Source organism: Neolamprologus multifasciatus, chromosome 1, assembly GCF_963576455.1.
Source record: "Neolamprologus multifasciatus chromosome 1, fNeoMul1.2, whole genome shotgun sequence".
NCBI classification, from domain to species: domain Eukaryota; kingdom Metazoa; phylum Chordata; class Actinopteri; order Cichliformes; family Cichlidae; genus Neolamprologus; species Neolamprologus multifasciatus.
The window spans coordinates 11,020,518-11,308,875 of NC_140439.1; the positions used below are offsets into that span (position 1 = coordinate 11,020,518).

Genomic DNA, 288,358 nt, shown 5'->3' on the forward strand with positions numbered 1-288,358 from the left:
ATATATATATATTTTTTAAACCAAGGAATTCCAACTTAAGAAATTTTCCAGGACAATATGACTGAGCAGCATCCTGGAGCAACACCTGAATCAACCACATTATTAATTATCCAGAACATGTGGCATTTCTATCCTGGTGAAGAGAGACTTTTTTAACATGTGATTTCTGTTTGTTTGGTTTTTAAGCTGCCACCTGTGATGTGGTTTAGGGGTACACTGGATATTTAAATACCCCTTCTATGCCTGTTCAATGGATTTGAGACAGCTGAAGACATTCATTATTCCAATGAGCATGACAGACCTGGAACACCGGGAAATTTCCTTCTATTAAAGAAAAGTTCTCGCCTCCAAATGGTTTGCTGGAAATGGGTTCAGAGGAGAGAGAATACTTTCCTCCTGAGTTCATGCTGCACATCAAATAAAGTCGGCACACTGGCATGGCAGGCTGTCATTTGATCTGCGTATTTAATCTGGACAAGATCATGTGTCAAATGTTGACAGTGGTGCTGGAAACCAGCAGAGTGTAACTGGGAAATCTGGGGATTGAACATGTGTCGACCCAGTTCTGTGCAGTCGTTGGTTAACGCTCGCGTGCATTTATATACTTACCAGCTCTGTGACTCTGTAGATGTAGACCTTTCCTTTCTCCAAGCCTGCGCTGAAGAACATCGGTGCTGACACCAGAAGGTTATCAGTTATGCCGTCTCCGTCGATATCCACAGGTGCAATCTCACTGCCATAATAGGAGCCAATCTGAAAGAAACATTAGTGTGTGCAGTGTGAAGATCTGTATGATTTATCAGTTTAAAAGCATTCAACCAGATGATGACATTGCCTGCATTTAGTTTGTTAATTAAATCCAATCACAAACGACACACTATACAAAATAAAACTCTTAAGTTCCCTCTTGTGGTTTTTGCACCACATGATGTTTGGGTTTGAAGAGTTGCTCATGAGCTCGAGTGGCTTTTGAACTTCAACATTGTCAGCAAATGGCAGGTTGCTAGTGGTCAAAAGTCCTGACACTTTTGTAGAAGCTCAGACTGTGGGAGCTTTCCAGAGGGAGCGTAGATCAGTCACCGAAGTGGATGAAACATCTGCCTCTTAAATTTTTATTTTTTGCTCAAGACTTCTCAGCTCAAGAACATTTTCTAAAAAGAAACATCTGCTATTTTGGATGAGCTGCTGCTGACAGGGTACAATGTAAGCTGCTGCAAGATCACTTCAGGCTTGCAGCCTGTGAACCGCTGCCAGTTCTGAGTGTAGTGGTCATTAACACACGGAGCCACATCCCCTTGAAATGATGACCGTCTTAAAACGTACTGTGACTCAGACGGATTAAATTCATAACACATGATCTGTAATCCAGTCGAAGTCGTAAAGTTAAAAATGATATAACAACAATGACACCAAGTGAAGCACAAAATCGTAAAAAGCAATGCAAACAGTAATGGAGATTATATACAGCCTTTTCTGAAAGGGTACTGCATGTCATGATCATTTTCCCATTCATTTGATCAGATTTTATAGATTATTGATTTGGAGTTATTCCAATGGTTTTGAAAGCTAAATTTACAGGATATGCTGGGTACTGAAATGTCTTTAACAGAGACAAAAAGCAGTCCATCCCTTTGATCTAACTGAGATAGAGTCCTGCACTGCCAGATGTGATCCTGATTTTTATACAGTGCTATACACATACACCACCGCTAGAGTTTATTAATATACACCCACTTTTGTGTTTTATCTATGAGTTTGATGTTTGAGTGGGTATCATTTAGGAATGGACGTCCTGTTCTAAAACCTTAACCAGTTAGTCTGCATATGTAAGGCAAACCGTGGTTGCTATAGCCTCAGTAACTGTTATACTTCCAAGACCAATATTAGGATTGCATCAACTGGCATACAGCTGCTTAAGTATGAATCAGTCGGTTTTTGGCTGTGGATGCTTCTGTACCTGCTGGCCTTTGAGGGAGTGGAGGATGGTGAGGTTGCCTGAGTTCTTGAGTGTGAAAATTATCACTTTGCCGGTGTGGTTAAATCGCGGAGCACCCGCTACGAGCAGACGACCATTTCTGGCTGACACCACAGACGTCACAGTGTAGCCTGTTTATGTAAAAGAAAAAAACATGATGTATAAAAATGCAAACACCACTCACAGACTAAAAGCTAGCAGAGTATGCAGCTTATACTTATCTTTTTATAACTATCTGTTCTGTATGGCTCTTTAAAAGTCTTTTTTTAAGTGATCTTTATGTAAATTAAAAGTATAAGGAACAGTGGAAAACTTTATGTTAAATCTTACAGCAGTGATTTGCATGAGTCAGGGAAAATGACGATAGTGATGCAATTTGAGGACTTAAATCTCAGTAAGCTGGATTCAGTAAAAGCTGGTGTTCTGGTTTCTCAGGTTTCTCCGATTTCATCTTCTATTTCATTTTGTCTTTCCCCACTAAAAATTCCAATTGCTCGCTGTGTACTTTTCCACCTTCATCTCCCATCTTCATACCTCTCTTTCCCCCAGCTTTAACTTTCTCCCTGTCTGTCCAGAATTCTCCTTCCACCTCATATTACGATTCAGACTAGAATGCTTTCTATTGGCGGCCTGCTGGATAAGCTCAGAGACAAAACCACTGATGGCAAAAGCAGAGGCCTGTGGTCATGGAGTGGAGATGGAGCTGCATATGGTGGAAAGCACTGGAGAAATGGGTACACTTTATAGAGATGGTTTGCAGCTAAAACAACTGGTACTATTCCACAGCAGTCATACATCTCAGCACCAGCAAAAAGAAAAAAAGGTTGGAGCAGAAACTAAACACCGATAAGAGAAAATTGCTCAAAGGTTCTTTGATCTAAAAATAACATTTTTCTTTCCTGGATTTCTTTTATCTTTTCAATCATTTCCGTAAAACGTGTCCAGATTTTTCCACTTTTTAAAACTCCCTTAGGCTGTTGCAGTACTTACCCAAGTAAGCACCGTGGTTTTTGAGCTCTTCGGGAAACTCCTGAGCGTAGGACAACTTAGGAGGGACCACCTTCCCCTGTCGTGTTTCCTTCAATACAGCTCCGTTCCAATCATAAGCCCCAACAGCACCCACCAGAGTCCCATCCTGTATGTGACGTTAAGTAGTTAATAAATGGATGTGCATGCATGTACTTCATTCACACAGCAGAGCAACAGAGAAAATCCTTCTTGTGCTGCACATGTTGCATATGGATGCAGCACAGTAATTTCTGTGTGACGATGATTGTGAGGACACAGTCATGGAAAATAAAGGTTTCCAAACAGCATTATGTGGCAGAGTCTGAGTGTTTGGCTCACCTTAGCTAGATTAATGACCGTTCGACTCACTTATGGTGAAATTTAATCTGGTGATAACTCTGAGGGGAGTTCTGAACTGTTTGTACTACTTCAAACAATACCAGGAAACTCTAATTAGGATATACAGTACCTCTGGCTCCCTCCAGCAGGTCATGGGATAACATTCACGCAGATATCAGGATAACAGTGGAAAACTTTCAACCTCACAAGCTCTTGCACATTTACCAAATGAGTTACCATACTGAAGGTATTATGGTCAGTGGGATTTGTGGTGTTTGTTTTTGGACTTTACTGCTATTAAGCGGTTTCACTTTTTCATGGTTATTCTTACGCTCTTAGGTTTGTTTCATTGTTTCCGAGTCGAGTTTGTGATTCTTGTTTTTATTCCTGGTGCGCTTTCAGACACAGTTCTTGTAACACTGAACTTTTGGTTCCCATATTTTCTGTCTTCTAGTAATGATTCTTGGTTTTGGCTTGTGTAAATTATTAAAATCATTAAGCAGTAGTTCCTCTAGTGTTTCTGTTTGTGTCTTGCTCTGTGTGTCTTTTTTCTCTGACTTATTGTTAAGGTCTGTGTCTGTCCCATGGATAATTTTTTATCCTTTTACTTTGAAGGTCAGGTTTCTGTTGTTGTTCCTGTCTGTCCTCCCCCGACTTCACTGAATGGTTTTACTTGTGTCTCATTCCTCACCTGTTTGCCATACCCGGTCAATTTTCAGTGTATTTGATGTCCTGTCCTCCCTTTATTCTTTATCATATCACCTGCATGTCAACAGTCAGGTACTCCTCATTTAGCCTGCTTCATTTTTGATTGCCTGCTGTGAGTCTGCATTTTTCTCCCCTTGTGATGTGAAACCTAACAGAAGGTCTCTATTTAAGCAACAGCTTCAGACAATTTGGACACTAATCTTTATCAGCTCGACCCTCTTTGTCGGTAAACATTTTTATTAAACGTTCAAAATAAAAATGGATTTTCTTTCTTATATTAAATGTACACAAGTTTTTCCAGAGCCCTTGTTAATATTTTTTTCATTTTTTGGGCTCTCTGGTATTGCCCCTGTGGATTATTTTGCCTGCTGAGCAACTATAACAAGCCTTTCAGGGAAACATAAGTTTATCCTAACCTCATATTTCCTGTTATCCCTGAACTTCAGAGCTAATATAAAATAAATGAAAGCACGCAAAGAAATCAATCAGATCTCTGCTAAATATAGTATTTGTAAGTTAACATTCAATGAAGGAAACAAAGCTGTAAGTAGAAATCAGCTGTAGCCATGAGGAGGGACTGAGGGGCGATTTTCTGTATTCCGTAGTTCACCATACTTTGTATCAGCGACACTGAAATTATAGGGTTCCTCGGTTCAGTGGGCCCTTTTTTTTTCTCGCTGTACAGAATATGCCGACAGCACACTTTCCAGTATTTGAGCATGAGTTGGAAGGTTTTCTATTCCTTCCTAAAAAACGGAATTGTGTGCTTACCGCGCTTGCACTACGTCACTCTGTAACAGCAACGTTATGCCAGTGTGGTTATGTGTTTTGGTCAAAACGGTCTCCATGGCATATAAATGAAAGTCCAAAACAATTCAACCTCATAATCCAGTGACCTATTTCTACTGCAGATTCATTTTTGGACATAAAGTATGCCTTGCTTTTATTTTGAGATTGCAACCCTGTACTCTTCTACTCAAGATAGTCAGAGCTGCACAAACACACAGCTTTGTACTGGGGATGTACATTTTATCCCAGCTAAAAAACAAGTAACGGATATTCTGAAAAGTATTAAACACCGGAAACAGTTTTTGTGCAGATATGATTTTTTCTGTTTTAATATTAACTTTTATTTAACCAGCAAGTAAAACTCATCAGTTTAAGTATCCGTCAGCACAAACCTAGACCCGTCCTTTTTAGAGGGGCGAAACCGGAGCTCCTTTAGAAATCCTTTGCTAGCATAGGGAGAGTATTCAAACCACACAGAAGCACCCTGTGTGGGTTTGAACTCAGGAGCCTCTTGCTGTTAGGCAACAGTGCTAACCACTGAGCTCGAGCGCTGCTCAGAAAAGAAAAAAAAAAAGCACACTGAGAAACTGCTTTATAAGAAGTTGCATGGGACGGCTAAAAAATATGTGACATAAGAACCCTTCCTAGCTGGCACTAGTTCAGCAAAACCATCGGGGACCTTAAAGCAGTTTTTCTCCTTTAAAGCACGGACATTCTTTCCGATGTTATCCTGCTCTCAGCACTCTGAATGGCGATGTCAGGCATCTTTGGAATCCAGCCTTGTGGACGAAATTTCCAGCTACCGCTGCCACCCAGCTGCAAAGGCTGCATATATTTATTTTTCAACATATATGTGTGTGTGACATATTTATTTCTCCCTTGATAATCCTGCTGTTAAGGTGAACTGGAAAAAAAAATCAAAGCAGTTGCATCAGCCAATGTCTCTAATGAGCCAGAAAGCAAGGAATGAAAATCGATGAATTGGTACTGTATGAACAGCAGCTGGAGGAGACTGACTTATCGTCCTCCTCCAGCTGTGTGTAAATCCAGCACACCTGCGTCTATCTGCTCTAAGATACAATCAATGTCTATAGTGAGTAAAAGCGAAAAAACCTGAGCCAGTCTACACCACAACTGTCTCACTTTTGTCTCAGCGTTTCAATAATATGCTTCCTTAGGGAGCGAGGGCTGTCTTCACTGCATAGCTGAAGTGGAAAAAGGGCCTGTTTCTCTTGTCAGTGGCTTTTAAATCAGGGTGACCTAAACCTCCAGGGCCACACATCACCTCAGCACCTCAGGAGGGACTGGAAAGTAATAAATGACAGGTTTTGGGAAGGAGTTATGATGGACCTGAATTTGAGACAATGTGTGTTGTCCTACGCAGTGACAGATGATGTGAGACTAGGAGGTAGCAGAAGTTAGACTTACCTCAAGGCTGTGAGCGGAAAATCCAGCCTGAGACATCTGGAGGCCAAACGCTGTCCCATTCTTACTGGTTCCTGTGTAAACAAGTCAGTTTTTAGAGTTTTGAACCACTGCAGCGGCACAGACGTTTTCTGAAAGGTGAAGGAACTGGATACTTTTGTAGCATGACCACTAGGAGTGTAACAAATTATTACTTTCACTTTAATTTAAGACTTTAATATGAGATGTTTACAAGATGATGCCCGTTAAAAGGGGAAAGATGATGTTATCAAAAAGCACTTTTTAACAATATGTATTTAATTTAAAGTTACACAACAGAGGAACAACGTTTTTGTGCACATTGCTATTTGTTTAGTTTCTTTTTAACAAAAGGACAGAGACCAATACATTTATTAAACTCTCTCTTTGTATTTGCTAAAGACAAGATTATTGTTTGTTATTTATTAGTGTATATTAATCATTTATTGTTTATTATTATTGTTCTTTCATTATTATTTCTGAATTTTGCCACATAGACTTAATCGTACCCACAGTGTTGTGAGTTCATCCCTAAAAGCCTCACTTTAACCATGAAATTTTGGTAAACTACAAGTCGTGTAAAACCTTCCAAACTGAAGATTCGCTCTCCGAGTGCGTCCACAATATCCTTCAGCGCTGACTCGTCTGTCACATTAAAGAAGTGTTTGTCATCTGGATCGCTGGCAATGTACTTGATTTCATTAAGGAAGGCCTCGGGGTTGATTCCTCTGCGGTTGTAGTAGCCAAGAACCTAAAAAGATCAGATTAAACAGTCTGTCACTAAATGCATGAAGCCAGGACCAGCATAACAAATCTCCCATCCTTTAATAGCCCTGAACCGAGCTGATATTCGCACTCATTGAGCAGGTTTCTGATAACCAACTCCAGTTGACTTTCAGCCAAATGACTCAAAGGGCTTAGCGACTGAATGGAAATAAGTGTGCCCTATCTCCACAGGAGTAATGGCAAAAACTAAAAACCACTGCGGCTTTGAAGAGATCATTCACGCCGTCGACTGCTCTTACACCGAGTGTGTGTTTGGAGCTCTTGGAGGACTCTGAGTGTTTTGGCTCCATTTGTAACTTTTGAGAGAGCTGCTATAATTGAACCCCATGAAGTCACCTCATTAATGTTTATGGTGTTTCATTGCTCCACAGGGAATTTACTGCCCTTTAGAAAACCAAGTTCAACCTCAACTGTAAGCCATGTAATCCAGTTCAATAACTGATCTAGCAGACTCACAGCAATGGCATAACGGGTGATCCCGTCCTTCTCACTGTCCTCAATGGCTTGCTGGAGATCAGCACTGTCATGTGACTCTCCGTCAGTTATCACAATCATCACCTTCTTGGCTCCACGTCGTCCTCCGTGTTTGAAAGCTTGGGAGCTGTAAACATGTTTACTATGTTTAGTAAAATGCAGTACAGAACGGAGGATTACTGAAGTGTTCGTTTGGACTAACGGAGTTACTGTACCGTGCTGTGTTGATGCCAAGAGCTGTGTTGGTCTCCTCACCACCCCGCTGGTCGATACTGCGTGCCCTTTTCACTACTTCCTCTACTGATTTGTAGTCACTGAGTTTGAATTCATGGACAACCTTCTCACCATACTGCACAACTCCAACCTACACAAAGAAATGCAGTGACAGTGATCTATAGCAACAAAAACATCGTCTTCATATTAATGAAACATAATTCTGAGGACACAAAAAACACGGAACAACATAAAATACATTGAAGACTATGAACGAAGAGCAAGATCTAGATCTGTTTATGTCATGGTCCCCGTGTCTGCCCGGCTGGCCCTGTGTGGCTACATGTGTGTTGCTTTTGTCTCTCTCCTCTCTCTCTCCTCTCTCTCTCTACTTGCTGCCTGGGCGGAGCTCATTGTGGGCTCCCACCCCTGGCCTTCACCACCTGCAAGCAATCACCTGTGGCTCCTCACCTTGTTTGCTCTCGCTACTTAAGGCAGTGACTGAGAGCACCTCGCCGCTGGACTATTGAGTAACGCTCGTCAGTGCTACTTTAGCCTAAGCCTTGAGCTCTCTTCGTGAAAGTTTTCCGTGTTAATTCCTGATCTCTGTATACAGATTCTTCGTGCTCGGTTTGGAAGTTTGGACACCGAAGCCTGTTTGTGAGTGCCGCAGTGAGAGTGGCGTGTGTGAGGAAAGGACCTTTCCAAGTGCATTGTTCTGTTCATGTGGAGCGGAGCAAGAGAGGACACTTTTCCCGATTCTTCCCTGTACCCCTGGGAACCTTGGCCCCCTTCTCCTTCACCTGTATATAGTGCACCGGGAGTGTGTAAATAAAATTCAGTTTTCTGTGATTTCAGTCTGCGCCGAGTCCTCCCTGTTCCCTCGTGACAGTTTAACATACCTTCTCTTTGTATTTTTTTTTTTTTGTTTGTTTTTGTACAAACCTGTATTTGACCGGGCCCAATGTAGAACTTCTGAAGAATGTTGATGAGAAAAGCCTGCACTTCATACCAGGGATAGATGGAGTTTGAGCCATCGAGAACGATCACTATGTCCATGTAGGTTTCGCACCCTGGAAGGATAAGGCACAAGCTCCCAGATAAGGATCTAATCCTTTGCAGAGACTTAAAACCATCAATGAATCTCATCATTTAAAAACGTACTCTGAAAGGCAGGGGCGATTGTTCTGGAGAACTTGAAGCTTGCATTGACTCTGGAGCATATGCCGGTGCTGTAGTACGAGCTTCCACACTCATACGACCATAATGGTCCACAGGCCTGAAAGAAAGCATTGATACAAGCAAGATTATTGACCTCAGCATAATACAAAAAGCAAGGTTCATGCCAAGAACAGCAGCATTAAAACCATGTAATCAAAAGACAATCTTGCGGGAAGTTTTTCTTTTCCCCCTTATTTGGACAACTGCAATCTTATGTGTTCTTACACGCTCAAAAAGTTCTGCAGCAGCAGGCCATTACTGTATGTTATATTTCATAAAACATAACTAATTTTTAAAAGGGGCTCTCACCACAAAGCTGTTGTCTTTAGGGTTAGATGTAAGCGTCATTCCCAGTCTCATCTTGTCCTTTCGCTCTGATACGTTTGTCAGAGATATCCTTCCTTGAGGGAAAATAAATTTCACTGAGATCTATGATGGACTGTTTCAAACACACATAAAGAAATACGCTATCCACAATCTGGAACTTTGGTTTGTGCCAGCAACATCTACATCCTCAGATCTAAATGTTTACTTCATGAAACTTCTCGCGAGTACCTAACAAGCACAACATGTGCAACCCGTATGAAGAGGCATGTGGTAACATTTGCGGCAAATCACACAAGTGGAAATGCACATAAACTGTTTAAAAAAATAATAAAATGCGGAATGCATGGTATGGTACCCACATTTCTGTCTGACACATGTCATCATGATGTTTACTGACACATGACGTGAAAAGCAAGCAGGAACCGTGGTAAACAACTTTACAAAGCATGCATTCATTTTGCGTTTATGATGGTCTCTGTCAATGTTTGGACTCTTTTCGTGATGCTCTTGTAAAAATTGAGAGGTGTTTTTAATACTGCACCTAAATTGAGCTTGGCGCAACCGTTGCCGTTGGTTCGTTTGCTCAGTGAGCATTTATAAACATCCCCCGTCTGGTAAGCACCGTTCATTTCATACGGGGCACCCACTAATAACCTGAAAAACAAAAAACAGAATCCAAAAGTTAGTCACTTAAATGTTTAACAGCAACAGCATCAAACTTTCTTATTTTTGCCCAGTAAGCAACTTTCTGAGGGAATATGATGGTGACTGTTAACATCAAAGAGGAACAAAAAAACACATGGGCTGACCTAAAATACTTAATCATTCTTTTTTCCATGGAAGTCACTACGTGTAATCTAATCCAGCACTGCCCCGTCTCATAATCATTAACAGTTCCACGCAGTCACACCTAGAAGCTGGCGAGTACAACCAGTCACTGCTTATAAGCAATATCTTTACAACAGAGACATCAGAGGTGCAGGTTCAGTAACGATAGGAGGAAATGATCTTATTTGCATTAAAGAATCTGATCAAAACACTCAAGATGCTGCAGGACTTTTCCGCCACTCATGTCAACATTTTGGAACATAGCATCAAATTCAACAGCAAGGCTAGAAGCCATTCACATTCAGACGTTATCGTAGTTTTTAGCATCGCTTTTTCTACGTGCTGCAGCGGCTCACTGTGTGACAATCAAAACTACTGATGCAACAGCAAAGGAAACAAAAACCATTGCTTATGCTTTATAACATGTAAGACAACATTTGAAGAGTGGAGACGTAAACATTATTTTTATTGCAGGACAAGACCATGGTGGTAAAGTGCAAACTGCAGCCAGGGCAGAAACAACTGCATTGCACTCAGTGACGTTAATTTAGTTTGTTGGGGCACTAGGGGACCCCTCCAATTCATCACCACTACAGTATGATATAAACAACTGACAAAAATTGTAAAAAATGTGCACTTTACTTAAAAGTTAGATTATTCAAGACTCTCTCTCACATAGTGAAGGCTAGAGTAGCAGCAGCAGAGAGTGGACTAAGGTTAGACCCTTGGGCGGGCTAGTTTCTCTTATTGTGACTGAAAGTTGCTGGAGTCTAGAGTTTGTCACTTCTCGGGGAACCCTTGCTGAGCAAATGCTCCAAGGAGTAATCTGCCTTGCAAGCTATGCCTCTGATTATGCAGCTAGCACAATATCAGCTACTTGGGCGGTCGTGGCTCAAAGAGTTGGCAGTTCGTCTTGTAACCGGAAGGTTGCCAGTTCGAGCCCCGGCTTGGACAGTCTCAGTCGTTGTGTCCCTGGGCAAAACACTTCACCTACTGACCTACTGGTGATGGCCAGAGGGGCCGATGGCGTGATATGGCAGCCTCGCTTCTGTCAGTCTGCCCCAGGGCAGCTGTGGCTACAACTGTAGCTTGCCTCCAGTGGAATTGTTAAATGCATACAAATGCAATCCATTATTATTATTATAATTACTTTGCAAGTACCTACACAGACAAAATCAGCAAAGAAGCCAGAGTGATCTTAAAGGTACGTGTATGGCGAGCCCAGCCCAGCAGCCAGAGCAACAGGTAATAAAGGCAGTAAAGATGTTTCCGTTTGTAGCTTCCATGTCTACAGGTACATGTGTCTATAGTAGAATCATTGTGGCAACCACTTTAAAGTCTCTTTGGGCTGGTTTTTAACTTTGCTTCGGTAACTTGTTCGGTAAAGTGGACAGTGTGGTGAAAATGTTGAGAACAGATTGCACCGCCAAGGTAACAAAACGAGAAAATTAGGCTAAAGAAACTTAAATAATGTTTTCCAAGAAGGAAGCCAGAAAAGGCTGTATCCACAGAGCTGAATACATTTTTTTAAAGTGAACCTTAGGCTGAAATAACAGGGCTGCTTGTTTCTCCGGAGAAACTCATGACAGCTTGGGTAAAACAAAAAAGACAGAAGCTTGGACAATAAAGGTGACCGCGCAAATATTTAATACTCCTGCTAAGTGTCTTTGGATTTGGAGACTTGCTGAAGTCTGAACGTCTTAATGTGTTAACGCTAAGGTCTAATCACTGCTACAGTAATGGTTTCACTGGGACATCTGAGAGGAATAACTGACTTATTTGAGAGCTGTCCCATTACTAAACAGAATTTAGATGTCCTCAAAGAACAGTGCTGAGTGCCAAAGATTCTTTTCACATGACGAATGTTTGTGAGGAGTCACTCCTGTACTTGACTTCACAGTAGGTTTCCTGTGTGGGGTCAGTGAGGTCTAATAAAAGTCACTAAAAAGTTTTAGACGACTTCATTTGATGGAGAATATAAGTCATCTGGCGAGTTTTCTTCAGGGCTGATGGAGGGCGTAAAGATCTCAAGGAGGACTATAAATCAAAGGAGTTTCCAACAAGTCCTCCAAGGTAAACAACAATATCAGTTTCTTGTTCCTACCTTTATATTTGACCCATTTGCTGAAAAAAAAAACAACCCTCATATAGCAGAGCTATAAGAAAGAGCAACACAATCCAGAAACGGAGGGTGGAGGTGTCGTGGAGGCATATTCCCGCTGATTTCCAGCCAGGAAACTGGCACGAGATTTCCATTTTGGACCATTTCTTTTTCATTGTTAGTTTTTACATTATTTCTGAACCAAAGTTTGTTTGACTGGCTTTGTTTTCAATTTAACTTAACATTTGCTAAGTTTAACATTTTTTATTAATGATCTCTTAGAGTCAAGCATTGGGGTGTTTTAGGTTTTCAGTATCTTTAACTGTAATGATTGTGTTAGATTTAATGGCACATCATTTCTACATAATTTAACCTCAGACTGCCATTAGCTCAATCTTTAATTTTCACATGCAGAGCAGAGTTACTATGTACAGCATTAAACCTGCAATAAACCTGAACAGCACCAGTCAGAAGCAAAATTTCACAACACATACACTGCCATAATAACACTGGAGTTTACACGAGACAGTTTTATTTAAACTCCACAAATAAATCAAACCTAAAAAAAATTCAGGTTTTTGCCAGCATTAGTGGCAAAAACCTACAGTTTTAGTTTTTTTTAGTTTTAATGTCCGTGTAACGCTGGAATAATGTTGTAATAACAGAAAATATCAAAGTAATTAACCTTTGTCAAATATGGTTGTGACAGAAGTTAAAAACCTTTGATGGATTAGCAGTAGCTGGTATTAGGTTACTGAAAAAAATACACAAAGATCACAGTGATGAGGGAGTGTGACATACAGTATTAAATGGTAAAGGGTAAATGGCCTGTATAGCGCTTTACTAGTCCCTAAGGACCCCAAAGTGCTTTACACATCCAGTCATCCACACACACATAATGGTAAGCTACATTGTAGCCACAGCCACCCTGGGGCGCACTGACAGAGGCGAGGCTGCCGAACACTGGCGCCACCAGGCCCTCTGACCACCACTAGTAGGCAACGGGTGAAGTGTCTTGCCCAAGGACACAACGACCAAGCCGGGGCTCGAACCGGCAACCTTCCGATTACAAGGCGAACTCCAAACTCTTGAGCCACGGGGCAAATGACACGAGTTGAATGGGGAAAGTTGGGTTGGTTTTAGATTATTGTCTATTTTGTGATTTAACAACTTTTCATTATTTTTGTCTTTGACACAATCTGCATTAGTACCATTAATTAAAAAGGAGCAGATCTGGCAGCCAATATCACATTCTTACTTAAACTATGTAAAATAGTGTTACTTTTTCAGATTTCCTGAGCTCAACTAATTCGGGCATTAAAAGGCAGGTTGTATCCTAAAATACTCACATTCTTGGAAAGGCTTCGGAAAATTCCCTAAGTCTGCGACAAAATTAAACAACATTGCAGTCCAAGTGAAAATAACAGGGAAAGCAGCTGGCAAAAAACAGCTTTGGTGTCCCAAAGGAAAGATACTGTACACCACTTTATAGCAAAAACAGAGCAGGATCAACCTCCTGCATGGACCTTTAGGCCAAAATCTCACAATTAAACGAGGACGGATCTTTAGCTTAAGTACTTTGAGGTTAGGCTCATGATTGTCAGACTTTCTACCTTGTTCCAGTACTTGACATTACATGATGTCCATGATTTCAGTGGGAATCAAAGGCTTGCACTACTAGGCACTTCATTAATAACAACATTGTAACACCATGTAAATATCAATCAGCAATCACAGCAAGAAGGTCCTGGGTTTGAATCTACTGCCTGGCTCGTCTCTGTGGAGTTTGTTTTATACTTCCTGTGTCTGCGAGGTTTCTTTCCAGCTTCCTCCCACAGTCCATACAAATGCATGGGTTATATTAATAAGTGATTTTAAAATAGCCATAGCCTTTTATCCCATAGCAGCTAGGTTAGGCTCCAGCAACACCTGCGATCCTGAACTGGATAAAAGGAAGGAAATGGATGGATGGGTGGCATGTGTCTGATATGTTGGTGTTGTTCCTACATCAGCATAGTAAAGTTGATCTAAGATCAACATTGCAACTGAACAATCACATTGTCATGATGTTATAGCGTTGCAATGTGGAGGAAAAAGAAAAAAAAAGGTGAAATCCTGCAATTATTCCTACATAATCTGTTATAAAATATATAAAAAGTACCCAATGTTTGTCCTTTGGAGAAATGAAAAGTAATGGTTACATTTTTTGTGTTTTTCCTTTTTATTCGTATTTGTTCACCTGGGAAGCTAGCTCCCGATTAACACAATTCTTCTGTATTAACTTAATGGACTGTATTGACAGCAAAGTTCCCAAGCTGAACCGGACTTTGTGGTGGGAATGTTTGATTTTGAGCTTTAGTTGGGAAAGTTCTTCTTGGGCAGCTGTAGATTCACTGTAGCCACATTGTACAATCAGGGCACAATCACTAAAAACTTAGCACCAGCTGTGATTTGACATTTTACAGCAGCAACTGCAGACAAGGGGAAATGTTGTTGTAACAGTCCATCACTGCACATCAAAGAGGACATCATATGGGATCAAGCTTCAGTGTTATTGCTCCTGAAGCCAACTTTAAAAGTCTCACAGACTCTGGAAGTCATTTTACCACAGAGGCTCCAGCAGTGCTCATATTTTCATAGCTATTAATATCACGATTATTACTTTGGATATTGCTATCCCTTGGCCAGTGGAGACACAGCAGTTTAAGTTCAGGTCAGGATACATCTACCTTGATGAAAAGGGACCATTGTTGCCTTTGACTTGGATGCCTGCCTTAGGACCTCCTGAATTTTACCAGAAGCTGTTCAAATAATCATGTTTAGAAGCTCATTATGGTCAAACGCTAGCTTTGGTTCATCATCACAGCAAGAATGCTAATGACAATGAAAGAAACTATTTAACCCAAAATGAACACATGGAGCTTTTCTACCATGGTTACCAATGAATACAGGATTTGGGGGTTTGAGGAAGTGCCATCCCCAAGCCCAGCCTGTCATTAATGTGGTCATTTTTTTCATATTTGGAAGGCGGAGATGTATTTGCTGTGAAACCACATCCATGCCCCAAACATGAGTGTGCTACTCCAGTGTCACGCTTGCTCATCGCATTCTGTCCATTGGTATTAACAGGATATGTTTCCTTTTGTTAGTGCTGCCTCATTAATTGAGGGGATTGTTATGGTCACATAATTATTTTTCCAAGACATTTATTTCCCATGTCTGCTCTGCCTGGGAGCATTGAGTTGATGTTAGCAGTAATCAGAGGATTATGAGACATTAACAAGCTCTTAATAGTTTTTCTTTACTTACTGTCCTCAAGTACGGAGAGGGAGTGAACATCCACATCCACCTTTTTCCACCAGAATGGATTAGACTGGATGACATTTGGCTTAGACATTTATGGTCTCCACCAAACTTTGCTGACTTTTGTGAGGACTTGTCTTAGCTTAACCAGCAGGTCCAAATTTTCAGTTGTTCAATAAGCTATTGTTATATTTACTTGGCACTATTGTGGTTTGGGGATTCAGATGATCAAATGGTGACCACAGTTATACATGTTTGTTTTACAGGCATTTATCATTCCCTGACAATGTAAAGGCAAAAAAACTCAAAACATATAACTGAATCTAAATATCTGAAAACTGCTAAAAATTTGTCTGCAGACACTATGGTTCCCAGATGATGAATCGTAATGGATTTGGTGGTAACTTTTCCTCTGGAAACATGTGGTTGACATTTGTGAAAACTGAACATTTAAATTTTGCCCTCACAAATGCAATTTTTTTTTCTGAGCCTTTCACTCTGTAGCGCCATGATAAAAATATCCAACTTCTCCAATAGCTTAATTTTCAGCTAAACACCTTGGTGTTAATGGACTATAAATAGGGAGTAATACGCTATTTCTGTTCTTTATTTTGGGTGTTTTTGTTCCTAGTCACATAACAGATACATTCTGCAATATTATATACAGAAATTAAGTTTGATAACACATATATAAAAACTATAGACAGTAAAAAATATCTGTGTTTCTTCTGGTTCAGAAAAATTAAGCTAATGTGGAAGTGCTTTAAACCTGGATTCAATCTGAAGGCCACCAGATTGCAAAAGTTGTGACTTCAAAAAGACTTCCAGTTCTACAGATGTCTACAGGAAAACAGCTTTAGGACTTGACCTTTTATAAACACTTTCCTGCTGAGTCTATAGGCTCAGTCACTCATTCTGGGTCATGCTGAAGTTTAATTCTACTTAAACTATAAGAAACCGAGCAACCAAATTTGGCACATAGCTTCATCTTCATCTTCACCCTGAAGGTCTTTATCTATCGCATATCATGACATCATCATGCAGCCTAGCAACAAAATATCATGTTAAAATGACCTCTTATTAACATTTTTGAATCTACGACACCTTATGAAAGCATCACAACAACAACATCTAATCGATTTTTATTATTATTATATATATAATTATTATTGCTGCATTATGCGTTGCATATTATGACCCAATAAGATTGCCTGGCAACTACGTACTAATTGGCTAAAATCACCTGTTTTTAACCTTTATGCACCTGAAATATTTTTTCGACTTCCTGACAATACCATCTCGTTTAGGATTACATGCCTAGCAATCACCTAGCAACAGCTAAAATGACCCATCTACTGCCACTATTTTTTATTTTCTTTACTTGTACTTTTCATGTGGCTAAATCCATCAGTTGCCAACAGGTAAAAAGCCAAAGAATATCATAGCATGGACCTTTAACAGTTGTAATAACATAGTGTTCTTTTAGTGCCTGAATCAAAAGTAGGTACACTGAATTCTCTTTTATGACCTTTTTTTGGTGCAGTTCTGCACAACAAGTGAAATAAAAGAAGCACTCCTTAAAGCAGAGGTGAAAGCCCTCACAGACACTCTGTAGTTATGTTTGGTGTGCAACTTCTAACTGAGCTGAGGAGTAGATCAGGTCTCAAAAGAGCAGACCTGATATAACTACAGTAAAATAAACAGCAGAACAGACAGAGGGGGGCCTCTGCAGTGTATGGCACAAGTATGCAGGTCAGTGCATCCCATCAGATTCAAAGATTTAAGCTCTTTGCCAATTGGAGGTAATGTGGCCTCATTTCAGTAACCCAATGTGTGCCTGCTGTGGCAGGGTGTTTAAATCACCCTGTTGAGCAGACATGTGGAGAAATGGTGCATGCCCTTTCCTCTGTAGCTCCATCAGCAGTAATGCACAGACCTCAATAAATGTCGTTGGGCAAAATAATGTCCTTTACAGTAGACACTTGGCAAATAAAACAACCTTAAAACTCAAAAGGACTTTTTGCAACTCCAATGGTTAAAGCCTCTTAAATACTGGAGATTATTTTTGAAACCAGCCTCCATTTTGATCTCGACTATAGACGACAAGTTTCGTGGCTTTATTTTCTATGATTATGACAAAATCTGTTGGCAAAATCTGTCTACAGACAGACAGAGAGGCCTGCCAAAGTTCTTAAAAGTGCCTTTGTAACAGTTCCCAACTAGCTGTCATTCCAACTGCAGTTTTGCCAAAGCCATTTGGGAACAAGGTAATATTAGTGGACACTAAGGGCAAACACTCATGTCTGGAAGAATAACACATAGGATGTGGTTAAAGCAACATAATTCACAAGACTGTTGACCAGGAGAGTGCTGTTCGAATCCTGTGTCACTTCTGAACTTTTTTTCATTGTTTTTTTGTTGTTTGCTGTTTCACTTCTTTATCCTTTTCAACTTTCTTTGGTTTTCCTTTTTACTCACTGCTTAGTTGAGTCATTGGATCCAAAGGATTTAGAAAAGACAGTACAAATTTACCCTTTCACAACATTAAATGACACTGAATTGTACCTACCAAATTAAGATTTTGCTAACAAAGCCTTGACCAAAGCTCTGTAAGCAATGCATGTCTTTTGGCCTGTCTCCCTCACCCCTAATCAGTCACGCCAGATGGCCACCCCGCTGTGAGCCTGGTTCTGCTGGAGGTTTGTTCCTGTTAAACGGGAGTTTTTCATTCCCACTGTCACCAGCTGCCTGCCTGTTTTCAGTGATTTGTGATTGTTGAGCTTTTCTCCGTATTATTGTTGGGTCATTACCTTACAATATAAAGCACCCTGAGATGAGGGTTGTTGTGATTTTGCACAAACAGAATGGAACTGAATGACATGTACACAAAGACTCACAAGCTGTGCTATCAGCTGTGATAATAACCTACCTAAATGCAAAGAAACAGCAGATATCTTTGTCTACTGTTCTGTTTTGGTTCTCAAATACAGCCTTTTAAATACAGCTGCATTCTTGCCTAACTTCAGGTTTTGGTCATAAAAGGCTTTTTTTTTTTTTTTTTTTCACAGAGTCACTTTCCAGCTGTGATCCTGTTCCTATCCAAACATTCACAGCTGAGGGAATGAGAATTCAGACAAGTCTGGAAAAGTTAACTGTGCTATAGATTGGCGCAGAAGCCCACGGGCCCTGTCAGTAAGTGTAAAAAGTCTAGTTCTCCTGGAAGCCTAGTTGACATGAAATCAGTTGAAGGGAAACTGGAAGCCTAAAAAGCATAAATGATCTGGAACAATCCATTGCAATTTACAGAACATGTGTAGTTTATTTAATTGACTTATTTAAATGTTAAATGTTAAACCACATGTGTAAATATACTAAATAAAAGCAGTTTCACATGATTTCAGGTTCATGCAATCAGCAGTTCATTCTGAACACTATACATACATGGAACCCAGAGATAGGGAAAACGGCATCAGTGACATTATACTGTAGTAGATATGACAAGGATTTAGTCAAATTTATTCAGTGGAGGTAAACTCCAGAAATCACCCTACAGATGTGTAGCAACTGCATAGAGGAACTAGGAACTCATATATGCAAGTCAGTGTGGATAAAATGATAACGTAATCTAAACTTGTTTTAATGATCTGTAGCTCTCATTAAAGTGGTATTTTTACATTGGCCACAGCTCATGCGACATTCCTGCATCCAGCTGAGAGCTGTCAGACTATGTACTGTGCACACACTCCCACATACACATACAAATATACACAGACAGTCTTGCATAAGTGCACAGCTGTTTGATCAGTCACCAACTCTTGCTGCTCTGACTAAACAGTCTTTTAAAACCGAAATTCAACAGGATGCGTAAGATGTCTGGTGAACAGACAGACGAGTCATAACTGAGTAAAACACTGGAACACTTACTGCTGCAGGCCACAGCATTTTCAGCCAGACAGTAGACTGAGTAGCCAATACACAGAAACAGTATTGTTACAGTAACCAAATCACTGAAAAGACATCTACTGAAATCTGCACACTTTTTACCAATTTCTATTTATCATATGCGTTATATTAGATGCACAAACACCTAACAGTGACAAAATACCAATCCCCTCAACTCTATTTTGCTGTATGTGGTTTACACACTGTTTGCACCTCATTCTCAGACATTTACAGACAGATCTGTTGACCTTTATTCCACATGTGTCAGTCTCATCGGATCTTTTCATTTCTGGTAGACGTAATCGACTGGCATGGTTGCTAAACAAGTTGGCTTTTCAGCGTAATATCTTTAGTAAGTTGCAGGTCACAGCGTTTTTTAGACAGACAGTAGCCAATACACAGACACAGTATTGTTACAGTAACTTCACTAAATCACTGAGAAGGCATCTATAGAAATCTGCACACTTCACCAAATTAGGAGTGGTATTTAGTTTCTACTACTACTACTGCGACTACTGCTAATAATAATAATAAGGATGAGCAGATCCATTGATTGGACACATACAGTCCAATGCTCTCTGTTAGCTTCTAGCTTTGCTGAGTTGCTGAGTCGTGATTTTACCAGGAAGCAGAAGATGGTAGTTTTGTTTCCACCTGGAATATTGTAAAACTGCTTTATATGAACCATGCATGTACAACACTAAAGACTTCACATGCCGGACTGCCATAGAAGACGTGCAGTAGAGGATGAATAACTTTGCCAAGGGGAACACTAAAAACGACACTAAAAAGTACACCATTGTATCACCATTAAGTAAAAACACAGGTATTTAAATTCAATTCTGCTCTTTGATTGAGCTAACTGGAAACAATTTCCTAATGCGTTGTACTGCAACAGTAGTGAGATTAGGTTCTGATTAATCCAGTAAATGTCTCTGAAGTGCAGTGCTTCGGAAGAGCAGGACATGACCTACTAGTAGGGATGTTTAGGTTTTATCGTGCCAAACCGGTACTTTTGAAATGGTGCCGGTGCTTAAACGGTACTCAAACCGGTGCTTAAAGAATGGAGAACACAAAATTGGTCCAAAAACCTCTCATGTTCAGCTGTTTTTTTGTAAAAAGATAACAATGTTAGCCTTTTCTGCAGATATGGGGCATATATGGTATCACTCTTGGCTGGAAGCAGTGCTTATGGAAAAAACACAAACTTTGTCCAAAAACCTCTCATGTTTAACTGTTTTCCACTTTTTCTTTGGTCATTTTAGCCTTTTTGGCCAGGGTGAAGGGAGCATCTGCCATCAAACAAGAAGACAGCCGCATGTAACTACGACGGTGTTTGCTAGTTCACCTTACATGCATTAATTTAATAATGTGGTTAGCGTACTCAAGGTAAATTACACACAAACAACATTAAGCCACTCACGCAGAGAAGAACGGCTGCTGCTGCCATCATCATCCGTCATCATTTCTGCTACACTAGCAGGGCTCCGGGTCCGATAACAGGAACCACACCCGCAGTAGATGTGCACGCTGTGAGGTCTCGCAGCAAGCTATCAAATACGGAGCATTTCTCGGCTTAAAAAAAAAAAACCGCTATGCGTCGCCAGGTGTTTCATCGGATTTGAGGTGTTACCTCCTTTGACAGTGTCACAGTATCAGCTTAAAGCACTTGTTGCAGGCTGCTGAGTTTGCATATTTTGCTGTGAAGTACAGCCAGGCTTTTGACCGCTTCGCCTTGGGCATTTTTAACCCTTTAAGACCTACCATAGAACCAAGTCCGCCAGAGCTTATATTATAGTTTTACATGCTGTGGAGCCATTTTTGGGAGCATTTCAAGTTGCTATACATCAATACAACCATTACAGCCTAGATTTTAATAATATGTATGAATTAAGTGTATAGTCATTACATAAATTGCAAAAAAGTGCAATAAACTACAAAAAAATTGAAAATCGTTTTTGTTTTTTTAACATATATTTCTAGTTAGAGAAATTTAAGAGGCTTATCCCTCAAAACTGTAAATACAAAAAAGTTGCACAAAATAGTTTCCCACCACAGGAAATTTATTTTGAGTGCCTTCATAGTTTTATTTTTGAAATACACCAATTTTTATACACTGCAGGAAAAACGAAAATAAATATTATAATGCAAATTTGCAAAAAAGCAGCATATGCATCAAAATAAACTATTTCCAGCAGTGCAATATGAGTCCTAAGCATCCCAGAAACGACACAGAAAGTCATAAAGTCAAAGATAACTTTTAAAAACACCAGTATAGGCTCATTGAGGCCCGGACGGTAAAAAACTACATTTCCGCGAAAATGACGTCACTTCCGGTTTCGGGCAGGTCATGGCGGACATGCGATAGCATCTAATCCAATGTAGGAAGTGTTACAAACAGCTGATCGGATCAGCAAAGCGTGTTTCTGGAATATTATGTTTTTGTTGCTGCAAGTGCTTTTTATGCAGTTTTTGCAAAGCTTTATGTGGAAGGAAACCGTGACCGAGGACAAGCTGATGGCATAAGATGTAAGTACAACTCCTCCGGTTTCATATGCAAAAAAAATTATTGCGCTAGCTCACGTGGTTGCAGAGCTACCGGGATTTAAAAATAGTTACGCAAAACAGAGCGTTCCCGCTCCGACCGGTTTTAAAGGGTTAATCTGTAGCTCTGCTCTAAAAGAAGGTACGTACCTGGACCCGCCTACTATCCTCGGAAACGTAAAATGATTGGCTAGAATCTAAAGTGTATCACAGCTCAGGAAAAAAAAAAAGCACCGAAATAAAGCACCGAAATGTGCGCTGCTTTTCGGTCTGGTTACTACCGTTTATGTCAGAACCGGTGCCATCATGGCAGCGGACACCGGTATCCAGCCCTACCTACTAGTCAGCTGTTTTGCCATTTAAGCCTTGTGGCCGACTGCTGTACTACAACAAGGCGAAATGAATGAATGACTGAAGAGTAGGTGAATGCTGAGCATCCCACACACACACACACACACACACACAGAAAAAAGGAAAAACAGCTTCAAGAGCGCAAAGCAGTCATTTTATGTGTGTGATGCTGCTCCAATGTAAAGTATATGTAAAGGCAAAGATTTTTTGACTAGACAGAACCAGCAGGAGGGAAAAGAGACCATGACACTATATATAATCATCTTTCAAATAAATAACAGGATTTGAAAGTCTAAACACGAACCTCAAAACCTCAAAATGAACTAAATCCCTGCACTTAGAATAGGTTTATATGCTTTAATAATTGGGGTATATTTAATAATTTAATAAATATATTTAGAGAGCACATTTTCAGAAACACTTTAGAGAAAGGCTGCAGTGAAGATACGTCATGTAAGAAAAGCATGAACTCCAAAACATCAATGTATTCTGTGGGAGAGAATACGTCCATTTGGTGTGGACACAAAAGCATAATATGGGAGTTAATTATAAGAATTAATAAGAATTATAACGTATAATGTTAAACATGTAAAGCTCTATAGGTCAACATAAAAAATGTGGTCTCACTATTACAATGTTGCAGTTTCTGCTGTCATCGTTTAAACAACTGCAGGAGGTTACGGTCAGAAAACTGAAAGGGAGGTCATGGAAAGCATTTCATGAAATTCGTCACACTCGTTATTTTCTGGTGAAGGACTCTGGAAGCAACTGAAGTCAAGTTTTTTTTTTTAAAGGACATATAATTATATATCTACATAAACAGAACTAATGGTTTTTGCACACACACATACACAGAAGCAAAACCTGAACATGGCACGGTGTCAGCACAATGGTGGCTAAAAGATATTTTGGAAATGCCAGAAACTAATTCTGGCCACCACGTGGTGCCAGTTGGCCTAGTGCGCATCAGGAGTTTGTGCTATGAGGTAATATGATGAATGTGAGGTATTCGGTTCAGAGCTACAGCTTGATTTGCAAGCACAAATTACTGGGAGGAAACCACCACAAGAGAGGTGCAGTAGATCACTAGCTTACACAGGGAAAAAATAGAGACATCCCAACATCTTTGCCAAGTCAGCTGTCTCTCAGCTCCACATCTTGTCAGCAAGTGTTTTACAGTCATTATTTCCTTGACCTCTTAATCTTAGCACCTGATCACTAAGGTGAAGTTTGACAGTTTTATACCAGGCTACAAATATGCATTACAGTAGGAGATACTGATATTTTAAATAAAATAAAGACAGTAAAAATTCCGCAATGCAATAAAAGTAGCCATTGCACCAGCAGAAACCATCATAATGTCAATATATGAGATTTCCACTGGATGAAGATGTATATCACACACAAAGAAAGCCAGGCCTCCTGTCACATGGACTAAACTTGACTCACCATCACTCAGCAACAGCTTGATTTGAAAGATATAATATTTGCCAAGCTACAAAACATCAGTAAAGAGAATTTAACATGAAAAAGCTGTAATATTTTGCAAAGACGGCGTGCGTAAATAACATGAGTCCTTACCATTTTTCTCCTCCAGCAGCCACATGTTGCTGAACAGTGTATCCAAACTGTGCTTGTTTAGGGCCTTTAATGATCCTGTATTTCTTTGTGTCGATGTTAAAGCAGTCGTGGAACCCTTTGGAAAAGAAAATACAAGTCTTGTCAGCAGCGATATAAGCAGGACTTTAAATACCATCTCCAATGGCATTAGTTTAATCCAAATAGAACATCTAGATTGTGTGGTATATGTTTGTGCTGAACCTCAGCATCTGGCCTGAATACAACAAAGTGCAGCAAAGTCCTCCTTACTCATCCTCAAAATAATCCCAAGTCTCCTGCTCCAGCCTAAACACAGACTTCCCTCCTAACGAAACAAATATTATTCAGATAAACTGAGCTGTCTCTCATGTTTGACTGACACTTTTCCATTAGACATCTGCAGACCCGGAGGAGTTTTGGTTAAACGTGTGTCAACATGGCCACCAACATAGCACATTTTTTTACTTCCATAGGGCATACTTGACAGACATCAGGGTTGTTTACTTCATCCCAGTATGTCAGTCTAAGGTGAAGTAGAAGAAGACAAAAAGAAGAGAAGCAATTGAAATTGATATAATAATTAATAGCCGGTGAAATATACTCGGATGCAATCAGAGGGCAGGAGGAATACATGTGCACTTAAGTTTTTCTCACATTTTAGGCATCTTATAAAAATGTCTTCTGCAAAAGCACAAACCACTAATGGCATTTTTTGAGATTTTGCATGTCACTAACTTAACTCATTATATTTTATTAATGCTGACAGTAAGATTTGGCCTTCAAATTTCCATGAAAGAGGAGGATCTTTGTGGAGGTGACGAAACGTTACTTTTGGCAACAAAGAAGGGAAAAAACGTAACTGTAATGCAGCTCTGCTTTCCTCTCAATTCATCTCCCTCGCTTCATCCGTCTTCTGCACAATTTGCTGCCGAGCTCTTTTCCGCTAACTGCTATACTTTATACTGAAGAGACCCTGCTCAGTTTTTTTTTTTTTTGCTCTATTAATATTTCAGCTACTGTAAGTTCAGGACTCACATTTACCTTTGCACTACATGTTACTGATATCCTCAATCCAAAACTACACCGAGTCACGTTTCAGGGAAAAACCATCGCCTAAAGAGACGGACATAGGAGGGAAATTGAATCACGCTTGGTGCTTAATGAGACACAGAGGTTTCCTTAAAATTAAAGTGTTTTCTCACAGCTGGAGCTGCAACGCTGAGCTGAGAGCTCAGAAGTCTCATCTTTTAACCACCGCAGACCTCTGTACTTCTTACTTTGTGGCTCTTGTCCTCACACTGTAGGGTTTATTAAGTCTCTCACACTCGAGCAAAAAACCACCACACACAGTTCATTCCCCATGAATGAGACTCTGGGGTCACATTGAGTCAAGTGAGACGTTTTTGTCTTTGTCTGGAAATCTTTGATCAATTCAAGTGAAGGAATGTGCAACAAAGCTGGACACATGTTCAATTAAAGTTACTCAATAAGAAACTACAGTTCAAAAATCAAGACAGCTGACTCACAGAGAAAGAGAGGGAGAGAAAACTTGCTGCTGCTGTAACTTAACACACATAGTTTTATTCACTATTTTTAATCTGATGTTGCCATAATGAAAACCTGTCAAACATTTGACTGTCAAATGTTTGCACTCTAATTACATTAACTGGTGATTCTAAATTGCCCAAAGGTGTAAATGTGAGCTTGAATGGTTGCCTGCCTTGTTTGTGTTAGCCCTGGAGTGATCTGGTGACCTGTCCTGGGTGTACTTTCACCCTTTGCCGGCTGGGATAGGCTCCAGCACCCCAGCCAATCCTGAAGTGGATAAATGGTTGAGAAAATAGGTCCATGGAATCTTTTCTCTTCACTTGCATCAATGTATCTGTTTATGTGGATGTCCAGCAGCTGATCACATGGTATATGTACCGGTCTAACATCGTGTATGTTTCTTTGATACACCTCTCAACAAGTGTTTTCTGTTCATCACCTTTAACAAAAACTCTGAGATCTTCTTGGGATGTTAGATGGATCTGTTGGGTATTCAGGTGTTCAAATTACTTTTTTAAAGTACCAAGGTGTTGATTTGGAAGCAAAATACGAAAATGAGTGGTCACCCAGAGCCTCAGCGCAGCTGTGGCAAGTGTGGCAGGAGTCTGTTTGCTGATTCATTATTGAAGCAAATTAGGGAAGACATCATTTTAAGTGGTCATCTTACAATATTCTGCCACTGCTCCAAATTTAAAAGGATGTAGAATAGCATCACAAGTATTGTCAGAATGGTTAAATAACAACTGAATTGCTTGTAATTTATAAAGATGTTCTATATTATAAAAAATATTGCATTGTTCTTAAATCATAAATACTGCAGAATTACCACTTTAACATTGCTTAACACAGCAGAGCAGATTTTAGTTCTGCTGGTGCTTTGACATGTAGAGGAGAGGCTGGATGTTGAGTCCGAAGACAAATGGCCCCTCTACAGAAATGTGAATTTGTCTGCATTCCTTAGATAGTGAATATTTAGGCATGTTAATAGGCTGTCTAAACACACATGAAACTAAATATTTGCTTTCCCGGTTCCCTAGCAAGCATCTGTAAACTGTGGCCAAAACTGACAGTTTGGGGACTGCAGGCAGTTTTAAAAAAATAAACATAAAAAAATAAATAAACTGAGACCACACTTCTACCACAGCTACGCTTGGATTCCCAGCTACACAATGAATAAGTCATTCATATTTTTTTTTTCAGTCAAGTGACCTCAAGTATCTCATAATGTGATCGGCATCACCGTAGACTGTTTGTTCTGCTTCATGAAAAGTTCTCTTAAAGTGAAAGGCCGTCTCTGCCACGCAAACTCTTCAAGTAAATATTGACACATGTGCCACATTGCTCATTTCTTGTGGTACGAATGGTGCACATGGCCAGCTCTTCTTTCATCCTATCCCATAATGTCCCTTTAAAGTTTCTATATAGCTACAAACATATTCAGCAAACAAGGTTGAAAATAAGTCACTGGGATGGAGCCGTGTGAGAATAAATCAGAAGGTGCTGCATCATTTTATAGTTTTTTTGTTTTCTGTTTGTTTGGGGTGTTTTTTTTGGGGGGGGGGGGGTAATTATAAAATACAACAGAATAGTTTCTGTTCTGATATCTGATATCTGGCGAATAAGCAATGCAAGCAATTATCCTCCTTATCTCGGCTGAAGATGAAGCAAAGAATGTTACAGCTAATAATCTCACAGTGCTTGTAACAGAGAGAGAAGTGTCAGGGTAAGAAGCATGAGAACTGAGATCATCCAGTTTCCATTTAAAGACACTAAAGTGGCAAAGCAATTTAATATTCTCAGTAATATTAGCAGCTTTTAACGTAAGGTCAGAGTCTTGCTGGGTTTCCTGTGTACCGGTTTCTTTGCCCAGATAAATAAACCTCAGGCCGGTGGCTGCCGGTGTGACTCACATTAGTCTGCTGCTGCTTTTGGCCCAACACCAAGCCGCTGGAGCTCCACCGCAGACCCGCTGATATAGAGCAGCAGTTTGGATGAACTGTGCAAACTGCTGGCTTGGACACATCCTCATATCACACACACACGCATGATACAGCATGATACGTCTCTTCTTCTTCACTGATTTTTAAAAAAATCTATCCTGACAATCACTTCTGATATGTGTGTGTGTGTGTGTGTGGAAACAGCATCCAACTGGTGTTACATGACCAGGAGCGATATCTTTGGCATATATGGGTCTTTGCATAAAAGTAAATATCAGAAGAAACAGGATGCAATGATTTCCCATTGATGCATTCTGGATTTCCAGTGATCCAATGGTTTTCTCTGGAAAGATACACTTCATGGTACTTCACAGTTGACAATGTACTTTCAAAGATTTTGGCGCCTTATTTCACTGTTATCTATGCCAAAGCAAATACTGTGGGAGGCATGGGGTGTGTAAAACCAGATGCTCCAAGCACACAGGAGCCAACTGGGCACTGCTAGGCTGTTAACCTTCTGAGTTGATAAAAGGCTCAACAGGGATTCAGACTAAATCTCTGTAGCTGAAGGTGGAGCATAAATTGCTATGGGTCAGTATGGCATTAACTAACTGTAACTAAAACATGGGCAGCTTTTAAATACAGATATAATGGATTGAAATGGCTTTTCATTGATAAGTAGTTATCAGCCTGCAGGAATTATAGATCTTGTCCACTGATAACAAAGGAGGAACTTAAGTAAAATGAAAATCTGTGGAGGGCAATTGAAACTAATTATTTAGCTGTTAATTATAGGTAACATGTGTCTTCAAACCATTAAACCCTGTTACAGTTTCTTGGATGTGGACGCACTTCACACAAATACACGGAAAGAAAAATAAACAGTTCATACTGTATATTCTGCTGGCAGAGTGAAACTAAGGGACATGTTTACACCCTTTATACATATATAGAAGTTTCATATTCATCAAATCCAAACCAAATAGACGTATTTAAAGTTATCTTCTTTCAAAAGTCATGTCAGGCCACACACAGTAATCCACAGCCTCTTGCTTGCTTTCCAAAACATCTCCCGCTACATCGCATCTTCTGCCGCAGACTCCAGCTACAAGGTCAGTGTCTGTATTACTGTGGCATCAATCCAGAGGTTTGCTCCAGTGAATTCCAAAACTGATACAAATATTTACAATATTCATTTCCTTTTCTCCAATCTTCAGTTTCACATTATTTACCAAACTTGTAAATTAAAGACCAGTATGTTTCCTCTTCCAAATAGTTTGAAAAGAAGTGAATACTGCCTTTCTGTTGAGGAAAAAACAGGCAAAACATAATGTACAGCCAAAGTGACAAGTTGCCCGGAATTTTATGGAAATGTGTCCTCACACAATTTTAGGAAATGCGGCTGCATTGTGACTATACTGAGCTCAAAACGTAACCATACAGAAATCTCCAGCCCTGCATCGGTTACTGAAGCTTCTACAGGCCATTTAAAGGATGCGGTTGATTTAATTAGCTTTACTAAACACTGGAACTGTATATTACTTTAGACGATAATCATAATAAAGGTCTGGCTTTGAAAAGTACATGCATTTGATGCATTTGACTCCGTCTCTGTCATCCTGTTTCTTTCACCCTGTCTGGATGTGGTGCTGTTAAAGTGATTACACTGGTAATTGACCACATTTCTGGCTGAGCACCACCAGTTCTCCAGTCTCTGTAAAGTTGACACTGAAAAGATGGCATGAGTTTTAAGAACATGCCTGCTTCCAGTGTGACACAGAGCTTCTTTGTGGACCTTTAACAGACAGCGTATCTTTCAGTAAAGCAAATGACCTTTGCCTTGCTGTTTCTTGATACTCATGTGCACAAATAGCCTTTCATCCACTGAAGATACTCAAATCTTGCTGCTTTAGTACAAAGCACACAGATTTGCAAATAAAATATCATAATACTAACAAAATAAGTCATCTAATGTAGTAAAAAAAGAGAAAACCTCGTTATTTTAGAAATGTTTCCTGCTGCTCAAATGAGACACAGTACGATTAAATAAACGTTGTATTTCTATTATTTTAAAGCTACATGAGGAAAAGCGGTTAGATCCACATATTAGTCTGATACAAGCACACATATATTGTTACAACAATAAACACCTTTCACTCACCCAGCTGCTGGCTGTAGATCCAAAGCAGGAGAAAGCTGTAGTACTCCATATGGTCTGCGGTGCAAGCGTGCCTCAATGTGATGGTGTACGAGTGATGACTGCTGTGAGGGTGTAAGTGGTGGGCTGAGGCACGCACGGTTAAAGATCCCACTCTGATTGACTCGGAGTTAAAGTGCTGCCTATATCTCGGGGAAATAGGAGGGGACTGTCGAAGAAGAAGGAGGTACACAAACAGCAGGGCAGGGATTCTCCGTCTCTCACAAACTCATTCAGCTCAGTTTGGCCTGACAAACGCTTTTGAAATGATTTAACTTGAGTTTTCAGTAGAGGACTTTTGAATGTGGGTTTTTATCATAGCATACATTTGGAGATTTGAGGTGTTAAGGTGAAAAGGAGATACACACATCTTGTTTCCGAACATATAAAAAAAAACAATAACCGGTCATATTTTTAGAGTTAACTTGATTTCCAAAAGATTCTTTGGAAATAGCGTAAATCAGCAGCACCACCACCTATCTTTTTCTCAATACAAGACTAAATGCGCTTCTTTCAGACTCGACACCACAAATGCTACCATCATGGCACAACCACAAACTGACAGGTATATTAACAGTGGCAAGAAATTGCGGGGTTGGTATGTTACCTCATGTGCTCTCACTTGAACCATGTTCAAATGCAGAATGTAGACTGATCTAATTTATGCAGTAAGGCAGATTTTGTGTACATTAGCTTTCCTGAAATCACTCTGTGGTCACCTGGTAGATTTCCATGTCGAGCCCCGAAGAGTTTATGTTTCCACACAGCTAAACTGTATTCTAAATAAAGGGGACATAGTTTCTGCCAGGTCCAAACTGTTTTTATTTACAAATGTAAGCTCATCAATATGCGGTAAATTTGTTATATATATTCTTCATTTCCTTCTGGTGTTTTCTGGCAACCCATCCTAAATAAAGTGGAACAGTGCACATGACCCTGGTGACCCAGAAAATAGAGGAGAGATTTTATTATAACCCAAACCCAAAGATTTTATTTTCTTAAACATATCTAAGTAGTGTTGCTAGCAAACTTTCCCAAGTGTTACCTTTTGAGGCTTCTGGATTGACAAGGTGTATGCTTTCCAACTCCTAGCCATGAGCTTGTAGTCAAAGCACAGTCAGTTCAGATTGCGAGCAATTAGGCAATAAATTTGCTGCTACAGACACATTTTACTTGTTAAAATAAATCTGATCCAGCAAGAGGTTTCTTCAGTGCTCAAAACACCTCATTTAGCGGGTGTCCAGGAGGCTTTCTAGACAGGTGCCCAGAAGCCCAAAATGAGCCAGCTCTACTCTGAGCTGTTTGTGAGACCAGATGGCCTTTGGAGGAAGCTCATATTTGCTCCTTACATCCACAGTGTAATTTTTCCTCTCACTAAATGCAGCTTGCAAGTTGCAATTTGTTCAGAACGCCACTGCAAAGCTTCTGACCAAGTCCTCCAAGTCCTCCCATGTCACACCCCTGCTGATTCAGCTGCACTGGCTCCCTGTGAAATTGACTTTCAGAGCTCTGCATGGACAAGCACCAACATATATCAGTGAACTTTTACATCCATACATTCCCAGCAGGTCCCTGAGGTCATGTGATCAGGGCTTGCTGGTTGTCTAACGCACGAGGCTGAAAACAAAAGGCGACAGAGCTTTTGTAGCTGTGGCCCCCAGACAGTGGAACTCTCTCCCTTTGAGATCTGTGGACTCAGTGGTCGCTTTTAAAAAACAGCTAAAAACTCATCTTTTGCTTTTGGTTGATTTCTATTTTATGTTTTAGCTTCTGTGAAGCACTTTGTGATTTTTATCCTGAAAGGTGCTATATAAGTAAAATGTTACTTTTACCTTTTTTTAAATAGCAGCTATAGATCAGGTTAGAAACTTGGATCAACAACTAATTCAATAGCTTCACCTTTGGGCTAGGCTCTCTTTTACTACCATTAACAAGCTGATTGTCTCCCGCTTCAGTTTTTGCCCTACTAGTGAACAATATCCTGTGGTGCATTAGATAAAAGGTTAGCAATCTGGTCTTAATGCTGTTGGAGCTGTGGTCCATGGTTACTGCTTTTGGCCTCACCACCAACAACTTGAAGGCGACCAAGTTGGCCACTGTGTGTGGGTACAAAGAAAAAAAATGTTTCACTTCATTGCATAAAGTTAACTAACACGTGTTAGAATTTACACTTACAGAATAACAGTTTTACCGAGAGTAACATATAAATAAAAAAGTAAAATAAAACTCTTAGCAAAGGCAACAGCTGTTCTGTATATCTTTCCAGCACAACGCATGCACTATCTTCAAAAGTCAAATGGTCCATGTGAGACTGTGAAATCCTGGACAAACTCACCATGGGATTAATCCAAGCTGACTTGTTTATATTTCTAGATTCGACACGTATCCTGCGAGCTGCTGTCTATTTAAAAATCTGGGAAACGCACATCTATGATTCTAACAGACACCTCCTCTTAGTTTGCAATCACAGTCCCCTTCATTTTCAACACAGAGCAGCCACAGTTCACACAAATCAAGCCAGCGAGTGCGCTCAAAACTGCTTTAACCAAAGCTTTAAAAAATAAAAAAGAATCAAGACTTGCTTTCATTAAGGGTGCTTAAAAGCTCATTGGACTTATTCCTCCTTCATCACTTCTTTTCAGTAGGCTGCTGGCTTCCTTGCTTCTTTGAAGTCAGGAAATTAAGCCCTTGCCTACTGTGGCACTGCCTGTGTGGATGTGCGTCCGCATAGCATTGCTGATATACATCTTAAAATTACACCAAGACTAGGTGAGTGAAGGTAAGTGATATTCCATGGTCCACATAGTCCACATGTCTGGATTTGATAGTGTGGACTTTTACTCAAACCTACACTGACATGCGATTGTGCTTCCTGCTGGGATTGTACTGTTTTAAAGGACAAATGGGTTACAGCAGCTTACGTTGTGAGCATGCAGTAAATTCCTCATGCAGACTACCAAAATAAAAGTACAAATTCCTCCTCCATCATAGAAATGAAACACTTTCCATATTGGTGGTAAAATTAAAATTGTACAGAGGTTTGGCAGTCAATGTAACATTTAAAAAAAAGCTAAACATAAAAAGTTTCATAACATGAATTGTTTTATTCAGTATTGTGGGTAAAACTCATAGCTCAAGAATCTCCCACTGTCAGCTTGTAAGACAAATGTTAGAGAGAGGAACCTGCAATTATTGGTGCTCTGAATGGAGGCTGTGTGCCAGTGGCGTTTAAGGACTTGGACTTATTTTGTCAGTGTTTCAACTCCAGGGGGTTGCGAGCATGTTTTACTGCTTACCAAAGCTGCCATGAGGATATTTAACTCCCTGTCTGTAGGGGAGTGTTAGGGTTAGGAGGAGTAGACGTGAACTTAACAGAGTGTGAAAAATTAGGTTTGAAAACCCTATTCTTTTTACCATATATGCCACACAGAGTCCTGCTGTGAAGTGCAGCCTGAAATCAATATTGAACAGAAGCTGCACTTACCTCACCTTTTCAGGGCACCCTACCACAACTGCAAGCAATTATCTCAGTCACCCCTGGATTATCTGCTTGTGTGTGATATATGGCTGGCTCCTCAGGCTATAATGGAACAAGTCCTATGGGATCAGACTTAAAGAGCCAACCATTCTCAAGGTTCAGGTTGGGTGCGTGCCTCATGCGGATACCCAGCATGTATCACCTATCATAATGTTGTCAAATTCAAGACCTCCAAGGTTGGCTTCTGGGGCCTTCTTTCAACTGATTCTGTCTGTGACATCAGCGGTTCAGTTAAGTATTAGTTCAGCGGCCAAGGTCAGAGATGATTGAGAGAGATTTTTCTAGGTTAGCCTAATTCAAATATGACTGTTCCCACAAACATCTTCAAATATGATTTCTGGATTTTATTTTCATTACTGACCAGAAAAACGCCGGAGAGGGATTTTTGACAGATTTGGACATTATAGTTTTCACTGGCAGCACTTTAAAGCCGCATTAACAGATGTTTGACCACAGGGTGGCAGAAAAAACACCCAATCAAGTCAGTTAAAGTCAACAGAATCTTCCCAGCATCTGAACTTACTATAGGTGTCATCACCCATAGTAGGTTCAACAACCCAACAACTTAAAGACCCAGTGAGTCTTATTGTGAAATAAAAAAAACCAAACTAGTGCTGTCAGCGTTAATCTGGTTAAAATGACGGTAACGCCATAACCGCATTAACGCGGCAAATCTCCCTTAGTGAGTTAGCGCGGAGTGGGGCTGGATGGCGCTAACGCATTACCGAGCTAACCACGCTGACGCCGTACAGTTCCACGCACAGGGCGATCCGTGCTAACTCGCTAAGGGATATTTGCCGCGTTAATGCGGTTATGGCGTTAACGTCATTTTAACCAGATTAACGCTGACAGCACTAAAAAAAGAAACCATATCTAACTCCTTGGCTTCTTTTTTTTTTTATTTCTGTCTCTCTGTCTCTGCGGATGGATTTTCCAAAGTACATGACGGAAGAAGACAATGCAAGTGAGTGTTTAAGTGAATCAAAAAGATGAAACATGTCCAGATTCTCAGATTTGGGCGTGAACTTCAGCCCACTAACGACAGCGGAAGTTCTTTATGCAGTCACTGTTCTCAGAAGTCTGTTGAGGCCTGAGGCATTTCTTGGAAATCACTCTTGAAACAATCACCTGTATGTACTGAGAGTTACTGTCCACAGGGATGTTACTTTCCATAAATCATGGCCAAGTAAGTCAGGAGCAAGATAAAACAATGAATGCAATACAGCCCACACTCAAACTCCTCTAAGGACCTTTTTTAAACATGTTGCTGCTCCAGCAGCTGGTTTTCGGGCCAGATCATCGGCTACAGGGACAGCAGGGAGAGATCACTGCACAGATCCAGCGAGTAGCCCTGGATAAACCATTAACCTGGAAAAATGTTTCGGAAGAGCCACTCTGCCAAATAATATGTGGTGTAGCATACAGGAACCAAACAAGACTCAACACTTTTCACACTTAATTATTTACTTTTAATTAAATGAAGAATAGATTCAACATGTGTACATGAAAGGCAATTTGAAGGTATTTACACTTGTTTATTTTTCACCCTGAATAAATGGCAGTAAAACGTTATATTGAAACATTTTTTAACAAATGCGTCCTATTTTCATTCAAATAAATTATTAATCATTAAATGTTTAATATTCATTTTCTATTGAAGGCATTAAATGTGGATCTGTAGCTTTTTTGTATTGATCTGTTAAACATTAAATGATGTTGTAGAGTCAAAGGGAAAAGCTGCTATAGAAACAAGACATTGAATTTAAGAAATTCAGTTTCTGGATATCCAATCTAGTAATGACTGAATAAAGGAGGTCTCTGTTTCAACAGACCCCATAAAAAACACAAATCTGTGCGTCCTGTTGAGCTTAAATATTTTCAGCACTAACGCTGAGGCTCAATATAAGATTGCTCTACTGCAAACTATTGGTAATTTAAGTCACTTGATACTTTTCACAACGTTAAAATGGAGATGTTAATTAAAATAACCTAAAGTCTGTATCTTTACATTTTTAAATGCTGTCATATTGACACAGACACTTTTCAGACAAAAGACAACATCTTATTGTCATTTTCTTATTTGCCAAATTTTGATAAACCTTCATCAAAATGTTTGATAATGGATGTGAAATTCTAAATTTTATTACCAACAATAAAGCATTGTATAAAGCATTCAACTCAATGCATGACGTATGTGTTCGATTTCTTGTTATGCTCAGGAAGTGTAATCAGTTCAAATGTTAGCAACCTGCTTCAAAACAGATCTTTGAGGCTATATTGTCCAAAGTGTCTTGAAACCTGTGACTTAAGATGATTTGTAGGAAAATGATGTGTGTACTTCACATTTAACCAAGGCCATACTGAGGTGTGAGTAAATATACATTGCAAGGATCTATCTTATGCACATGCATGCTGTGTGTGTGTGTGTGTGTGTGTGTGTGTGTGTGTGTGTGTGTGTGTGTGTGTGCATGTGTGTGTGTGCATGTATGTGTTAAAATGTAAAAATATTTACTTTTTTTTGCTCCATATATGTGCTGTGGATGTTTTCTAGAGATGACATTTAGAATAAACAGTTTATCCTGGATATAAACTGGTTTAAAATGTAGGGTTTCAAAAACCATCTTCCCAAAGCTCAGTACTGGAAAAGATATAATGAATCCCACATATCATTATGTGCACTGTGGCATCTTTGAGAACGGCAACTCAGAAACACAGATTCGCATGCTGAGTTTCTGTCAATTTGGGGGTAGCTTAACTGGGCTCGCACCTGACTAAATGTTTTGTACTGGCATTGTTCATTTTTGTTGCCTAATCGTCTCCCAAGATGTGTTACACTGAACAAAAGCTGTTATCAGGTGCAAGAGTCTTGCACAAACAGACAGGCACAATTCCTTTTGTCAATGTCTCCAATCAGACCCAAGTCTTGATGAACGTCCTATCTCAAAAAGTTAATAACTATGCGCTAACCGTGTACTTCACGGAGCATTTGTTTCCTCACTCACTGCTATTCAATTGGAGAATTTTTCAAGCTTGAATTCACTAGACCTAGATAGGCTGTTTTTATATAAACTTACCAGATACTTTGTTAGGTACATGTGGTCCATGGAAATATTTAATCAGTCAATCACATATCAGAAATTCACAACCTACTGAAGATTAAACTGAGTTAAACTTTGAGTTAATAGGGAGGCAACAGTGACTCAAATAACAAATTAATAATAGCCAAGGTATGCAGATGAGCTTCTCTGAACGCACAACACATTCATAGTTCATATTGGCTTATCAGTGACAATGACAGCGAGTTCACGGCAGTCACATGGCCTCCACAGCCACCAGATCGCAATCCAGTAGAGCACCTTTGGGATGAAGCGGAACAGGTGATTTACATCTGGACTGGCAGCCAACGATTATGCAGCTGTGTGATGTTATCATGTCAGTAAGAACCAAAATCCCTGAGGAATAATTTAAGCACCTTGTTGGATCCAAGCGATGAAGGATTAAAGCAGCTCTGAAGGTAAAAGAGGTCACTAATTCAAACAACATGAATATTTTCATAGAGAGAAGTGAACTTCTAGGATCGGTTCAAAAAGCATAAAAACCGAATTAAGAATCTGCTGTTTAGTTTTGATCACTGTTTCACATTAAAAGCTTGTGGCTGCCAAAACCAAAATGGCAGCATTGTGCTCATGACACAACACAATAAATAAAACTAAGAAAAACATTTATGAATCTACAACACTGTGTTTTTAGACACTTAATATTGTGTTTTGGGATGCAAATACATCAGTTTCCATCTCATGACCTTGCTCAGCATTTCTGTGATTTGGCCACCAACGAGGTCCAAATCAAAATTTGATTAGTGTATCACAGGAATAAAAGAAATGCTTTTTCGTCCATATCAAGTTCTCTCCTGACCCTCGTAAGACGCTTGACAGCGTACTCCCATTATTAGGTAACTGATACAATCTCATTAGTACTCGAATACCAATGGAAAACCCCTTTATAGATGAACGTATTAAAGAGCTACATCCAACGAATGAGAGAAGTAAATGTTACTGTCTGAGCTTGAGTGAGTCATGCTAACTTTTCCAGATCTCTGGCGGGGCTTTGTGCAGGTTGAGTTGTGCCAGTAGCAATAGTGGGAAATAGACTAATGTGGAAACTAAAGCCACACGCCACAAGATGGATGACAATGGAACACTGCAAAGCTCACACGTCCAGATTGAGGGCAAAGCCATGTCTCTCAACACCCAGCTTAAACACAAAGCCCATATGAAAATACTTGCACGGACGCGTGTGTTGTAGTGTACGTAAGTGAGAACTTTTTTCCCCATCTTGAGTCCTAATATGGATACAATACAGTAGTCGGAGGCATATAATTTTCACTCTCTCTCATGCAATTCACATTCTGGTAGTATTACTTCCCAGGACAGACATATTAGGGGATATATTAGGGTCACCGCATTCCTATACCCAATCAAGCAACTCAAAACTGAGGTCATTCTGTCTCGTGGCTCAACATAAGTTTCTGCCTTCGTCATGTCTTCTTCATGAGAGAACACACGCTCCTGTTTCATTGTGTTAGGATTTACGTTCATTGTGAGACAGATGGAAAAATCGAACCAGGCTTTTTTTTTCTCCTCTTGGATCTTGATGGAAAACCAGACTGTCTACAATTTTCTGCTTGTAATTATTAGGTTTCACGAAGCTTATGTGCAATTATCTGTTGCAGGTCTACCACTCAAACACCAAGTTAAGCCCTTCTCACAGAAATTTTCAATGCAATCCTTATGACAACACATTAACGGTTAATGCAACACATCTTGTGGCATAGCGTTTCCAAAGGGGAAAGTCTATGTGTGATGTTATTTTCTGTTGTTTTACACCCTGGCAGCTACTGTTCCAATGAGAGACTGAACCTTCTGTTTATTATTTGACCACACTTGGCAGTTTCTTTGCTCATGAGAAGACAGATTCTGTTTCCCAAACTATGTTTGTATTTTTTAAAGAAGAGTTTAATTTGATATTGCTCAAGGTGTCTGCCATAAAAAGGCTATAATTCAGTTAAACGTTGTGCTATACATTGCGTTTATAAAAAATCTGCAGACATTTTTGACATGCAATTTTATTGCTTACCCAGAGATTTTTTTTTAAAAGAAAGAAAATATTATCTTATATTAAATTGTGCCTGACTCAGGTAGAAACATAAACTAAAGTCTCTGAGATACAAGAATCTAAATGGCTCAAACCGTATCCACATCATATATTCATGAGTAGTTAGTTTTAGTTTAGTGGCTTAAACATCTCATATATGTTCATGTTTTGCAGTTCTCTATATACAGACTCAGTGGGCAGTTAATTAGGTACACCTTATAAGTACCAGGTTGGGCCACCTTTTGCCTTTAGAATGCCTTAATTGTTGATGAGTGACTGAGACTGATGTATTTACATCCTGAAATGCAATACTAAGTGGCTAAATACACAGTGTTGTAGATTCATGTTTTTCTTAGTTTTGTTTTGTGTATTGTGTCAACAGTATGAGCACAATGCTGCCATTTTGGTTTGGCAGCTATAAGCATTTAATTTGAAACAGAGATCAAAACTAAACGGTGGGTTCTTAATCTGGTTTTCATGCTTCTTGAACCGATCCCAGGGGTTCTCTCCACTCTATGAAAATATTCCTAATGTTTGAATAAGTGGGATACTGATATATAAAACTATAACTCGCTACAATCTACTAGTATTGTATTGGGCACACTTCTTGGCACGAATCTGAAAACACTGGTCAGAGATTCTGGTGCATGTTGACATGATAGCATCACACAGTTGCGGCAGGTCTGGTTTGAGCTCTGGTGGAGGCCATTTGAGTACAGTCAAGTCATTATCACAAGCAGCAAAGCAGTTTGGGATGATTTGAGCTTTGTGACACTGGAAGCAGCCATCAGAAGGTGCGTACACTCTCATATTGTTTACACCAAATCTTGACCCTACAGTCAACATGTCAAAGCAGAAACAGGCAACGTTTTTTCAATCATCTACTGTCTGATTTCGGTGTGCCCATGCAAATTCTAGCCTTTTCTTAGCTGACGAGGGTGGTTTTCTGCTGATATAAGCCAACTGCTTAAAGGTTTGACAAATTGTGTGTTCACAGATGCTCTTCTGCATACTTTGCTTGTAACCACTGGTTATTTAAGTTAGTTTTGCCTTCCTGTCAGCCCAAAGGATTCTGCCTATACTGAAATATAAAGGTAAAATCAAAAGTGGTAATCAACTGCCAATTGTATCCTGGACCCAAAAGGATTAAGGTAATTTAAAAAGATTTTAGTTTTAGTTATAATGCTAGTTAGTATCTGGACTACTGTATATCAAATGTATTATGCTCAGTACACACAAATACATCCCAGCCTTGCCTATTATAACAGACATGTTACATTAAATATAGAGTATCCCGAGACGGAAGCTCTGGAACATCAACCTAGAAGAGCTAAGTACAAAAATACAATCTAAGCGCAGATATTCTAACTGCAAATGAGATGTTTACCTGGAAATACCAACTCAGACTTTTACATTTTTTGAACAAACCCTGATTTACTGCAAAGGGACAACATGATTCCTGGAGCAGGGTCCAGAGCCGCACAGGGTTCATGCGTGCTGAGTGTTGTTCCTCTGCCAGGCGCAGGTAATTATGCCCCCCGTGGATGTTTGAACTCCCTGTACACCCATGCATTTTATGAGCATTCTGTACCTCAAGACTTCAGGTTACAAACATGTCTGCAGTTTTATAAACTGTTCCTGCTGCTTTTGTATTGACGGCCACATGCCTTTGGATGTCTCTAGAACAATGCTTTGATCAGCCTCTCTGCCCGTCTGATCAGAGAAATCCAACCAGAAACACATATTTAGAAAATTAGTTTGTTTCTGGTATTCAACACAGAAAAATATGGAGGCCTTTCATTTAATTAGTGTGGTTATATTATTTCTCACAGCTTCAAACATTTGATCCTAACACCAGCTGTTAATACACAGATGTGACTATGTACATGCGCTATTAGAAGCCACATGATGAAACAGAATGTCATGATCTCATGCTTTGGTCCGAAGGCTTTTATTTATTTATTTTTTCTAGCAATGATTAGTTCCACAGCTCTTCATAACTGTTCCCATTGTGTCAGGCGTTGTGTGGTGGAGGCAAGGAAGAAGGAACCCAAACGCAGGACTCACAGGTAGGTGAAGACTGGTGGAGGTTTATTATAAGGAGTGGAGGAACAGAGGGTGAACGGACACTGACTGGCTGGAACACTGAATGGCTGACTGAACTGAGAGAACACGGAGAGGACAACATCACACGAACATCAATGACACGACAAAGAACTGGTGAAACCGAGGAACTTAAATACACAGGTTGAATGATGACAATGATTGGAAACAGGTGAGTACAGGGCTGAACATAATCTGACTAATGACACGAGAGACAAGCTGACATGGGGAAAAAACAGGAAGTGAAAACATTGATGTGGGAAAACCGAAAACACTGGGTCACCGACCCAGGAACCCTGACACATTGTTTTTCTACTATGATGAGGTTCAGCTTAATATCTGACTTCTGTTTCTTGTGCTTCTCAAGTGTTTATGGAGTTTAAGTATTTGATCCCCAAGGAAAACACGACTTAGTACTTGGTGGAAAAACCCTTTCACAATGATAGATGTTTCTTGTAATTAGTCACCAGGTTTGCTCACATCTCAGGAGGGATTTTGGCCCACCGGTCTTTACAGGACAGGGGTCAGGAGAGCTTTGGTTTCATCTGACCACAGCACATTCTCCCAAGTCTTCCCTGAATCATTTAAATGTTAAGTGGAAACTTAGAACAGGCCTGTACACGTGCCTTCTTGAGCAGGGGGACCTTGTGGGTGGTGCAAGATTTCAATTCATTAAAGCATACGGGTGTTCTTGGTGACTGTGGTCCCAACTGTCTTCAGATAATTAACAAGCTCCTCCCATGTAGCTTTGGACTGACCCACCACCTTTCTTATGATGATGAGCTCATTTAATATTTCATCCACTTCTGAACAATCGCACCAACAGTTGCCACGTCCTCACCAAGTTTCTTGCTTCTTCTCTTTCATCTTGCCATGAAGGTGGAAATGTTGGAGTGGAAGAAATTCTGTGGACAGCTGTGTTTTATCCACATAATGAGTTGAGATCATGGCATCTATAACTGACTGTTTGCCACATGGGTTCACAGCCAGTCTGTGGAAGCCAGAATACTGGCTGGTTTGTAGGCGATCAAATACTTATTTTATTCATCCATCCATTCGCTTCCGCTTATCCTTTTCAGGGTCGCGGGGGGCGAGAGGCGGGGTACACCCTGGACAGGTCGCCAGTCTGTCGCAGGGCCAACACACAGGGACAGACAATCATTCGCACTCACATTCATTCGCACATTCACACCTAGTGACAATTTGGATTATCCAATTAACCTATCCCCACAAGCTGCATGTCTTTGGACGGTGGGAGGAAGCCGGAGTACCCGGAGGGAACCCACGCAAACACGGGGAGAACATGCAAACTCCACACAGAAAGACCCCAGCCTGATGTTGGAATTGAACTCAGGACCTTCTTGCTGTGCGGCAACAGTGCTAACCACTGTTAGCACTGTTGCTAACAGTAACCAATTTATAACTTTTATGAAATGTGTTTTTCTAGATGTTCTGTCTCGCTCCATTAAAGTGAAACTACCAGTTTGCTGGTACCAGTAGTATCACTAGTCTTTTGGATATTTCATGTTTTGCTACCTTATGATCTTCAGCCCTCTATCCTTTGTGATTTTTGGACTTTGGGTTTTCTTCGGATTTGGAATTCACCTTTAAAGCTCGTCTTTTGCTTCATAATTTGTATCTCTTGCATGCTGTGTTGTCCTCTACAACAGCGGTCCCCAACCTTTTTTGCTCCACGGACTGGTTTATGTCCAACAATATTTTCAGGGACCGGCCTTTAAGGTGTTGCAGATAAATACAGCAAAATAAAACCAGTATCGGTACCAAGAAAAAGAAGATTTATTCATAACACACAGGAAAAGACCCAGGGAAACCAAGTTAACGATAAAAACGAAAAAAAAAAAACGCTAAAAAACGCTAAAAACCCTGAAAACCATGAATTTCACACCGAAGCCTCAACTCTTGCGGCCCAGTACCAAACGACTCACGGACCGGTACCAGTCCGTGGCCCGGGGGTTGGGGACCGCTGCTCTACAGCAGTCTTCACGGCCACCACACTGTGACATAGAGATCCCAGGATTCTTTCCCAGCCTAACTGCTATAGAATATTTTGCTTTTATGTTTCAAAGAATAGATGTGTGTCAGCAAAGTTATTAAAGTAATTAAATGATTTTGGTGACACTACACTGCCTAAATTATATCAAGTTTTTCATCTTTTTCCAAATTTTGATGAACATGTTTGTAACTCACTATGATCTAAAACATTGATTTGTCAGTCATTGTCTTCTTTGCTTTTAGAGAGGTCTACATTTCCTCTAAAGACAAAGCAGTTTGGAGGTAGGCTGTCCAACATACTCTACAAATCATTTACACCAACTTCCCATTTGTCATTTCAGAGCAAGCAAAGAATATTTCAGGTATCTGAATGGTTCAAATTTGAAATGACCTGAAAAAACAAAACTGCACATAAAAATGCATTCAACTTGCACACTGCCTAGACTAAGGTTTTGATATGTTTCTAATATGATCCAATACCTCACTTGTATGTAAATTGCATCTAATTTGCTTTTTGTCATATTGAATCAAGGCAAATGCCCACACTGAACAGCACTGTCATTTGTTCCATGCGGTTGAAATATGCCAGCAGTTTCAGGCAGCTGGCACTAATCAGACTTTGCATGCGTTCCAACTTTGATTACCAGCTCAATCAAACACAATCAAGAGGAGGGTTGGGATGTAATTTATGACTTGCAGTTAGGTTTCAACTCTGCAAGAAATAAACAATGCAACAGCAGACAAGAAAAAAAGAGTCAAAGGCCTGACACAAATTTACAAAACAGTAGTAAATGCCCAAGTTTTAGAGATCACGAAAAGATCCATCCCCTGGTGCTTCAAGAACCACCCAGTAGGGTTGAGTCTGGCAGATTTTTGAGATTTTTGTAAGTGACCCCTGTTTTTGACCTTCACGCATGAGTCAATATTCAGTTTTCACTTTTGGCAACACACCAGATGAAATACAGGCTTCTATAGAAGGTTCAATAGCATTCCAGTGCTTTTATAATAAGCTGTAGTGCTAAGACTGAAATCTTTAGGCTGGCCAACAAGCTGTGTAAGCAATGGCGAGAGCTGCGCTAATTGAAGAAAGAGCACCAGACTTAGTACTGGACTGTCTTTGCTGCTGCTTCGTCTGCGACATGAAGGCCACACAAGGCCATATCTACACACTATAACCATTATTTTGTATCCTTACACTGATGGAGCACAGAAAAAAAGGCAGATTTAAATGGGAATGTGGTCATTTTTGATAGATGTTTTCTCTCATAAACGATGGTAATATGTTTTTTCCGCCACAGAAAAGGCTAATTTATACCACTGCTGACTTATTGATGTGTGGTTATTATTAAAAATACGTTTTTGTCTAAAAATACATTTTTTTATTATTGTTTTTACAAGATGTGTCCAATACTGTAACTGAAAAGCAACTTTATGGCACTGCAAAGATACAAAGAAACAGCTCAGAAAAAGTGTGAGTGTGGTTCCTCCATTGTAGACCCAAATGGAAACCAAATGAGCATAAAGCACATTTCAAATTCATTGGCGGGGCCGGAGCAGACCAGAGGAATATTTAAACATATGATGTCTGCCAAACTGACTCACTTCACTCAGTTCATTGAGTGATCTGTGGGGACTTGTAAATTTTGAAAGTGTTTATCCCTACTTATTGAATTTTATGAGAACAAAATAGCCTTTGTCCATTGTAAGAATAAAATTAGTGAACTAGAGTAACAATTCCTACTTTTTTTTGCCTTATTAATGTCAATTAGTGAAAGGAAATTTATATCAGAACCAGATAAAGTGGGGGAAAGGTATTTCTTCTGCCTGCTGTATTTGTATTTGATAATATGCTGTGTGGTGTTTCCAGTCTTTTTCTCTGTATTTTATGTCTACTGGATTTGAAAGGTCTGCTTAAGTGCTACCACATGTTAAGCCTTTATACTGCTGTCACTAACTTAATGTGAGCGTGTTGTTTTCCAGACTCTGTGTGTGGTGAATGTGTATGTGAGAGGAGACAGATGCAAAATGACACAGACAGAAAAATAGAGGCTAGATGTATACAGTATATGCATTTGGTTACTCGGATCGGGTCTTTTTCCATGTGGGAACAATCTAAACTGTAGATCACAACTATATCACACTTGAAAACATCCCAATTGAGTCATCTTTTACCTTCACAGACCTATCTCTAAATCAGCAATGGGGTTAACTTATTTAGGAAGGTTAGGCATTTTTTTTCAATGTAATATTATAGTTCAGAAGCATCTTTTTTTTGACAGTGGAATTAATCAGGATCTGGGAAGGACTAGGTGAATAGGGGCTTTTTTTCCCACCAGACGACTCTGTAAATCTGCCCCAATGACCGGCAGGTGAAAAAATAGAGCAAATGAGAGGCTCAGCGGAGTGAAATGTAGCAGGAGAGGAGACCTGGATGAATTAAAAACTGGTGGAAAGTAATTTCAAGAGTAGGAGAGAATGGAGTGATTCATGTGTTGAGTGAATAAACTGTGGAAATGTCTAATCATGGCTGAGTTATGCATCAGCTGCTCATATCGGCACACGGTGGTGAGAAAACTGGACTGTGTGCGTGTATCATATTTCTCTCTAATATTGTCGGGTCTTTACCTTACACTAGAAAGTGTTTTAAAGCAGCTGCTGTTAATTGGCGCTACATAAAATGAGATGAAATGAACTGAATCTAACTCATGCTTGCTTCAGTCTTCACAGGTTTTATTTTCATACCTGCTTCTTATCCCTATTTTCCACTTTATCCTCACACAGACCCCTACAGTAATCATTATGCTAACTAAAGCTTAGTTTTGTCCTCATTCCTCCCATGACGTGGAACTATTTCGGCTATCATGAGGGGCCTTCAGTTTCTTAATTGCAACTAGAGGAGACAAGGAGTAAGGTCAGAAGAGGCTTTTGGAGAAGCTAGGAAATAAAGGCTTCTTTAAGATTTCCTACACCGAAATCTAGAGCTGCAGCACGTCTGTCAGGTATGCTTAGCTTGTCACATTTACAGTTGTGGTCAGAGGTTTACATGCACTCATCATGGGAATGGATGCCATAGTAATTTGGGGCTTTTAATGATTTCTTTGAACTTTTCTTTTTCCAGAGTGGAATGATTGTTCAGCATAGACCTTTAATGACTTTAAAAAAGCAATAATTAAATCAAATCAAGTTTGAATTTATTTTGCATTTTTTTTCTAATTCACACATAGTCAGAAGTATACATACACTCCACTAATATTTGTCGCTTAGCAGACTGCACCTTGACCAGACACTTACAGTAGCCATCAGCAAGCTTCGGGCATAATTCTAGCTGAATATTTGACCGCTGTTCTTGGCAGAGTTGGCATTTTAAGTTCATTTCAATTGGTTGGTTTCCTGCAAAGGACCTGACTTTCAAACATAACCCACAAATTTTCACTAGGGTTGAAGTCAAAGTTTTGGGAACACCATTCCAGAAGGTTAATGTTTTGATGCGTCTCTGGATCATTGTACTATTTGAACGCCCAAGTTATCAAGCTGTTGATTAGAGGTGAAGTTGAAGAATTTGGAGCTATTTCCTCTTCTTTACTACATCTAGTTTGTGCAGTGCACATGGCGCTAGCACCACTATGCTTGACAGCTGGTTTAGTGTTCTTAGGTTTGAAAGCCTTACCTTTACTCTGCCAAACATATCTCTTGTCATTATAGCCACAAAGTTCAATAATTCTCTTGTCTTATCATAAAACTTGGCATTTGCCGCAGGTGGCTGTAAATTTCAATTGAGCTCCGAGGTGTTGGTTTTGGAGCTCAAGAGCTTTGTTCTTGGTCGGCAACCTTTCAGGCCAAGGCGATGTAAGACTTGCTTCACTGTGGACAGCGACCCTGGGGTTCCAGGAGTTCCCTTGTTGGTTACAGTGGTTGTTCCTGAACATCCTAACCAATTTCCTTTCATCTGAGGGTGACAGTTTGGATCTTCTACAACAGTACATCCCCAGCAGGTGCCTGAAGTCTGAAGTCATGTGATCAGGGCTTGCTGGTCGTCCAACATACGAGGCTGAAAACAAAAGGCGATAGAGCGTTTTTAACTGTGGCCCCCAGACTCTGGAACTCCCTTCCTTTTAGCCGGAGATCTGTGGACTCAGTAGTTTCATTTAAAAAACAGCTAAAAACTCATCTCTTTAAACTTGCTTTTGGTTGATTTCTGTTTTTATGTTTCAGCTTTTCTGTGAAGCACTTTGTGATTTTTATCTTGAAAGGTGCTATACAAATAAAATTTTACTTACTTACTTACTTCTTCTAGATCTTGGTGAAGTGGTGGCACATTTGAATAACTTGTACTTACATACAGTTTTTTGAACTGATGATCTTGGAATCTTGAGTTGTTTAGAAATGGCTCCAAAGACTTTCACAGTTTGTGTAAATCTACAATTTTCCTTCTTAGATCTTCCTGAGTTCCTTGGACTTCTGATTATCAATCAGTCCAATGTCAAAGAAATCCTTTGTATGTTTGTAAAGACAAATAGATGTAATAAACCATTTTCACTAACATGAAGTTAATAGACCAAAGTCTATTAAGCATATGTATTTTGACCCTGTGTGGATTAGAGAAAAACAAGAGGAATAGTTCAAACACATTTGATCATATTGTGCCTTTTTTTTGGTTTTGTTTTTTTAATTTTACAATTGGCATGCACATATTCTTTGACAGCTGTATAAAGTCTTGTTGTTAGTTTAATGTAAGTAACAAAATGTACTAATCTTTACATGAATTAGAAGTTTTTAAAGTAATATAAAGAGATGATTTTAAGTATTACTTCTCTATAAGAGTCTTTAAGACAGCAGAATGGTGCAATATATAACTTCTGATGAAATTAGTTACCAACACGCAACAGTCTGAGAGTTGAAACAGCTGTGTATCTATCATACACTAGCTGATGTTGCTTACAACTGAAATTACGGAAACAAGGATTTCTCATCTTGCAGCATCAGCTCTCTCTCTCTTTCTTTCTCCCTTTCTGTCTTTCTAGCATCTCAAGGAAGCAAAGTAAAGATGCAAGTGGCAGAAACAGGGAAACACTTCTTTTCCAGATCCTCACAATCCTACTCGCCTTCTCGCTTCTTCTGCACTTTCCTCAGATGGAGGAAGTGGTGTGTGAGCAGACTGTGGCTGACTGGAACACTGTGCTGTGCACTGGGGAAGCCGAAATCTGAGCTTCTGTGGATTAAATGTTCCACTAGAGCAACAATTTCTGTGAGGGGGGAATCATGGAGTGGGCAAGGAACCGAAGAGGGGGCTCACTCATGGTACAAACGAAGACAGAAAAAGTTGCAATGAAGAGAATTTCTCACAATTTTAAATTAAAAGTTGGCCACATTGGCAGTTCATTCATTTTTGGTGCTAGCCATATTATCTCCGCTTGGGTAAAAACCTAGCCACTTAACTTTTTTGTATATCACTCCCTTTCTCTGCATCATTCTTATCTCTCTCTCACCCTCTGCTGTCAGCTGGCCAGCAAAGCATCTACGACAGATAAAGTGCAAGAGAAATCAGGTGACAGTAAATTAATTACGTTCCATCTCAGATAAACTGTGACAGTGAAGGTGATTTAGTAGGTGCAGGTAAAACGTTGCTGTTCTTTACACACATTATAGCAATTATGATATATCTCCCTTTCAGTGTGACCTGCGTTACCATAGGGATGAGGAAACTTTGCTATAAGTGTGCGAATGTGGAGTGTATTTGTTTCATTTTTGTGATGGTTGAGGCTAGTGTCAGTCTGGCCATGATAGGAGAGAGCAGAAAATTCATACCACAAGCCACTGAAGATGTTCCAAACCAGCATTGTGTGAATATAATACATGTCAGCTCCCATAATAGCAATGTTATCAGTGAACGGTCTGGGGTTCATCTGAGTTTCTTCCATCATAATTCTAAAACTCCATAACACTATAACTCTCTATTATTGAATCCTGTTCAGGGGTTATTTTCTGAATGGAGCTAGAAAGCATATGATTGTCAGTTACAAAATATGATATCTCTGTTTGCTGCAATAAATGTAATGGCATGACAGCAGAAGGGAACAGAAGAAGACTGCAGATTGCAAGCCTTTCTTTTGTTACTAAAGCGGGCTATTGCACACAGTAGGACAATGTTTCTGGTTTTTACAGGCTACGTGTTTGTTTGTGCAGTTTTGTGTAAATTTTGTGTTTTGTGACCCTGTCATCACACGTAAATCTAAGTTGTGTAAAATGTTTTGCTCTTGTAATCAGCTTCTGAACAGTCTTCAGTAAGACAGTTATTTTTTTCAGAAAAATAGTTTTCTGGTATAATACAGCAGGAATTTATTCGTCAATGAGAAACATTTGAAGACAACACTTCTCACATGAACTGTCATTCTGATGGCATATTAATAAAACGCTTGATTTTACATCATGTCGGAGGCACAGTTTACCTGTTTACCTGCTTCTTCAGTGCTTCCCAAATACTTTGAGAAATATACCAGAACAAGAGAAACTATTGGCTGCTAATGGTACAAGTTAGTTTCTGAGATGGGAGAAACTGTATCAGCTGCACATCAAGCATGAAATAGTTTTTCACTGCAATTTTAGTCTGCTTGCATTGGCAAGATTAGTCATCTCATTAACTGTTAATACAGCGTGGTTTCTGAACAGTGAGTCAGCTGAGACTTTAAGAACAGTGGTCCTTTCTTGTGGTTTACACACTCCTTAATATTTTCTGTGATGGATGAGTCTATTATTACTTGAACCAGCTGCACAGAAGTTGGTTACATCATATTATTGTGTTTTGTAACAATAATCTGCTGAGTAGATTAAATAATGGCTACCAAATAATCCTGCTATACGCTTCAATTACAGTGAAGGTCAGTCATGTTTTACTCTGAGCACAGATGTGCGTCAACAGCAAATGACGATCGCGTACCAACACAGTCTGAGGTCTGCACGCAGAGGTTTAGGCTTCAATTAATCTAACAAGAGAGCTAATTGCTGCCAAATACTGTCAAAAATGCAGAATTTGTGAGGTTCATCCTCCTTGGAAAGCTCAAAAGCTTTTACCAACTCAAAAGCAGAATGATAGAAAATAGATAGATAGTTTAAAAAGTCTTTAAAATGCTTTTTTCAAGTCCACAGTGTTTTGATATGCAATTTCAAATACCTTTTGGTCATTTAACTTAAAAATGTGCAGAAATAATTTATTAGGAAACCAGTTTATTTAATCAATTAAAAAAGAGAAACAACCCTATTAGCAAAATCCTGTTTTATTATATTTCAGTATCTTAATACTTTGGTTTTTGATCCTTCCTGCTAATAGATGCAATTTGAGGCAAACCTATGGGTAATGTTTTAGCTAACATTGAAGTATTAGCTTCTGCACGTTACATGTAAAAGGCCTACTACTGATAGAAGAAAACATTACTCAACATTAGCTTGTGCTTCTTTTTTATTTATTTTTTGACACATTATTTATTATCCTTTTTGAGGTTTGAAACTAGATGATGCTCAGCTAAAGAGAGAAAGAGAAAGCCACATACATATTTAACTCAGTTAACCAGTTATCACTTCCTTAAACAAACCAAAAACATCACCGTATAACCTCCATAACTACTTACACTTCTACACTTTTTGTCCTCACCACCAGTAAATCATGTATACCCTCTATGAGTTATGAAGCTTCAAGGTTTAAGCTAAGCTAACATTAACTGTTAGCTTAGAAACGTGGTGTTAAACTTGTAGGCCTAAATGCACCACTTCTGTTAATATGATTAAATTTGAATAGTTTCCATGGCACAAGTAAAAGGTATTTTTGCTGGAGAAGCTTCTGCATATGTAAGCAAGGCTTTCCCAGTTTCCTATTAAAAACAGAAGGAATGATAACATAGCAATGCTTACATCCAGTACACTTCCACTGCTTATAAAGCGAGAAATTTATTTGAAAATCATCCACTGATAAAGATCCTTAAAGCCTCTGTGTAAAGTTGATGAAAACTTAAAACAAATGCCATGTTTAGTAGGACCACGACTATTACCTGGAGGTAATGATATTGTTTCACCACAAGGTGGAAGCAAAACATCAAATATGGGATTCCTCGAAAAAGCCTTCAGAGGGTTAGACAATAAGGAAATGAAGCTCCTAATGCATAACAGACCTGGTAAAATACATCCTCTTCCTCTTTGGAGAGCATAGCTAGGCCAGATCAACTGACTGCTGTTGTTTATTATTGCATTTTTCAAACCTAATGTTGTTCACATCCGTGCATGTTAGCTGTCACCGTTAATGAAGTTCTTTCCACTTCTGTTTCTTTGAGTAGAAGCATGTAGACATATGGTGGAACATATGAGCCACGGTGGCACCTTCAGGTTTAATGGTCACAGGATTTGCCACCTCCACCCTGTGGATGATGTCTTTTCCTCCCACACATTTTATATGTTGTAAAGTGGAAAATTTACTTACCTCCAAAAGCCTGAATTAAGAAGTGGCAAGAGATGCAAGTTTCGCACTATGTTACAGAAATGACCATGGGCTAAAATCCCAAATTTTCTCAAATTTCATAATTTATCTCAGAAATGCTAATTAGTTATGATGTGCGATCATAAACTGAGTAAATCCTGATATAAATAAAATCATCATGTTTAAAATCATGCTGATTTCAACTCCCATCCCCCAGATATTTTCTTCTATATTTGAAAGACCCTCTCCTCCACCCACAGTATGCAAACAGACACAGGAAATACTATTGTTCCAGACAGGAAATGCTGAGAGTGGGGCCATAGATGACACTCCTAAAACTCTGAGAATTAGGAGCAAAGTGATGCAGATATATGAGTGACATAAAAAACAGACTGAGAAAGAAAACTGCGTTCACTCGGGACTCTCTTTGTCTCAGTAACCTTAACTCCAGCATGTACAAACACTTACAGTACACACACGCACGCACATAAACGCAAGTAGTTACACATAAATGGGCAAAACAAAGACTGCGTTGTGGCTCGCAGCCACTAGAGAAGAGTCTCACTCAGCTATTCGGGAATCTAAGCCATGGTAACTGAGCTGGAATCTTGGCCTGTCTCTAGCATCCCTCTATTCAGCCAGTTAGTATGACAAAGATCTGTTATTCTGTGAGTGTGGGTGGATGCCTTTGTGCTACTACACTGAGACACTCAGGGTGAGAAATGCTAAGAAACGTACTCCAAAGTGAAGACGTCATAGAGTCTCAAATTTCTTTGAGAAAATAAATCAAAGTTAAAGTAATTGGAGTAATAAGGCAGTGAGATGTTGTTAGCATTAGGGTCAAATCTGACTGATGATCACTTATGTTCAAATGTTTTTCTTGGTTTGTAACGCTTTCATTTACAACAACATAATTTGGCAAAATCAGATGACGATATCCACTGAAAGCTAAGTTGTTCTGCCATGCTTCACCATTAGGTTATAGCATGCATGAATATTAGATTAGTTGGTGTCCTCCAAGGTGCAGCTTCTACAACTTTTACCTGTGTGTCCATTTGTATCTGCCAAGGACTCCTTTCTGGTTTTATATGTAGAATTAACACCCCTTCAGTGTAGTCTGAACTTGGTGCAAACATCTAACAGACTCTTGTCTCCCCTCATTATTTCCTGTGTCGTTCACACACTTAGGCACACACACGCACACGGCAGATGACGTGCAGCCGGCTCCATGCCTGAGTAGCAGACTGCGACACAGCATCTGACTCCCCTCCCTCCCTCCGTCTCTATTTCTGCAGTCCTCTCCTATCCCAGGCTCTCTGCTTCCGCCTCCTCCCGCAGCCTTGCCTCACTGCTAATAATCAATAATCTGTATTAGCCCATCACTAATCATATTGTGATAGACAGTGAGAGAGAGTAGTGCAGTGAGGCTTTGAGCACATCCGTCCGCATGTGTGTGTGTTTGTGTGTGCGTGCGGGCAGCTGGGGAGGGAGGAGGGAGGGGTGTATCTTAGCAGGGAGCTTTTCCCTGTTGTAGTAACCAACCACACGTCGACTGCCAGCCATTACTTCACTGCAGCAGCAATCAGCCCTTCCGTACTTAGTGAGCCAGACACACTAACCTGTCTGTCCCCTCCTCTTTCCTCTCTCTCTCTCTGTCTCTCTCCCTCCCTCTCCTTGTGTGCATATTCAGCAGAGCTGCCCTCCTCTCCTCCTCATCACTTTGCCACTCCTGCGGCATTGCTCTTTGCTTGAAGGGGACACCGGCCTGCTCCTCACCCACTGATTCTGCATGACTGTCACAAAGGTAAGACCGCTTCGGATCTGGAACAACTTTTAGGATCTCCACACAACGGTTTGGCTCAGGGATGCACTGAGGAGACCGAAAGCATTATTTTTTCTCATGCATGTGTGTTTTTGAGTAGTGTTGGAGTTCCTGTATAGAAGCTGGTTGTCAGGATGTTGCTGCCTGAGGATGTGTGTCATGTATGGTTTTAATAAGACTACAATAATTGACATTCTCTTACCCTAACTGCATTACATTACGGGGCAACAGTTCATTCTGGGATGAGAAGTCATTCTTTTTACCCGCATAGAAACTATTTAAAGTTCATTCAAAAAGTCCAAGATGCAATCCAGTAGGAGGCCTGGCGTCTAGTAACAAAGCGGATGCTTTGCAAGCTGTTATCATGCATGTTGGACTGATGTGGTGCTAATAATGGGCTGTTAACATGTTTGGCATGTTTCTTTCATTATAAAACATGAGAATCAAATCATGAGGTTGAAAGCAATTTGTGTTGTTTGCTAGCAACTGTGGGAATAAAGCATGTTTGAAAGCTCTGTGGTTGCTTTAGCGAATAATCACATGTAACGCTAATATGCAGAAAGATTACTTTTAGCAAATTATACCTTACATGGATGCTTAGTCCAAGTCCTTCACATGTAAACACATCTCAACTGTTAGTGGCGTCAGTGTGACTTCACCCTGATCTGATGTGCTTTGGATTATATTTACGTTTGTCCAGTGATTGGAGTGAAATAACCTGCCTAATGAACAAGTGTAAAAGTAAAATGCAAAAAATATTGTTCAGACATCAGGGGAACTCTAGCCTTATTAAGGATTAGACAAATCTGAAAATAAAGACTTGTGGTTTTTGGTTAAAGTTGGGTGAAGGGGTGGGGTTAGGCAAACAGCAATATGGTGGGAATAATGGTGCATCCTCTGGGGATATACTTTGGGGCATTATGCTGTTCTCTCAACTGACAACAAATGTGTTTGTGTGTATTAGCAGCCTAAAGCTAATCTTAAAATAGGGTAAGAGGTCATGTGCACCTAAGTGTGTGCTGGTGGTCGTAGTTTGTGTTGACGTTCATCGGCGACTCGAATCCTCTTAATCAATTTAGCACACACACATGCAGAGAGAGACAGACAGACAGAGAGAGGAAATTAGCACACCTTCTCCCATGTAGAGAATTAACCTGGACTGAAATAGATGACCTACTGTAGACATGGGATAATGGCCTATTTACACACACTCGTGGTCACACACCTCCATGTTCCACCAAAAAGTGTTGGCAATAGAAAATGAAGAGGTCTGCATTTCCAGGATGCAATCTCCAACACAAAGCTGCACAGATTCACAGACAGTTGCTCTCAAAGCACAATTTTGCTGCCAGTGTGTGTGTGTATGTGTGTGAGTGTTTGTGTGTGAGAGAGAGTTTGTGTGGGAGGTGTGTGTGTGTGTGTGTGCTGCTGCGTAGGTGGACGTTCTCCACTATGAGAACTGAAAGAGGAAAAGGTCAGGTGCTCATGTGTTGGCACTTAGCCATAACCAAAATGTGACTGTAGACAAGACCCAAAGCACTGAAAAGAAATGTAATGAATATGACGCTTTTTTTCCTACCTGTAATTATGGAAATGATGTGAGGAGGAGGAAGTGAGAGAAAAAAACATGCTTTGAGATCTTTGTTAAAAAAAAAAGGTATGAAAGCGTTTTACCCGGTGGTATCTAAACGCTGATGGGTGTGTGGGAGAAGAAGGGAGAGAAAGAGAAGAGAGAGGGAGAGTCTTGGGAGCTGTGTTCATGGCTCTGCCTGCCAACAGCAGAGAAGTCACCTTGGGAAGGATACAGGACAAGGGCCTCTATGCTGACGGGGCTAAACACCCTTCTTCCCCTCAGCGCATAGATGCAGACTGACAATATTGTGGAGAGGAAAGCCTTGAGATTCCTCTTTAGTATCAGACTAAGATCTGCATTGCCTTTCCTCGCTGTTTATTTAAAAAGTGTGGAGCTGAAATAAGAGTGTAGATATTTACACAGTTGCAGTAATGCTCTCTCTTTAAACAGCAGTGAAGCACAGCTCACTTATGCTGCCTCCTGAGCACCAGCATGTCAAAAACACAACAGAATGTGGATCATTTCTAAACATCAAAGAGCACATCTTTAAAAGCTTATCATTTAAAAATATTAACCAACACCGCAAGGGCTGTTAAAATGTATTTTCTATATTTTAGTACATTATAAACATTTTAATCCTTATCCTATTAAATAGGACAAAAGAAGAAATGCAGTGGTTATATATGACTTTAGATTTCTCTAACAATCATCAAACCAAAAACAGCTATACTTGTTATTGTTCATTCCATAAAAAGTATGTATTTGATTTGAGGGTAATGAAAGTTTCCGGAACTACAGGAACTCCTGGATGTAATTGAGAAACAGCGGTTGTTATGAAGAAGGTCCACCAACCAGAAAATGATCATTGTAAAGGTCAAAGAAGTGCGTTGCTTTCACATTGAGCTGACAGAGTGAGAAGCTACTGTTCAGTCTTTTAAAATGCTGACAGAGAAAATAGGTCATTGCACGTTTAAATCCACAGCCTTTGCTTTCAAACATGGCCTCACTGGACTGAGTTCTCTGTGAGACCGAGCCATAAGCTCTTTAGCTTTCAAAGACTGACACTTTGGAATAATTTCTTTGGGCCAAATGCTACCAGCTATTATGCTACCAAATAGCATAATACCTCAGATTGATATGATTTGTAAATACCTGAGGGCATCCCTAAACTGTATGACTTTATTATGCTGTTGGTTTACGAGCAGAATTAATGCCCCGTGTGCAACTATTTTACAGCAATATTTTTACAGATTTTATTATTTTTATTTTAATACAGAGTTGCTAAGGAGCAAGTGATCTACAACTTAGTAGAGTTATTTCTCAAAATGCAAAATAATTATTTTAGAAATATCTACTCGTCTCCCCTTCATGTTTGTTTTCATTTGAAATCGATCCATCCATGAGTTTTTAAGAGGTATGTACACACTGGAAGCAACTTGCAGCAATGTGGAGACTAAAGACCATAGATAGAGAAGATTTTCAGAAACTTCAAGCAAATAAAGGCGACACAACGCTGACAAAATTAAGTGGGTGGGACCCAACATAAACTTTTCTAATCAATTAAATTTTATTTATATAGCTTCAAATCACAGCAACTGTCACTCAAGGTGCTTTATATTTTGAGGTAAAGCTCCTACGGTAATGCAGAGAAAACACTCAGATGATCTTCTATGAGCAAGCACTTGGAGACAGTAGGAAGGAAAAACTCCCTTTTAACAGGAAGAACTCTCCAGCAGATTCAGGCTCCGGAAGAGGAAACCATCTGTTAAGTCTGCTTAACGTGTTTTTTCTGTGGAGAGGTGAATTGAATTGCTAAAGGGGTGAATCAGAATTAAATAAGAACATTTTAGTTTGCGAGCACACAAAATGTGTAGAGAAATGTTGAGTTTGTCAAAATCGCCAAATGTAGGTTTCACTCACTCCATTTGGAAAGCTCTGTTGAAACCACCAGTTAAAATCGATCTTTGACTCGGTGTCCCATTAAATCAATCTCAACCTGTACTCTATTGTAACAGACACAAAATTTATTTTTCCTGCCTCAATGCTTTACTTTTATGAATGTTATAAAAATCCTAAGTGTAGCAGCTGTTATACAGACATACCATGCAGCACTGCGAAATTAATTATATTCATTTTTTGACAGTCAATATTAAAACATACCGTTTAAAAATAACAGATATTTTTAACATATTTAAAATGAATTAAACAGTAAAAGGCAAACATTAGGTTTGTGAAGTCCCATTTTGAAAACTCGATTTTTATGGGTGTTGCTATTTTGTTGTTCTGGCTGCAAAACTGTATGGTCAACTTGTTAATCATCAGTCATTAGAGCCAATAATATGCCAGATAATCTTCCTTTCTGAAACATATGTACAACGTTTGCAAAATGGACTCAAATGTTTATTCAATATAACCTAAAATAAGTGACTGAGGCCATGCCGTCAATAATAGTGTTTACAGAGGTCCAATAGACTTTTATAGGACCGGAAGTACTTTTGCAACCACATGTAAGTGAGTCAGAAGACTCAGAAGCTGAGTCTAAAAATTAGTGCTGTGAAAATAAACACATACAACAAGTAAGTATGTACAGTACTGTGCAAAAATCTTGAGCCAAACTTCATTTCTTTATGTTTTGCATCCAAGGATCAAGACTTTCTTTTAATTTTTTTGATATTTTTTTTTTTATCTTGAACTCAGCAATAGTTTTCCAGACTTTTGGAAAACTTGCTTGGAGTTTTTTAATATAACTATCTCTAATCTAATACTAAAGGGTGCTGGCTCCCATTAGTCTTGTTCAACTAGTTTTTGAGAGTTGCCTTGATATCAGTTTGTGTCCACTGAGATTCCAAAATATCTTCAAAAATGTATTTGAGCTCTGGTGGATACTTACTGTAAGTCCAAACAGCAGACCACCAGTGTTGGGTAAGTTACTTAGTAACTTAGTTACATTACTAGTTCCTTCTATCAAAAGTAACTCAGTTACTTCAAGTTACTCGTTACTTTCAGAGTAACTAATTACTAGGGAAAGTAACTTTGGCTTTACTCAGAATTCTCTTGTTAATGTGTTGCTTCCGTAACTGGATACCCAGCAAGATTGCTAGTCTTCTAGCTTGCTTACTTGCCACAAGTGCACTATGCCACCTACCAATAGAAAGGAAAAGATAATGTGCATATTTCCACGAGAGAAATCCCACGCCTGGACCATCGTTGACTGCCGCCATGATTCTAGCCTACGTCACAGCGTCATGTGCGCTTTTTACATCTAACACGAAAACTGCAGTCGTGGTGCTTTTGATTGTACTCAGAATTCTGCCTTCCGAATAGGAAGATGTAGGTAACACCAGACTGTAGATGAGCTGCATACAGGGCTGGACTGGGACAAAAAAATCGGCCCTGGCGTTTTGACTAAAGACCGGCCAACCATTATAGGAAAAATCATAAAGCCTTTGAATGAAAACAAACGCTGTTGTGACGGTGATGTACACAGTTTTGATGGTATATATGTATCAATCTATCAATCGTTTGTTGTAAGATTCAGATGATAATTTTTTAAAAGCTAGACATTTTAAATGAGAATAAGAAAGAAAAGTATTTCTTTGTGCCCCCTCTCCCTGTTAATGCCCTACCTGCCCCCCTGGCAACACTTTGCTAGACCCGCCCCTGCACAGTTACCAGCTGTCAGCTACTTAGAAAAGGATCCTGGTGTTATTTGTCTCTCAGGAACAGTTCATAACTTCCCTTCAACTCATTCATGTCACCTAAAAGGTAAACCTGTTTCTCCATCACCTGCTCAGCTCTGATGATTCAGTAAGGACATCTCCTGGTTTCATCTTCATGTTTCCCTCTCACCAGATAACCAAACCGATATCATGACCAGCAGCTTTACAGCTGTGGCTCCAGCAAACATCAGCTGATACTAGAAATTAATATTAAATAAATTCTAACAACAGCTGATCAAGCTTAAACGTGCTGCTGTTGTTTAACGCGACTTCCGCTGATTTCTTCTTTCAAAGTGGGCGATAAACAAACAAGAGAGAAAAGCCGATCAGCTGATTATTGATCAGTTTCATGATTGAAGTAGAAACAGGAGAGGGAGGGGGGAGAATGAGAGAAGAAGAGGCAGCTGACAGCATAAAGATGCAGAATAACTCCAGCTTTGTGTCTTTTTCATTGTAGCTTAAGTCCGGGACAAACTGTGTTCCTTTTCACCTCAACACAAAACGCGTAATATTTTCTTTGAATACGAGACGATTCAGTTTTTTAGGGGACGGTTGGAAACTCTAATAATTAACCTTATGAACAAAATAAAGTTCAACATCAGTAACATAGCACCCACCCAGCTGTATAGAAACCCCGTCATGCTAGCTAGTACGCAGTACGAAAAAGTCAGCATAACAAAAATAAACTCCACCTAAACTTGGTTTATATCTGACCCACATAGACTGCAGGTCATAACTTCTTACCTAAAGTTCAGTTCACCTGACACTCGGACCGGCGGCCGCCTCGGGCCTCTGCTCCTCCTGCCTCTCCTTTTCCTCATCTACCCGCTGGCCTCCACCACTTGCTAATGTTACTGAATCTGTGGAAGCTCCGCGATAGCCACCACACGAAGTAACGAATAACGAGCCTATCTAAATCCCAGTAACGATTAACGCGTTCCTGATTTTGGCATAATAACTAGTTACCGTGCTCGTTACTACAATAATAACGTAGTTACTGTAACACGTTACATTAATAACGCGTTAGTCCCTACACTGCAGACCACACGCCTACGCAGTGCCAGTCGAACCAGTGAAGACCACCACAGCTTGAATGGAGACATTTGTATCCAACTGGGCATCTTCTATAAAATTTAAAAAACGTAATAACTAGTTTTACTCATCACTCCTACAGAAATAAATACAGTCAGGTCTATATTTATGTACACGCATTACTTACTCTTTGATATTACGGATGCAAAAAAGTAGTTCTGCAACTGGTAGCTCTGAAGATGTGTTAGCTCAACAACCCTCCAACGTTTGTTCCCACCTGCTATGATTTGAGCTTTTTCTGAGATTAGCATGCACAATAATTTGCAATGAAAGAGTCACTGTTTTGAAGTACTTACTTCTCATTGGGTGAACACATACAGATCTACATGTAGATGATCTGAATTTTCTTTGACTTTGTCAAGTGCAGCTGGGGGTTAGCGGAGGGGACAGAACAGAAAGTCAGAAGAGAGCCAGACTTTTCCTAACTTTCAGGTTAGTGACTGAAGTGACTACCAGTGAGAGCATAGAGTACCGTTGACTGACATGTGAAAAATACCCACAAGTGACCAGCTGTCATCTTCAAAGCAATACAACGAGCAAATTGCTTCCAGTGTGAAGCAGTTTTAGTCATCCTTGCAACTTTGGTTGTATTCAGACCACATTGCATGAGTTGCAGTGCACACTGTGGACATGTGACCACTCTGTTGCAGGTCAAGCACACAGAGACTGACCATTCACTATTGACCTGGCTAATTTAGAATCACAGATTAATCTATCACGTTTGCATCTATGGGCTTTTGGAGTAAAAACCCAAACAAGTACAGGGAAAACATGCAAAATCCACACAGAAAAGCCTCATTGTTATCAAACACTTTCTGATGGATCCCTAAACAGGAAACTAGTGTTTTAGTGTGTTTTACCCGAAAAAAGAGAAAAAGAAAGAATAAGTAAAGCAAAACATGTGCTTCTCACAGAGTAATTAATACACTTACAATTATACAGCATACAATTATAGAAGTTTATTCAGTTTAGGAGTTGTATATTTTATCTTCCACCAGAAATCACCTTGAAGATATTTTTTGGGTGATCCATTAGAGGTCAGCATACCAAATCATAAATGCTGTGATGAGTTATTTCACAGTTTATCCACAGATTAGAACAACCTTAAATAAAATATTAAAACAATGCTTTTCTTGAGCGAGCTGCTTCGTTCTGCACACAGCATGCTGCTCTCAGCAGTCACAGCAGAAAGCATACTTGCGCTTGCTACCACATCAGGGAACAGCTTGAAATTATCATTACTATATCTGGACACTATGTTCTCATTTGCTGTGTGATTACGTGTCCGTCTGTGTGAGCGATGAGCCCGTGGGCATAGATGGGATGGCACAAATGTGAACTGGCAGACGTGTTATGCGTAGGCTGATGGGAAACACAAATTACTATCTGATGAGCATAGAATATTAGAGATCTGGTAATACCAGCAAATGAAAAAAAACCAAACTAAACAGTTTACCTGCTGTGTTTTTACCTCAAAATTTAGGCTTTAGTCAAAAAAAACAACAACCCTGTGGCTCACAGCTACTCCGTGCTCAGACAGTGAAACCACTCGGCCTTTGGTTTGCTTCATAAAAGACCTCTTCAGAGTCCTCCAGCAATGCAGGGGGCAACAGACGCTCGCTTCAGCATTGATCATTGCCCAGAGTTACCTTCCTGTCAGTTTTAGTTTTACTCTCTGTCCATAAGACACATGGGAGAGTCATATTAGCCACAACGGGAATTCTCTGTGAAAGAAACAAACCTCTTCAGAAGACTGAGGTCACCCAGCCCTTGATCTGCCAAATGACCTCCAGCCAGAGACGCTGGGCAGTAAAAGCACAGATGGAAAGAATTCTGTTTTTAAGCAATTTCTGAGCATTTATCAGACTATCCAAATGTGCCACAGCGCATTAAAGAAAGGTGCCACTTTAGAATTTTTTTCCACAGACCATTAGCACTGTTTTCTTGAATACCCGCTTGATTAAAAAGCTGCAATCCCTTAAATGGTCCACTTGTTTTTGGTAAGTTACCACAGAAAGGGCAGTCTGCCAGGACTGGTGAGGGGGCGGGAAGAAGGACAGAGCTGAGGGAAGAGACGAGTGACCAAGATAGGGAGGGGCAAGAGCGGCCCCTGGTGTACCCCCTGTTTTCTTTTTTCGTTCCTTTACAGACCAGTAAAAATGATCCTCAGCTAACACCATGTGGTGATAAATGATGTCTGGCCCAACAGGGCACACAAATACGCTTACATCTAAATCTCAGTCCTCATAAAGAAGGAGAGCGCACGCATTTAAATGCACGTTAGTCTCAAGCGAAGGCTTTACATCTAACTTCCTGACACGAATCGAATATAATTCAAAGCAGCATTCCAGCTGTGTTGAGTGTGTTTGCAATTACATATCTGCAAACACCCCAATTATGAAGGAGGCCCACGCTGCTCTAATGTCAAGCACACATGTGGTGGGAAAGACGTCTGAAAGCCATTTTCAAAGTGTTTATGGTACAGCTTCTGCTGTTAACTGAACGGCAGTTAAGTCTCTTATAGCAGAAAGCAATTCCAGATCTATTTCAAGGTATGGAAGCTAGATATTTTTTTTCTCAGTAGACATGCTGATAACAGGGACTTAACATGTCCAAGTGAAACAGAAAATAAACACTTGCTGCAGAGAAGGCTGACACACGCACACACAGAAATCCACTCTCAAACTGCCTAAATTCTTACGTCGCGGCACCTCGCCCACCATAAATCTTAATTGAGTCTGATTTAGACCACTGGCCATTTGTCAGGGGTAATGTTTACCCTGCACGCTCACTAACACACACATTGACACCCAGACTGGATCATTAAACTAAATGCTAAATCACTAACCTAGCAACACCAAAACCTGCTTTTCTTGAAGCAGGAAAAATACACAACAGCTTAGTGGATTAAGAATGCTAAATCCAGAATTAGGCTTTTTTATTTTTTAAATATTCACTCTAAATGGAGCAGATAAAAGAATTAACATAGGGGAGCAAGTTGCATGAGGAGCAGGAGCTGACAAAAAAAGTGTGAGAAAATAGAGGAAAATAGGGGAATAGTTGTGAGAAAGCCACAGAAAAGCATTCACCACAGGAAGACATTCAGATCTCATGAGCTCATTGCCTGTCAGAAAGCTTCCTTACGCTGCTCTGTGTGTACGTGTCGGTACGTGCAAGTGTCTGTGAAATCTGTGCTTTTCAATTCTGTGTGAAAAACCTGAAGTAGATTTCCAACAGTTGGGAAACTCTTCTTTCCTTGTGTCACTGCATAAATCATTCCTCAACTGCAAACGCTTTCACACAGCGCAGGCTCCTTTATAGCAGATGACCTTCTTCTCAAAATATGACTTGAATACATTGGGCAAAGTGTGCAGGAGAAAGCTTTGGTGTGGCTACGTTGGATATGAGTGTTCATTTTTAGATTCCCCTTTGGGAAGCTGCTGAAATGAAAAAAGCCAAAATCATGTGAAATTATTTGTGAACATCCTCCAGAGGGAGATAAAAGCAGAGTAGAGGCTGACCATTATGAGCATTCCTATTCCACAGCAGCTGAGATTGAACGTACATCCCGTGTGTGTTTGTGTAGTCTGTAGAATCAACACATAGGACATGCTTCCTGTTTGTAGGCCTGCGGACAAAGAAATAAGTAACTCCAGAGAGAAGGGGGCTTTATTTTGTAAGTGCAAGTGTGTATTATCGAGTGTAAGTGGGAGATTGGTAGCAAAAACTATTCTGAACAGTGTCCAGTGTGTGCAGCCTTTTTGTCAGATGTAAGATGAAATATTTACACAACAATTTCAAAGTAAAATATTTTGCATTGAAGGTATTTTATTTATTTTTTGCATGCATGGAGAAACTGATAGTGTTTTGAGCCAAGTATAAACATGGCCACATTATGGGCAGCTTTATTGGGCCAACTGCTCATTAACGCATATATACAATCATCCAATTACATAGCTGCAACCCAGTGCATTTAGGCGTGTCAGTATGATCATGTTAAGGTTCTTAGCAGAAAGGGGATTTAAGTGACTGAAGGTGGCATGGTTCCTGGTCTCAGATTGGCTCGTCTGATTATTTCAGAAACTGCTGATCTACTGGAATTTTCCCACCCAGCCATTTCTAGGGTTTACACATGATTTGGGCTTGTCTTTCACCCTGCAATACTGGATTCTGACTTGATGATTTAGGAGATACTGTCAGGCATTCACATGAAGATAGATGTTGGCTTTATAAAGGCTCAAGAGTTGGGAGTTTGCCTTGTAATTGGAAGGTTGCCGGTTCGAGCCCTGGCTTGGACAGTCTCGGTCGTTGTGTCCTTGGGCAAGACACTTCACCTGTTGCCTTCTGGTGGTGGTCAGAGGGCCCGGTGGCGCCAGTGTCCGGCAAACTGGTTTGTGGACTAATGTTTGAAGGCTTGACTTTGGCATTTTGACCATTGGTGGCTTTGTGCTTTGAAGAATAACTCACTTTTCTCTGATGCATCACTGTGATTGCACCTGTGAAGCTGCAGCAGTCCATGCATGCCCATGCAGGGCTTTGCAGTGGCACTGCAGAATCAGGGTGGTCCATTTTCTCGCTGAAACAGTAGCTGCCTGTGAGACCAGGCTGTCATGGAAGTATCATGGAAACATTTTGCACAATGCTATCACGTTCTCAGGTGTGAGGCTGACAATGGCTGTGCTGTGTTATACGTTCTAGCAGGCTTGTGCAGGGACAACACAGAGTGCAGACGCATAATGTTTTGTGATTCAGGTATGATGCACTGGGACTGTCTTGTGTATGTTACATTTAAACATGCACATTATGAATTCCTGCAAACGTGCTTCATACTTCAGGTATTCTACACTGAATATGGCGGCGCTAAAAAGCTGAGTGAACATAAGAGAGCAGTGAGTGAGGAGTAGGGCAGCTAGGGAGAGCACATCCATGGAGGATGATACTTCCACCCACACTCGCGCTCACACACACACAAACACTCAGACGTTCCGCATTAGAGTTCATCGGGGTCAAATTCAGCTCTGTATTTTGCCCATGGGCACTAATCACAGTGTAAATATAGAGATTAGTTTCTGAAACAAAGAAAACGTCAGTTCTTTTTTTTTTGTGCCAGTTTCTTACCACATGTTTCTACTATTCCCACTCATTTTCCTCTCATAACAATCTGTGTCACAGTCTGCTCAGTGCTGTTGCAAATAAGACACATCGAAAGTATTCAAATGGATTTTAGTTAGGTCTGTACAAACTGATGAGCGAGCGCATCGATCTCAGGGTGTCAAATACTGCTGTCACATACTTGCGTCCCTGCCTGATGTGCTGGGTTTAGAGAGTACTGAGATAGATCTGTGCCTTCCAGCTCATCTCACATGGACTCTTTTAGTATCCAGCATATTTTGACCCAAACTACTACCTTCTTCTAAAAGTAACACGGTAGTTTTTAACCGCTCAACCCTGAAGAGTGACTCAAAACGTAACAAATCAAAGCCCAAAATATCCTACTGCTGACTTTTTGATCCTTGAATGAAAACCATTAAGACACAAAATCCAATATTGCTAGAGCCTCAGCCAACCGGTGCCAAAAGGAACCATTATTGAATGGCAGTCTTTCACCCCCTGGGTTAAGAATGTGGTACAGCCTGCTCTTGTGAAAATGGGATGAGAGGGATGAGGGATGAGAATAGTTGCAGCTTCCTATAAGCTCCTTATAAAGGCTGCAATTTATGATGAAAGCGTCAACTTTAAGGCACACGTAAAGCCTTGTGTGTCAGCAGTTTGTTACATGAGTTTAGCCAAAGCAACACATTTTAATAGTAGGGCTTGTTAGAGGTCAGTTGTAATTTGGAAAGATCAGGAATCAGGAGGTGGAGGAGAAAGAAAACAGCGTAGCAGATTTCAGCAGTCTCTCTGACTATGGAGTGGTAGTGTTGCTTTTTTGGCCACATTTGTGTCATTTGAAACATGAAGTAAAAGTTGTTGGGTTTTTTATGCTATACAAGTGACTTTTTGTGGTTGGTGTTGTATTTAGACAAATACAACCCCCGTTCAAAGTAAAAATCTACAATGAGGCAGGTAAACTCAGTGCCTAGATTCTTCTCCTACAAAGCCATGTTATTGTAATAGATGCAGTATGTCTAAACAGTGTCTTGCTGAAATACGGAAGACCGTCCCTGAAAAAGTTGTTGCCTGGATGGGAGGGTGTGTTTATCTAAGACTTCTATATATCGTTCAGCATAGATGGTCCCTTTCCAGATGTTCAAACTGCCCATTTCATAGGCAAAGTTCATTCATTTTTAATTAGCTTTAGGCCAGAGAAGAACGTGCCATTTTTATACCACGTTCACATACAGCTTCTTTCGGTGACAGAACTTTAACCTGCATTTGTGGATGGCAAACTGTGTTCACAGACAGTGATTGCACACCTTGTCCTGTGCACATAGAGATTTCTTCAGATTCCTGGACTCTTGCATGATTTTGTGTACTGCAGATGATGACATAATGAGATGAAGTCTTCATAGATTTACTTTGAAGAACGTTGTTATGAAGTTGTTCCACAGTTCCACGTTTTCTGTTTATGAAAATCAGCTGTGTTTGTACTTAAATTTGGTGTCCCTTTTTGGAATTGGTGTTTTAGGATTACAGACAGGTGGTTTAAACAGAGTATTATCTTCTGAAATGTTGGCAGGTATAAAAATATGAAAATGAGAATCATATGGATGATTACACCCTGCAACAGGCGACCAGAGAAGCTAGTAGCTCCTCCGTATAAAAATCAAGGAAATACATTTATAAAAAATCATTAATTTTACGTTTTAATGGTCTCAAAAAACCACTAGTTGGTGCACTAGGTTAAGTTTTTTTCTTCTTCTGAGTAATATATTTGTGGTCCACAACATGACACTGTATCACTGGTTTGATTTATAGCCTACTGGGATTTGTTTCACAGAAGATCATCCTAGATTTTTTTTTTTTTTTTGCCAGATATTTTTGGTCACAGCTGAGAAACATTGGTATTAATGTCAATTGGCTCTTATGTTTGGAAAAATGGTTATTAACTCCAAGTGTCTGGGTTTCACTTGCTGTCACTATAGCAACTCAGTGGGCATGCCAGTCTAAAAAGGAACAGTACAACAATTGAGGCGGGAAACAAAGAGCTTTTGGAAACGATTGGGCTTTAGAATTCATACGTCAAATATGAACTGCTGCAATCGTTGATAGCTCTGGAATCATTATCATTTATGATTACTGTAACACGTTAGACACATTTTTCTGGCAATCAACATATTTTTAAGAAGTTATTATCTTTATGCAGTTTCTACAGAAAGCCCAACATTGATCTTAATTTAAAGTTTTAAGGAACAAAAAAAAATTTTTTGCTAGACACATTTATAATGTTGTGCTCACTTTTTAATAATGAGATCTATATACTTTGCACTAGACGACACATAGACTGTAGCTAACAGAATTCCTATGGGCACCATATGTTGACTTACTGTATGAATTTTCCTTGTCTCTTATTGTTTATCAGATGGACTCGCCAGCTGAGAGCCAGCTGTGTCTGCATTTCAGCTGCTAGTTTTTTCTCCATGGGTGGTGACTGCAGCTGGGAGAATTCGCTGGGTCTGTGCTGATGCCATTTATTTATGTAGTTGGTTTGTGGAGAGAGATCAAGTAGAGCGTAGGAGAGACACAAAAGAAAAAAAAAAATGGCTACTTAAAGTTTCACTTGCTGGGCCCACGTCCTCATTTGAGGCTTGAATTGAGCTGCAGTTTTGGGAAGGCCGGAAGACCTGGCAGATCCCCATGTACTAAATAGAAGTGAAGAGGTTAAAGAATGAAAAAGAGGAGGGAGCACGGTGGGGCACGAAAACGAGAATGAACAGCTTGTAGAACTGGGGGAACATATATAGATGAGAACCGGAAGGAGCGTGTTTGGAGGTGTGGTCCCACTCCTGAAATTCAGATACTTCAGATAGTTTATCTCCAATTATGTTTGTAGTTTCTTTATTTTGATACATGGTTCATACATTGATGCATCATTACCTTTGAGTCTGGGAACCTATTAAACAGAAATCTGTGGATTTTTGTGGTTATTTTGCATTTTTTTTGAAAAAGAAACATAAATTATTCTTTAGTGAATTAAACCTAAAATAATAAAAGAACCAGTTTTATTGTTTTAGGTTTATTATTGATTATTTTTCCTTTAACTCAGGATTAAACCTCTTCTGGGACACCAGAAATCCCCACTGATAGCCATGGTTAACATAGATCATAATCCCCGAGTTAAAAGAATGACGCATGATTAACATACTGTCTCGTTACATTTGAATTAAACCTGCAATTGTAATTCTATTAAGCCATTAAGAGCACCACCACACCTATGTTTTTGGCTGTAAAAATTAATATTTTACAATATAACAACCTTTCCAATGCCCCTGACAATGAAAAGTGGGATTAATAAATAGCAATGAAGCAATGATTCCACAGCCTTCACAGCATATAGGAAACAGAACATAATAGAATTATAATTTAAGCGTTGAAGTTTATCTTAATTTAGGATATCACATATAGCTCAATTAACCCTCATCCCTACAGCCTTATTTCTCTGCTACCTCAGGAAAATGTAAGGTATTTGCTGGTTGAAGTTCCCATCTATCAATCAATAAAATCACATCACTGCAAAACTCTTAATGGTTTGGCAATAGAAGCTACTGTGCCCTTACACAATGGAAACCATAGCAGATAACATCAACATTTAAATGACACAACTTGGAGGGACAGAGAGCTTACCAGGACTGCTGCTGATATCAGCTGCCTTGCTCTTGTGCTGACAAATTAGGTGCAGTATTTTGGCTTCGGTTATTTTGGTGCAAAACAGGTGCACAAAATGACAAAGAAAAATAAAGCCTAACTACTACAGGCAATGCCTGGCAATGATTTTTGACCTAAATGTACTTTCTATCTACTGCAGAAGTTTTTCAGGCACATTTCTTTAGTCTAATTTTAGTATTACAAGCATAAACTAATGTGCATTTGTATGCAAGAACACTGAAGTTTATTATTTTGAACTTCCGTGGAAGATGGACTCACTTTCTAATTCATGGTAAGTTCTTGAATGAGGTTGGTGTCAGACATATACAACCTCATCATTGTGTAAATAGATTAAGATATGTGGAAATTAAAGGGGGATAAACTTGGCTAAAGTATGACTTGGGAAGCAACCAAATTTAGCATGTTGCTAATAGAGACTTCCTTATGGAATAACATCCAAAATTAAATATTATTCTCCATAGAGCATGGTGAAATTAGGTCTGTGCTTTACATATGGCCTTTAAACTGGGACACATACTGTAGCGTAGAAACCCAATTAACAGACTGACAATAGAAGGATCAATGAAACAGACTGGAAATATGTGCATGAGTGACTGAGCTTTTAATGGATAGCTAACACAGTCCGTGGTCTTACATAAACCTCATAATAAAATTCGTCAGCACGGGAAAACATGTATTGGACATATGGAGGTTTGCTGATGCAGAATGACAGCAGCATGAGTGCTATAACCCTGTGGTTGGTTTTCTGTTGGTGATCTCTTCAGCACAGTGGAGGCTCAGAATTAGGTCAAATTCACAACACATTAACCTTCACCCTCATATGGGGATACTGTCATTTCAGTGTAGCTTATCAAGCTCACACATAGATCCAAAGGCGATTACTGATGGCTGTTTCTGCATGAGCGTGCTCTTTTTTTTTTGTAAGAAACGGTCACTTGGCTCATTTTCCTTTATTTCTGTCTTTCTTTCTTCTTTTTCTCCTTTTGTTAAAACCCCAAACTGAAGAAGACATTATTTTGGAGGCAATGGAGAAATGATCCCGGATATGCAGAAGTACATACAGGTTGAGATTCTGTATGTGAGAGTCAGAAAACTGAGGAGATGGAGCAGTACGCAATAATCTACGTTGGCTTGATTTGTATCCTTGTCTATTTGGACTGGGGATATGACTTTGAGTCAGCTATATTTCAACATGCTCACTTTAGTAGAAAAACTCATTAGACGTCCTTCCTCATGACTGCTGCCCTGGATAAGTCGTAACATCTGGAACTTCCCTTCCCCCACATTGGTGCCAGAATTGTTGAAAACTGTCTGTCTCTTTGCAGCTTTGAACTTCTTTGTATGCTGCTTAACAGACTGTTGAATGCCTAATTTGAATTTATTTTAAAGTCACATAAAAGAAAATCCTCTATATTGATATGCTCTCGTTTATTACTGTTCTCTTCTGAAGTTACTCGGTTCAATTTCTCCAGCACTGGCAAACCACAGCTCACCTTTTCCTGGCGATAGTTTAAAAGGAAAGTGCAAAGACAATTTTTTTGGGTCCTGAACTAAATTTCTTTTTATATTTATATCCTTTCCTAGTTTCCTAGTAGTTGTCATTAATTTGTGGATCTGCCCTCCCTGTATATTAACTATTTTATTCAATTTGATGTAACCAGTGCTTAATATACAAATTTAGCCCTCCACTGAAGGTGCTATTCAAGCACAGCCAGAAACAGAGGAAGTCATGAAACACATCAAAAGGTGACTGAAACACATTACACAGCATCCCTGTAAACAAAAACAAAAACAAAACAAACAGTTATTCAAATTTAATGATCACTGAATTCTGATATGAACTTAAGATCAGCAGGTGGAGAAAAAAACACAATGTCTTGCATGAACTGCTTCATTAGAGGTAAATGGAATTGGGGCCAAAAGTTGACTTTGCATTCATATAGGAAAAGAAACCAAACTACACCAATCAGACATGAAGACCACCTGCCTTAACTGTTGACCTGCTGGTCCCCCCTTTTGCTGCAAAAACAGCCCTGACCTGCTGAGGTATGGACTGCACTAGACCCCTGAAGGTGTGCTATGGTATCTAGTCCCAAGATATTATCAACTGATCCTTTAATTCCTATAAACTGCATGGCACCCATGGACTGGAGTTTTTTTTTCAGCAGATCCCACAGATGCTTGATTGGATTGAGATCTGGGGAGGACAGGTTAACACCTCTAACTCATTGCTGTCCTCCTCAAACCATCCTGAACTATTTTTGCTTTGTGGCAGGTAGCATTGTCTGGCTGAAAAAGGCACAGTCTTTTCCTAGGGAATACCATTTCTATGAAAGGTTGTACACAGTCTACAGCAATGCTTAGGTAGGTGGTAGGTGTCAAAGTAACATCAGGCAGGACCCAAGCTTTCCTACCAGAACTTTGCCCTTAGCAGAACATCACGCATTTGAGCCAGCATTGTGTGATCTGAATAACTGACGTCTATCTTTGTCAACATCAGGCTTCTAATGACAGGATGCAGAACAAATTAAACCCTGGAAGTAGCCATAAACTGATTAAGGAGAATCAACATGATGAACTACTATGCGAGAGGCTCCTGTACAAGGACAATGTTATCTCATTGCTCTGGATAACTATATCACACAAATAGCAGCATTAGCTTCTGGTATCTGTACTGTCACTAATACAGAGTTAGTCTCGCCATCACTCTGATCTAAAGCAAGATATCTCAACAACTGCCATACAGAGTGGAAAGGAAATGTTGAGGCAATTCAAGGTGACCTCATAATTCCTCAGATATTTAGCAATTACCTGTCTTGTTGTGTAGCCATCATTAGATGGGAATATTCACTTTTACAGAAGATAAACAAATCAAAAGCAATTATCATCTTTTATGAATTATGATTCAATGTAGGACATAACTGCACATGTCAACACAGGAAGACAAACAAATTTTTTGCCTAAAGGCCGACCATGTAATTAACATGTGATTGTCTAAGTGTTAAATATACATTGCAGCTTTGTGGGTGCTCCTTTATTTAATAATCTAAATATGACCTTTCAATTTGCAGTGTGATTGGCTTATCTGTTAATGGACAAAGTACTGACTGACATTGAAACATCAAGATGACTTATTTGTTATTGGGTCTGATGGATATTAGAGCTTTCTCACTCTCTCCCTTCTTGGATTCATTATCTTTAGCATTATCTTCAGTATTCCTACAGCGTGAACTAGTCTCGCCAAGGTTCAGACAGTCACTGTCTGCAATGGAGAAGTCCTTGGCTCGGCAGATGGTCGGGGACTTTTCTGTCTAGGTTTGCTTTTTCACGCTGTCCATCTCTCCAATCCTGTGAAGACAGACGGAGTGAGAGAACGAGCTAGTGAAAGGACATAGGAGAGAAAAGAGAGAGCAAGAAAGACAGGGAAAGATCGAGGAGACAGTAATACCAAAAGGGTGTTGAGTCCGTCTGGTGCTGACACAGTCGGGCAGGAGTGCCGAGCATACTAAAGCTCTGCACTTCTGAACCTCAAAGCTGCGCGCTTCATCCAATTTGGAGTGAGTAGCTTTTCTCAGACATGTGAAAAAAATAATAAATACACTGTAGGCCTTGTGTGAAAAAGAAAAATCAGATGAAGCAGTTGATGGATTGATGTTTTTATGGAAACTGGTGGCTGGCCATCTGTTTCAGTCTGCCCATGTTGTAGCATCTGGTTATTTTTGCCTTCTGTTTTTTATATTTGCTTAAGAAATGTTGCAATGCACAATAATAGGCCAGGTTAGGCCTTTCTTCACAGGAGACTTTTTGGCTTGACATTCTAATAAAGCACATGTTTTACTCATAATATTCACACCCTTTTTTGGCTCTGTAATTTGTCATTCTAAAACTGAAGCAGCTTCTATTAATTCACATCATTAACGCTGGTTTCTCATGCCAACATGTCGAAATGTCTCCTATGGCAAATCCTGGTTCTAGAGTTGTTTTCTGCCAAGTTTTGACTACGACTTATTTAAACTGATAGGAAACCAGACAAGCTCTTCTTTGTGTTTCTTCAGTGGGTAATCCAGAAATGTGTATGGGTGGTGTGCAACTAATTTTCTTCAATCCCCCAGTGTGAAAATGCTTTGTTTTGCACTCCACAACTAGCAAAGAAACAAAACACCAACAAAACAGCTCATCCACCTACAGTCTCTTAACTCTTTAGCATCAGACAGAACTGCTGTTTGTATCTGACTCAGAGGAGGGTGGCTCCGTGATTAGCACCGCTGCCTCACAGCGAGGGGTTCACTGTGGAATTTAAATGCTCTCCACTAAACACAACTTTTCTGCAGGAGCTCCAGCTTCTCCCACCACCCCAAAAAACCTAGGTTACATCTCCAAAAGACCTAGGTGGCTGCCTGCACAGTGGCTGCCCACTGCTCCTAATGAATATGATGGATTTAACGCAGAGAAAAACATTTCACTGTAGCAAATCTAGGCATGAATAACAACTTTCATCTTCCTTTGATTGTGGTGTCAGGTTCTTGGCACACTCCAAGCGCTGGCATAAATGCCTGGTGATCCAAACCTTCTGCAAGTCAATATTCCCCATCAGCATTCACCAAAAGCAATACCTTAACAGATTTGAAATCATAACTCACTCACTGATTAATCACTCCACAGAGCTGTTCCTGTGCTCTTGCTTCAGCGATGGATTTCAATAATCTGATGAAAGTGCTCCTTCATCTTCTGTCTCAGACTCTGTGCCATTTTTATTTTTTCCTCCCCGTTTTGTATCGCTGCCAGACGGCTTTCATTTCAGAGCTGATGCGATTCGTGCAGCGTGACATAAAATAACTTTTGCCCATACTGCTTCTGTCAAAGTTCTTTAAACACACAGGATGAATTGATTTATCTGTTAGCTTTACACAAACAGATGTTCACCATGTAAGATGAGATAACTCTTTATTGTCATTGCACAGTCATACATAATACAATATTACAATGAAATTGGAAAACTGTCCCACGTCAGCACTACGTACAACAACACGACACGACACAATAACTTAACTTATTAATAAAATGAAGAATAAGTGTACGTGTATTGCACACTGTTATTATTGCACATTCATTATTATTGCACCTTCTTATAAATATAAATATTCAGGAGGTAGCCAATCAGGTCAGCTGTTTGCATTGATTGGGGCTATTGCCCTGTTGTAAAAGCTGTCCTTGAGTCTATTTGTCCGGGACATCAGCAGCCTGAACCTCCTGCTAGATGGCAGCAGCTTAAACACCCGGTGTCCTGGGTGTGTACAGTCCCGTAGGATGTTGCATGCCCTCTTGAGGCAGCGCGTGCTGTACAGGTTCTTCTGGGAGAGAAGAGGATGTCCAATGATTTTTTTGGACCATATTAATGATAAAGGATGGAAACTGTGTACATATTCAAACAGACTGTATATAGGCTGTGAGTAGTCGCTGTAATGTCAGCCATTGGTTTGTTAAGTCCTATTATGAAGCATTGACCTGAGACTTTTTCCACCCATCCATCAATGTTCTTTATATACGTTTTCTTTTAAAAAATCAGCAACCAAAGGAGTCGCCCCCTGCTGGCCATTAGAAAGAATATAGGATTAAAGCACTTTTGCACTGGCTTAAAATGTTTTATGGATTTATTAGGTTAGTATTACTAGACATTTGTCCTTTTGTGGGATTGCTGTCAGGATGTTGTTCATTAAATAATGAAGCTTAAGTGCTTTTTAGGTGATAATATTTTAATCATTTGATGGTACAATAGAGAGGTTTGAATACAGAAAAATCACGCTCGCTGTGTATGCACGTGTGCTGCAGAGCAGGCAGGTGGTCTGACAGAGGGGAGTTAATCTCTGTCTGGTAAGAGCCTCCTCTGCTCCTCCTCTCTGTCTGCTTTTTCTTTGTTTCTTTAAATATTTCATCAGTCTCTGTTGCCCAGCCTGCCCTTTTCTTTCTCTTTATTCTCTCCTTTTCTGGTCTTCCCTTTCACCTCAAATACCTTATTCTCTCTCTTTGAGTTAGCTTTTATCTCTATTTGCCTTTTCCCTCTGGACCTCCAGTGTCATCTTCTGCTTCTCTCTCTAGACTTTTCCTTCACCTTAAATCTGCAGCCCCCTTCTGTTATTCAGGGTGTGAGGCCCAGATCGCATCATTATGCTCCAAAAAGCATGTGGCAGAAACTCCTGGGGGAAAAAGAAAGGCAAGCACAGAGGGAGATTATTAATTTAGACCTTTCTTCTTGGTTTTGGATGACTGACCTTATAAGTGGTGCAGGGTAAAATGTGTCTCTGGTTTGTGTTTGTATGGAAAATATGGCATGCGTTAGTAAGAAGGATAAGCAAAAAGGCTCAGAACTTGTATCTGAAACTATATCAGAATATCTAGGAAATAATATAGAGTGTATCCATAGTAATTACATTACCTGGATGATAGCGCTGCTGCTGATAACAACCTCCTTTTACCCTCCGGAGGGATAGATGGATTCCGGGACACCCACTTCTCCGTGTACTTGTGCTCTGATAAGTGCCCTTGAGCTGTGTTTCAGTGTTTCCTGTCCATGGGCAGCGTGCTCTTTGCATTACAGCTGCTTAATGGGCCTGGCTTCCAGCCCAAGAGCAACCATTATCTGGGCTTCTGCATCTCCTGTCATTATTCTGAGTGATCCCCTATCATCAAGAAAGCACACTCCAAGAGTCACACAGCACTTGTTGTTACTGAGGCATTGAGAGAGATGGATTCAGTGAGTTTAATGATCTGGTTACTATATGCCAAGACTAAAGAAACTGCGAGGTGTTCATCCCTGGGTATTGGCCGAACTTTTAAACAAATGTGCCTGATTTATTTGGTCCTGTCTGATTAGTTACAACAAATATTTCCACAGATATGTTTATCTCTCCTCCACTGTGGCTTTTTAAGATGCCGTATGTCCACTTTAAAGACTTTTGAAAGCTGGAGTCTACTGTAGTTTTATATAGTACACATGTGGAGTTTATGTAACAACACCCCACCTCGTGGATACACCAGCTGCTATTGGCTGAAATGCTGACATGAAAAATGGGAATATTTTGCCCCTTTGCCCAAACCTCGAGTCTTGCTGATGCTTTAATCTGTATTCTTCACTTTCTGAGAAGCTCCAGAAATGATATAATAGAAATTAATGAGCAAGATAAATGGGAGCCAGTGAGTTCCAACAGCTCCTGTGACCCTTCTTTTAAACTGATTGAAATTAATGCAGGCTCAAATAAAAGATTAGCTTTCCAACATTCCTGAACAGGCCATCTGGAAAATCTGACAAAAACTCCAGATGGGCTGATTCACTTTAGGCTGCTGGAGCAGGTGTGTTAAATCTATTCTGTTCTCTTTTATTTTATTCCATTTGCCACTCGCTCACAGCTGCTGCCTCTGCCCTTTCTTTGCTTCTGTAGGTGGGATGCTTCAAATTAACTTTGCATTCATGACTTCTGTGAAAACAATCAGAGTGCTTGCAGTGCTTTTCTGGCTGCATCATATATTATAATTCCGTTTTGAGGTCATTTGGCACGTCAGTGTGCTTATAGTATCTTGCAAGTCCATAAAGGAATGAGGGGCTAACCTCTCATTTCTTGACAGCACATATTTTCATTTGGGATGTATATATAATAAAGTTAGGTATTTACATGCATGTAAAAGTGATGAAGAAATCCTGCACTCATCTTCGGTGACTGTCTTATCGTAGCTCTTGTTGCCATCTGCTCAACAGCAATGCTTGCTACCAGGCAAGACAGGCAACTGCTTGTGTGGGGCCCCGAGGGCTGTCAAACCTTAAAGTACAGCACTGGAAATGTGCGAAATTTGAAGTGATGTTAGACAAGAGTTGACTTCCCTAAGGGGGACCCACTATTCATTGTAAGTGGCGCGCATGATTTTATTTAAACAAACCCAATAACAACAATGAAGAGGCGTTATCCTTATGGGAGGGGAAAAAGAAAGAAAAGACACGAAAAGGAAAAAAAGCAAGGCAGTGGCAAATAGAGCAGATAATAAGGGTTAAATATGATGCTAACTAAGTGCTGCTAGTCTAGCCTTAAATGTGGAGGAGAGACACTTGAATAACATAAAAATACACTAGCATCACATTATTTCATTTATTTACTTTGATGTTTAACATTAGTTAACTTAGCAGAGCAGTCTAGTGTGTCTCAGCTCTGCTGGCTGATGTGACAGATCCGTGAATCTAGAAGCGAGTAGTTGCAATATTAACGCTTCGTAACCACTCAGCTCACCCTGGGGCATTGTTACTAAAATACCTGTCATCTCTGCCATTTCTAGTTTTACCTGTCATTTTATAGGACTGTGTTTGACCTCGTTGCTGTCAGATTATTCATCAAATATTTTTGATGAAAGCTGGTTAGAGGGTTGCTTGTGAATTTTTGCATAGGCCTCCAACAGACACCAGAATTCCCGCTGCATTGTGTTTGATCAGATCTCTGAAGATGGCTGTTTGGCACTAGCTGCTGTTCTAAGCTGCTGTTTGTGGGAAAAGGGAAAAAATGATGTTCTTTTGCATTTAGGTCATTAGGTTTACATGGTACTATATTTATTCTTTATTCTTCAGTTAGTAAAAAGATGTACTCCACCCATCTGAACTGGACTAAATCAATTTGGGACAGTTTATTGTGATTCAGGTGTTTATATGGAGGATTTTTATCCAGTTTTGGCTTTTAAAACGGCGATAATTAGTATTATTATTGCAATGCTAAGCTTTAAGTAAATGTAGCCGTTGTTTTCAGCTTGATTTACTTGATGCCCTTCCTTATATAGAGCCTCTGCAACCAGGCTAATCCCACTTCCTTTGACTCAATGCAATGCAAGTCCAGCAAAATAATCAGAATTAACTCTATGCTGGAAGAAGTATTCATAAAAACTGTTTACTGATCCCAAAATATCTCTGTTAGATCAGAATGTGGGAGAGGATGTGCGTTTGTACTCAAACGTATTATTTTACTTACGCAACTAGCTTAGCTTCAGTCGTAAACATGTAAGAAAATCTGCATGAGGCAATGTTAGGATCAGCACTGCTGCTGTAAAGAAGATTAACATCAACCAATGATGCGGACTTTCAGCTGATAGCGTGTAAAATGGAAATACTTTGCTTCAATAATCTGCAGCTTCACAGCACACAAAGGCCTTTTTATAACCTCAACTGTCCCATCAGGCATCGCCATAGCACTGTAGAAAATATTTTAGCACTTTCAGCCAAGCTGTGATACTTCCTGTGTGACTCAGAAATAGAGAGCCCACTTCACGCTGAGACACATTTTGGCTGAAATAACCAATAGTAAAGCTCTCTTTTTGTGGAGTTTGCTCCTCGCAGAGATGGGAAATCATCATAAATGACTGTACAGTGTCAGTGCCAAGGGAAAGGAAGAAAAGACCAAACATGACACGGTGGCTTGACAGGGCTTCAGTGCGTCTGAGTGACAGGACATGCAATCTCCCCGTGGATTTCCCTTTTGTGTCTCCTGAATGGGAACGCAGATGGTTCTACTTCCTTATTTGGCACCAACGCTGATAAAATCCTGATTGGAATATTTGAACCCTGTCATTTGATTTAGTGTTGCATGAATTCCTTTTTAGGGTTTATTAGGAGTCAAAGAGCTGCTCGTTTCACTACTGCTGAGGCCAAAATGAATATTCAAAAGAGTTTTTATGTAGCAGTTAGACAAGTAGTTTCAGATTTTGGCAGCTATTTAACTGAGAAACAAAAATCTGCTACTGCATTTGAGGAAAAAAACCCTCAGAAAGACAAGAGGGGTCTGGTGCGCACAGAGAGCAGCAGCATTGTCTTGAGGCAACATGTAAAAAGCTCAATAAACACACTCTTCTCTCTGGAGTGCTCTGCCTTGCAGCTATGAACACCATACTGAGTGTATACTGGTACAAATAGACAACAAATGGTCAGGCATGGATGCAGGTGCAGAAACCAGCACAACATGCTCACATGAACACACACCAAACTAAGAAGCCTCTGGATGTCTCTTTCACACTGAGCCCGAAGGGGCCCGTCCACACTTCAAATACACAGACAATCATCGAGGGAGGCAATTTTCACTACAACACCTGCTTCAGTATCAAACTGACCTTTTAGAGGGTGTATGTAGTGAAAGAGTGGAAGTTTGCACAGTTATCTCTATTTCCATTAAATCCTTAAATATTCTGTAGGTTGCAGACATTTTTTAAGTCTATCAGTGTTGTTAAAACAAAACCCTTGAAGAAAAGACTTTTTAAATGTAATCATCTCTCCTGCTAGAGTCAACTTAAATGGGCCATAATCTTTCTACTTTCTACTTTCTTCTTCTTCTTCTTCTTCTTCTTTAATCTTTGTCCAACAACATTTTATCCATACTTTATCTAACTCTACCACCCAGTAATCCATACGTTACGTTTTTTTTTAAAAATTTGTTACAAGAAATTTAAAAAATAATTATAATATAAGTACATTAAGTAACCTAGCAGAAAAACATAGTATGTAAAAAAGATTAAGATGAATTCACGCCATAATACAGCCCGCACCCCAAAAAGTACAGCTGCTTGTGATGTAAGGTGGGAAAGTGCTGTTTGTTTTTCTGCAAAGTTACCAGTCATATGCTGACATGGCATATTTAGAAAGTAAAACTGGTTTGTTGCAGCCAAAAACAAAACAATATTAAATTAATTCACAATCAGGTTTTTGTAGTCAGATGTCCACTAACCATGTGACATTAACGTGTTGGCCATTTTGGACATGTGACACGGTAGGTTCAAGGAAATAAGGCAGCAGTCACACAGACCAAGATATTGGATTTGGGAAAAATAAGTATTCCGTGACTGGATGTTGATTGGCTGCCAGAAGCTGATGAGCAAGCACTTGGTGACAGTGGGAAGGAAAAACTCCCTCCTGCACAAACAGGCTCAGGGAGGGGCGGCGATCTGCTGTGACAGAAAAAAGACATGCTGTGGAAGAGAGCTAGAGCTTAAATATCTAGATAAGCTGGATGTAACTGTTTCATTGAAGACTTGTTTAATTGTGGTGTCTTCTACATTTCTTGTCTGTGAATATTTCAAGTTTTACGCAAAATTCCTGATTGAATTTTACTGTTTCTGTTAGCTACAAAGTCCACAGTTGGAAGAATCGAGATTAAAAGGAAAAAGATATTAGGGCTGAAAAACTGTAAGCATTGCTGGGAATCAGCCAGAAAGGCCTTGTGATTCCAAACAAGCAGTGGGTGGGAAAGGAAAGAGGATGAATGGGTACTTCTCTGCTAGTCTGCCTGAGCTGGAGTTTCAACTGTAGTGGACACAGAAAGAGATGCAGAGGGCTGACTGAGTGGCAGGATGGAAGAGAAGGGTAAGAGGAAGGGGGGGGGGGGTGCTGGCCCTGCAGCTATCAGTGCTAGTAGGAGGAGAAGAGGGTGGGAAGAGTGAATTTTAAAGGGGAGGGCTGAGAAAAACATGAGAGAAGGAGGTAGAGTAGACACAGGCCGCCAGCTTACATTCGAAAGGGAAGGAAGGAAGAGAGAAGGTCCTGCGGCTTGTGTGGATAGGAGGGTGGATGTTTGCAATCTCAGAAAGCAGCAGGAACACTGTGACTGGAGTGTCATTATAAGGACACTTGTAAGGTAAGGCGACATTTTCAGGTGTGGAATTAAAATATGTGATGTTGATGAAATATGAAAGTGGTGAAAGTGAAGTTTATATGATTCAAACGTGGCACAAAAACATTCATATTGTGAAAATCTGCAAGTCTGCAAAGTCCTGAAGGATTCACAGTGCGTACCACGAGAAGAACTCATGCTCATAACCCACAAGTCTTGTGATATGATGGATACCAAATCATTTCTTGACTTGCTGTCTTTCTGTGTATGTGCATGCTCATGATCTGCGTGTGAGCTGGTGTGCCGCAAACCCTCGTGAGATAAGAAAGACACAAACACGCTCAGACAGACATCCTCTCTGTGCCATACGCCGTGGACCGATGAATGAGCATCCTTGTAAAGAGAGCTCAAAGCGGACGACTCTCCTCTAACTGTCCCTTAGGCCAGTTTCTGCTGCTCTTCTGTTCCACATTAATTCTTTAACAAGCAGCTACTATTGAGCTTACACAGACCTAATATTGTCAGATCTTTACTTAACAATGTAAAGTTCTTGGAGACAACTGCTTTTTTGAGGTGGAATTAAAGGGATTTGAATGTTCTTGTGCAACAAACAAGTCTTCAAGTCTTCAAAATGTTAAATAAAGAATAAATGTTTTACTTTTCATACTCCTGAATATGATAGGAGCAAAATTCATGCCTGCACTTTAGAGTTTTCTTTATATTCTGTTTCTTTAGACAGTACATGTGGTTTAAGTGGTAGAGCAGTTTATTCAGCTTGCTCTGTGATAAAGGTATTGTTTTAAACCTGTGGCTCGTTCCCCACGACAGCCACAGTCCTGGCACAAGACGCTGTACCTGCAGTGGCTGCCAATGACAAGCCAGCACTTTGCATGGCAGCACAGCCTCCACTGGTGTGTGAGTGTGAGAATGAAGAGTGAGAAACATTTCACCTGCTTTACATTTACCATTACCATTTGGGTTTTTGGGTCTGTTTGTATTGCTGGTACAGATTCACATAGCTAATCTAGCCCCAATAAACACCCCGGACGGTTTATGGTTTTAGAGAAGATTAAGCATGTTTTCTTTGTCTTATATTTGCTTGCCTCGGACAGCTAAACCACAGTAACCCACAGAAAAACTAGTAATATAAAATAAACGTCTTTTTCCTGCATGCGTTTGATTTATACGGGGTATAATTCATGCACTATCTTGAGTGTTGAAGTGAGAAGATGGAGGTCAGCCACACTGTAGCCTCCTGGATGCTACTTCTGCTGTCCAGTGAGAAACAGGAAAAGACAGCGGTAGCGGCATGGCCAGGGCATGTTTCTATTTGCATGCATACACCCCTCCCACCAGTTCCCCTCCTTATCCGCAGAACAATGCTGAATAGAGGATTGCCTGATGTCACCCAGAATTGCAGCCACTGATCTGACAGCGGTCATAAATTCTCTTCCTCCAGTCCCCATCACAAACTGATATAGTCTCAATTAAGTGTCACTAAAAATATGTCTTTGAACAGATCTCCCTTCAGAGAATTTTTTAAAAGAAATTCTATAGCCACATTCATTCACCACAACTTCTGTCCCGTTGGGTCAAAGGTCATTTAACATCCTTGTCCTGTGGCTGAGTCAACTGTTAAATCCCTATGCAGAGCCAGACCATACCAAAAATCAAGCACTCCACCAGTGCATTCTTGTGGTGAAGTGGCAAACAAAAGAAGCATCTTGAGTCAAGCCCAACCACTTCTCTTTTGTTGTAAGCAGCAGCTGCAAACAATGGTTGCTATTCTGTTGTACAAGATATATCTGAACCAAAAATAGAGCGACAAACAATAGAATATGGTGTGTTTGTCACAAATGAATGATTTTTGTTCTTGATTGAGATTCAGTTTGGTTTGGTTTTGTTGCACGCATTAATCACTGACTCTGTGGCAGCGTGGGGTAGCATGAAAACATTTTCACCCAGTTTTCACCCTTCAAAAGTCTCACAACCATGACCAGTTTGGATGATTTCCCACAACTGTATGTGTGACTCTTATCATGTGTGCACAGATGGGACAGCCCACCCTGCAACTGTGCTTGGAAGATGGGAATTTTGACACAATCACAATCATAATTATGCGTGCATGTTTTCTAGCTTCTAATCACCAAAATAAGACATTTTTTCCATTTTCTATTTACATTTGTCTTCTTCTCTTTTTATATAGATTGTATATAAACAATGGCATCATCATGATTAACTAGCTTTTAAGCTGTCCTTTTTGAAGCCTCTCCATCTATCATTATGGTCAATACCATCTTTTTTTTTTTTTAGCTAGAAGTGATCATATTCTACAACAAGGGTAAATGCTAGGTGTTCAGCTAATGCTAGCCAGCTTTGTCAGAGAACTGCATCCATAAACAAACACAGATGCATCCCAATTATTAATTTACAAACCAGTACGCAACAAAACTTCAGTGTAGACATCAAACAATCGTTTAGTATAATTAGTCGCAAAACATATGTTATTTATCAGATTACTGCCTTCACTGGAACTAGTTTCCTGAAATGTGAGGCTTCCCCCCCTGTTTTATATCATTGCGTTTTATAACATCTTTGATTTTTCAGATTGTTTATCTGTGACACATCTCTCTTTTTCAGATGTCATGGCGTCCGACGTACCGAAGCTCCAAGTTTCGAAATGTCTATGGAAAAGTAGCCAACCGGGAGCACTGCTTCGACGGTATCCCCATCACCAAGAATGTCCATGACAACCACTTCTGTGCCGTCAACTCCAAGTTCCTGGCAGTCGTCACAGAGAGTGCCGGCGGAGGCTCTTTCATTGTTATACCTGTATCCCAGGTAACACTGAATTAGCTCTTTGCTCCTATATCCTTCAGAATAAGAAAAATGAGTAAAGTTTACCGAATAAAACACAAATAATAGCGTGAGTAACTCATAATTAAAGAAAAATTCTTGCAGGATAAATCTGCATTCGTATGCATTTTTTTTCTCTTGCTCTATAAAATTTCTGTTACTTTAATCTTCTTTGACTGCACAGTGAAATCGGCAAGTTGCAGAGCTCTTTCCACACAAATGAAGCACAGAGTTTAACTGCCACTGCAAAGCACGCCAGCCTTAAATATTCAAGCCAGAATCTAAGGCCAGCATTGTAACTGTGTTGTGCTGCCAGTAGCACAATATAAAGGCATAGTGATATTGCCTATAAACACTACAAAAGGTTTCTGTTGTGCTGGAAAGTTCAAAATTCCTTTTCTTATTATGGGAAAGGGGATTGTGCCTGTTCTCAATGATATTTCATTTCACACAGACCGTGCATCACAGCTTTTTGTAGGATATACAGGATACTAACTAAACTAACTAAACTAAAAAAAGTTAGTTAAGAACATGTTTTCATGTAAATTTGACTGAAAGTTGTTCCCACATATTAGGTGTGTTGGTTATTTTGGGTTTGATAAAAAGTTTCTGATGATCATTTTGGGGTCTTCAGTCGCATCCCAATTGTTTCCAGCTTTATATCAATTGATAGTGTATTTGTGTGTTTGTGTGAGTTCAGTGTAACTTTTCAATAAGGAGATGTTTTAGTTTGAATGTCATTCACATTTTTAGATGGCTTTGTGGGCCTTACAGAGTGCTTTGCCTCTTTAAGAGAGACCATGCCAAGGTGCTTGCAAAGCTCTTAGCTGCCAAGCATGGTCAAGTCTGGTTGTTATCAGGCAGTAGAAGCATTCAGTAAGCTGAACAGTTTTGCTGTCCGAAGCAGAGAGACTTCAGCTAGCTTTTACGTCACATCATCATGAGCTAACGTGTTCAGTCATGGAAAAAGACTGTCTGTGTGTGCATGTGGGCGTTTTCTGTTTAGGTGATTAGATACTTGGTGTGAATCTCTCAGATGATGTCATGCTTTTTATCCATACTCACCCGTCACAGCACTGGCCAGAGGTAATTATGCTTTCTGAGCTGCCGGTTTTGTGAAGGTCACATCTCAGGGGCAACTCGGTTTAATAATGCACTGATAATGTTTTATACAAAATAGGTCAAAGGTTGATTTTTCTGGTGATTATTCAGTGCCTTAACACAGGAAGAGAAGGGGAGATTGTGATCAGGTTTCGCACAAATCTTGGGTGTCCACCTTGAAAATTAAAGAAGTCAGTGGTGTAGTTTATTTATTTGAAACATTGTTTCGATGACTGTCAAGGCTCCAACTTTGTTTCCTATTAGAATCTTCTGTTCTGGTCATAAATAAAGCAAAAATGAACGTAACACCTGTCATTAAATGTATTTAAGTAGATCTATTATATGAGCCTGGATATGTGTGAATGTAAAGTGCAGCTGAACTGGTAGACAGAGCCACAGAGTGGTTTCTAAATAAATCAAGTCCATTGATCGTCAGGTTTGGAAAGTCCAAAGCTGATGAAAACTGAAGCAATCCACTGTTGCCAGGATGCATAACTTTATATACAGATGTATCGAGTACATAATGTGCACATACACTTAACAAGGCGTTTCATGACTTTTGTCCAGTAAAGTTCTGCAGATCTGCTGTTATATAAATAGATAAACTCAAAAATATGGGTTATATACACCATATATATACATAATATGTTTATATACACTGTTTGTTTTAGGTACACTGTGAAATGTTACATTTAATGGAATCTTTGGCAATCAGCTTACACCAAGCACATTTTCCATAATATGTAATTATTAGAACAAATAAACCATAATTCAGCTGCTTTTTACTCCAAATAATTGCTTCATTTTTATGAGTGCACAGAATCATTTTTCAAGTGATTGGTTTTGTCTGTTAATAGAAGTATTTTATTTCCAATAAATTTAATTAGGACAATTTGTTATCATTTTGTTTATCCATGCTGCTTCAGGTAGATTCATCAGAGTCTTTAAAACTGGTGAAGCTGTAGATAACAGTCAGGGGTGTCTTAGAAGTCTGTGCAGCACTGTTTATTTAGGCTTTTCAAGGAAGCAAAGTGATTCAGTGAAACAGTAACACAAAAATAAAATGAAAAGAAAGAAAGAAAGAAAGAAAGAAAGAAAGAAAGAAAGTTGCTTCCACACATGGAAAGAGAAAGTCTGACAGATTTCAGTGACTAAAAGAAAGAGCTAAATGTTTTTCAGTCCAGTCAGTCAGTCCAAGAGGAAGTCTCGTGAGTCAGAAAATTCACACACAGTGAACGTCAAAATGAAATGATTATGGCAGCAGTTTTATATAAACTGTATTTTGTGACAGGAAAGAAATGTTTTTAATTATTAATCTGGGGGAAAATTGCAATAATCTAAATCTTTTGAATCTGAATCTCCAGTAACGAATAAAACCAAACAACCCAAAACTTGTATTTCCCCACTGTACTTTTGCTGCTGTGTGTAAAAACCCAGCCAACAGCTAGAACTTAATAGATTTCTTCCTACAATGAAAGTACTGGACTTAAGCGTTTGCTCAGGTTTCCGCTGACTGGATAAATTCACAAGTGGCATTTATCATATTCAGCAACAGCACAGCTTCTGTGTGATGGAGGCTGCTGTTTAATGCTGTATCTTCCACTTAATACAGCAAGTCAGCAAACTGTGTGAATGCTTGCATAAGACAGGAAGACAGACATGAAGTTTATTTTGTGTTTTCAATCTTATTTTATAGGCTTCACCTAAAATGAAGCAGCATACAGTATATAAGATGGCACGTGCTGCTGTTTGTATGAAAGGGGCCATTACATGGTTACCACAGGAAAAATAAACTTTTTATTTATTTATTTTTTACGTCTTCACAAAAGGCACCCACACTATTTCAAAATGAAGCTCTGGCTCCTCTGTTAGATAAACAGACCAATCTGTAGGGGTTTGGCTAATGGTGAGGTATGAGCATGGCAGACATATTATGATGACAGCTGGCGAGACAGCCTTATGTTTGCCCCTCAGACAGCGTCGTTAGAAAGTGGACGGACTACTGCTGGCACCACCTGGCACACAGCCTGGCTCTGAAAATGACACACAAGGTCACAAACACCTCTTCATCACCTCAGACAAAGAGGAAATTGCAGTGGGTGTGGTGCGTTGTGAATCACCATATTATCATTCCTCTTACTACTGCTTTACTGTGTATGATGCAGCGTGTGGAGGATTTTTATTGGTTGGAATTTCTCTGATAAAGTCATTGAGCTAATATTTTACCAGCACATATATGCGTAATAGTGATGCATTGATAGATAGATAGATAGATAGATAGATAGATAGATAGATAGATAGATAGATAGATAGATAGATAGATAGATAGATAGATAGATAGATAGATAGATAGATAGATAGATAGATACCACACCTAAGTTAAGCGTGACTCAGCGGGTTCACTTCAGCTGGCTGAGGTGTCATAAGGCACATGGGAGATGCGCCACAGAGTATATATAAAAATATCAGGTTTATAGAACAGTGTCACCATAGCTGAGTTCGTCCTGTTCTGTTACTGAAACATAATTCCTCGTTCTCATCGGGGGAACCATATTACATTTTGGAAACATGACTCTGTTCGAGGTCAGCTGTTAGTATTGCTGCAGTGACAGAGCAGCAGTGGTAAGTCGCATTAGTAAAGATTTATTGGGAATAACAGTTCGATAAATGTCTGCAGCAACCGCAGCGTGGTGCCGCTGGCGTATTGGAGATGCTGGTACCTGGCCAGCACATCTGCTCTTCTCAGAAAGTGCTCGTATGTGCCACAGCCTCGGGAAATGACTAAAGACCATCAGGCCTAACGCAGGCCGAGCCGCTTTCCTGTCCGATAAAGTCTAGCGGGTGGTTTGCAGCTAACGAGGCCTATTTTATAATGTTATATTAAATTTCATGCGTGGTAGAAAGATAAAAACTGAGGGTGAAATCCAAGCTGTGAAAAGTCTGTTTTATTCATTTTATGTCCCATTATAAATGTAATTCCTTATAATACCCCTTAGAGCCTCTGAACCCTCTCGTTCCCAACGGACGTTATGTTCTGTGCAGGTAATTAGTTCCACCCAAATAAGGAGTCCCTCAGATCCTGTTTCATTAATGATGAAAGTTCCCTAATAATAATGTGTCATCAGAACTTATATTGGCACAGCTTGTCATTGTTCTTTGGGGGTTTTTTTCAAGGGGAGATTTTATTACCCCAGTGCTCTACATTAATTAGAAACTCCTGATGTGCCTGAGTTAGCTGTGTTTATTAAATCAAGTTGCCTTGCTTAGTCATTTCTTCTCTTATGCTAACTGATTGGATGTTCAGCTTCACGGTGGCTATGTTCTGCCAGAGACTGATTTTGGCTCTTGTTCTTTGATTTGTTTGCAAAGCCCTCACTGTATTGGCAGTGTGTTACCTTGAAACTTACCTTTATTTCCCAGGTTGACTTCCTGCTTTGCTCTTTTTGAGCTGGTTGACTACAGCTAACCAAATTTGGCATTCACACAGACAAAGAATTCTTTAAATCTAAGCTTCACCGTAAATCTTAAATTTTTTTTCAATATTTTATCTCCTGTTGTAACAAAATTACATTTATTGTTTTCATTTTGGTGGGAAAGGTTTGCAAGGAAATAGCTTGAAATTTCCATTTAATGCATTCTCAAAGATATTTATTATGAAAATTTTGCTAAAGCTTGGCAATGCCTCCAAAATAAGTCTTAAGGGTTCAGTAAGGACCGTGCATGCAGACACACATGGGATTTCACAGGTGCATGACCCAGTGCTCTTAAGCAAATCTCTAAGGAAATCAAGAAAGAGGTCAGTGGATTGAGTGGACATCAAACATTCATGACATCATGACCGATATGAAGAGCTTCCTGTCATCTGCTGTTATGAGCCAGTGCCCCTCTGTGGACTCTGTAGGTTATTGCAATAATAATAATAATGTGCCTCGGTTGTCCCTGTACAATAACCGGGTTTGGTTTGCTTTGTTCAGAAGTGATAGAGACATCTCACTAATGTGAGTCTTTCATGTTCACATCAAAAGGAGCAAAGAGGAGTTCTGCTTAGTAACGTTGTCTAAAAATTAATGCTATTCTTTAATATTGTCTTTAAAATGTCTTTTGTTTCGACTAAAGTTTTGTGCATTTGTGATGATTTTGATTCTGATTCTTTCCAGTAATATTCCTTTATAGTGATGTGATTGCAAACAATACCTCTTAATTTATGCAGTGATGTACTGTATGCATTTCATCTGCATGTTGTACGTGCTTTCAGTCTGGCCGCCTGGACTCTCATCACCCGAAAGTGTGCGGCCACAATGGCAACGTGCTGGATATCAAGTGGAACCCTTTCTGTGAAAACATCATTGCCTCCTGCTCCGAGGACACTTCAGTAAGTGATCCACTTTATTCTTTTTAACTCCCATTTTTATGAGCTGATGACTTTTAAGATTCTAAAAAAATTCTCTTGTATGTGCTTAAATGCTGAGGTTGACAGCCACTAGTCCAGAAGGTGAATGGGTCATCAGTTTAATATGGTCAGAGGTTACTGATTCATACGGTTTGTACTGGACACGAGCTTGTGATCCGATCCTACGGTGTGTGCTGTTGTTGCTGCTGTGAGGTTCGAAAACGACAAATAAATAGGCAAACATCAGTTAGCTTTTCAGTAGCTTGCTATATTAATGACATTAGGCACAATATAAAATAGCAATCACTGTTACCCTACAGGCTGTTTTTTTTGTGATACATGTACCTGTTACATTACTCTAGTGAATACTGCACAGCATTGGTAGCACTGTGCTCTGTGTAGTACTTTCACATGTTCAAAGATAATCTGATCTGGTCTGACACAGAGCCTCTATCCATAGCAGTAATCCGGTCTAATCCTAATGCAATTGGCTACATTGATAGCTTGTGCTATTTCTGATCAGATGATTTCTAGCTGTGTCCTCCTGATTGTGGTTTAGAGTTCATGTGTTGTGAAAGCACGCAGTAGTCCTGATAAATTGCTAACAAAAGCAGAATAATAAAAAATGTCCCTTGTTATCATGTTTTGTGAGAATGAGCAAACCTGTAGGTATATTTGTGTATCCAGTAACAACCTCGGTGTGCGTTGGTAAATGTTGCAGGTGCGAGTATGGGAGATCCCAGAGGGCGGCCTGAGGCGCAACATGATGGAAGCAGTGCTGGAGTTGTACGGTCACAGCAGACGGGTGGGTCTGATCGAGTGGCACCCCACCAGCAGCGGCATCCTCTTCAGTGCAGGCTACGACTACAAGGTACAAAAACAACACGGCAACGCCCCCAACAAACACAGTTATATCTGTATTTATGATCACTTTAATTGAAGAACAGCAGCCCTCTAACAGCTCCACCAAAACAATTTTTCCCGACTGAGTTAGATCCTCATCTGGAACCTGGAGATAGGCGAGCCGGTGAAAATGATCGACTGCCACACTGACGTCATCCTCAGCATGTCTTTCAATACAGACGGCAGTCTGCTGGCCACCAGCTGCAAAGACAAGAAGCTGCGTGTCATTGAGCCACGCTCCGGGAGAGTCCTTCAGGTGAGGCGGACCTGGCTGATGTTTTTATGCAACGATAAACTGACATGTTTTAGTGGTTTCTCAAAAACGCTCTGCTTTCTACTGTCACAAGAATATTCTGTTAACATATTAGAGTGTTAACTTCCTTGCAAGTGTATGTTGCCTCACTCTCTCTATGTGTGCTGCTCCATCAGCAAGCCAGCTGCAAGAACCACCGCGTAAACCGAGTTGTGTTCTTGGGCAATATGAAGCGGCTGCTCACCACAGGGGTTTCTCGCTGGAACACTCGGCAGATCGCTCTCTGGGATCAGGTCAGACAACACTTCTCCATACATGCATACAGTGCCACAGCAGGTAGATCAAGTGTGTGTGTGTGTTAAAAACAATGTTTGTATACGTTGTTATTCCTAGGAGGATTTGTCCATGCCAATAGTGGAGGAGGACATAGACGGGCTCTCAGGACTGTTGTTTCCCTTCTATGATGCTGACACACACATGTTGTATCTGGCAGGCAAGGTCAGCCCCGATGTCCCTACAGTTGTGCAAAAGAAGTCTAAAAACTATGTTTACCATTCATTTATTGCATATCTAATACATTTTGGATGACTGTGATTGGAATTGATGATTTATTTTTAAGGGTAGTTTATATATATATGTATATTCAATTTAACTTGAGTAATAATGGGAAGTAAAAGTCTGAGAAGCATTGCTTGTTCTGGGAATCAGAGCACAGCAGCAAAAAAGATGTAGCTTCAATTGCTCAGAGGTAATGACCATGTTCTGTTGCTCTGGCAGGGGGACGGCAACATCCGTTACTTTGAAATCACCACAGAGAAGCCGTACATCCAGTACCTAATGGAGTTCCGATCCCCTGCCCCACAGAAAGGACTAGGTAAGCCAGTTGCTGAACAGCAGTATCTGATCTGTCCTGCCAGAGGAGAAAGAGAAATGCTAACCCAGTCATTAACTGTCTTTAGAAACGGAGAGGTAGAATGAATCGCTGTGAAAATGAGCTCAGCCCTCAACACTCCTCTAAAAACGGTGTTGTGTAGCTGAAAGGATCGTATTTACTGAAGAAAATAAAAATGAGGTGTCCGAATTGGAAATTCGCTCAAAAAAGCTTAAAGAGCTTCACTAACTTGTCCATCAATGTCACGCTGCAGCAGGTTGTTTTTGTATCTTGTTGATGAGACAAACCATGAATTCTAGGAAAGGGATGTTGGCAAAACAGCCGTCACCACATGCCTCTTTTCCTGTCTGCAGGTGTGATGCCAAAGCACGGGATGGATGTGGCAGCTTGCGAGGTGTACCGCTTCTACAAACTGGTCACCCTCAAGGGTTTGATTGAGCCCATTTCCATGATTGTGCCAAGAAGGGTGAGTGGGAATGAAATTAGACTCCATTCTGTTATTATCTGTCTCATCTTCAGCAGATGATAACCAGCATTTATTAAGTCAAAAAAGCTGTTAAATTTTAGCCAACACCTCTTGGGAACACTGGACTTATAATACCTTGGTTTGTGATGAATACAAATACAAAATCAGAGCAAGAAGAAACAAGAACAGGAATAATTCATCTAATACCATTTATTTGACCTAAGACGTGTGTTTAAAAGCAGACTGGTGAATGAGCATCTCAAAGTCAAAAGCTGGAAAATTATCGAAACCGTATGTAATTTTTTGAGATAAAAACTCTTTACCAAAGACATCCGAACGTTGAGATAATCAGCAGTGCTGAGCAAATGGTTGCTGAGACATCTGAAAATGTTTGTTTACAGTCAGACACGTACCAGGAGGACATCTACCCCATGACGGCAGGAACAGAACCAGCCCTGTCGGCCAGCGAGTGGCTGAGCGGAATTGATAGAGGTAAGCAACCCGTCAGAGATGCACTTGTCTGGCTTGTTAAGCAGCATTTTAATAGGGGAGCGGCATCTTATTCATTTGCTGCAACTGATTTCCATGATGACTTGCATGCAAGGTTGCCTCTAACAAGTAAACAAAGCTAATGTAGATTAATTTACAGCAAGCTTCAGTCACTGAGTGTTTTTGTTTTGCTGAATCATGCACTGACAACATTGTGTTATCACCAGCATGGTAAAAAAAAATAAATCCCCACAGTTGATTTATTTTAATTGATGCAATCCAGTCCAGTTCATTAACATTCAACTTTACTATATTGTGAGCACTAGTTCGCAGCAATAGTCATCTCAAGCTTCTTCAGTAAGAGTATTATGGAGAAAATCCTCAATAACCCTCTAACTGACAACAGCAGGGAGGTAGAACGCGATTTTAGCAGGAAGAAACTTTAGCTGGTCTCAGCTATCAGCTGATGTGGGGGAAATGTGAAGAGAGAAATGTGGAAACAAAAACAAGATAAAGCACAAACTACCGGACAGAGATGACAAAGTAAATGTTGTGCTTAATAGTGACATAAAAATGCATGGGGAGTAAGAGAGAAGGGAGTGATGGAGAAGAGATCAGTCCTTCATGGGCAGTCCCCAAAGAACTGTGCCTATAGCAGCATGGCTAATGGACTGGGTCACCTGATCTGATAACAGTAAAGAGAGTGTCTGCCCTGAACCCAAGCTGGCTCGACAGGAGAGTAGTCAGATAGATGAAGGTGCTACCCCCCATTTTAACTGTTACAACATCTAAGCTCTTCATGTTCATGTTTCGTGGAGCTTTAAAATAAGAACTCAAACCAAGTGAACAATAATGCAGTTCAATCTACGTTTTTTTCATATACTGCCAAATCACCTCAAGGTGCTTTATACTCTAAAGCAGCAATAACACAGAGGAAACCCCAATTAAGCATGAGCAAGTACTTGGCGACAGTGGGAAGGAAAAACTCCCTTTTAACAGGAAGAAGCCTCCGGCAGAACCAGGCTCAGGGAGGGGCGGGGCCATCTGCCGCAACCAGTTAGAGGTGAGAGGAGGAATACAGGACAAAAGACAAAAGTGAAGGCTCTGCTTCTCATTTTACTTTTAAATATCCTTGGAAGCACAAGCAAGCCGGCAGTCTGGGGGTAAAGTGCACTATTGGGGTGGTGTGCTACTGAGAGGCATTAAAGATAAGATGCGGTCTGATTATTCAAGCGAAGAGAAATGAAATTCAGGATGTTAAAAGTATGTTTTGAAAGTCTCGTTCTTTCCTTCTCACATTGTGTTTGCTCTCTGTGGGCCTTGTTCACTGTGCAGAAATATTCTTACCATGCACAAAAAATATGTGCATTTGCAAAAATTACCATCCAGTTCACAAAACCCACACACCTGCCAATTTTGTTCTTACAACCACGCGTGTTTCACTGAATCAGAATCAATCTAAATCGACAGGGTTTTTTTTCACAAGTGTGATTTTGATATGCTCGGCATTTAAAACTATAGTATGGTCACTATTTTGTAAAGGAAATTTTTAAAATAAGAGATGCTTTCCAGTCAGTATTTTGTATTATTTACATTTAGTTTTTTAGTTTTGTGAAGATTTTTTGGTTCATGGGCTTTTTGGAAGATTAAATAATGACCTACAGGAGTTTTTATTATAACTAATATTGTTTAGTTTATATTATTTAAATTGTATTTGAAGAAAGTTGTGTCTTCATTATTTGTGTGTAGACGTGGGCTGAGGTAGTACTTTTTTTTTTTTAGAGAACAAATGAACCCAATGCTGATACTGAAATACTGATGAAGTCTGGATAACAAAAGCTTAGTAACTTTAGAAATTGCTTTAGGCACTGAATCCATATCCTAATCATGTTGTAGAATAACTAAAGACTTGAATATGTGGATGTCCTGAAGCGCTGAAGACGTGCATGGATAAACGGTAGATTCCCTGGTGTTGATCTGTGGACGGCCGAAGCCTCTTGCTGCTTTGTGTTGGTTTTCACAGGGAAAAGTTCATTTTCTCCCTGCTTTTCAAACAGACCCAGTGTTGATGTCCCTGAAGGATGGTTACCACCGGCCAAACCAGGTGGTGTTCAAGGTCCCGGTGAAGGAAAAGAAGAGTGTGGTAGTGAATGGGATCGACCTGCTGGAGAACGTACCACCCAGGACAGAGAACGAGGTGTGTGAAGGATGACAAGTATCTAATATAAACCAGTGTAAAAGATAATTGCAGCCTCTAATGGAGTGTAATAACGCTGTAACTGAACCGCAACTTGTTTTTGTTGTACAACTGATTCACTTAAAGTGGATCTGTATGCATTTCTTTCCTTTTCTTCTGTATAATACTAAGTTCAAAGTCATCTTTATTTCATTATGCATGCATTAACCGAAAAAATGTGACACGTGCTATTTTAGCGCTCGCCCTTTGAGTCAGCTTTCTTCTCATTGGCTGCCCTTTGTAAGACTGAAAAGCCTTTGGTGACCATTTTTTGGATATCCACTGTCATACAGTTTGAATAGTAAAAAATAAAAATCAGAAACTAAGCTTTTAGAGCAGTCTGACCTTTTGGCTCATGGGGTCCCTGTAGTAGCTGTTCCACAGCTTTCGATCATAAGAGTAGAGCATAATGTACTGGTAAAATTGATTTCAGAAAAAAGCTGAGAATGAACCCAGCCTTACACAACTTGCCATTAAAACCAAATGTTCCGTCCTTCATCCTGCCAATGTCCTCTTTCCTTGTTTTGAGAGCTGCCGTTGCGCTCATGTTCTTCCACGCGTTTCCCACCTTTTCCACACAGCTCCTGCGGATGTTCTTCCGGCAGCAGGATGAGTTGCGGCGGCTGAAGGAGGAACTGACCACCAAGGACGTCCGAATACGCCAGCTGGAACTCGAGCTCAACAACCTGAAGAACGTTAGCCCCAACAACGCCTGACCTCTTAGACTCCTGGACTGGCAAAGCCTCGCTTCCTTTGCCCCCCACTTCTGACCTCCAACAACCTTCTGAGCCCTTCGCCCTGCTTTTTTGATATATTTCATTATATCATAACTTCATTCTTCCTGCTGTTTCACGTAGTGCACACAATGACATGGTAACCGTTGGATAATGTTAACTGATCCAAATACTGCAATATTGTAGTAGTGACAAATACAAGTAATGAGGCATGACAGATCAGGGATTGCTACTTAAGCATTAAATCGCTGATATAGAATGCAGAGAATTTTGGTATTTTCTGTTTTTATAAATGTAAATGATTAGCAAACTGTTAAGTGTTATTCCACGCCGCCTAGGTATTCGTCTCACTTTGCCTATCCTCTTGTCCATGTGGCAATGCCTTGATCACCATGCAAAAAAAGAAAGAAAAAAGTCCTGTACTGACCAAACCACCTCCGAATTGTAATTTTTATGTTGAGGTTAAAACTGGAGAAGACTATTACTGCTCCTATTTTTCTTCCCCAAGGCCTTAGACCCTGCTGCGGACCCAGTTTGCAGCGAGCTGCAACATTATCTCAAAATGGCAGACGAGGAGAGCTTTGCAGACATGGACCATGTTTTTCCCACCGGGCTGCTCATCCCATTACCTACAAACAGTGGCTAGAGATTTACTTTGTCACACTGACACTTAGCTACTCCAGTTTTTTCCCAAGGACAGCACATAGCTCACTTTGTTCAGGTATCTCTTTATTTAAACAATGGGGACGCAGCGGAGGAGACATGGATCCGAGGGAAGCTTTGCTGGCTGTTACTGGTTTTTAGGGCTAATTTTGATGATGGGGTAATGTATATTTGCTTTTATTTATTATTTGTCACATCTTACCTTTTTAGCTAATAACATGTATATTTCTTAATCCCTTTGTTTTTGTATGACACACTGCGCAAGTAATGATTGTGATAGATTTTGCTGAATGTTTCCGGTGGAAATGGTGCAAGACTTGTGTGAAACGGCACCTTAAAAAGATATTATTTCTTCTTAGCTCTTTGTCTCCAACATAAGTTATGAAGCTATATAATTTCCTACTTTTAAAAGTGCAAACTGGAATAATAACCAACCATTTGACATTTAAACTAAGTATATTACTATTACTGAGAAATGTTTGTCTGTAGCCGTGTAATTTTGCTTTCAAGACGTCAGGTGACGTGCCTCTCCTCCACCCGTACCGACAACACATACAGGAGAAATTTGCACTCGGTTTTACCCTCAGACCTGGTTTTCGTTCAGCTTTACATTTGAGAGTATTCGAATTTAATTGGCACTATTTTAAGAGCCGAGCTCGAGAAATTCCACTGAATGCATGACAAGGATGGAAATAGTAAGTTAACAGCAAGTTACGGACTAAAGGTCACAAGTCTTTCCTCATAACATCATCGCAGGCACATAAAGGGCCAAAGCTTCATAGCTTTAGCTAGAGAAGATGAGCCCTTACAATGAAGACTTGAACAATGGTAAATATCTGTGTTAAATAAAAGGCTACAGTGAAAGTAGACAGGTCGATGAGCTGCAGTGACAGACAGGAGACAGGTCAAGTAACTGTTTGGTCACGACATTTTTGACCAAACAGTTACTGCTGCACACTCAAAGTAAACCCCAACTTAGATTTGCTTAGATGGTAGCAGTGTACTGTAGGCGCATACATACTACGAGTTTAGTATTGTGGAAAAAAAAAAAAAAAAGCATTCTGTAAATTTTTTTCTTGATTTTCCATGTAGACGATCAAAAATGACAACTGTCATCACTCCCTGGACTTCTGTATACACTTTTTCTTTTAAACTGTGTTGTACAAGGACCACAAACTTCAAACACATATATAAAAGGGATTTATTGAAGTGAATGGAAGGGGAAAAGAAAGAAATCAGCTGATGACAGTGGATTTAACATGTAGTGAAAAATCACTGAGGTAGGCCAATTTGACCATTGCGTATACTGGAGGAAAACAAAGTCCAAACAGCTGACTGTTTTCCAGAGTTTACATTTTGCAACAATAAATTTTCGATGCACATACGTTGTGGCTGTAACCTCCATTTAAATCAAGCACTCCTCTACACCACCAGCACAAAATTCAAACATTGCCATCTGTGTGTGTCACAGAAAAGAACATGGGGGGGGGGGGGGGGGGGGGGGCAAAGAAAGCAACAATGAGCTCTGATGTTTTGTCCTTATGGAAAGATGATGCATACAAAGTTATGTTCAAATTCAAGAAATTTCACACTGCGTATTCTTAGATAAAGCAGCATACATATTTAATATCTTATTACAATTCATAGTTTCACCTCAGTTGTCTGTTCAATGTCTGCCGTCATCAAAGAGAATACAAAAAAATAGATTTGGTCATTATTTACAAGAACACGTAATTTCCGAACTATCAAAGCTGAGGGTTTAAGAGGAGGAGGAGCAGCTTTGACAAGGGCAGACATTTTTTTGCTAGGATTTAAAAATATGTCCCGTGAGGGTCACACTGTGCATGTTCAGACAGAAGTTTCACACCAGGACAGCAGAGAGTATTGGCATACTGGTGACACTACAAACACATAACTTACATTAAAAAGAAAAAAAAGAAGAAAAGAAATACAATTTAAAAATAATAACAATAAGTTTAAGACGAGGAGAGGACAGCCATACATGAATCCAGTAGTTGACTTTAAAATGTATTAGACATGCACTCTTTTTTTTTGATTTTATCTTTTTTTCCCCCTCTTTTTGGGGCGGTCTTAAAATACATCAGAAATTGGTCTTACACAAACAGTGAGGAAACAAAAACATCTCTCAAAAAGGTTTATATTTGCTATTATTTGATATTACAAAACTGGTGTCCACGAAGCAGTTAAAAGTGGACAGTAAAGACTGGAACACGGGGGCGTCAAAGGTACACAAATGTAACCTTTTCTTTCCCTTCAGGAAAACCCGTCTACCTAACTGGCCAATAACAAAAAAAACCACTCCTACTGCAATATGAAACTGAGGGGAAAAAAATACATGGGGGCTGTTGGGAAGTGACTGGGAGATACAAGTTAAAAACAGTTCACAACTTAGCTTAAAGAAGACTCAATCGTCATCATCTTCCTCCCCTTCTTCATCCAGGTCCCTTTTTCTCTTCTGACCTCGCTCTTCTTCTGAGAAAAAAAGAAATAAAAGTCACATTTATAAGACAAATACAGCATTACAGATGAAGAAAGCTCCACATGACCAAAACATATTATCCTTGTCCTCATTTCACACTTGTCTCCCTGTTTTGTTTGTATCATGCACACATAAGCTCCCTCTGAGGCTCAATATGAAGCCAGCACACAGGGGTGAAAACTGCAAATCATTTGAATGGCCACTAGAGGCTAACTCCCAAAGGATTCAGTCCTTATATTTATTTTATTTAACCTTTATTTCTACATTTACAAGAGAGACCTGTTTCCGACAGTATAATGAAATTACAATTAAAGAAAGTAATAATAAAACAGCTTTGGGGGGGACAGCTCCATATTTATTTGTACATTACTTTCCATTAACTATAAAATACCTCTGTTTGTGCACAGATACAAATACACTCTGAAATGCACCTTGCTAACAAAGCGTGCTAGCCATAGTGGCTAAGTTTAAGCATTTTTAGCATTAACTTAACAGTCCCAAGCACAGTCATTTCTGGCTCTCCAAAAGACAAGCTTGCAAAAACCATAATACTGAAGATCAAGGCTTCAAAACATGAGTTTACGACCTACAAGGTGCTGTCACTGTGCCTACCACCATCCTTTATATACCGTCTATGATTTATACATGGTGTATATATAGTGGACACAGAAACTGTAGCATCTCTCCATGTTAACACCATGTGTAAAATATCCAAAGGGCATATTTAAATTTGCTAATTCATAAAGGTTAAGAAAAACAAAAGCAGTGCACCATAAAGAATAGCATCAAGCGTGTGCACTTATTATGTATTTGGAGAAGTTGCTCACCTTCGTCATCTTCATCGTCAACCTCTCTGTCATTCAAATCATCCTCCTCTTCCTCCTTTGTTAAAAGACAAGGCAAAGTTAGTGAGATGATTCACTTCTGGGTTACGTGGAGTTGAAGCCAGAGGACGAGAGGTGGGATTCACCATGCTGTGTATTAACAACAGCATTTTTATATAACTATTAGAAAAAGCATATCTCATTTATTCTCATCTCACCTCTCCACTGAGGTCTTCCTCTTCTTCTTCTTCATTCTCCTCTTCTTCATCCTCTCCTTCCTCCTCCTCCTCATCTCCCGGTGCTGCATCTTCATCATACTCCTCATCATCTACATCTGGGTGAAAGTGGTCAGTTAATATAAACGCCAGCATTAGCGGCGCAAAGACATACATGAGACCCGACATAGTCTTGGACATACCATCTTCATCTTCCTCATCATCGTCCAAGCCCTCTGCATAGACCTCAGCATCAGAATCGGGTGCTTCTTTGTCATCTTTGTCGTACCCATCCAGGTACGTGAGCTGGGGTAATAGCTTGAACACGTTGTCTCTGTATTCGTTCAGGTTTGTCACTTCACAGTTAAACAGATCTAGGCTTTTCAGGGTCCCCAGTTCTTTCTATCAGAACAAAAAACAAACAAAAACAATCCAGTTTGATAAACAACAACGAGCTGTTTTGCATGTTGTGCTTTTTCCCCCCTCAAATATTTCTGGGACTCACCAGTGGTTCTATTGTGCTGAGGTCTTTAATCTTGTTGCCACTGAGGTTTAGATGTGTGAGATTGGGGCACTTCTCCGCCAGAACTTCCAACCCTCCTGAGATCCTGTTATCGCTGAGTTCAAGCTGTTGGTCAATTAAATAATCAAAACCTTGCAAAAGTTTACAGTCTGAAGCTACAGAGATTTGTCACGTGATGAAAAGCACCCACCTTTTTGAGTTTATTTAGCTTCGGCAAGTGGGCAACTGTCGTCAGACCAACATTGATTGTGCTTAGAAACTCCAGCTCCTCAAACTCGTCTGTTAGACCCTCGATCTTGCCTTCATTTGAACGACAGTTGTCTAGCACTAGTTCTTTGACCTGAAGCGTAATCAAAAAATTAAAATGATTAGAATTTGTCAAACTGCAAACATCATATTCATTGATCCCAATCAACGCATTACATTGTTGCTTTGTTACAGCAGTCAGCAATGACAGGAAAAAATGCTAACGAAAAGCAAGCACATACCAAACAACAATCCATACATTTTTGTAAATTCAAGACATTTTATTTTCATTACTACATTCGTCTTTGACACTTTAGTTAAATTGTATCAACAATATTTGGAAGCAGTTCTTAATTGTAAAAATATATATACACATATAAACATTTAAATTGATTTCATTTTACCATTTAAAAAAAAAAAAAAAAAAAAAATAAATCTGAAGAAAATAAACAAACGTCCTCCTACAGATAAACCAGCTCAACACTGGGCGGATGCCACACTTCAGTGTAGCAACAGCAACAGCGTTAATTTTGGCCCTGCGCACTGATATTTAAATAGTGTGATATGCGGTCACAGGTGGGCTGTTATCGGATATTTCACCTCGGCCTTGAACGTGACTCAGCCAATCAGCAGTGAGGACCGGAACTATAAAAAAACCCACTGTCCATCAACGGTCAGCGCGCATTGTACCGCTGTAAATATCGCGATGCGTTGACTCTCTTTCTATTACGTACATATGACATTTATCTCGCTTTTTTGACACATTAGTAAAAAAGCGATAAAGTACGGCTGCCGTGTTTAAAGCGCAATAAGAGACGTGAGCGTGAGCTATGAGCGACGCAGATGCACATTAGTCAAAACAAGCCGGAGCCAAACAGACCTACGAGTCGTGAACAGGGTCATTTGTGAGTAGGAGGGGCCGCTAAAGCCGATTAGATAGCTGCCAGGCAAACGTTTTCATTGTTGCTCGCGCTAAACACTTCCCGATTGGACTGATGGTGTGTATAGACCTCTATTAACACGAAGGTATGATGACTGGTTCGTCGTTTGTGTCGAATGAACGGGATTTCGGTGTATTTCGAATAGCCTTTGTTTCTCGGTAAAATGGCGGCTTGTCCTAGTTCTGGAAAACTAGAGCAACAGCGCGGCTCGACGATTTCCCCCCCTGTTTTCACCGGGGGAGCTGGGACGCCTAAGCTTCGAGAAATCACGATGAAAACGAGTGAATAGCCACACGACAGTTGATAATGAGTCGGGCGTAGCTCGTTTTTTTTTTTATCTCTGCGTGGGGTTTTTTCGCGCAGCTTGGTGGCCGCTAACGGTCCACAGTAACGGCGCTTTTATTTCGGCCATCTGTGCGCACAGTGACTCCGGATGGAGGTTTGCAGGCTCCCCCAGCGTAAAAAGCTGCTCCCTGCAGACATAAACGACTTGAACCGGACGGTTTGTGCAACTATAGCAGCGGTCTGCAGTTGTAAGGCGATAATTCGAAGCTGTGATCTTTATGCATCACTGATAATGTTCACGACTTTGAGTGCTCGCATCCTCAACGCGCCAAGTGCACGGCTTAAACTGTTTTTTTTTTATGTGAACGTATTTCCCAGTCCAAGCATGCACACTGAGCCTCAGACAACGACTAAAAACAAGAATCCCGACAACGCGGGGTTCGTGGATCAAAAGTTACAAATATGGCTTCTCACACTGCTTGCCTTGTTTATACCGCTGGCATTAAAAAAAGAAGCTGTGGTGCATTCTCAAACTGCACATTAAAACGTGAAGCTGGAGCCGCACTAAAAAGTTAAAGCAGCGGACCCGCGGAGCACCTGCCCGCTGTAAACACGACGGCAAAAGCAACAATGTGACCCGACGTCCCCCATCATCTTTTTAACTTGGAAGAAACTTTGTATCCCCACGCCAAGGCATCACGCGAAATATTCTCCATTAGCCGAGAGTGAAGCGTTATTACAGCGAGCCGCGAGGCCAACTTACGTCTGACGGAGTGCGGTTCCGCAACTCTAGGTGAATTCTTTTCTTCATGTCCATCCTCGAAAGGCTCACCCCGTGATACGATACACACTTTTAATAATTACTGCAAATGCAACTACCACCTCCAGAGCAGGCTGCTGCTGTTCATTCAAACTTGATCCGCTCGGTGGGCGGGAGCACGTTTCAGGATTGTCGTCACCGCCGACCAATGGCACGCGCCAAATAAAGAGGGAACGGATTTACAGACGCGCGGGCCAATGAAGGCGCCCTTATCAAACTGGGTGGGGTTTTGTTGTCTAAGTTTGGTTGTTTGTTAACTTAAGTTTACATGGAAATAGTAATACTGTAATGTTTTTCACTGAATACATGCAGTCGATGCACAACCACCACCCTTAAACCTCCACCTACATCGAAGCCCAGTCTCACATGTTTTGGGTTTTTTTGAAGCTTAATTAATTTTACATTTAATTTATTGTTAAATTTAACTGATATATTCACTGTACAACTTTTTAATTTTTATCATTTAAAAATGCACACTATTCCATCCTACCGCTACCCAAAACAAAAAAATATAAATTATTTTAAAAAGCATAGAATAATGACACACTAAAAAAAAATTTTTTTTTTCTCCCATAAAATGTCTAACAGCTATAAAACAGCAACAGCTATTGCATGTAATGTTAAAAAATTTGCCAAAAAAAGTTGACATTGTTATCATATGCTATGCAAAAACAACTTTAATGACCCATAATATATAGAGAATAACATTTTGATATTAGAACTTACCATTTTTCAAATATTAGTGATCCAGAGTCGGATCTCCACTTACACTACAAACTTTTACGAGTGGAGAAGCAAGAATAGATAACCTAATAGTAAAATAACACCAACCGGGTTGAAAGGCCTGATTTTTCTTAGTCGCATGTGATAACTGGCATTACTCATGTCTTTTAATAATGCTAAGAGCTCCTTGTGTGGCTTTGAGGTACAGTGGGTCATCCACTAATAACAGGTTGGCCAGCACGTAGACTGATGCCATGAATGCTTTGGAATAAAGGGCTAGATTAATTTAACTATTCTTCAAACAAATAAAATAGCACAGTGCTGAGTTTTTTGGGCAGTCTGAGATCCACTAGGGGTCTTCTTCACAGTTTCACTCAAGTGCTGGCAGGTCATGAGTGCTCTGCGTGTTGCTGTGCACACCTTTTCCACAAGGGGGAAGCAAAGCCTCAACTGTATATCCAGTGACCACCAGGAGGGTGTTTAAAAAATTTCAGTTAAACTCAATTCAAATTTTTTCTTTGTGTTTTTTTTAGCAGAAGTAAAGGGTAGAACGGATCCTAGCACAATGTGATGAAAAGTAATGGCTATTAATATACCACAAACTTCCTGTTTGTTAATTTAACCATATTTTGAACAGAAAATGATGAAATATATCAGCACAAGGAATGCATTGTTTCTGCCAAATAAATACATGTCACTGGTTATCAATAAGGAGGAGTGTCCGTCTCTCTTTGCGCCACTGTCTCACTCCATATCCATGAAACTTGTCTGTGATAAATAACCTGCATGCTCATGATAAGGGCAAATGAGAGTAACCGCCAATAACGGAACTGCTGCCTTTTCATTGCCCACGGCACTCTCAGCAGCCCCTAAAACCATCGTCTGTCTCTTCTCTGTTTCGCTCCATTAATGGTGAACAAGTTGCTGTCTAACAGGAATGCTCATACATCCTGGTTGACGGAGCTAACCTTAACTACAGGGGACACCAGCCCGCTTTCTATTATAAAGTTGTGAAATTTTGTGACTCACATGTACCCTACAGTTTAATAACTAGATACAGGATGAGGTAGTCAATTAAAGCCATTACCAAGTAAAATCATATAGTACGGCTACCTTCTTATATTTGCTCAGTGTTGGGGGGGCTAGCATACAACCACAAAGAGGCACAAAATAACAAACTATTATGCAGCATTAACCCAAAGAGACAGGAAAACACAAGTTTTGTGATGCAAGTAAACACAAAAGAGATTAAAATGCTGCAACAACTGAAACTGTCACAAACAGAGCTGCATTTTTGTGTGTTTTGGGTGTACTCTGGGTAGGTGTTGGCCTTTGATTTTTGAATTGTGCATCAGTTTTTTCCAGATGAAATATAATTCATTATTCCCTCATCAAAATGTTTTTGATTAGCCTCTTTGGAAAAGTTGGAACCTTTACAAAGGTTTATAATGGTTCTGTGTGACAGTGAGCCCAGGTCTAAGAGCTCATCCAGTGTAAACACAGTATGTACTAGTGAATCCTCTGTGCACATCATATAAACAATCTGTTTACCACCTTTAGGTGTCACATGAAGTCAAACAGGTGAAAATGGTTTATAAATGAAACAAAAACCATAAAAAGGATGTATTTACAAAAGTATATAAGAGCTTAACAACAACAGATCCTGTTACATACTGCAGAATATTCAGATGAATTTATTAGGCAAATCTGTTCAACTAGTTTTTTTGCATTTGGCCTGGTTTTCCATGCCAGACAAGTTTTTTTCAAAAACTGCTGAGATTTTCACACAACTCTCTGTAGGGTTTACAAAAAATAGAAAAAGAGAAAAAGTTCAATGTCCACCTTTCATAGTTGTTTGCCTATCCAGCTCAATGGTTTACTGCTAACCCTGGATGGTAGGGTCAGTATGGGTCTGTCCTTCCTTGTATCAATGTTTCAGGATAGTGATAGTGATGAAACGGTGTGGAGAATCTTGGCACACTTTTGGCCCCTTTAGTCTCAATTGAGCAACATTTAAACCACACAGCCTATTTGAGTATTGTTTCTGAGCATGTCAATCGCACTGATGGCTACTTTCAGAGGAAAATGCACCACATCACAAATGTCATATATTCCCAAACTGGTTTCTTGAGCATGACAGTGAGTTGTGGCCATCACAGTAATCAGATCGCAATCTAAAAGAGCATGCAGGGGAACGGGAGATTCACATCATGAATGCACAGCTGAAAAATCTGTAGAAACTGTGTGACGCCGTCATATAAATATGGAGCAAAATCTCGTTGAATCAATGCCACAACTAATTAACACAATTCTGCAGGCAAAAGAGGGTCCCAGAGTCACTACTAGCAAGGTGTTCCCAATGAAGTGTCTGGTGAGTGTGTGTTATTAATGCATAGCGAAATCAACTAAATTAAGACACAAAGGCAGAAATAATTCTCAAAAATGATCTTGAATAACACTTACAACTAATGAACATTAAATGCTAAGTATTCCCTATGAATGACATTTTCAAAATCTGGTCAAAATTCACCAATGGTCATATGGTGCTGCAGTAGTGTGGAACAACGCAGCTGGTAAACAAACAAACAAGCAAAAGTAATGGTATCTTGTGCTGAAAATAGTTGTGACTAAAAGTCTTGATCGATTTTGAATGACTGATTATTCATGATGATGTGAAAGGAGCATTTTAGTACTGTTTTACCCAAAATAAAAATGGTTTAAGAGTTTTTAATGGTGGTTTCCAGAATGTACAACAACAGACAAGGCCAGTTTTCCAGAGATCAGGTCAGCATTCGGGTGAGTATTTCCATTTATCCAACACAGGGTTAATGCATCTAGTTTTTCAAAAAGCGGTAAATCTCTGAAAGAGACAGAATACGGCTGGCTCAGGCAGGCACATCAACAGGTTTTCTGCAAGGAGGAAAAAGACACATAAGTATAAAGCACGTGGACATCAGGATAATGGGTGAATTTAAGCAGAGTAGAACCTAATACTGTTTATCTCTGTATGCTTGTTCCAGCAGAGATATCCTGCTGGAGTTTCTCCATTCCCCTGGCTGATAGACACAAGATGTTTTACATCTTGGTCAACTTACCAGAAAAATCACAACATGATATCAATGACAGCTCTCTTCATCAAGTTATCATAAGGACATATTAAAGTACCCTGGCTTCAACTAAATGCTGTAATAATTGCAGAAACATTAGAAATACTCTTTGCTTTCACTTTATTACTCCTGAGTATCTGATATTGGTTTATTTTATCAGCTTGCTCACCAGCATCAGTGGTATTTCAGAAATTGCATTTGTGAAATCATTTCTAAAATGTTTTTTCTAAGGCTGAGGCTTTTCAGTTCTTTTTAGATTGTTAATAAAAATGTATGGCTCATCCAAGTAATACCAAATGTAGTTAAATCTATAATTTTCTGTCTATAATCAAATTTTAGTGCTTGAACAATCTAACAGCTTCAACTGCACTAAAGAGTAAAACAGTAACATGTGGATTATTAAACATTTGTCTCTCTCTTCTAACTCTCTGTTAGTAAACAATTTAATTCAACAAATTAATTTACTCTGCCTAACAGCAAAATGGTTACAGCGGGATAATTATATTAATTTAAATTAATTAACACCCTCGAGTTGTACTAGGCGTCAGAATCCTTGAAGCACAGGTCAAGGAGGAGGAGAAGCAGCAATCTTCTCCTCCACCTTATTAATCAACCATAGATCCAGACAGAGGTTTAACTAATTTGAAGGCCTGACTCTTAGCCTTTTCCACCCTATTTGGAAAACTCAAAAACCTGTTTAATTTGTTGATATCTATTGTCCACCTGGCCCTTACTAAAAGTTTCTATTTGGTTTCTCAGGCTTTTTATCTGATTTAGTGCTCAGTTCAGATAAAATAATTATAGGGGGAGATTTTAACAGCCATGTAGATGCTGAAAATGACAGCCTCAACACAGCATTTAATCTATTATTCGATTCAATTTTCTTCTCTTAAAATGTAAAAGAGCCCACCCACCTCTTGAATCACACTCTGAATCTTGTTCTGACATATGGGATAGAAAGTGAACAGCATTCTCTGAATGTTGCTTTTGTCTGATCGTTTCTTAATAAGATGTATATTTACAATAATGGATTACACATTAGTGAGGAACACATTTCACTACAGTAAATATCTTTTTGAAAGTGCTGTAACAAATTTTTAGGATATAATTCATTCACTGTTATCGTCAATGCCATGTGCCAACACGGTGCAGAGCAGCTGCTTGAACTTTACTCCCACAGAGGTCGATTATCTTGTTAATAGTTTTACATCTTCACTCTGTACGACTCTGGATACTGTAGCTCTTCTGGAATAGAAAACCTCAAATCAGAAGTACTTGACTCAAGTCTCAAATGTGCACCTTAAAGTAGATCATTCGTAAGCTGGAGAGAAAAATGTCATATCACTGATTTACAAAATGATCATTTAACCTGGAAAAAAAGTTTGTTGCTCTATAAAAAAAAAAAAGCCCTCCATAATTAATCACTGATTGAAGAAAACTGTAGCCAGGCTGACAAAGAGTCAATGTTCTGTAGAGCCAAGCATGTCTTTAACCTTAACTAGTAATGGCTTCAGCAGTTTCTTCACAAATAAAAATTTAACCTCTACAGAGAAAAATACTCAAAACCACCTCAGAGACATAACATTACGCACAGCTACTTTCAATAACATTGATATTTATTTACAGTTTCTCGCTGATTCATTTTTTGGAGTTAACTTCAATAGTTACTTCTGCCAAACCATCAACATGTCTTTTAGATAATAATAATAATACATTAGATTTCTATAGCACCTTTCAAGAAACCCGACATCCCATTCCTACAAGATTGCTCCACAAAGTCCTACCATCAACTAACATTTTCAACCTGAAATATGATCAATCTATTAATAGGGTACCACCCGCCTTTAAGGTTGCAGTAATTAAGACATTACTTAAAATGCCATCATTTTACACTTATAACTAGCTAGCATTTAGCTAATTGAAGTAATTTTTACCCGGGATATGTCCTTCAATGTGCAAATAAACAAATACAGGACTGTTCTTGCATATACACAATATCTGTGATGGTCCTGGGTCGGTGACCCAGCGCTTTTAGTTTATTATCATTTTCTAGTTTATTATGATGATGATTATTATTGTTTGAGTTCTATGTGTTATATTCGGTCTGCCTCTGAGTCTGCGTCTGTGTCTCTGTCTGTCTATGGTGTCACCCCGTCTGTTTGTGAATCTGTCTGTTTAGTTCTGTGTCTGGTTTGGTTCCCCGTGTCTGAGTTTCCTGTTTTATTGTGAAGGTCTCTGTCTGATGTGAGTGTGTTCAGTTTACGTTTCCCCTGTCCCGTCAGCTCTGATTCCTCCCAGCTGTGTTGCCCTCCTGTCTCTCATCCCCTGATTACTGGTGTGTGTATTTAAGCCCTGTGTGTTCTCCTGCCTGTTGCTGGTTTGTCTGTGTCCCTCAGTGTCCTGCTCTCCCGCGCATCCCTTTTTCGTATGCTCCCAGGTCTGTTATTTTAGTTCTCCCAGTTTAAGTGTCTTCAGTTATTTTGTCATGCCCCACTGCTCGTTTGTTGCTACACCACCTTGTAAATAAACTTCACTAGCATTTTCATCCACTGCTTGCATCTTGGGTCCTCCTTCCTCCACACCACACGGCTTGCCTCCTCAGCCGTGACAATATCACTAAAGTTACAAAGATCCTGTCTCAGAGTGATACTAAAAACTAGTTTAAGCATTTATTATCTGTTGGACTATTGTAATTCATTATTATGAGATTGTCCTAAAAGCTCCCTGAAAAGTTTTCAGTTGATCCAGTGCTGACAGGGACTAGAAAGACAGAATATATTTCTCTTGGCTTGGCTTCTCTTCATTGGCTCCCTCTTAAATCCAGAATCAGTGGAACCAGCTCCCAAATTAGATTTGGGAGACAGACATCCTTTCTCACCTCTTTTCACTCGCCATGCATTTATACACCACTCTGCATTTAATCATATTATTATTATTATGCCCTGTCTAAATATATTATTAATCTCCGGCTCTCTTCCACACTGTGTCTTTTGTCCTGTCATCCTCCCCTTACTGTGAAGATGGCTGCCCCTCTCTGAACCTGGTTTTGCCAGAGATTTCTTTCTGTTAAAGGGGAGATTTTCCTTCCCACTGTCGCCAAATGCTTCCTAATAGGGAGTTGTCTGATTGTTGGGTTCTTTTCTATATTATCGTAGGGTCTTACCATAAAGTATAAAACACCTCGAGGAACCTGTTGGATTTAGTCTTTAGTGCACAAAACTGATCCATCACAGAAACAAGAGAAAAAAAGACAGTATGTGACTGTTTGTATGTGAATAACTTTATGTATTAGCATGTAGGTTTTTTAAGTATGTATTTGTAAGTTTATATAAACATATAGAGTATGTGGACAGTAAATGCATGTTTGCATATCTTTTGTCATTTAGCAGTCCATTTCACTTTTACATTAATGCCTTTAGTTTCTCGTTGTTTCCAGTTCAGATGGCAAAAACAATGCATACTCATAGCGAGAATGAAGCCATGCGATTGATAAGTGTGAATTTGATAATTCATGAAAATAATATGCATGCGTGGACTGTATCTTTACAAAAACTGCGACTTTGCATGTCTTTCATACACTCCACAGTCATGACACACTCCCAGCAGATGTTTCTAACTTTATTTTCAGAATGAGACCTTGTTACAGGCCTGTGTGGGTCTACACAGATTGGGACCTAAACAAAATTTCGACGGAGCCAGAAAATCAAAGGTGTTAAAAAGCAACGAATTGTTTCAGGGTCCTGTTGTTGCCCACACTCCATCAAGCCATCAGGACTTCAGAATGATGCCTTGTTGTCTTTAAACTGTATGTACTTATCTTTGTATGCGCAAGCGCCTTTATTTGGTTTTGTTTCATGTTTTAGCTTTTTCATTCATTCTCAGATTCCCTTTACAAAAGACGTCAATTCAGTGAGGCTAATTGATTAAATAGAGATCATATGGCATACTGGCAGGATCATTATAACTAAAACACAGTCTGAGAAAATGTTTTTAATATATTGAAATGAAGATAAAAAAAATTATATTAGCAAAACTGATATGGAATAATCTTGAAATAGAAAAATCTTTATTGTGGTCAATACAAGTACAATAAAATTTAGACTGTTTTTGCAGGATTGTGTTAGTCTGCCTGATGACAAAAGGTCAAATAGAGGGTGTCCTGGGTGTGAAGTGTCTGAAATAATGCTGCTGACCTTCTTACTCAGACATCCTTTAAGTGTGGGAGTTCCAAGGCCACCACACATTGTACAGTCTTGTTGTTCCTTCAGCTGAGCAGCTGTGCAGTGTCTGCACCCCATCATGATGCTGTTTGTGCAGATGCACAAAGTTTCTGGGAGAGCTGCACTTACTTCAGCTTCAGCAACTTAGGAGGAACTGTCTTTGTCGGGCTTTTTTGACCAGGTTTAAGATTTGGAGGTCCATATAAATGGAAAAGTTGAGTCCAAGGAACATTCGTTTCTTCACACTATCTACTACTTCTTTGTGTATAGAAAGGAGGAGGTGGGCTGTGCTTCCTGTTCTTCTGAAGTCTATGATTAACACTTTGGTCTTGTTGGTGTTAAGCACCAGGCTGCTCTTCCCAATCAGCCAAGTGCGTCTGCAAGCAGTTTGTCATTGCCAGTCACCAGGGCCCTATTCCAGAGGGCAGGTTTAGCTAACAGCTCTGTTTCAGAAAGAGAGTTAACTTGGACTCTGAGCTCGTTACTGAGGTAGCGAACTCTGTGAACCTTAGGTTGCTATCAAAGTGCACAGACGAGTGAATTAAAGTTGCAGAAGTTTACATTTTTAGAAAAACTGAAATCCCAAATTTATGCTATTTTGCTACTTTGAACAGTTTTGCAGTCATTCAGTTGAATTTCATGTTGAAATGTACTCAGCCGTATAAAATCAGTCAACATTTTGAAATTTACGGTGCCTAAATTCAGGGTCTGAGGCTCCACATATTTTCTACTGAAAATCACCAAAATTGGTCTCAGTGGCTCAACCAGAAAATATCATAACCTCTGTAATGGGTCAGCAAACTGTGTCCAGTTGCACGGCAGGATGGATCCAAAAGGGACAAGGATCACAGATTCAGGTTTTCTGTATTTAAGCATTTTATTCTCACCCACAAATTTTATTATAGTCTTGAACAGATGGGAGAAGATGGTGAACAGTAATGGGCAAAGAGGTGCACGTCCTCAGCTGACTTGCTGGTGGAAGTTTAAAACCTGTGACCATAATGAGGAAACCTCAGGCTTTGTAGTTTTGCAGAAAGGGCGCGCTGCCCAGGAATCGAACCCGGGTCGCAAGAATAGGAATCTTGCATGATGCCACTACACTAGCAGTGCCTGTACTAGTGGGCCAAAGCTATATAAAATAGCATGCATGAGGTACACCTGGAAGTTAGTGTTTGTCAGTTTGGTCAAATATATGACCACGGAATAAACTTAAGGTAGACAAGTGAAAATACATTTACATTTATGAAGAATGTCTTGTCTACATGAGTCTAAAACATGTAGGTAACATGTGCTTGAACACCTGCTCTGACATTCTCAAACATTTCTCCTCTTGAATACCTCGACATTTTAATAAAATCACTTTAAAACAAAAACTACCTCTGAATTTTTACAACACAATAACAATGGATAATTAAAAATACAAAAGGATCCTGATAATAATGATAATAATAACTGCCTATAGTCACTATTTGGGCCTCTGTAGAATTGAAAGCACCCCTCTTTCTATATTACACTAATTCAGACTCCATAGGCTACACCTCAGGCTTTGACCCTTGCTCTGGTTTCTGGTTTGCATTCCTGTATTTTTGCATTTAGCCATGTTATTTGTGGCTCATTAAATTATGATTTACAGTCAAATGTGACAAATAATGTTTTATATTCTGTTGTCCTACATACTGGTACGCCTTGTCAAATTTAAATAAATAAGAAATCCTGTTGGTGTTTTAGTGTTTTAGATGTGAGAGTGCATGATGAACTGAATTTTAATAACAGCTCAGTGGAAAATGTGATTGGTGAATGTTAGTGTTTTTCTTCATCTGTCATCATTATTCGGGTCTGTTCGACTAGAATAATGAAAACAAATGTGCGAACTGTACAGGGCCTTTAGTTATCTTACCAGATGGGCATAACTTTTCCAACTTCAGTTACTTGGTCATAATAATGCATGCATGTGAATTAAATGTAAATAATTTCCCCAACCAGGATAAACTTTTATAGATTATTTTTAAAACCAGAAAATTTAATTCAATTTTATTTATGCAGCGCCAAATCACAACAACAGTCACCTCAAGGCACTTTATACGGTAAGGTAGACCCAACAATAAATAAATAAATAATATTTGAACAAATATAAATGTAATGGTGCACATAGTATGGGATTGGGATGCAACGTACAAAATAAAACTGAACAGAAGGAAATATGTGTTGTGTAGGTCTACCACAAGAGGGAGGCATTTGTTAAGGTAGCGAGCATCAGTAGTCAGTAAAGGGAATTGGCTCATAGGCATTAACTTTCAAGATTGACAGGATTAAAGAGCAAAAACAGAATTAAAACCTCACAAACAGGCTCATGTCTAAAAATAAAGCATCAATCATCCGTTTGAATTAGTCTGACTACAAGGAGCAACTTGCATCTTCTTCATCTGTCTTTAATTAATCACAAAACTCTTCTTGTTTAATGACTTGTGGTTTAAAGAGGTGGGGCTAATAGTATGTTGCTGTATTTATGGCAAACTGACGGCAGAGAGGAACAGCTGCTAAAGGAGCAATCCTGCTCTTCCACTTTTCTCCACATGGAAGCACTTTATGCCCGCAGTAACCCCTAACTCGAAAGCTGGCTCATGGTAGCTGCTGCATGAAGTCTTCTCCATGATGTTTCTTCTCTGTCACTTTTAATTACCTCCTCTCCCACCAGCAGCTGCCTGCAAATCCAACAGAATAAAACTGAACAGACCCGATTAGACTAAAAGTTTTCCTCTGTTGGAGTTTGGCAGCTTTCCTGTGCAGCAACCTGATGTTCAGATGTGGAACTCAGGCAGATGTGCTCAGATGGGTGAAGCCAGAACAGCTGCTGCCCTGTCTAAATATCACTTACAGTCTTTCTGCTGGTAAAATGACACTGAAGAAACTGGGAAAAATACATGAATCTTGAGAATAGTGCACTTCACAAACAGCAATATGCAGTATTGGTCATGTGATAACACTGCTCTTTCACACAATCGGTGTTGCTGTAGGTTTAGGTTAGCCCTGTCCATGGACACGTCCTTTAAAACCGTCCACTTTGGCATGTTGACCGTCACTTCCTGCTTTTTTCCTTTCTCCCAAAAGGATTACATCTTTATGGTTACTGTGAGTCATGCAGTTGTAATTTTCACTTCAATATTTAAATAATTTTTGGTTAAACTGGTGAGAAACTCAGCGCACACTGATCATACACCCAGCCTGAGTTTACACAGTAAACACAGCACAGATATTTAATTTGCTATGCAAAGCTAACAGAGCTTCAATAAAAGGGATTAATTTTGAAATGCTAATCTCTGGACTATTTCCAATTTGAAGTAAAAAACTAATTTTTTGTTTAATCACTTACTAAAGCTTTGTCAGTAATGGATTATATAAACATTTTCTCTGCTACTGGTCTCACTGCGCAGGATCATTTTGAAGCACGCTATAAAGAGCAAAGTGTCTTCTGGAGCTTGGTGGCCACTGCTCAGTGCCTGCTGACTGGGTAATATGTGTAAGCCCTACAGCTAAGGGTGATGCAGTGGATAAAGTGATATTAGTGGGGCAACTAATGCCATCAGTGTTTCTTGATGTAGTGGATTACATTCCTTCTCCGTGTGAATTAGATCCCTTTTAAGAGCCACATTTAGCTGTTGTGGTGAAGGAGAGTGCAGAGGGTTTTGTTTTTTTTTTGTGGTTTGAAGCTTTTTAGGAGCATGTGGTGCCTTTAAAAAAATCGTAGGACCTACTTCATATCTATAAAAAATTTTGCTTCTTGTACCTGCTGCAAAATTAAACTGTTCTCCTGCACGTGCGGGAACAATGGGAGCTGGAACAAAATGAACACTCAAGACCAACCGCGTCAGAAGACATTCATTATTCATGTTAATTGATTCTGGCAGTTTGGAGACAGTACCTTGTAATGCAACACCCATCCAGGACAGGAAGACGATAAACACACGCAAATCTCATCTAGCATGAATACAGAGTAGCCTGCTTCCTTCTCATGTGACTCGTTCTTCTCACATCAACCCGGAACTGCGAGGCACCGTGTGAGCCGGAGTATATTGTTAACATTGGAGTGTGATTTGCATCGTCACTGTGCGTATGCATTAATGTTTATCAGCGAATTGGAAGGCAATCCTTATTTTCTGAGAAACTGAACAGAGTTTTTTCTTTTGATTTGAATTTGGAAAAAAAAAAAGGACTAAACTATTAAAATGAACGAGAACGTTTTTCATGTGAGATCGTTTCAAATAATCAGACCCTGCTAAATTGACAGGAGTACAGATGAGATGCATGCACTCATTTGCTGGAAATGGGAAATGTGAAAAAAGAAGGTCACATGCATCTTGATGTAGATGGCAATGCACTCAACATCGTGCCGCAATTAAATTTTAATGAGGCCTCTCCATTCTACTCAACTGGAGATGCTACTGTGCAGACTCTCTCCTCTTCAGCCTCTCCCTCCTTCCATGACTTCGCAGCACCCAGTAGCTTATTTCCACTGGTGTGCAGTGTCAAAACAGACCATATGTAAGGCCCATTGAAGAAGAATTCATCCATGATAGATCAGACTAATGTAGGATGAGATTTGTCTTTCATTCATTTGAATGAAGGCAAAAAATATTCACATTCACCTGCGTCATGATTTTCAAATCCACTCCTGCTATCTTCTGTTTCCTGTAGCTCGCTTTCATGACATTGTTTCAGTCTACAGTTTTTCGCCTTACACTAATACATAGGAATACATTAAATCTCTGCCTCGCATATAGATCATCAAACATCTCCGCCTGTGGCCAATTGTATTTAAACATGGTGAGTGATGCATAATTACATATTTGCCTTGTGCTAATGTGCAGCAGTGTCCTCGTGCTAATTATGTGTCAGAGGTGCATTTGACACAGATCTTATCATCTGTGCAGGTTGTGGGAATGACTCTCAGAGGCTCACAATGTGGGTCAGTGGATGACAGTTTCTACTGCAGATGAATTAAACTCACCTTAAGACAGATAAAACCTTTTGTAGCGCTTGCGCAGATTACAGATGTCCTCTTTTCTCTCTCGTTTCTTCTTTTCATCCATTGTCCTTTCGCTGTTTTCAGTCTTAGACTGTGAAGCAGTTTGTGATGGAAGTTTTATGAGACCGGGTTTCTCTCCGAAGTTTATAATTCAACAGTTTTATTTATCCCCTTCCTGTGCCTGCTCTCATCTCCTGATAAGAAACACAGTGAGGTTGTGCACTATAAATCCCAGCACAGACAGCAAGTAACCAGGCTGTCCTTGAGACCTTGATGGAGGCAAAAATGAAGGTTTCGACGAGCCTGACCCTTTGAGGCACAAATTGTGAGGCTTCACTACACAGAGGGGTCAGTACCAACACACACACACAAACTCCACTGCACTCTGAACATACATTCAAGTCTCTGTTTGGTGACTTTGGCGGTCACCCCTCTAGCTTTACTATCACCGATAATACAACACACTGCTTTTCATTCATGAATAAGCAACAGAAAATAGGATAGCAGTCCTATTAGCCTCAGCTTTACTTTGTATTTTAAACTAATTAGCAACTGCTGCCATGCTGCCAAGTAATAATTTTTTGGTTTTTATCTGTATGCAAGCAGTAACAGCACAGGCATTTAGTCTTCTCATCCCTGAAACAAATCAACACTTGTAGTTGCAAGTCTCCCAGTGCTCTAACTGTTGGGGTTTTCTATATAATGTTGTGGTTTGAGGGGTGATGTTAAACATTTGCACGCCCCAAAAGTTGGATGTCAAGTACAAGAGAAAAAGGAATTCTGGAGTAAGCTGGATGAAGTGGCAGAGAGTCCTCCCAGGAGGAAAGAGTGATGATTGGAATAAGGGTGATTAGGAGGTGTTGGGTGGGTGTGGTGTTAAGGAGAGAAATGCAGAGGTTCTTTGCGATCTGAAAGAGATACAAGACTGAAAGGTGGTGTCAGGAAAGAAGGTGGAAAGGTGGCATTGGATGGTTGGCTGTAGGATTGTTTTGGAAATTACGAAGAGGAAGCAAGTTAAGGTGGAGGTAAGGACCAAATGCTGGAAGTTTGTTGTGTGGATTTCTGGTTCTTGGTGGTGTTGAAGAGTAGCCTGATGACTGGGAAACTGCCAAGAATGTGATTGGTATATCCTCTGGACACTTGGAGAATTGGTGGTGGAAGGAGGAAGTACAGGTAAGTATTAAAAGGAAGTGATTAGCAAAGAAAAAGTGGGATAGTCTGGAGATGAAGAAAGTAGACATGAGGAGGCTAGGCATATGGCAAAAAGAGATGTGGCAAAGGCGCGCCAAAAGGTTTATAGTGAATTGCTTCAGAGGGTGAACACTAAAGAAGGAGAAAAGGGGCGTGTATCGGCCAGGTGAGCAAAGAAATGGAGCTGGAGAGAAGAGGAATAAAAGTTGGTGGGAAGCAAGACAGAGTACATAATGTGTGAATGAGAGACAGGTGCAAGGACAGGATGAGCTGCAAGGAGCAGAGATAGTGAACGTAGGCGAGTTTAAATACCAGGGGTCAGCCATCAAAAGTAACGGACGGTGCAGAAGGGTAGTGAAGAGGAGAGTGCAGGGAGGGTTGAGCGGGTGGAAACGAGTGTCTGGGGGTAATCTGTGACAGAAGCATAGCAGCGAGAGTGAAAAGGAACATTTGCAACATGGTAGTGAGACCTGCTAGGATGTAGCAGATGTGGACAGGAGATGGTGGCACTGACAAAAAGACAGGAGGCCGATACTGGAGGTGGCAGAGCTGGAGATGTTATGATTTTCACCGGGAGTGACCAGGATGGATGAAATTAGAAATGAATATATCAGAGGGACAGCTCAGGTGGAGTGGTTTGGGAAGAAAGTTAGAGAGGCAAGGCTGAGATGGTTTGGACATGTGCAGAGGAGGAATAGTGGATAACGAAGGGTGTTGAAGATGGAGCTGCCAGGCAGGAAGAAAAGAAGATTCATGGATGCAGAGAAGGAGGACATGCAGAGGGTTGTAGTGACAGAAGAGGAAGCCAGAGATAGGGTGATGATCTGCTGTGGTGACACCTGAAGGGACCAGCTGAAATAAAAAAGAAGAAAAGCAAGAAGAAGAAGCACATTTGCACTAATTAGATATATAACTGAACTAAAGTAAAAAAAAAAAAAGCTACGCTGGACTCGTGTCAGCGGCGATTGACAGTTTGTTGCTTCCTAATTAAAGTACATTTTGTAATACGACAAAAGCACAATCACAACCATATAACTCATAGATAACAAGCTCCTGCCCTGGTGTACCGTGCTTTGACAATCTAGCTTTGCTACTTTCAGTGTACTGCAGCTAGTAATGTCAAAATGATTTCCATCTCTGACAGCAGCGTCTGTGTTTTGGTCCAATTTAATGTCCGTGTATGAAAACGGCACTCTGTCAACCACAGCTGCGAAGCAAAGCATCTTAAAGCAACATAATAAATCATTACGTATCTTGCACACAGATGTTTCACCAGTTTGTCTCACAGACGCTCTTTACTTTTACTTTTTTGCAGAGATGTGATAATCTTGCACTGAAGCACCCTTTGACATTTAAACACAGCCACTTGTTCCTGTCATACAGCCTGTATGACAGGAACAGGAAGGCATCATGCACAATTTCTTTAGTGTGCCAAGAAAGAAAAAAAATAAAACAGTTTCAGCTAAACTACTCCTTAAAAATCACTGCAGTGCAAAGCGATTAGTCAGTTATAATTTTTCCGGTATCAAGAACTTTTGTAATTTGAATGACTTCTTAATGTTTTTTCAAAGTTTAGTCCTCATTTGCATAATTTTCATTATCCCATAAGAAGCAGCCCCAGCTTCATAAAGCTGCTCTCCATCCCTGCTTGTAGCAGTTAGTTCTAGCTGTGTTGTAGAAAATTTGTCAGCTCGGCTAATTTTACAAGAAAAATCAGCATTGTAGTTTTTATGAGGGAAAAATTCCATATCAAGAAAGTCTTACCAATGCATCTGTAGTTATTTGTGCAGTATGTTTTTATCTTTTATACCCCTCACTTGTGGATATCCCTCATCTTTCTTCAGTGAACGTGACACGAACATGAATTTTACTTTAAAAACTGCAGTGGATTTTCTCTGAATCATGACCAGCTGCCAATGAAAACACTACACAGCAACAGCCAGTTTTATTGTTATATGTCTGAAAAGCGTTATCTGTCCTAAAGCATTGCCATTTTAATTTTCCAGTACTTATTCCAGAGTGTTTGCATAGCTGTAACAATGGCAGCGCTGATCTGATGACACAGCTGTAGCCTCCTATCTACTTTATGCTGTCTCTTCTCGCCTGTAGGAGGTAAAGAAACAGGCAGCCGTTGGTAGATAAACATGCGAGCATGACTGTTTTCTCACCGGTGGAAAACTGGACTGAAAAATGGAAATTATTATCACAGTAACAGAACAAAGAGTCACCAACCGCCTGTTCAGCCATATAAGAATAACAACCAATGGACACCTTTCATTAACATGCTGAGTAAACTAAGCATGGGCCAGAGTGTGGCCCCTCGAATAAACTGAGAAATAAACCATAAAGACAAGCTTAGATTGAATTACATTTACAGAGATCCTGTTATAGACTAACATGTCACGTGTTGTGGAAATGATGACTGCATTAGTATAAAGCTGGGGTCGGCAACCCTGGGCACTTGTGTGCCACAGCTGGCCCGCGAAGGGTTAACTGATGGCACACACGCAGGGAATTAATCTGAGAAGGTGCATTAAAAATAAATGGCCAGGCCACCGATGCACATCGCAAATTAGCTCGCATAGACACACAGTTGTGCCGCTTCTTAAAACGGTATCTTAGCTAACAACCCCAACTACTGGATTCCACTTGTAATTGGCTAAAAATCACTTAGCCTACCAGTGAGAGAGACATTGCTAGCTGACAGTTTTTTAAGTGATGTTGAAATTTCCACGTTCCGCTACTTGAAATGCTTCAGGAGCTGTCCGCTCAGCGCAGGACCAGCACCATGGAAATACACACAAATGCAATACTGCACTATGCCAACATCTGCGAACAAATATAGTTCTATAAAGTTGTTCTATATAGTGTGTAACTGTTCATATAGAGCGTTATTAAATGTGTTGCTAATGCAATGGTTGATATGGCACATTGAGATGGCACTCATCATCAGAAAGGTTGCCGACCCCTGGTATAAAGGCTTCCATTAGGTGATCTTTACCAATAAAACTAATATCAATTAGTCACTTTCTCTTGCAATAGTCAAAGTATTGAAATTTAAAGCTCTTGTCAAAATTTTCCATCCACTTGTTATGGGCATAAATGTCATGATAATTTGGGACTTTTAACGATTTCCTTGAACTCTTCATTTTCCATGGTGGAATGATTGTACAGAGTGTGTCTGTGAAGGTTCTCAGTCATCCAGGTCAAAAGCATCTGGACTTCTTTAAGTTGCTTGAAGACGTTTCACCTCATATCCGAGAAGCTTCTTCAGTTCTAAAGTCAAATGGATGAGAGTCCCAGATTTAAACCCAGTGGGAGTATCCCCCCAAAGAGGGACAAAAGGACCCCCTGATTACGACACCAACTCTCTGCCATCTATAATCCAGTTTTGAGTTCCCTCCCCAGACGTCTTAACGCCCACTCACATCCTGGGCCATCTGACCTCAGGAATTCACATGATAAGGTGGGGCCAGGTTTCACAATGAGCTCACCCGAAACCCTGGCTGATTGGGACCCACACCCAGTTTCACACCTTGGCTCAGGTGATTAGAAGATCATCAGGGGGACCTTTTGTCCCTCTTTGGGGGGATACTCCCACTGGGTTTAAATCTGGGACTCTCTGCCATTTGACTTTAGAACTGAAGAAGCTTCTCGGATGAGAGGTGAAACGTCTTCAACCAACTTAAAGAAGTCCAGACGCTTTTCTTTACAAGCTCCTTTGATTGTACAGAGTACATTTTTAATTACTTGGATCCACAGTTTTGAATTTATTTTGGATTTTGTGTGAAAACTATACATGCAGGCTCAAATATATACATACACTCCCACTAATATTTGGTTAAATTCTCCCTAGCAACTGTCACCTTACAGAATTGGTAACATTTATTTGAATTAGTTGGTTTCCTTGCACAGACACACCTTTTAAGCACAGCCCACATATTTGCAATAGGCTTAAAGTCAGGGTTTTATGAAATCCATTCCCAGAAATTTCATAGTTATCTGAAACTACTATGCTTAAAATGCCTTTACGTTCTAGATAAGAAATTAAGTAAGAGAAGCTTAAAGTTCTTTTCTTTTAAAACCCAGGAGGTAACCAAAAGCTCATTAATGACCAGCTACATTTTTATTACTATATTAAAGCTAACTTTTTATAAAGGTGCAGTCCATTCTACCTCAGTGATCCAAATATTTCCCACAAGTCCTGGTAGAACGTGATATATTTTTAATCCACTACTAAAAGTAAAATGGCAGAATGTAAACAGCGAGCTCGATTTACGCCAGCCGTCTCTGACTTTGGATTACCTCTTAAAAAGTCACGACAGGTTTGCTTTCAGTGTAACTCTGAAAGATACAATGTGTGCACCCTCTGAAAAGTGCACAGACTCAGATTTGTCAAAGTATGCCTTGGCTCCGTGATAGATTGTAAGTGAAAAAGCTGAGCTTTCATTTGGCTGTCAGGAGGAGCTGCCAGCTTCAGCAGTTCTATAACCTTTTAAAAAATGAACGGCTTTATGGTAATGGCTAAAAAAAAGTCGTAAATAACAAAAAGGAAGTGTTGCAAGTGTTTCAGCCAAAGCAATCAGTTGTATTCAAATCAGGTGGGGTAAGAGCACAGTCACATTATAATTGTTGAGTCTTTCCGTGACGCTTTTCAGAATTTCATCCTGCTCAAGGATGCGTTTTACAATGTCTTTGTTGAAGAATGTATAATTTGCATTTAATTTAAATTTAGATGCTTACACTTCTTTTGCCTCATCTCTGAATCTGTTGTACAATTAACTCCACTGGAGTTGGTAAAAACAGTCCTCAACACAGCAAGTGAGCCTATTTGCAGTAATTTAAAGTTAGAGCTGATCGAGTGGGAGTCAATTTGCATATAAAGATTCAAAACTGGCAATGTTACTTGGAAAGTTTAGTTCAAAAATCTTGTGTTTCCTCGTTCATCAACTTTATTACATTACCTTTAACATTAATCAGCTTAACAGACATTTTTTGTGGATGGAGGATTTGTCAAAAATATATAATATATAAAATCAGCTCGCTTCTGTTCTGTCTTTGTGGCTCTCTGTTTTACGCTACTTAATATAAGTGAACTAACATTGGAAGACATAGTACATGAATCTTTTATGACCCCGAGACAGCAGATAAAGTGGAAGACAAAAGAAGCTCTGCTCACAGTGCACTCCGGACGCCGAGATCAATCAAATGTCAGTCAGACAGACTCACCTCTGCGTGGAATCTTAATCTGAGAGAGCGTGCCTTTGAGGCGAGCCTCAACTTTTAAAGAGCTGTTGTTCTATGCAAAGGGATATAAACTATATATAAACTATGACAGATGACAGTGCTGCACTGAAGATTTAACACTTATACTGCACAAAGGGTTGCTATATTGATGTACTTGTGTACTCGTATTTCTAACCTGACTCCTAAAAGTACATTTTTACAGAATGATTATCATAGCGAGTGTATGTATCTGTCTATGTCTGTTCCCCAACTCTTCCTAGACACTCAAATCTTTACAAATTATATATATATTATCCATAGTAGCTGATCTCAAAACATTACGTGTACGTTACATACTTTTTGCCAAGCACTTTTTAGTGCAGTGGCACTTTGGGGTCGCTGGAATGTGTCGCATATCTATAAATAAGTGTTAATCAAACAGTGTCTGTAATTGATCACTTGATCTTATACAATGAATCTGTAGTTTGCAAAGAGGAAGAAGAATTGCTGTCCCTGCTATCTCACTACATATATATATATTTTTTCTAATATAATGACAATTAAAGGAATAGCATGATAAATGAACTACATGTCTCTGTGGTCATACATGAGTGAAGCCAACAAAGCAGCACACGCCTGGTGAAAAATGTTCCCTGCGTGGAACGTAATGTTTATGTGGGACAAAAGTGTGAGACAGATAGTGTTTTCATTCAGATCTTCCATTAGTGCACTTACATGTTGTTGGTTACTATTTGCACACCATACTTTGTGATCTATTGCATGAGTTTTATTAAGATAGGATTTTCTCAGATTGAGTTGAGCTCTTTCTGAAAGCGATGTTTGCAAAGTTTGACTATGTTTGTGGCACTACCAAGTGAAACTCATCCAACTTGTTGTTCATGTGAACGCAGTGAACAAAAAAAATGCTGTTTATTAGCTGGCCAGCATTGGGATCAACACTAATGATGTTGAGGTCTACTGGCTGAAAATGAGGAGCACGTATAGCGTGATTCACATTTAACTTTTTGAATGTAAAACCATACAGGCACTCACAGAGCATTTCATGTAGCCCTACTTGACAACACGAATGCGCTTATGTGCCAAAAATAGCACGAGCAATCTAAGCCAACAGGCACAGTAGAAAGACTGTAGAGTTCAGACCTGCACAAAATATGCTATGAGATGTTGGATGAAAAGAGCAGGTATACACAGACAGCAGATGATTGAGGGTGTGGGTGTGACAGACATGTGACTGGACAGAACATGTGGAGGATGGATGGGGTGATAAGGGGAGGTAGGTGTGAAGAGTGGAACATAAAAAGACGCTCAGAGTAAAACTGACATGTGCTATCTCTGCAGTAAAAGATAGCCTTATTGTTTTGGACAAACTGGAAATCCAATTGTTTTGAGTTTTGTAATGCGCCCTTATGGTGGAGCCTCAGATATATCAGCTACAGCTACAGTGTAGCTGATAGCGTTGGTATCAATCCAATATCAAGTAAATACACAGTCAGTATTGCAGATACCAATACTGACACCGGTGCTTTTAACCTATAAAGGCAGCTTACACACGGGAGAGCAGTGTGCCATGATTTATGAGATGAATTGTCATCAATCTGCATAATCTCAACACTAAATCAGTCATTCTTACTCTCCTCAATAAATAGTTAAAATAACAAAACACAACTTTCAGCTTTTCATGTATTTTGAAACTGGATTTCCCCCCCCCCCCAAGACCTGGAATGTAAATGTGCTTGTCTCCAAAGCACTCTGGGTTCAACTTTGGTTGATGTGCTATAAGCTATAAATTAGGGGTGGGCAAACTCCAGGCCTCAAGGGCCGGTGTGCAGCAGGTTTTATCCAACACAGCTGATTTAAATGGCTAAATTCCTCCTCAACATGTCTTGAAGTTCTCCAGAGGCTGGGTAATGAACTCATCATTTGATTCACATCTGATTCAGGTGTGTTGACCCAGGGTGAGATGTAATACCTGCAGGACACCAGCCCTTGAGGTCTTGAGTTCCCCACCCCTGCTATAAATAAAATAGATGTGACAGTCAACACAGTTCGAATGATTCAGACATTTTTCATCGTCCATATTTGTGGTATATTTTTGCCATTTCCAAAAAATGTTATTCATTTAACACAGTCAATGCTACTGATACCATGTTTATACATATATACGGGTCGATTCATATTGGACTGATATATTGTTAAGTACAAAGCTGTATGTTCTTCACCTTCAGATGTTTTGTCGTTGCAACATTATGGTTGCTGTTCAGGCTCAGTTTCATTTTAACTCGAGCATCTGCACCCTGCCCAGACGTCCTTTTCGGCAACATTAACTGACTCCTTCAATCTTTCTTTTTTACTTGCTCTTGATAAATCTGTCTCTGTGCATCTTATAAATATAATACAGAAAAGCTTCCAGGCATATTAATTTGTAAAGCTTGCTGCAGCCAGGCCTGTATTAGACACGTCCCAGGGTGCCTTGTGTGAAAATTAGCATTTGATTATTTCCCTTTGCTCTCTTCTTCCATTAGCAACACAACTTTACTGTTCTCAAGGACTGAGAATGCAAATTAGCTGTGTAACTAACAAACTGTTATCAGTCTGAATGGTCTCTGTGGGTTTTGCCATCTTTTATGCGGCGGCGAAACCACTCTTCATTTGTGCAAATTGTATTACGTTCAGCAATTGTGGGAAATAACTGGTGGCAAAACCTCTGAAAAAGAAAATTATGTTGTCGGACTGAAGAAAGAAATGTGTTTTGAACGCCTTCATCCACAGGAAGACCTCCCCTCCACCCACTATCTCTGTCCACACAGAGCTGTCAGTCAGTTTATATCTCTTTCTTGTGCCTGAGGTTGATATCAGATACAGAGAGCAGCGCATTAAAGTGATGCCGCTACCCTCCTTTTCCAAAAGTTAAAATGAGAAACAGACTTGGAATACAAATAGCCACAGATCAAATGAATGGTAGGGATTTTGAGCTCCTTATCTCACTCAGTCAGTCATTTTGGAGCCCAGACACCAAAAGGAGAGACTATGGGCTCAGAGGTTCTCTCAGCAAGCCCTCTGGCTGCAGCGCAAACAGGGACATCTTACACACATATCGCTTTCAATTTTTCCTTCAACATTGTTATTATATTTTTGACAGTTTCTTCAAAGAAGCTATTTTTCTGCTCATGCTTTTGCTACTGATACCATATGTTTGCCATATTTCGGCCTCCCTTTGCTTTTGGGAAATCCAGAAAAAAGTTGAACCTCTGAGACTTCACTTTGTGCATCATTTGTAAGAAAGGATTTTGATTTTTAAGACAGGGCGTTAAGCCTGCTAATCCCCAATTTATGCTGCCGTTGCTCTGGAACGGTTTCTGACAGGTATTAAAAGTAGGACTGGTGTTTGAAGTTCTTTTCAGCAGCTTCAGCGAGTCCACATTTCAGTGGTGAGGTTAGTTTAGACTTTGAGTGTTTGAGCCACAAAAACACACTCAGAAATCTCCTCAGCTGCGATGTGTTTAATCAGCCTTTGAATTAAATTTTTTTTTAAAAAAACCAAAGAACAAAAAAAAGCTTTTAATTTCCATAGAATTTAGTCACAGGATGGGGCAATGGTTCTCACCAAGTGGGGTTTGATCGAGAAGGTTGCTGCTGCTTGTCAGAAATATGATTAAGCTCTGAAATAGTCTCTGCTGACTGAACGACCCTTGTTGAGTGTTCACCAAAAGCAACTCACATTTCAGCCTTGCTCCTTGGGTTCAACAGTTGAAGAAATGAAAGGAGAAAACGATCTCTTTTGAATTGCCTATATTTAATACCACATTCAAATTCTTGGGTGTGTGTGTGTGTGTGTGTGTGCGTGTTTCTCTTCTTTTCAGCAGTGAACGTGCACAATATCGCTCTGCACAGAATGAATGACTGAATATCATCTGTGCATGCTGACAAATGGGCTATAAAACTACATGTTTCCTTTACATTTCAGTCCGTTACCAGTCCCATTATTGTCTTTTTGAGTTTTGACAGTTAATAATGTCCCTTTTGATTCAAATTTGTTTTCTGATTTGAATCAATAAAGTTTATCAGAGTACTCATCACAGTACAGGGACACAAATACACAGCACAAAATCAAATAGCTTTTTTGTACGACACACTCAAATATCCTCTTTCTTCATTTATTTGGCAATATTGTCTCTCATAAAACCTCTCTGAGAGGTAATTACATTAACTATAAAAGAAGATGTAATATGAAGTTTCTATTGCCAAGTTGTTCATAATGACAATAACGCCCCCTCCCCTGCAGCTTTGTATAACGTTTTAGGAGAAACATCACAGTGATTTGTGTGTGACTGTGTGCATTTTTCCTTTGGTTTTGTAATAAAGGAATATTAGAAAACTTATAGAAAAACAACATTTTAAAAGGAATGGAAAATAATCAAACTCTGGACTTAAAATTGGTGCTCAAAGAAACACATAAATACCTCTGTGAGTATAGAATTATCTCCATCTTCCGGACTGATTTTGATGATAGTTACATTTTTGCTTCTAGCTCTGTGTTGCTGTAGTATGCCCTTTGGAGCAATAAATGCAATCAAGCTATCATATCTTAGTTTGGTGGTTTATCATTGCTATTATCATTATTATTTATCATTAGATCCCAGTTACAAGGAAAGTCTAAAGCAAGTGAAGAAAGGAAAGGAAGTCTGGACCGGCTTTCCATCTGAAGGTCAGAGTCTGGTCCTTTTTCCTAATAGGTTAATAGAAGCTGATAGAGATCGGTGTTGAAGAGACTGACCTAGCTCTAACGCCTATATCCAAATGCCAATCCCACTAAAACTCTAATGATGCAACTTACTAGCAAACCTTGAGTGCAATCAGCTGCCACACCCGCTAACAGTAGCTCTCCTCATTGATCCTTGCACTTGGAAAAATTGCTAGGTTAAACGTTAGTGACCAGCAAATAGCCCCCAAGGATGTGTTCAATTCAAGGGCTGGAACAACCCATTAAAACTATTTGAGAGATGTAACATAAAAAAAGCTTTACCTTTGTGCACAATGTTAGACGTTAAAAGCAAATGGATATTATATTTAAGCAGTTTAGCAAGGGTAAAGCAACTAGCTCGAACAAATAATAGGAATCATGACATGTGACATTCACTCAGAGAAAACCTATCATTTCCTTTCCTTGTAGCTAAATACAACCGTGCTATTTTATCTTGGTTTAACGGTCTATCTTTGCTAACATTCTCCAAGTAGCACTAAAACGATCATATAGCTAAAACTATATAATAGTCAATAGAATTTTTATTAGATTAGATTAGATACATTTTTTAAGTAATGGCAGTCCTAGATAAAAAATTTAAAAGAAGGAAAAAAAATATGTTGGTGTTGCCATGTATAATTTGGTCCATTTGTTTTTGGACAATGGTAGCTTTGCCTTTACACACCACCACAGTGGAATTTAAATCAAGCGGTCAATATGTGATTGAAGTGCAGATTTTCAGCTTTGATTAAAGGGATTCAACAAAAATGTTGTATCATCTGTTTAGCAGTTACAGCCATTTTTCAACATGGTCCAAAGTTTTCAGAGGATCAAAATAAAACGAGCAACCTAAAATAATTTCAAATATCATTGTTTATAATAATGTGATGAATACTATGATGACCCTACCCACTCAGCCTTCTCTGTTCTGCCTCTTTCTGGTCTTGTGTTGAAGGCAGCAGGTTGTGAAAGGCAGATACTGAGTGACGGCACATCTGTTGGCACTTGGCTAATGGTTTAAAACGGCTTGACGCTAATGTTTTCACTTCTTTCCAGCAGGCAGGAGAACAGCTGGTTTGGGTTTGGCTTTGGATTAACTTCACTTTTCTTTTAGAGACCTTTGCAACATACGTGAATTCACACTCTTCACGTGACTGATCTGGCCACTACATTTTTATTTCTTTTAATTTACATTTTTATTCCTCTAAGACAAATTTATATGTGTGATCTCCCTCCCTTTGTCTGACCTTTGGGCTGGTTTGTGACAATATGCTTTGCAGTCAATGACTGCCTGATGTCTAGAACCAGACACCACCAAATGCTGTCTTTCCTCTTTTGAGATGCTCTGCTAGGATTTTACCTTAGACACCTTTATTTGTGCGTCCCTCCAGTTTTGTCTTCAGTTACTGAAACGCATGCTCTGCTGGGTTGAGATCAGATGACTGACTTGGCCATTGAAGAATTTCCCATTTCTTTGCCCAGAGAAACTGCTGGGTTGATTTTGCATCATTATCCATTTGCACTGTGAAGCAGTATTTATCTGAATCTCAGCAGAAAGTATAGCCCTGTAAACTTCAGAATACATTCTGCTGTTCCTCTCTGTACACTCTGCAGTCACATCATCAGTGCTAGTGATCTAGTTAAATGCCTATGCCATAACACTGCCTGCACCCTGTTTGACAGATGATGTGGTATGGATTTGATCACGAGAGGTTCTCTTCCTTTCTCTTCCCATCATTATGGTATAGATTAATCTCAACTATTCGATTTTTTCAGAATTGTGGAAAAACAACCGGGCCTTCTTGATCCTCAGTGTAGTCAGTGGTTTGCATGTTGGTGTAAACACTTAATCTTTTCCATTCTTGAATATCTCCTTGAGAGTGTTCTTGACTACACTTGACTTCTTGACTAGAAAGTATGAACACTTTTTAAACCAGTGAAATAACTCTGCAGTCATCCACTGCAGTTGTCTTCTGTGGGCTCCCAGGAATTTTGCTGTTTGTGAGCTAACTGGTGGATTGCTTCTTTTTTATGAATGAACCATAATGAAAGAAAAACATACAGGATCTTTCTACATGTTAAAAAAAACGGAGCTGACTGAATTTTAAACATATTTTTAGATGAAAGAAGGGCTGAAGATGCTGGCTTGCTAATCTTAAAAGTAAATTTAAAAAAATAGGAAGAATTCAAAATAAAAGAAATCTGGATTCCTTTGAGTCCACTAAACTATTAAGCACCAGTGGACTGGAGAATCTATACCTGATTTTAATGAGCATCCACAACTAGGACAGCTAAAGCTACTGAGACTACATTAGTGCCCGTTAAGTTAACTGCGAGGATATGCGACACTCACAGAGAAAATGTGAGAATGCTCAGATGTTGTTTCCCCCCCCCCCCATCAGAGAGTGGTGCAGTCTTGCATCATGCATGTGCTGCGCTCTGGGTTCCTTTTGCCTATGATGATATCATCTTCTTTTATTCTTTCTCACGTTGTACTTCATAAGACATGGGATATAGTGAAGATGACTGGATTTCTCATTTATTTAATGATTTACTGAAATACCCTCATGCAGTCTCTTGTAAAAGATATTAGAGGTCTAAGAAAACTTAAATAATCTCATCTAATGTAACACATCTGAGAATTTCATCAGTGTTTCCTCATTCTAGTCAAAAATACTGCAGTGCATTCTGCCTCCGTCATTTACATTATGTAGAACAGTTGCTTTATAATTCTGTGTCCTTTCTCTGCATTGCACACACCTTATAGGCAACCTGAGGCTGTTTTAGCTATCAATTGATGCAGTTCTCCACATTTTTCTTGAGGCAGAGGTATGTGCAGATTGTAGCAGTTAGGCTTTTGATTAATGCAGTGTTGCCTTAATAATAATAATCACTTGGTCACTTATGTTCATGTTTTAGTATTTTATTTCAGGTAGTTTTTAAAAAATGATTTGCCTAATGTTAGTTGCATTAATAATAATAATAATAATAATAATAATAATAATAATAATAATAATAATAATAATAATAATAATAATATGTAAAATGGGTTTCAAGTTAGTTAAAAGGTATATTAACTTTAGAAAAATAAAAATGCTTATTTTATTTTATTTTATTTTATTTTATTTTATTTTATTTTATTTTATTTTATTTTATTTTATTTTATTTTATTTTATAGAGAAGCAGACTGTCTCTCAGACTTTCACACAAACCCTAACAAAAACAAACGCTTCGCTCCAGCCGGCTACTGTGATTGGTCCGTACACACCCCCGAGTTCTCGCCCTATCTCGCGATGCCAATAATTCTTCCCAGTGAGAAGCAGACGCTGAACTGTATTCAGTCGCTGTTGTGGCTGGGAGGCAGCAGAGTCAGGCAGTATCTTTGGGTGACCGTGATCCAGCCAAAGGTAAAGCAGGAGTCTTTTAAACTGACCGACAAAGAGAAAAAGAAGCTACTGACGTGTCTGGCCAAACTCCGACTTTGCACAACACCTTTCCTCCTCCAGGTAAGGTTGCTACCTTTATCGTCCTGTTGGCTCCCGCTGTCCAGACACTCATATGCAGGGCTAGCTGATATTTTCACAGTTGAGTATTACACCAGCAAAGCAACATTTAACCCCCCCACTAATCTTCGCGTCCTTTTCTGTCACATTTTAAGTTATCCTCGTAAAGCACTTTGTCGATAAGTCATGAAGAAAGCCTCCAGCTGGTCGGCGTGTGTTAACGGAACCAGAGTAGGGGGGGGCAAGCAGCAACTTCAAAGCTCACTGTCGACTCTGTCTCTGGAATGGATATCCCTGTTAGCTTGTATGCTAACGATACATCTGCTTAGTATAAAGTGGCTTGGCTTGCTCACTAGCTAGCTGGCTAATTCGCTTGCCAACTCGACAGAGTGATAATAGTTCTGGGTTACTGTCCTGTCGATGAGGCGGTGGTGAGGTGGCGAGGTGAGGGAGCCATGGCAAGCTTTTTGTGAATGAAACTGACAAACTTAACTTGTTCACCGGTTAGCTAACCTGCATGCATTGATACTTAAAGCGACAGTTCTGCTCTTGGTTTATAGTACCTTGAATAATTTTAAACCCAAAAGTCTTTGCAACAGAATAGCGACTTTTAATGCTAGTACCTCTTAAGGTTCAATGGAAGGCATCTTTTTGTGCACAAACTTATCTACAGAGATGATTTTACTCCACACATACCTCTAGCTGTGAGTTTGTTGTACAATAAAGATAAAAAACCAGCTATGTGTAAAAAGCCTTTTGAGGAGTAGAGAATAATCAGAGATTGGATTTAAACAGCCTGAGCTCTCTGCTGTGGTAACTACACAGCTGTTAACTGTGTGCCTTTGTTATGGATCTTCTTTAAATGGCATGGGGTGTTTTTAGGGAACTGATATGTTCATGTTGTTGGTTTTTCTAGATACTCTTACAAATGTGTTTATTCCAGGCAAGAAAAATTACGAGCCAGACAAAGCTGTCGGAGGAAAGGAAAAAGGTCTGCAGATTATTTGGCCATAGTTTTAAAATTGAACTCTTAAAACATTTCTATATGGGCATTATTTTCATCTGTGCTGATTTTGAGATCATTGTCACCAAATTTATAGGTTTGGCCAGGCTCTACAAAGTACACATTCATTGTAAAACCAAACACACTAACATAAAATAAGCTATAATATAGCAGTGACCGTGTTATATGTAAGACCCTGGGTGTGCCTGTTTTTCTCTTTGACGTGCTAGTCATGTATCCCGGAATGATGAAGAAGATGGAAGGAGAATCTCTTATATTTTGTTTTTGTATTTTAATGTTTTTTGTGATTGCCCAGAGGAACAGTTATTCCTGTAATAAATGTCTGGTTGTTCAGGAAAATTTTTAAATAAGTAAATTTTAAGATGCATTTATTTGTTAAATGGTGGTTGCATTGTTGCTTAGCATTAAGACTTAGTCTGTTGTGTTTGCATGATATGGTCAAGAAAGGCACATATGCCTGTTGAACTGAGCATGGAATCTGGCATATGCACCAGCTGCCTCTTTAAATGGTGTGCAGACTCTGCCTACATGGTGTACTGCATGTGTTTATGCAAGTGCATGCCAGTATTCAGGATCTCCTACTACAAATCTCTGCCCACTTTGGGTGTGTCTCTTCCTTTCTGTTTGATATGATGCCGAGAAAGAGCCAGCCAATACCAGTCTACTCCACTTTTGAACAGTTTTCTGCACTGTAAGTGTTAGAATAGGGACTGATGTTTAGTAGACTTATATAATATGTAAGTTCAAAAAAGGATGTTTCTGAGAAAATCGTAAGTGAAACAGCAGTTGTCATGTGTGTTTTGCTCATGCCGTACTGCTCTCTGCTCCCGGGTCACTGTGTAGAATTATGAACCAACACTCCAAATATGATCATGGTCAGTCCGGTGTTGCCAAAGCAGTTTGAGCTACCTAGGCGTAGACTAAGTGTAAGATCTTTGAAATCATCATTTGGCATTTGGCGATGAGACAGCAGGACATTGTTTTTAAGTATTACAGAGAGAGCTGCAGCGGTTCAGACTGTGTATGTTATTTATCCCTCCTTGAACTACTGCCGGGAGGTTCTTCTCAGTTGTCACTGGTTGTACCCCTCAAGGCTTACTGGATTAATTGATCACTTAATGCCTAGCATGTCACAGACCTTGACATGCGCTATTGTGTTGAAATAATCAGAATTATTCTCTTCACCTGTGAGATGTCATAATGTTTTAGCTCATGTGTGTTTGACACTGAATTCGTACTACCAGTTGTCACTTGTTAGCAGGGAGTACGACTTTGCAAGCAGTTTAAAGTGAATCCTGGCACAAATAATAGGAGCTGATGGCACATCCATTAAGAATGAATATTAAGGGAAGTGAGACCTACTGTCTTCAGAAATTAATAAAAATGCATATTGATTTGTACATTTTTTTTGTAATTGTTGGAGGAGGAGTAGATAGCTATTTAAAACTCTGTTATTACTGGTCACTTGTGGTTATTCCTCTGAAAGTGAAGGTAACTCTCTTGTATACTTTGCACCCTGTTGTATGTTCTCCGTTGTACACAGCAATACTATCATTCCTAAACTAAATCCTGCCAGTATATCTTCCTAGCTGATTTATGGCTCTAGCTTTAGTCTTATTGATCTAGCATGCAGTCATACTGAATATCGATTCATTTGTGTGAAAATGAGGATTTTTCTCTAAAGGAAATTAAAATCCACTTATCTAAATGTAAACCAGACTTATGGCATACAACCTGATTTACATTTAGATCGATGGCCCCTATACTATGTTTATTCCCATGAGTGTTGTTTGTTTGTTTGAGGTTGTGAACACATCAGAGGACATTTGTGTGGCACAATTTTTTTTTTTTTACACGATAGATTTGCAACTAGGGCTGCTCGATATGACCATAATCTCTTATCCCGATATAAGACGTTTCTCATCCCAATAACGAGATATATCACAATCCCGGGCAACTAGACTTGTGTGAAGTGTTTTCAGCTGGGTGTTGTGTACCTGGAGTTGATTTTTTTCTTATATTTTAGATATAAGTTGTAATGGCCGCCATTTTCTTTGAGAGTGCTTATTACACGGCGTGCTGGAGGGAAAAGCTTGTTCTAATGTTTGAGTGTAAGGTTTATTTTGAGCACCTGATGGCTCTTTTTTGCTTCTCATCCATAAACTCTCTTTCCCGTGATTGTTGTGTATGTGGTAGAACAGGTTTGTCGTGTTTGCGTCTGAGGTGGGGACCGGTTTGCGGCATAGTTTGCATAGCACAGTTTTCTGGTCCGTGTCAGAGTTTTCATAACCAAACCTTGGTTCCACGTGGTGACCATCCAAATGATGAAAAAATATTGCAGTAAACGATGTATTTTGCGACACTACGAAACAAACGATAGATGTTAATAATTTTATTAACATAATAATGTTAATAATAATTTTGTCATCCGATATATTTTGTCATATCGCACAGCAGTATTTGCAGCTCATGTTCAGTGATGAATGTCCTTACCCATTTTATATGGGTTAAAACTCTTTGAATTTCATACTTTGTTGAAATGTCTACATAGAGGACTTATCTTCTTTTTTTTCAGTCAGTAAATGTAAAGTGTGGACGCCACATAAAAATGAGATTCTGGAAATCCATTTAAAAGCATTTGCAGAAGCAGGAAATTCATCATAGTAAAAATTTACTCTTTATGTTGTTGTTGATTTGAGTGCACTTTCAGTTCTGGCACTGAAAATGTTGACATGACACAGATGCAGTGGAAGCCCCTGAAAATGCAAAGTTATAGTTCAAACCTAAACTGAAGAAACTTTATCACCTCATTGTGGCAGCTATTCTGTCAACTTTGCCAATTGACATTCATCCCCTTCTAAAGCTTGGGGGCTACGTGGTTCCACTTGGTGCTCTGATTTTACATACAGTAAAGCAGTATTAGTGTTGGTACATTTTCAACAGAAATTAAAGCTTGCTTATTCCGAATTATAGATGTTTTCTACAAAGGCAGTTTTTCCACATGAATTCCGGATGGTGTCAAGAGATTATTCTCAGACACAATCTCACGAATGGAAATTGAGCATTTGGATTACAGTGGTTCTTCGGTAGGGCATCGAGGATGTACAACACATGAATCTCACTGATTCACTGTGAAGTTTTTGGATAGTTGCCTGCACTATTAGGCTCCGTTACACACACTCTGCAATCAGAAGCTGGCAGGGTTAAAAGTGTGTTTAGTGTCCAGTCTGACTGATTCAGACATTTGCGTTCTTACTGTATGTACATCTCTGGGTGATATCTGGAAAACTTCAGGGCTGCTGCATATGCGTGAAAACTCATTTAGTGACTAAAGCTGCTTAAACGTTAACGGTGCCTCAGTCTGTGCCAGCCAGCTGGTGGGAGTAAGCAAACAAATGTGAAATGGTGCCAATTAATAGAAAAGAAGTAGTTTGTATATTGTTGTTTAAAAGCCAGCGAGGGTGTATAGAAATGTGCCTACATGGTTAAAGAAATAAAACCATATTCCGTGGAGCGTGAATTCATACTATTTTTGAGCTGTGGCAGATTGCAGTAACGCTGGCAGAAACTGCCAATGTGCTGGTTACAGTCAGTCAATCAGAACAGAGAGCTGATTTAAAAAAAAAAAAATCCTATAGAAGACAGAAGATGGTGTATATACTAATATTTGTACAAATATGTGATCACTGTGAATGAAATTTACAATGTAATTATTTAACCCTTTAAGACCTACCATAGGACCAAGTCCGCCAGAGCTTACTTTATATTTTTACATGCTGTGGAGCCATTTTTGGGAGCATTTCAAGTTGCTATACATCAATACAACCATTATAGCCCAAATTTTAATAATATGTATGCATTCAGTCCATAGTAACTACATAAATTGCAAAAAAGTGCAATAAACTGCAAAAAATTTGAAAATCGTTTTTGTTTTTTTTTTACATATATTTCTACTTAGAGAAATTTAAGAGGTTTATCCCTCAAAACTTTAAATACAAAAAAGTTGCAAAAAATAGTTCACAACAGGAATTTTATTTTGAGTGTCTTCATGGTTTTATTTTTGAGACACACCAATTTTTATATACTGCAGAAAAATCGAAAAACAATCCTATAATGCAAATTTGCAGAGAAAACAGCATGTGCATAAAAATAAATTATTTAAAGCAGTGCAATTTGAGTTCTAAGCATCCTAGAAACTATTCAGAAAAGTATAGAGTCAAACATGACTTTTAAAAACACCAGTAAAGGCTTATAAGGCCTACAAGTAAAAAATTATATTTTCCGCGAAAATGACGTCACTTCCGGTTTCGTGGAGGTAATGGCGGACATGCGATAGTTCGCACTGACGTCTATTTCAATGTAGGAAGTGTTCCGAACAGCTGATCGGATCGGCAAAGCCCGTTTCTGGAATATGTTTTTGTTCCTGCAAGCGCTTTTTATGCAATTTTTGCAAAGCTTTATGTGGAAGGAAACCGTGACCTAGGACAAGCTGATGGCATAAGATGTAAGTACAACTCATCTGGTTTCATATGCAAAAAAAATTTATTGCGCTAGCTTATGTGGTTAAAAATAGTTACGCAAAATGGAGCGTGCCCGCTCCGACCGGCTTTAAAGGGTTAAAATCCATGAAGCACTTTCAAAATAATCCTTTAGTCTCTTACCTGTAATTATTTTTATTTAATTTAATAACTGTACAGTACTCTCTGTTTATAGTAACCATTGTCCTTAATGTAAATATGTAAGAAAAATTGTGTATGTTTCCGTTCCGTGTCCTGTGTACTGTTTGTAGTATATTTGTCTTTTTGGCTGCTGTTACAACCAAATTTCCCCTTGTGGGACAATTAAAGAATTATTCTATTCTATTCTATTCTATTCTATTGTGTTGATCAGACAGCGTTACCCGGCTGTCTTAGATGCATTATTGCTTTTTCTTGATGTGACGCAAAATGCACCTTCTCATAAGTCGCTCCTTCAGCATGATTGTGTTTTATCCACTTTTCCACTAAAATATTCAGATATGCATGCACCCTCTGATCTCTTAGCATGTTCGCGTTTTCTCCAGTTTCTGGTGTCCTCTGACAGAGCCTACTCACCGAGCCCACAGAACACCAGAGCTGTTGTTCATATGCTAATCTATTGCACTTGCAACAAATTCTTTCTGAACTCTTTGTTGAACCCACATTCCACCATTTAGTCCCTTGTCTCCAGTAAATATTAAACGCAGTGTCCCGTCTAGGGCTATCTGCTGAATTCGGTACCCTGCAATTTTATGTCATTGTGCTTTGATTTATTGTTGACGTCTGTCCTTCCACAGCCATTTCGGTCTCTTCTCTGATGAGTGCCCTTAATCAGCACATTTTACCACACTGCCTGGAACTGTCAAGTGTCCTTGTGGCTGAAGTAGAAAAGTGCAGAAGGCTGTTGAATGATAACAATGTTTTATACTGAACTCTACTCATTTGTCATTCTTTTTTTGTGGTAAGGGTTTCACAGAGAGGGAGTAAAGTGGAAACCAGATATCTATGATACAGTCATCATTATGCTTAAAATTGAGACCAATCTGAGACTACTTGTGTTCGATCTATCTGCTGTTTGTATTTTGCTGTTGCATGTAAATAATTAAAATTCTACATTATTTTACTAGTTCAAGTCCAAGCATGTCTATCTCTACGAAAGACGGCAGCAGCTAAGATCTAAAGGCTGGGTAGTATCTCCCAGAACCTCTTATTAGGACATGTGGTCCAGCCTCATTGAAAATCAAGTGTTTATAGTTGTGAGTCATACAGAAGGGGGAGGGTTGTGGAGATTAGATATTGTTCAAAAACAGCCGTGATGGTGGGCATTTCCAGGCAGTTGCTCTAGAGAAACATGCGTGTGATATGTGCCGGTGTGGTGAGTGAGGAAAGAGGGCTGGATTCAAAGGTCCAAGCAGCTTTTTCTTCATCTCCACTCCAAAATTTCTAGTTTCTGTCAAATTTCTTTCTTTCTTTATTTTAACAGAGCACAGAATTATTATTTTTTTTAACACAAAGCATAATTTATTAGTCTTTGCACACAATATCAAGTTAAAACTAAAACTGGGGGTTATCTTTCAATTTACACACAGTAAAAAACTTGAGCTGTCACTTGAGAAGGCATCATGGCGGAAACAAATCAGTTTAGACTTGAGAAAAAACAATTGTTGATGCTCACGAAGCAGGAGATAGATATGCAAAGTTATCACATCATTTCAAAATGTCAAGAACTGGAGAGATAGAAGTATCATCAAGAAATTCAAATTAAGCCACACAGTACAGAACAAGCCTGGCTGAGGTATGAAAGGAATGATTTCAAATACTCTGGAGAGAAAACTAATTAGAGATGTGTCTAAAGAGACCAGAACAACTGCCAAGACTTGAGTGAAAGACTTTGACAAACAGGAGTTGTAGTCTCAAAGAAGGCGGTTACTAAAAATCCTACAAAGGAATGTACTGTGAGGTTGCATACCAAGAAAAACTCTACTTCTGCAAGAAGAGACACCTTCAACCCTGAATGAAGTATACTGAGGGCAACCTGGAGAAAGATTATGCATACTGGAAGCTCATCCTTTGGTCAGATGAGATGCCACTAGAGCTGTTTTCCCAAAGAAAGGCTGCTTATGTTTGAAGGGGAAAAAAGGGAGCGGTGCACTATCCAAAGAACATCGACCCCAAAGTGAAACATGGTGGAGGGAGTATTATGATATGGAGGTGCTTCAGTGCATCTGGAACTGGGAATCTCGTCAATGTGAAAGGAATAAATCAATAAAGAAGGATATGTAAGATTTTGAAAGAGAACCACAAATAGTAACAAAATTGGGTCTGTGTTGTTACTTTGTCTTCCAACACGACATAAACCCCAAACATGTGTCAGCCCTGGTCAAGGACTATGTCAAGAAGACCAAAGGAAATGTTATTGACTAGACTGTCAAAACCCTTATTTGAATCCCATTAAAAATCTTTGAGGTGAACTATAGACTAAGGTCCATGCCAGACCATCGAATCCAGAGGAGCTAGAGATTTGAATGGGCAGCAAATGCTCAGGAGACGTGTGTAGGACTTGTTGAAAACTACAATAGATGACTGCAGGCTGTTACCCAGCAACAAGGATACGCGAATGACTGTTAGCATCAGCTTATGAGTTTGACTCTGGTTTTTGGTTTTTGTGAAATTTTGTTTCTCTGCGCAAAATAGTGTAAGCGAAATAAAACTTAAGATGTTAGGAAAACTCTGTTAAAATTCCTTGCTCTGCTTAACAGCAATAATTCAGTTCTCTGTAGCATGTGTGGTGTTAAGGTGATATTTTTCCATCAAATATCCAGCTCACTCAGACCACACATCCATGGAATATTTAGGTGTTTAACTGTATATCAGTCATCAACCTGACTATTTAGAGCTGGTTGTGTGGCATTTCTTCAAAAATCTCTGCTGTCTGAGCAACATTTGATTTCAGACTTCCACACAAGTCCTCCCTACAGCATGGCAAGTCATTGTAATTTTTTTTTCTTTTGGCTTGATTATAGCAACAGTCAGTGTGATGAGTCATTCTTACACGTTTCTCATGGTTTCTGTCAGAAACACAAGTGATGGGGAAAGCCAGCGCAGATGGGGAAATATTTGCCACATGTATAAAAGACTTCTTATGCTTATGGCAACTATCATTGTCAGCATAGCCTCTAGTGAAGTGCAGCCACACTTTGAACATTTAATTCTCTATAATTGCCAGTAAAATCAGTGTTTGTGCAGTGCTTTTTTTTTTCCTCTTTTGCAAATTAAAAACTGAGTTGGTGAGACAACTTGTCTCCAGAACAGTCCTGTCTTTTAAGCTTAGCAATTTAAAATTTTTTAAGTATTTATAGCATGCTTCTGTGGTGTTTATTGACCATTCAAAGCACTTCACATCTCAAGCCACATTCACCCATTCACATAGCAATTTATTCTGTGCATACAGGTTCTACCCACACATCACTGGATATATCTGCAGCAGTTGCTGGGGCTAGAACCGCTGACCTTCCTGATTAGTGTATGACCCCCTTTAAATACTTAGCCACAGCCACCCACTAACATATGAGCCTTGTGTAGTTGTGATCTACATGTCTATCTGTTAAGGTAACTGCATGGAGTTTTGACTCAGACTATATTTGTTTCAAAAAACATGAATTGCTGAAAAAGTCATGGAAATTTGCATTTAAGTAGTATAAGTGATTATATTTTTATATATTTTTATACTAGTCAACTTTTTGTGGAGATTAATTGTGTGTCTTGACGTTAAGTAGTCTTGTGTGTCAGACTTCAATGTGAGTTGTAGCCTGCACTTTTAAGGAGATGTGGACCATGCAAATGCAGATTTAAAAATGTCTGGCTTCATGGGTATGGATTTAATTCCAGGATAGACAATTGGTAAATTGTGGAAGTAAAAAGGTTTGACATTTCAAATATGGCCAGCTAGCCATGATCAAGAAGCCTTTCCCATATTGCAGCTCTGCACAGACAGACTCTCGTCTTCATCACTAGCCGTGTTTTCTTGCCATCTGCCATCATGTCCAGAAACAGAAATAAATAGCTACCTTTAGTGACTTTGGTCACTAAAGGTAGCTAATTACCGGTAGTATAGTTTAGGTTATGCCTGCACAGTTAATCACATTTTAATCTTGGTCATGGTTTTGGTTTCCCAGTTAAATGAACATGATCATGTGATACTAAAAATGCGGGCTTCACCAGTCGAACACAAGGCAAAAGGAAATCAAGTGGTCCGCACCTGACAGCGTGTCTGCATATCCATACCTAGCTGTTACTTGCATCATGCATCTTTAAGTTCCACAGACTTCTCTGGAAGAGTAACACTACAATAAAAGACACATTTCTGGAACAAAATTCATGTTTGGCACAACACAAGGTGAACAGATTGTCCCTTGACGTTGGATCTGTTGTTTGGAAATGCATAAGACTTAGCACAAGGTATGTTAACTAGGAGTAAATCATATGCAAAGAGTGCTGTGTCCTCGCTGCAAAGAAGCACAAATAACTTATTCATCCACAAAAAAAAACCACACTTCAAACTGTAATATAATTAATTCATGAAGTCCAAGAAAAACAATGGAATGATCGCTAACATGAATTGTCCCAACATTTCATATCCACATTGAGCTCACGCAAAGATGCACTGAAATCTGGCTGAGGTATCACCAAAACGGACACATTTCATTTGGCCAAAGATGTGTTTTCACTAAACTTAAAGAGCTTCAGGAAGACTGTCAGCGTACTGGACAAAAGGGGGTTGTCACCTTGTACTGTTTCTGTTCCAGAGTGGAAAAACCTGTGCCGTATGTAAAACAATGCAGAGGAAACGGAGAGGGGTGTCATGGCTGTCGAGTACTTTGCTGCCAGTGTCATTCAGATCTTCATTCATGCACAATAAATGGAGGAAATGAAGAATTTGCATTTTGCTTTTAGGAGATGCCGTTGGGTCAAGGTCAAGATTATTTTATAAAGATGAAATTACAGGAATGTAACATAGTGTAAAGGTGAAAGTGGCACCCTGTTGATTTAAATTTGTTTTTCTTTTTAATTATATTTTATTTTGATGCAGAGATTTGTACAAATGTGAAAGCAGAGTTCTGTGTGAGTGCAATAAAAATATATTTTATTTAAAATCAGTTAATCACAATTGTGACAGATTATCATGATCTCAGTATTGATCCAAATTATGATAATAATTTTAGCCATAATCAGTTTAATCGGCTTACTATGATGACTGTGATCTAAACTTGTATGACGTTAATGGAGGAAAAAAGTCATGCTCAGTGGAGCTGCAATACCAGGATTCACCAAGATAGCAGGATTAAATAAAGAGCTTGATTTTAATCTGAAGAGCTAGAAAAATAAATGTGTATCATGAATGTGGACCATGATTTCTACCCTGAAAAGGGAGAAGAGAGTCGTTTTATTTGCTGACATTTACAGATACTTCAGAATGTGTTGTCTGGAAATCTTGCATGCTATGACAAAGTTAAAGAATAGTCATGAAACTGTGCTGTTAAAGTGTGTAAGAACTGTGTAGTAAGCTCACCATCATTACCTTCATAGAAAAGGCTTTAAAGCTGAGGTTTATATGCAGTCAAAATAAGGGCAAGGAGCACATGTCTAAAAGGGTCTTTCCCGCTGCTCTAGCTACTATCTCCTGCTGGGATTTTTGTCTCCAATGCAGGCAAAGCTGGGTTTTCCCACAGTGTTTAATAATGGGCTAACACACAAAGGTCTTCTCTGTGCTGGATGCATGGTTGATGCTTCCGAAAACTCTAATCCCTAACGTGTAAAATCTACCCTCGTCACTGGGATCCAATCCTCAGATAAGTGGCTGACTGATGATTGCACGCTGGAAGGTGGAGGATCATTTGTCTCTTTTGTGCAGTTCATGTTTGGGTATTCAGCACAATAAAGTTGAAAGAAAGCCCCCCTGATTATATGATTGTATGTAATAATCTCCAATTTTCAGATCAGCACAGTCAGATTAAGCAATCAGTCACAAATTCTTGCAGTGATCAGGCCAAGAGACTCGGCAGACTCCACAGTGCACCCCTGCCTGTCATAGTTTACTGTTGCGGAAGTGCCAGGGACTGATCTCAGCGTTCCACCTGACAGCACTGAGATTCATCCTTTTACTGCTTTGCCATAGTTACACTTCAGCAGTGAAGCCACTTGGTGCTCTCTGTCCCTCCGGATCAGTGCTCTGAGATGAGTTTGTTGAACCTTGTTAGAAAAGGCAAGCCATTTGGGCGTGCAAGTTTTTTGGTGTAACTCCTTGTTGCAAATTATGTTAAACTGTTTTGTTTTAATTGCAATTTACAATGACAGTTTCTGTGAGTATTCAGCATTCATGTTTATGTTTTTGTAGCCTTTGCTCTTTGTTCGTTTTAACAGTGGGTTGAGGGGGTTGGGTTGGCCCAGTCTCTCTGTGGGACACCGCTGTTGCTTTGCCCTGTGACCTCCACAGTACACCCAACCATAGCCTGCTTCAAAGGCAACACGCAGACAGCTTATATTTGCATTCTTTGGAGCCGTAACCCTCCCTTGGGCACTTTCTGCTATATCCCTCCGTCCCACCAAGTACCACCCTGCAGAGCTAAAGAAAGTGGGCCTGAAAAAGGGACACAGTCCGGTCATCTTCTGCACTTTACTTTTGAACTGTCTAACATTAATTTAGCATTATAGATGCTGATCGGATTAAAAGCTGGTGGGTTCAACCAGGCTTTCCAAGGAATTGTAACACTCTACAGGGAGCGAGTTGCTCTGGTTGGCTGGCTCATGATTCTGTGTGGTGTGCTTGTGTCTTCGCCTTCTGTCCCATCTTTTATCAATACTCAAACCAAACAACCCACTGCCCACCACTTTTTTTTATAGTCATGAGTTAATCACACATTTAAACTAGCAATGTAGCATTGTTCTTGTCTCTTGCCTTACTCCAAGTGCCTTTCCAGTGGCACTGCATAGCAATGCCATTGTGTTGTCTCTCAGCTTGTGTTTTGTGCAGTAAATGTTAACAATGCCTTTTGCGTTATGCTAACAGTCCAAATGCTTCTCACTTCACTTTTACTCACTACAGCCATTCACTTGTTCAAATAATTGTAATGAAACCGAGGTTAAAAAAAACCAAACAGAGCAAAAATAACTTGGCACGAGCTGCACAAACAGCATGTTTGTCGAGGCTGCCCTGGGCTGGTGGTATTTGTGCCAGGGCAGTGTGTGTGTGTGCTTTTCAGAATCCCCTTTCTTTATAACTTGGTTGTGTTAATTGTGCACTCAGTCATACAGAGTTTGAACGGCCCATTCTTTTACCTTATTTTGTTATAAAAGAAATGCACAAGCTTGAGGAAAATGGCTTGAATAATAATTGGCAACACATAAAGCAGTGATTCACTTGGCTCTTGCTCAAGAAGCATCTGCAGGAAGTGTTGTTTGTGTTAGTATTTGATTGATATTGAGAGTTGAACATACTTGACTTGTTTAAGGTCTGCTATTTATGCGCAGAAAACTGATAAACTGCAACAAGTTTGAGACATTTTTCAAGCAAAAATGCCAAATGTTTCCTGCCTGACTTGTATCATAGTAAACTAAATATATTAGCATTTTATTTTTTAATAATGAAAGTGGTTAAGTAGTTTAATATTCTCGAGTAATTTATTCTTCTTGTTTAAAGGATTTTTATGGACAGAGTGAATGACCTCACAGTCAAGTTCTTGCGCTGTCTCTTGTAGTAGCAAGCAAAAGTCTGTGTAGCGTTACACTGGCTCTTATCAAAGCAGGTGCAAGAATAATTTAAGGCTACAATTGTTTTTGTGAGAAATTCTTTTCCATCCAGCTCGATAATTGAAGGGCTCAGCGCATGAAGCTTGAGTATCGAAATTTCCCTGGGCTACCATTTTGCATTCACTCTCATAAGAGCTATCCACTCTAACTACCCAATGTGGATAAAGAATGTCTTAGTTAATTGTTTTAATAGCCATCTTTACAACTTGACACTCTCCAATATTGCAAAACTGGGGGACTCAAAAGCTGTCTCATCTTCCCCGAGCAAAATTAGCCTTCCGTGACCTTCCTTCGCTATGCCCCTGTGACGTTCACGCTTGATTAGGCCTGCAAATGAAGTTTTCCTTCTTTTAGGGTAGGAAGCGCGACCTTGGGCCGAGAGACCTGTTAAGTCTTTATTGGATTGGCTGGACATACTAAGCTCAGAAGACGTCTCAGAAGAATTTAGTTGGACCTGCTTCATCAGCGCTTGTTTCATATTTTCATGGCTCTTTTGGAGCCTCATGTCTGAACACATGGTAGCAGGTAGCAGCCAAATACTTCAGATCAAGACTCAGTACTTAAGATCATAAGACCCCCAATTAGTCAAATTACAAAGTACTGATCCACCAATTTTGCTTTTAAATGTGAGCAGTCACTGAAGATATTTTTGATATGAGAACTAAAGTAGTTAAATGAAATGCCATTAATGTTTTTTATTTGAAATGGCAGTCACAAATTCTTCACTTAAAAAAACGAAACATGTATTCCAGCTTTCTGCAATTATATGCATGTATGTACTAGAGATGGACCTATCCGATATTACGTATCGGTATCGGTCCGATACTGACGTAAATTACTGGATCGGATATCGGAGAGAAATAAAAAATGTAATCCGATCCATTAAATATCAAAAAACCACCTCACAAAACTTGCAACATGGCGTAACTCGGCTCATAACCGTAGCACGTCGGAGCAGTGTGTGACCAAACCAGCATTTCATCTCCGAGGAAGTGATCCCAGAGAGAAGTAAAGCAAGTGTGTAAGTTAATCTCTGAATGTTTGTAAAGCATTCCCACGTTAAGCTTAACCGATATATGGAGCGACTGCCTCTCTCTCTCTCCCTCTCCTGCTGCTACTTCAATCATGAAACTGATTAATGATCAGCTGATCGTCTTTTCTGTCGCGAGTCCGTCTCTCTTGTTTGTTTTTGGCCCACTTCGCGCCAGAAAGAGGAAACCAGCGGCTGAACAACAGCAGCACGTCTAACCTTGATAAGCTGGTGTTAGAATTTATTTAATATTACTTTCTACACCAGGATCTTTTTCTACGCAGCTAACGGCTGGTAACTGTGCAGGGGCGGATCTAGCAACGTTTAGCCAGGGGGGCCGATAGGGCATGAACAGGGAAAAGGGGGGCACAAAGACATACTTTTCTTTCTTATTCTCATTTAAAATGTCTAGTTTTTAACAGGCTTTTCCCCACAGCACGCTGTGTAATAAATACTCACAAAGAAAACGGCAGCCGTTACAACTTATGTCTAAAAATTTATAGTTTCATGCATCGGCTCCAGTTACACGACGCGCAGCTGGAAACACTTGCCGCAAGTCGAGCTGCCCGAGATTCACATAATTTACAGAAAATGTTACATTTTTGTGATTTATATCGTTATCAGGACGATAGAATTCTTATATCGGGATATGAGATTTTGTTCATATCGCACAGCCCTATTGGTATCGGACATAAAAAAGTGGTATTGTGCCATCTCTAGTATGTACGCTGACAAGTGAATTTCGGAAAGCGCTGGAATAACATGTGGCAGCATGTCCAGGAACCGTGATAGAGCCAGATGCTTTGTACACTGGTGCACAGACCAAAGCTTTAGGCTTCCTAATTTACTTTCTGTTGCTATTTTCCCACATACAAATGAGCAGGACATTTTTTTTCTAATTTCAGCAGCCTCTGCACTAATGAGCTTCTGCGCAAACTGGCAGGCCAAAAAGGATTTAAGCTTGGGCTAACTAGTCATGTACAGGCAGCTTTTCCCCCCCCAATTATTACCACAAAATTAGGAAGGCATTTAACACACAACGGGGCAGCACAATAGCTGAGTGCGGAGAACTGTTGCCTCACAGCGAGAAGTTTTAAATCTGTTGGCCTTTCTGCATAGTTTCTTTTTTTTTTTTACTCCCCAGGAGTGGGACCCTTCTGGGGCCTCTTGTTTGCTGCAGTTCACCTTACTTTCTTGTGGCAACAGAGTCCCAGATGAACACTGCAAATCAGTGCTGGCTAGTGCACGTTAGAGGGAGGCTTACTGCATCTCTAGAGCTACACATGAAGAAGTGCAGCTGCATAAATAGGCTTGGCTTTACCATTACAGTACAGACATGTCTCCTCTCCTGCTTCTCTGGTGCCTCTATCTACTTTCTATCTGTCCCCATGCCTGACTAGCATATTTGCTATTCAGCTCAGCTCTGACAGCCCTGTTAGCAGTGATGGATGTGATGGAGCCTGGCTCTTTCAACGTCATATCTTCAAGTGACTGTATAGATCTAATCTATAAGGGACACTGATAGTAGTACCCAGGGAACAGCCTTGTTTGTGTGTGATGGTGTAATTAATTGATACTGCATGTATGGATGATCATAAATAGACAGTTTGTTGACTAAGGGTTGTTTAATGGACTTTTTTGTGTATTTTTTTTTTTTTATTCTTTTTTTTGTGTCATTATCTGCAACCTTGTCTCTCTTTACTTTGCATACATATACAAGACAGACAAACAGGGAACCATTCAGAAAAGCAGCTGTAGAGCGCTTTTAGAAGTCAAAAACTCCCCTGATTATCTCTTTACAAGTTCACCTGTAGTTTTGCAACACTGTAAGATTTTTGAACACTTACTAGTCATTATTTTTCTTCAGGGGGTAAGAACTAAGATTTGTAGTATTGCATTAATGTTCATTTTGCTTTCATTCAGTTCTAAAGGGTTAGTGGATAATAATGGCAGTAATTACAAATGGAACAGCTTTCTGCTTCTACCATGGTAAAATTCCTTGTTTATGGTGGATGGTTGGTATCGCCTTTTGACATTTTAATTATCATCAAAACCATGTTTGATTAACATGCTTTTATATAACTCTGCAGACACAAAGTAAACAGCTTTCTCTCCCAGATGTAACTGCACAAGCAGTGTGGGTTTATTTTAAGGCTATAAAATATGGTGGAGATTTTTGGAGCCTTCTGAGAGGAAGAAGTGCAAAGTTTGGTTGTTTTCCTAGATTGTGTTGAGGAGGACTTCTGTTGTATATGGAGGAGGGAATGGTTTGATTGTGTGCATACATCTAAGGGGATGAAATGGTATGCAACAGCGCTATAAATAACCACATTCATATGTAATGACAGCTGCTCTGGAATTGTCAAAGAGCCTCGCCAATGTCCCACAATTAGTACATTTGGTTTTTCCTTTTATGTAAACCTGACTGTTCTAAGATGCCCCCACACACATTCAGACAGTTACCCTGACTGAGTTAGAAAAAGCAAAAACAAGCATACACACGCCTTGATCATTTCAATGAATCTCAATCTAACTTGCACATATACCAGTTTGGCTCATGTCTCACATTCGCAGTTAAATTAAAGGTAATGTCATCATACAAGTCATGTGTTTATACGTAACTTGTCTTGGTGTTAAAATACACAGTGAGAGAAGGAGACATTGTGGAGACACTGCAGATACTCTGCTTCCAGTAGACATTTGGACCATGACAGAAGTGTTATAGCCACACACATGGACATTCCGGGTTACAAACTGAGTTACAACATGAAAGACTTCTGAGCAGTGTCAACAGAACTGGCATGCCCTTGCTGTGCAATCTGTAAAGCTCGAACACTACGTTCCTTAATCCCCATAATTAAAAGCCAACAGAATTACTATCTCCCTTATTCAGTTTAAATATTTCTGGACCACTATAGGTACATATATCATGTGCGAATGAACTAAAAGAGATTTAAATTGCCTGAAAGCAGCAGAAGAAAATTGAGCAGAAATATCCACGAGCAATTGCATTCAAGGCAGAGAACGCAGAAGATTGGCAGGACACTGCAGCCTTGACAGGGGTAATAATTTGCTTGGTAAGGCCAGTTAAAGGTAAACCTGCAGGATACGGTAAAGTCAAGGTCAGCTTGAAAGAGACATTTTTTAAAAATCACCTCAGGGCTTTTACTTTGCCTCTGAACAGCTTTTTTCTTCATTGCCACACATGTTCAACCTTGTTGCTGGATGGCTTGCAGTCTCTTGGCATTTCTGTCAAATTCTTTAGCTGTGTGAGCCAATGTGCTTTACATATCAAATCTCACCGACTTGACCGTCTTAACTCTCTCTTCGGTTCTCAAACAACTTGGTTCCCTTAAAATTTAAAAGTGAGATTTTGCATATATTCCTGAAAGAAAGCCCTTTTTATTGGCAACAACCTATGTTTTACTGTGACTGAAGGAAAGGCATATTGCAGGAGACGTGTTATTATGCTTAATCTAATCTCCTCCCAAAGCGATGGCAATTCTCTCAATGCAAAAGGGTGCTGTTATTAAATCAACATATTTGTCTTAGAGCGCACCAAGAAGCATGCTGTGCACATTCGCGTCTTTAAAGATTTTCAGAAAGATGTAACTGTTTCTGTAATTATTCAGGCATCTAGTAATCATTTCATTATTTTAATTATTTTTAAACAAACTGTGCTACCAGGCCTTAGATTTATGAGTTATTTAACTGTGCTCTGCATTTGTATATTCCTTAAAGTGAGACTATATTACTTGAGTGTGTCTGATGACCTGAAACATTTGGTGTCCCATTTCCCCATTTTTAGTTTCTATTTCTGTCTCTCGCTTTCTCGTCTTTTCAGTCAGAAGTCTTGACATTTTAAGAGCAAGACGCTCTGATTGAGGAATAATGATATATGCATATTCAGAACAGAGAGAGGGGAAGAATAACCTCTGCCTCCCTCCTCCCCGAGAGGCTCTTTGTTCTCCTGTCTTTATTTTTTCATCCTGTCATATCTTCTGGAGATTGAGCGATATATACCATCAAAGCCTTTTTGAAACTTCCCACTCTCTCCCAAAATCCTTTTGATTTCCGACAGCACGAGCTGCTTAATATTCCAAACTAGTCGGTGGCCTTTTCAGAGAACTAACAAGGTTCTGAAGATGCAAGTCTTGTCTTCATGTGAAAGGCAGCTGGGGCACAGCCCTCCTCTTTTACAGAGCTCACACCGAGGTGTCTGTGCTGCGAACAAGTTCAGAGCTGTTCGTCAGATGCACAGAGCCCAGAAGGGAATGTTCTCATGTGATTTGTCTTTATACCACATATCAGAAATCTACAAAGAGTCTGTAAAATGACCCGAAGACTGTAAGTAAGAGCTTTGCCATCCTACAACTACAGCCTGCATGCTAACTATGGCTGTTCGCTGTGGCATTGTAGGTGCATCTGTCATCTGGCAGGTGTTGTTAGCTGCAATCTTGCTCATTTTTTTTCCAAATCAAGATAAATCTGAATCTGTCGATTCTAAGTGAGCAGCACTATCTGCAGTGACCTCTCGTGGACACCATAACAGTTCAGTTGTGCTAGATACTGAGATAATGAAGACTTGAGCTGTGTTAATTGCTGCTGCTTAACGTTGTTTGTGTATGTTTACTTTCTCATTCCGTAACATATCGCTGGCAACTAATGGTCCGCTCTGACTATAAGCAGCGTTTGCCTGCTAGCATGAAAAACGGGGTTCACTACAGTCCTGACAGGCAGCCAGGGTATTTGCTGTGCTTCTAAAAACTTCCCAACTCTTATTTACTTTCATCTTGGCTTCCTATTGCAAGCTTGCTTTTTGCTGCCTCCCACTCTGAGACTTATCCTCTCATCCTGTTTTCTTCAGTTTAGAGTTGGAACGCAAATCAGGAGTGGCTCTCACAGAGTTTTCCAAGTATCTGTTTTGTATGGCTTGCGCAATGACTCCACCTGCCTCTCCAGAGCCTGCCTGTTCTTGTTGCCTCAACCTTTAACTGTGTCACTCTGACACTGACATTCCCACGACTGAATGCAAAAAGCATCTCAGAGTGTAGGTGTATTTAAAGGGTAAGTACCTCATGATGCTCCAAGGGAAATCTAGAAGTATGGAGTTTTTTTTAGGGGGGGGATTCACAAATGGAAAATTGTTTCTGCATGAGAAAAGGGAGAGAGCAAACAGTGGAGAACAGCTGCACCCAATCTGGAAATAAGCTGGTGCAACAAAGCTGCATTTCTTTACAAGCACAAAAAAAGGGAGTGACACAGCCCATAAATATATGCAAAGCAGCACTAAATAACACCACATTTTACTATCTATATCCCTAAACACTTGTGACAACCACAACGCATCTCTCAGCATGTGACGAAGGCCTTCTGAAACCCTCTTTGTTTGCTAAATCCAGTATGAAAATTACCCTAATGTTTTGAGAGTTGGGAGAGGTTGGCATGGGACTGGTGCTTTGGGAGAATGCAGCTAACACGGTGGCTAGCATGGGCCTCCAGGATTGTATAGAAAAGCCCTAAAAGTAACGATTTTTGTCTTTTTTTTGTTGAGGTTTGCTCTGTGCAGATTTAGTTATTCATTCATTTATTAATTTTGTAAAAGTAACAGCAGCTACAAGTAAAATCATTCTCTTCTGTTATAGCAGACCATATAAGGATGTACACAGTCCTATTTTTCTCAGTTATCTTTTCAAGGAGTGTTTTGTATATAACAGGTTATTGTGTAAATTTGCCTGAAAAGAGAAGCTTTTGACTCCGGTCCAACCAGAGATTAAATCATCTGCAGTATTGCAGAGTGGTTCAGACTATTATTTATTTTTGGGATATAGATGCGTCTCCCAAGCAATTCATTTAGATTATACTATGCAGACTATTTTTATCCAGTGACCTTGGCACCAGCTCATATTGATTTTATTTATTTATTTATTTATTTATTTTTAACTGTGCGTCCGAATACTTCAGACTTGTGTGTGTTTGTGTGTATATGTGGGCAGAATGGAGTAGATTATTTGTATGATAAGCAATCGCGTTTAATCAGTTCGCTCTCCAGCTCTGCAAGCAGAAATCTCAGCTAATTGAGCGCTTCACTTTGCAGACGCAGAATTCTTGGAAATTGCTCTGGGCATCAGATGGTCAATGATAGCTGGCTCCATGGTGGCATCCGTGGTGCGATCATTCAATGTTTGGCCAGCCATTGACTCCCCAAAGAAAATGAATGTATTTATGAATGCCCAACAGATGGGTCTCCATCTCTCTCTCTTTCTTTTTTTCTTTTTCACCCTCACAAGTCATGATAGATGGCTGGATGTGTGGTGGCGCCAGCAAATGAGTAGCGACTTGAGTAATTAATGGCCCGATATCATTCTCAGTCAAACCATCATAAAAGAAATATCCTCAGGCTAATGTTCAAAATGTATTCACAGGAGACAGCCATAAAGTTGATGTCCGTGATTCATATGCAAGGTGTCAGCCCCTTGCTTAGGAGAGGTCGATTGAATGGGTCAGTATGTAAAGGCTGTGAAAAAGGTGTCAGCACAGAGCAAAGCTGGGACATGCTAAACTGCCTTAAAGAGAAGTTGGAGTGCTGCTCAGCTTCCTCTGCTCTTGATTACACATCCTTAAGAGATTATATATATATTTTTTAGAACTCATACTGATTGAGCATTTAACTTCTTAGAATTTCAAATATTGGTGTTTCTTGAAAAATATCTGTCCCTCCTTCAGTCTGTTCTCTTACACAGTATAAACTCATTCATCAAGTCCTTCAAAGCCTGTTGTATAAGATCTGTGCATACACAGGATTTCCCCTAGGAAATCGGTCACTAGTGTTAGTATTCAATCACCCTCCGAGCCCAATCAGACAGATCTAGAGTATTTAATCTCTCAGTGTAGTAGTCACCTCACTCAGTTGTTAAATACATGACCTTTACTGTTGATGCAGTGCCACAGATCATTTTCCTTGAAGCTCAGTATCCTTCATATTATGTTTTAATTAATTTCATCTGATATAAGTGTATTTTTTTTCCTCCAGCCAAGCCTTTTTTGCCACAATCATAAACCATCTGAGAAGGACAGATAAAGTTTATACACTCTCAAAACACCACTAAAGGCACCTCTGAGCTCAAGTTTACACTGTGCTTTTGGTTCCATTTGATGCTTGAAACATGTGTTTGTTTGTGGGTTTGTTTGATGTTTTATTTTTTAAGAAACTGGTTATCCGCTTTGGACAGAAGGGTTGAGGAGAAGGCACCTTCACAGTCATCTTGAAGCATTTAGTACAAGCGCGTGTGTGCGGTTGACCGTGTGGGTTACAGTGCATGTGCACTAGGCCAGCTACAAAGATGCTTATTCAAGCAAAGCAACACTTTATCCAGATGTTCAGAGAGAGGTGTATAGAATGAAATGCTGGCATGGCTGTTGCAGGATTAGCTCTGGGAAAAATGAGCTGCTCCAGGCTGATGTTTACTCTCATTTCTTACCATCTGCCTGCAGCACACCTCCCTCTAAAAACATCAGTATCCTCATAAAGTAGCTGGAGAATATTGATTAAGACTGCTGACATTTCTGTCTCCTTTTCACTCAGGCTCGGCAGCAGTATGCTTTCTTTCAGATAAAAGGCCACAAACATGTCCTGTCCTCCTTTGATGAATCAAGAGTGTCATTGAAATACTTCATTAACTTATTTTCTTTTGTTTCTTAGCCAGGATCTTTTATGGCAACTTGTTATAGACCAGCTGTAGCATGAATAGACAGAATTGTGGCACAACAGGTCATCAGCATACTCGACGACGAAAGCTAAAGAGGAAAAAAGCAAAAATATACTTGCTACTAGTTTGAGGGAGTGGTAGCCATCAGATAGTTTTGCTTAAAATATCTACGTAGATACCTCAACATCACGGGGACACTTTTACTCTTGTGTAACTGGATACCATTATATTTTAAAATATTGTAATTATTGTTGATTTGCCAGTTTTGCCAGTCGTTCTGCTTCTGTCACATTGCAGTTGGCTGTGCACTGACAGAATGAAGCTCTGCTGGTTTAATTTCTTCAGTATCTAATTTAATTGCTCTGTCAATAAGCACTTTTCATAAAAAAAATCAATATATTCTCTTTGACGTAGCGATTTAGTACCTTCTTTAATTTAATAGCTTGCCACTGCAGCAGCTAGAAATAAACTACTAAGATTAATTGCAGAGTGAAGTATCCATGTAACTGCATATTTGGACTGATAGATTGGCGTATATTAGTGACCCTGCAATAGCTGCAATTACAAATATGCATCGGTTTTCTTATCGTAATTTATTGTGCATCTGTGTTCGTAGCATTGATTTAAAGTTATAATTTGCCACATTGAGGGGAAAAAAAATAAAAGACACACTGGCTAATTTTGCTGCTCTGTGAAAAGGTGGTATTGAAAAGCTGCTTAGGAGCAATCAGTCATAATTTACCCCAGGAAGCTTTTAGCCAGTTAAAGGATTTCATTTGAGGGATGTAGAGCCTGCTTAAACCAGTGCACAGGAGGAATTCATTCTTCTATCAGCTAATGCTAACTGAACCTTTCCCATTCACATGTGAGTATTTTTACCTGTCTGACGTGGGCCTGTAACCAACAGCTGCCTAGTGCATTTCACTTGGTGCATTTTTTTGCTTTCATGTGAGCCTCAATAGCAATAACAGATTTTGGGAAATGAATTTCAAAAAAATGTTTGCGTAACAAGGTCTGCTTATGAGGCTGTGGGGGTTTTTGTGGCTACATTAATGACAAATGATTAGAATTGAGTGAAGAGCTCAGTTCAAATAAAAGCAATTCAGTTATATTAAAAAAAAGCAGTACATCCCATGAAATCGGTCAGCTTGCATTTAACATGTAAAAAAGATTTTTTTCTGTGGTGTATTTTACTCTTTTACACACCTACACATACATTGTCCTCATCATGCACGCAAAATAAAAAAATATGAGGTCACCTTTGAGAAACAATAGTGACTTTTCATGTTTTGTGTCTCCTTTGTTGGTGTTACAGATACTGCAGACAGAAAGTACCAGAAGAGCAAGCCGGGACAGGACGCTGGGTGAAGTGCGACAGGATGTTCAGCCAGTTGTTTATCTCTTTCTAAATGAATAGAAGAGGTTAGTATCACTGTCCTTACAGACGTCACTGTCAAGATTTAGAGTGAGATAGTTATATTTGTGGTCCAGGAAGCACGGACGGAGGAGAGATTGTTCTTTAAATGACATTTTGTGTAAATATTTGGTTTATGCACGCTCCTTGACTGTGACAAGTTTTAACATTGTCGATATTAAAAAAAAAAAAAAAAAAAAAAAATGAAATTAACCAACACACTTGATGTGCACTAAAACCTCTTCCACATGCAGATTGGTGCTTAACTGCATTACACGGGCAAATTAAATCTGCTCTTATATCCACTGTGAAAAATGGCCTGGTCTCGCTTGTATGATGAAATTATTAGGCATGTCTGTTACAAGTCCCTTTAAGCGCTGCATTTCTCTTCTGAAACATTTTTGATAGCATAGGGAAAGATGGAGCTCTTGGAACTAACTGTTCATTTGCTTGCGTAACAGGTAATTGTGCATCTGTGTGAGAATAAAGTGCTGGCCTTGAGATACTGAAACACACCCCCATGCAGCCCTGCTTTAAGTGCTAGATAATCGCACAGCATTTCAATCCACGGCTGATGTTTAAGGCTGTAACTTATATCACATTGTAGTGCTGCGTAAGATGTTTTTGTATGCTTTTGAACTTTAAACCAGTTATGCAGTGTTTCTCTTTAGAGATTGAATTATTCTCTTTGGCCCTTATTTTTGGTGAAATCTTAAAAGTGTTACTCTTTAGAATACGCTAAAGCTAAATAATTGATTCAGTACACGGTGTCCATTTAAATCAGTTATTTAAGGAAGTACTGAGAGACCTACATGAAACACTTACATGAAGAACATCTTGTAATATAGTTGCACATGCTAACATGTCATTAGCATGGAAGTATGCTATGAGTGAAGGCACAAAGTTCGCCAAAGTAAACAACACGTGAACACCGCAAAACAGTTCACAACAACAAATCTGTCCAGACAGTTAAATCACCCTCACCCAGCTAAAGCCAGCTAAAAAAGGCAAAGTGGGCAACGCTAAAGCTAGCCAGCAGCCTCGGTATGAGCAAGGAATCAAAGTGGTTACAAGGGAAATAATGGGATGAGTAAAAAAAGGGCAAAGGGTCGGTGTCTTGTTATCTGGTGTTATAGTTATAAACATGCTGGAAGGTTATGTGATAACACACATTTGTGTAATTACATACATTTCTTGCACCTGCTTTTGCTTGGTAAGGTAAAATATGTTATATGATATTTTCGGGCTGGGCGGTATAATTTGAAGCATGTGCTGTAATGATCTATATTGTGATATATTCTTTTCTTCTGTATATAGATAGAGTATAAAATGACATTTACGAACATTTATTGTGCAAATGTTTTTTTTGTTTGTTTGTTTTTTAATTACAAAACTTTTCAAATAATTTTTAAGATGTAATAGATCTTTTTCCAAACAATGTAACACAAAATTCTTAAATAACAAATAAAAATGAAGATAAATGCGCAAAAATCTTTGAATAAAAAATACATGTAGAATATCAGTAAAACACTAAATTCTAAGTTGTTTAAAATAAAATGTGCCTTTGGAAAAGATCAGTCTGCTGGTGTGTAGGGCCACCTTTTTTCTTTCCACTTGACTGACTGGGTGTTTGAGGAGGGCGCAGTTTTTGGCTTTTCTCATAATCCAGAACGTGCTTCGTCTCTTCGCTATTACTGTCACCCGGCATAATTTGCAGATGATATTTTTCTGCTTAACATCAAACTGCTTAAACCCAAACCCAGGTGCATGTGACCGACATTCTTCTTCATGGGCACCTCCTCCTCCTCCCCATGTGTAAGCTCCATGCTTGCAGCCACTGCGATGATTTCGACCAGGCGCAGCTTGATAGCAGTGGTATAGTAAAAATCTCTACCGTTGGCCAAATTCATATCATTTCTACTCTATACCGTTTATACCACCCAATTCTATGATATTTGTGCCTTTTTCCAGGAACAGAGCGCTTTATTTTTAGTTGTTTCAACTAGAGCCAATCCTGTTAATTACAGCAGTTTTAGGGAATATTTAAAGTTTAATTTATTGTTTTGTTATTATTAATAATATTGTTATGAAAATAAAATGTTGCATTGAAGAAAAGTAGTAGTTATAAATCAGTAACAGAACAGAAGAGAAAAAGTAAAACAGAAGTAGATTTTTTGTTTTTGTGTGCTGGTAAAAGAAAATGACAGTTGGCGATCAGCAGGTCACACTTCAATCAGTGCATCTCTTCTTAATATAAGCCGTACAAACCATTTCTCCCCATCACTGCTGTCAAGTTATTTGTTCCTCGAAGAAGAAGACCGCTAAATAACAGGATAAAATTACAGAAATAAATGATCTTTAAAAAAAAATGCTGGCGATGTTCAGGCGATGATTTATTTTTTTACTTTGAGTTGAAATTCAGCTGAAATTTACTTGACCCCCAATAATCTGCTACAACTGTACACCATAGGTTAAACTTCATTCCCTTATTTTAGATCACTTTGCTTCTCTGTGTTTAGTAAACCTGCATTTGTTTCTATGGTATTGTAGCACCAGGCATGACCCTGTATTTTTCTCGTCTCCCCTCCATTTGATTAAGAGTTGGCTAAAACTCTCAGCAGACCTCAGTTATAAGCTTTTTAGTAATGACCTGCTTAATCCGCCAAGCAGAGATTAAACACACAGGCGCATTAACTTCAAAGCAGTGCACTCACTTTTCCGCTGCCTCCAAACAAAACTGAATAATTTTGCGTGATGAGGGTTTCAAGGTTTCTCGTGTCTGTTTAGAACTGATAGCTGCGATCTACTATTACTGAGTATTTGAAGTGACCGTGATAGGCATACCTTTTCTGGACAGATATTAATATAGGTTTAGGTGAAATGAAGTGTTGTACTCAAGTGACTTCATACTTCTACTTCCTTAAATATTGTCATTCTTGGTAACGAAAAAAATATTCTCTTTAAATCAAGCTGTAGACTGTATGTAAAGATGAGTCTGAGCTTGAGGCTTGGGGATTTCACCAGCCGTCTGGGGTCACCATGGAAGCTACCCGGGTATTCTCACGTGGATGCAGTCTGACATAACAAAGACTTTGCACTAGGGAGTTGGCATGTTAAAGGCTGTTTAATGTCTGATCTGACTAAGTCAGTCATGTCCCTTTACATTTGTGGTAGCATGATGAGTGCTTTGACCTTGTATAAGTTTAACCTGTCTTAAATATACAATTGATTACATTGTTGAGAGAGTATTTACATATCTTGATGACAGATTGTTTTATGTTTGCTAATCCTCAGAATATTATAATGTATAATTGATTTTGCATGCAGAGTATAGACTGTGCCTCATATAACGGGCGATACACACAGTTCTGCTGCATGCTCAGCGGTTCATGGATAAAGATGTAAGTTGTTTATTTTTCCTGTCAGTTGTTGCCTTGAATTGTTCTGTTGCCTACGCTATCATAATCAGGCTTAAAAACGCATCCAGAGTGTACACACACACATGCACAAACTCCATCACATCTCTGCAGGAGCTAACATGCCTCAGAGCTTCAGCATAAGCTGATAATTTACAGGCAGTCTCAAACCCCTGCCTTACTTTACCCCTGGAGGAAGGCAGTGAAATGCCAGGAGTTTAGTTGAGGCTACAAAAACCTGCACCTCACGCATTCTGGGCTTCTGCTCCAACAGCTCCCCAAGGATATCTCATGAGCACTCAAGCTTTTATTGCTGTGATGACTGCTTGTGACTGTTACCCCTGGAGCTGGAGAAGAAAAACAACTCCATTCACCCATCCGTAAGCCCAACGCCACAACAGATTCCACTCGGTATAAATGTTGTACATTCTGCACTGGAGACCTGGACCGAGATTTGTAGTTAGTTTAAATTGAAGAGATGTGATTTTTATGGGCATTTTTAAGGTAGATTTTCAAGCCTCTGATCTGAATTAGCAGCAGAGAATCTGTGTGTTGTTAGACATACGAGTGCCCTGTGACCCCAGGGACTCGTGACTGTGAATTTGCTAGACCTGTGTATTTGTGAAGCAGATGTTTTCTCAGCCTACTACAGTGACGACTGTCAGCAGTATCATTTAGGAGTTTTCAGTTGGGTGTAAAGTCAGATGTGATTTACCAGCAGCTTTTCATTTTACATGTAGTTGCATATACAGTGGCTTTTTATAATATTCTGGTAATTAACAATAACAACAGAATAATATTAATTATACCCGTATGTCAATGTGTGGGTTGTCAGTCTCTGACTTCTGTAAGGTTTCATGAGGTTTTGTGGCACCAACAGAAAAGTCCAATCTTTGCAAGTTAAAAAATAAAAGTGCCAATGCCTGACACTGAAAAAGCTGGCGTGTTTGACACATCTGTCAGAAGAAGACGAAAAGGATTCAGTTAATTATATTCTTGCACTCAAGTGCAGAGAGTTGCATCTGTGCAGATTCACTGCTCAGTCTCTACCACATGTTTGCTCACATTTGTATTGCAGGGAGCTGTCGGTATATTAATTGGGTGCTGTGTTTGTGATTGCAGCATTCTTCTAGTCATGTCGAGTGAAGGGAAAATTACTTCGTAAAACTACAGGTTTTTGTTCTTGGTCTTGTTGGCATGAAGGATACAGATTGACATGAGAGCTGATGTGGGCAAAAATACAAAACATAATTTCAAAAACAATTTACTGTTGTAAGTTCCTAGTGCCATCGTGTTATACTATAGAATATAGAAGAAAAGCCTTCACCTGTACCTACAGTCGCTTCTCATTTTCCATAGCCAGAACACTGGGATCCTGTAAGCTGAAAAGCTGCTTTTGTTTTCCAGTGCCTTTCTCCCTAATCTGTCAGGCATGGAAGACTTTTATCCTCCAACAGGATTGTCTTTCACCTGCTGTCCAGCTATATCTGCCTGTTGTAAAGATATGTTTTAGTGTCGTGTATGGTGTAGTTTTCTTCCAGATCACAGCGGTACTGTCATGAAAGGGAGTGCATCTATGCAAAACCTCCAGAGCTTATCTGATAACCAGTGGATCACACAGATGTGTATCGTATAAACAAGTCCTCAGAACGCCTTTTGCTGATCTTCCACCTCCATGCCCTGTGCATGATAAACTAAGTAACAAATGTGGCTTTCTTAACCATTACCTTAATATCTTTAAGGTAATGCTTTAATAAATAAACTCCATCAAATAGAATCGCTGGAGTTTATAGTGCTGAATTTACTCAGCTGTCCCCTACTACTGCCTGTTCTGCTGTGTCATAGCAGCCATTCATTTACATTAATTCATATGGAAGACATAAACACAAGTCTTTTCAATGATGATTAAAAAAACAACAACACTGCTGTCTTTTGTTTATTTGTTTTTTCTGATGAAAACAGATTGCTGATAGATAGAAGTGAATTTGGGTCAAAATACACCAGAGACAATGCAGCTAGTGTCTGCATAACGAAGGGTTGTTTTTGCCTTGTAATTAACATAGCGGCAGAGATGATTTGCAAAGAAGTTCATTTTTGGAAACGGAGTCGAGGGAACAATAACTCAAACTAATTTTTTTTGTGTCAACTTGGTTTACATACTGTAATACAGACAGTTCACATTTTTCATTTGGACGGTGTTTTCCAATAAATATAACGCTTCTTCTGACTAAGCGGGGATTCGGACAAAAAGCAGTCCTGTGTTCTGACACAAAGTAACAGATTCTTTGTTTAAAGATTAACTAGATGTCAAAGCAAAAGGTAAACATTTGGTCTGTAAATTATGCGCTCATTTTATATTTCTGCCGTGATCATGACAAAAGAAAAATCATGGTGACAACAGAGAAAACATATGGGCGTGGCTTACATAAGGTTAACTTTCTGATTTAAACATGCTTGATGTTGCAAGTGCTACACCACTCTTTCACTGATAAAATTTCAACACTGTCTACTCATTTTTCTGTTTATATTTATTGTCAAGAATTTGATGTAAATTAAGTTTTAGATTCTAAGGAGGGCATGCTTTCCAGTTTCTAAGAATAAACAGTTTTTAAGTCTCTGTTTTCTCCATCTCTGCTTTTATTTACAGGTTTTAGGGGTATTTTGGCTTTCTACAGCTAGTCCCAACCTTACAGAAACGTTGCAAATGCTTATTTGGGTCTAAGACGTGGCAGAGTGCGAAATCTCCTCAGACAGAACATTCATGGTTTGTGATCCGTAAACAAACCGCATCTTGTAATTTGCTCACCCGTGACATTAACCTCTCTTCCAGTGCGCCTACTGTTCTAGTGTGAAGATGTAAATTACGTTTGAGAAATGGGACATGCCTTTAGGTAAACCAAGTGAGCAAGAGGTTTTAGGATACTCCTCATGCTGCCACGCAGCATGAGGAGTATCCTAAAACCTCTTGCATATATATATCCTGAGTATCATAAAGCCCATGTATATCCACCTTTAGCCCAAGCCTCAACGCTAGCAACGAATCACTATAAAAAGAGCCATTTATTTATAGTTGGAATCCTTGACAGGGTTGTTTCTACTTATCTTTCAGGATGCAGTCCCCAGTCTTTCCACCTCACATTTTCAGCATTGTCAGAGCTCCCATCAGCCTCATCTTTTATCACTGCACCGCGCTGTCATTTCTCTAAATATCAGTGATGGTTTTTAACGTGTGCAGTAAGTAACCAGCTGCAGAGATGCACCAAAGTCTTTTCTTTCTTATAAAATCCAGCTGAAAACTTTTTCCATCCAGTAATGGAGAAAATACTCCCCCCTGTCGTGCACGGAGCCGCAGCTTCATCCGCTACAGCATGCGTTCCTTCTGTGTTTGTATTTCAAAGCATTTTTTCGTTGCGAGTAATCTAACACTTTAACTTTCTTAAGAGGCCACTAGTGTGATTATTTGACTTTGCAACGCTACAGAAGATTACTTTTGTCCAATTAATGCCCATTGATTGAGCTGACCTTCAGTTGTGGCTAGTTGAAGCTGAGATAGTGAAATGAACTTGGCGAATAATGATTTTCTCCCTCTCCCTCCTCTGTCATCAGAGGACGGGGCGCTGTCATCAGTGTAATAGTAAATTCTATCAGCAGTAAGCTGTAATTAGTGTGGAGGAAGAGGAGAGGCCTTAGGATGTGTATTGATTTCTTGTTTGCTTGGCGAAAATGTCAGAGACACACAGAGGACATGAAAACAGAAGACTGATGCAGAAAGCAACACGTCTGATTTGCATGCTGCTTTTTAATTCAAAATCTGAAAAGCAGCATATCAACCAAAGTGCACCCAGATAGTTTACTGTAATAAATTTAACATCCATAAGGTGGAAATGCACAGAGCACATAATTTGATACAGAATATAAATGATAGTGACAGTAACCTTTATGTAGATTCAATTAGGGGGGAAAATATCTCTTAAGACTGGAATCAAAAATGTCAATTTAAGACATGAGAGATGGTTTAAACCTTTTGAAAGGGTAATTGAGGAGAGCCTCTAAGGGACCTGCAATATGGCCTGAGCAGGATGCAATGCTTTAAAATTAAACAAAATGACCTTAAATTAAATTTTGTCTGCAGCGACTGATGGTAAGCCAGCATCAGGAGGATATGGTTTGTTTTGCCTCTAGTATTTATCTAAGGAGAAGTTGAGCATTGTCATGATGGGAAATGCATGTCTGATGTATTGAGGTTAAGTGATCATAAAGGTGTGGCTTTGATTTTTAAAAGAGTTTTTTGCAGCGTTGTCCTCATTTTGTTTCATTATAAATTCAGAGTCACATCTATTACATCTGTGCTCTTTATCCAGTCCTAAAGGTCACTCGCTGCTTAGGCAGAGACACTGTTTAAGGAGAAGTATGACAGTCAAACAGTGATGATGTGAAATCTGTGGGAGAACTTTGCAGCAAATATTGTTGTACAAGTGTAACTTCAAGGGGGGTAGACTTTTTGGCTTAAGTTTTGACTTCACCAGATTTGACTGTTTATTCTACAGATCCATTTTTTTTTTACTCCGTGACCTTTGAAGCTCGATAAGTCCCTGGAGGTGTTTACTAAAGGACTTTGGTTTAGTTCAGCTCAGGTTCAGTTCAGTTCAGTTCATTTTTATTTCAAACATTTCAAACATGTGCTTTCACAATCATTACAAAATATCATTCCATTATTTGTTTGAAAAGGAGTAGGCAGAAGTATTTACTTATTTGTCCCTACCCCCTCAAGTTTTACCTCTCATTCATTTAATTTTTTTTTTTAGTCTTAAATTAAACAAACAACATATGAAACTAAAGTAAAACAAAACAAAACATACATAAATCAAAAACAAGAAATTAGCAAGCCCCACCACAGTATAGTTTCTTTCATATGAAAAATACAGAAGGTGTATATCATCCATTATGAGATGGACTTAAAAAAGAAAAGAAAAAAAAGCTCCCACCTGGCACTAACCCACTACCAGTGACCGTCTGCTCTTCACTAGTTCAATTATATTTAGAAATTAAAGAAATTTGCAGTTTAAAATACAAGATTTATTTTTAGTTTGGTTATAATTTTTTTTTAGGATAATAGTAATTGTAGTAACTGTGTTTCTTGGGCAGGAGCTATAACTTCCTGGATTCCACGCTGGTTGCTTGGCAACTGCTGCTGGCCAAGAAGTAGCCCAGCATATATGTAAGCTTTTGTGGCAGTTAAAAAGCTATAACATTATTATTAGTTAGATTTAAAGGTTCTGCTTGGTGGATTCTGTGATCTGAGCCAGGCGAGCTACTTCCCAGTTTTCAGACGTGATGTGGACTTAAGCTGGCTCTTGCTGCATGGAAAGATCAACATATTGTACTACCCCTTCATATGCAGGTGTGCTGATTAGAGGAGTTTGAGTTGCAGTGAAGACCACAATTGACTTGATGCAAAAGAGAAGGGAAAAATAAAAATCGGTTAGACTACACAAAATGATTTTTTTCTTCACATTGTTCAGTCTTAATTACAACATGAATGTACCAGCTCTGTCTTCAGGTGCTCGTGACTCATCCACGGCAACACGGCCTCCTCACCAGACAAAAGTGGGCAAAACTCTGTGTTGGACACAAATTACAACATGTCATCTATTTAGGGAAAATTGTTCCAAGCAGCTTTCACTCAGGTTTATCTGGAGTTTAATGATCTGGTGAGAGAATCACTGGAGAACAGTAGCACTTTACACTCTCCAGTCACTTACAAACTGATGCTCACCATAAAGCTTTAGTGTTATGTGCTAGATTGTATCTTTTACTAGTTTCTCTTGGTTATGTTCTGGCTTTTTTTAGTACAATAATGACCTCATTCCATTTATCTACTCAGTGCAAGTGCTATTAATGTGAATCAGCTGACTTTACTCATTTGTAAAAGTGAAGTCATTGTAAAAGTTCAGAGCAGTTATGTTACTCACATGCACTTAAGTAACCACTTTAGTCAGCTCTCTCCATTAAAGCGATTGTAAACGAGGAACAAGGTTTCAGTGATGGCGGTATGGGATTACAGATTTCTCCTGCACACAGCTGATGTCGCGGCCGTTTGTTTGGCACCACGGGATGAAAAGAAAGCTCACACAGCAGTGCGATCCTTGTGGTAAACTTTTCACCGTCTATAAATTTCAAACATGTTTGTAAAAAGAAAAACAAACTCACAGTTTCTTTCCTTCGTCCTCCAGTTGCTCAGATGAAAACACCTTTTTTATAACTTTGGTGGAGAAAAGATGTCTGATGCAGTCCTGCTTTATTATAAAGGCAGATTTTAGGTGTGTGCAAGGTGCATAAAGAGCAGGCTGCTGGTGTATAATAGCAGAAGATAAGCATAAATGTATTTGCAGGCTACTCTGACTCTAATGAGAGTCTTCTAATGAGTTGTTTTTGTTTGTGCCGTACAGGGAGGTTGTGACCATGCGCTGCCTGGCTGCTCGGGTGAACTACAAGACCCTCATCGTTATCTGCGCCCTCTTCACACTCATCACTGTGTTGCTGTGGAACCGCTGCTCTAGTGACACCTCCATACGCTTCCTGCCCCGTGCTGCCCCGGTGGCCACGAGTTCTCAGATCGGCGATGCTAGCATCAGCAGCCAGCAGCATCCCCCGCAACCTCCCGAGCCCCCGCCTGTTGTCGGAGTTGTCGGGGGGATCAAGTATGAAGAAATTGACTGCTTAATCAATGATGAATCGACTGTCAAAGGCCGGCGAGAGGGGGGAGAAGTCTACCTGCCCTTCTCTTGGGTGGAAAAGTACTTTGAGGTGTACGGCAAAATAGTGCAGTACGATGGCTACGATCGTTTTGAGTTTCAGCACAGCTATTCAAAGGTTTACGCCCAGCGAGAACCCTACCACCCCAATGGAGTCTTCATGTCGTTTGAGGGATACAACGTGGAGGTCCGTGACCGGGTCAAGTGTATCAGTGGAGTGGAAGGTAAGTCTTGTTTGTTTAGGTTTCGATTGCACACAGGTTTCAGGTTTTCAATTCCTAATAGAAGTGCTCATGCATCTGAATATTAATGTTCTTTCTGTTGTTGAGATCCTACTGAACCAAGGCTTTGCACAAGTAGTGTCTGATGTGTGCAGCCAAAATGAGAAGCTCATCTCATAAGAAAAAATAAAACAGACAAAAAACTCTTTAAAAAAAAACCAAAATCTCAGAGAAATGTGTGATTTGCTTAATTAAGCATATTGCCGTAAAATGGCACATTGTAAATCACCTGTTTAAACTGTGAGAAAGTGAGCTGAGACTTGATTAGATTTCCAGAGCACCTTCTCACTCTCTGCCACCCTTTTGCCTTTCTTTAACACTAACACCATTAAATAGGATTTGTGTCGAATCCATTAAAAATGTTTCTTTTCGTCACTCATTGTCAGTATTAGTCTGTATTGATACAAGCAGCTGGGGGTCTGTTAAGTGACCGTATCCCTCCATGTTTCTCTATGCTTCTGGTCTGTCCTGAAAGCTGTTTTCTTTTGAAGGTTCCTTTTAAGATAATGGCCAGGAAAGATCAATAGCTCATTTTAAAAGGCTATTAGTTGAAACCACTTTGTCATCAATATAGTTCTGTTCCTCGCTTGCTTGAAGAAGTGGCTCTTTGTACTTGCTTGAAATTACAAAATAGATATTTATTATCTTTCTTCTTTTGTCAAATAGCTACAGGCACAAAAAAGGGGGAAAGGAGATTGTGTCGGCTATGAACACAGAATATGTTGTTTGTTTTTCCCCCAAAACATAATCTTATAAATCCAGACATATCAGTGTTCTTATTGGAAATGACAGAAGCAGGAGGTAGAGGATTCACAGTTTTGAGTCCTTTACCCATCTGAGAAGAAAGCTCTTGTGGTGGCGGGTAAATGTAAGGAGGAAATGTTCAGTAGCAAAATGTCAGGTAAGCTTGATGAATAATGATGGTCTGTGAGAGCAGTGTCACAGCAGCAAATTAGTTTTTTGTTGTTGTTTTTTTAACTTGTGGCTGTAGCTGCTAAAATGGAAAGTGCAAATTCCCACATTTTATTTTATTTTTTTACATCACAATTGAAGTCTCCCCCTCCCCCCCCCCCCTCCATCTTTCATTGAGACTTATTTCAAATTCTTCATAAACTCTTTAAGAGATTGTGTTTCAAGCAAAACAGTAGAGAATAATGACATTAAAAGGCTTGGGTAGGTCAGAAGGTCACATTTAAAGCAATAATTCTGTTATGTTTGTTTGGTTTTCAGCAATTTCTCTTTTGCTTTTATTAGTTCTGCAACTTGGCAATATTTTAGTTATCAAATTAAATAATTTATTATTATCTCAGTTTGTCCACAAAGCATAGTGAGTAGCATTCAAAGCACTTGTTTTGAGAGCCTGACCGATGCAGGCTGGGGGTTATAGAAACCAATTTTTAAGTACTAAAAATAAGTCAGTGCATTCAGTATTATGGGTTATGTGTCCTATATACAGTCATGTAAAAAAGAGAGGAGAAAATGATTCAGTGGCTTGCAAAACCACCTTTAGAAGCAATAATTTTGAATCATTTTCTTTATGACTTGATAAATCTCTCAGATTGTTGTGGAAGAATTTTGGTCTACTGTTTTTTGTTTTTTTTTTTCTTACAGCTTTGCCTTAAGTTCATTGACATGTATTGTGGGCATTAATTTACAGTTCTCTTAAGGTCTCGCCGCAGCACTTCAGCCCAATTGAAGTCTGGAATTTGACTGGATTACTGCAACACCTTGATTCTTTTCTTTTTCAGCCACTGTTTGGATCATTATCTGCTGTATGACCTAATTTCAGTCAAACCTTAGCTGTCCAACAGATGACTCTGGAATACTTTGAGTTGACGAGGAACTCCCCTATATACCAATGTCTGCAGGGTGCCCAGGTCCTGTGGCTGCAAACAAGCCCAAGGTGGTTGTGTTTTTGCCAAATGTGGTGATGTTCGTTCTTGTCGGACGTCTCCATTTTGTTTTTCCAAAGGACATTGTTCCAGAAATAATGTGGGTTTTTTTCAGATGCAGCTCTGCAAACCTAAGCTCTGCTGCCATGCTCTTCTTAAAGAAAAGAGGCTTCCTCCTGGCAAACAAGTCATACTTGTTCAATATTTTTTCTAACTGCAGCATCATGAAGTTTAAAATTGAACATGCTAATTGAGGCCTCTAGAGTCAGAGTTGTAGCTTTTGGGTTTTTGCAGTTTTTCTGAGTGTTATACAGTCTAACCGTCCACTAGATTTGAAGGGATATCCACCCCTGGGTAGATTGTGGCATTGTGTTAACCACCTAAATACTTTTTTTTAAAGAAGGCTCACGTTTGCTGATCGGTTAATCAGCTTCATTTGATCAGCATTTCCTATAGAAGCAGTACTTAGTTGGCTACTGTCTGATCTGTCTAATCCTGAAGTTAGTTGTTCAGCTGTATGTATGTTGATATATGCAGGACAAGTACATACTTACTGCACACACAATTTACCAAGGTCATTTAATGAAGCTCCAGGCTTCTTACTGTTTGTGCTTTTACATGTGAAGGAATAAACACCAGTGTTCTACTAAACATTTTTTACAGGTGAAAATAGGCGTTCATTAATTAGCCTGTCACATTTAGATTTACTGCAGGGCTTAAACAAGGTCATGAAAGATTTTTCCTCAGCGCAGCCCTGTTAACCATGAAAAGGTTATTTAACAGCACCAGTTTTTTCATAGAGATTTTACTCAGGCAGGCCTGACCAAGTATATTTAGTGGCCTATTTTAGCCTTTTTTCTTTTTTTTATTCTTATTTTAGAATCTGGCCCAGTGAATGAGCCCATCCACAATCTAGTCTTTCCCATATATCGATTTATTTGAGGCAGCTCACCACACTGTCAGTACTGACTGGAATTTTTTCCCCACTATTTAAAGGTGAGACGGGTGGAAAAACTAAAAGAGAAACTTGACCTGACCTTAAACATACATGGGGGCAAGTGGGGGGATAAAGTGGTTCTCTTATGGTGTGGGGTCTACTTGATGGTTTGGGTCCTCTTGGTGCCTTAGGTCAGCGGTCCCCAACCCCCGGGCCTCGGACCGGTACCGGTCCGTGAGTCATTTGGTACCGGGCCGCGAGAGTTGAGGCTCAGGTGTGAAATGTATGGTTTTCAGGGTTTTTATCGGTTTTCAGCGTTATTTTGTTATCGTTTTTATCATTAACTCGGTTTTCCTTGGTCTTTTCACGTGTGTTATGAATAAATCTTCTTTTTTCGGTACCGGTACTAGTTTTATTTTGTTGTATTTATCCGCGACACCTTAAAGGCCGGTCCGTGAAAATATTGTCGGGCATAAACCGGTCCGTGGCGCAAAAAAGGTTGGGGACCGCTGACTTAGAGGAGAGAGTCACTGCAAATTATTACAAAGGACATTGGTTGATTTGCCTACCACACCGAGCTCACCACCCTACACAAAACAAATTTCATTTACAGACCCTCACACATTAACGTTATTTATCAATAGGAGGTTTGTTATGTTATAGAATAGTAACTAATTAAGACTGGTTATGAGCAATATAAATAGCCAACACAGCAGGAGACTTCTGCTAATTTGTGCATGGAAACAAATTGAAAGCATTTTAGAAAGGTAGATCCCCCCCCCTCATTAATGTTGTATTATTTCACTCACAACTCATCTGCTGCTAATCAGATACTATTAATCATGTTAATTTTTATGACCTGGCCCACCCGCTCTGCTGATTAACTGCAGTGCCGGAGGATGTTACTGCGATCAGCACATCACTTTCAGCTTGTGATGAGATGGCTGACTGCCGTCGCCAGCTGCAGCCCAAGACAAAGAGGACGCAGCTGAGTATATTGATAAGTAATGCATTTGTCAGAGTACACAGTCACAAAACCCATTGGCTATCCTCTCATGATTTAGCCACAAGGGACAACAGCCAGTGTTTCAGGGCTTCAATTGCGATCATCCAATGACAGATAACGACTGTCTGGGACAAAACGTCCGGTTTCATATGCTGGTGAATTTTACAGTCCAACTATGAATGCAGGCGTATTTTAAAAGGCATTAACTGATCTTCTTTGTTTTTTTACTCAAGACTGAACATTTAGTTGCTTGCATACAGAGACTGCTTAAATGTTGTGCGTCAATAAATCCTGACATGCAAGTGGAAATTCTTTTTGGCTTCCTTGCTTACAGATAGTAAACACAAAATGCAGTTTTTAAATGAAGGTGTTTATAATTAAGGGGAAAAAAATACAAACCCACATGGCCCTGTGTGAAAAACTGACTTCTTCTAAACCTATTGACTGATTGGTCCACCCTTAGCAGCAACAACCGCAATCAAGCGTTTGCGATAACTAGCAAAAGAGTCTTTTACAGCGCTGTACAGTGGTCCCTCGTTTATCGCGGGAGTTACATTCCAAAAATAACCCGCAATAGGTGGAATAAGCGAAGTAGCCAACTTTATTTTCTTCAATTATTATAGATGTTTTAAGGCTGTAGAACCCCTCACTACACACTTTATACACTTTTCTCAGACAGGCAGGAACATTTTCACACTTTTCTCTCTTGTTTAAACTCTCTCAAAGTTCAAACCTTCATAGAAAAATAAGTCCAGTATTATAGAATGAAACCAAAGACACCCGCAGGTTGCCTTTAACGGTACAAAACGTTTCATCAACATTGTTGTTTGTTGGGGAGAAAACTTACAAACATACAGTGCAGCACTTCAGAGTCACACTGCTAGCGACCGAAGATTTATGTAAATTTGACAAGCTGAACTCATTCTGTACTGTACAGAAGACACTGCATGAGATTGATTGACAATGGTCTACAGCCAATCAAGACCCAGAACACAAAGCGCTGTAAGAAAGGGGGGGGGGGGGGGGGAGCATGTAAAATTCCACCCAAAAAAATCAGTGAAACAGTGAGACGGCGAAAGGTGAACCGCGTTATAGTGAGGAAGGGATAGGGATGGGTACCGGTATCCGGTGCCATAATGGCACCGGTTCTGACATAAACGGTAGTAACCAGACCGAAAAGCAGCGCCTTTTTCCTAATCTCTTTCTTATTGTTGATTCATGAACTTTGACCTGAATGATTTAACTGAGACATTTGAAAGCCTGCAATTCTTTAATGATGTTCTGGGGTCTTTTGTGACCTCCTGGATGAGTTGTCATTGTCCTCTTTGATTAATTTTGGTTGGCTGTTCACTCCTAGGACGTTTCACCACTGTTTCAGATTTTCTCCATTTGTGTATAACGGCTCTCACTCACTGAAGTCCCAAAACCTTAGAAATGACTTTGTAACCCTTTCCAAACTGATAGATGTCAGTGACTTTGTTTCCCAGGTGTTTCTTTAGATTGTGGCATGATGTGCTGCTTTCTGAGATCTTTTAGCCATCTTCACTTTGTCAGACAGATTCTGTTTAAGTGATTTCTTGATTCAGCAGGTCTTTCAGTAATCAGGTTTGAGTGTCTTTAGTGAGACTAAACTCAGCTTTCCAAGAAATGTGGGTAATTAGAGTTAATTCATGATTTAACAAGAGGAGGGATTACTTTTTCAAACAAGACTAGATAGGTTTGGATAACTTTTCTCCCTTAATCAATGAAATCTTCATTTAAAAACTGCAATATGTATTTACTCTTGTCATCGATGTCTAATATTAAAATTTGTTTGATCATCTCAAACATGTAAGTGTGGCAAATATTCAATATACTAGGAAATCAGGACGGGGCAAACTTTTTTCACACCACTGTAGTTATAATACTCTGCAGTAACACAACCTTAAATCACGTTCTGTCTAATTTTTGTCTGGTATGTTTTTTCCACCTTCCACTATCCTCTCCTATGTTGATTGTTTTGGTGCAGACCAACGTCACTCCAATATATGCACAAGAAAAGAGCCCTTTAAAAAAAAAAATAAAAAAAATAAAAAAAAAAAAAAAAAAAATATATATATATATATATATATATATATATATATATATATATATATATATATATATATATATATATATATATATATATATATAATAAATAACACCCAGCACGCCCCTGCGGGCGGTTTATCCTTCAAGCTCGGGTCCTCTACCAGAGGCCTGGGAGCTTGAGGGTCCTGCGCAGTATCTTAGCTGTTCCCAGGACTGCGCTCTTCTGGACAGAGATCTCCGATGTTATTCCCGGGATCTGCTGGAGCCACTCGCCTAGCTTGGGAGTCGCCGCACCTAGTGCTCCGATTACCACGGGGACCACCGATACCTTCACCCTCCACATCCTCTCGAGCTCTTCTCTGAGCCCTTGGTATTTCTCCTGCTTCTCGTGTTCCTTCTTCCTGATATTGCTGTCATTCGGAACCGCTACATCGATCACTACGGCCGTCTTCTTCTGTTTGTCTACTACCACTATGTCCGGTTGGTTAGCCACCACCATTTTGTCCGTCTGTATCTGGAAGTCCCACAGGATCTTAGCTCGGTCATTCTCCACCACCCTTGGGGGCATTTCCCATTTTGACCTCGGGACTTCCAGGTTATTCCAGGTTGGGGGCGATCGTGGCTCAAGAGTTGGGAGTTTGCCTTGTAATCGGAAGGTTGCCGGTTCGAGCCCCGGCTCGGACAGTCTTGGTCATTGTGTCCTTGGGCAAGACACTTCACCTGTTGCCTACTGGTGGTGGTCAGAGGGCCCGGTGGCGCCAGTGTCCGGCAGCCTCGCCTCTGTCAGTGCGCCCCAGGGTGGCTGTGGCTACAATGTAGCTTGCCATCACCAGTGTATGAATGTGTGTGTGAATGGGTGGATGACTGAATATCTAAAGCGCTTTGGGGTCCTTAGGGACTAGTAAAGCGCTATATAAATACAGGCCATTTACCATTTACCATTTATACTCGGCACAGATGTTCCTGTACACTATGCCGGCCACTTGGTTATGGCGTTCCATGTACGCCTTGCCTGCTAGCATCTTGCACCCTGCTGTTATGTGCTGGATTGTCTCTGGGGCATCTTTACACAGCCTGCACCTGTGGTCTTGCCTGGTGTGATAGACCCCAGCCTCTATGGATCTTGTACTCAGAGCTTGTTCTTGTGCTGCCATGATTAGTGCCTCTGTGCTATCTTTCAGTCCAGCTTTGTCCAGCCACTGGTAGGATTTCTGGATATCAGCCACCTCCTCTATCTGCCGGTGGTACATACCGTGCAGGGGCCTGTCCTTCCATGATGGTTCCTCGTCTCCCTCCTCTTTCTTGGGTTTCTGCTGCCTGAGGTATTCACTGAGCACGCTGTCAGTTGGGGCCATCTTCGTGATGTATTCTTGGATGTTTGTTGTCTCATCCTGGACTGTGGTGCTGACACTCACCAGTCCCCGACCCCCTTCCTTCCGCTTAGCGTACAGCCTCAGGGTGCTGGACTTGGGGTGAAACCCTCCATGCATGGTAAGGAGCTTTCTTGTCTTTATGTCAGTGGCTTCTATCTCCTCCTTTGGCCAGCCTATTACCCCAGCAGGGTACCTGATCACGGGCAGGGCGTACGTGTTGATGGCCCGGATCTTGTTCTTACCGTTCAACTGACTCCTCAGGACTTGTCTGACCCTCTGCAGGTACTTGGTGGTTGCAGCTTTCCTAGCAGCCTCTTCATGGTTCCCATTCGCCTGCGGGATCCCCAGGTACTTGTAACTGTCCTCTATGTCTGCAATGTTGCCTTCTGGTAGTTCAATCCCCTCAGTTCTGACTACCTTCCCTCTCTTTGTTACCATCCGACTACACTTCTCCAGCCCGAACGACATTCCAATGTCATTGCTGTATAGCCTGGTAGTGTGGATCAGTGAATCGATGTCTCGTTCACTCTTGGCATACAGCTTGATGTCATCCATGTACAGGAGGTGGCTGACAACTGCTCCGTTCCGTAGTCGGTATCCGTAGCCAGTCTTGTTAATGATCTCACTGAGGGGGTTCAGGCCTATGCAGAACAGCAGTGGGGACAGAGCATCTCCTTGGTAGATCCCGCACTTGATGGTGACTTGTGCTATGGGCTTGGAATTGGCCTCTAGTGTTGTACGCCACATCCCCATTGAGTTCCTGATGAAGGCTCTTAGGGTCCCATTGATCTTGTACAATTCTAGGCATTCCAGTATCCAGCTGTGGGGCATTGAGTCATAGGCCTTCTTGTAATCAATCCAGGCAGTGCACAGGTTGGTTAGTCTGGTCTTGCAGTCTCGGCTGACTGTTCTGTCTACCAGTAGCTGGTGTTTTGCGCCTCTGGTATTCTTGCCAATTCCTTTCTGTGTCCCGCTCATGTATTGACCCATGTGCCTGTTCATCTTAGCCGATATGATGCCTGACAGGAGCTTCCATGTAGTACTGAGGCAGATTATTGGTCGGTAGTTCGAGGGGACTGGTCCCTTCTTGGGGTCCTTGGGGATCAGGACCGTCCGACCTTCGGTTAGCCATTCCGGGTGTCCCTCGTTAACTAACAGCTGGTTCATTTGTGCTGCCAGACGCTCGTGGAGTGCAGTCAGCTTCTTTAGCCAGTAGGCGTGAACCATGTCGGGCCCTGGTGCTGTCCAACTCTTCATACTGGAGACCCTTTCTTGGATATCTGCCACTGTGATGGTTACTGGACCCTGTTCAGGGAGGTCGCTATGGTCTGCCCTCAGATCCACTAGCCACTGAGCATTGCCGTTATGGGTTGCGTCCTTCTCCCATATGCTCTTCCAGTATTGCTCCGTCTCCAGCCTTGGTGGTGCTGTTCTCTTATTATTGTTCCCTTGCCACTGAGAGTACACCTTTGCTGGTTCTGTGGAGAACAGCTGGTTTATTCTCCTGCCTTCTATCTCTCTGGTGTACCTCCTCAAGCGGCTGGCCAAGGCTGTGAGTCTTTGCTTGGCAGTTTCCAAGGCCTCAGGTATGGACAGCTTGCTGTATTTCTCATGCACCTTCTTTGTCGCACCTTTCTGCAACTCCGTTAGTTGGCTAACCTCCCTCCGTGCTACTTTGATCTTGCCCTCTAGCCTCCTTCTCCATGGAGGGTACTGCCCCTTGTGGTTGTTCAACTTGTAGCCAAGCATCTCACTGATCACTGCTGCCGTATTGTAGATCAGCTTGTTAGTGTCGGTAATCGTGGTTGTAGGTATTGTCCGTAGCGCTGCATTAACATCATCTAGCAGACCTTCTGAGGGTACTTCACGTAATCTTGGTAACCGGCAACGGGGGGTCCAGGTTTCAAGCTTGGCCATGATCCTATCTTTCAGGTCAGTTCCTCTCGCACTCAACGATCCTTCTCCTGTCGCACTTGGGGCTATGTACCCAATCTCGGGTGGGGGTGATGATATCTCCCCCCTGACCTGGCGTCCTGACTCCTCCTTGCCGTAGCATTTATGTTGTACCTCGTCAATCTCTAGCTGTGAGAGCAGTCCCTTCTTTCGAATGTTGGAACACTGAGCTACTAGTTGTTTCGCCGTCATTGTGGATGTTGGGTATCGAAGAATCCATAGGTCCCTCATCCTATTCATGTAGCCCCTTCCGCCGGGGTTACTTGCATAGTAGCATTCCAACAACGCCCTGTTTTCGTCTCTTGCCCACCGATGCCTTCTTGTTCCAGTAGCCCACTTCTCGTCAGGGTGCCCTGGTTCCTCAACACCTGACGCGGACCTTGTTGATCCGGGCGACGTCCGAGCCGGCATGCCTTCATATTTATCTGTCTCGCTCATGTCTGCGGTAGGCTCGCTTAGCATAGGGGGTCTAGCCTTAGGACCCTTACTGGATACAGACGCCCCAGGCAGGAATCGAACTTGCGATCCTCTGCTCCAAAAAAAAAAAAAATATATATATATATATATAAACGTTTTATGACCTTTTCAAACAGCCATTTTATTACTTACACACTGTGCTCATACGTACATGACAGGTGATCTGTTTTACCTAGCACCTGCGCACACTCACTAATAGATACTTCTACTACTTGGATGAATTTTCTCTGAAAAGAATCTAGGACATTGGTGCAAACCAGTGTAATGTATCAGACAGTTACTCCACAAAAGCCACAATCTAATTCAGTCAAGTAGACTGAACAATTTCATCTGTGTCCTGACAAATTAAATCAAAATACAGTTTGGAGTGATTCTTTTGATTCTTTTGTGGATTGATTATCCACCAGCCTTCCACCTACAGCATATGCTGCATTTAGAGCAGGTTCTTATACACACTTGCAGAAATTGTAATGTCCATGTGAATAAACAGAAAATCATTTCCCTTAAGTGCTTCTTGATGTATTCAGCTCAAATACACAGCCATGAAGTTAAAGCTGCATTAAGCCTTTTTTCGTTATCATACAGTAGAATTGCAACAAAACCTCACAGAAACACAACCTTAATATATCATTCATTTATTAAGTTGTTAGTAACTGTTTTCTACTTTATTTAAGCTCCCAGCAGAAAAGGAGCAACATGAAAATCCCACTGGCATCATATTTTTGAAAAACTGGCAAAGAAGGCACTTGAATATTCAGATATATTTATTTTCTTTTGCTCCGCTTTAGGCAACCACCAACTCCTGAGGAAAACATCTTTACCTTTAGCTCCTACATGCTGAATGTTCTCCATCAATGTACTTTGGCTGTCTTGACAGTGAGTTATTCTGAGGTGTTTTATAAAAAAAAAATTTTATTTAGACAAAGCTAAAATCTGCAAAAGTGCTTGAAATTCCTCTAAGTTCAGCACAACAGCAAGTTACAAATTACCGGCGATGGTTCACTGTTTAATATTAAAGAAATGCTCAGTGGAGCTTACATATTCCTGACCTGGTAGAGGTCAAAAACAAAGCTTTTGTTTGGTTTTTTAAATGAGAGGGGGAAAAAATCACGAAAACATTTTGTATCAGTTTTCCTCTCCGTGTAAATCCCAGTAGGCGTCGAGCCTCAGAGCCTACTGGAATTTACAGACCAATCTTTTTCTAGAAAAGTCTGCTCTTTGGAGTCAGCAAAATATATGGAGGCTTAACAGTCATTTCCATATGGATTACTTGGTGTTATGCAGTGGGTAGCACAGCGTTAGGATTTTGACAGTCATTTTCCTTAAGTTGTCAGGGGAGATGCCGGTAACAAGCCAGGCAGGGAGTTAAGGCATGGAAGTGTGTGTGTGGGAATGTATAAATGCGTGCAAGCTGTCTTTCTGGGCTCTTTATGGACAGTATAGGGAAATATCAGTTCTTGGGGCATCGCTGCATCCTTTGTGCTTGTCTCTTGAAATCTAAACATTAAAATAAGTTCCTGACAGGTTATTTGTCAGTGTTCAGAGCATCGTTGGGTCAAAGACACCACATGAACTTGTTCAGAGCCTCCTAACTTGTTTTTACTTCTATCCAAAATTAAGAGGAGGAGGATAATTGGAGCAGTCAGATGGCACGTATTTATTGAAGCCGTGTGCCCCCGATTAATGTTAGCTATTAAAAATATTTTAGTCGTGCATGTTGCGAACCACTAATGCGTGAACTTTTTAACACAAGAAAAATGAAGTGCATCGTGATAAAGCTGTTACAAAGCATAACTGTTAATTTAAGCGTGCCTCACAGGGTTCAAAGCACATAATTGAGTGGTATGGGTGGGGGTGTTGGCGGCAGAGCTTTAGCTCTGCTTGACCTGCTGCAGCAAGGACGGACTGCTCACACAACTTATTGATGGCCACTTCTATGTCACGTTGACTTTTGAAAGGGAAACCATGAGTGCAGGCACGTGGAAAATCCTCTGTGGATCGGAGTGAATGTGTGCGGCTAGGCTGCGCTGGAAACACTGCGGGGAGCAGCTGAAAATTGTGCCACATTTTCTGCCTGTCAGTGTGACTGCCAGTCTGCAGTTAAGAAGAAGAATTCTCTCTGAAATAATTCTTCACACTTACGCACATGCAGCCCATGAAATGTAAGCTATTAATCTCTTAAGAGCTATTTGTGTCAAGTTTTCTGCGTGCAGAAGTAGACTGTAAACAGAACATGTGGTCAGACCCCTGCGAGTGTGCTTCGTAATGGATGGGCAGCCGTTGGTTACTAATACCTGTGTTTTTGAATAGAACATCAATAAGTCCTTGTTGCTGCATTAACTCCTGGTGCAGTGTTTGGGAGCCCTGTGCGGAGGATCAATCGAGGAGGAGAAGTTTCGATAAATCTCCTTGCTGCCAAGTAAAAGGCAGAATTGTGTGTTGAATAAAAGGAGAATAATTAGAGTTTCTTTGTATATTTAATGGGGATAAGAACTGAAAGACTGCTGCATGATCCTTCTTTGACCAGAGTGTGCCTGTATTTGTGCAAAAGGATTCTTTCCTTTCTATGTGCGTGAATAATCATCCATTGTCTTTTTAACTGCTGTTGAAATTGCCTGCTCTTTTTTTCCCTTCTTATTTGTTAGCTGAGTTTTATGTGCACAGGGTCCTAAAAAGTCATTTCAGTCATAAAAAGATTGAGCTTCCTTCCTGAGTTTGTGTCAGGCAGCTGGACTTCTACACTGTACAAGAGGAGATACTAAAATGGACTTGCTATGTATGCGGTGGTGATTAGTTTAGAAGGAGGCGGCGTATTGTCAGCCCTAATCTGATTTTATTACATTCTTCTTAGAAGGATGGGGTTTGGGTAGCACGTGTGCATTCCCTGTCACAAGGTCTTAAAATGAGCTATCTGTTAATCAGAGTGATTCTCCTGGCTGAGCTATTTTTGGCTGCATGAACATGGAAGCTCGCCTCCAGTGAAATGCAATAGATTAGGCTGAATTTCACCACACCGTCTAATCATTTATTGTAGCTGGTGGCATTTATTTTCTAACTTTTTTCTTCTTCTCTTAAACAATTTTTGTTTTGTTTTGTTTTTGTTTTGCTAAAGGAGTTTTTTTTAATTGCCCTAGTCGGCCTCTAGTCTCCAGGAGATGAGAAGTTCTAAAATTTATAGTGTTTGTATTAATATTTAAATTTGGACCAGTTTCTTTTTATACTGTGGTTATGAACTCGGTGTCATGCTGCACTTAACAGATTTAGTCATTCTTCAACAAAGTTTAAAAAAAAAAAGTAAGGCAATGTTATGACAAGTGCCATCTTAAAAAGAACATCTGCTTGAAATAAACTGCAAAGAGCTTAAAAGAAAACCCAGCTTATCATGTCAGCCAAGATTAAGAACCATCGCTGTGCTTCATAAAAGTTCCAGCCAGTTTTAAAGCGACTGCACTTCTTTCATATCAGGCTATTTCCAGTATTTATTTAACATTAATATCCTCCTTTTCTTCCTCCTTTCTTTCCACCCAGGCGTGCCTCTGTCCACTCAGTGGGGCCCTCAGGGCTACTTTTACGCCATCCAGATTTCCCAGTACGGTTTGAGCCATTACAGCAAAAACCTGACCGAGCGTGCTCCCCACGTTGATGTCTATGACACGGCCGAGGAGAGGGACAGCCGAGCCAACGCCGCGACCTGGAGTGTACCGAAGGGTTGCGGGCTCAGCCGCATCTATGACAAGACCAGGGCTACCTCCGTGCGGCAGTTCAGCGCTCCAGGTATTTAAGCCTTCCATTAGCCCAGATGGCCTCTGGGCAAGAAGCTTATCTCGTGTTAACTGTGGCTGTAGCAAGCATACCCTGAGGACAGGATGATAGTCTGCAGTGAGTCAGCGCCACAGGGAGAGTACGCTGACAGGCTGTCTGGTCTGACAGTGGACCCACAGCATAATGATATTCTTAGACAGTGTGATGGTTAAAGAAGCACACATTTCATCCTGTTTTGTCCCATTAATCAGACACTGAAATTGCAGCTAGTGTTAGAGACAAAAACACTTTGAGATTAGTTCAGTTTTTTTCCCTCTCTGGTAAAACATAAGTATGTAAATGTAGGTGTTGAAATGGAACTTCACCATCTTTATTAGTCGCAGGCAAAATAAAGCCATTATAGGTTATTGTGTTCTTTGTAAGGACTTGTTTTATGTCACTTTTTTTAACACAAGAGTCACAAATGTGTACTTATACCATTTAAAAACGAGCTATAATTTCCTGCCGGGACCTGTTGTAGCAGTCAGTATAAAAAGTATCTGATTTAGCCTATTTAGTACATTTCTACTAGACTGTATGTGGGTATTTTCATTGCATGTGTTAATAAACATATGTAGAATAGATTAACCCTTTAAAGCAAATTGTTTTTAATTCTGATTTGCCTACTATATTAGTACCAGCATTAATAGCTGTGAAGCTAATGGTAGTTCACTATGCTGCAGTGGCAAGCTAATGTCACTGAGGGGTCATCAGATAACTGTCACTGTTAGAAGTGATGTATTAATGATTTTATCACTGTTGCCCAGAGTTTATTCATCAACAATTAGTTTTTTAACGCTTAATTAAAATGTATTTTAGTAACACAGTACTAGCAGTATCATAACTGAATGTGTTATTAATAATATATGAAGGCTCGTGATAAGTGAAGGCCACCGAAGACGTTTTCTGTTTGTTGTCAAGGTTTCAGTGAGATTTGAATGTTGCTGTAAGAACCGCAGCAGAGACTGATGAATATTAACATATACCGCCTATTTCTCCATAAGTGCTTAGTTAATAGGGCTTCAGAAAATGGAGAATGTCATCACTTGTAATAAAACAGACTGAATAATGGGGCTGTCCTTGCTGCCATTTCGCACTGTTTCAACTATGAGGAATCTAATTTCATTCAGCTCACTCACTCATATGGCCTTCTGTCTTATGCATCTAAAATTTGATCTATAAAAAGGGGTTAAAAAAAGAAAAAGAAAAAGGAAAAAGTCTCCCACTTCATGTTTTTACATTGTTCCAAACAGAGTTGTATTGAGGGCTGCAGCATGTGGTGGGTATGGATAAGATACTGCAAGTTTGAGCAGGCGACTCTTATTCTCACCGAGTGGTTGACTTGGAGGAGACGCGGTGCCATTTAGGGAGAAATAAATTGCTGTTACATCTGCTTCAGCGTATGCTTGAATAATTGCATATATGCATTTTTAGACTGAAATTGTTGATCTAAGAGTGCTTAGACTGTAGCTTGTATTATGATTTATTAACTCTCTGTGACGTATTTACTTAGCTCTTGTCATGTCGTGTTAATCTTGGGAGTCGGCAAATCAAGAAAAAAAGGAGACTCGGCTGGTGCTTGATTAATGTGCTCTTCTGTGTAGCTTTACACTCAGTTTTAGATTCTTTGTAGAAGTACAAACATTAACAAACGTCCTTATGTTTGTTTCAGATAAGCTTGCAGGTAGCACAAAGTTATTGGATTTAACACTGTAAAGAAAACTAGTGAGCACAGATGCTCCCACAGAACCATTAATCTCATGATTTAATACTTGTCACAAATATGTTAGTACATTTATTTCAAATTGTTTCAGTTTTGTAAAAAAACAAACAAAAAAAAACAGAGTTTATAGTTTAAAATTGGAAGTGTGAGAATAGTCTGAGAATCCTAGGAGATGATAAATATAGAGGATCCCTTGGGAATGCTGCAATATGGGCGTCTTTCTCGACACTATACTTTACTGTCGAAGACAGCACTGCGCCTCAGATTTTCACTCTGTAGCATACCTTATTCCAACAATGATCTAACAACAAGCACAAAATACACAGTGTGAAACGGCAGCTATGCACTGGCTGTTATAAAAGTCACATTTGCAGAATATCTCTTTAATAAAAGCATCAACCACTGACACAAATAATATTCCCAGGAAAAGCAGGATTTGCACAGACTAATGTTCATTTAGGTTAACTGTAAGGTGGCAGAGCATGAAACGGTGGTCTCAGCTAAGGCTGGGGACTCCAAACGTATTCTTTTGCTTTGGGATTCACACTGATGCTCAAATAAATACAGTTACCAGCTTCATAAATGTTTTATTTCATGTGTCTAAAACGGGGAAAAAACATCAGCTGATAGGAGATTTTTAAGTCGCCAAATATAAGATAAGATAAACTTTAATATCAGTAATGGTGTCAAAACCTGGTCAGGCTCTATTGTTAACACATGATCAGACTCTAGACAATGCACAGTGTTTTCTGTTATTATGTTGTGAAACAGGAAATGCAGCACCACTGCGCATCTTACGTGTGGTAAATTAAAGCTCTACTCATCAGATTTGTGGTTACAGTAAAGATTGGAGATCTTGGCCTAGTTTTAGAGCTTTAAAGTGACCGAGGCCAGGAGATAGCTGGCAGAGTTATTTTGGGGATTGGAAGAAGTCAACATCTTATACCCGGCGCTGACTGTGAGCTGTCTTTATTCTCCTCTGATCTCCTGCTGATGTTTCCAGGACACACTCTCCGTCCTCTGCCGAGCTCCTGTCTCTACAGTAATCCCCACCCCCCACCCCACACACACACACACACACACACACACACACACACACACACACACACACACACACACACACACACACACACACACACACACACACACACAATTCTTCCACTTTCAACCTCTCATCATCACCAATTTCTTTTTTCCCACCACCCTCCACTTTTTTCTCCCTGCTGCTTGCTCACTTTGCTTTAAAGCTCAGCTCACCATTATTGCTCTTTCCTACCTTGACTTCATGTTATCATGATCATAAGTAGCCTTCATTCTCCATTAATCTTCCCTGTCTACTCCAGATTTCTGTCAGTCTTCCACCTCTGTTGACTTATTTCCACCCACTTATCGCCCCTCAGCACTCCTGTGCTTCCTAAACATTGCAGTCATATTTCCCCAATCCATTCTGATGCCTTATTCTTGTCTCTCATCAAACTTTCCTCATTTTCTTCCTCTGCTGTCAGTTTTCCTTTCTGTCTCTGCCTCCCTACACTTCCTCCTCCTACTCCCTTCTTCCTGTTGCAGTCCTTTTTTTTTTCTTTCCTCCTTACTGTATCTAGGGCACGAGTGTTGAGCAATCTCTCCAAGCCTCTGACAACTGGATCAATCGTCAGTCCCCTGATAATAACCTACCATCCACCATCTGCACTATCCTGCCCAAACGCTGTCTGCCACTGAGCACCTTTATTTTCTCAATCCCCTTGTGGTTGGTTGATAGTTCAGAAATGCATTTTGTTCCCCTGATAAGGTGGAATCACGCTATCAAAGAAAAATGGCTTTTGTGGTGCATGCAGACAACCCTGCGCGGGTATCTGCGGTACCATCTGCACGGCAACTTTGGCATGAACAGTGCCATCCTTTGTGACCGCAACGAGTCACCCTTCACTACTCGTTCAATCAAGGAAAAGAGAGTTTGCCTGCTTCTGTGTCTGAGTTTCCAGACTGTATCATTACTGTCGTGTTGAGACCGGTTAAAGAGCAGCCTAGTCCCTCGGCAAAAGAGCAGCGACTACATACACTTACTAGTTTTGCTACAGAAACAGTGTTACTCATGAGAAATGGCTAATAGCTACACTGCTTGTAGGATAAGCATTATGGTTGACATGTCTCAGATTAGTACAGAGCCATGGTTTCACTTTCGTAAATAGTTAATAATAATGTATGTAGATGGAGTGGAAGAACAGCTAACGTCAGCTACATGAGGTTTAGTGATGATACTGAACCACAGTCTGCTTACTTTGTCTTTTTTTTTTAATGTATGAACACAAAATATCCTTTAAAGAAATTTCCTTCCTTTTTCAACCAAACCCAGTCAGTGATCTAATAAATATGTCAGTCAATAATAACTGCTACCACAATCTGATTTCATGCTTCGAACAGAACAAGTAGTTTTTCCCAGATCAGCGGGGATCATTTAGATTGGTTACCTTCCAGCAGCTGCTCTTTGCTCCATTACATCCTTGCAAATCTTGGTGTTTTTTTATTTTTATTTTAATTGTTATAGTCCTATTTTGTGGGCGCTCTTGATGAGAAGTCGCCCACCTCTCGTCTGATGGCTGAATGTGAGGCTGCAGAGATAAGAGACGTGGCGTTTGCATTTGAGCAGCTTAAAACGGCTCCGATAGAGGTGAAGGAGACTGAACTGTAAACAGTGGATTCGACATCAAAAGCGGTAGCGCCGGGTCACAGGCGTGAAACGTCTTTCTTTGAATCCTTTGTGGATTATTAAGCAATCTGAACCCATCACAGGAAAAAGACTGCAACTATACCGAGAGATTATCCTGCATGTAAATACTTTGAGGTGGTGTTGCAGAGAAAGGTGTGATTTTCAAAAAAGTCTTTAGAATTGTATCTTTTCATATCAAAGTCAACAGTGTCTGTCGTGGCTGAGTATTTATCAAGATTTTTAGGGCCTTGGAAAAATGCTGTTTGCTCACAATCCCCGTGCAAAATAACACAAAGTTTCAAAGAAGAATGGTGCAGGGGAATTGCAGAGCATTAGGTGTAAAGCTGCTGAAGAGCTTTCTGCACAGACTGAAGTAACCAAAGAGGAATTTTCTCACGGTTTGGGGGGGAAAAACTGATTGAATAATCAATATCGAAAAAAAAAAACAGTTTGCAGTCCTAAATACATTAACACCCCCCCCCCCCCCCCCCCCCCAAAAAAACCACCCCTTATTATTGTTTTTTAATTAAATTTGCTGTTTTAGCTGTGCGTGTGCTGTAGTGATGGAAAAATCACACTTCCATCGACTGTTGTCTCGTCACTTGTCAGGTCTTTTGTTGTCCGCACATGTACTGCAGGCACTGTGCACGCTTTCAAGTGTGCGCCTCACACACTCGGTCATGTACACAAGCGTGATTTACACGGGCGTATTTCTAGCCGCGTGTCATCCCCGTCTCCAGACTTATTGCTAAACAGCTAGGGAGCCCGAGCGGTGGAGGTGGAATCTCGTCTATATTCCCTGCCCATCCTTTATTGATGGCAGAGTAATCACAGGGCCAGAGTACAAATCCACTTACTCTCTGCATTGCCTTAAGTAATGGATTTATGAGTGCATTAAAGAGCCGTAGTCATCCAGAGGCCCCTGCCAGACTGTCTCTCTCCTTCATTCTCTTCTTGATCGACTCTCTTTGAGCCTCACTAGGCCTCATCTGCTTCTGCTTTCTCAGCGTATGTGATGTGAGATCTCTCCGTCTTCTGATTTCAATTGTCTCCTCACTATTGGCTCATTTTCACCCTCTCCCATCTAGGCCTGGCTCTAAGAGCTCTTGTGTGAGCCATCACTCCATTACTCTCCTTTTCCTTGACTTTTTGACCCTTTCTCTTCTTTATCCTTGGAGGAGCCTCGATTAGAAAACATTCTCCTCGTTTTTTTGTTGTTTTTCTGCTGTGCACACCAAAGAGTAAGGCAAAAGCAGGGATCATTCTTGAACCGCTCGCTGTTCGGGGTCTTGAAATGAAGTCGGAGCTGAACTATAGTGACACAAAGGTGATCCACTGTCAGAGGTGGCAGTGTGGAAAGTGAAAATTATCCGAGTTTCTACTTTGAGCTCTGACTGGAGGAGATGTGGGGATGCAAATAGAGAAGTTGGTGCAATATATCAACTTCTTCTTTCACTCTGTTGTTCCCTCATGCTGCTCCTCTATTCCTTTCCACACTGTCTTCCCTCTCCTCTCTGTCCTCCTTATTAAGCTCAGTGTGCAGAGACACAGCCGTACTGCACATCCCTGGAGAAGCTCGTCCTAGTGTGTGTGTGTGTGTGTGTGTGTGTGTGTGTGTGTGCGTGCACTGTCTCTCTCACACACACACACACAAACAGCAAGGAACATCACACGGGTAATAATACAAAATCCAGGGTAGTTAAAATGTTAAGCTTCTGACCAGTGATTGATTTTAAAGTAGGCCCATTGTGATTGATCATTAAAAAAGGGAAAAAAAGATGAGCCATTATATAAACAGACCACCAGAGGAGTATATTAAGAGACAGACAGATTTAAAAAAGCTTCCAGTAAACTAAAAATAGCACGTTATCAGCCAGTAATGATGTTTTCAAGTTCTTAAAGAAGTCAGTCAAATGAGACAAAGTGTCTTTGAGTAAATGTTGTTAAATGTTTTTTCTCCCACCCCCCTCACTTCCCATTACCACAGACTCCTCCGAAGGCGTGTCCCTCCAGATGGGCAACTCCAAAGACTTCATCCTCAGCTTGGACCTCAAGTTTATCTCCAACGGCAGCGTGTCTGTAATCCTTGAAACCACAGAGAAGGGCCCTCCCTTCACAATCCACTACGTGACCAGCACACAGCTCATCGCCTTCAGAGAGCGTGACATCACCTACGGGATTGGACCGCGAACCGCTTGGAGCACTCTGACCCGGGATCTGCTCACCGACCTCAGGAAGGGCGTCGGACTGTCCAACACCAAGGCTGTTAAGGCCACAAAGGTCCGTTCAACTCAAAGCACTGGTTCAAAAAGCACCTGTGCTCAAATATTTGTGGTCTAGTGACGATGCACTTGCAGCTGGGATAATTAGTTGATTAGTTGAACTGGCAGTTCTCATTTTAAAAGCAAAAGTTCCACAAAAAAACCTTTAATGTACTTTTTGTACATTTTTCACTACTTTCTCACATTTTATAGAAAACAGTCCATTAAGGAAGTATAGTTATATTTATGGTGATGATGTATGCATTTCATTATCAAAGCTACTTACAAGTCTTTGCCACTTGTATTGTGTCAGAGGGTTTCTTTGTGTTAGATTTAACTCCATGTATGTGAACTAAATACTGTTATTATTTGGCTTTATGAAGACTAAATCTGCAGTATGTAGAACTCATGAATGCCAAGTCCTAACTCCCTTCATCTACTGTCTCTTTTCAGATTATGCCCAGACGTGTGGTGCGATTAGTCCTGCATGGGCGTGGATTTGTTGACAACATCACCATCTCCACCACTGCGCACATGGCCGCATTCTTTGCCGCCAGCGACTGGCTGCTGCGCAACCAGGACGAGCGAGGCGGATGGCCTATCATGGTCACCCGTAAACTAGGCGAAGGCTTCAGACCTCTGGAGCCCGGCTGGTACTCGGCCATGGCTCAGGGCCAGGCCATGTCCACCCTTGTGAGAGCCTACCTCCTCACCAAGGACCAGGCGTACCTCAACGCTGCCCTGAAGGCAGTAGGACCTTATAAGGTGCCTTCAGCACAGCATGGGGTCAAAGCTGTGTTCATGAACAAGTATGACTGGTATGAAGAATACCCCACCACACCCAGCTCCTTTGTGCTCAACGGCTTCATCTACTCCCTGCTGGGGCTCTACGACTTGACTGAGACAGCTGGAGAGAAGCTCGGCAGGGAGGCAGGGCAGCTGTTCAGCCGCGGCATGGAGTCACTGAAGGCCATGCTGCCGCTCTTTGACACCGGGTCCGGGAGCATTTATGACCTGCGTCACTTCATGTTGGGCACTGCGCCCAACTTGGCTCGCTGGGACTATCACACCACGCACATTAACCAGCTACAGCTGCTGGCATCCATAGACAACTCCCCCATCTTCAAGGATGTGGTCAAGCGCTGGAAAACCTACTTAAAAGGGATTCGTGCCAAGCACAATTAGACTAAACTCCAACCCACACACTATAAAGGCTGAGATGAGAAGAAGATCGATATATTGTGTGCGACTGAAGGAATGAATGAGCGGCCTATGCTCGCGTCGCGTGTCTGTGCACGTCCCAGATCTGGTTGAAGTCCAAAATCTGAAGTATGAGTTTAATCAGCTGAAGCTCTCAATACTCTCTCGTGTGCTCTGTTGCAGGTTTTTTAATTTCTGCAACATCCACTGTAGCTCTCCTCTCCCTGTTTCTTTTCTTTTCCTCCCTCTCTTGAGTTAGTGTTTGTAGTTATGCACAAACCTCATTTCAAAGTGAGAGTGTCTGCATTCAGGAAGGAAGTGTGTATGTGTTTGTGCGTGTGTGTGTGTGTGTGTGTGTGTGCGTGCGCGTTTTTAAAAAGAATATATGACATTGGTGAAAGATTAAAAACTCTGTGAATCACATTTCAGACATTCTTCGATGCATCCAGCACATTTTTCTTCTGCAATTGTATTTTTTTTTAACGTCATTTCAGATTAAAGTTTATTAAAACAAACTGTATATAACAGAATATATTATAAATTATTTGAAGGAGAACGTTGCCAAAAAACAAAAAAGCGCATCTTTTCAATATATAAGAAGCATTCGAATATTTCACCACAACAACATTTTTAATGCAAACCCTTCAATACTAAACCGTTTTAAATTACAACACAGGACTTTTTTTTAAGTGTCTCACATTTAATGTTTGGTTAGAGATGTTTATTAGAGAATTCATCCCTTTGTGGAAATGCTAGAAAATCAAAGTTTTATGATTCTCTCTAGACACAGATTAATGTTAGCCAATAATTATAGTATTACGTCTTTAGTAGATTTATCTTTTCCCCTCTAAAATAAATGTGAGGCTTCCGTTAAGCTGCTTGAAAGCTGCTCTGAGTAATAATCAAGCTAGTTCTCAGTAGCAATGTGATTGTTCCTGTGGTATTCACTGAGATAAATCAATGCAGCCCTGCAATAATGCTTAAAAATGATGAAGTTCTCATAATTAGCTGTAGCTTCTGTAATGTTGCTACTTGTATCCAATGGTCAGGCAGTGATACCACTGTGTAACCGTTTTTGTTCAAGGTTGCAGCTTCACATATGATTAACTTTGAGTTCAGCGTGTTTATTAACACATGTGTGTCCCATGTGAGAAATCCCAGCTGGCTGAATTTAAGACCAGAATAAATGCTCGCTTCTTTTCAGCTGCACAATCTAAAGTTTTGTTTCAAAAAGAAAAACTGTGTTTCCTACTTACACGCGTGATCGCAGGCCTGAACGAGGCTAAACGTTTAATACTAGATTAACCAAGAGGCATCAGTTAAAAGGTGATGCTAATGTGAAAACTTTTAAATGCCAAACTCCAGCTCCCCATGGAACCGTCATCGTTATAATTTCAGATCGGTGTTTTTTGCTTGGTGTGAATATCAGCACCGTCAGTCGTAGCCACATTTTAATTCATTCTTGTGCCCACCCCCCTCGTTCCCCTCCTCCTTTTTGACCTTTTCGGCTCGTTGTTTACTCGGGAACTCGTCTGAAAAGCCTTTCTTCTGTAACTCATATTTGGAACATGATAATTGCAGGATACGAGCGTAGGTGGTGTAGATGTCTCTGTTGTGTATTGGAGGAGATGAACGTGGGCAGCAGAAGCACAGCTGCATCTCACTACAATGTTAATTCACACCATTTAAATAGACAATGCCAGGAAGTACTAAAGCTGGAGGTAAATTCCTGACGAGCATGCAAAGGCTCGGTCCCAGCAGGCTCTCGTTGCTCCTCTCAGCCGCTGCAAGTGCATGAACTCGGCGTTTTTAATCTGAGCGCTGCCCTGTTGACCGCCGAGCGCAGAGAAAGAGGCCTGCCTGTGCTCTAACAATTCACCCGGCTAATAGGCTGGAGAGCTTGTTCACAGTACAGTCGCTGCTCACGGATGAGTCAGCATTCACCGGCATCGTACTCACAAACAACACAAAGCGGAGCCCTCAGCAACAATGAGGCTTTCATTGATCCAGCTTTGAAGATTTAAAGAAGCAGCAGATTGTTTTCTTCTGAATCCTGTTTTTAAAAAAAAATGTAACGCCAGTTTTTTGAGACAAAAATCGTTTTCCCACAAAGCCAGTTTTTCAGGTTATTTGAGTTTGCACTGGCAGGAAAAAAAATCAAAGGAACACTGAACATCCAAGTTCCCTTTTTCCAAACTGATTAACAAATCCCGACTTGAGTAGAAAGGCAGAACACAATAATGCACATTTAAACATCAAGTTTAATCACAAAAAAAAGTTTGGTTCTCAAAATAATGGTTCTAATGTGTAAGCATGTCTCTAATCTATTTTTTATATAACCTTGCTTTGTCATTTATTGTTTTTGTACTCTTGTTTTGTAATTGAAACATTACAAATGTGTCCAATAAAAGGGGAACCTTATAACTTTTTAACATTTATTTTCCATCAATCTTTTTTTTTTTTTAATGATGATTATATTCATTTTTATTAATTTTTCTCCTTTATAGGTTGTGGGAATGTTTATACCATAAAAGTTGTTTGAGATCTTTGGATAATCTGTTAGGGTTTATCTTTTTGTTGTTGTTGTTTTTGCTGATTCTAGTTTTCTTTACTTCCTGTTGGCTTTTTCTTCCTGTAAACACTTGCATAATTTATACACGACGAGCAGAAATATGTCCGTTGAGGGCGGGGGTAACGTTCAGGAATAGAAGTCTTTGTGTGAGAATAACTAGCTCCGTGTTGTTTATACCAAAGTCATCGATTCGAGTGTATTTGTATATTTTTGTGCAAAAACTGACTTCCATTCAGCATTTAATGATGTAAAGTCTCCTCGGAGATGTCATGGAGAGACACTGCCTTTTGAGAAATGCTACTTTTTCAGATGTAGGTTGAGTAGATATGTAAATGCTTATTGTAAAAGGGGTTGTGTGCAACTAGAGATTAGTGTTTAGTAAGCTACTGTTTAAAGGGAAATGAGCCAATAGCTGCAGGTTCTCCTTGAGTTTTTTTTTTTTTTTTTAAATTTAATTTTATTTCTTTTTTTCCTCTGCAGAGGAATAAGAGTTTTTCTAGTTAGACAAAAGCACAACTGTCGGTTATCGTCACATGAGTTTAGTTGTATTTCTTTTTTATGGATTACTTTTTTCCTTTTCAGGACAATGTGCAACGCCTTCATTAAGAAAGCTGCTATTGTTATTCACTGTGTAACAGGTATGAGAGCTTCTTTCTCCTCATTTCAGTGGCACCCTCTCCTCTGTCTCTACACTCTTTGTTTCAACACGTCAGCAAATGGCCACTGAGGTCAAATGTGATTTATGCAATAAAATGTTTACTGGGGTCGTGACACCACGAGAGACCCAGAGTTGTTGTACAGACTTTGCAACCGAAGCACAATGTGCAAATGCTACCATTTTTTTAGTCCAATGAAGAGAGGTGTTTATATACAGAGTAAATCTTTGTGCTTTAAGGTTTTGCTTTTTAAAGGTGTAAAAAATAAAAATAATAATTAAAAAAATCAATAAATAAAAGCATTTTTTTCTTAAATTCCTGGTATGTTTTATTTTTCAGAGGTTTGACATGAACACAGCAGCCTAATGAAGAATAGATAAAGAATAGATATGTCTAATGAAGCCATAGATTTATGCAATTATCAATCAGTTGTCGATAAATGGTGATCGGTTTTAGCCATTTATCAGTTTCCAGATTTCTAGAAAATATAAAAACATTTATTGGTTGTAGCTTTTCATTTCTGACAGTTTTATATTTTTTTCCCTCATATTTGATTAACAACTGAATATATTTGATTTGTAACGTAAAGATGGCACCATGGACTTCAAGAAATTAGAACAGTGGATCCATGGAAATCAGTAGAAATGCAAATAAATTAATAGTTATTATATTAAAAAATTATAATTATAAATATTCAATTATTGAAATTGTATCTTAAGGACACATCTAAATTGTATCCTAAGGAGTATTATTTTGCAATAGAAAATGAAAAATAGAGCCTGCAAACACTTGCTGACATTCATGTTATTTTGGCATGTTGCCTAGACTAGCACACCCACAGCAACAAGATTGCCCGACAGCAGCAGCTTTCTCAGCAAGCTCGTGCGCTGTGCCGTCTCTTACAATCTCAGGAGCAGGTCGGGGAACACAAAGAACCACCAGATGCACGTCTGATCGACGGTATGTGCTAAACAAGCCCAGCGCACACCGAGAGGTTCCATGTCCATACAACAATGACTCCAACTGATTATCCTACAGCTACACTGGGGGGGATATGATGCATTGGGGCCAGTCTGCTATTGGTTTCTGGATGAAAGGGGTGAAGTTGCCAAATACAGTGATTAACTGTGATAACTCAGGGAAATCGCAAATCTAACGCAAGTAGAACCTGTCTGACGAAAGCGAAGCAGGTTAAAAGATCCTCAAACACAACGCATCATCTCACAATCTAAAGAAGCAGCTCAGAAAACAAAGTCAGTGACCTCTATCATCTGGAAAGGGTGACAAAGTCATTTCTAAGGCTTTGGGACTCCAGTGAATTATAGTGAGAGCCATTATACACAAATAGAGAAAAAGACTTGGAAAAGTGGCCCATCAAAGATACTCGCAGAGTGCATCAACGACTCATCCACGAGGTCACAAAAGATCCCAGAACAACATTAACAAACAGTGCAGGCCTCACTTCAACCAGTTAAGGTCAGAGTTTATAATCCAACAATAAGAAAGAGACTGAGTGAAAATGACAAAAAAATCTTGATGATCCTCTGGGAAAATATTTTGGAAACTATGAGTCCTGGTACATTTGGTGTAAAATTAACACAGCATTTCATAAAAAGAACATCATATCACCAGTCAAACATGGTGGTGGTAGTATGATGGTCTGAAGCTGCTTTGCTGCTGCAGGACTTGGACGACTTACTGGAAATCTAACTCTGGAAGGCTCAAAAAAGAAAAGTCAGGAAGTCCAGAATTAAACCAGATTAAGACACAAACCTTAAACACGCCCCTCGTGTTTGAAAACTCTCCACAGTGACTGAATTAAAGCAATTCTGCAAAGAAAAGTGGGACAAAATTCCTCCACATCATTATGAAAGACTCGTTGCCAGTTACTTGAACACTTGATTGCAATTCTTGCTGCCATAACTGGCGCAACCAGTTATCAGGTTTAGGGGGCGACTGCTTTGTCACATAGGGACAAGTAGGTTTGGGTAACTTTTTTCCATTAATACATGAAATCATCATTTAAAAACTGCATTTTGTGTTTTTGTAGGTTATTTTTTTTTATCCAATATAGAAATGAATTTGATGATCTGAAACATGTAAATGTGGCATATATACAAAAAACTAAGAAATCTGAAAGTGGGCAAATACTTTTTCACAGCACTGCATGCCAGCATGAAACTAATTAAGTTGGAATTACTGCGTCGCAACGAAAAATTCTGTTCAGGTGAAACCAGACCAGCGGGATTGATTTGATCATCCGTGTAACCATTTAGTCCATCACTCAAGCCTGCACCCCACTAATGTCATTTCTGCCTGCTCGGGTCTAACGACAAACCCTTCTGTATAATTTAATTGTGCGCCTCATAATCAGACCACCTGCTCTGCCATCCTCTGTATTAACATCTCTAATTTCTGATTCGCCGTCATCAGAGAGGGTTGAGTGGCTTTTAACTAGTTCCCAGTTATTCCAGCTATACTCCAGTGCCAGATTGTACATGTCAACTGACGCTTCGGCTCCTCTCGGTACTTTGAGTGACACTCCACACCCAATCAGATCTTTTCTTTTGAACGGCTTTACCTGACGTCTCTGGTAAAGTTGCTGTTTGTATCAGAGCTCTTTCGAACACTTCTAACTCAACTTCACATATTATTACAGGTGACAGGCATTTCTGACTGTATTATAGAAACAGTTTATCCATACTGAACACGGTCTCTGTGAAACTGCTGGGAAGGAAAACAATCCTGATTAATTATTAATCCTAATTAGGCTATTCTGATCCAGTGAAAAAGCGCAGACACCTGAGAAGGACTGTATCTCCTGCCACCCGCTTGCATTTTTCATTACCTTTTGGCATTAATACAATCCACCCATAATTTCTCCCTCACTACCCCACACATCACATTCCTCCTCTTTTCTTGACGCTAATGATGTTACTGTGCCTCCTGACAGAGAGTCTGACTCCCAGTCCTGTAATTAGCCCTACATAAACCCGATAAGCTCGGCCTCTTCACGGCCTTTGTATCAGCCTCTTCTACCTCCTCTGCTGCCATTCAGATGCCTTTGAGATGCCCATGATAAAATTACAGTGAATACTTGGTACTCTGGCGCCCAGAAGCCACAGGCTTTATAGTGTCCATAAATTTACCCACTTGATGAAATTAACACACCGTTGAACCCTGCGTTATTGGATTTGTTTGTGTGTTGTCTGGGTTCTCAGGGGAGGTGGGAAAAGAAAAGAAATGGAGGTGGAAATATCGAGCTGAAAGAAAACAGAAACAATGCAACAGTGCAACTTCAAAACTTCCACGGGGTTTGTAGTCTTTTACACGTTGATCGAAATACTTATGTATATGCTGGAAACAGCACTCGGAGATTCTGGTCCATCTACTGATATCCTAAAGGTGCTCAATTGTCATGTTCAAGAAACCAGACTGAAGTGATTTGAGCTTTGTGTCATGGTGTATTAGCCCGTTGGAAGATGGGTTCACTGTGGTCATAAAGGGATGGACGTGGTCAGCAATACTCAGGTGGGCTTTGGCATTTAAATGACGCTCAGTTGCAACAAGTCAAAGTTTATTTCTATAGAACAAATGCTGTACAAGTTTGCAACATATACACAATACACAGTCACAATAAATCAACAAAAAATACAGTAAAAAAGACCGTGTTTGCATAATAATATACAAACACTAGGCTCAAAAACAAGCAAGAATAAGCAGCTTTTTAAAAATGCTTTATGATGTTTGAGAGACAGCAGCTCTCATGGAAAAAGGGTAAGTTGTTCCAAAGATTAGGAGCCACCACTGAAAAGCTTCAATCACCTCTGCTTTTAAGCTCGAAACAGCTGCTTAGTAGACCTCAGTGCTCTGGTAGGACTGTAGGGTTACAAACATTCTGTCAATGACGGGGGCCCAAACCATTGGCACTCTTAAATACAAGTAATCGAGTTTTAAACTCGATCCTGAAATGTCTTTATGCTCAAACATCCAGGTAAGGAAATCCCAAAAAGTTGAGTCTGTTCATCTGGACGTTTTCAGGAGGAGAAATGTGTCTCGTTTCTTGTTTCTTGCTACGTCCTGATGATCAGAAGCAGCTTTTTGGATAGATCCTGAAATGCAGAAAGAAAGAAAATACTTGCAAGAAAATACCCCCCACATCATTACACCACTGGACAACTGATAAAAGGCAGGACAGAGCCAAGCTTACATCCACTTCCAATCCCACTATCTGAATGATAGAGCGGATATCAGGACTCATCAGACCAGGCAGTGTTCTTCCACTCTTCTGTTGTCCAATTTTTGTGAGGTTCTACAAATTATAGCCTCAGTTTCCCGTTCTTAGCTGGCAGGAGGACACCCGGTGTGGTCTTCTGCTGCTGGGCATCTGCTTCAAGGTGCGATGTGCATTCAGAGACACTCTTCTGCATACATAACTAGTGGTTATTTAGGTTACAGGATATTCCAACCATGCTACATTTATAGTTATTTAATTGATCTATCAGGCTACAACCAACAACCAACGAGCTTAGCAAGAAGAATTCATGGGTCTGGACAGCTAGCTTAGCCCTTCCAATATGCTAAATCTCAACCTTCTATGTATTAACATGTTTCAGTTAGAACTATTTTGTAAAAACTCAGCCAATTAAACACAAAATAACACATATAACACATCCCTGTAAGCCTTAGAGCTACTACCAGGTTGATTTTCCTAAAGAATCAATCGATCTGCTCTCTGAAAGAGAAGAAACACATGTTCCAAACTGTTGAAGTTCCTTGAAGTCCTCATTAGCTTTTGCCTACTGTTGTCAGGCAATCTGTTTCTCCCTGCGCTCTGCCAAATCATTTCCCAACTTCACTTCTTATCTGGTTTCATTTGTGCTATTGAGCTGACGGTGTGTCAAATTCAGCTCGGCCTCATCCTCGCTACTAAAAGAACACCAGAGACAAAGAAGAAGTCATTACTGTAGAATGAAATGAATCTACTGTTTCAGTTTCTAAGCCAGGTAATTGCTTTATTTTTTGCTCATTTATAAGAAGCTGACAGACTTTGGTTTGCGCAGCCGAGAGAATAGAAGCCTTCGCTGCTAATCAGCAGCTGAGTCAGGTATGAAGATGGAAGCTGGTGGAGAACAATGAGGGGTTGGGGTGACGGCAGGGGGTAGGGTAAACAGGAAAATGATGCACTGATGTACAGAGGGGGAAAAAGCAAGTGTGTGGTGGGAGTGTTTCTAGACGGAGCGAAGAAGAAGAAGCTGTGAAGGTCTGAAATTCAACCGAGGGAAGAAAAGAGCGCCTGGAGTCTAGCACCTATTAATAATGTATCAGGGGGCTGTCTGCCACACATGCTCCTCATTTGGAGACACAAACTACACCTCATCAACCAAAACACCAGGGAGGCAGCAGAGTCTTTGAGCAGCTGCAGCACAGCAGCCCGATTGGTCTCTTTGTATCCCCGACACTCGCACAAAAACACAGAATCAGCAGAACACAATCGCTACTATTATTAAAAAATGGTAACTGTGAAGCAGGAAGACGATTGTTTGATTGTAACATGTGTATCTTGCTATGTTATTTGTACTTGTGTGTATTTTTTTAATGCCAGTTCGCTTATGTGTAGCTGTGAATTTTATAACCGTGCTTGTAAAAACATGATGTATTGTTACAGGTTTAACTCCCTGACACTTAATAAAAAATAGTGGCACCTCCATCAAATACAACAATAAAAGCTGCTTTCATGATAATTTATGAGTAGTAGTAACAACAGCAGTTAATCTGCACTACAAGTGCAAGATTAAAGTTTTGAAACTATCTCGTAGCATTGCTACTTTTACTTGAGTGAAGGACCATCGTGTTTAAAGGCACCAAACATTCTGATGTTGTAGTTGGTCAATGTGCGTATCATAGGTACTTTATAGTGTTGTGCACCCTCACTTTTATATCTCGCTTCGGATGAGGAGCATTCGTTCTACAGGCTATCTGAAGGTTTTAGACATTTGCTGCTTTTTCACTCCATTTTCAGTGGTTTTTGATTTTGTTTGTGACACTGAACTATGACTATCAAAGGAACCCAGCTAAAGGGTTGAGCCAGTGTTGTGTACATAACCAGTGTTGGGGAGTAACGGAATACATGTACTGGTGTTACATATTTAAAACACAAAATATGAGTAACTGTATACAGTTACCATTTAAAAAGGTGATATTCAGAATACAGTTACTTTGTTGAAATAAATGGATTACACAGCAGTCTTTTCCTGTTTCATATGTTCGGCTATGCCCTCCTATTTTTGGTTATTATTAGAAAAAGGAGAGTCAAAAAGTACCACTGCAGCCAAAAAGAGTGCCTGACGAGCCCAGTTGTAAACAAACTATTAATACTCGACTGTACACTGTGTTCATGTTTTCCTCCGAAACAGTAAGTTGGAGCAGCCTTTCAACGCCTCTCTTTGTCTCTCGCTAGCAAAGTTGACCCAGACAACAAAGTAAAGCTAGTTTTCAGCTACGAGCACGACACGGAACCCAACATGTTAGCCAGAGGTCCCTTTAATACGGTTCAGGGATGCGGACCTGTTTTATATACGTGCGGAATAGTTTTCTATACGAGATTGCTGCAAAAAGTGCAGCCTTACCTAATGTCCACCTACTGTTACTCATTTATATTAAGATTTAAAAATCTAGTTGGTATTGGTATGGCGAGTGTCCTTCAGTAATAGTAATAAATCACACAACAATAGTACAATCATGTAGTTGTAAAAGCATGAAAATATATTAAGTAATCCAAAGTATTCAGAATACGTTACTCTCATTGAGTAATGTGACGGAATATGTTACAAAATACGTTTTGGGGCATGTATTCTGTAATCTGTAGTGGAATACATTTTAAAAGTAACCTTCCCAACACTGTACATAACAGAAACAATTTTAATTATCAACATGGTTTGCAGTGTGTCCTTAAAAAAATGAGAAAACGGGACAAGTTGAGAATAAACGAAGAAGAGATAGGCCTAAAAAACTGTCTGCAGCAGTATCTGAAAGTCATCAGAATAAACCTGGCAAAGACCTGAGAAATGCACCTGACTCTTCAGTTAACCCATCTGCTGTTCACTGAAGCCTCATCAGAAATGACCTCGGTGGAGGGGTGGCTGAAAATTAAATTCACGTATTTTTTTTAATCATTTTTTTCTTCCATCAAAATGAGAAGACTGATTTTAATATTTGTGCAGTCATCCGCAGTAAGCAGAAACCGACTTCTCTTAAGTACGGCAATGTTTGCCTCAGCAACAATGACTCAATGAATGCTTAATGCGAGGAGAGCTCCACGGTGGTTGTGCTGATGTTACACGAACATTCAGGGCTTGCCACGGGAGGTTCAGCTCGTCTTGCATGGGAGAGGGGAGAGGGAAGAGGGAGGGAGGCTCTAGCCTGAAGCGAACTTGTTACTTTTTCTCATTAACAGTCAATAAAAGGAGCTAACGGCACACGAAGACCTTTCTCTCCCTACAGTGATCTGCTTTAATTCCCTGTGACATAAGGTTAAAAAAAAAAAAAGTAGCTGTGCACTGAGTGACAAATTAATTAATCCAAGAGGAAAACAAAGGTAAGATCCAAAATAAAAATGCAGAAACCTTCTGACAGCAGAAAAGACACAAACAAAAACATTCATCACAACCATCTGCAGAACCTTCTGAGGTCGGCCCGAGCAGGTTCTCTTGAAACACACTGACACCTTGTGGTAAGATGGGAAATTACAAGTGCCAATTTAACAAAGAGTCTTATTTTGATTTTGGGTGTCCGTGAAGTAGAATGCACTTGTCTGCTACCATCCACTCATATCAGTGATTCTTCACATTTGCATTATTTCTTCATAGATGATCCTTAAAGCAGTGCTTGACTGATGATGGTGGAGACAGCTGTTTCACACATCAGAGTCATCTATAACAGTCTTCAGCCGGCATCAAATTCTGACGCACGTAAAGGTCACAGCATTTGAGTCACGTTTTCAGTAAACCTTCCAGTGACCCTGTATGGGATCATCATCATGCCTTTGTTATGTCTCTGTGCTCATTAGCTCAAGTTTATCCTTTTAATTTGTCATCACCTTAATGTTTCGCTTCAGTCGATATCGCAGCTCGTCAGCTGGTCAGTGTTTGGGGAACTTATGAATGATGGTGTTTGATGTATATTAGAATTAGACAGATCATTGTTGGGAGATGTAGGATTGTTTGGCTATTTTTATTTCATTTTTGTAGCAGTAAAGTCCATTTTTATAAATTTAAAAATAAATTTGCAGTTTATATTTTTATATTTTCTCTCATTTCTCCAGCTGTTTCTTTTTGCCATCACAAAAATTCTCCAAAGCGCTTTAGCTGGACCACATCTATTTTCAGTTATGACTTTGAATAGGCTACTACAAAAACGCCAGTTTGTTTTTTGAGCCATTCAGAGGTGTACATGTTGGTGTGTTTTCAGTCATGCTGCATAAACCAAGTGAGCTTGAGCTTCAGGGCATGAACCGATGGCTGGATGTTATCATTCAAGATGTTTTGGTAGAAGAACTCATGGTACCATTTACCAAAGCGAGTCTTCCGAGTCCTGAGGCAGCAAAACAGCCCAGACCATCACACTACCACCACCATGTGTGACTGTTTCTATGATTTTCTTTCTTTTTTTGAAATGCTGTTAGTTTTACGCAGAGGTGGGACTCAAACCTTCCAGAGAGTTCAGCTTCTGCCTCATCAGCCCACAGATTATTTTCAAAAAGTCTCAGGGATCATCAGGATGTTTTCTGGTAAATGTGAGACGAGCCTTTGCGTTAATTTTGGTCAGAAGTGATTTTCTACTTGAATGCCATTCCTGACATTTTTGTCCATTTTGTTTTATTGTTGATTCATGACTGTGGAACTTACCCGAGGCATGTGAGGCCTGCAGTTCTTCAGATATTGTTATGGGTTCTTTGCCAGCCTCCCGCATGATTCATCGCTGCACTGATTTTGGTAGGCCAGCCTCTCCTGGGCAGGTTCACCACTGTTTCATGTTTTCTCCATTTGTAATTGATGGCTCTCTCTATGATTCACTGTAGTCCCAAAGCCCTAGAAATGACTTTTGACCCTTTTCCTGACTGTAGATGTCACTGACTTTGTTTCTTAGTTGTTTCTGTAGATCGTGGCATGATGTGTTGCTTTTTGAGATCTTAGTCCCATTTCAAACAGATTCTATTTAAGTGATTTGTCTGGCAGTAATCATTTCCATTTTATATTCACTCGGGTTATCTTTGTCTAATATAATCGTTTTAAAAAAGAAGAAGAAGAAGAAATGAGAGGAGGGGGCTTTTTCATGGCATTGTACATAGTAAGTAGTAATAACAACAGAGATTCCACCAACTCACCTGTCTGTACAGGAGCAATATTCACCAATATAATTTTTCAGTCAGCTCTGCGTTACCAAAATAACTAAGCCAGGTATCAGCTGGAAGCTAAAAATCCAGTTTATTACTACTAATGCTGTCATTAATAATACATGTCTTATTTGTTAAACATTCAAGGTTAAGAAACAAATTTTAAAATGCAAGGAGTGTATTTAATGTGTATAAGAGCAGCGGGTCTTTGAGGCTTGCTTACTGGCTTGTTGTTGTTGCCTGTTGTTAATTATTCCTGTAATATGAGAAGGTGGTTTGAGATTTGCTGGATGTCATAGGGTGAAGGCCTTGCAGTGGTAAGAAAAACTAATGAAAAAGTGGGCAGACGGTATATGAGGCGACAGGTTCGGTGCAGACTGATAAACAGCAGGAAGTGGTAGAGACACTGCGATAAAATCTTTTTACAGCGTGCAAATGTTTTCAGACACACCATAAGAAATCACCACGTTAAATTACAGTAAAGTACTCCCAGCTCTATTTGTTATTTTAAAGTTTTTGTACTATAACAGGCTCCCACTGTAAAAATTACAGTACAAACTCCCTTTCAACTACATCCCACGGGCGCTCTATTAGACTTAAATCTGGTGAGATAAGGAGATATGTTGTTAATATTAATAAAAGTATTATCTGCTGAGCTGTTAAACTCATTGTCATATTCAAAAAACCATTGGTTAAAAATTCCCCACGTCCTTCTTCTTGGCATGACACGCGGCCATCGCAAGATGGGTACACTGTGACCACAAAGGGATAGACATGGTGAGCAAAAATACTTAAGTAGGCGATGGAGTTTAAATCATGCTTAGTTGGCACTATGGAGCCCAAAGTCTGGCAGGAGCACCACCAGCCGGTGACATTGTTTACAAAAAAGTTCTAAGACTTAGAGTTTTTTATTGTCATTGTGCAGTTTCTTGCACAGCGAAATTGGGTAGCTGAACCACAAAGGTGCTAAAGTAAGAAGAAGAGAAACCAATATACAACGAAGGTGGAAAATAAATAAATAATTAAATAAATAAATAGAATAAAATAAAAAACAGTGTATATGTATACATACAGTATGTGAGTGGAACTATATACAGGGTGTATGTGTAGGAAACATTGAAACAGACTGGGACCAAAATGAGCCAAAAATATTGCACAGAACATGGAAAGACTGAGATATTGCACATAGATGATCAACAGCAGTGTCAGGTGGTCCTTTATAATTGCCCTGGCTCTGGAGAGACATCTTGAGCTGGCAATTAAGTCCAGGGAGAGGAGTGGACAGCCGATCACCTTCTCTGTAGTTCTGATGACCCTTTGTAGTCTCTTCTTGTCAGCTGTTGTGCAACCAGCGTACCACACAGGGATGGCGTGCACTAGCACACTCTCGATAGTGGCACGGTAGAAGGACACTAGGAGTTCAATCTGCAGCCTGTTCCATCTCAGAACCCTCAAGAAATGGAGGCGCTGCTGGGCTTTCTGACACGAACATCTAAACATTTCAGACCAGCAGTGTTTTCCAAATCTGTTATTGTCCAGCTTTGTTGAGCCTGTGTGAACGGTAGTCTCAGTTTCTTGTTCGTACAGGAGCGGCACTCAGTGTGCTCTTCTGCTGCTGTAGCCCATCTGCTTCAAGCCTACACTTGTGTCTATTCAGAGATGCTCTTCTGCATACCTTTGTTTTACCAAGTGATGATTTTGGTTACTGCTGCTGAGTTGGGAGTCGCCTTGTAATCGGTTGCCGGTTCGAGCCCCGGCTTGGACAGTCTTGGTCGTTGTGTCCTTGGGCAAGACACTTCACCCGTTGCCTACTCGTGGTGGTCAGAGGGCCCGGTGGCGCCAGTGTCCGGCAGCCTCGCCTCTGTCAGTGCGCCCCAGGGTGGCTGTGGCTACAATGTAGCTTGCCATCACCAGTGTGTGAATGTGTGCGTGAATGGGTGGATGACTGGATATGTAAAGCGCTTTGGGGTTCTTAGGGACTAGAAAAGCGCTATATAAATACAGGCCATTTACCATCAACCAGGCATTTTCACCCAGAGAACTGCTGCTCACTGGATATTTTCTCTTTTTCGGATGACTTTCTGTTAGAGACGGTTATGTGGGAAATCTCCCAGGAAAGAATATCAACATCTTGATGCATGCTCAATCATCCAGGTAAGTAAATCTCCAAAGGTTGATTCTGTTCATCTGGATGTAGCGTTTTCAGTGGGAAAAACATTTTGTCTGAATGACTGAAACTAACTAACTAGTTTCAGTCATTATGCAAATGCACTGTTCATAAGATTGGGGAAACCTGCAGTCAGATGAGACTGAAGAAGTCACTTGGATGAGTGATGAAACGTTTCTCCCACTGAAAACGATGAACAGAATCAGCCTTTGGAGCAGCATATCAACAACTTCCAAAATACTCAGACCAGCATGTCTGCCACCAACAACCGTGCCTTGTTTAAAATCATTTATATCACCGTTCTTCCACATTTAGATGCTCACTTTGAACTGCAGCAGATCCTCTTGACTGTGTCTACCTGTGTAAATACACCAAGTTGCCGCCATGTAATTGGCTACTTAAACATTTGAGTTAACAAGCAGTGGAACGGGTATAGCTAACAACGTGGCAACGTAGTTTTCTTCTGTGATCTCATGAAGAAGTTATTTCATGATGTTTCACTACTTTAAATGTTTAAAAACACATGTCCCAACGCTAAACAGGGCCTGAATTCTGTTCATTTAGCATGAATTCAGTTTAAATTACAGTATGATGGTGGGGGTTTCAGCTTTTGTTGTGATTCACTTCACTGGCTTGTTGCTAGTTAATTGTCAACCTTATTCTCGTTCACACAAACACTGAAAAAAACCCACATCTCACCTTCACGTCAGTTAAAGTATAATCATAGCAACACTTCTAAATGAAGTCTTTGTGCTCTCCAGGGCAGAGCGTACACAGCTACAATTTCCTGCGCCTCCTTGTTCACTTCTTCACAGTAACCGTGTGCTAAATGAGACAATCAGACTTGCTGCAACATGATTTTGCGCAGATGACTTATAGATGCAGGTAATCAAATTAAATATACTTCATTTAATTCGATTTGTGACTGACTGAAGAAGAAAAAATACTGTAAAACTGTACAGTACCAGTACTTTGTAGTTACTGTAAGTACAAAAAGCAAAACAACACGAAGCGCCTTGAGGCGACTTTTGTTGTGATTTGGCGCTATATAAATAAAATTGAATTGAATTGAATTGTAGAAGATTTTGTTCATCTGTGCAGATTCAACCACAACATTGCCACAAGAAATTTTCCATTAGCCTGTACCGTTCAGGATTAAGGTAGCGCGTGAAATGTGTTGTCCTGTGTGCCAACCACACCTGTCAGTAAAGCTGGATGAGTGTGAGCAGAAACTTCTGGAAATTTGTTTTCTCATTGTTTTTTCCTCCCTTGTATTGAATAACTCAAGTCAAGTTTATGAGTATAATTATATTAAAACAAAAAAATGCGGTGCAATTATAAAATTCAGACATCATGTTTCGTCCGTTTCTCTCTTCACTCCGCAGGGAGTCCATGAATTCGCTCTCACTGGGGTGTGCTTTGGGGTGTCCTACAAATAACCTTGTTTTTCTCTCCTCTACCAAAGTCATAACCCTCTGCACATGACTTTGTTTATACTGTTGGCCCTAAAACTCTTAAATACTTACATATTAACTCACACTTTAACCGCAACTGACCTCGAGCCAAGCCAAACTCCGGGTGAGACGAGCAGCTCCTGTTGGTGGATTTTCTTTGTTTTAAACTCGAGATGTTGCTCTGGCAGCTCTGCTCCTCTGAGGGAACGCGGAATGAAATCCCAAGGTGCTCCACTGCAGTGCACGCGTTAGTTCATGGCACTGAGCTGTTGTGATTGCAGCTCACAACCCAACACGGAAAAGGTGGATCACTGAGGGTGCAATAGTGATGGTTTGGAGACCAGTACAAGATCGAGTGGTTTAAGGGACTTTGTGTATATTTAAAACAAAACAGGTCCAGAATAGTTTGAAGGAATGTAAAAACAGAAGCTTGATATCAAGGATTAGAGGAATAAAACCAGATGGATGATTAACTTGGTGTCTATTCTTAAGCCAGCATGACATTTTTATAACAGCTCAATGATTATTGTAGTTTTACTCTGATCAAAAACTCTTTCGTGATTTAAAATTATTTCGCCAAATTGAAAATAGAAAAAGAACCAAATTGATTTTCTCTCTCGTGTGCAACACAAAGGATCTAACAAGCCACATAAAAAGGCTTATCCTACTTTCCCCTTCCTAATTCTGCAGGAGCAGTGAGACATGTTTGCTTTCATTGCTTCAGAGTTTGAACAAGATAACAGGCCCAGGGAGGTCCGACTGGGCTCGGCCGTCTCTACCGGGCGTGACGGCTGATGTTGGTTTGGGGGTGGGGAGGTGGAGGGTAGATGGTGACATGTCAGTTTAATAGGGAGGCGAGCAGGAAAGTGCGTGAAAGGAACTCTGTTGACTTTTCTGCCAGGCCGATTTACACCCTACGTTCATGACATCACCCTTATCTGGCCTGAAACTCTGAACTTCTGTCTAAAAATATTGTCCTCCGTTGCAGACCATTAAAACCTGCCTTACTGGGCAGACTGTCTTTGCCACAGGAGTGTTACGCAATTACAAAATAACAATAGCGTTGTTTCATGACGCCAATGTCGCTGTCACATGAGTAATTTTGGTCCAGTCTTGTCAAACTTTTTTTTTGTGGCCAAGCAGCAGGTGTGTGTATGTGTCTGTTTATGTGAGCATACACCTGTGTGTGCATACCCTCTGCCTCCAGAGAGACAGCAGGAGTAGGAGTGGCACAGGTACACTGGAAATTCTCGTTGGGTGTGAAGAGGGAGGACACGATAGGGGAGGAACCTTGAGAACAGCATGACAACGCAAACCTTATAAAAGACGGAGGCACACCCGGCTTATAGCTTCAGTTAAGCTCGCCTCTCAGACAGCAGCACCTTGCCGTAGTCATGCTCAGCCTCATAAAATTGCCACGAGTCTTCACCATGAATCAAGTGCCCAAAGTAAGTTTACCTTCACTCAATCTTTACAATTTTTCGCTTTTTACACTGGATAAGTGCTAGAAATTCGAAAAAAGAAAAAAAAATCCATCAATCAACAAGCTGTTTATCTCAAAGACAAAAGTAAGTCAAAAATGCAAAATGTTGAAAAAGAAACAAACCGCTTTTATATTTGAGAAGGGCGATCTCCAGCCTTGGTTTGATGTCATTCTTAAAGGATCACTGTGAGATTTGTACACTGAACAGGAACTTAATCTTCTAGAAATTTCCTAGTCATGCATTCTTTGTTAAACTCTCAGAAGAGGTGAAAACAAAATTGGTCTTCTCACATTTGGGCAGAGCACTGACTGCAAGTGTTTCTACATTGAGGTTTTCCATGAGGACGGCATTATTACTGGGTACCGGCACCCCCGGAGCTCAGCCACCGACTGCATCCTGAGCCTCTTCCAGATGACCAATGAGACGCTCAATATCTGGACCCACTTTCTGCCCACCTGGTACAGCTGACAATTTTTTTTCTCGTTTTTCTTTCACTGCAAAGTTGTTTTCACCCCCCTGCTGTGCGCTTGGAAAGACTGACAACATGCGACACACCTGACAGAATTTAAATTCAGCTGGCAGGTGGCCTGGTTTGTACACGAGGTGACAGCTGAGCGATCAAGTACAATCTTGATCATAGTTAGTGAAGTCTTTCTACTATTTTCTCCGTTTACTAAATAAAAATATTAATACAGAAGCAAAGCAGAGCAGAAAAGCAGCGCTCCCGGCTGTGCTGACCCGGCTGTGAATAAAGGGGCAGCAGAGAAGCAGCTTTTTAAAGCAGAGAAGAGTGTACGTGATTTTGCACTCCCTGCTGACCAGCCTGGTCGGATTCATGAAAGAAGGAATCTTGCACATCTTGTAAAGCTCGTAGGACTCTGAATTTCTATAATTTTCTTTGAATATTTGCTTACCTTATACCTTCGTGGCATTTTCTGCAGTCGGACCTAACTCTTATCACCTGATAGAGGTGACTGACTACTGCTGCAGTGTCAGTCTGCTTGGAATTCATGTTATGTGCACGTCTTGATGGAGTTCAGATGGCAGAGGATCAGTGGCACGTTACAGTACTAATACTAAAAAAAAAAAGTTTAAAAGTAGCGTGGCCAATTTTCACAGAATGGAGATCAAAAGACTCGCGGGACCTGCAGCTTCAGCAGCATCTGTTTGCACCGACTTACGTAATACAAGGACTGAATATACACAGATGTTTGTTGTGATTTCAGCAACGATGCGGGTCCCCCATCACCGTGCCTCCCTGTCACTGTCATTTTGCGTATGACGATGCTCAATCTTAATATGAGCCCGTTTATGTTTACACAATTCATTATCAGCACTGTGCTGTTGACAAAAACTTGTGACTATTTGGGACGAAGGAGGATTACAAAGCTTTCCAGACAACAAACAAAGAAGTTTTCAAATTTGTAAAGTTGATCAGTAACTCATTAAATCTAGTTAGCTCATCATTATTCATCCTGGCATTTACAGAAAACCTTTCATTTTTCTATTTGAGCATAGTTATGGTGGAGACTACATGTCCTTTTTTATACTCAAGACTCAAGTGTAGATGTGGTTTCAGCATGAGCTACACTGATTAGGCAGTGCGTTACGTGAGGGAATTACTAAAATCTGAAAACTGCGATAAGGAATCCAGTCTGACGACTGCGCGCAGTAATTAAGCCTGTCCAGTTTAAAGCCTGTCAGTTAGCACAATGATAAACCCAACGTAAGAGTTTGCATGACTAACAAACAGAAGTAAAGGTGGACAAAGAAAACTACCGAGGTCTCTTTCTAAAGTAGTTTTGGCTCCTCGGCCTCCTAAACTTGCGATTCCTCTCTGTCTGTTTGACAAACATGACGACAGAATCTGTCCATGACTTGTGGCAGCTCTGTAGCTAACGTCTCGATGCTGTTCTTGTTGTGTAAGGATTTAAAGGTACTTCAGAGGCTTCTTTTCCCAGTAGTCGCTCTGCACTTCCTTCCTTCCTTTGATTGCATGGGTGGTGTGGGTGGTTGTGAGTGTCTTTGTGTTCAGATAAGCAAAGGACACATGGGTGTTGGTGTCCAGGGGCTCTATGTAGACCTAGGTAGTAATGAGCAGATCTGTGCTGAAGACTTTTGCATATACTGCCACAATTAGTTAACTGCTCGGTGATGGGAAAAGCACGAGTAATGTTGATTTGTTAAAGAGGCGCTCTGAGAAGTTGAGGCAGTGACTGCAATACACAAGGCAATACAATATCCTCATGATAGGATAAAAGTGTTTGGAAAGTCAAGTCAGCTGCAGAGATAACTGCCAAATACATCATTTACTGAGTAATAAATTACTTTTTCTCCACTGATAGGTGCTACATACAACTTTCTGCTATTATATGTAGGTTTTCTGGCCTCCTTAATGTTGCTGTGTCGCTTCAAAGCACGGAGCCAGTTGGACGTTCCGGCTCCAGTTAATACTTCTGGACACTTCAACACTTATTAGCTTTCTTGCCTTGAGGAAAAGTTTGATTCTCAGTTCTGTGTATAAAATATGGAGCTAGACAGCATAGCTCAGTGTACAGATTTGAAGGAGGGGAAACAGCTGGGACGTCACCTCGTAGTCCTTGAGACTTTGCTTTGTGGTTCTTTAATCCTTCAGCAAACAGAAATGTGAAAAATGACATGCTGTGGTTGTACAGAAAGCCGTGTGAAACATGGGCGCCAACGTGTGTTTACTGTGCTCACAGCTGACATATAGAGTATATTATTTCATATTTATATGTGACCACAAATGGTATGACCACAGTGAATTCAGCACTGAGCAGCTTACTAACAAAACAGAGCAATGATAGAAGTTGGGTTTAGTCATCGATGTGCGTCTTTCAGCTTTGACTGCCAGATTCTTTTTTAACCTTATAATTATCAGTTAGCTAGAGTGCTCTTTAGTTAATAATTAACCTTTTCCATGGCTGACGAATGAAAGGAAAACCCCACCTAAAGTGTCACCTGAACAGACTCAGAGCTCTGTTTGCCACGGCTGGAAAATCTGCCATGTTTGTTCAGCAGCATTGATTTGGTGACTGTAAAAGCCATAACATTCAATTTATATCATACCCATCAAACTATTCATTAGACCTTCCCGTATGAAAGCATGTGCATCGTGTTTCTCCGTTTCTTCTTCCTGCAGTCTGTCTGTGCACACAGCCCTTTTTGTTCTGAGTACACCATCAAATAATCACACTCCAAAACTAAATGAATTAAAACTACTAAATACACTCCTTATAACTAGACGCATCTGTTATACGCATGTGCTACATCCGTTCTGATTTCATCAACCCAGTTTTTCTCCCGGCAGGTACTTCCTATGGAAACTAGTAACTGTGGTGCTAATGCAGAAAGCGTGGCAGGACTCCTTCACCTGGCCCATGGTGATCTTCCTGTTCACCTGCTGCATTTATCCACTGGCGTCGAGCTGCGCTCACACCTTCAGCACCATGTCAGTGCGGGCACGCCACATCTGCTTCTTTTTTGACTATGGCTCTATCAGTTTCTACAGCCTGGGTAAGTGAAAAACAAAAGCTGTTGTGGGGCTCAGGGGGCTCAGGGGGTTGGGAAGCGTATCTGTAACCGGAAGGTCGCCGGTTCGATCCCTGGGCTCTCTGTCCTGGTCGTTGTGTCCTTGGGCAAGACACTTTACCCTACCGCCTACTGGTGTTGGCCAGAGGGGCCGATGGCACGATATGGCAGCCTCGCTTCTGTCAGTCAGAATTCCACTCTCACATTCATACACTGGTGAAGGCAAGCTACAGTTGTAGCCGCAGCTGCCCCAGTAGCCACAGCTGCGGCTACAACTGTAGCTTGCCTTCACCAGTGTATGAATGCGAGAGTGAATGAATAGTGGCATTGTAAAGCGCTTTGGGTGCCTTGAAAAGCGCTATATAAATCCAATCCATTATTATTATTATTATTGTTCGAGGAAGATACACGATGGGTGAATTTGTACTTCTACTGTACAGTAGTGGGTCCACATTAGAACGTGACACAGCCATTGTTGTAATATCATTGTGTGCACTTGTGTGCATAATCTAAACATGTTCAGTCAAACCAATGTGGATTCCCTTCTCTAAAGTTTAGGCGCAGTCTAAACTTATGGTAGTTTTCTAGGTCAGATTTTAATGGAATTATGGAGTGCTGGAAGACTATATTTTCATGCTTATGGTGTGCTCGGCTGCAGGCTCAGCAATCGTCTATTCAGCTTACATTTTCCCCGACAAGTGGGCGAACAGCTCCTTCCACCAGTCCTACATCACCATCGCTGTGTTCAACACCGTCATCTGTACCATCCTAGCATGCTACTCCAGGTAAGCTGAAAAGATGACTTTTACATCCCTACTGCTGATGCTGTTTCTATCCTAGATTTATGCTTTTATTATGCAAGAAGAGGTGTCTGTACTATGCAATTTAACATGCGAGCCTTCTTAACAGCAGATGGCTTCACTTTGTGCTTTTAACTAAATTTTCCAACTGAAAAAAACATTACGTCCCCAGCTCAAAATCAATTTTTAACTGATTCAAGCCAATCTAAAATCTAAAAGCTCATCTTATGCAAGATGAATAAAATATAAGTGCATCACTGTGTATGAAAATAAAGGGGGGGAAAACAGGATAGAACCTCTCCACTGCATAAGAGTGCAGATACAATAAAACTAACAACAGTAAAGCTTTTCCTTGCAGCTGCATGGTGCATAACTGAGCACGAACATGCTGTAGGTCCTTTTTAGCATGTGTGACTGTGTGTTTGATCTAAAAGTTTTTGCCCATTTAAAGCTCCAGCTGTGGGTGAAACTTTGAAATGGAAAGCCTTAGAGGAGTCCTCTGAGAAATTCAGTTAAGATCTAACATTTGCATCTTCTCATAATAACACACTAAATGCTTTTTCCTTTTCCCATGCTATACGTAATGCTGTATAGGCGAACATGCATGTTATCGTGTCGTCATTAGCACAGTAACACTTTCTAGGAAGCATACAGTTACGCAGTCAGTGTTTCAACTCCAGCTAATAAGAAGGAAAATATGTTTATAGCAGTTGGGTGAACCTGGTCCAAGACAATATTGTAATGTGACAGCTAACAAATATTTGTCGTCTTTGTATGTCGAGGTTGTACTTGAGTACATGAGTCACGTAAATCTTGTCAAACAGCCTGAGCACCGTGTCTGGTACAGCACAATGGTGGGCGTGGCTTACATCAAAATGTAGATCATTCTCAGCGACTGCAAATCAGAACTCTTGGAAAATGTAAAGTTTGCTGGAGTTTTGATTATAAGAGGCAAAACACAGTATTCACTTTTCCACGTCGTGCATTTACAGCAATAATCATATTTATTACCTTTATGTACTGGAAAATGTTGGCTTGGTCTAGCTAACGATTGTTCTTTCACTTATCTCTCCCCCACCGCTAAGGCTTGGCTTACCTTTTCTACAGTATAATCACGACATCATAAAGAGGTAAACAAAACGTATTTGCTAACAATCTGCTCCTCTGTCTCGTTTATCGTCCTCTGAACTGTATTTTTCGCTACATTGTCATTATTTAAATGCAAGGCGCCTACGTAAAACATGCGAGTCATCTATTTAAAATATTGACAAGTCCGCAGAATCACACCGGTTACATTCGGACACACCACAGAAGGTGAATGGAATTTCGAAGGTGCAATTGAGCAACTTGCTTCTTAACACAACTGTTGTTATGAATCTGTAACTATACGGACCAGCACTGACTCCAAGCACAGTTTCAGTTGGAGCAGGTTGGAGGAGCTGACACACAGGGCAGCCAAACGTGTTCTGTAACAGCCTGACTCACTGACTCAAAGTCAATCCTGGCTTCACGCAACAATAGGAGGAAGCGGGCACTGCATTAACGTGCTGCTCAGAAAACATTTCATGGTCCACATGCTTCGTAAATTTAAATATATTTGCGTGTATTTACATTTTGAGTTGTTTAAAGAAAGATTTGTTTTATTATCATTTCTGGCTCATTCAAGCTGTTTTCAGCTGTAATTCCATTTTAATTTATGTTCTGTTTAAAAAATGTAGCAGGTTAATAATCAGTTCTTACATAATGTTTTCATTATCGATGATGATTCTGTTTCTGTAGAGCTTCCTCCACTGAAAATGCCTTTCTTTCTTTTTTTCCCCCTCCAGATTCCCTGAGTACCAGAGTCCAAAGTTTAGCAAATTTCTTAGAGTCGTATCCTTTGCCTACCCTTACCTGTTTGACAACATTCCTCTGTTCTACCGGGTAAGGCACTTCAAATATCCACTTGCCTCACAAGACACACCTGAAACAGTATAAAGCAAAATATGCGGTTAGTTCTAGAGAGGTAACCATACAGTAGGTAACAGACTGAAAGCATGTGTATGTTTGTAATTTTTTGTGTGAGTATCATTTTCAAACCTCTTTGCTACACCAAAAAACACAGCATTTTTTAAGGGTTTTTGACCCTGGTGCTCAATGTTCCACTTCCATTTGCATAACTTAGCCATCAACGCTACCTCAGATTTAACTTTAAAGCTGTTGCTGCTTTAAATAAACAAAAATAACAATTCTTTCCCTTACAGAAGTTAATTTCATCATCACACTGCCTTTGAAAGTTTAGCCAGCAAACACTGATGCAAAACAACAGAAAAACTTTGGCAAATAGCATCAGTAGATGGCTACACAGAAGCTATATAGTACGGGGCTAATATTCCAATACATATTCAATATATTGCTGCATCCTTGGTATAATAATCTAAAATTAAGTATGTTACATGGTAAAATCCACAGCTACTACAGAAAAGGGCATAATAAACAGATAAAAATCACTAACCCCTGAAGAAAATATTTTATTATATCATAAAACAATAAACTCCTTTTATTGAAGGCGGTAACCTTCTATAAAATGACGTAACCCCTTCGGTGTATATCAAGAGGAGCCGAGTATTTTCTTTGAAAGACTTAAAAAGCAGAAGCCAATTGCTCATGTTTGGAACCCACCTGAATACTTTACAACCAATTAGCTCCCTGTTTAGATACATGCGTTTAACATTTATGATAAAAACAATATCATAAATATCATAAATGTGAACAATACTCTTGCTTTTTTTCTCAATCTGCGTTTATGACATGAAAGCAGCTCCACTGGCAGATGCAGAGAGTTTGACCCTCATTAAGAAATTTTGGTCATCGGCTATTTAACCATTGAAGTTAAAAGCGATTGTGCTGTCGTGTTCGCAGGTGTTCCTGTGTAAAGGGGAGGGCTGTACAGATAATGCTACCAACATCCTCCACTACTACCACATCACCCTGGCTTTTCTCACTGCTTTTCTGTTTGCCACCCATTTACCCGAGCGCCTGGCACCCGGAAGCTTCGACTTCATAGGTAAACCAGATCTGACGAGCACTCTTTATAATTATTAGCATGTTTAGCTTTTTCGGCCTGTTTACTGATAGAGCGTTATCGCCGGTTCCTCTCAGCTGTACATAGTGTTTCACAAAATAAACCACTGTACACAACCTGCTCAGCACTAAAAGGAAGACAGACAAAGGAGACATTTACAAGCTACTGAAAGCAGAGATCTAGCCATGAAAGAACTTTAACTACTGTCTCTTTGTTGGCAAAGATTACGTTAAAAATGCTCTCTGCATCGCTGTATTGTGCTGCATTTCTTTTCTTTTCCTTCAACATGAAATTTTTTTAGCTTTTTTGAATGTTCAATGTACTATTTATTATAAGTCATTTGTTTTGGCTATTTTTTTTGCAATAACTCTGTGACTTTCACGTCTTTATGGTTTTTGTACTTCAAATAAAGTGAATTTTAATGCTAATTTCTGATCCTAAGGTGAAGTTAATAAGCATTCACCAACACTAAGGGGTAATTAATCAGTGACAAAAAGATCATAAAGCTCTCCAACAGAAAAACACCCACCAATTATAAACCAAACCAGCATTGAACAAATGTTTGACTAGTTTGACTTAATCATTTTCCAGCACCGTACTTTATTAAGTGGATATTAAAAAGTATTCTCTCTGCTGTGCTACAACAATAATGCATAATCACCTCTGTTTTTTCACATATCCTGTGTTAATGTTGTGTTTCCGATGTGAATCATTTGCTCAGTGCTGAACGTTTGCAGTCTACCTCTTTCCTCTAACAAACACATATCAACTGCTCCCTCTGCAGGTCACAGCCATCAGCTTTTCCATGTGTGCGCCATCCTCGGCACCCACTTCCAGATGCAGGCCATGGAGCAGGACATGACGATACGCCGTTCCTGGCTCGTGGAAAACTCAATCCCCATCACATTTGCCAACTCAGTGGGTCCGGCGCTGCTTTGTGTGGTGTTGAATTTGGTTATCATCTTCCTCTACAGCCTACCTCTCCTCTTGGGCCCAGTCTGCAAAGACAAGAAGTACAGTAGAGGACCAAAGAAAGACAAACTCTGCCCCCACAGCTGAACCTCCAGCTTCATTGGTCATGGTTTAAAGGGCTTTAACTCGTCCAAATCATACACTTTATATGGTCCCAAGACTAAAGAAATTGCATTATGGGTAATATAAAGGGTATAACATAGTAAAGGGTGCACCAGATGAGGAACTGACATGATGTTTAAATTAATTACGGTTGCATTTGGCCTTTAATTATCAATGAGATGCCTGCTGTTGTGCGGATAGGCTGAAAATATAGGTGCAAGGTACACAAACATAGCATGAAAATTAACAATGTGTTTGTTAAGTTTCATAATATGTAACGACTTTTAAATGTTTCTGAGGAAACCTGTTTCTACATGAAGCTACAAATGTAGCAGGTTAGCTACATTACGAGGCAGCGCATTGTGTGTTTATCTTTTCACTTCTCCGATTTCCACACTTGTGGTGTATGAAGAGACTGCAGGGAACAAAAACTATGTAAAATACTGTTTTTCCCTTTCAATTCCAGGTTTTGATGCTGAACTGACAATGTGCCTTTTCATGTTTCTCATGACTGTTGTTAAGTTAAATGTGACATCAGTCAAATAATGCACATCAAACTAATGAAGCAGTTTTGTTCAGGGAGATCAGATGTTTGTTTTTTTTAGTTTAAACTTCAGCTTAATAGACTGACAGTGTGGTCACTGAGCACAGAGCTGATGTCCTCTGAGTCATTTATTTCCCTCAGAATGTCTGATGTTTCTGGTGTTACATTTTCCTGGATTACAAAACAGAGTATTTAAGAACAAAGTTATTTATTATGAGTTTTTCATATAAACTGTAAACTACGATTGTCTGTGTCCCTTTTATTTTAATTAGGAGCATCCTGTTGCAAAATGCTGGCACATTAGTGTTTATCCTACAAGTATTTACATCCTATAACAGGGTGACCAGATCCCAACAAACTAAATGTGGGACAAACAATTTGTTTGTCTGAGAGAAATATATGAGTATGAGTGTGAGACATGTGAGGCCTGGAGTGTCCAACCTAAAAGAATAAACAGATGTAAGCTATGCAGGTCAAATGTGAGAGCCAAATATAGTATTCAAATACATAGTATTCAAACGGGCAAAGTCATGTGAGCAAAAACAGGACAGCAACCTGCTTGCATCTACAAAAAGTGGCCTGCTAACACTGATTGCAACTTGTGGTGACTAAATGGTTACCCAGAGGTTGTGGATGTTTTACAGTCACAACCACTTTTGATCCCAAGGTAATTGCACAGGTCGTCTGATAAGAGGCAACTTTTCTGCAAACACTTGTAGCCTGAGTTGGACTGGCTGGAATCACTCTCAGAGAGATTTCCAAAGGGTTGCCAACCACTGCTGTCTAATTTCTAAATGCAGACATGCCAACATGTCGCCAAAACTGCTGGCAATCATGGAAAATGACTCCCACCTTCTCCATAACACACTGGACAATCTGAAGAGCAGTTTCAGCAACAGATTCCTTCAACCTTGCAGTCTGAGGGAACAACGCAGGAGTTCGTTCCTTCCTGCTGCTATCACTCTCTTTAGTTCATCCACTTGGGTCAGACCCACACATACTGAACCAGAGTAAACATTGCTCACTGCACTCTGTCACTTTGTACTCCACAATGTATACTTGCACACCTGTACACTAATATCTTTAATATCACAGAAATATTAGTTAATAGTGTCCTTTTATATTCATGTATATAGTTATTTTTATATTTATATCTCTATAAAGAGAAAATTCATTTTATGTGATTTGTTGTATGCATGCTGCTGTGACAATTCACAGTAGCCTTCTTTTCTGGGATTAATAAAGTTTCTCTGATTCTGATCAGTCTGCACAACTCGAGGGGACTCGACTCAACTGCCTGTCAGTTGGTTGTTTTCTGGTTATATACCGATAGAACAGGACTGTTATTGAGCATTACCCATATGGAATATGGGTATGTTATGACCATGCCAATAAACTGTTGAGATTTGTTGCCTTGCTTATCTTATTTGTTAGTAAACTGAATATTTGGATTTGTACTGTTAACTGAGCAAAATGGCAAACTGGATTGTTACTTGGACTTCTAGGGTTTCAGAAACTAAATTAATCATGTGACTGATTGACTTAAAATCTTCTAGTCTAAAGAATTGTTAGTTAAGTCCTGTTGAATAATTTTGTCCGTTTTAAGCTCACAGACAGACTTCAAATTCATATACGTCCGTGAATTACCCTCCATCATGGTGGAGGGCTTTGTGTGTTCCAGTGATCACAGGGGTTATGTTTTGTTTCTAGTAGGGTCTCAAGACAAATTGGTCCTGCATGGGGGCCAAACAATGAGCTTTTATTGTAGGTGTACTGCCGTATACGGCCCCTTGGATCAGAGGATGAGGAATGCTGTGTTGAGATGATCAGCAGCACCACCATTCAGCTGCATGCTCCTGATGGCCTTAAAGCTAACCGAAATGGGGAATACAAGGAGGTAAGTGTGTTTTATAAAAATGTAAAACAAGCTGGCCACTCATACTTGATTAGTATCCCCCCCCCCCCCCCCCCCCTCCTTCATGACCTCTGTTTGTCGCTGTTAAACTATGCTGAAAATCACAAAACAATACTGAACCCAGTAAATACCTGAAAGCGGATACCAAAGACTTTCTTCGACAGCGATTTCATACATTATAATAACTGCTATTATTGTCTCTATTCTTCTTAATACCATTGATGTATATTCTTGTTTCCAAACAAGTGATTTACTTTTGGTTGAGATGACTTTTTTTTTTATGGGAAACAAGTTGTTTACAGTGTTTTGATAACCATATATATGCATTCAGAGTTGTACATACTGAGGAGAGATGCATAGTGAAAATGCCAGATCTAGGGTTTTATAAACCTTTTGACATGCAAAGGTCATGCAATGTTTCAGATTAGACAGTGTACATTGTACCCTCTTAACAATGTTTTGATGACAAAATAAATGTCCTTTTTTGGGAAAAATTATTGTATGCAATGTAATTCTTTCTCAGAATTTAATTTTAACACTTTTCAGTGTAGAAAGCCTGACACTATAGGGAGTGAAGCCAACACTAACCAGAAGGTTAAAAATTGTATCTCAGCAGAGTCACTTATTCACTCTCTAAAGTGTTATTTTAACTCTGTTTTGAGAGTTACAACTTGAACTCTGGCACAGTGTTAAATATTTTAACTACTTCAAAAGTGTTGATTTAACTCTAAAGAGTGTGGAGCTATATAAACCCTGAAAAAGTGTTGAAAATGACTCAGTGGGAGTTAATTTAACACTGGTCTTATTTTGCTGTGTACATTTGGGTATAAAATGTAACAGAATACAGGAGATCAGGCAGGTGTCTGACGCTTAGACGACTCACTGAAGTGTTGGAAAAACTGTCGAACTAATTAATTGCAAATTAATTAGAAAAATGAGTTATTTCCCCAAATAGTCACTCTAATATATTGTCCCCCAAGCCCCCCTTCTTTAACGTTTCAGGTGTAATTTAATTAAGGTTAATTACTAGTTTCAAAGTTCAGAAATAAAACAGAAGTTAAATGTTACGACATTGCTCTAAAAAATAGGAATGAAGAGGAAAATAATGCTAAAATACAGCTTACCAGATTTTCGGACCTGTCTGTTTGATCCAGAGCTAGTGACGGAGTTAGGAGGGGGAGAGGATGGAGGCGGGACTTCCGCTGCAGAGTATTGCGATTGGCTGGAAGATCAGATTTTCGGAAGAGCGTTTACAAGAGGGAAATTTTCAAATCGAGAAGAGGCGCTCGTGAGAACAGCGGAGAGGGTGTTCACAAAACAAACAATGCAAAGACCGGGGTCAGTATTATCATCGTTTACACGTCTAACAGTGAACAGGTAGCACACTATAAATGAGAGACATATTAAAATGACTGTAGTTAGTTTACGGTTGTTCTCTGAAAAGGGAGCTTTGAGATTATCGCCGCGTAATTAAAACCGTCTGGTAACTGCTCAACTGACTTCCAAGCTCAGATTCAACTCCTCGGCTTTTTCTGACAGTGTGTTTCCTACACTTTTTTTTAAACCTAAGAGGTAGCGTGACTTCGGTTTGCTTAACGTTCAAAATTTGATATCGAGTCAGGAAAAAAATTACGTTACCATGGTTAGCGAGTTAGAAGCTAACTTGGCTAGCTAGTTTGCGTAATTCATAAGAAGACTCCATTCGTCATACACGTCAGACCCTCACTGACAGTTTTTTTTTTAACCTTCCGCCTGTCGGTTACTCCGTAACTAAATAATGTGTTTGGTGTTGATGGTGTTGTACTGACACTTGCAGCAAAGGGAAGACTCCTCGGAGGCCTGGGCCAAAGAAGGCGTCCAACACAGAGAGAGATCCTGTGGGAGTAAGTGAACTTATTTACTCATTATTCATGAAACTAAAGTATAATTAATGGAGAAGCCATTACTGTCAAATCCTCTTTTTTGTAGTTTAGTGCTTCGTGTAAACACAGACAAGACAAGACAAGACAAGGTGATCGATGTAGTTCTTTAGAGCTGCCAGTGCTTGTGGCAGATAATTGCTGTTTTTCAAACAAAAATGAGAAAAAAGTGACTTATTTCAACCTTTTTGAGCCCTTTGTTATGACCATGCCAGTTAACTGTTGAGATTTGTTGCCTTGCTTATCGTATTTGTTAGTAAACTGAATATTTGGATTTGTACTGTTAACTGAGCAAAATGGCAAACTGGATTGTTACTTGGACTCGAATTAGAACAATGAGCTTTTATAAAAAAAAACAATTATTGTAGGTGTACTGTCGTATACGGCCCCTTGGATCAGAGGATGAGGAATGCTGTGTTGAGATGATCAGCAGCACCACCATTCAGCTGCATGCTCCTGATGGCCTTAAAGCTAACCGAAATGGGGAATACAAGGAGGTAAGTGTGTTTTATAAAAATGTAAAACAAGCTGGCCACTCATACTTGATTAGTATTTCCCCCCCTCTCCTTCATGACCTCTGTTTGTCGCTGTTAAACTGTGCTGAAAATCACAAAACAATACTGAACCCAGCAAATACCTGAAAGCGGATACCAAAGACTTTCTTCGACAGTGATTTCATACATTATAATAACTGCTATTATTGTCTCTATTCTTCTTAATACCATTGATGTATGTTCTTGTTTGCTTACCCTTCAGACACAGTACTCCTTTAAGAAAGTATTTGGTATTAACACCACTCAGTTGGAGTTGTTTGAGGATGTTGCCAAGCCGCTGGTAGAGGATCTAATTCACTGTAAAAATGGTAAGTCACTTGACATGTGTAATGTGTACTTTGAAGACTTGCCAAAAGATTACTGCTAGTTTGCCGTGCTGGTTTTCCCTGTGTGAGTCTCTGTGAGAGTTGCTTTACTGTGATGTTGCAATATCCTACCTACGTTCACCACAGGTCTGTTGTTTACGTATGGTGTTACTGGAAGTGGTAAGACCTTCACTATGACTGGCTCACCTGGGGAAGGTGGTCTTCTCCCCCGTTCCCTAGACATGATCTTCAACAGCATCGGACCCTTTCAGGCTAAAAGATTTGTAAGACTGAACAGTTTTGTTTTGTTTTTTTGCAGAGTGAGGCATTTACTGAAATTACTGAATATGTTTTTTTAAACCTCTTCAGGTGTTCAAACCAGATGATAAAAATGGCATGGAGATCCAGAGTCAAGTTGATGCTCTCCTCGAGAGGCAGAAGCGAGACAGTCAGCAGGCAGTGCCCAAAACGCCATCTTCTAGGTAGCTAAGGAGTCATTTTAGTCCACTCTTCACTTTATACTTTCATGGTGGTCACGAGCACTGTTGACATTTGAGTTTAAAGTTTGCATTTCATTGTTGGGTTACTTTTTACTTTCTTTTCTTTTTTTAGGCAGAAGCCTGACCCTGAATTTGCAGATATGATCAGTCCAGATGAGGCCTGTAAATCGGAGAATGTGGATGAAGACGGTTGTTACAGTGTGTTTGTTTCCTACATTGAGATCTACAACAACTATATCTACGATCTCCTTGAAGATGCTCCGTATGACCCGATCAGACCAAAGTAAGAGATTAGAAATCAACGTATGCTTTTGAAACATAACGTCTTGTTAAAAAGCTCTGTGTACAAAGCTACCCGACAGCACCCATACTTGTGGTGCACATGAAGATAGCACAGTGTTGAAACTGAGAAAGTATACCATGTTTTTTGGGGTTTTTTTGTGCTTTGTAGGTCTTTACTGACTAATTGTACTTGTTAAAAACCCTGTTTTTTGTTAGGTGGCTCGGTGGAAGCACGCCTGTGCGGAGCAATGAGTATGTGTATGTGGCCAGTAAAATAGCATTACACAGTACTGTTTTTCATAGGCATAACTTGGCTGTAGCTGATAAGTTGTTTAAGTAATCAGTGCATTCCCTTCCCATTAATCCAGTCGTCTGTTTGTAGCATAGGTGTAGCTTACTGTTTTGTTTTGTTTTTTCTCCCGCTGTTGTAATTAATTGGCTCTCTGTCAACATAGAGGAAACGGTGTCTTTGAACATTTCAAGCTGCTTTTGTGCAAATGCTGTGCGCATGTGTCTGTACCCCTAAATGAATGTGTATGTCTTCTTAGATTGCATTTATTTATTTATTTTTAAATAATGGCACTAACAATTTGGCATCTGGCTTTTGCTGCTTTGCTTACTATACCAACATGTAATTGCGTTACCTCACTGGTGTTTGCTTAGAAATATTTTGAATTTGTTGTAGACCACCTCAATCTAAGATTCTACGAGAAGATCAGAATCATAACATGTATGTGGCTGGCTGCACAGAGGTGGAGGTAAAATCAACAGAGGAAGCTTTTGAAGTCTTCTGGAAGGGTGAGTAGAAGTCAGAACTTGAATGTGTTGAAACACTTTAAACAGTGTTGTGTCTGTTTGTTTTTTCATATGATGGAAATAAGTGAAATATTTAAATCAAACAGTTCTTATGAGTTTGAAAAGAGTACAGATACTGAGTAAAATGTGAATAACAATAAAGTAAGTGGTATTAGAAACAACCAGCTGGAGGAAGATTTTGCAACTAATTATGATATTTGGCTACAAAAGTAAAGATGGGCTGAATATCATTATCATCAGTACCTGATATCATCAAAAGATTCAGAATCCCTGTGCGTGGGGTATAGGGCCAAAATCAGTATTGGATGACCATGACTTCTGGGCCGCTACGAGGCACTGGATTAAAAATGGGCATTATTATGTGGTTAAAATCCCTGCAGAGGCTCAGAACAACTTGCCATCTACAGATCCAGTTTAAAGCCCTATCATGCAAAGAAGCAGCCATATTTGAACATAATCCAGAAATGCTGCCGTCTTTTTTGGGGGAGGGTCAAAGCTAATTAAAAGAATGGAATGAGGCAAAGTGGAAATCTAGTCAGATAAATTGAAATCGGAAATTATTTATTTGTAAAACACAAGCTTTAAAAGAGCTTCTATATTGCATGTAAATGGAGAGTAGTGACTTAGATTTTACAATGTTTGTGCCATGCTGGGATTGCTGATGTACAGCAGAACAATTTTGAGCTTTCTGCAGACATCCTCCTGACTACCAGCAATGCAAATTTGTCCTCTGTAGAGGACCTTTCTAAACCTGAATATCTCCCATCAACTGCATACTACAGAATTACCTCCTTTTGGAATCTACAGAGGGCATTTAGGGTTTTCCAATGATACCAAATGTAAAGGGATGGGCCTTTGGGAACTTTAGTTTTTTCATCAAGGAATATGGCGGCCATCGCTGCAAGCACATTTTATGGGGAGAACAAAAGTAAGTGCATAAAACTTTTCATTGAGCAATTTTTGGCTATAAATGTTAGCATATTTTAGATAAGGCTCTTAATAACACATTAAAATATAGTGTGCTTAATTCTAACTTTTTTAGTATAGTATTGAAGTGTTTAAAAAATGTCCTCCGTAGTGGCCATTTGTAGTCATTGCCTCCATTTTGTTCTGTTTTTTTTTAAATGACCAGAAAATGAGTCCTTTTTAGAAGCAGAAATAGATTTATTGCAGTTTGTTGAGGGAAACTCAGATCTTGAGTTGTCTGATGAAGAAGATCATAGGGAATAAGCCCTTCAAGCAGAAAGAAAGGGGAGCATCAGAGATGGTACTCAGACGAAGTCCTCCTGAACTTGCAGTTCTGTACTTTGTTGATCTGGCAATCACCAACTCATGGCTTCAGTATAGCATTGACTTGCAGTTTTGGGTGAAGAAACCACTAAAGTTCCCTGACTTCAAACTGCTCCTTGGTGAAGAGTTGAAGCAAATGTTTGCCATAAAAGTTCAGTTTTACATGCTTGGCCTTCCTATGTCCTCTGCAGTGGACATGTGACAACTTTTTTTCCCCAAAATATTATTTCTGTCTTTCTGATTACCTTACAAACATTGGGGGATTTATTTATTTATTTATTTATTTTTTAATGATTGGACAAGTTTTTTGTTTTTTTTTTTTTTTTCCCTGGTAGTCAGGAGGATGTGGCAGCATTTATAATAAATGATAAATCAAATTAACGCAAATAAACGGAAATTGTAGTAAATTAAAGTTGTTACTGCTGGTTTTTGAGCTCACAGATTGTGTTAATGATCTCCTCTCTGTCCAGGTCAAAAGAAAAGGAGGATAGCCAACACTCAGCTCAACCGTGAATCCAGCCGCTCCCACAGTGTCTTCACAATAAAACTGGCCCAGGCTCCACTAGATGCTGATGGGGACCACATACTACAGGTGACGCGCAGCCCTTATTTAAACATGTTTATATATGTCAGTGATATCGGTATCTTCAATTATACCTTTTTATTAAAAGAAAGACAGATGTTTTTGTTTTTATAATGCTTGGTGATGCTGACAATGTCACTGAACAACAGGACAAAAACCAGGTGAATGTGAGCCAGCTGTGTTTGGTTGACCTGGCCGGCAGTGAGCGCACTAACAGGACCAGAGCAGAGGGAAGCCGTCTCCGTGAAGCGGGTTTGTCTGTTTTTTCTTTCAGCTTTGCTAATGTTGACCACATCCTGAAAGTTACTTTATGTAGAAATCACTTTTCTTAGGAGACCAAGCATTTTTAGTTATGTCTCATTTGCAGGAAATATTAACCAGTCCCTGATGACGCTGCGCACATGTATGGAAGTCCTGCGTGAAAATCAGATGTGTGGAACTAATAAGGTTCATGTTTTATCATTTTCCCGCCTCCTTGAGGCATGATCTCTGTTTTTAACATTTGGGTTTTTTCATTCATTGCAGTTTCAGAGCTGTTGTTTTCTTTCAGATGGTGCCATACAGAGACTCTAAAGTTACCCATCTATTTAAAAACTACTTTGATGGGGAGGGAAAAGTCAGGATGATTGTTTGTGTCAACCCAAATGCTGATGATTATGAAGAAACTGTGGTAAGACATTTTCTTTTTGTGTAGTAGAATGGCCTGCATGAGCAAACTTTTATTTTGCAGCCTTGCTGGATGCTTTATGAAATAATGTGTGTACTTGATTGATCCCTGTGGGGAAATTCCTCTCTGCATTTAAACCATTCACTCAGTAAAGCAGTGGGCAGCCATTGGGCACCCGGGGAGCAGTGTGTAGGGACGGTACCTTGCTCAGGGGTACCTCAGGGTAGCCGTTCAGTGGATTCGAACCCCCGACCTATCATGGGGCCACCACTCCACCTACTGAGCTGTCCCTGCCAAGTAGACTATTTCTAAAGAGTCCTCCATATTGTGTGTTGCAGTTGGTGATGCGCTTTGCAGAAATGACCCAAGAGGTAGAAGTGGCACGGCCGGTTGACCGTCCAATATGTGGCCTTGCTCCTGGACGCAGGCACAGAAACCAGGCTTTCAGAGATGAGCTCTCACGTCGTCTGGAAGAACGAGGAGGGCCCAGCAATGCTGGTAGATCACCCTCAAGTCTCTGCTGCTTGCTCATTGTGCTGTTATTATGCTGTATTCATACATTTAAACTTAAAGCAATTGGAGATGTTTTCTTTTTTGTATGTTACTCAGTTTAAACAATCTTTACCATATCTGATTCTCATAGTAGATGACCGAGTTCTGATGACTCAGCTTATAGAAAGCCTTCCAGATTTACCTACTTGCGAGCTGGTCGACCCAGCTGATGACCAGACGCTGCCCCGCATGATTGAGGTCCTGGAAAGGAGGCATCAAATCCGACAGATGATGACAGAACAATTCAATAAAACTGGTACAGGCCATTTTTCTCCATCACGCAAAGTTTGGAATTCCAGGATTGGGCTGTTAGAGCAGATTTATTCGGTACAGCAGTGATGCATCAGTCTGAATGTTTTCAGTATCTAAATCTTTTTTTCTGTGATATGGATTGCTTTTGTTTTCACAAACAAGTAACATTTCTATTTAAAAATAAATATAAATCTACATCTGTTAATATCAGTGTGCTTCTTCCTACAGCTAATACAGTGAAATCCATGCTGCAGCAGTTTGACAGCCAGCTCAGTGCAAAGGATTACTTCCTTCACGATCAACAGAGCAAACTGAATGAAAAAGACAAAGTCATTCTCAGTCAGAAGACGGAGATAGAACGACTGGAGAAAAAGTCCAAAACGTTGGAGTATAAGGTGCTGTCTTCTTTCTGCAACTGACACAAAACGCATGTTCTTGGAAATGTGCATTCAGTTAATTTTCTTTTAAATAATGGCCTGCATTTAACTGTTTGTGTACGCTGCTCGTCTTCAGATCGATATCCTGCAGAAGACGACGGACATGTACGAGCAGGACAAACGTGCACTTCAGCAGGAGCTGGAGACCCGGGAGCACAGGCTACAGAGCGAGCTGTCAGAGAGGAAGCGCATGGAGCAGCGCATGCAGGGCGCGGTGACGGACACCAGACTCAAGTGGGAGAAGGAGTGTGTAAGTTGTTCACTGTTTTGAGCCATTAGGATATCAGGTATTGTAAATTATTTTTCTGCAATCAAATGTTAATTTGCACAATTATAAGTTATATTTTACAATTGCATTTCAAATATGCACTGAGAGCCCTACTGTTTGGAAACATTTGTATGGGTACACACGGAGATTAACCCACATTATCTACCAAAACATGAACAGTGCAATGTAATTATACCAAATTATACTAAACTCCACTTGGTAATGTCCCTCAGATCGTTCATGTAAGTTTGTAATTCCAATTGTTAGATATGAAACGATCAAATAAGACTTTAAATATTTTCTTGTCCATGGTTTCTGATTAGGAGAGACGGGTGAACGCAAAGCAGCTGGAGATGCAGAACAAGCTGTGGGTAAAGGATGAGAAGCTAAAGCAGCTGAAGGCCATAGTGACGGAGAGCAGCAGCGGTGGCAGCGCTCCCACTGAGCGTCCAGAGAAGCCCGAGAGGCCCTCAAGGGAGAGAGATCGAAACATCCAACAGAAGAGGTCTCCCTCTCCATCACCACTTCCTGTGAGTTATTTGGTGATGCTGCATGTTTCGCCAATGTGCACCTATTCATTCTGTCAACCTGATTGAATCAGCATGTTTCTAATCATTGTGAAAATCATGAGCAGGCATCCTGACATCTATATGCTTACTGGTTACATCACTTTGTTTTCTTTGTCTGTTGCTCTGTTGTGAATTTGTGTTAATCTGGAGCACCTAACATCCACAATACCTCATCCCTTTCAGGATTTCAGCCAAACTCCTTCCCACCAAAATAAAGCCAGAGTTAGGGTGTTTCAGGACCCCACCTCCACACCATCCTCCTCTGACTATACTTCAGTAGCCTCCAGCATCTCTAGGTGGGAGCAGAGGTTCCCTGTAGATTCAGGCAGCCAGAATAGGTTCACCGGGACTCCCCAATGCAGGAGCCGGACTCCGGCCACTTGCCACAGCACCAGCAGTGTGGGTCACAGGAGAGGCCAGCGCAGGGCCCCAGGCACTGAGGTCCCTGCCACCACTCTTGTCTATGGACTAGACCTAGAGGCAGGCACAAGGGTCAGTGTGTGCTAGAACCTAGATGTTCATCTCTGTGATCCTGTAGTTTAAGCTTCACTTTGGTGTAGAACTGCATCTGTAATTCCAACAGCTGTCGCCTTGTTTAAAAATACATTGAGTAGCAGCATCAGTGTAGACTGGTGTGTCTCCTGTCCTCGCTCTTAGGCAGACTGATCTGTCATGCTTGGAAATCTTCTTGGCTTGCATCTTAAGGCTCATGAGTATTTACATCATGTTTGTAGATCTTTCTTCTTCTGGATGCAAACTGCTCTCTAGAAATGCTTTTTTTTTTTTTTTTTTTTTTCTTCTTGTACTTCAGTAGCATCATGTAAAATGGCATAAACATGGTATTGCTATTGAAATGAACAGAAACATCTTTGTTCAAAAAAACCAAAACACTGGTGAGTATTAATAGTCTAGGGTCTAGGCCGTCGACAACGGTCCTCCGGAGTGCTCGGTCTTGAGCCTTATAGCAGCACCAGTGTTGCTAATTTTCAAATTAATGCTGAAATTTGCTCAATAAAACTGGATGATAAGTCGGCCAAACATGGGTGGGGAAAAGATTGGCTTTTGTAATGGGTGTCTGCATTACAAGATCCATTTCCTATGCTACCTTTGTGCTTCTTTGCATGCATTGTCATTAATTTCTTAATTCTTTAGAGTGCTATCACTTAATCTAAGGGCATTTTCACACCTACAGTTTGTTTACTCTGGTCTGAATCAGTTAATGACTTTGTAACTTTAAGCTTTCCCCTTTTGATTTGGTTCGCAAGTGGACTCCAAGCAAACCAAAATGCGTCACTACAGACCACGCGAGAATGTTCAGTCTGCTTATTGGCCAGATGTGTCTGGGGCGGGAGCAACAAAAGTAGATGCAGGAAGTTGCTGGGTTTTGAACTCTTGGAAAACACAGAATTTGCATTCATTTCACAGCTAGTTGCTGACCCGTACAGATCTTTACACATCTCTAGTACCCTGCCACATTCCAGAATACAAAACACATGGCTTTTTTTTTGTTGTAAGTAGCTCAAACATGTAAGATGCACCTGCTAGTTTGTTTGGATTGAGGTCGGGTCACATTCAAACCATGAAGAAACCTCTTAGTTCATCTGTATTGATCTGCACCTGAGTGATTACTGTGTTCACACCTGCACAAGTGAACCGCACCAAGGGGGAAAGGAACCAGAGTTCGATATAAACTGACAAAACACTGCAGGTGTGAAAACACCCTTTGACAATGTGTATTGCTGGAAGACAGTTAAACTTTTAAATAAACTATTAAACTTTATTTCTGGAAATTTCTAATCAAAGTCTATAAAGCATCAACTTCCTGTGACTTCCAGTAATACATTTATTTTCCTAACAAGCTAACACCTAGCGTTTCACCTTCCCTACTAACCCTAACATAGTTTGATTGGAGTCACATGTGAATAACTTCCTGGTTTGTCTTTCTCACATTGGGATCACCAGAAGGCTCTTCCAGTTCATCCAAAACACAGGCGTTCACACTCTGCCGGTGGGGAGAAATGGGTAGACCACAAACCACCTTCTAATTTGGAGTTAGACACTGTCATGCAGCCAATCATACCCAATGCAATCAAGGTGTCCACCCCAAGTGAGAAGGCTCTGTCTAAATGCCACAAGTATGTGCTTAGACATCAAGAGCTTGCCTCTGACGGGGAGATCGAAACCAAACTGATTAAGGTAAAATCAAAAAATGTGACTAATTTTTGGTGTTTGATTTTGATAATTTTAGATGTTGCATGAATTTCACTTGATTACAGATTGCAGTGTTTTAGTGGGACGCTCCTTCCTATTTACTTACAGATTTAATTCTGATAACACTTTCTTCCTCCTCTTTCCTTTTTTTGTTCTTTTTTTTTTGTTCTTTTTTTTTTTTGTTCTTGTTGTTTAAACCTCACCAGGGTGATGTGTTTAAGACCAGAAGTGGCGGACAAGCTGTGCAATTTACAGACATTGAGACTCTCAAACAAGTGTGCCCGTTAGCACCAAGGTACAGTATTATGTACAGAAATGTGATATATTTCTGTGTGCACAGAGAAATATGACTATAATACCAAAACATAGCACTTATTAATGCTAATCAAATACAAGTTATTAAATGTTCCCAAATAGAGACTGGGAAAGGTTGAATCCTTACGTTATAAGAGAACTGACTTAAAAACAACGCTCTTTGTTTCAGTCGCAAAAGGCGATCAGGATCTGCAGAAGGACCAGCTGAAGTGGAGGACATAGAAAACAGGGTAAGCTCTTAAAAAGCGTAAATACAACGACGAGCAAAACTTTAACTATGCTTTCTAATCACTGTTCAAACTTTCCCTCCCTAGGCTCCAGTGGCTAGCACAAATTCATCCCATGGGTATCAAAAGTAAGCACAAAGCATGTGTTTGTTTTATGTACTTTAGATTTTGGTTTTCAGTTTGAACTAAACTCTGTTCTTGGTTGTCTTTGTTTTCTTTCTTCCAGACGCAGAAAGCCTTAAATTGCCCTCAATATTTTCATCTTGCTTTTAACATACAAGAGTGGGTAATTGTGAGGAAATTGAAGGGAAACTATGCATCTTTTCAATCCCAAGTTGGGTCTTTTGTTTGTTTGTTTTTTTTGTTTTTTAATTCTATCAAATCATATTAGGAATTATTCTGGTGGAATTATCATTTTTTCAGAACAATAATAATGTAGAATATTTAAGTTGTAATTGCTGCATTTGCGTTACTTTTTGAATTCTGGAAATATTTCTCCTTATGAACATGAACAAACTTATAAACACTCTACAAATGGAACCTTTTATGCTTTTGAATGCTTTGTACTATCCAAAGACGACCACATGTCTCTATAGACCTGTTGTGCTTTTTTTTTTTTTTCTTTTTTTTTTTCTCCTTTGTCATCGTTTTTCTTTTCAAAGGTCATTGATTGATCAAATGTCAGACTAAGCATTGCTGATTATTAAAAAAAACAAACTTTAGATTATGCTTTGTAGAATTGAAACTGTAAATATTACACTGTTATGTAGGTTTTGAACTCGACCCCTGGCCTCCATGTAAATAGGTGTCATGCAACTTTTTACTTTGGCTTATTGAAACATCTCCTAAGACATGTAGCACACTGCTCTTTCTGGTGGCATTAAATGTATTCAAACACCAACATCAAGCCTCATTATGAATTTTTTTTCCTCAATCACCAAAGAGAGAATGGATTAAACTGACTTTGGTCTTAACCTTTTTAGTCCTGGGATTGACCTCACTTGCCTCCCAAACTCTCTTAGTTCTTCATGGCAAAGATAAAACAAGGTGCTGGAAACATTCCTCAGAGGTTTTGGTCCATGTTGACATGACATCATTGCACAGTTGTTGCAGATTTGTCAGTTGATGTGAATGTGGGTATACTGTGGTCATACTGATGGACACGGTCAACAACAATACTCATGTTACTCAGGCTGTGGTGTTTAAAAGCCTGTGCTTTTTGTGGTGCTGTAGCCCATCTGCTTAAAAGTTTGATGTGTTGTCCATCCAGAGATGCTCCTCTGCATGACTGGCTTGTAATGAGTGCTTGAGTATTTGCCTTCTTATCAGCTTGAAGCAGTCTGCCCATTCTCTGTAAACCCTAGAGAGGATTGTCAACAGCTTTTGAAAAACATAGACAAGCCCATCTGGCACCAACAATCATGTCAAAGTCACGTAAATCCCCTTTGTTCCCCTGTACAGGGCTCAGTTTAAACTTGAGTTAGCCTGTGTGTTTAAATGCTTTGAGTTGCTGCCTTTGGCTGATTGCATTAATGAGCAGCTAAACCTAATGAAGTGGCCAGTAATCATAGTTCATTGTTGTATTTAGTATTTTTGTTTAATGTGATTAAATTAACAAGAAAAATAATAGTAATGGCTACAGGTTAGTGTGAATGAAGAAGTTAATGAGAATGATCCTTTTGATTATTCTTAAAGGTGGGGGACTAACTGTTATTAACTTGTGTAAAGAGAGATTGCATAAGCTAAAACTCAAACGTATATTTCCCTGACATATTCTCAGCTTGAGTTCAAGGCTTCCTTTTAGACTCGGCACACAGATTGCCTTGCTGACAAGTAGACACTTTATGCTTGTTTGTGCAACATTTTTGGCCTGTCAGCAGGTGAAAAATGTCAAACCAAACTACCAGCTAGACGTACACACTAGCAGCTCTGTCCTCACCTCTGAGAGGAAAAAATCCCGTGGACTGAGGCTCTGCTTGCATTTTGGGATGTATAAAATTCCATCAATATTTATTAACTGCGTTGGCAAAGTCGGTGCAACCGGAGTATAACTGAATTTTCAGATGATAGATTAGGTTATGAGAGCAGCGTGTCATTGATTGCAAAATGTTAAAGCTTGACATCTTTATGGAGCACAGTTGATTCTTTTCCTCCTTATTAATCATTTTATTTTCTTATACTGCTGTTTAAAAGGCTTCTTTCATTTCACTGCACTGAATGCTTACTTACCTGTAGTTTAAAGTCTGAACAGCAGATGGAACTAAACCGCTTTAGAAAGCACACCCAGTATTCTAATTGCAGATCAGTGAGGAGTGTGTGCTTCAGATATGCTTGAGATGTGGGTCTCATTCTCCTTTAGGCTAAATCTGATCTGCTATTATTACCTTAAAATGTTCATCTGGCCTTTATGATCCATTTTCCTTTCTGCACGTTACTCGCCTGACCTGAAATGACCCGGTAGTGAAACGAGTGTGACAGTCATCCATTTATGGAGGTTTAATGCTGCCTGCTCGTTCACCGCCGCTGACATTAGACAGCTTGTGCCTCCCATGATGCCCTGCTGCCTCAGCGGTATCATTTCACAGTGAATGCCTGGACAACCAGGATGATGAGGTCACTGATTTGATGAACTACTTTTCTGCCTGGATGATGAGCTGTCATTAGATTGAAATTGCCTTATTTTCACTTCACAGGAAATGAAGCTGAAAAGTATGTGTGGTGATGGCTAATGTGCACTTGGCAAATTGACTATGGAGGGCAATTTGGTTGCTAAAACTAGCTGATGGAATATGAGCCTTTTTGGGGGGTTTCTTTGTTGTTGTTTTTTGTTTAACACAAAACATGATGTTACAAACAGTGGCTGCTCAACTAAACATGATTTTTCCCTTTCATCAGGAGGCACTTGATATAGGATTTTAAATTTTCTGGCTACTGATAGTTAGTGTTTCTAACAACATTTGATGTGTAAAAATAAATTGGTGAACAGGAAACTCAAGTGAGTGTATAGAAGTGTGCAAAAGGCTTTAGCCACCCTTCAGTTCTTTATATTTTGCCAGGAAAATGGGGAATAGGTGCAGCGATTTATTGAATTAAACATACATTCAAATACAGTAAATAAGGCAAAAACAGAGATTGTATAATGTTATCAAAGCTCTCTTAGGCAAGCGATCTTGTCATTTCTTCAAAGAGTATTCAGGAATAGTTCTCCAGGCTTCTTTAAGGACATTCAAAGCTCTTCTCTTGACTGACGTTAGTTATGTTCTCTGTCAAGATGATCCCACTGTTCAGTGTCTCTCTTGGCCTCCTTCATACATATGAAGATTTCAACCAAAACTTTAAATTTGATTCCACTGATTTTCAGCTTAGTTCTTGAGTAATTTGGGAAATATCTGCCTTTTTTCCTGTTTCCCTTCCTAAAGAATGGCTTCTTGAAAGCCACCCTTCCACTGAGACCGTTTCTGATGACCTTCAGTGAACAGCAAATGGATGAACTGAAGGGGCAGATGCATCTCTTAGATCCTGTGTGAGGTCTTTACTGCTTTTCCCCCTCCTGTTTCTTCAGTACAGGACTTCCAGATCCTATTCTGCTGCTGTCATGTCTTTTTTTGTCCTCCACTTTTTCAGTTCTCTAAAATTTTAAAGGACAAGCTGCACACCATGCTAAGATATGGCATGTTTTCAGCTAATAGCTCTTTGGGAAACACCTTGTTGGTGAAAGAATCCATTTTTATGCCAAACTGTGTTATATTTGGCATTTGTCATAGGGACACAGGCTGAATTGTTTTTTTTTTCTCTAAGTTGTCTGTTGTCTGCAGGGACAACACAGATTTAACTCTTGAGTTAGGCGCATTTTTTAAGATTAAATAATTGATTTGTGTTAAGTGGCTTAACAAACAGACACAAAATAAAAACTAACCTGAAAATGGTCTGGTGCAGTTACTGGAGTGAAAAAGCAGCCAATGTCCCAAGAAAACCTTCGAAAGAGAACAGTTGCTCTCCAGCTTGGAAATATAAAGAGATGACATCTTTTAACAGAGCTTTAGCATTACACATAATTTGCACATCATAGTATAGGCTCCAGCACTTGTAACTTATATCAAATAATTATGATTAATACATCAAAAATAAATGCTTTGTTTTAATATGTGAATCCCCAGGTGACTTTGCACTGTACTGACTTGATAATACTATTTGGCCTGACAGTATTATGGCTAATTACATACAGCTTTACTTGTGTAAGGAAAACTTATGACAGGACTAAACTATTGTTTTTTCTAATTGGTCCTTAGTTATTTGATCCTGTGGTGATTTCTGTTGCCCACAGGATGTCCATCCTGCCTTGTGGACTGGTTTTGTGGTAAGAACGTGGTACGTGGCTTTCAGCCAGTCTCAACCTCTTTCCACGCTTGCATCTAAAAACATTGACATTTCCTTTCCTGGTTGTTTAACTAGCCAGCCTTTGAGCAGTGTGGGAGCAAATACCATATGACAGGACTGCTTTATGGCTTCCTTAAGTCAAACACCTGCTAATGGCTGCTTAAATACAGCTCCTCTTATCCGTTGTGGACTTTGTGTTTGCTTTGGTTCATTGTATTAGACTGGTCACCTTTTTGTGCACTGCCGTGTGAAAGCGAGAGATTACAAACCATGTATTTGATGTTTGAGGCTTTTATTTTCTGGGTAATTTTCTTTCCAGTGTAGCACAAATATGATGTAGATACACAGTGGCTGGTGGGTTTTGTTGGCCTGTGTACACACACAAACACGTGATGTTCAAGTAAACAGAAGGCTGGAAAAACAAACACGCTGTTCAGTAAAGACTGTAGCGTGACAGACTAAATATACAGTAAGCCATAGTTCAATAAAGTTCAAACGCTGACTTGGCTTATGTGAGTGATATTTGGTAATTGATATGTGTAGACTTTCTGTTAGACCCGTGATCATAACTGCAGCTTGCTCACTTTAATGATTTTAATGTGCTCGTGCGTCTAACTGTAGGTCAGGTCACTGTAGGAAATCTTTTTAGATATGTTTTTGTTGTTTATAGTGCAAGACAACAAGATCAAGCCCAACAGACATTTTTCAATGTGTTCTTTAGGTGATGTGTAATAGTTTTCTTCATAGAATACCTGGGATCATTTAAGACTGCTGTTATTTTATGGTCACTACTTTGTTTAAATTTAACATTTACTTAAAAATGACACTTTGTGCTGTTTGCATTGTCTTATGAATCTTGATTTTAATTTTTTTATTCAAGACTGTAAAATGTATTTGTGTTGTATTTTTCTTGCCTCTCTGAACCTCCTTGCCTTTTAATATTTGCAACCCTATTAGTTGTTCAAATAATCTTTTTTTCTTCCCACAAAGGGAGGAAGTATGTATTTGGTTCCATCTGTCTGTTTGTTTGCAGTCTAGTGTCCACAGTTTTCAAGACATCATTTTCAAATTTTGTGTGATGATCGATACCAGTGACAACTTGAGTGGATTTCATTTTGATGAAAATCGTGTCAAGGATCAATCAATAAAAACTTTATATTACCCACAATTTTCTATGGATTGTCTTCATACTTCACAACAATAATTGAGGCAAATGAGTACCTAGGTTGGTTAAGCATTTGACCTTTACCTTCATTGTTAGCGGGGTTAAAGTTGATTTTTAAATAACATCAATGTTTTTGCATAGCCTTTGCCCTTTGGGGGGAGTTATGTTCTCTGGGTGTTCTTATTTCTGTCTCGATTGACTCATTTTTGGAGCCAACCTCAACTAGCTATCCGGTCGTTAAGTCTGACGTCACTAGCCGTGTCTGGGCCTAAACTCCGCTGCAGGTCCATATATCAAAGATCACTATGGCATTACTGAGAGTTGAAAAACTGTCTAAAGTCTTTCATCTTTAATAAAATGATCAGCGTTCTGCTCTACCAGGTGTAACAATTGAGTTTAACATCCAGGCATCCATAAAAACGGAATTTATGACATTTAACGGAGTTAGAAGTTAGCAGGAAGTTAGCTCGCTAGTTTCTATCTATTTACAATATAGCATGTCCTGACTGCGGGGTTTTGGAAACAAATTAAAACGTACAGCTCTGTTATCACTTCCAACATAAATGAAGACAGAAAACTAAACAGCAGTGACATTTGTAGGGTTACTGAAGTTTGGCTAGCTGGTATATAATGAAGTGCTACGTGACCGCTAGCGACACAGCTATGTTAGCATAATATAAACAAGCTAACTTTTTTTCCACTCGATAAAAGTTAACGTGAGTGTTCTCGGTGGTCAGGAACAAATGTAATCGCATGGCAGGATGCTGTAAAAGGACCAAACTTCAGCCAGGAGAACAACTGAGATAATCCATCCACAATACGAGGTTAGTCATTCATATACTGCTGCATGGGCTGGGCTGTAGTTACATCATAAGGTTTTAAAAACTGAGCTTAAATAAATGATTAGCGGTGATAAAAGCCGAGGGAGGTCAACAGTGATCACTGACTGTTTTAGGAGCTTTTTGAGATTAAATAGAAGAAAATCCATAATATTAAACATGTTAACAACACAAAAGCCATATTAAACGCAGACTACTTTAGGCCCAGAAGTAGGATTTGTCACGTCATCACGTAACGACCGGATAGGAGGAACTTTTGTTTGTTTTGGTTTGGTTTTTTTGTCCTCCCCACGCGGGAACCTCCAGGACTTGAAGAGAATTCCTGGCAATGAAAAGGTGAGAAAGCAGATAACTTAGCAGAGGAATCTGTTCATGAAGGAGACAGAGATACTGAAAAAAGTCCATATTATGGCACGAAATGATTAACCTCCTAAGACCCGAACTCTTCCATGGTGTGTGTTTTTAATTTCTCCTTGATATTTGGGCTGATTGGGACCTGATGAATGTAAAAACAAAGTATTACCAGATTTATTTTAACCTAATTTTTGTTTCTAAGAAAAATGAGAGCCACGTATGAGGATATTCATTTAAAATTTCGATAGAACAGTTGCAGTATAATGTGCTCGTAAGTGGATATCAGGCCCTTCTAGAGCAAGATTTAGTATTATGGTCTAAATAACCCAAAATGCGATGTCCACATATGTGGACGCCAGGTCCTAGGAGGTTAATAGTGATGGCGAGAGATCTGGGATGGTGAAATACCAGGCTGACATTTACATGTAATACAAAGGAAAGTAGGGGGGGGGAAGCACTGGCTCCGGTAAGAAAGAACAAGTCATCATTAGTAGTTTGAGAAGAGGACTCGCTAATTTAAATAGCACACATTTTTTTATTATGAGGAAATGTCTGACTGGTTGTTATAATTGGTGTCATGAAAGAGAGTCAGAGGAGCACGCATTGATATCATAAAGAGGGGGTACAAAGAAACAAGGGGAAAGATAAGTGCCAGCATACAAATATTAAGGGTAGGGAATACATACATACATTAGCGATATGTGTCTGTGTGAGAACTCAGCAGTGGGACTGTTGTAAAGAATACAGTTCATTTGGACTACAGATTAAACTATGACTGGATAATGTGACAGGAGGCAGTTATGCAACACGTACAGATGTATTTAAAGCCCTGAAAATAAGAAGAAGGCTGCAGTGTCTAAATGTTCAACTAAAACTACCTGATGTCTACCTTGGTCAATTCCATTGGGACCTTTTGAAAAGTCATCTGGTTTGGTGTCTAGTACAGACTACCCAACAAGTTTTTACCTCAGTTGTGGTGGGAGAAAGTCGAACATTTTTATTAGATTGCTAATATGTGTGTCTGTGCAAAGCACCCATAAAGTTTATTGATTTAACCATCATAAAATTTCTGGCTTCAGAAAACCAACATGGCAGCAAGTCTAAAATGAGTTGGTTACAGTGGCTTCTTCTATATATTTATCAGATCAGGAGGTTAGAGCTAGGTGTGTTAGTCAGTGCTGATGAGTTTCTGACTTTGGCAAAACTGAAAAGGGCGTAGTTGTGGGAACCAGATGTAGCAGTGAAGTGAGGAAAAAAGAATTACTTCGAAACAAGTGCCATGATAGGTTTCTTTTTTGTGACCTCCAAAAGGTTTTTCTTTGTCTGCAGACTGTCTTCAGTTGACCTGTGGTGCTACGCGAGTATTCACTGGTATTTGTGGATTTACCCAAGTAAATTCAACAAGATATTCACAGATGTTTCACAAACTGATTGACAGGCTTATTTACAGCCCTGAGACTCTGGTATAACTGGTATAAATGTAGAATTAAATTATCAGCATCATCGCCTTAATTAAAGATTGATGTCTTCTACCCTTGATGTAACATAGTAACACACCAAGGGTAGAACTTTTCTCACAGTATTACACACTGACTAGTGTCACCTGCAATAAACTGCCTGATATTTTCACACAACCTTTGAATAACATAATATTATGAAATTAGCAAACTACAGTTTGTTTTGCAAGACAATAATCTGCAACACAGATCCAATATCTGATTTAAAAACTCAAAAATGAATCAGGGCATAATTCCACAAACTAAAAAAAACCCATCACACATATTGACAGCTGAGGTAAACAGCAGACTGACAGCCTGCTCTCACTACATATACACAGCCGCTATAGTTGTTTATGCTAGGATTGTACACTTCAATTGGGAGGGTTAAGGAAACAGAACGCAGAGCTCACTGCAAACTCTGAGCATTCAAAGCACTTTATACACTTTCCTCATTCATCCATTCACACAAGCTCTTTTTTTCCATGCTTAGATGCTTTCTAGCTAACATTCATACTCCAATGGATGCATCAGAGAACAACTTGGGTTTAGTATCTTCCCCAAGTATATTTGGCCATTCAGACTGGAGATGCTAATGATTGAACCTCCAACCTTAGTTGGTAATTAGTAGGTTACGTCCTCTACCCGCTGAACTGCAGCTAACTCAGAAGACATAGTTCGGAGTCGGAGTTCAGAGTAGCAATAGATGGATGGAGCAAAGGCAGGGGTTGATGGCTCTATAGGTTAATTTTAATAGTTATTAGATGCAAAATTCAAGCCAAATTCACAGCACTTCATCATCAAACTACCACAGACACAGCACATACCCCACCTGACAGCTTACAACTGTCAAATTCTACAGAAGCTTTATGAACATGAGGATAATTAGCTTAGCTGTGGTTAGTTTTGAATTTTATAGTCTCGAGCGTACACAGCTGCAGCTGAACACCTTGACAAATTTGAAGTCATTTACAACTGCCATCAGTTAAAGGTGGTTTGACGGTTAAAGAACCAGGTATGAACATGTAAATTCAAATGCGTTTGCATTTTACAGAGAAGGGTTTAAGATTACATTAAATCTTTAAAATAAAAACAACTCTTGATTACTAACTAAATACTACAAACAACTAGGGCTGGGCGATATGACCCAAAATTCATATCTCGATATTTTTTACCTGGACGGCGATATAAGATATATATCTCGATGTTTTTTTAAAGCCATAAAGTAAGAACAAAAAGAGAGTTCTTAGTCAAACAGAGCATAGATGTACATAAAATTTACTCAAAAATAAATTATGAGCATTTATTAAATAATAATGCTCCATAAATAAAAGAAAACAATGTTGTTTTTGTGCATAACAAAAAGCTCACAATTGTGCAGTCAAAATGTAAACTAAAAGACGCTGAGCATAATAACAAAGACAGATTTCACAGCTGCTCTGTTCCCAACTTCTACTGTGTGACTGACAGCATTGAGTTTGAAATCCTCTTCGTAACCACGTCTCTTAACAGGTGCTATTTGTGGTCCTTATACACAGTAGGGCAAGCCTACTCAAATGGCGGCCCGCAGGCCACATGCGGCCCAGAAGCAACCTGCGAGTGGCCCTGCCTGTGGTCCTGGCAGAAACACAGAAAACGCAAAAAAAATAATGAATTTAAAAAGATTTCAAAATTCCTACAGCGTACTGTAGACTGTGAATGCAACACTCCTAGTAGCCTAGCAATATTTAACCCACAATGCACCGTAATGTAAATATATTAAACTATCGTTGTAATGTATGATGTGACAACAGCAAGTACAGTTTAATTGCGAGTTTAATAATCTTACAACTGGAATTGTACTACCATGGTGAGGGTCCTGTACAGCCCAAGAGAGAGCTGCAGCAGCTTCCCTTCGTGTTTGATTCTTGCCGAAGATTCTGAAACAGTGAAATTCTGCATGCTGGCCGTGGTGGATGCGGTAATAAGTGACAAAAAAATTAAAGTAAGTGTGACATTTTCTATTAAAAACGTACCCCTGTCAGACAGTTCAAATATTCGAGTTGAAGTTTTGTGAAGTTCTGGCGTCAGACGAGTTTGAAATGCTGTTAGATGACCTGAAGAAAACTGATTTAATGTCTATAGCAGGAGATGGGTTCACAGACAGAACTGATAATGCACAGTTGTGCATATATGTCCGTTTTTTGGATGGAAAATTGCTCGGCTTACTACCGTTAGAGGGACACACAGCTGGCGAAATAATGTTTGAGAAGATTTCAGCTCTTTTTGAGGAAAATGGTCTGGATATGAAGCGTGTCTGTAAACTTGTGACAGATGGGGCTCCATTCATGGCAGGAAAAGTATTATTATTATTATTATTATTATTATTATTATTTCAAATGTGCAAAAAAAATAGTTAGTTATACCTCCCTTTTTTCTTTTTTTTAAATAAATGGACCTGCATTTTTGAGAGGTCACCAGATTTACAGGGGGGAAAGGAATAAAAAAATTACTTGTTTTTCAATACAGTTGTGTGGGTTTGAAATTGATCATGGTCTGCTGTTTACTGGCTGCAAAAAAATATCTGGCCCAGATAAACTCCTCTATTTGAAAATCTGGCCCAACTAACTTCTTAGTTGAATAGCCATGCCGTAGGGTAATATTACGTTGAAGCACAGTACGTATCACTCCGCGAGGCCCCTCGGTCGCCGTAATGCTCTGACAATCCATCAAGCGGTGCAGCACTGTAGCTTACCAAAGTCGTACTAAAACATTTTTGACAGATTGCTGAGCGTTGTGTACCACATAAAATCGGTTCGCGGCCATCAAGCACAACCAGAATTCATACATAAGGCGCGCTGTCAACTTTTGAGAAAATGAAAGGATTTTAGGCTGTGCAGCGCCTCTGGGCTGCATGGCGTTAGCGTGGTTAGCTACCTAACGCGTTGACGGCGTCCAGCCCCACGCACGGGGCGATGCGCAGTAACTCGTTAACGGAGATTTTCTGTGTCCATCTTGTGGCTTCCTGCAGGTGAAGCGATGGGGGAGGAGGGGGAGTTGTGTTCAGTGAAGGAGGGGCGAGTAGCGTTGCGTAAAGACAAAAGTGGACGAAAGAGAGGCAAACTTGCGGCTCCACAAGTATAGTTATAACGTAACATATACTATATCGATATAAAGGATATTGTCACATCTTATATCTCGTATAAAAATATATCGATATTTTTTAAAAACTCAATATATCGCCCAGCTCTACAAACAACCTGTTGGCCAGGGTACAGAGTCCCACCATATACAAGTTCTTTTTAAAAAAAAAAAAGAAAGAAAAGGAACTTAAGGCCATTTTAGGAAGTTTCTGACTTTGTAATGTTGCTCTAGGACCAAACAGTTCAGGGGACTTCCCCAGTGTAAATACCCACTGGGAGAACAACATCAATTCCAGGGAATTTTTTTCTGCCTGCTAATAAAAAAATGTAGCTAACTGTGCAGCTGCATCAATGCTGGGAGAGTACCTAAATTGAAAAACTAGCTAAGAAATACCCTTCAAACAGCGTTTTAGGATCTAAGATTTCCTGCAGTTCCAACAGTTTTTAGAAGTAGAAACGTGCCTTGCATTTTATTTACGTTTTTTACGTGTAGCCCATTGGTGTAGCCAGGTCTTTGATTTCCTGATGAAGCTGTGGGTCATATTTAGATGTCCATATGTTGTAGCTGTTTGTTATGCTCTCTGCAGTTAGTCTACTGTATGGCTCGTGGATTCCTTTCAGTTCAAAAACTGCACAGTGGGAGAGCCAAAGCGGTTGAACATGGCTCCACTTTTACCCTGACACAATGTGGCAATATCTAGCAATCATTATCAGTCAAGTATGTGCATGAAAACATTCCTGGGTGATTGCTTTGTAAAGTGCGGAGTATTATTCGGCTGTTTGCCTTGCAATCATAGCAACGAAAGATCAAATATATTCTTTGTGAAATCCTGCCTGGTAGCATTATAAACTGCTTTTCAGTGTTTTGATCTCCGATGAAACTGTATGTAGAGTCATGAGATAACCTCGACTTTTAGTGGTGGTATTTTTGATCTGAAGGTGCATTTAGGAAGTAAAAGAACATGTTTTGCCTACCGGCTTTTCAGTCCCTCTGTGTTGTGTTTTAGCTTTGTCTTGAATGAACACAATGGTAAGGGTGATGAGGTAGTTTTTAGCTGATGCTGTTTTGATAAAAAAAGGTGGGGGGCACGGTATTTCCCCTTGTTTTTGTACTTATGTTGTGGTGTGCGTTAATAGGACTGTCTCTAGCCATGATCAGTGTATTTAGTTATTGATATATATTGCTGATATATGTGTGTGTATGTGTAACAGAGGGGTGAGAGTAAAAAAAGTTGTGACAGTTAAATGTGTTTATTTAGCTCCAACATCCTTCTTGCACTCTTTGCCACCAGTGTTTAAAAATATATGACTGCACTCTTCCACATCAGCTCCCTCCTCTTTCCACTTACTTCCTTTGTCTCTTCCCGAGTCAGCAAAGAGTGTTTATACAGCCGTGTGTGTGTGTGTGTGTGTGTGTGTGTGTGTGTGTGTGTGTGCGTTATCAGAGTAAACAATGGCCATGCAAGCAAGGGCTACCTCGTCTCTCAGTTAATTTCCAAGTTGGTGTCCATGTCACATGTGACACTGAGTAAATGTTAACACAGTTTTATAACATTTTATCACAATTATTACACATTTATCTCACATCGATTGGGAGGCAAATGTGTCAACTGTAAACTGGAGCTAATACGATGCATCGATTATGGAAATATGAATTGCAAATTTGTTGTTTTAGAATTTGTCTCAGAAAAACATGGATGTGGCCTGCTGTAGCGTGAACCCGTCACAGGTTGTGTAATGATCCTCTTTGTAATGTGCCCCAAAAAACACTAAAAATGTTAGTTATACTTTAATTGGCATTAAATAAAATTATAGCAGATCCTAATTATATGATATAAATAATGTTACAGCAATAAAAGTAATAAATACATTTTATGTAGTTTTTAGGATGCGTGACTTCACAAACTTATCAAGGTAGTTTTTTTGTGTTTCATCGCTGACCTAAAGTACTGTGCAAAAGTCTTGAGCTAATTTCTTATATTGTTTGTAAGCAGCCAGACTTTTTAATGTGCTCTTGAGTAATAGTTCTCTAGTCTTTCTGAAGGTCTTTCAAAGGTTTTCTTTGGCTGCTTTTTCACCAATTTTCAGTGCAGTCCTTGTTTCTCACCATTGGAAATCACCTCAAGCTGATTCTCAATGAGCTATTAACTGAAACCTTAGCATATCTCAGCAGGTGTGCAGTGCGTCCTTTAAAAATTGTGTAAATGGGAAAAATGATGGACAAAAGAAAAAAACTGTTTGCCTCATATACTGTATTGTGATTTATGTTTGCACAAGTTTTAACAAATGGCTGAACCTATTTTCAATTTTTCAAGCAAAATCGAAGAAACAAGCAGTGGCTCAAGACTTTTTATTTTCAGTGTTTAGGAAAGGCGGCATTAAATCCAGCTCGGTGTCAGGAAGTTTGAGATTTGTTAAGTTCCATTATTGTGTTACTGGCAGCATTTATCATTTGGAAGAATGTGAATTGTAGTATTATCATAGAAAAACTGATGGGGGACGTTGACAAAAATGTCTCCCCGTGACCAAAGATTTGATACCTGTAAACAAAAGCGAAACCAAAAGATGTGCTCACGAGCCACGAGTTTGTGGTCGAGGACATCTTTATGTATGCGTTTGGGACAGTAGCTGAGAGACGGCTCGGTGAGGCCTGGGAAAGTCCTCTTATATCATGTTTTCACAGTTTGAAAGTTAAAGGCAGGGCCTGTGTGCTAGGTAAAGCTATAACATCCTCCACAGGTGATAGCCACCGTCGAGCCTGTTTACCCGCTTTGCCTGTTGATCTTGCTAAAAGCCTTTCACACCCCATGGATACACACAGACACTAAACACAAGTGTGTGTACCCAGTTTAAGCACACACATTAATAACAACTGTAATGCCATTCTTTGTCGAGTGCTTTTACAGGTTCAACATTGACCCTAGTGTTTAATCTTCCTGCACAAACGACCGTCACTTAACATGCAAACAAATCTTTAGTCACTGTCAACCAACTCCCATGTTCTTTGAGAATGTGAGCATGAGGACAGAGCCAAGACCCTTCTGTCCCCCGAGACAATTAAAATAGTAGACTCTCAAGCTAACATTAGTTAAAGTCAGCGCTCTTGTGCAAGGACAGACGAGACCTGAGATTCAGTTTATTTTAAAACCACTTGTGTTCTCCATCGAACCTTTCAAATATTAGAACACGTTCAGCTCATTTCCTACAGAATCCACTGTTTACGTTGGAACAGCCTAACCGCCATGTTGGACACTTTACTTGTGTGTCCCATTTACGACCTGAACACAAGCAAAGAAGAACAGCTGTTAATGCTTTCCAGCACTGCTTCAATTCATTTAAAAATGAAGCTTGGATTCATACATCCCCACCCTACCCTGCGTTATCAGCCGCTGCCACACGATGTCACTGTGGCCTGTTCGTTCTTTCATTTCCCTTTTTCCACCTTCCCCCCCTTCAAACTGTTGACTCCCTTTCCAATAGGAAACAGATGGGAGACCTTTGCTGTGGGCTACTGCCAAATGGAGCAAATTCTCATTACAACGTCTGCAAGCTCTGTTTATTCTCTCCAAGCCTCACCTCCACCCCTTGCACCACTTTGCCATCTGATGTGTTCAACACTTGTTTCCGATGCAGACGTGTCATTTTGCTATGCCTCGTTTTGCTGATTACAGGATATTTATCACCCTCAGCACAGAATGGCAAAAACAGACATCATTTGTTTTGTGGGGCTGTTTAGAGTGATCTGTTTTATCACTGCTGGGGCTGGGTAATAAAATGATCTCGATAATTATCATGAACAAGTTCCCATAGTATCGCTAATAAATGGAGTAATTTGTGATGAACGTGAACGAACAGTTAGAGGAGAGTCAGACGTTGGCACAAGATGGAGAGATCAAAATGTGGTCAGACGCCATTACTGATTTGGAAATAGTTTAGGATGACAGCGCTGTAGCATTAGACCTGCAGCCACGTTTCTTGAAATTTATACATTTCTATTTATATCCCAGTTTTAAAAGCTTGATCACAGTGCAAAATAAAAAAAAAAAACAATCAAAGTGATTTGCAAATAATTTGAATCATGCATTTAATTGAAAATAATGTACAGGCAACATATTAAATAGATGTCTTTGTTTGGACGTCAGCAACACATCTGAAAAATGTGGGATTGGTTAAAAAAGGGACTGGAAACTTAAAAGACCAATAAAGGACTGGTTATGAAAAGAGCAACCCAGGAGATGGAAAAGGTTGTATGGGCATATAGTTCTTGGTGTGTGGTTTTCATTGATTAATATGAAAACTAAACTATAATTAATACGATTAAAAGAATCAGAGAGTTCAGAAAAATCTGTGTGTGCAGGACAGGCAATGGCCGTGACCCTTGAACTGTCAGGTGATGCTGTATTAATAACATCATTTTCTACATATAACTGCACAGTCACAGGTGTGTTTCTGAAAATCTGTTATCAGTGAACACATATCGTCACTGCAGCCAAAATATAAATATAAATTAATCATAACTAAACAAGAAAGGCTACAGTTTTCTTTGAATCATGGCGAGGGAGGATTTCTTGTTTTTAAGCAATGATGCCACAGTTTGTGATGGTATTAGAGTGCAATAGTCTAAATGGCACGAGTAACGTGCATATGTTTGAAGGCTTCATTAATACTAACTGATATGTATTTCAGGCCTTTACTGATTTCAGCAAGACACTGCCAAACCTCATTTCTGCATATATTACAACACCATGACCTCAGTAGTCTGGAAGTTAGTTTAGAGGCCATGGTGACTAAATTATCAGAAGTTTATCCTTTGGGGACTTAAGCTAAAAATCAGGAGTCTTATGTGTGTTTGTGCAGCAATTTTCCAGAAAAAAGTTTAATCTAGCCATGTCGTATTTTTAAAAAAAAAAATCTAATCACAACTGCTTTATTGTAAAGAAAAAAACAATTAGCCTTATGCAATATATATGTTTGATTATATATGTTTGATCGAGCTGCTTACATGCAAAAGATGACTGGAGACGGTGCTTCATATTAAGCTTTTTGACTGAGAACTATTTGTTATTTAATGTATTCAAATGCACATACGTACATTACACTTGACTCTTTACATCCAGTCGCGCACACTCTCACATGTAATAAGACCATTTTTTCACTACCTGTTCACCTCCGTCCTCATTCACGCTGACTGTACCTGCAAACTTTTTCTCTCAGTATTACACTTGATCACAGACAAATCCCCAGCTCTGTTTGAGTCCCCAGTCTAGAAAGCGAGCACTTTGAATGGAATATAAATGACATCATTACGTAATATTCAATCTGTTGCTGCAGCAATATCCTATTCCACAGATAGCCACCTTCACCACCCTCCCCATATGCTCCTGACTCGTTGGTCTCCTGTTCTTTTTTTCATGGAGAATATTAAAGAGTTATTAAATTAATCTGTGCTCGCTGGCGCATGTTATTGCAGTGCAGAGATTTGTGAGGTGAATGAAGCCGTTGGGCCGCACCCTAAGCTGATTTATTAAGGGTGCCAGGGAATCACCAAATAGACCTGATAACCTGCTTTATTTTGCATAAGTGAACACTTTCCCTCAAATCCTCTTATGTGGCTCCCGTCCTGCCTTTTTTTTTTTTTTTTTAAATACAAGTTTAGCTGTATTTTTCTGTGACCTGAGGCTGTCCAATGCTATCGTCACAGTCTCTTTGTTAATGCTATTAGGAGAGAGTAATAATCACAAAAGAGTGAATTGCATGAGACATGCCTATGAAAAGCTTTTTATATGATGTAATTTTTCTCCTGTGATTGATTGTACTTTATCTTGTCCCTGCTTTGGCTGCGCTCTCTTGCTGAAAATCAAGCTTTTCTCCTGGTGGACTTTTTGCTTTCTTTCTTTTCTAATAGGCATGCCGGCTCTATTAAACTCTCTAAAATATGCAGAGACAGTGTCATCCTGACCGTCACATAACCACGGAAGTGCTGCTGGGCGATTAGGAGTACAATGTGACGTTCAGAGTAGGAAGAGCAAAGCACAAACTCCATGCAAAAAATTGCAAAATGTGTTTGCTCGATTCATTTAAAAAGACGGTTAACGTGAATTTTCTGACTCATGCAGGTGCATCGACATCTGTATTCCTTCACTGAGTCATCGCTCTCTGAATGAAAGAGTTTACATAATTGATGCATAGACCGCTGAGGGATGCAGGTTGAAGCTGCTCAGCCCTGTGCATGTGTTATATGCATAGCAGGGCATCTGTGTGTTCTCTCACCCCTACACAATCAGCAGATTTAACACCCGCTGATTCCACCCCAGATTCCTAAACTCATTTATCAGAGTGTATGCCAGCAGTGTAGACATTTAATCCAGCGTGAGATTTTTGGGCTCCTTTGGGTCAACAGTTTAGCTGTTGTTTTTTTTCCTTCTTGTTCTTCATCTTCTTTCTTTTTTTTTTTCCAAGCCTCGAGACAAAGTCTGCTTTCAATTATTTCTGCAAAATTGCTTTACAGGGTCCATGCATGATTAAATATTCATTATGTTAAACTAAGCACTTTCTTTGTATATAAATCCATATTAGATTTGGCTGGCAGGCTGCCTGAAGCCACATGAGAAGGATTCCTGGAGCAAAAAAAAAAGGGGGGGAAAGCCTTGGACCTCCTTAGCAGCTCCTTTCTCCTGGCTCTGTTTGTTTTTATTCTGATGTAAATGATGACTTGTTGATGTTTTCCTACCTTTTTTGTCCTCCTGGCCAGGCACACATGGATCTTCTCGGTTGTGGTGTGGGGTTGGAGGGGGATGTTGGAATTTAAAGTGGGCATGGGAAAAATAAACAAGCGTGTCAGTCGGTGCAGCGGCAGGGGAGCTGATCGTTCGGAAAAAACTGGACCGTGTCTAAAAGAAAAGCTGTTTGTGTATGCATGTGTCTCCAGCGCAGCTTTGTGCGTCTCCCTGTGTGTACACTGCGTGTGCTTGAAAAAACAGAGGGCAGGGGTGAAGAGAGAAGCCATTTCATTTCAAATAGGACCAGCTTCCCTGAAAATATTTACCTCATAGTTTTCTCTTTCCAAGTAAAATTGACCTCTTTGATTGCCCCAAAGACTTCATGGAAAATAAATTCAAGAGTATTTGAAATTCCTGAGTGGATTCGCTGGGGCTACCTAGCGTGAGCCCGTGTTTATTTGTTTTGCAACTGCAGGCTGGATCAAGGTTGTGTTGACTCAGAAGGTATTTGGTTTGCCTTCTGCTACAGACGTCGTGAAGGGGCTCTTACTGCAAATGGACAGAGATGGGACGAATCTGAAGCAGCTGTGTGCTCTCGTTTTATTAGAAAGAACAAACTCTTCTCATCTGTCTGCCATATAGTATGTTCAAACATTTGCTGCTGTGGTGTTGTGTCTATAGCTTTTTATCCTTATTTCCCACAACCCCTGTCCAATAACTGCATCTGTATTTGCAGCATTCTTGACTTAGGCAGTGCAACCTGTTCTGCGTGGCTTGGGGTGCAGGTGGTTTGAAGTGGCTGAAGAATCCATATCATTCCTGAATGAGCTGATTGAGCTGGACAGACATAAAAGAGAACATCATGTTCTTTAGAATAACAACCAAAGAAAAAGAAAATTCAGTCCTGACCTCCATGTTCCAAGCATGCAAGAGGCAAGAGCACAGACAGGCATAAGACTGGAAAGACTGGTAATGGAGTTGCTTCACCAGAAACACAGGATGCACAGTCAGACATATAACATTTAATTATTGTATCATTTCCTTTAAAAATGTAAAAATGTAAAACCATCCACCATTTAAAAAACTGGGAGCTAACTTAACATCTTTTTTCGATTTTAAATATCGATTTTTGGTCACTTAAATTTGCATTTTTGCATTTTGTGGCGCTCATAAAGTTTTGTTGTTTTTCCAGTGCAACTTGAATGAAAGCAACACTGACTATGACTAACTATAGATAGAGTTAATATTGCCAGAGTCAATAGGAACACACCTAGTAGGACATGTGACACTTTAATGGCGGTTTTACGCTTGTCATGCATGCATGGTAATCCGCTGCGTTACGCTGCTTTCGCCGCAGCAGGGCTGAAGACACGAGTGTTTAACTGCGTCAGCGTTTTACCACCATTCTAACAATACATCAGCACATAAGGTCAGACATCCACTGATTGTTTCTGTAGTTTGAAAACACGAGATGTCCTGCTATATCAGAGCTGTAGTGGCAGTACTGTCTGAGTGGTGAGTGGTGAGTTTACCAGCAGTGGCCTGGCCTTTAGCATTCAAATAGTTGTCTCAGTATATACAAAGAGACTGCAGTGCCAACACTGCGTATAGGAGGCGTGAACTCTGAAATTATATTTATATTGATATTACATTATTATCCATCCATTCCCTTCTGCTTATCCTTATAAGGGTTGGGGTGGGGGGTGGGGGGGGGGGGTGGAGCCTATCCCAGCTACCATAAGGCGAGAGGTGGGGTACACCCTGGACAAGTCGCCAACCTGATACAGGGCTAACACTATTATATTATATTATTAGATTAATTATATTTTATCATATTCAATTCCAAACAAAAGCATGTCTTATTCTTTGGCTTGATATTGAAATATAATATTATGTTGTGTTATTGTAGGTCCGGCAACTTGTTGTTGTGATTTAGCAACAAATAAAACTGAATTGAACTGAGAATAAACCAACTGTGCTTAACTTTTGTAAACCATCCATCAGGCTAACCTCACCTATGGTTACTATTTCAGGATTGTGATCAGATGCTGTTTTGCCCCGTTTAGTAAATCTGGCTCTTAGATTCAAGACCAGCAATTTAGAGTTGAATTAGTGAATAACAACTTGCTAAAGTAATTAGTCTTTTCTTTTTCCTTTTTCCTGCATGCTCGACTTGCACATACAACCGTTGCATGTGCATCCCACAGGACTGAACTGTTGCCTTAGTTATCCAAAAGAGTTCAATTGTATGAAGCGTGCAAAACTCGCTGGCTTGAAATGGGCTCCTCTCTGGCCTAGATCATGTCTATTTGGGATGGAGGCTTATCATAAGAAATGTTACTAATGTTGTTATATGGATGCATTTCTATTTACCAGGGCTGTAAAGCACACAGTATTTGAATCGCAAGGACAGAAATCGAATTTAGAGTTGCGTATCTGTTGCTAAAGTATTGATTAAACACCGGTCACTCTACATTGACCGTGCATTGTCCTTTATCCTGTGTGTCTAACCAAACGCTGTGATTCCAGTTGAATATGAAACCTCCCTCACAGGATATGACTGGCACCTGGAATGAAGAGGGCAAATGGTGAACAATAGAGGAACAAGGGCTTCTCCATTATGAGAATTAATCTAATCGCAGCTTCTAGCTGCGAGCAGGCTTTGTTAATGGGGCTTGTACAGTCAATTATCTTAATTGTTCCATTCACAGAACCTGCTGCATGTTTCACCAGCGACGCTGGAACTTGAGGGATGAGCTCCATCACTCTCCTTAATTGTAATCGTCAATAGATTCACTTATGAATGTCAGGACGTCCATAAGGAGGATGAGAGTAATGGCAGGGCCATTCAGGGGTGGAGCCGTGGGTTACTGATGTGAAGCCGATGGAGGCTTATTGTGAGCCGTTCTGGACATATGGTGAAATTCCACCGTTTGGTACTGTGTGTCGGTTTAATTAGGTCACAAATAGCGTGTTATTTTTTGTTATTTTAATTTTCATGCTAAGCTTTCGAAAATGACATTTTCATAACATTTTGATTTGTCAGATCCTGGTTGAACAAGAAGACTATTACATATATAAATGAGAGTGGAAGTCCTGTTATCGTGGATATCTAGCCCAGTTTGCAGCAACACTCGTGCCCTTTTGCCAAAATGTCATTGCTGGCAACGGCTAATGCAGCTTTCAGAGTCATCCAGTAAGTAGGGTGGTCTGCAGCTCTCCTTTCTGCCCACAAACTTTATGCGGTGAAATACTCAGAGAGGCTGTCACACTATCGCCCAACTGGGAAACCCACTCCCAAATCGGTCGACTATACCAGGGTGGACTGAAGAGAGAGACCCTAAGGGAGGGGGGTGAAATCTCCAAAGTGCTTCCTCTCTCTCTCTTATGTGTACTTTCTCGTTCGCCTCTCTCTGCACACATTCACTGGCTGATGTGACTCGTTCAATTTGGAATTGCTGGAGAATGACTAAAATGGAGGCCCTGTGAAGAAGGTCAAGCACTGGCAGCTATTAAATTCACTTGTCTGAGATATCAAGTGCTCTGTTTGATGAGTTGTACCACTGTATAATCACTTGTTCTCTCTGCCACGGTGGCCTTTCCGAGCAGCGCTTCACAATGTTAGAGGTGTTATAAATTTGCAAAATTTAAATAATAATAATTTTTTTTAAAGCTCGTAGGTTGTTAGGGGGATAGCGAGGATGAGTGCGGATGCTGAAAACATGTTAGAAAAGAACGAGACCATTGTGCTCTTGCATCATCTGTTGGTTTTGTTGGAATGCATCTTGCTAATTTAGTTTTTTTTTCTGTGGGGATGTAATTGACTTTTAATGCATCAAATTGTGCAGCAAGCCGCACCCTTCTTGGTTACTGTTGGAGTGCCTGCCGATCTTAGCATTCCTGCATGGCACAGTCACAATGGCAGATTTACCACTTTAGCTTTACACCTTTTATAGTGTTATAAATGTGTTTAAAATCAGACGGAGGAAGACGATCACATCAGCAGGTTATATAACGTTAACTTTGGCTGCAGTTATGTTTAAAGAGAACTCTGTAAAAGGCTCTTTAAATAAACTCCAAGCCAACATCTGTGATATTACGCAGAAAGACTGTGTTTAATAAATAAAGCAGCATGGAGATGACGAGCAGGAGGGAACTGCTAATTCTTACCTAAACTCTGATTCCATCCAGGTCACTTAAGCACCTTGAGGAAACTGTTGTGATCTGGCACTATATAAATAAAAGTGAGAACGAGAGAAACTAGACTTAGACACTAGTTAGACAGTAACTGGAGATATTAATGATTGTGGCTTATGTTGAAGCAGAGAAACGCACCGTGTAAGGGACTGCTCACACTTTAGCTCTTGTGATTTGGATTTTGGAAATCCTGAGCAAACCTGGACAGCAGCTCTTTAAATACAAAGCAAAGCTCTCACAATGCGTGAAGAAATGCAGTGTTTAACAGGCTGCCAATTAAAATAGCATTTCTACTAATTACACTGACAAATGATACACAATTTAAAGTGTGGCCGTACCTTATTTGAGTGAAAATTGTTTTAATTTCCATATTTCTCTGGAGCAGGTTTATACTACGGTGCAGACCAAGAGTTTCACCTGCTCTACATTCACTGCTTGCCAAAGAAGATCTTGATTTTCAGTGACCCTTCGAACTCATCAGCAAACTTAAGCGCACAACATTATTTGGCTGGTGCTCAGTCCAATGCAGTAATCACATTACCTCTGAGCGAAGCTGAAGACGTTTTTATAAATAAGCAATCAGCGCAGTGGCAAATTAAATTCAGAGCTTCATAATTAACCTTGGTAGGAAAACTCATTTAAGTCTCTTAAATCATCAAATGAGCTCAGGTAAAGCTAAACTTGATTATGCTCGGAAGGAAAAAAATCCTTTTACCGTCTTTGAGGTGAGAAAATACTGTCATTTATGGGAGCCAAAGCAGCTCTCTATTTGAGCTGTTTAATTGTGGCTCACACATCAATGCAATTAAACTCGTCAGAGGAATACTGACTTTCTGGTTGAATTCACAATGTTAATTAGCCGGTTGGGATTTTTTGAAATAAGTTATTGCTCTGCTTTATCTTGTGCTCTGGGTGAGTGATTCTCATAAAGACTAGAGCTTTTCTCTGTGCCTTCCTATCATATGCAATGTGTGGGGTGAAGTTGCAAACTAATTGCAAGGAAGTGTGTAACTAATGATTTCCACAAAGCTGCAGCACATAATGTGTTGCTGTTTAAAATGCAAATTTCTCTTTGTTTATTCAGAGAGCATATTCAGATTCCAGCTTACAAACCTTGTACTGTTTCTTGACTTGGATGCAGTTCAGTTCTCTAGTTTCCTTCTAACTACGCTCGGGAATTATAGATGCTTATGCCATGTACTTTGCTTTCTGTTTGTGGCATCAGATCAACATTACCTTATGATATACAGAGAGAGAGAGAGACTTTGCCTAAGACTGAGCATGCATTATCTGTGCAAAAAATGGGGTGCTTCTTAGTTAAAAGCTATTAACATGCATAGTAAAAGTTGTCTCGTACACCACACTTTGCCTTGTGAACACTGTAAAATGTAATTACAGTGGTTACAGGCAAGTTTCCTTTAAAATCAGCTTAGGCTGTGGTGGTTTTCCCAGCTTTGCCCATGACCTTTGAAGCTGCCACTAGTGGCCAGCTGTAATTCATCAAACTCTAAACCTTCCCCAGCGCTTGGTCAAACATATGCCTGAGAGTGGCCACTGACATTAAATTAGCAGGGCCACCTTCTAAATAAGACATTAGCAAAGGGCATCAACAGTTGCCCAGTTTTTGTATATATCAGGGCTACGACTGTCTTGGGGCTAATGTTTTGAAATCGGGGACACTGGGATGCAACAATGTAGTTATGTGGCTGTATTCTCATGGTTTCTACCTCTCAGCTACTGTTTTGTTCACTCAACGATCTGGTGAATTATGAAAGCAAGTCTCTAGAGGACTGCCAGGAAGTTTTAGTATGGTGATAGGAGTGATGATACATAGATGAAAAATCCTAGTTACCTTGTGGTTTATTGTGTACTTTCCATTAAGGTAAATGAAGGTTTTCCCTTCGCCTGTTAAGTATCTCTGCACACAGTTCTCAGCACTATACGCTTTTGGACGAGGATACATTTTTGTACTTTTGCCTCTGTGTACTATCATGATTGATTTTAAATCAAACCATCAAGATGTGTAACTGGACAATTGACTGGTAAACAGTGTCATGACTAGGTGAGGCCTGTTGCCTCGTTTTAAATGACACTTTGAACAGATAAAAGATTTGTAGCTTTTCAATGAAAGTCTCCATATGAGGTCCAAAGAGATGTCGATTCAAGTGAAGCAAGTAATTGAAAATCCAAAATAAACCAACCAGACAAATAGAAAAAAATGTATGAGTGGTTAAATCAACAATCTGGTACATTCTTAGACAGAAGGAGTGGACTGGCTAGCTCAGCAATGCTAAAAATGACTGAAAGACCACGGAAATCAACTAAAGCAGATGATCGCAGTTTCATGAAGAAAAAAACCCGTTCATAACATCTTGCCAAGAACACTCTTTTGGAGTTGGGCATAACATCGTCAAGGTCTACAATCACTCATGAATGTAAATACAGAAGGTTTACAACAAGGTGCCAACCATCTACATTCAAGAACAAGAAGGATAGGTTAGCCTCTGCCAGCAATCTAAACGACCCTGCAAAGGTCTAAAAACATCTCTGGACAGATGAGACAAGATTAAGTTGTAGCTTGTACGCATATTGTGTAAATGTTAAATGTATGTATACAAAAGAACTTGTGGACCTAACTGCATGAGGGTATATGATGGATTTGTTTAGGCATTTAGTTGAAAGACCTTTTCTATTACCTTAGAAATTTTCCATCATAACCACAAAACTCACATTTGCTAGGAGTTATTTTTAAACATTACATTTTCTAGATAATTTCTAACAGATGGTTGTTTAATTTTTACTTAGTTTCAACCAAACCATAAACAAATGTGTTCAGTACTTTGGTTTACAACAATTACTTGCAAACTATCACAACGGAGCAACTCTTAGGTCAGTGGTAGTGGATGAATGCAGATAAGACATGGGAAAAGCCTGTCTGTTATAGCAGCATATTTTCATTCAATGCAACCTTTTCATTTTTGCTTAAAATCTCATTTTAAATAAATGTTTTGTGCCCAGTGTTTTTCTCTCAGATTCAGCTGACACTTTAACGGTGTCGGCTGAAGCTAAAAGATGGGGACGATACAGTGAGCAGAGACAATATTTTCCTTGGATTTCCCCATAACCCTGCTGTAGCCATAATCCCCACATTACTGAATGTGCTGTGGTTTATACACCACCATATTGGTAACATTATGAAATGAAAGCTGCTCTAAAATGCATCCGCTTGTGGCACCCTCATAATACCATATCCATAACTTTGAATTTGACTGAACTAAATCCCATTCAGGACTACCACTGCTGAGCAGTGCTACACCATCTGCCACTGCACAACCATAATACAAATACTATAAATAGATTACAGAAGGCCTTATCCTTTATCCACACAAAAAGATGCTCTCTGTATTTATTCAGAGGAGAAAAAAATATTCTAATCTGGCTTTGTTTCACTTGGAGGCCTCATTTGTCATCCATTTGCTCTGCCTCTGGGTAATGACTCCTTGGCTCAAATGCACACCAACTGATAAAATGGCTCATTGCAATGCAATGGGTCACCTAAGCTGTTTTCCAATCATGTAAAAGCATCTGCAACTGTGGCTTCACACCTAATTCTTTCAGTTAAGTGTGAAGCCGTCCCCAGGTCAAGGTCCTGATCGAACAGATGAATAAGGGTCCGTTCTGATCAAACTGGAATCGTGGTTTGGCTCATTTCTTATGTATCTCCTTTTGGATGGGTTTTTGGACCTATAAATGTGCCAATGTAAATAGGAAGTATAGCAGATTATTATCAGAACTGGAAAAAAAGCTGCAGTAGCACATGGCAGATGAGTTAACTATTATTTAGGACAGCGGTCTGTGGCGCAAAAAAGGTTGGGGACGCCTGATTTAGGATATATGTTTTGACAATTAACAGAAGGGAAATCTAAGTCCCGACACTTTACACGTGTGTTTTCAGAGCAAATACGTGAAAATATATCAAACCTCTTTTTATTCCAATGATTCAAATATTCCAATACTATTTAAACAGTTGCAACACTTTGTACCTCTTGGTAGCAGCGATGCTGCTGACTTGACAGTTGTACACATGATGATCACTGACCCTCTCCACAAGGAGGATAAGTAACAGAAGATTATTGCTGTAATCTAGTGCTATATTGAAGCTTGTTAATGGTACTGACTGGAAAGGAAAAGTGTGGTAAGAAAAAGGGGGAAGAAGCAACAGCGATGGACTCAACAATCAGAGGATTGTCAAGAATAGTCAGTTCGGGAGCTAGAAATAACTTGGCAAGGATTGGACTGAGGGTGGTATCAGCACATCAAAAGCAAACCTGCAGTTGGTTTAACAGGTCAGGTTCTTGATTGGCTCTTGTCGTATCTAAAGGGTAGAATTTTTAGTTTTTTATGTTTCAGATCTGCAGAACTAAAAATTCAATCTGGGGTTCCTCAAGGGTCTGTCCTTGATCCATTACTCTTTAACCAATTCTTTTACATGTACCTGCTTTGTACTGTCATAAAGATCATTACGTATCCTACCATTCTTATGCATATGAGAGACAGTTTTATATATCATTTTCCTCTGATGATCTAACCCCTGTTTACAAACTATGGAGTTGCACTGATGACATTGACTGCTGGACGTCTCAAAACTTTTTGAACTGAACAGAGACAAAATGGAAATACTGGTTGTTGGTCCAAAAAGTCAGAGTAAGTATGATCATTTAGATCATCTCTGTCTATGAAACACAGTAGGCAAGTCAGGAACCTTGAGATTATTTTGCACAGTGATCTCAGTTTTGATGATCGTGTCAATCCCATCACCAGAACTGCCTTCTATCATTTAAAAAATATATAAAAAGAGAGAAAATATTATCCTGAAATTGTTCCATGCTTTCATTCCAACCAGAGTCCTTTCAGATACACAAAAGTACTGTGACTTGCTCCCTGTTTACAACCCGGTCAGACCTCTCAGGTCATTGGGTACAGATCTTTTTAGAATCAGACTGAAGTGTACTGAAGATGCTCGCAGTTACTGTGGTCCTGTTCTTTGGAACAAGCTGCCTGCTGACCTGAGACCATTTACATCTTTGCCTCAGAACCTTTTTGTTCACACAGGACTACACTAAATCGCTTTGCATGTATGGTTTTAGTTTCATTTTTCTGTTCTCACTGCACTTAAATGCACTATATAAATACAATTGCAAGTGTCTCATATCAAGCCAGTCCTAACCCACAGAAAACATTAGAAACACCTTACTTGGGCTAAGTAGGAAAAGACCTGCACGCTTGCTCAGTGGTCCAAAGTTATCTTTTTAGATGAGTCTGGAGGAAGAGCAGAGAAGCACATGGTGTCCAAAGTCCAGCATGAAGTTTCTGTGGGGTGCCATTTCATCTACTGGTTTTAGTGGTGGTTCTTTCACTGTTCTGTCCACAGTCCCATATCTACTACCAAAAGATTTTTTGTCCACCATTGATTGGCTAGTCAGCCTGACCTGAACCTTTTGGAGAACTTATGGGATATGGAGAAACACCTGACCCAAAAATATTGATGAGATGAATTAAAGCAACCTGGGCTTCAATAAATCCTCAGCAGTGCTATAAGCTGAATGCCGAGCCACTTTTTTCAGTGCATTAATATGTGAAGTTTTTTATCATGTTTGCATACTTGTGAAACCAAAACTAACGAGATTAAATGCAACAAAAATATACTTTGGTTTGGACATTCGAGTGTGAAAAGGGCCCTAAATGTAACTTTCCCGAAGGAATCTCAAATAAATGCCTCAACTGACAAACACTGGCTTCAGCTTTCTGTAGAAAACATTTAGCAATCGTGAGCAATAAAAGATAAATACATTTGTAAGTGATTGCTGTTAAGCTGGTTCCTCATCAACACCAACCAGGACACGAAGGGCCCTGCCAAGAACAATGAAAGCTCTGGGTTTTTGCATCCACAGAAAATATTGGAAGGCATTGTTGAGGGATAAACACTCTCAGCCAAAGTGGGTTGGATGTTTTCCTTGTGTTCCTGGCACAGTCTTTAGTTTCTGCAGCTGTCAGTGGTGTGGTTTTGCTAAGGCGCTGTGAATCCCAGGCTGACTTTTCACTGGCTGTGGTTGTCTTTATGATGACAGTTTTGAGACTGATGCCCATCCGCCCACACTCATTAAAGGCTAGTATGCATGGTTTTCTATCGCACTCCCGCTCTGGCTTTAAACTCCCAGTCTCCTTTTACTTTCAAGCGTTGAGTTTTTAATGATGCTTTTGTTGACTTCATACAACCACTACAAAAAGTTTAGAAGCTTTTTCATGATGTTTTACATTTAATGACATTATCAATGCAAATTATCCATCTTTCATCTTAGCACAAGCCTTATGGTACCCTCAGCTCTCTGGGATTTGGGGAAATTGTGCCATTTTATTATACAGCAGGACTGGGACCCGTACGCAGGAAAAGGTGGTCAGTGGAAACAAGCAATATGGTGAGATTATTTACAGTGTTCCTGGTTTTCTTAATATTGAGAAAATGGCTTTGTGCTAAATGTTCCAGTTCCTAAAAGTAGCTTTCAGAAATGAGTGCCAGGCTGGCGGCCAGCCACCAGTGTTTGGTTGCCAAAGCTGACAGAATGGTATTCCAATCATTTTTAATTGCAGTGATAATGGGGCTGTGTAATTGTACCACATATCTGATTACACTAAGAATGGTTTAATATGTCCAACACATGCAGACACGCATACAGTGGCAAGGGCAATGGCAACAAGAAGTGTGTTAAGCAGTTTAGAAAAAACACACATCCAAACATTGTTTCTGTAACTCTGCCTCTTAGATTACTTGCCTTTATATTTGCAAACTCCCTCTGCTTGTAATTTCCTTACAGCCCTAACACTCTCCACATGGCCTTCTTGGTCCTCGCCATCTCTTTGAACTGAAATTGAAAACCATTTTGAACGCTGGCAATAAAATAATCTTCAAACAAATTATACATCCTTGAAAAAAAATAAAGCCCTGAAACAGAAAATTGCTCAGTTTAACCAAATCTGGTCCTTAGAGCTGAACAAACTAACCCATGAAGTTGTCTGATTCCCAATACTCAACTGTCATATTCATATAGAGTATACAGTACACTGTGTGTGTATATATATATATATATATATGAATGAGTGTGTGTGACCTTAAGATAATAAATGTGGATAAAATTTAGTTTGAAGTACATTTTTGAATGCAGACTTGAGAGACAGCCTGATTTCATGTTGAAATTGAAATGTGAAATCCAGTCATTAAATGATGCCAAGCAAAATTTGCAAGTTACATTGTCTGAAAATTTAAAATCCTTGATCTCTTTTCCAGTAAAATCCATGTTAATCAGTCTCACAGGTCCAAGAATAAACTGAGTTTTTTTTGTTAGAGTAGTATTTTTATTTTAAGTTACTATTACCTACATTTAGTCCCTGTTGCTATTTATTTACTTGTTTGTTGCCATAGTGGAGCTCCACATATGATGGCTTTCTCTCACACACATGTGCTTAACTCAGGGTGAACATGCTGACTGAACTAACAGTGATCAGCCTTTCTGGAAATGGAAAGTTTTCCATATTAGAGTTCATCAACTAACATTACATTGTTAGGCTCAGAGTTTGTTACGCCTGCGTTGAGGAACAACGCTGCTGTTTGTACTGACATAATCTAGTTTCAGTAATCATGACACAGAAAACGATGAATCATTTTAATTAGCAAATGCAAATGGCTCTTGTGTTGGGGGGGGGGGGTTGTTTTCATTTTTTTTATTGTATTTATTTGAATTCAAGATAAATATTAGTGAGGATTAAGATCTTTTTTTTTTACTATTGCACAGAAAGTGCTCCAGCCCCTTGGCCTGAAGCTGGACCCCACTAACTGCACATCTTTGGACTTTCGGAGGAAGCTGGAACCCACGGAGGAAACATCACACATAAAGGGCGCGGGCAGATGGTGGACTCACGGTCAGGACACTGCTGCAGTGAGCACCATGCTGCGCTCAAAGCCATTAACCACACCCTACTTTCTTCCCACTTATTTGAATTCTAGTTACTTATATATCATAATTTCACCTAATGAATGTTAACTTTTAAAATCGGAACTTTTATGTGCGAGATCAGAATACTAGGAGACTTATGGTTTGTTACCATATCAGGTTGATTTATGCAGGTTTTTCTATTTTTTAACATAACTATTAAATAGCTTTGTTCCCTCTACCACCTCAATCTATACACAGTTTTTTCCACCCTTTGTGTGGTGCTGGATCATAAGTCATGTGGCAGCACCATCGTTGTAAACATCCAGTGAATGACAGTTTGGTGTGGATGGCTGAAATTAATGTTTAACTTGGCCTATTGAAAGAGACTCAAATACATACCATAGTCACCCTGATTTCAAGGAAGTGCAAATTGCATTTTCTGGAAAGTTATATTGCTTGTTTTGAGTAACTATTTTTACAAGAGGTGCATGACCTGATAGCAGCTCATAACTACTAAAAGGATATATGGGTTTGACAGCGAGTCCATAAAGTGTAGCAATAGTTCATATATTAAAAATAAACCCTTACAAAGTATATTCCAGGTAGGTTATAATAAATCAATCACTCTAATCAACAAAAATCACTCTAATTAATATAAATGCCCATATAAAGCTTGACTTTATTGCCATTTATTATTTTCATGATTAAAGAAATTATTAAACTTCATATCAAGCTTTTTTGTCGCTGAAATATTTGAATATAAAGTGATCTTCTACTCGAAGCAGGTACAAGTAATTAACTGAAAATGATGGTGTACAGCCATCTTTGTTTGATATATTTTACCCTGACAAACAAAGTCAGGTGAAACAGATTTATAGTAAAACAAATGTCAGGTATTTGCAACATTTTCTGTTATGTTTATGACTTCACAGGATATCAGAATATTGACACTTGTCTCTTTTTTACTCATTTCTATAATTTTCCTCATAACTGTTTTGATTCTTTGCTCATACAAAGACTGCTGGCTTGAGTCTGGCTCTGACCTCTGAATAGCTGAACTTTGCTAAAGCTAGCTACCCAGAGGTCAAGCTTCTTTGAAACGTGCATGTTTAGCTGCGTGAGGATGACTTAAGCACATGACTTGGCACATAATTTTGTCTGATATGTTGTTCTTTTTGGGGAACCTAATTTTGTGCCAGATGGGTGCGTCTATAGACGAGCCAAGAGCAGAGGAACCAACAATCAAGGTCATGCTTATAAAAACTTTATGCTTGTTGCAAAACTAAATGTATACATTATATAGATTTATATGAGATTGTGATAATGTCCCACTATAAGTACATAGGTGCAGTTTTCTCTGTTAAAATGCAAAGGACTTTTTCAGTGCTAGATGCTCTATTCTAAATCACACAGTTATTAGGGCCTTAGTCGACCTCACATGGAGAAGATATGAGAGTGGAGGAGTGCGAGTATAATTGCACCAAAAGCTGGCAGGAGCAGTAGTGTAGTGCATTTTCAGTCGCTGGATGAAAATGAGTAGAAATGAGTCATGTATGAGTGGGGCTACTCACAGGATGCCACAAGAGCTGTCCAAGTGGCTTTTCAAAAGAGACATAATTGCTTTTCTTTTCAGCAGAGCACACAAGAAAATGGCATACCAAGCCTTTTCATCCCCCTGCAGAGTGTGTTTTAGTGAAGCTCTTTTTAAAGAAGCCAGCATTGTCACATTGGATGTGATTAGGAGAAATCACATTGTAACTTTTGTTTTAAGCACGCTAATGTGGCTTTCATGTCAGGTGCTGTTTTTTCTAACACGCTCTACAATTTATGATTCAGATTAAAAAATATATAAACTGAGGCTTAGCCCAGTAAAAGCCACACAGTTAATATTCATTATATTTCACATACTTAAGACCTTTGCAGATATATTTTTAAATTTGGAACACGAAAAGTGCAGCTCTTTAGACAGATGCCACAGCTCTTTGAGGAGCACTATGCAGGTGGGCTTTAGTTCAGAGCTCCGTTCTGAAATGAAAAGAGCCATTTTCACCTTTATGCGTCGTGAACTACGTTAGCCAGACAGCTGCCGTGCACGGTAGTCATATTTTTAGAAATTTTGAAGGTAGGGCCTCGAGTGTTAGCTACCTGCTTTCTTCTGTGATTCTGTTTAATGCTTCTAAAAAAACCCATATACACATAAATATAACAACATTGGATCCAGGATGTAGAAAAAAGTTTAGTAGTCTAACTTCGGCAAAACTGTATTTTTGACAGTGTTTTTATATGGAAAAGAATTGTAATTCTGGCTACTAGATGTGCAGTATTTCAATCCTATGTGTTTGTGAGCAAACAATCATTGCTATTTCTACAGTTGAGAGTAATAAAGTTTGGCCTGAAAGTGTGTTTTAATCATGTCTGGCCTCATCTAATCTCATACTGCCATCATTAAAAAGTAGTTTTAAATGCGTAGGTATGCACCGATCGATCAGGCAGAATCAGTTAGCAGGTCACTGCTCAGATAAAAGTCGACCTTAGATTTATCCCATTCTATGCCGATTCACCAGAACCTGACGTTCACCTCTCCAGAAACGTACCGGCACGTTGCTGAGGAGCAGAATAAAGCCACCGATTGTTCCGCTTGGCAGCAATATCCTGTGCAAACACAGAAATCAATAAAACATGGCATATTGATTTGTGCAAAGTTTTTGATTTGGCAGGTCAGACCTTTAAAATATCAGGAATTGCTATCTGTCAGGGGAAATACAAACCAGTGCATCTATACAGATACAAACAGAGATAAACAGAGATATGCAAATACAAACTGAGTCATAATAAATTCTGGCGAGATCCAGTTATTATTGTGCAGTTGTTTGTTTTAAAGAACCCTTATGTTACTCACAGAGGTCACTGATATATAAGGACACACGAAATACCTCCTATTAGTGGACACAGTGCTCCACCCTCCATTGTCTTTGTCCACTCTTTATATGCAGTAGGCGACTCTATAAACTATTCATTAAGGCCAGTGACTTTATGTCTTCTGACGTGATGTCCTGCCAGAGCTAATATTTGTTTAAGATTTCGTTAGCAGTGGCAAGTTGAAACAGTGCGGTTACACTTTTAAATAATATTCTTTTAGAAAAAGGTTTGCGAGTAATAACTGTTATGCTTTCCCAAACTAGAGAAAAAATAATTACCTTAACTGAAATATAGCAGACGTATATTGAACAGTGACATTGTCGTTGCTGGCCAGGTTTTATTTGGTTGCAGCTTTTCCAAATATCATGAAGTGGATGCAGATGGTTTTAACAGCCGAGTCAAGTACATATTTGATTACAGCTCCCTAAATTGCCTTTCCATTTATTAGACATCTTGCGTGTCTCTGCACTACTCAGAAGCTGGGAATTCTGCTGGTAATATTTGCATCCTTGCACTTTTTTAATAATGTCCTATTTCAAGCGACTGTATCATCAGTGTTACTGGAAATGCTTACGATTTCTCTGAAGCATTTGGACAGAGTTTTTATTGCCTCTCGTTTCTCACAGCATAATGAACACTCGTTCTACCAGTTTTGAAAACAAGTAACTGTTAACGTTGCCATTGCTGTGTGTATCAATGATTATAGAGCGGATAATTGTGGACAGAGGCAGATAAGAAAACGATACGTTTGAATTCAGGGACATTATCAAAGCTACAAGTTTACCTCCAGAGAACTGTGTCCATGTTTCCATAAAAAATAAATGTTATTGTGATGCTTGTGACCTGTGGCATTGTAGCTCGGTTCTCAGAATGAGACCACAAGGAAGAAAAATATACTTAGTCAGACATCAAATATTGCTGAAATACCAGAGATAACAGCTTAGGGAACTGCCAAGCAGATTCAAGCTGACCTTCAGGCACAATGTAAATCTTTTTCAGCCCAGGCCATCTGCTGCCAGCTCGGTGAAAGGGGGGCAAATAATAAAGAGTCCAGGGGAATATCAGTGCTGAAAAAGTCAGAGGAAAGTGAGGCTTAACTTTGCAAGATGACCCCTTACCAACCTGAAATCTCATCCGCAAGGCACGGTGACTCCAGACATTCCTCAGAAAGCTGCCAGTAATTACTGCAGTGAATCCATTGATTCAGTTGCTTCGGTCCAAACCCAAATAACATCAGAAGCCTGGAAGGAAATCTTAAGGTTGTGTTGTGAGGCTTAGCCATCAACTCGTATTGCAGTGGCTTTCGCAGCTTAGACATCAACAGACAACTCGTGTATGTACTTTCACCTCTTCGCTGTCCGTTCAGCTACTCTTAGGTCCTTCATAGAAAATCTGTCAGTGCCGAAACTGAGTGTTCAAGTGCCTTCAGTTATTAGAACAGATTTAGTACACAGCTCTTCAGTTTCAAACCTTTTCAAAGCTGCACTTTTGATTGTTTCAACTACCACACTGAATATGTGGTTTTCCTTCAAAATAAGTCATCTTAAAGTTAACTCAAAGTATTTACGGTTACACTATTGTTGTCATCACTGAACAAAACTACACACATCAGAGTCTGTTAAATCAGCAAGTGAAGTGAAAATCTTGATGTTTTTTTTTGTTTTATTAATAATAATAATTTTTAGTTAATACCTCAGCAAAAATATGAAGACTTTTCTGTAAACTCACACATTAATACAGTAAATTAGTCACCATTAGATGGCAGTACTAACCATGAAAGATGCTTTCTTTGGTCTGTAATGCTTTGTACCTGTTGTGTCCCACCCACCACCTACCTCTCGGGTTCTCTCTCGACTGTCTCGACACACACAACCACACGCACACACACCCTTTGATCTGTTAGCTTTTCTTTCTTTATCCATGTCAGGCCTCATGTGACCTGCTCAATGGTGACAGACCTGTGGACAGTGAACTCTGCCTGTTGGCTATCAAAAACAGTAAACACTTAACCTGAACAAACACAAATTCAGGCTAATGTTTTACAAGAGACAAACCAGTTCCTATTAGCTCGGGTTGTTCCACAAACCTTCACTTTTCCAGTTACTCAAATAGACGACTGACATGATGTAATTGTGCTTATATAGATGAACTGTTCTCCTGTCACCCAGTTGAATTTCCAGTAGTTTATACATTTGGAGTTTGACTGTAAATTATACTAAAGACAACATATGAATCCAGTTAGCAATTATTCTGTTTGTATTCCATTCATAGCTTTTCATGGCGAGCAAGAAAAAGCATAGAGAAAAAAGAGAAAGATACTACACACATGAATCAATCCACACACCTCCACATGCACTAAACGCCAGAACAAAGAAAAGCCAACAACGAAAAATACTGACTCACTAAATGTTTAACTGGTGTGAAAAGATGCCATCAGCTCACACCCCTCCGTCTTCCTCTTTCTATTTGGGCCGCACCCTGAGGGACTTATTGCCCAGACGGTGTTTCTTCACTGTTGTTCTAATACTAGTCAAACATTATTTTGAATGGCCAAACTCAATAGTAGCAGTGTTCAGTCTGGCAATGTAAATATTAGCAGAGCACACAGAGAAGCTGGAGTTGCTATGTGTATTTCTGCGTGCTAAATGTCCTCTCCCTGTCAGCTCTGTCTACATAGTACACAGCAGCAACAATGAAGTCGGTGGAGACCAAAATAAAGGCCGAGAGAAAACAAAGAGGCAGGTATTTGGGCTGATCTGGACTAAACCGCTTCCTTGTCTGTCAAAGAAAATGTTGTTTTTCTATTATTAGCTGTTTGCTCTTCTGCTTCAGTCATTGTGGACCATAAATTGTTGCCATTATCCTTACTATTTACTCACCGAGTGATAAATCAACTCATCCCAGTTGAATTTTAGCCTGTGCTGAATGCTTAACCCAAAAAAATGGTTAATATATTTGCTATTTAGAGTGAAAGGGAAGGTAACCTATTAACAGTCTGTTCCTAGTGAACTGTGAAGTTTAAAAATGCGTTTTTTTGGTCAAAACACACCATATTATGTAAAACGGGGACGCTCTCTGCCTCGCCGTGTGGTAGTGGCATTGAGGGGTGTTTCATTTTGGTACACTGTTGTGTATCTGCATGACAATGACTCACAAGCTTTCCTGACAAGAGAAGGAGGGTCGTGAAGGTGAACCGTTGGCATTTCACTGCTCGGTCACACTCAGAAATTTCAATGGGCAGAGTATATTATTTGAACGCCTTAAAAAAAAACGCACTGAAAAAAAGAACCTTTTTTTGCCTGTCCCATTTGGTTCTTTAGCTGTCAGAATTGTTGTCTGAAGACCAACAAGGATACCCAATGGATTTACTTTGCCAAATGGATCATCACGGCCTTGCCATATTGGTCCATTTGATCAACCTTTGTTGTTATTATTTATTTTATTTTATTTTCAGTTGTTACAGACGGGACAGACATGACTGAGGGATAGGAAAGGGAGAAAGAAAGATGAAGGAAAAGAAAAACAGAAGGGAGGAGGGACAGTGAGAGAGGGCACTTAGAAAGAGAAAGAAGAGAAAAAAAATCTCCTGGATCACCTGTTGAGAGAAAAAGAAGAGAAAACAAGCAAAAAAAACCCAGAGCAACATACTAAACACAACATCATCACGTTAATCTAGCTAAGTGTAAACAGCAGTAAATACTAAATATTACCTGAGCGCCCAGCCCCGGACACCAAGAACCACCAACGCACCAACCCCTGAGGGCATCAGTTACCGGCAGGGAGTGTGGTGAGGGGAGACAGGCCTTTGGAGGGCCTGGGAGTTCCCAGAGAGGTGGAGTGTAAGACCCGACCTGACATATAAACACAGACAAACAGGCACACACAGACACAAACATGCATTCCCACCCTCATGCACACATATACAAATACTCACCACTCACCCAACGTAGGGATAGACATACATGGACACTGTACACACAATCACACTCCCCAAACAAACTCTATACCCCAGGTCCAGGTACCCTCACCCCTGGAGGGGGAAAGGACACCTAGACCCAGGAGATGTTACCCTTTCCCCCAGGTGGAGGCAAGCAGACCGCCCCAGGCTCCGCAGCAGCAGGGAGGCCCTGCATCCCAGATCCCAATCGAACGGCCAACACCTCCTCCCAGCCCCCCCCCCCAGAGAGCTGCAGATGTTAGCACGGCCCCTCCCAAGAACCCTCAATGTCTACATGGATTTAAAATTGAGAGGTGGGCACCGGCGCCAGAGGTGGGGTTGAATACACAGACTGTTGCCCACCGTCAAGGGGATTCCTCCCCTGCACCCTGGTGACACACCCGCACCCCAAGGCCCTACTTGTGTGGGTGGGTGTGTTGGAGCGGGAAGAGGGAGGCAGCCGGGGATGGGGAGGAAAAGAAGGGAGGAGCAAGATGCCCCTCCCTGGGGCCAGCTCCCCTGCTGACCCCAGTAGGCACCCCCGTGTTTCGGCACCCACCAAGGCAAGGGAGCCCAGGCCCATCCAGATCGGGGCCTACGGCAGCAGGACCGCCCTGCCCCACAGGACCCGGGGCAGCCCACCCGACCCCACCGCAGAGGAAACTGTACCCACCCTAACATTCAATCATTTCCCAGACTGCACAAGACAGTAGACACCCAGGTTAAGAACATTTTTGATAGAACTTTTTACCACTGTATAAGCTGCCTGCTTATTTTTTGCTCCTCTTAAAGGAACCTAGTTGCCTCTGTCTTTGTGCTGGGGGTCTGGATGTATCTGTAGGATTTTCCTCTTCTTCCTCCTTTGCTTCTTTTGTTGTTCCGAGTTCCCTTTTTCATGGTGTTTTCATGTGTTGGTATGAGTTGTTGGCGTTGCCACAGTAGTGTATAGTCTTCCTACCTGGATTGTAGTTTGAAATGCTTTCATTTACAGATAGTATCTCCACAGGATGCTTCTCTTGAATTACAGCTATCATGCAATCAGTGCAGTCTGCATGTGTCTGCTGATGGCGCCGAGTCACATGATTGCACGACAAAGACGTAGCGGTATTTGCACAGATGTGTCTGCTTTTTGATGAAGCGACGTCAGGCAGCATGGTGGCGTGGTGGTTAGTACTGTTGCTGCCTGGCCACGCCTTTCTGTGTGGAGTTTGCATGTTCTCCCCGTGGTTGTGTGGGTTCTCTCCGGGCACTCCGGCTTCCTCCCACAGTCCAAATGCATGCAGTTAGTGGGGTTAGGTTAACTGGAAACTCTAAATTGCCCAGCTGTGTGAATGTGAGTGTGAATAGCTGTCTGTCTCTTTGAATTAGCCATACATCAGACTGGCGACCTGTGCAGCGTGTGCCCCGCCTTCATGACAGCTGGAATAGGCTCCAGCCCCTCCATGAACCTGCTAAGGATAAGTGGAAGTGAATAAATACAATGCCAATGACAGCATCTATGGATGCTGCATCTATGCACAGCATATTGACAGCATCTATGGATGCTGTCAATATTTCGATCAATATGCCCAATTCTAGTCAAAACCATTGTTTGCCTCCAATTTGCTTATTGCTGACCTCGCTCACCTGCAGTCCCTCATATCACGGCCAAGCACTGTTTTTTGAGAGAGATCGTAAACCTGTTGCAAAAACCACTTTAAATATATTTTTATTGCATATATAGTCTTTTTTTGCTGGGAAATATAATTATTGCTTTGTTTTCATGTACATTTATTCCCTGATGTTACTCTTTGTTTTCCCTCCTACACTTTCCACGAGGACCTTCAACTGCTTTCACGTAAACAAATCTCACAGTAGTTTCGGCCAGTTTGTGTGTACAAATCAAAATGAACTGCTGTGCAGCCACACGTTATGTGTACAACATATCTGTGCTGCATTCTGATTACGCCTTCTGAACACTAAAAAGCGGTGTGGATACTGTGCTGTGCAGAGCTTCCTTGTGTATTCCAGTAGTGCAAACCAAGCCTTTGGAGATGGAGCAAATTCATGTGAAACAGCAGCAGCAACATCATAACCAACAGCCTACTGGAGCTGGAAGAGCCATAAAAACCAGAGGTTGGCTACACTGAAAGATGTGCCGTGCCAAATAGAATGAAACATATATCAGATATATCAATAAAATGCAACAGGCTTATCAGGTTGTCACCAGTCATGGCTGATCAGCAGGAAACTAGAGCAGTCTGGTCACTGCTGATCAATGGGTGTATCTTTACCTGTTAGCTTACATAAACAAGATCAGGCCTGACCTTTGTAAACAAAAGCTGTCGTCACTGAAGTTCACTGACCATCTGTCCAACAGCAAAGTCCAGGACTCTGATCACTGAGTCTACATAGCACTGTGTGCTCTGCAAATGACAAATGGAGAAATTGGCCTTGTTTCCACTAGGGAAAAGTTTCATATCTATAAATGATACGCCTGGGGGAAAAACCTTGCCCATTTTCTGCACATAGCCTAGTATTTATGATAGAATGTCGTGCTGTTAGGAGCTGTGCACCTCGTACTTTAAGCCAGGTATATACACGGTTTTCTAGAGCCAGCTACAGATGAAGTACGGCCATCAAGAAGAAACAAAAGAGACGTAACCATGTAGTATCTTGCTTCTGTTTAGATGTTTGTGCCAAACCTCTGTCAAATGTACAGCCTCAATTTGAATCAAAGGTTCATTTATAAGCTTAAATTTAATTTGAATTTAAAGCAAGATTAGTGTATTTTATTTTAAACAATTTGAGAAAGAGAAAAAAAAATTGCTTGATATGTTTATGTTTTTTTTTTTTTTTAAAAAAAGCCATTAAATGTTGATGTATAAACTCTGTTCCCAGGTCCAAGCCTCTGCTCTGCTGTATGAAACTCTTGTTAAGACTTCCCAGTGTACACCACTGCCTCTGGACTCTCAGCATACTGGACACACAAATTTCAGTGTGGACATTCATTTTTTTTTTTTTTTTTTTTTGCCTGTCCCGTTTGGCTCTTTTGCCATCAGAAGTATTGTCTAAAGGCGAGGAAAGATGCCCAACGGATTTACTTTACCAAATTGACCATCCCAGCCTTGCCGTAATGGTCTATTTGATTCACCTTTTATTGTTTATTTTATTTATTTTTTATTTTCACTTGCTAGATACGGGACAGACTTGAATGAGGAAAAGAAAAGGGAGAAAGGAAGAGGGGGAAAAAACAGCGGAGAAGAGGGATGGGGATAAAGGGCAAAAAAAACAAAAACCAACTAAATAAGCAGACAAAAAAAATACATATATCAATCACCTGGATCACCTGTTGAGAAAGAAAAAAGAAAACAAGCAGAAGAAAACGAGAGCAATACAATAAACAACATCACGATGATATATATAACAGTAAATACTAAATACTAAACATTATTGTGCAGCACGTAATATCGACAGCACAGTGTGCTTTGAGGTAGGAGCCAAAAAGGGTGTCGTTTGTGTGTGTGAGCACCCGTGTGTACACCTGTGAGCATGGACGCGCTTGTTTTTAAAAGGTTCCTTCATGTAATGATCTGCTAGAGGGTGTGGGGGGGCCACAGCCCCGTCCTCCAGGGCATGAAGGGTATGGAGGATGATCAAGACTCCAGACATCCAGAGGCCCCCAGAACACAAGAGTCCAAGGAAGACCAACAGAGGGGCAGCCGCGCCACTATCCCAGGAAGAGCTGAGGAGAGTCCCAGATGAGGGGTCACTCAGCAGCCGCGGAGCAGAAGGGGTAGTGTGGACATTCATGATAGGGTTGTGACTTTGTGAAAGCAATAATTTAAACCGGCACATTAATTATTAACTTCGTGTTGCAGATGGATTCATCTGTTTATTTCTTCTTGTTGTATAATGGTGCTTATCTTTACCCGTCAAGCCTTCACAGGTGCTATAACTCAATGAATGACTAAGTGTGAACATTTACTAAGAACACCCATAACCTTTACCAGTGTTTCTTTGTTTTGTTTTGTTGGCCTAAAAGCTAGTGGCAAGGTGGCAGCCTAACTTCACTAAGCCTCCAAAATCTTACTTTGTTTTGGTCTTTTTAGAAATCTCTGTACCACAACATGTCATGTAATTTTTAGTTGACAGCTTGCTTCTTGGGTTCTGCTAACCTCCAGTGCCACATAATGGAGGTCTGCACAATACTGCCCGATTGTTACACCTGGGAGAACAACTACAATGGAAGTCTTGAAAGAATTTGGATCATTTCAGCCCTCAAAGGTGGAGATTATGATTAGGAAAGTTCAGGTGAGGCAAGTTTCAAAGCTTTGGAAATAACTGGCACAGGTCAAGCTGAAATCAGAACCAAATGGGAAACTTAAACCTTTTAAAGGGAATGCTTGTAGGAAACACAACGAAGGAAAAAAATAGCAGACTCAGAGGAGGTGGTCCACTGTTCTCTGGAGTGACACCTGCATAAATACAATCTTCATGGTATAGTCTTTAAAAGAAAAGCTTTCCTGCAATTTCACCAGAAAATACAGGATCGGAAGTTTGCAAATAAGCAGTTGGACAAGCATGACACATTTTGCAAACAACTCTCATGGACTGAGTAGAAACAGTGGCTGCCCTGAGCAAAGGTAAGTTTGGAGAGACAACAAAGTCTAAGAAAAAGAATACCTCTCCAGTTATACCCAGGTTTTGGTGAATCACACTGTGTGCTTTGTTCAGGGAAGTGTGGATTCAATTAAATACCATCAGGTTCTTGAAAAATATCACAGTTTCTGTAAAAATGCTGAAGATGGAATGAGGATTACTCCTACAGCAGAATAATGATCCTAAACACACCTCAGAAATCCTCAATAGGGGCAAACTGAAGCTTTTGACCAGGCTCTCACAGACCCCTGGACTAAACATAATTCTGAATTTTGCGGATAGATCTCAAAAGAGCAGAGCATGAAAGATGGGACAATCGGAAAAAAACCCCGAACGCAAGAACTGAAGAACCTCAAGCTAGCTGTGTTCATGTATGGTCTGTACTAAGTGTGGATTATGCAGTCCAGACTGTGGTTTTAGGCTCACTTTGTCTTTTGCTTTCTTCAGTCAAACCAGTTTTGACCAGGGATGTTCAAGATTTTGCATTGCACATAAAGAAAGCTGTCTTAAAGACATAACAGAGTTGTGCTGCACTGCTACCGTGTACTTGGCAGCTGACCAACCCAAAGAAATTACAGTACAGAAAATGTTTGACAGAGTTTCATCACCATATAATTTCCCCATAGAGAGAGCTGACAAGTATAGTGTTCTTCTCTGATGTAATTTTCTCTCTCCATATATAAATATATCCATATCCTTTGTAACTATTCTAAAAAAAAACTGATTTAAACGTTCTCTAGTAACAATGTGTTACTAGAGAACAATTTCTTAGTTAGTTTGTTTATGTAGAAAAAAAACTGCTAAAAACAAAGATTTTCTGATTTTGGCCTAACAAATTAGTCGCTGACTTTAAAAGGAAACATTTTTTTAGAACAACTTCTGTCTAAAAAGTGTGTTGCGGTATGATTGTTGGCACTGCTCATTTTTAAAATGTCTTATTTATTGTTCGCCAGTGTTTACTGGGTGAATAATTGGATACTTACAAAAAGCAGCGTTTGCTTTTTCCTCTGTCCTGAATGATGAATGTGTTTTAAGGCCAGTTTTGAATAAAATGCCTGCCTGTCAATATGCTGATGAGTTACCTTGCCACCGTGGCTCATACCTGCTTTCATGCAAATTAAAAGAAGAATCACGGCACTGGAGAACTTTGCTGTTGCTATCAGTTTGAGGAAACAGAAAGAGCAGCTGCGAAATGTTTACAGTTTTATCTCAGGGGAGGTGGGCGGGATGTACAAGCTTCTTCAGCTGGTTGAGAAGCATTCGCTTGAATTAGTGTTTGTTCTAGGCACAAACACTAAACACCAGTGTAAGTGATGGGCTATGCAAGCAAATAAACAAACGGGCTAATATTGACAGAAGTTTTGTTTGTTCGTGGGCCATATGTGTCTGCTGCTCATGCCAAACAAGTCGAGCAATTTTTATGTTTATTTCAATCAAAGTGTTTGGCTTTACTACCACAGCTAAAATTGTGTCACCAGAAAAAAGCTAGCGTTTATTTTGTTTTATATAATGAATTATCTAAAACTGACCTTACAAATGTCACCTGAATGATTATTTACAGTTCTGGGAATTTAACTTCCAGATCAGGTTTTTCTGAGAACTTACCTGACACAGGTACTTTGCACTCTTTCACCCTCAGGCTGCAGCAGAAATGCTACCTGGTCTTGATCTTGGCCACAGGGCTTCACCTGTCAGTTTCAGCAGCTTCATTTCCAGCCCATGTCTTCCCTGCTTAAACGTGCGCTGACACGTTGCGTTTCTTAAATATTCAACAGTTCCAGTGTCTCTGTTTGACGGAACTAGCACTGGAGGACGGTACTAGCATACTATAGCTTTGTCCGCCTCCCTCCTTTGGTATGTGTGAGCTAGGCCATGCATCCATCACTGTGAGTGTTGTATGTGCATGTGGTCTGTATTTCCAAAGAGAGAACGCCAGACGTCGAGGCATGGCCCTGGGCTCATTCTCATGCAGGCCCATGGTGTGAGGCTGAGGCTAAGAGATAATTGCTGCTCTGAGGAGTGGATGGCCTGGGAGCTTTCTTCACATACCGGTGCCAGCTACCAAGCTGTCCATCATATGGCCTGACGAGTGACATTCTCCGAAGAGAAACAAAGGCTATTAGCAGTGTATGTGCTCAGCTGATGCACAAGCATACGAAATGAACTTCACATAACTTGGTTGCATACAAAGTGAGACACCGGCACGTATACCGTCAACATTATCCTTGTGTTTCTCTCCCCTTCCCATTATCATCCTCCATCCCCTCCTCCTCTTCCTGTGCTTTCTAATCTCACTTCACACCTGCTGTCTCTGACATACATGTTTCCCCCGAGAGAAGAGACTGAAGCTTGAGTGAAGGGCTGAGGCTTAGTGTGGGAGGTGGAGAAGGGGGAGGCGTATTGAGCCTATTTTATACCTCACTGTGGCTCTAGTTTGGGCTTCAAAGATGGGGTGTATCCACCCACAGGCAACATGAGTGCGGGATAAAGCCATAAGGGGTGTGCGATAATCAAAGTGGACATCACAGAGGTGTGAATTTTTCACAATGCTTAAAAGAAGGGAAGGGATTAGGATACAGATGGATGCAAACTCAGTGGTTCATCATTTGATGGTTGTTGGGAACAATTTGCATTTGGAAATCTGCTCAAAGGTGCTCACTGCGGTCTTTGTGTGTTAATCCGGGTCACAAAATCTTATGCTGTAAAATAGTTTTATGTTAAAATGACACAGTCTACTGAAACTAGATGCGTGAGGTGGTGTCATAGCTACCAGCAGAGCGATCCTACTGTTGGTTGATTGGCAAAATTTCGAAACTGGTGTGTATTTCAGGTCTCTCCACAGGGTGTGGAGCGCTAATGAGGTGGAAATTTGTGCTTGCTAAGCACGGTCAGATTTATGAGCCAGCAAGTCTCTCCAGCTCTGTACTGACAACGGATATAAATATAAGGCCTCTTCAGGGGGCTGTATCACACAGGGAATTAGGACCCTCCCAACATGTTTGTGTGTGGGAGGTGGTTTCACAGTGAGTGAGCACAAATGATGCATTTTACTAATCATTGTAGGTTCAGTTTGTTATCATTTTACTCTTTTTTTTCTATGCTAAGTTTTAGCATGGCAGCTGTTACTGTCATGTGCTCTTTAGCAGCAAGAAATATACTCTGAAGCCATGGGCGTAAATAGCGAGCTAATAACTAATATTTTGGTTGCCAATTTCAAACTTATCAGTAAAATTATAACTTGTGTGTGTATCTGAAATATGCAATCAGTGCAGATAGCAATTAATTCTAATTGGTGGGATTCTTTCAGAGCCAACAATCCCAGTGTAGGTTTTGCTCGGCTAAGTTTCGTTTTTATGATTATTTTTCGGCCTCAGCGTGTATCTCTTCCCACGCCGTTTTTCTCGTACAGACACCAAATTAACCAAGTCAGTGGTGAGATGACTGCTATTACTTTTTCGGGCATGCATGTCAAGGTTCAAGTGAATGGTAGAGTTAGAGTGGGCTAATTAGCTGACAGAGCGGGAGAATCTGAAGAAAATATAGAAAGAAAAATGTGCTTCTAACCTGCTGGTGAGCCCACAGGTTTCACTCTGCAGACATTAGTTTACCACCAAACTGAAGGAAAATTTGTCTTCTTTCAAATTCTAACCAGTGCCGGCAGATGCAGAATTTTATCTACAGCTATTTGAGTGAGAGGAGTGCCGTCTAACTGCCCCATTAAAAATTTTTGTCAAGGATTTTTGGACTTGAGCAGAAATTACCTCTTTCCTGCTTGCTTCACTGACCACATGATTTGTAGACCAAATCAGGGTTTTGAAAATATGCCGATACAAGTTGTTAATCTGAATTTGTTGTCTCGTTCTTGTGAGCAGTGCCGAGTGAACACAGCTTTCACCATCAGTTACACAGAATCATATCACTGTGGTAGCGTTAACTGCTATCACTCTCTTTCTGGGTCTGCAGATGTTTCCAGGTATTTGTCTCTATCTCAGACAAATGGTTGACTATGACCATAGTGACCAGCAGGAACGGCATCTGAACACCCTTCATTCTGTTTAGGCCCGTTTGTCATTGGCAGTTTGTGATTTTGAGTATGGGCATGCAGTACGTGGAACTGCATGCCCATACTCAAGTTATGTTAATTGCATCTCAAATGATAGCGTAGTTTCAAGTATTCAAGCTGAATCATTTCAAGATTCTCTGGTCTAATTTTTTTCTCACATGCACATAATCACGGACAATAAATAATAGTCCCAGACCCTGAGAGTGACCAGTAAGAGGGATAAGATATGTGCCAGACCTTCAAAATAAAAGCCAAAGTTTCTTAATGAAAAAGCATTGTGCTTTAGAATTTGTTGAACTGTCAGAATAAAAACCCTCCAGATAGTCAAAAATAATAATAGTAAAGGATTATCTAGAAATTGTGCAGTTCATTTTACTTAATAAATTGGAATTTTCAGCCTCTTTCTGTTTATTTGTTACTAATCATTTCATGTGGGATTTTATTTTCTTTTTTTGCCATTTCCTCAAATCTTGTTTGACAAACCGCTTGATAAAATGATTAAATTTTGACTACTGTGCACCAACTTGAAAATGATTCAACAGCTAATATATTTACTTTGTAAATCCTGATGTCACCGTGGGAAGTGTGTTTTTCTTTGTTTGACAAATGGTTGAATATGACCATCAAAACTACAACTGCCATTACATTGTTAACTGTAACTGTACATTCTCCAGAGAATTTAGGCATGCTAATGGAAATTACATTGCTCCGTATGTTCTATACATAAATGTCTGAGCAATCAGGTTTTGGGTATTTTGTTTCCTTCATTCTTTGTGGAAAGTGTGTTGGGTTTCATAATGGCTGAGACTTTTAGATGTTATAAGTGGTTTCCACAGGAAGAGGCTGATTAAATGTGCATATGTATCACAGTTACCACGTCTTGGCTGAAATGGTGTTTGCATGCATGGTGTTACTCTCCTTGGGACTTGACTGTTATCCTTTTGTTTTCTTTGGATGGTTAGACTGAAATCTAGGGTGAAATGACTTTGGACCATATTTCCTTTGCAAAATTCGAGTGTGTCATTAAAATGTCATTTGATTAATTGCATAGATTTCCTTTTCTGTTGCTTTGACATGCTTTTCACGCAGTCCTCGTGTTTTGATAAAGTTTTACAGAGCCATTTAAAAGCGTTTCTGTTTTGCACTCATTTCTTGATTTAAATCAGTAACCCTTTTTCAATCTGTGGCCGCACAACTCTTAGGCAACAGTGGAAATGAGCTGTGGTGGAAAGTAATCTTTTATTTTTAAAGAAATGGCTCAAAACCTGACCTCTTCTGTGGTGGTAATGTGGTCAGTTAACACCCCACACTTTAAATTATGATTCTTTATCTATTGTCTAGTTTGTAATAACACTAAGTCCCAACCCATTTTCAGGCAGAACCCAACACTTGTAAATCTTCCCATGTGATTTAAAGTGTTTTGCTGCTTGTCCAGGTTTTAAACTTCCTTTGCATAATGTTTCCCACTGAAACCGTTTCTTCACATACAGATCAGTGACTTTCAGAGCTACTGTTATGCATGAGGCAGGTCAGTTAAATCCAAATGATCTGACCTTGGATTCCCAATACTTTCTTTTACTATATTTCACAAAACCAATTTACAATCAGTTCAGAACAGTTTAATACCCCGGAGGGCTCTGTTGTTTAGGACTGTGGGCACAGGTGCACAATCGAGCTCAGCGTCTTAAAAATAGACACTCAAGTCAATCTAACCAGAAAGCTTTAATGCTAGAGCGGTCCTTGTATTTCTATTCTGTCGTCTTCAGCCGGGACAGAGCCATTAAGGGGCCCACTGGCTGTCAGCTGGATAGAGTTTCTCTTCCCTGCGTTACCCTGACAGGCGAAGATTTGCTCTCTTGCTGAGAGAATTGGTTTGAGTTTATAGGTCTATTGTCCCCAAGATGACAGCTCTCCTAACAGCTTTGCTTTAGCCTACACCTTGAACACACTGCCATCAAAACCACATCACCCCAGCCAAAGAGCCACTTGAAGGCAGCTGTACACAATACTGTCTCTCTGTTAGCCACAGTATGTACAATGGTGTGGCATTATTACTCACAAACTTTTGATTAACACATGTTAGGTGACAAATATTTACAAACTGGTTGATTCCTTTGTGTGACTTATTGTTTTGAGCTCAATTTGGATATTTGAGATGTGAACTCAACTTTCTATTGAGTAGGTTTTTCCCCCCTTGCGATCAATATTTTATCCTAATAGCTTTCATATCAAAAGTGTGAAAGTACTAAAACAAAGAGGAGGTTCTTACAGGCTCCAGAAACAGCAGGAAGCTTATGATGGTGATATGTAAGTTTCACTTTTTGCAACATGAATGGGTTTATGCTAACTGTGAAATTGATTTAGAAAGTATGCAAATTACAACTGATACAAATATCTCCTTTTTTTTTGTTCTATAGAAAGCTTGACCAGACATCTTCACTTTAAAGCTTCACTGGTAAAAAGCAAACAGGAATGCTCCAGCAAAGGTACCCGTTCGCCACGCTTATTGATGAAGCTCATTTCTTCCGGTATGTTTTAAATGGAAACAGGGAATCTGTATTTAAACTGCTAGTTCAATTTCAAGTCATTGTTTTTGAGGTTGGGTTAGTAATTATTTTTGAAAATGTAGATTTTAATATTATTATAAAATATACATTTATTAATAACTCATAGGTTTTTATGGTATGCTTAGCTAACCAACCGAATATAAAGTAAAGTTGAAATTGTTGTTTTTTATTCCCTCCTGCCCAGTAAAAGACCGACTTACTGGCGTAGGAGTAGGTGAAGGATTATAGTTACTTTGGACACTGGCAATCACATTTTCCTGTGGGACTAATTGAATTTTATCTACATAACTATTTGTTAGTTTATTTAATCATTAGGCCACAAACAGACATATATATAATGTTCTTCCTAAACCCCCCCCTCCCCCCCATTTTTGCACATGTCGAGGAGCGTGTCAGGCTACATTTCACTGTGTTATACTTGTATAACTATGCATGTGACAAATAAAGAACCTTGAACCTTGGACAGTGAACACTTTTTCCAGTCACCCTTGAACATAGGAGCTATAAGGACTGGCTGAAATTTTGACAGATACCAGGCATCCAGATGTGTGTGGAGTATAGAAAATCTTTCTTATAAAAACAGTCTGCGCTTAGAGGAGTGGGCTGACAGGGATTGTAAGAAATTGTTTTGTCACTGTAAAATTATCCCTTCACTTGTTGCAGCACTGCAGTGCACTGCATCAGCTGGGGCAGGCTGTGTAGTTATCTGGGGTATGTGTGTGTGTGTGTGTGTGTGTAACATGTATATGTCTATATATACATATACATATACATATACAACCTGCTTTGACTTATGGGGATTTAATTTGGGAATAATAATTTCACAGCTCAACTAATGACTCCATAGCCTAAGGCTGACTTTGCTGGATGATGTCATTTTAACTTGAGAAATAAAAACAAAAAAACAGGACGGGTCATGTGATAGCAGGAAAAACACAGACATTACTTAAAACACTGACAGGTGACCACCGTTACCCTAATTTTCTTTTTACCTGTACTTTACTTGAAATGTGAAAACACTGTGAAAAAGTGAAAATTAAACATTGTTGAACTCTTTTCTCTTGTTTCGTGCTGATTCTACTGTCCATCACTACATTAGCTAGTCATTCCACTGTTTTGGCCCTGACTGAGATACCTGAAGAAATACTGGATGAATATGTAGTTTCTATTCATGGCTCTCAGTAAATAAATCCTCTTATCTTCTAGCATTTGTGTTACATTTAGAGTGAAATGTCTCAGTAGCTGTTGGATTGGCATGCACTTTGGTACAGACGTTCATATTTACCATATAAGAAATTCCATTAATTTAATGAGCTACAGACATTATATAAGACATAATTTTAAATTTTGCCGTTATTGTCCTGTGAGCTGTTATAGCATGACTTCAGACTCTCGGTCCTGTTTATTGTCATAATTGTCCCCTGATGGTCATGTAATCAATGATTCTGTTATTATTATTATTATTATTATTATTATTATTATTATTATTATTATTATTATTATTATTATTATTATTATTATACATTAAAGCAAAACAATTGATGACATTAAACTGTAATATACTGTAATTACCATTTCTTTCTTTTTTCCAATGTTTTTATAATCTCAGATTTGTAGTTTATTTTTCGCCCATCATCTGAGATTCCCATCATATTCCATCTGAGATGGGAATCTCAGATGATGCCTCCACCTCGGCTGAACATCACTCACCTCACACAACTCTTATTCCATTGCTGCCCACACAGTTAGCTACCGCTAAACCACAAATGGTACAAAATGGCTGGAATGCGTCTCATTGTTGTCAAATTCCAGCTTGGGATACAGATGAGTCGGCGCCCTTGGGTTTGTGCCTCACATGCAGAGATAAACATCAGCAGTCACTCCCTCTTATTTTTTGTTTCCTATGATTAAGCAAGTGTTGTTTTGCCACTTGTAAGGCAGATGAGACCAAAATAGTGGCTGCCCTTATCTGATGGCTGTTTACTTGACCCTGAAAGAAGCAGATCACACACTCGCCCACATGATTGTCACCACCAGGTAAACACACACACACATACAAACATGCTGAACTGACAGTGTAAAAACACATTGGAAAGGTTTGCTATACTTTTTGAGTAGTTAGATCAACACAAGCATCCATTGTAACCATTGAATATCCATTGTAACGAGCCATCAGCGTCAGGCATTTAGCTGCTTTGTAAAACTGTTCACAGCTGAATGAGTCTGTTTAGTGTTTTACTCAAGGACACTGACATTGCTAGCCGTCTCATCCAGTTTCATTCTCTGCCTTAGTGGTAGTCATAACAGCATCTTTGTACATATGTGCAGTATGAGCTCCAGTAAAACTACATTTGTCTTATAACTAAGAAAATCTTTTTTGCAGTATATAGTCAGCTCTCTGTTTTTGAAAATGTTTCATACATTTGTTTAATCCAAAAAGCACAAACATGAGAAGGACCCATAGTAGTGTAAGGGTTCATAATGACACAGCGCTATTGCTCTTCTCGCTCCCTCCATTAACATGGAGCTACCATTTAAATTAGAGACCGTTTTTTGTAAACGAGCAAACTTACAAATTCAGCAGGGGGTCAAATAACTTTTTCACCCACTGAACACAGCAATAGAAAATACTGGCACTACACAGGTTTCTGTGGAAAACAAGGACTCAATATGGGATTGCATCTTAAAATCTAACCAGTGTTATTCATTCCACCATTTTTGGTTTATTTATTTTCTGTGCACGGTACTCAGGCGCCTAATTTTTTTTCTTCTTGGTTCCTGCATGCTTGAAAGCATGCTACCTCTTCAGACATGTTTTTATGCACTTTGCATAACCCTTCATGCAAGAGCACTCTTATTTTGAAGCCATGCACTAATGTGCGTGCATTCAGACAACAACCTGAAAATCTGTAGAGAACATAAGGTTAAAGGGCAAAAGGACAACTGAGCTACAGTAGGGATTTTTAAAACGATTTTTTTTGTTTTTTTTAAAACAAAAAAAAAGAATTGAAAAAAAAAAACTTAATGCTAAAGGGTTGGTGAAATTAAACATGCATTGTAACTATGTCACTGCAATGAATTTACTTTAAGATGATATAAAAACAACTCTGTTAAAACCACTCAATTTCTTCAAAATGACATTAAATGTGAAAATTACTGACTAGGAAGCTTGTAAGTACACAAAACCGTCTGTCGTAATATTGCGTGGCTACCTTAGGCATGTGTTGACACATTAACAGAGCACATAACTCATTTTTTAAAATCATGAACTGCCATAATCTACCAAGAGGTGCTGAAAGAAGTCTGTGCAGTTACAAAGCAAGGGGACCAGTTCAAAACAAAATCAGACATAACAAAAGTTGGTTAGAATAAAGGCAGAATCAAAAGTAAAAGTAAATAAAAGCTGTCAAAATAAATCTGAAAGCTTAAAAGTATCTTATTTAAAGGATGTTAAAAGTGATTTAAAAGATGTTACTGACTCCAACAAGCTGATTCCTTCAGGCAGGTCGTTACAGAGCCCAGCGGTCTTGACCTCCCTTTTCTTTGTCAGCCAGGCCTCTGGAACAGATAACACCTCTGCCTGAGGCTATCCATCCAACTACAGTCTCATATGGTACTGAGAAGGTTTGATTTTTTTCTGCTCCATGTGCAATATTTCTTTTCGTTCTTATTTCTCCTCTCAAAATCAGAAAATAAAACACACTACATTTATCTGTAGCACTCCCGTACCTAATATGTTCATCACATTGCATTTAATAAATATTTTACACATACAGAATAACAACAATGTTACTACTTGTGTTGAACAGTTTTTTTTTTTTCAGCTATCTTCATGATGGTCAAACAAGTGTGACATTTTCAGGACCAAAAAAGAGGCGGTGGCATCTATCAGTTAGGAGGAGTGGCAATATGGGCAGAAGAAAACCCCATGCATCATCAAAACACCTCCAAAAGGATCATTCCTTTCTCTTTTACACACAAAGCTAGCAGCAAAAGAAGCCCAAACCAATTCTGAGAGTAATTCTGACCCCGGCCAACACAATGAAGCTGGATTTTTAGCAGTTCTTCCTGCATTCATTTCTACAGTGCAAATGTCGGCTCATTTTTCTGTGACGTGCTTTTCATGTTTTCAACCGGAAAATCCTCTGTGTGGCCACGTCAGGTGAATATGCATTGATGCTGAGTTGTTAATCAGAGTCACTTGCAAACCAGTGTCAGGAAGTTTGATTTTGATGGCCACTCCATGCATGAATAATGGCATGTTTGGCCACTTGTGCCTGAAAATATGGAAAATAACCTTATCGTAAGGGTAATGAGCACGGCATTGGAACATCACAGTACTGTTGTAACATATTGAGTCTAGTTTGCACCTGCAACTGGCTCTTTTACATCGAGAACAAGGGGGTCCTCCGAGACTTCAGTAAATGCTGTTTACACAGTGGCTGAACACAGCTCAGCTAACACTTAAACTGCGGTGATATCTGAGAGCTTACACACTTTACTATACTTGGGAGAGCAGAGACAGGCATGTTGCTGCCAGTGTCTGTAGGGGCACATTTTGCCCAAGGATGAAACACTGCAGTCTCTAACATGGATTTCTAGAGAAATAAAAGGTTTGATTGAGACATATGAAACATTGCATGAATGAAGAACAGTCATGACAAAATGTAGAATCCACTAGTACAGATTAACTCCTAAGACAGTGAATTCTCAGTAAACATAAAATGTTTCAGTGTTAGAAAGTGACAAAACCAATACTAGATTTTATGATTCTGATGTAATCCCTTTACTTTTTCACCCTGTATCTAATCCCTTCTTCTAGTTCTCTGCCCCAAAGCTCCCCTCCCTGAGCTCATCACAGCTTGTCACATCATTTTGGGGTCACTTCATTCAGAGGCCTGCAGCAGGAGACCTCTGCAGGTTCTAAAAACAGATGTGACAGGCCTATTAAAATGAGTGATCTCCGCTGCCCTGCTCCTCTCTGCTGCAGCCAGAACGGGTACTAAGCTGTCTTCCCCAGGGTACAGACGAGGGAAGCAGCTCGCAAAGGCCTGGAAGATAAGGTGGCAGTCGCACATAGCTGGCATTGTGGCAGCTCCCAGAATTATCTCCTGATGAGGTTTTTAATTTTGAGGGCAGTGGAACTTGAGCTATCATGCCTAAAGGCGGTGAGGCACAGAGTCCAAGATAAACATAGTGCAACAATATGCAAATACAAACATGTCTGAGCTATGGAAAAGGTATATTATAAAGAGTCTGTATATCCAAAAAACGGAGCCTGGTAAAAACACACAACCACGAAATGCCGCTAAAACAATATTTTTTTAACTTGTGCGATGCTATTCTGTTTTTCTGCTAATGTACTGGGATAAACACTGCAGACTCTGGAGCTGTACCAGCTCACTTCAGGACTATGTGAAATAACAATAATATGCTTCGGTATCTACTGGTGTAGGTTGGATGTGTTTGTCATACTGGAATTTTTAGCAGAAAACAATGTTTAAAAATTAAACTTGTTCCACTCAAATGTTTCCCATAGAATTATTAACTAAAATTTAGAGCTGGCTTGGACTCTAAAATGAAGTAAAACATTTACGTTTTAAATTAGGTGCATGACAGGGAAAAAAATGGTTTATTAATTATTAATAAGTAAGTTAGACTGTCAACCTGTCTCATGGCGCTTTAACACCAAGGAAAGGTTTGGTAAGTTAGTCTTACGTAAGATCTCAGCATGCCAAAAGAGACAAATCTGCATCTGCACGAGCTGAAAAATATGACAACTTTGGCAGAAAATCCAAATCATGAAAGACTCTCAACTCCTGATGAAATGAAGGACAAGATAACCAACTTTAAGGTCAACTGGAGCTATTCATGGTTCAATTTAATGTTTTGCATAATAATATAATATAATGTATTTACATTTATATACCACTTTGAGTGCTCGGTAAGAGTAAAGAAAAGGCACTGAACTTAAACAAATGATGTAAAATAACTATGTAAAGCTTACTTAAAATAACTAAGTTAGGGTGACTCATTCGTTATGAGAAGTGAGAAAGAAAGCAGTGGCTCTGGAAGAAAGTGATAAGTTTTTAAATGTTGCTGTAGCCTGACTGTTGATTCGGGTTGTTGGTTATTGGGGACAAACTTTTGTGCATTTCAAATGCAACCATATTTGTGTAACATTAGGTCAAACTGTTTGTTGAGGGTGGGTGAATGGACTTCTACTCCTAACATTGTGCTTATAATGCTGATTTTAAATGCTAAAACACATTTTAACCGTGCTTTGCTCTCTTTTGATCTTGAGCTCATGTGCATCAAAACTTCACTATAACCAGATAAAATCACTGTAAAGGGTGATTTAAATTTCTTTCAGAACCTGCACTGTTGGGACTTTCCTTTGTCCAACCTCTGTCAAATCTCTTATAAAAACAAATCAAAGTGTTTTCGATCATCCCTCTTCAACACCTTGTTCCATGTTTGAATTGTAAATTTGTTGGCACGAGGTGAAAGTGGGAACGGCTGCTGCAGAATTATCTATTCTGTTGGAAGGCCTGCCAGCATGTATGAGAGGGTCTTCCTCTTAGGACTGCAGCTCTGAGCCACTGTCTCCTGCAATCCAGCCTGATCAATTGCTTGCTCTCAGGAACCAACTGCCTCACTGATTGTGAGGCAGAGAGAATGAGGTCAAAAAAGGAGCTCTTTTTGTTGCCTCATACTTAGAATAAAAAGAATTAAGTTTACACTATGTGCAAAGACTCAACATATAAATTCAGGCTCATCTAGCTTTACAAAGCAATGTGTAATCAAGGTAATCAAAATGCACATGGTTGAGCCATAATCATAGAATCTTAGTTTAAAAAGATCACAACAATCATCATCCATTCATCATCATATGTGAGGGCGGGGCCTCAAATATCCTGAAGTGAAACAAAGCACCAAACCAAAGGGTGGATCAATAAACCAATTTTATTATTCTCGCGCTCCATTTCGGGCCAAAAAACGAAATAAAAGCAAACACAGAATGCACATATAATATTCATAAATGCTCCTGCAGATAGATGACCCGTGACGTTTCTCTGCAAAGGGACAAAGAAGAGGAGATGAGAGAGGACAAGTGTACCAAAGACAAGGACTTGTGTCATTGGGCCTGTGGAGGGAGCAAGGGGGGGTGATGGAAGCTGAACTAGCATGAAACTGCCTTCCGTCACGGATTACCAAGGCAGCGCTTTTCATTACCTGCCTTTCATAACAAGATATTTATGGCAACAGGAGGTGCGAGACACACGCAACCCATTTGCCTCAGAGATCCAATGCCCGTGTGTATGTGAGAAGGAGAGAGAGAGTAAATGGTGCGGAAAGAAAGTGAATTGTGTAGGGAAATGGCTGCTGTGATATGCTGTATTATTGTCTATTTCACACTTGTATGACTTTGCTGACTGGATTGTATGAGGGTGTTTTTAACACAAGTCTGACTGGGTTGAAAAATGTAGGCAAGATCATATGGGGGGAGGGGGGGTTGCGGCTGGTTTTCATGTCACTTGCAGATGCAGTACAAATATTCGTTACTTTGTAGTTTCAATCTGAGGCAAAGCTTATTACTATAGTGTTAATGAAAGTGTGACAGAAATTTTTCAAGAACTTCTTTGTTTCACATCCTCAATTAGAAATGACCATCCTCTCTATTTAAAGTTACAGTGTGCAAAATCACACCACTAGATGTCAGTAGATTGCAGATTGCTGTCAACAGAGAGCTCAAAAACATGAGATGAGACCCCAAACAGACATGATCCTTCTACTGTTTATATAAAAAAATATTTGTGTACACATAATATTTCAACATATTCGAATAATATCATCAGCCAGCCACCTGTAGCTAGATAGCAAAAGGACGCTGGACTGGATCTAGCCCAACTCCTTTCTGGGTTGGCTGTCAGTTCACCATTTACCTCAGCTGTCAATGCTAGGTAAGAGGCAGCCACATCTTTTTAATATGAAGGACGCTGTGAAACCTTGTAAAAATAGTCTAACATCTAACAATACGTCAGTGAAGCTCACTTTATTCTGATGATAGTGATATTGGAGTGAGTTGTAGAGGATATGCTCCACTTTTCTTTTAGAAAAGCTGCTGTTTTTTCCGTTGTTGGCTGTTAATAAACAGAAATAGGAAAAAACAGATTTCCAAAAGCACAAGGGAAATGTGTTTCTGGGGAGACAATAACCAGTTGCAGAAACCAAAACATGCTAAGAATTGCACTGGGAGACACTTAAAAGAAGTAGAGGATCTTTCGGTTTTTTTAGGAAAGAAATGACGAGAGGTAAGTGTGTTAGCCTAACTATTAGCCTAAAAATCCGTCATCAGTATTATATGAATCATAATAAAAGACACCTAGCATGTTTTGGGTTCCTACAACTGGTCTGTCGGGTTAATGTCTCCCCAGAAACACTTCCCTTTGGCTTTTGGAAATCAGTTTTTTCCTATTTCTGTTTTCGTTTTTTCTATTTCTGTTTAGTTTTTTCCTATTTCCATTGTGCTTTGTGTGCTTTTGCAGTGTTTTTCTTATTGCTGGTGTTTTCTTAAGTTGCAGTCCGTTTGGCCTCTCAGGGCCACCGTATAGATTAGATTTTAGATTCATCAGAGGTGATTAAAGTAGAGGAGCATATCCTGTGAATATGTAATACTGTTGTACTTTGAGGCACAGCTGTAAATGCTTTAGTACCCTGATATTTCTATCATTGTGAGTTTATTGTAGATATCTGAAAGCAGGTGTCCTTTACACACACTGACACACATTAACAGGAGAGGAAGTAACTTGGAAAGACTGTTTCTGGCAGCTATATGAATGTTTTCTTCTAGGTTTCATGCACATTGATATGGATCTGTGGTTATTTACCCAGTCTCTGACTATATTGCTCAGTGCTTAATGCATAGATTTTAATCCCCCCCCCCCCCCCCCCCCCCCCCCAAAAAAAAAAAAAAATAGACAGGAAAAAACAATGACACTCATTGCTTCTCTCCCTTCTCTGATTGTGAACAATGTATGACCCGGCTTGTCTGTGTTTATTTTGGAGGTGGTCAGTCCTTGTTTACAAGAATGGCAAGAGTCAAAATGCCCGATATCTTCAAGATCAAAACAGCCGTGTCCTCCATTCCCCCTTTCCATTTTCGTAGGCCACCAGTTTGTGCATGTGGGTGTCAGGAGTGTTGTGTGTGCATGGACTTCGAATCAGTGCAAGTCGTGGACGGCCTGGTGCCCTGTGCTCGGAGGCAGCCATCTGTCAGCTGATGCTTGGTCGACACAGCAATCAGAAAGCTCTGCGGCGGGTCCAATCTGTTTCACCACAGGTAGAGCTGTGGGAGGGTGGCCATCAATCCACACACACACATACTCTTTATTCCTTCTCTCCACTTCATCCTTTTGTAACACTGTCTGTCACTCCTCACCTTCTTCTTTTTATACCTTCTGTCCTTTACAACGGTTTTGTCCCTCTTCTATCTTTAGGCAGTTTTTATTCTCTTTGACATTTTGCTTTTAATATTGAATTTCTTTTGAGAAACCTTTCATAGCCGCCTCTTTCCATTACTGGGTTTTTGTATGTCAGCAGGCTCTAGCACTGCTATTTCAGAGTCATCAGAAAACATTGCCGTATGATAGAAAGCATACCAAATGATATACAGTAATGAATAAAGTTACAGGGGTGGTGACTACTAATGTAATGAAACCAAATAAACAGCACTGCTGCTGTGATTAACCTACACTGATTCCCTTTCCTGGCAGGGGTATCACACCACTTGTGTCACCATGATGGCAGTGTGCTAAGTGTAGTGGTAACTCCAGCCTGCTAAATGTGCTGTGCTATATCCAAGCCATGCCAGGCACAGCTCTCCCCCCACTAATTCCTCTCTGTTGGCAAAAGGCCAACTGTTAATCTGATCAGAGCCATTCTAATGGCAGAAGGCAGCCCTCCCAACCAGACTGTAGCCTGGCCAAGAGGCCTGTAGCAGTGGAGGTGACATCCTGAGCTCTCCACTGCAGATGAATTATTGAACGGGACCCAGAACAGAGATTTAGGAGGATGAGTTGGCTTGGCTGTTTTGTTAAGCCAATCAAACAGATATGAAAATCTCTCTTCAATTACAATTGAGGATGAAGAATAAATGTATTTATGTTGTGAGACGTTTTGGATGGCTAATTTCATTTTTTTTAAAGGGACCGTGACTATTCCAGCTCATGGTATGAATGCCCTGTCCTACTAAGCTGTCTGTATATCTGGTTGCACTCCAAAGTTGCTTTTCCCACAACTATACACCCTCACTGCTGCCACAGGAATTAAGAGGGTAGATAGCAGCCAGGTGCTGCTAATCAAATGCACTTTATTAATTAATCATCAGCAAGTGTTAACACCTCTATAAAAGCCTAACGTTTTGGTAGTTTGCTGGCCTCGTCTCGTCTCTCTTGGAGTTTGTTTATCAAACTCTTCAGGCCTCGGTTAGCATGTTAAATGTTTGAGTTCATGCCAGTTAAGTTAGAAAAAGACTGAACAAGTACGGCTTGTTTAAAATAAAGTATTTTCTTTCTAAAAAGAACATGGTAGCACAGCTTAGGTTTGCAAAGTTGCATCTGAACAAACCACAAGACTTTTGGAACAATGTCCTTTAGACAAATGAGACGGGAATGGAGATGCTTGGCTGTAATGCATAGCATCATGTGTGGCAAGAAACAAACTCGGCATAACAGCAACCCTCACACCAGAAGCACGGTGGTGGAGGAGGTGATGACTCAGGCTTGTTTTACAGATACACAGTGAGCACCTTGCACTCATTGAGTTGACCTTGAACTCCTCTGTATACCAAAGTGTTCTAGAGTCAAAGTAGAGGCACAAAGCTAAAGCTACAGCTTTGTTCTTGGCATGTCTCTCATGATTCATTTCATGGATTTCATTGGAAAAAATAACTGCTGCTGGTTTTAAGTGATGACCAATGCAGTGGCTACAGATGTCTTTGTAGTTGTGGTTTCTGTTAAGGCAGCGGTCCCCAACCCCCGGGCCACGTTTGGTACCAGGCCGCAAGAGAGTTGAATTTATGTGTTAAATTGAATGTTTTCAGGGTTTTTATTGTTTTTATTGTTATTTTTAATCGTTTTTATCGTTAACTCAGTTTACCTGGGTCTTTTCCTGTGTGTTATGAATAAATCTTTTTTTTTGGTACCAGTACTGGTTTAATTTAGTTGTATTTATCCGCCACACCTGAAAGGCCGGTCCATGAAAATATTGTTGGACATAAACCAGCGCTGGGGACCGCTGTGTTAAGACATCTGAGTAATTGTTTGAGTGTTCACTGGTTGCATGCACAGATACAGTAAGTATCAGTTTGTTTCACTTTTCATCACATAGGGACACATAAGCAGCGCCACACTCATGTTGCTATGAGTTTTTGACTGTATCTGTGATGCATTAAATGTGTCAGGCAGAGAAGCCAAGTATATGAGGACACTTATGTTTTTGATGAGCTATCCTAAAATAATAACGCTGTTGTAGTAGCAGCACAAAAAACAAGCCTTCTGCTATTCTTGCTTTTACTATGAGATCTAAAGATTTGAATATTTAATGATATTCAGTCAACAATGTCAAATGTAGATTAATACTTTTTTTTTTTCAAATATATTCTTATGACTTCAGACTTTTGAATTTTGGAACTGCTGGCTTGTCCACATCCATTTGCCAAACGCAGTCTGGTGTTTTCATTTCAGCCAATTTAAAAGTCATCCATGCCAGAATAACCCACTACACTTAAAGATAAAGATCATGCACATAAAGTTATGTCTCAAAAACCCTGTTTTTGGACTTATTTCTTTGCAGCTTTTCTGCCAGTTCTTTCCCCTCTACTGGCCCATGGATACAACTAAGCGAGCGGAAGGGACTGGCAGAGTAACAACGCCAAAATGTAACTAGAAGTACATTTGGAGAGTGCATCCTCTGCCAAGGTCAGTGTCCTTTCTCACAACTTGAAAGAAAGTAATCTGGATCGGCGTCAAACTGCAATGAGTTCTTACTTTGCACAAACTCCATCTCTCCATCGAGCTTTGTAAAATTCAGCTTTGTAGCTTTTGTATTATCTTGCTGACAAGCAGTCAGACAAACAGATTTGACACAGCAGAGGAATAAAATCTCCCATTAGTCACTGGCTATTTTATAATTTGTAGATTGTAAATTTTGGGAATACTTTGGACTGTAGCCTGTGGGAGAATGCTGTGACTTTTCCAGCATTTACAGGACAATACCATAAACAGGTTTGGTAACCACAGTAAGGGCTGGCTTGCCAATGAAATGGATTTTACTGCATGTGTTTACATTAAGTTCAGCCAAAACAGTGGAGGCATGGGGTTTATATCCTCAACATTGTGAGCCAGACCGCTGTTATTCAAAACCCGACCACAAAACACAGTTGGGTTATGCACAGTGGAACATAAACAGGACTTTTTTTCTGGAGGCTTGTTAGAATTGGCATTTCCTCTTTTTCTCTTCTTTGAACTAATGGTTGGTAGTACTCAACAAAAACTTTAAGGAACAAACTGTTCTTTATTCCAGTAACTTGGTTATAAAATGTCTAAACAGATTTCAAGAAAGATGAATTGGGAAGAAACTCAACGGGACACTGAAAAACACTACAGACAAATCCCTGCTTTGTCCAAGTCAGTTTTTCTTAAGTTGTCACAATGCTGGAGTCCCTATTTCTGGGTTTTAAAGGATACATAGATGGCAAAATTCAAAAATCACACTTAGTAATAACTGGAACAGAGTTTGACTTATGCCAAAACTGAATTATTTTGAATGAGGATTGAGATTTATCTACTGTTCACCACACAGAAATTGTCAGCACAGGCTGTTCATGTCATTTATTAACATTGCAGTTGATTCAAATTGTTCATAAGAGCTGCATTTAAAGATAGTTTTATTCAGGAAAAAATGTGTTTGCAATGTAGATTGACATTCTGGAGGCATCTGTGAAAGAGGTTTTGGCTGTTTTGATGTGGTGCACTGTAACCTACATTCAGCCAGCCTCAGCTAATGAACATGTCAGTTTGTAAACTGTTACCATAGCAAACGTAAAGCCCTTAATGTCTTGCTATTAGAAAAGCTGTTAAAGAATTTAACAAGGCTCTATTTATATGTTAAAAAGCATCTTGGCTAACCACGTGGCTTTTAGATTTCTGTTAACGTAAACATTAAGTAAATTAATTGTATTTTATTAGTCTGTTTCTTTCATATGAAGCATACAGATTTTTTTATACTTAACTCTATTAGGCAACATCAACTGCAGCAATGAAATCTTCCCATATCTCTGATCCAATTGTCATTTTAACTTCTTCCCCTATGATGTCCTCCCCCATAACCTAAATGACAAGTTTTGACAGTAGTTATCAGTAGAAATGATATAATAAGAGCTTCAAGAGCTGCTCGTAGTTGGCTTTCAAGGGGTAAAGAGTTACCTATCCCTATCATGCTTTCCCTTACTTTCTGTCATAATCACCAAATACTTTACTAGGTATATCTTGCTGGTATTCGTTTGGACACACGGCTCAGATTCAGCAAGGTGCTGGAAACATTCATCAGAGATCCTTAGCATCTGAATATCGCAACAGAAATGGAGACTCAACAGACTTGAAGTGTTTTTCCATTCTTCTTTTGTCCAGTTTTGATGAGCCCATGTAAAATGTAGCATTAGTTTCCTGTTCTTAACTGACAGGCGTGGCAACTGGTGTAGTCTTCTGGTGCTGTCACCCATCTCCTTCAAGAATACCTTCGTTGGGACGAGTGGTTATTTGGGATGATCTGATATCGTCGTGTTGGTGTTGTTCCTGGTAACAACAACATAGTAAATGTTGTTCCAGGATCAACATTGCAAGAGACTAGGGTTGCCAACCGTCCCTTAAAAAACGGAATCGTCCCGTATTTAGAAACAAAAGTACACGTCCCGTATTGAGCTGAAAAGGGACGCACTTTGTCCTGTAATACAGTGAGAATCAAAAGTAGTCTATAAGTTTTAATGTAATTAACGCTTTGTTTGAAAACATAATTCCCAGCCCCGCTCCTGCTTTGTGACCAATGAGCTGACAGCACACTTATGACAATTCGAGTATGACAATTAAGATTACCGCTCATCTCATTGGTTGAGGAAAGGTCGCTTGCGGAGAAAATACCGGAAGACAACAGATGACCACACCAAAAAGCATGGCCAACGGGGAAACAAACGCCGACACTGCGGTGCAAGTCTCAGACGAGGGTACACCTGAAGCTGGGCAAACACTGTGCGATTTTCAAACTGCACGATTGGCTCGCATGGGTTCGTAGGTCACGATGCAGGTCTCACACTATACCGCCCGATGCTCTGATGCGACCTGAGTGCTCACACTGTGCCTCCATAAAATGAAGGATATAACAGAAAATCTGTCGCTCGCTCTCCCTCTCTGTCTTTCACTCACACAGACACACACCACCATCAACTTTGCTAAATTGCTAATGAAAAACACTGATCAGGCAGCTGTGATTGAGCAGCAATGTAAATCCAACTATTTTCACGGTTGTTGTGGTCGTGATAATTTGGTGAGGCCACATCGAAAAGGCTCGGATGAGCTTTCCAAAGTTCTACAAGTTGTGCCTCCATCGCTTGTGTCCAGATCACACGCTGCTCCGTCTTTTTCACCGACGTTTACGTGTTTGCGCGTGAGCAGTGTGAGCGGCTGCGGTGACACCCTCACGAGCGATTGATGATCGGGAGCTGGTCGTGAGGTGTTAATCGCTTCTCGTCACCCCACGTATACTACACGATGCACGATGAAGGCCAAAATCGGGCCGATCACCAAATTGGTCGCACGACTCAAAAATCGGCTCAAAATGGGCCAAAAATCGCACAGTGTGAGCCCGGCATTATGTAAACACTGGTTTGTTTGTTTTTAAACCCTCTGGTTAAGGTTAAAATGGGCATGTGCAGTGAATATCAGCGCTATGTGGCCAGAAGTGTGATAATATAATTTATTTTGTGTAATAAACAACTGCAAGGATATATGATTACAACAAATAGATGAGTAATACATAAAAGTAATACACAGATGAATAATGATGATGAGTTATGATGCGTAATCATGGGAACAAGTGGGTTTACAAACGGGAGCAAAAGCTGAAATAATGCCTCTACTGAAGCCAATTGCACTAAATGCACTAAATGTGCACTGTTACAAGAATATTTTTCTTTCTATTGTTTTCTATTAATTTATATAATTTTAAGTTAAGCAGGACAGAGTTCTTTTAAAGAAAGATTTACTTTTATTCTCAAAAGTTAAGCATGACAGGCTTCTGTTTAAGAAAGAGACCTGTTTTATTGTGTTAATGTTGTCATTTTGAGCTAAAAATAAATGCCTAAATGATTTTTGTTTCCCATGTGTTGATATCACAAAGAATACGCATCTAGTTAAATCAAATTCAAGTCAAATGGTTAAAAAAATAATTTCCCACACAAAAAAAGAGCTAAAAAAGTCGCCCGGCCCTGGC

General features: G+C 40.0%; 6 protein-coding genes, 1 long non-coding RNA gene and 1 other non-coding gene across 15 annotated transcripts in view; 4 read left to right on the forward strand and 4 right to left on the reverse strand.

Annotated features, from left to right (window-relative positions):
* itga11a (integrin, alpha 11a) overlaps positions 1 to 29,828 on the reverse strand; it is a 56,469-nt gene extending 26,641 nt beyond the window's left edge. The window contains exons 1-13 of the mRNA XM_085158422.1: positions 29,601 to 29,828; positions 23,934 to 24,048; positions 9,825 to 9,937; positions 9,266 to 9,357; positions 8,900 to 9,014; positions 8,681 to 8,808; positions 7,738 to 7,886; positions 7,505 to 7,649; positions 6,848 to 7,013; positions 6,248 to 6,318; positions 2,966 to 3,110; positions 1,958 to 2,106; positions 610 to 753 (exon numbers count right to left, since the gene is read on the reverse strand). Of these exons, the coding sequence (XP_085014548.1) occupies positions 610 to 753; positions 1,958 to 2,106; positions 2,966 to 3,110; positions 6,248 to 6,318; positions 6,848 to 7,013; positions 7,505 to 7,649; positions 7,738 to 7,886; positions 8,681 to 8,808; positions 8,900 to 9,014; positions 9,266 to 9,357; positions 9,825 to 9,937; positions 23,934 to 24,048; positions 29,601 to 29,649 (1,581 nt within the window). The 5' untranslated portion in view covers positions 29,650 to 29,828. The remainder of the gene's footprint in view (positions 1 to 609; positions 754 to 1,957; positions 2,107 to 2,965; positions 3,111 to 6,247; positions 6,319 to 6,847; positions 7,014 to 7,504; positions 7,650 to 7,737; positions 7,887 to 8,680; positions 8,809 to 8,899; positions 9,015 to 9,265; positions 9,358 to 9,824; positions 9,938 to 23,933; positions 24,049 to 29,600) is intronic.
* A 22,604-nt stretch (positions 29,829 to 52,432) lies between these two features.
* On the forward strand, positions 52,433 to 96,039 carry coro2ba (coronin, actin binding protein, 2Ba). 2 transcript variants are annotated; one of them, XM_085155568.1, is made up of 12 exons: positions 52,433 to 52,709; positions 82,202 to 82,402; positions 87,774 to 87,890; positions 88,630 to 88,779; positions 88,903 to 89,067; positions 89,241 to 89,357; positions 89,458 to 89,562; positions 89,842 to 89,938; positions 90,310 to 90,422; positions 90,824 to 90,914; positions 92,969 to 93,108; positions 93,729 to 96,039. In XM_085155568.1, the coding sequence occupies exons 1-12, from the start codon at positions 52,695 to 52,697 to the stop codon at positions 93,861 to 93,863; spliced, it is 1,446 nt and encodes a 481-aa protein (XP_085011694.1). In that variant the 5' UTR covers positions 52,433 to 52,694; the 3' UTR covers positions 93,864 to 96,039. The 2 variants fall into 2 exon arrangements, with proteins under 2 accessions (XP_085011694.1, XP_085011695.1); XM_085155569.1 differs by lacking the exon at positions 52,433 to 52,709 and adding an exon at positions 79,398 to 79,585.
* LOC146525350 (uncharacterized) lies at positions 68,820 to 70,440 on the reverse strand. Its single transcript, XR_014873550.1, has 2 exons — positions 70,260 to 70,440; positions 68,820 to 70,226 (listed from the first exon to the last, which is right to left on the reverse strand). It is a non-coding gene; the product is annotated as an uncharacterized LOC146525350 (long non-coding RNA).
* Positions 95,732 to 101,031, reverse strand: anp32a (acidic (leucine-rich) nuclear phosphoprotein 32 family, member A). 2 transcript variants are annotated; one of them, XM_085155585.1, is made up of 7 exons: positions 100,842 to 101,031; positions 98,797 to 98,946; positions 98,589 to 98,711; positions 98,287 to 98,485; positions 98,087 to 98,202; positions 97,872 to 97,926; positions 95,732 to 97,034 (listed from the first exon to the last, which is right to left on the reverse strand). In XM_085155585.1, exons 1-7 carry the CDS (start codon positions 100,893 to 100,895, stop codon positions 96,970 to 96,972), a joined length of 762 nt encoding a protein of 253 aa, XP_085011711.1. In that variant the 5' UTR covers positions 100,896 to 101,031; the 3' UTR covers positions 95,732 to 96,969. The 2 variants fall into 2 exon arrangements, with proteins under 2 accessions (XP_085011711.1, XP_085011702.1); XM_085155576.1 differs by having other exon boundaries at positions 95,732 to 97,037; positions 100,842 to 101,030.
* An 8,956-nt stretch (positions 101,032 to 109,987) lies between these two features.
* Positions 109,988 to 110,058, reverse strand: trnar-ccu (transfer RNA arginine (anticodon CCU)). Its single transcript has one exon. It is a non-coding gene; the product is annotated as a tRNA-Arg (tRNA).
* An 18,398-nt stretch (positions 110,059 to 128,456) lies between these two features.
* glceb (glucuronic acid epimerase b) lies at positions 128,457 to 185,560 on the forward strand. The gene is made up of 6 exons (XM_085156261.1): positions 128,457 to 128,656; positions 152,055 to 152,161; positions 162,019 to 162,548; positions 175,842 to 176,087; positions 182,532 to 182,824; positions 183,259 to 185,560. The coding sequence occupies exons 3-6, from the start codon at positions 162,032 to 162,034 to the stop codon at positions 183,988 to 183,990; spliced, it is 1,788 nt and encodes a 595-aa protein (XP_085012387.1). The 5' UTR covers positions 128,457 to 128,656; positions 152,055 to 152,161; positions 162,019 to 162,031; the 3' UTR covers positions 183,991 to 185,560.
* Positions 185,561 to 201,404: 15,844 nt separating this feature from the next.
* Positions 201,405 to 212,529, forward strand: paqr5b (progestin and adipoQ receptor family member Vb). Of its 2 annotated transcripts, XM_085159597.1 has the most exons (8): positions 201,405 to 201,696; positions 202,063 to 202,190; positions 205,064 to 205,269; positions 205,943 to 206,069; positions 207,170 to 207,214; positions 207,911 to 208,007; positions 208,986 to 209,130; positions 209,933 to 212,529. In XM_085159597.1, exons 1-8 carry the CDS (start codon positions 201,643 to 201,645, stop codon positions 210,205 to 210,207), a joined length of 1,077 nt encoding a protein of 358 aa, XP_085015723.1. In that variant the 5' UTR covers positions 201,405 to 201,642; the 3' UTR covers positions 210,208 to 212,529. The 2 variants fall into 2 exon arrangements, with proteins under 2 accessions (XP_085015723.1, XP_085015731.1); XM_085159605.1 differs by lacking the exon at positions 207,170 to 207,214 and having other exon boundaries at positions 201,406 to 201,696.
* Positions 212,530 to 213,865: 1,336 nt separating this feature from the next.
* On the forward strand, positions 213,866 to 225,347 carry LOC146525355 (kinesin-like protein KIF23). 5 transcript variants are annotated; one of them, XM_085159551.1, is made up of 23 exons: positions 213,866 to 214,019; positions 214,498 to 214,564; positions 214,969 to 215,097; positions 215,357 to 215,462; positions 215,607 to 215,743; positions 215,829 to 215,941; positions 216,072 to 216,242; positions 216,927 to 217,039; positions 218,818 to 218,939; positions 219,080 to 219,182; positions 219,298 to 219,377; positions 219,481 to 219,600; positions 219,936 to 220,095; positions 220,241 to 220,405; positions 220,630 to 220,796; positions 220,915 to 221,088; positions 221,430 to 221,636; positions 221,859 to 222,167; positions 223,638 to 223,871; positions 224,093 to 224,181; positions 224,371 to 224,431; positions 224,516 to 224,556; positions 224,655 to 225,347. In XM_085159551.1, exons 1-23 carry the CDS (start codon positions 214,006 to 214,008, stop codon positions 224,668 to 224,670), a joined length of 2,898 nt encoding a protein of 965 aa, XP_085015677.1. In that variant the 5' UTR covers positions 213,866 to 214,005; the 3' UTR covers positions 224,671 to 225,347. The 5 variants fall into 5 exon arrangements, with proteins under 5 accessions (XP_085015677.1, XP_085015686.1, XP_085015694.1 ...); XM_085159560.1 differs by having other exon boundaries at positions 223,641 to 223,871; XM_085159568.1 differs by lacking the exon at positions 223,638 to 223,871 and having other exon boundaries at positions 213,869 to 214,019.
* Positions 225,348 to 288,358: the final 63,011 nt, after the last annotated feature.

Bases quoted from the DNA above. Each gene is read 5' to 3' on its own strand.
- coro2ba (XM_085155568.1), top strand. The intron at 87,891-88,629 runs GTAAGTGATCCA...TAAATGTTGCAG, and splicing joins CCTGCTCCGAGGACACTTCA to GTGCGAGTATGGGAGATCCC. The intron at 88,780-88,902 runs GTACAAAAACAA...CGACTGAGTTAG, and splicing joins GTGCAGGCTACGACTACAAG to ATCCTCATCTGGAACCTGGA.
- anp32a (XM_085155576.1), bottom strand. From the start codon at position 100,895: ATGGACATGAAGAAAAGAATTCACCTAGAGTTGCGGAACCGCACTCCG. The intron at 98,947-100,841 runs GTAAGTTGGCCT...ATTACGCTTCAG, and splicing joins GGAACCGCACTCCGTCAGAC to GTCAAAGAACTAGTGCTAGA. The intron at 98,203-98,286 runs GTATGTCCAAGA...ACTTTCACCCAG, and splicing joins TGATGAGGAAGATGAAGATG to ATGTAGATGATGAGGAGTAT.
- glceb (XM_085156261.1), top strand. From the start codon at position 162,032: ATGCGCTGCCTGGCTGCTCGGGTGAACTACAAGACCCTCATCGTTATC. The intron at 162,549-175,841 runs GTAAGTCTTGTT...CTTTCCACCCAG, and splicing joins GTGTATCAGTGGAGTGGAAG to GCGTGCCTCTGTCCACTCAG. The intron at 182,825-183,258 runs GTCCGTTCAACT...GTCTCTTTTCAG, and splicing joins AGGCTGTTAAGGCCACAAAG to ATTATGCCCAGACGTGTGGT.
- paqr5b (XM_085159597.1), top strand. From the start codon at position 201,643: ATGCTCAGCCTCATAAAATTGCCACGAGTCTTCACCATGAATCAAGTG. The intron at 201,697-202,062 runs GTAAGTTTACCT...TTCTACATTGAG, and splicing joins CCATGAATCAAGTGCCCAAA to GTTTTCCATGAGGACGGCAT. The intron at 208,008-208,985 runs GTAAGGCACTTC...TCGTGTTCGCAG, and splicing joins ACATTCCTCTGTTCTACCGG to GTGTTCCTGTGTAAAGGGGA.
- LOC146525355 (XM_085159551.1), top strand. The intron at 215,744-215,828 runs GTAAGACTGAAC...AAACCTCTTCAG, and splicing joins CCTTTCAGGCTAAAAGATTT to GTGTTCAAACCAGATGATAA. The intron at 218,940-219,079 runs GTGACGCGCAGC...ACTGAACAACAG, and splicing joins ATGGGGACCACATACTACAG to GACAAAAACCAGGTGAATGT.